The sequence below is a fragment of the Sciurus vulgaris genome (assembly GCF_902686455.1).
Source record: "Sciurus vulgaris genome assembly, chromosome: 13".
Taxonomy (NCBI): domain Eukaryota; kingdom Metazoa; phylum Chordata; class Mammalia; order Rodentia; family Sciuridae; genus Sciurus; species Sciurus vulgaris.
The window spans coordinates 82,345,386-82,613,392 of record NC_136474.1 but is presented as its reverse complement, the minus strand read 5'-3'; the positions used below and the strand labels follow the sequence as shown (position 1 = coordinate 82,613,392).

The 268,007-nt window shown below is 44.0% G+C and overlaps 3 protein-coding genes, 1 long non-coding RNA gene and 1 pseudogene across 20 annotated transcripts; 2 read left to right on the top strand and 3 right to left on the bottom strand.

Annotated features, from left to right (window-relative positions):
* Positions 1 to 23,614: 23,614 nt before the first annotated feature.
* On the bottom strand, positions 23,615 to 40,437 carry SEC11C (SEC11 homolog C, signal peptidase complex subunit). The gene is made up of 6 exons (XM_079108690.1): positions 40,258 to 40,437; positions 32,908 to 33,017; positions 28,820 to 28,969; positions 26,464 to 26,583; positions 24,499 to 24,556; positions 23,615 to 23,807 (listed from the first exon to the last, which is right to left on the bottom strand). Exons 1-6 carry the CDS (start codon positions 40,342 to 40,344, stop codon positions 23,754 to 23,756), a joined length of 579 nt encoding a protein of 192 aa, XP_078964816.1. The 5' UTR covers positions 40,345 to 40,437; the 3' UTR covers positions 23,615 to 23,753.
* A 12,099-nt stretch (positions 40,438 to 52,536) lies between these two features.
* On the top strand, positions 52,537 to 53,177 carry LOC306642482 (ubiquitin carboxyl-terminal hydrolase isozyme L3-like; annotated as a pseudogene). The gene has a single exon. The product of its transcript is annotated as a ubiquitin carboxyl-terminal hydrolase isozyme L3-like (transcript).
* Positions 53,178 to 83,715: 30,538 nt separating this feature from the next.
* LOC306642859 (O-acyltransferase like protein-like) lies at positions 83,716 to 136,306 on the bottom strand (the record flags this gene model as incomplete). 4 transcript variants are annotated; one of them, XM_079108685.1, is made up of 15 exons in its annotated part: positions 83,716 to 84,461; positions 84,756 to 84,898; positions 88,471 to 88,657; positions 91,533 to 91,665; positions 93,640 to 93,753; positions 95,836 to 95,915; positions 97,324 to 97,489; positions 102,320 to 102,421; positions 109,494 to 109,596; positions 110,355 to 110,534; positions 113,941 to 114,167; positions 115,715 to 115,856; positions 121,448 to 121,526; positions 123,057 to 123,196; positions 136,159 to 136,306. In XM_079108685.1, 15 exons carry the CDS (start codon positions 136,304 to 136,306, stop codon positions 84,336 to 84,338), a joined length of 2,070 nt encoding a protein of 689 aa, XP_078964811.1. In that variant the 3' UTR covers positions 83,716 to 84,335. The 4 variants fall into 4 exon arrangements, with proteins under 4 accessions (XP_078964811.1, XP_078964809.1, XP_078964810.1 ...); XM_079108683.1 differs by lacking the exon at positions 136,159 to 136,306 and having other exon boundaries at positions 115,715 to 115,799; positions 123,057 to 123,293; XM_079108684.1 differs by lacking the exons at positions 123,057 to 123,196; positions 136,159 to 136,306 and adding an exon at positions 122,032 to 122,304 and having other exon boundaries at positions 115,715 to 115,799.
* Positions 136,307 to 145,268: 8,962 nt separating this feature from the next.
* On the bottom strand, positions 145,269 to 256,015 carry ZNF532 (zinc finger protein 532). 13 transcript variants are annotated; one of them, XM_079109506.1, is made up of 11 exons: positions 254,915 to 255,043; positions 253,309 to 253,390; positions 253,113 to 253,222; positions 206,267 to 208,626; positions 194,079 to 194,260; positions 189,475 to 189,651; positions 182,509 to 182,671; positions 178,025 to 178,306; positions 151,535 to 151,647; positions 148,746 to 148,893; positions 145,269 to 147,232 (listed from the first exon to the last, which is right to left on the bottom strand). In XM_079109506.1, exons 4-11 carry the CDS (start codon positions 208,607 to 208,609, stop codon positions 146,738 to 146,740), a joined length of 3,903 nt encoding a protein of 1,300 aa, XP_078965632.1. In that variant the 5' UTR covers positions 208,610 to 208,626; positions 253,113 to 253,222; positions 253,309 to 253,390; positions 254,915 to 255,043; the 3' UTR covers positions 145,269 to 146,737. The 13 variants fall into 13 exon arrangements, with proteins under 13 accessions (XP_078965632.1, XP_078965638.1, XP_078965641.1 ...); XM_079109512.1 differs by having other exon boundaries at positions 254,979 to 255,038; XM_079109515.1 differs by lacking the exon at positions 253,309 to 253,390.
* Positions 157,460 to 176,330, top strand: LOC306643397. Its single transcript, XR_013758928.1, has 3 exons — positions 157,460 to 162,528; positions 162,568 to 172,364; positions 172,824 to 176,330. It is a non-coding gene; the product is annotated as an uncharacterized lncRNA (long non-coding RNA).
* Positions 256,016 to 268,007: the final 11,992 nt, after the last annotated feature.

The window sequence follows — 268,007 nt, the reverse complement described above, 5'->3', positions numbered from 1 at the left end:
TCTCATAATCTAATTTCACCTCTGAATATATTTGCATTGTCTTACACATGAGCTTTTGGGGAACACATCATCCAAACCATAACCCTTAGAAGGTTATGAACAGCATGGTTGGTGTACGTGTGGCTTTAGAGAAGACCCTCCCCTGGCTTTGCTTAAGGCCCTGCAATTTGGGAACATTCTTCTGCCATACTCTCTATAGCAAGAATGGAGACCTTGGGGTCTCAGTGGAAAAGCTAAAAACGAGATAGGTCCAATAAAGATGTCAATGGTCAAAATCAGCCTCTGTCATTGAGAACTTGGAGTAAACTTGATCTTAGGCAAAATCGTGATTAAGGTGAAAAAAGTATTTAGTCCCCTCATCTTAATTCTTTAAACATATAGAAAAGTACAGAATACTTCATGTGTATACCAGGCAGCTTTAACAAATTTTAACTTGTTTCATATTTGCTTTAGATCTTTTTTAAAACATAAAATACCACTGATAGTCCTGAAACTTCCTCTGAACTCCTCCCCATATCATCCCCACTTTCTGTCTCTAAAAGTCACAACTATCCTCAAGTAGAAACACCATCCACGTGTGGTTTTCTCTATTTTTATTAGGTGTGTTTGTGACTACAGCAATATATATGTATATCTGTTGCTGTGTAACAAATAACCCCAACAACAACAGAGTGGCTTAAAATAAGAATTTATTTTCTCCCATAGTTTCTGTGAGTTGGGAGTTTGTGAGCAGTTCAGTTGAGACATTCTGGCTTGGGGACTCTCCTAAGGTTGTGAACGAACACAGAGGCAGAAGTCCTCTGAAGGACTGCCTGGGCTGGAGGCAGGCATTTCCCAGGTGGCCCACCCACAGAACTGGAAAGGAAGCATTAGCTGCTGGCCCAAAGTTTCAGTTTTTTTTTTTTTTTTTTAACATGGATCTCTACACAGGGCTGTGAGTATCTTTTTGGCAGGTCAACCAGCTTCCCCCACAGAAAACGGTGAGAGAGAGAGAGAGAGAGAGAGATCACATTGCTTCCACCGAATTCCACTGGTCATGGTAGTTTTGAGCCCCCACCCAGATTCAAGGGAGGAGGCCTTGACCCCCACTCTTGGTGGAATAGGTATGTGTCACACTGTAGGTAGTAGGACTGGCTTTATCATGTGCAATTTACACTCTGCCCACCCCCATCTACTTTGCACAAGAAGGCTCAGAAGACATTCCCTCAACTAAGCCATTGAGAAATACATGAGGGAGGAGAGAACCTGAACCCTTAAGGTTTTGTTTCTGCTCCTCTTCACAAAATCATTAGGACAGTGGTGGAGGCCACCATTGACATGGGATTTGTGATTTCAAGGGGGACAATGGAACCCTACAGAGTCAAGAGATAGGTGGCTGCATTTAACCACCAAAGTCAAGGTGGGCACGTCTACTGAAAAGGCGGGCAGGGATGTACTGATAACTCCTTGACTTTTCAAGATGTTCAGCAATGCTTCATTGATCATGGTGACCACAGAAAGAAAATACACTAAGAGAATTGATTTGTTTATGTAATAAGAAAAAAACTGTAGGTCTGGGAGCCCAGACCCTGATTTGGGCCATCACAGTGGACAAGCATGAACATTCACTCAGTTTCCAGATCTAAACCTTGAACTGAAGGGCTCAAGGATTTAGGAGCCAAACTCTGCCCTCTTCTGTAGCTAACTCTCATCGGTAGCACGTTGCTATTATCTTTGACAGAGACTAAACACTCAACCTTGAGGAAGCCTAAGCTTCCTACAACGAACTATGTGTAGTCCACTTGGCCTTGAGGTTGGGCATATGCAACAGCAGTCTATCATCTAGCGGGAATGATTGAGAGACAAGCTCAGGCAGACTTGGACAGTACAAGGTACAATATAGTTACAAGTTCCTGGTGTATCTCCTCTTCCCCCTCCACCCACACCTGTTACCTCCCAGGAAGCTCCCTACGTTGAAATGACTGAAGAAAAAAACGTCAAGTGTAGTTTACGTGAGTCTGCTTGATATGCTGTATCAACCAACTGTGGACAGATCAAGCATGACAAGTCCACTTAGGGGCAACTGCAAAGGACAGTTGTAAGAAAAATCCAGTGGAAAAGCTTTTAGGAGTACATTTGGTTGCTTATTAGATCTGAAATGAGAGATGACCAGACATATAATATTTCACAGGCCCCTACTAATGTTTTGGTTGGCTAGTCAGGGACTCAGAAATAGGATTGGAATATCCTGACAAGGAAGTTGAATGAATAGATTTACGGACACCAATGGTGAAAATATTTGTGAACCTTATGAATGTCGACCAAAGGGCATCCACTGCAGAGGACGCTCTGCAAAATGGTCTGGAAAATAGTGGGCTCTGGGGATCTCAGTGGCCTCTCTCCCTAGGCACCCAGTGCCTGCTGGGTGGACCCAGGAACACAGTGGCTGTGGTGGTAGGTATGGAGGTTATGCAGGGGCTCAACAGCAAGGAATTGCCCTGCCAAGCTTGGCCCGCCTGGCTCATGCCATTGGTGAGCAGACTAACACTGGGTCCTCAGTACAGCACCACTGAGCACTCCAGGCCTCTCTTGTCCTGGACAGGGAAGGAAATCATCTAACTTGAACAGGCAAGTACTCAGCATGAGATTTTGCCTGTAAGCTTCCCGTCAACACCACCAATATGGAGTGACAGCATGCCTTGTTCTCCGCTATGGAACAGCATCGCAGCTCATCAAAGAACCAGAGCTCAGCAAAGCAGGCGTAGTGATGGGTTCCTGACTGTGGAACCAACCAACCTGACCACCACCTTCCCTGTGGCTTAGAGAGAGCCGGCCTGGGTGATGTGTTGAAGACTAGGTTCCAGCACCAACTGCAAAACAGCACCTGGAAAGTGTGGTAGCCTGTCTTAATGGGTGTAGAAACAGGCTTTGAATCAGAGATCAGAATATGGGTCTGTCTCTCTCAGAACCGGAACACTTGGGCTCAGGAAACAGGGTTGGAGTGGGAGTGGCTTCTTTCACTATTATACCTAAAAACCCATTCCCTTTTCCATTTTGTGAAAAAATGTGCATGTTGTACAAATTATCTGCTGCTGAGGATTGTACAAAATGCCCTGGTAAGACTATCTGCATCTATGGGGGCTGGGGTGTACCTGGTGTTTTCGATGATTTTTTTTTTTTTTTTGGCGGTGCTGGGAGTTGAACCCAGGGCCTTGTGCTTGCGAGGCAGGCACTCTACCAACTGAGCTATCTCCCCAGCCCAGGATTTTTTGTTTATTTAGGATTTTTATTTATCTTTAAGACAATCTGGGTAATTTGTATATTCTAGGAAATTATCATTACATATATTTCTACATATTCATCTTTTTACATAAAATTATTCATGGTATTCACTAATGCTCTTTTAAAGCTTCACTGTATCTCTTTTCATTCCTTATTTAGTTTTTTTTTTTTTTTTTTTTTTGGTTGTCAGGAAAATCTTTTTTATTTTATTTTATTTTTATTCATTGTACACAGATGGGGAACAACTATCATTTCTCTGGCTGTACACCAAGTAGAGTCACACCACTGGTGTAATCATGCATGTACATCCTTATTTAGTTTGTCTTTGTCTTATATTTTTTAATTCAGTCTTGCCAGAGATTTTCTATTTTATTGTTCGATTAAAAGAACCACTTTTGATTACCTTCTCTATTATTTATTTTCTATTTTATTAATTTACTCTTGATTTTACTACTAAGTTTCTTCTACAGTCTTCGTTTTCTCTGTGGTCTCTTATCTAGGTTCTTTTTTTTTTTTTTTTTTTTCTTTTTTTTTTTGGGGGGGGGCGCGGTGCTGGGGATCGAACCCAGGGCCTTAGTGCGTCGGCCTTAGTGCTTACAACGCAAGCACTCTACCGACTGAGCTATCTCCCCAGCCCCATTATCTAGGTTCTTAAATGTAATAATTCGCTTACTTTTCATCTTCTTCCCTTTTTATTTTAAATTTTAAATTTTTTTATTTAGAGACGGGGTCTTCCTAAGTTGCTCAGGGCCTCACTAAGTTGCTAAGGCTGGCTTTGAACTTGCAATCCTCCTGCCTCAGCCTCCAGAGCTGCTGGACACTCGACAGGCGTTTGCCGCCACGCCCAGCTTCTTCATTTTTTTGGTGAGGGTTTAAGTATATATCACGAGTCATGGTTCACAAGATGTGGCTCTGTTATTGACCCTAATGATCTAAGTTCTAATGATCTTATCATTTCCATCATGGAATTGTCTTTAACCTGTGAGTTCCTCAGGAGTATGTAATTCAGTTTTCAAACATGTTGAAATTTTTAATTAACTTTTCACCTAGTTGCTTTTAATAACAGAAACTCAATATTCAAAACTTGTTTGGAATTTATATCCTGATTTGTGATCTTTTTCTTGATTCTTCCTGTTTCTTTAAATGAGTATGTATTACCTACTTTGTTGGATACAGACGTGTATATCTATGACATATCAAATTTTCAATCATCCTGAATGAATCTTCCATAAACTTTCTAATTATTGCTTTCTTGAACCTGGCAAAGCTTCCATTCTGGGGTTTGGCTAACTTCTAATTCTTTTAGTTTTTATTTTGTATACTTCAGGTTTGCATGTTAGGTGAGCACAAAATAATGCTTGCTGCATCTTTCTAGTGAATTGTTTTGTAGTATGTAGTGTATTTATCTTTGGTAACTCCTTTCTCAATTAAATTCTGTATATTTGTTATTAATATTTTAAAAGCTCCTTTTGATTAATATGTACCTTGAATATTATTTCCCAAACTTTCTTTTTAACATTTCACTGGTAGCTTTGTTTTTAGAAATTTTCTGGATTAAGTTTGTTGTTCGTTTGTTTTAATTCAATTTGAAGTTGATTCAATTTCCATCCATTATGGTTACTGATACATTGGAGTCTATTTCTAACATCTGGTTTCTCTTTACCAACTTTTTACTTTTTTCTGTTTCTTCTCTGGTTTCTGTTGAGCTGATGAAGCTTTCTATGTTCTCTTTGATTTTCTTTCCAGTTTTGGAAGTTCTTGATGGTAGTTCTGTTCTTTGAGCATGAACCTTATTTTTTTTTTCCTGACAATACACCAAACTTATCAGTATTTCTAGGCTTTGCCAGAATGAAGCCAAAACTCAAGTGTACTTACCTGTTAAGTGTTTGCTACTACCCTCCCTCATTAATTTACTCATTCAGCAAGTATTTACTAAACACCTCCAAGGTGACAGGCCCTAAGCCAAGGTTCGAGGTACTTCAGAAAGCAAAGGAAAATCCTGTGCTTGGGACCATCTGTTCCATGGAAAACTGACAAAACCAAGCCTACCGTCTTCTTGTTACTGTCCAGAGCTTCATGTTAAAAACATAAAATGTATTCATTCATTTTTCTTCTCTTAAAATCAATAATTAATTAAATTTACTAATTTGCCCTTTTCATTTCTGTCTTTGTTGCTGTTTCTTGATTCCATTTGTTTCTCTGCCTGGATTTTTTTATTCTTCCTGCTTGATGGCTCTTCTGTGAGGTTTTAAGAGTCAACTCAACTGGACTCAGGTATCTCCAAGGGTCATCTGTGTACCCCTCTTTGTGTATAATAGTAAAAATGGGTAGAATTCTGGGTCTATATGTATCTTTCCAGCACTTTGAAGATTTTGCTTCAACAACTGTTGATGAGAAGTTGGTTTTCCATCTAAATGTTCCTTTGCTGGTAGGCAGCAGGTCACTTCTCTCTGATAGCTCCAAAGATTTTTTTTTTTTTTTTTTTGGAGTTTCAAGGTTCTTGACTTTCACAAAGATATGTCTAGTATGGATTTAATTTTACTTATTTTTCTCAGTACCAAGACAATGTCTTTAATATGAAGTCTCATGGCTTCATTCAATTCTGCAATATTCTTACCTATAAGGTCTTCAAATAATGCTTCTCTGGAATCTCCCCTTTTGTACTTCCTTGAATTTCTCTTATTGCATCTTGCAGCTTTCGAGTCTGTCCATCTGTCCCTCTTTCTCTTTCCAAGACTCTCAGCTTCTGTGGCCTGCAATTGGGTGCATGACAGCCCCCCAACTTATTTGCAATTTCTCCCCGTTTCCAGTCTAGAATTTATCCTTCACCCATTGAGTTTCTAATTAAAATGACTGGGCTTTTTATTTCTAAGGGTTCCAATTGCTTATTTATCATATACTCCCATTCCTCATTCACTTATGTTGCTTTATTGCCTCATAATATTTTGTTCATTTTTATGGATGATTTTTCCTTCATTGGCCCTTAATGAGCCTAAACATAGTTACTTAAAAATCCTTTTACTTTGTTATATTATCTAATTTCAAAAGGAATCAATTAATTAAATTGCTCTTCCTGATATTGATTTTCCTACCCAGAGTTCAAATTGCAAATTTGGGTTTTGAGGCTCATCTCGTGTGGGGAAGTCAGTCTCTCAGCTTTGCTGCGGACCCCACTGACCCTCCACATCTCTCCAGCAAGTAGTCTGAAAACCAGCTCTTATAAAAATCTCAGAGAGGGGCTGGGCTTGTGGCTCAGTGGTAGAGCACTCACCTAGCATGAGTGAGGCCCTGGGTTCCATCCTCAAGCACCACATAAAAAGTAAAATAAGGTATTGTGTCCACCTCCAACCAAAAAAATATAAAGAAAATCTCAGAGATATTGCAGAACAGCCACAGAAGCAGGCAGCAACTTCGTCCAGGTTCTGTTGGAAAGGATGTGTCCACGTTCTCCACCCTCCTCCCTGTGTTGCAGCTGCGAAAAAGCAAAACCCTGGTCAGCTTGTGCTGCAACCTTCCCAGCCCTTTGTTTCACATGGAGAAAGCCCCACTCAACTGGGTTTCAGCAGAGCTGCTGCTTCCCTTTCCTACATTCTGAATCCTTGCGGTTCCCCAGGAATTGTACAGAGATTCATCCTGCCTGCTACGAAGAGGAACCCCCAGGCCAAAATCTAAGAGAGTTTGGTGCAGAGGTGGTGCTAACACCTTCAAACCTGAACTGTCAGTGCCACCGTAGTCCAAATGTCTCCCCATTTGGCAGATTCTTCCCCAACATCCAGGTTGCTAGAGCAATATCCATAGCACGTCACACTGGACCAGGGCTCCCCAGGTCACCATCAAAATATACCCTTTTCTAGACTGGCACAGGGGTGCACGCCTGTAATTCTAGCAGCTCAGGAGGCTGAGGCAGGAGGATTATGAGTTCAAAACCAGGCTCAGCAATTTAGCAAGACCCTGAACAACTCAGTGAGACCCTGTCTCATAATTATATCTATAATGGAGGGCTGGGGATATAGCTCAGTGGTTAAGGCCCTGGTGTTCAATCCCCAGTACCAAACAAGCAAACAAAAAATACCCTTCCTACCTGGCATTCTCCCAAGCCATTAGTCTTCTCAGTGCAATAGTTAACTGACTCCCCTAGTTTGCTACCTCCATCGCAGTTGGGGGAGATTACACTTTAGAGAAGGGGTAGCCACAAGTGCAATTTTGTGTTTGTAGTTGGCATTCCAAGATGAAGGAAACCATTCTTAAAGACCAACTCCATCATCAACAAGACAGAGACTTGCTGCTGGCCCAGCGTGATAGTCCACAGGTATCTAAACTTCCATTTTTATTTTCTTGCGGAGTTTTTGTTTGTTTGTTTGTTTGTTTTGGGGGGGGGGTGCTGGGGAATCGAACCCAGAGCCTTGTGCTTACAAAGTAAGCACTCTACTGACTGAGCTATCTCCCCAGCCCCTCTTGCAGAGTTTAATTACGTATTTGATTTCAGTTACTTAAATATGTCACGGCTAAAAACTTTGGGAAACTAAAGGATTATATTCATGAGTTAATGTCTTAGATATTTTAGTAAGGATATTTGCAGGTCTTAAACAAAACTTATGATCTCTAAGAAAGTCATTGTTACCCCCTCAGTAAGTGAGCCTATTTCAGTTCCTACATTTCAGTTTCACATGCGGCAGAAATCAGGAGCCGGTCTTGCTGAGCACTAACCCTTAATTAATTCACAGAGTCCCAGGAAAGCCATCAAAAAGCCCTTTTTACTAGACCATAAAATTAGAAACCAATGATCAATGGATTTATTTTTTTAATTTAAAAAATAATATTTATTATTGTGCTCATCAGTGGCCTCCCTTCAATGAATTAGGATTGTGTGTGTATGTCATAGACTTCACCCAACAGTGAAGGCAAAGGGCAGGTTTGAACCTGCCAGTCAACCAAGGGCCCTCAGGTTGACTAACAATTCACAGTGACCCCAGTGTTCTTTTGTCATTCACATTTTTTTCATAAGAACTTTTAATAAATGAACACAAAATATACAGATTTGCATTTCATCTCCCTTCATTTTTCTTCTTTTGGATATATCAGCCAGAAGCAGGTGGCAGAAAAATTCAAATATCTGAATCATTTATTTACAAACTGGGTGATTAATTCCTAAATGTTCTCCTTACCTTTTTATAGAATTTAAAAATGGAGATGAAGCCAGTGTTCCTAAAGGATAATGATATAAGGAGATTAGAAGGGTAATATGTTAAATTATCATAATGGAAGAATTCTGAAATAGCCAATTGAGACCTAATAATACACTTTTGCAAATTCCAAGGAACAACGGTAACTGATTTTCATGCAGACTTTAACTATGTGTTCCTAATTCACAATTTGCAGCTAGCTGTGCTCCGACCTCTAAAAAATTTTTTTAATTAATGTTCCATCTTTCTTCTGGTATAGGAATGCCAGTTGTCGTTCTTAATACTGTGCTTTATTTTGGGCTATAAGTAATAAATTTCCTCATGGTTAGAGATGCAAATAGCTCAGCCTTCCTCCAAGGGTCACCAATGGTCTGCTTTAATCCTTTCTCCAGCGAGCAGGTTCCTTGCAAAAAAGCTAGGCAGGCAAGAAACTGGAAACTGGGCAGCTCAGAAAGGCATCCTTCAAGGGAGAAATGAATCCCTGCAGTGGTAGCTGTCTGGAGTGTGCAGAATGGGCTCCTGCCTAATAGAGGCTGTTAAATGGCACCCCTGCTTCCTAATGCTGGCCATGTGCAAATACTGAGTGCAAGATTCAGCCAATTATTCTACTCACATTCACTCCACAAATCTAATGAATGAGAACTCACTCTCAGCTGCACTCTCCGGGAGCTTTAAGGAAATATTCAGAGTAGGAACTGGCAGGTGGTGGGAGGCCAGAATATAGCAGCTTGTATAAACCAGTAAAAGCAGGTCAGCTGAGTGCAGGGAATGACCTTAAGTGGGCAGTCACAGCAGCAGGGCATGCACAGCAGCAGGGCATGCACAGGAGAGCAGCTGTCCTCCATGTTACTATGAGGTTGTGGAGGTTTTCTGTGCATCAGCCTCATGGCCCTGTTGCCATGTCTGAGTCAATGCAACACAGCCACATCTAACCCAATAGCTTCAAATTTAAGCCCCCAAACTTCAGAGTAAGGGCAGAAGATTACAGTGTCTGGGGCCTTGTTCTTCCAAATGAGTCCACCAGACAGCAGCCTCAAGATCACCTGGGAGGATTGAAAAGATAGAAAAAGCCTGCACTTGTGTAAATATGAGGCTTTTCCCAAACTGCCCCCAACCCCTCAGAAAAGTCGCAAAGTATTTTTGTCCCTTATTTTGTCTGTAAAGGCCAGGTGGCCGACCACCCTTCCCCTAGCGGTCAGGGTGACCCAGAACTTAAAATAACATGCTTTGTATGCAATTTTATATGTTAACCAATCAAAAAGAGCACTGTAAAACTGCTTGCCTTTCATTATAAAAACTCTGCTAAACATGGGCTCGGGGCCTCTTAGCGTCACCGGTTACCGAGTGCGCGGAGGACCAGGCTCGAGCTTGCTAATAAATGACTCTTTGTTGCTTGCATTGATCGTGGTCTCTGGTGGTCTTTGTGGGGTCTCAAGCCACTGGGCACAACAGGATGTCAAAAATCCCAGAATCTCAGATTCTACCCCAGACCTTCTGAATCAGGCCCTGCACTTCACAAGATCCCCAGATGATTCCTATGCACAGTGAAATTTTGAGAAACACTAATTTGGGAACATTTACGTGTGGGAAGCAAAGTGCTAACCCTTCTACCTGCTAGAGATGGAATGTCTGTGTCCCTCCAAATTCATATGTCAAAGCCTAACCCTCAGGGTGACAGGCTAGAAAGTGGAGGTGATCAGGTCAGGAGGCGGAGCCCTCATCCGTGGGATTCCTATCCTTATGAAAGAACTCCAGGGGGCTCCCTAGCCCCTTCCGCCAGATGAAGAAGATGGCTGTCTATGGACCAGGAAAAGGGCCTCATCAGACACAGCCTCTGCTGGCCTCGACTTCCTAACCTCCAGAAGAGTGAGAACTTGATTTCTGTTTATAAGCCACCCAGTCCACGGTACTTTATGTCAGCAGCCTGATTGCATGAGGGACTGCCTTCCCCACACGCCACCCAAGCCTTCTCAGGTACTGCACCACTGTAGGAGAGGGATTTGGTGGGAACATGCCAAGGAGGAGGTGATGGAGAAGGTCGCTCTCAGGGAGAGACTGGCTTCCCAGGGCACACTTGCCCCGTGGTAAAAGTGAGGTGGATCAAATAGGTTCTGGAAATTCTGGCAACTGAGGAGATGTCTCCCACATAGGGGTAAGAAAGCTGCTTTTAAGTTAGTGATGCTCAACCGTGGTTGCCTATTAGAGTTCCTTGGTGCTTTAAAAACATCTAAAAAAAATATCATGTTACAAGTGCCCAAGTGACTCCAAGGGGAAAGCCAGAATTGATAGGAGACTCTTACGAAATGCAGTCACTGTTGGAAAACCCCAGGCCTCCTCCAGCTGCTTCCTGTTCACTTCTCTTCTCTTCCCTTCTCTCCTGAACTCCTCACCTGGCAAAAGCTGGAAGTGGTGAGAGATGAGGGAGGAGTCCCTGGCTCTGGGCATAATGGAAGCTCCCAGAGTTTAGGTCCTGGCAGGGGACGCCCGGTCTGGTCTTTACTTTAGCAGCTGCAAAGGGTGGCCACAGGTGGGAGGCATTTCTGATGGGAAAGCCATCACACTTCCAGGAGACATGGCCTGGCTCATCCCTGCCAGAGCTGGGCCTGGGCTGTTGAACTTAGAGCCAGGAAGAATTAGGGGCTGTCTGGCTCCACTCCCAGGCAATTTGTTACTTTTTATCTTTAGCTATTTGGTTTTCAAATCTCCTCTTAAAACTCTAATCTCCATTTACATCTTACTGTCAAAGTCCCTCCTGTGGTTTCTCATTTTTCTATGTTCCTATCAGTCACCTGAATGATAAAACTTTTATTTTTTTATGTAACCAATTTGGACCAAAATTGTAAACTAAGCAATATATCAAAAACAACGTATGTGCACATGCATGGGGTGTGAGCCGGTGCCCACGTGCGCATGCACGGCGGCAGGGGGTTGGGAAGCAGGTGTTTGACGTAAGTCATTTTCCAGAGGCCCCAGGAAGCAGAGCTTGTAGGTGTGTGTGACTGCACATGGCATTGTCACCCCTAACTAGACACTGTTCCCACTGTTTAATGAAGGCAAATGTGTGACTCCATAGACATAGTCAGTGCTTCACACCCCAACTTCCCTACCTCCTATCGTGGCATCTGCAGTGACCCCATTAACGTCGCACTCCCATGGAGATTGGAGGAGCTCCCCCTTACAAGTTCACCACTAAAATCTGAGTCAGATATAAATGCCACTGCAGATATGGAGCCTCTATAAATGACTGCTTTGGGCTTATTAGGAGTATGCTCTTAAGTCATGAGACTACTCAGAAGGGGCACCCTGGGGAACCCCAAGCTACCTGGGAGGACCAAAAGGCATTGAGGAGAGGTAGGGAGGGTGCCCAAGGAGGTTTTTATTTATTTATTTATTTACTTACTTACTTCAGCATTTTCTAGGGCTGACCCTGAATCAATCCCCATAATCTCAGCAGAGTACTGACAGCCTAGGGGACAAGTAAAGGAATCTTTACAAACAAATGGCAGTTACACCCAGGACACAGGCAGAGCCAGAAGAGTGTGTGTGGTGTCGCACAGCCTTGGAAGGCTCTGGGCCCTGCCTTCGGTGTGCAGAACACCAGCCAAAGGCTCCTGCCACTACCTATGTCCTTCTACTTCAGGCTTAGCCCTGAGGCCATCCAGGCTGCCACTGAGACTCAAAAGTCCATGCCTGTATAGCTTAATTAACAGGACGGAGAATGAGGCCTGTCTCCACGTAGCTGAGCTGGTTCAGGAGTGCTTCTGGGAAAAGAAGGGGCAGAGGCAGTGATGAGCAGGAGGAGTATCCAAGTCTCTGGAAGAGGGATGATGCTGGTTCTGCAGACCCACGTGTGCCCATGGGTCACCATCTCTTAACAGTCCTGTCATCTAGGACCCATAGAGGCTGCTCTCAAAGGCCTCCAGAGGGCTCCCAGGAAGTTCATTTCAAATTGAGGCAACCCCCAAAATATTAGAGTTGGAGATTAGTAATTTAAAGTAGCAAGAAGATAAAACGTTGTAAGAATGAAAGCATCCTGGCATGGAAATCAGTTTCAGAGAGATGGCACTCGGGAGCCACAAGCACGGGAACTCCTTCACAAGGTCAGAGGGAGAGGAGAGGGGAACCTTGGTCCTGCATGGGCCAGTCTGGGGTGGCTCTGTCTCTTCTCGGTAAAATCTTGCTCAAGAGCAGCCTGAGCTGGGGGCTGCTGAGCTCATTGCTAAGGAGTCTGATCATATGAGAAAGGACTTGGGCATCCTCTGGGACACGAAGAAAGACTCAGGCCTCTGACCTTAGCAGTTAATGGCTGAACTGGAAAAAGAAAGCCATTGGAAAGGAAATGAGGTACACTGGTATATTAGACTGCTCAAAGGACAATAGAATGAAAAGCAGTTTATCTGGTGTATGTCCTTGAACCTTGATTTTAACACACACACACACACACAACACCTCCTTGAATCCTTATATCACCTCTGTTATCTGGAAGCACAGGTCTGGTGCAGGGAGGCAGGTGTATCTCATGTGCTCCTTCTCTGGAACCTAATTTCTATGTCTTTCTATGACTTTGCTCTGAGTCCTGGAGGGAGGTAGAGCCCTCTTCCCACTGTAGAAGCTGAAAACATGAGACATTTTCTCTCTTGGCCTCCCTTTCCATAAGGCAAAAATGGGACTTCAGTCCATCAAAGGTAACCTATCTGGAGTGTTTACCTCTGGAGAAGCAGAGACAGACAGATGTGGCCAAGGGAACTACATCTAGTCTCTAGAGTCAGCCAGGCCTCTGGCAGTATCCACGGTCCAGGGCCGGGGCTGGTCATGAGAGCATCATAGTTGTGTGATCCAGTGGGCACAGTATATTCACAGGATTATTTGCCTGCAGCCTTATTTTTTTTTTAAGTTCTTGAAATTTAATATCCCTCTGTTCCTCGCTTTTTTTTGAGCCTAAATCTCCAACATCCATAGAAAATTGATGAGTTACCAAACAACCCTCCTGAAAATTGTTTTTCTGGATAAGTGAGAATTGGTAATTTGCAACTTAGAATGGAGAGATATATCTAGAAGTGAAAAGTAAAATAACTAAAGTAAAAACCACATTAGATAAGATTACGAGATTACACACTGCAGAGGAAAAGACAAATAATCTTTAAAATATAGGATGTAAATTATTCAAAATGAAATACAGAAAAAGGCTTAAACAAAAACACCAAAAGCATCTGTGACATTTAATACATGTGCAATTGGAGTCCCAGAAAGAAAGGAAAGGGGACAGAAAAGATGATGGTCAAAAGGGGGCCAAGTTTTATTAAAGCAATAAACTCACGAGTCCATGAAACCCAATAACCCCCCAATGGAATAAATAAAAAGAAAACCATGCCAGAGAGCATCATATTCAAATTGATGAATACCAGCAATAAACAGAAAAGGTTTAAAGCAGCTGGAGCAGGAGAGAATGTTTCACATTCACAGAATGGTAAATTCTATGTTAGAAAGGATGCAAGCTGTAAGATACGGAAATCCATCTTTAAGGAACCCAAAGAAAATAAAACTCAACCTCAGTTTCTTTACCCATAAGGATAGGCTATCTCCTTCAAAACCAAGGCAAATGAAGACTTTTCAGACAAATAATAGCTGAGAGAATTCATGGTCAGCAGGCCTGCACTACAAAAAAAATTTTTTAAGGCACAAAGAAATATTTATATTCATTCACTTAATGGACTCATCTAGTTTTATGGCTTTAAAGAGCATCATTTGGTTAATAACTCCTACCTTCCCATCTCCAGCCCCAAACTTGGCCCTGAACTCCAGCCTGCTACATGCAGCTGCCTCCTCAATATCTGCGCTTGAGTGTCTAATGGTATCACAGACTATGTGTCCCAAGCTGATTTCCTCCCAGTCTTAACCATCAGGGTAAATGCCACCATTATCCTTTGTGTTTCTCATACCTAAAACCCTTCAAGGTCGATCCTGAATCTGACCATCTCTCTTCACCCCGGTTGCTGTTCCGCAGTGTAAGCCACCGTCTCTCCTTACCTACATTATTGCACGGTCTCCTAACCCTTCCCTTTCCTAACTTTTCTGCTCCTGAAGTCTTTTTATAACCCTCCCTTCCTTGCTCAAAGCTTTCGAGTTCTTCCAATCTCAGAAGAGCAGCTGAAGTCTTTACAATGACCTTCAAGGCCATGACCTTGGCTCTGCCTGGATGGCATCTCCTCGGCAGCCCCGGGGTCGCTGAAATCTAACCATGCTGACCTCCTTGCTGCTCCTCCAGCTTACCAGGGCCGTTGCACTTGCTGTTCCTTCTGCCTAGAAATGCTCCCTGCTCCCCATGACAGTCTGCCTTGCCCCCTACCTCCTTCAGCTCTTTGCTCAAATTCTACCTTTTCAGAAAGGCCCTCTCTGTCCAGCATCTTTAACATTCCAGCCCCCACAGGACTTCCTTCTTCCTCTTCTGCTTTATTTTCCTCCATAATACTTAATGTTATCTGCCATTCCACATATTTTGTTTATTCTTTTCTCCCCTCCCTTAAATTTTCTTTCTCTATTAGAATGTAAGTTTCATCCATGGATGCAGGATGTTTCTCCCTCTCTCTCACTGCTCTGTTCCCAGGACATAGATCAGGGACTGGCACCCAGCAAACGCTTGATGAATATTTGTTGAAAGAAGAAATAGAACAATGGAGCTGGGAAAGACTTTGGAGATCACCCATGTGGCCTCTGCTAGTCCCCAGATGACATGAAGAGACACTAGCACATACAAGGATCACTTCTTTCATTGCAATGATTTCTTTTTTTTCTCCATGAGCATCCTGGGATCTCCTACCTTGCCAGAATCTTTGGGACCTGGACCTAGGAATCTACATGTTCTTGTGTCATTTATTTCCTTGAAGGTTTGAGAGCCCTCCTCTATGCTCTCTAGTTGAACACAACAACACAAACACATCCATGAACGGTTACCTGAAAAAAGAACCTCAGCCGGTGACTGCAGGTACTGTTTCTGGGCAGCAATGACATTGTCATCATGGTACACGCTTGAGAAACTCGAAGTGGGAAGATTCATCCCTTTGACTGTTCCCCAAACGCTGAATGCCTTTGTGCACAGTGACAAGTTCAGGGTTAATGTCAGTACACCAAGGGCACCAACAGTTTGTGAGTATGTTTGTTTAGTGAGAGAAATGCATTGTTAGGTGTGTCTTTGATTTGAAAGTGGCGGGATGTGTGTGGGGGGCACTACACCAGGGCTGGATTGCTGGCTTTAATGCCTTGCAGGTAACACCCAATAAAATACGTTACCATTGATCAGCATCCAGTGTCATTCACTCGCCACCCCAGTACAATCTGCCTTCTGCCTCTCCCCCTCCGAAAAAACCAACTCTCACCTGGCCTCTGGCAAGAAACAAGCAAACATCCTGTTTTAACTTGACTCTCTGGCTGCATGTGACTGCGTGGACCGCTCTCCCTGACCTCCACTGCAGTTTTCTGTTCTGGATTCTTCCTGCCACTCCAGCTGCTTCTTGTCATGCTTTGTGAACTTCTGCACCTACCCTTTCAGTGCTGATGCTTCCCAGAGTTCTGTCTTTTTAGTTTCTAGGAAATAGTAACCTGTGTGGATAGCCCCAGTTTATTCCCCATTCAAATACCTTGAGAAGCACTCTGGGTGGTTCCGCTCACTGACTGACAGCTGACCACATCAGATTGCCTTTGGCAGATGAGAAGTCACAATGCTCAACACCAGGGATCCATAGCTCCCTGGAAGTTCACCACCTTTTGGACCCTGTAAGGACCCTCTTGTCTAAACACTCAAACTCTAGACTCTCAGTCTGCTCATCTCCCTGTGGACAGAATATGGTAGGAAAGATTATCTGTGAAGCAGTGGATTCAAGAGTTTGAGAATAAAATTTAAAACCACATAGGACATTTTCTATGGGAATCAACTTATATCGCTTAGTTGCACTTCAATTTTTTATTGGTACACTATGATTATGCATAATAGTGGGATTCATTGCCCACTTAATTTCTTTATCATCAAGTTTACTTCTGACACCTTCTAACCCAGCAGCCTGCCTTCCTCCTGATGGCCAGAATGACAAGCAAGTACTTAGTAAGTTAAAACCTTCTACACTCAAACAAAGCAGCTCTTTTTATGGACCATCTTTTGGTTTAAAAATGTTTCACAGTGGTTTATTCATTTAGTCTCTAAATATCAGAAAGTAGAAAACATAACATTTAAAGTGTAAGAATGTGAAAAATCATCTCTTAATGCTATATTTCCTCTTTGTTTCCCATGTTGATAGAAAAGGCATCTGGACTGCACACAGTGCGTGACGTGGATCCACAGCAGAGCTTCGCACTGGCAGGAACTAAAACCTCCCATCTTAAGAATTGTTAAATCTGAGAGTGAATCACCAGGCTCTCTTTGGGTCTTTAATCCACTGTTGAGCTCTGAGCAACTGTGCCATCAGGTAAAAGCTCTAAATGTCAGGCTGATTCTGTTACAATCTGTTTCTTCATTAGTGAGAAGTCAGAATCTACCTATCTGCCTTTAAATCCACTGATCTAATCACCAGGGCTTGAGAGTGATAACCAAGAGGGAGGGGAATGTCTACCAGTCACAACAGGTTAACCAGATGCTGTGGGGGAAGCCAGGCATGCCACAATGAAGCAGAAAAATAACAGAGGAAGCTCCCCATAATCATCAGGGGAGGAAGAGAGTCAGATGTTCCCACATCAGTGCACAAATCAGGAAAGGGAGATAAAAATCGACAAGAGATTTTAATGAAAGGAAGAATTCTCTCTTCCTCATGGGCTTGAAGATTGGCACTTACACAGGAATATGGCAGCAGAAAGTTGTATTTTTTCCAAACGTAAGTGCTTAGGGAAAAGTCTGCAGTGTGGTTATCAATAAACTGATTTTGAAGATTACAAGAGAAAGGCAAAAGACTCAGAACAGGGCTGGGGATATAGCTCAGTTGGTAGAGTGCCTGCCTTGCAAGCACAATGTCCTGGGTTCAATCCCCAGCACCGCAAAAAAAAAAAAAAAAAAAAAAAAAAAAAAAGACTCAGAATAGCCAACATGATATTAAAGGAGATGAGCAAAATTAGAGGACTTATTGTAACTGACTTAATACTTACTAGAAAGCTACCATAACCAAGAGAGGGAGAAGTGGATTAAAGAATAACCAAAGTAATCAATGAAACAGCATGGCGAGCCCAGAACCAGACCCCATGAATACAGCCGACTGGCCTCTGGTGGCAGAGCAAAGGCAGCATAATGAGAGGAAAGATGGTACTTCCACCAAGTGGTTCTGGGGACTGCACATCCACCTGCCAAACACACGCGCACACACGCACACGCTCACACACGCACACGCTCACACACGCGCACATCTTACATCTACAAAAGTTAACTCGGGATGGATCACACACCTAAGTGTAAAATGCAGAACTATAAAACTCCTGGAAGATATGTAAGAGGAAAACCTAGAAGAGCTTGGCATGGCAATGGCTTTATAGATATAACACGAAGGCACAATCTATGACAGTTAGTTGATGAGCTGGATTTATTAAAATTAATAACTTCTATGTAAAAGACAATGTAGGAGATGAGGAGGCTAGCCAGAGACTAGGACAAAATACTTGCAAAAGAGACATTGGAGAACTTTTGAAACTCAACAGTAAGAAAGTAGCTCAATTTTTAAAAATTGGGTAAAAGACCTGAAAAGACACTTCACCAAGGAATATTACAGAAAGCAAATAAATATGAAAAGATGTTCAATGTCAAGTCATTAAGAATTTGCAAATCTAAAACAATGCGATGCACACAACATACTTACTAGAATGGTTAAAACCCAAAACAGTGATAACAACAAATGCTGGTGAGAACGTGAGGCACCTGGAGTTCTTATTCTTTGGAAGGCGATGTGTGTTTCTTACAAAACTAAAGGTGCTTTTACCATAGAATCCAGAAATCACACTCCTTGATATTTATCCAAATGAACTGAAAACTTAATGTCTATATAAAACTCTGTACATGGATGTTTACAGCAGCTTGATTCATAATTGCCAAAGCTTGGAAGCAATCAAGATGCCCTTCAGTGTGTGAATGGATAAACTTTGGGTATTTAGACAGAATATATTATTTAGCACTAAAAAAATAATGATCAAGCCATGAAGACACTAAGGAAACTTAAATGCACACTGAGTGAGAGGAGCCAATCTGAAGCTACATATTGAATAAGAATGATTAATGGTCGGCAATCAGAAGTGATGGGTCCCAGTTGAGGTCTTGTTCAAAGACAGAGACCACACCAGGAAGCTCAATAGAAATATTAGTGTGTGCCATAAAGGTCTGTTTCAAATGTAAGAGACCATGGGGCTCACCTGAGGGAACACTCCAGCCAACTCCTTTGTCCCAGAGTAGCAGGAAAATGCAAGGTGGGAGTGAACCCAGGTGGGAGTTACAAGAAGGATTAAGACTCAAGCTAAAGGACACAGCCAATACTTTTTCAATGCCTCCATGCTACATGCTCTACCCCAGACCAAATAAGCCGCTAAGCTGGCACACCTAAATGGATTTTTCTGCTATCCGTGGATTTTATTCTTCAAATTTGCAAGGAAAGAATCTGGAAGGAAATTGGCAAAGCAAGGAATCTAGTTTCAGCTCAAAATTCCAGTTTCAACATGATTTCAACTACATAACATTCTGGCTTAACTATGGGTGTAGTAAGCTAGTTGGTGGTTGTCAGGGGCTGGAGGTAGGAAGGGATGAATAGATGGAGCACAGGGCATTTTTAAGGCAGTGAAACTACTACCATGGTGGATACGTGCCATTATACAGACATTACACCCATGGAACATGCAACACCAAGAGTGAAGCCTTGTGCTAGGGACATAGCTCGGCTGGTAGAGTGCTTGCCTCACATGCATAAGGTCCTGGGTTCAATCCCCAGCACCACAAAAAAAAAAAAAAAAAAAAAAAAAAAAAAAAAAAAAAAAAAAAATGGTGATAGTGATGTCTCGCCATCAGTTCTAGCAGATGTCCACACTGGTGGGTTATGTTGATAATCAGAAGTGCTGTGCATGTGTGGGGTCATGGAGTACAGAGGAAATCTATTCTCTATTCAATTTTGCTAAGAACCTAAAACTGTTCTAAAAAACTAAAGCCTAAAAAAAAAAAAAAAAAAATACAAGCAAAATCCTGCAGTATGTAAGAAGCTACACACCTGTAGGAAAATCTTGAAACCTAGAAAGAGGCATATGGCAGAGAGTGTTTGGGTGGTGATTGAAGGGAGAGGAAGCCGCAGGGAATCCTGCAACAGAAGGCCCAGCCTCAGAGAGCATGTGGAGGAAGTATCCCGTTCCTGTGCTGGCACAGAACTGGTGCAGAGGCAGGATTCAGTGTAAAAGGGGTTTCTGTTCTCCTACATCATCCTAAAACTTCAAGTGGCTAAAAGTAGAGGCTCTAGAGAAAATGTCTCTGCAACAGTGTAGCAGACATGGAAAGTTGAGAAAATGTAGGTGGAATTTGATGGCCAAAGGCAATAGGAAAGAATGTTCAAGAGGCTCTTGAGAAGAAATATTAAAACTGTGTTCAAATCCAATAAACTCTTGACTTTCCCTGATGCTAATTCTAGAGATAAGGCAATTGAGTCCAAGTTAGTTTCAAAATACCTAGGTAGTAGGTAGAGGCAGGGCCCTACCTGTCATGGGACTTCAAATCCTTCTTCCTCTCCCACCCCACTCCACCCTATGCCTCTTATTTGAAATAGAAGAAGCCTGCTGAACCCAAAGAACGATGATGGATGAATCTCTGCCCAGAATTTCAGGAAGAGACTAACCTGATTGTCCAGGGCCCTGTGCCAACAGCTGCTTCATAAGATATGGTGTTCAAACAGAAACCAGATGACCACTAATAGAGAGGGTAACATCAGTGTCGGGTAGGAAATGGTGGTGAGAATTGGCAGGGAGAGGGTGGCATGCAGATCCAGTACGTTTCTGGTTTGTTTCCTATCATGCAATCTGCAGACGACTTCACAAAGATGAGAAGGAAGATACGAAGAGCCAAGCATCTGGGTCACATTTACTCCCAACTCATTTGTGCCAGGATCTGTTTCTCAGTGGTTCTCCACTCTGCCTGCACAGTGGCTACATGGGGAGTTTGTGGAGAGTGGGAAAGCCTGGGATTGCTTCCCCTAACTTGAAGGTTCTCGTGCCTTGTTTACTTAGGTTGGACATCTTCCTCTGCACAGCTATGCTTCATTTGCCTGGCTTTGCTGGCACAGAGGCAGGTCCAAAATTTTCAGTCATTTAGCATTTGCACTATCACTGGAGTGTGTATCCATGTACACTTGGAGTTGTGTTTTTGCATAAGCTTAACACATTGATTGTCCAAGGGCAGGGCTGGGGCCTGTGGGTTAGGAACTCAGAGGTCTTACCACTAACCTATTGAAAAAAACAAGCGAAAATTGAAGCTTACTCCATAGTAGAAACATTGTAGTTCTGATGGAATGGAAATCTACATCAATCTTCAACAGTGTAGCAAATGCCATTTAAGTTCTTCATATGCACCCTCTTAGAATAGTGAGGTCTTTGTGGACTGTCCCTATACCAGGTGGTATCTTGAAATCTGCTTCTTATGCTTTGTCCACTTTTCAGTGGGTCTCACCTGTTTGGCAGGTGTCTACCAGGCACCCTACCTTGATGCATTCAAGTTGTGAAGAAGAAAAACAGTTGCCTAATTGGGTGAGAAATCTGTCACATGACATCAAAAAGCAGCTAGTAAGAGGTTCTATCTGATGGATAAATTACCAGCTCTGATACAGATCTTGGTTCTTGTTGATGTGTTCCAGACATTGAAGCTAATGAGATTCACAGAGAAAAAGAACTTGCATCCAGCATTAACTAACTCCTATCACTTCCACTTTATAAGCATCAACAGCATTGCTGGGGTAAAAAAAAAAAAAAAAAATCTTTTTAACCAACAATAATTAAATGGCACTAGCTGAGCCACATTAGGACTCAGGTGTCTTTGCAAAGCTCAATTCAGAATGTTAGGCATGTTCAAAGAATTACCAAAAAGCTCAGCCATGTTAAAAGCCCTTTTTAAGGTTATATTAACCAACTACAGAACCCAAGATGATGATAAAATAATAAAGTATTGACCCAACATTTTAAAATTCTATTTTTAGTTAAGGGCAGAAAAATCTATTTTTCTTAAGAAAACCATTTATTAAAGGGCACAAGAAAATAATGTTTTTAGAAAGTATTGTGTAAATATTTTTTCTTTCACTTTGCTGATTTCAACAGGATGAGGCCCATTATTGTTGCAATAACCTATTTAGTAGAGAGAAAGGATTGGAGGGCAAGCTGCCCCCAGTGGAGCGCTCCTGCTGGTCTTTACTGAATCAGAGGCTCACTTGGGGAAAGGGACTGTATGGGTAATATGCCACAGTCCAAAAAGGAAAAAGTACTCGAGGGTAACATTTATTTTATACTATGTACTTGATAAGCACTGTGCTAGCAATATTCAGTGTATTATCTACTTACTATTCATGACAGTCCAGTTTGGTAAGTACAGTTCTGATCCTCCATTTAAAACGGAGGGAAGGTAAGTAACTTCTCGAGACTGCCTAAGCAGCTGTTATGATGTAGAGTGTGTTGAAGGATTCGTCCCCAGTGCAACCATGTCTAGAGGTGGAGATTTTGGAGAGTGACTGAATTGTGAGGACTCTGACCTTATTGGATTAAGTCATTGATACCTGACTGGACTTTTGGAAATTGTAGGCAGTGGGACCTGGTTGAAGGAAGTAGGTCACTGAGGACATGCCGACATGCCCTGGAAGGGTATTTCTTGTCGAGGCATCTCTCTCTCTCTCTCTCCCTCCCTCCCTCCCTCTCTCCCTCTCTTCCCCCTACTCCCATCTGCCAAGACCTGAGCAGCTTTTCTCTGCCATGCCTTCCACCATGATGTTCTGCTTATCTCAGGCCCAGAGCAAGGGAGCAAGCTGGTCATGAGCCAAAATAAATCATTTCTCCTCCAAGTTGCTTTTTGCAGACATTTGTCACATAGATGGGAAGCTGACTAGCACAGTAGTTGAGACTTTTATAGATTCCAAATTCTTGGAATCAGAGTTAGAACCTAAAAGAATGAGGCAGCTTTGTGAGACCTGACTGGCTGGATGTAAAACTGAGAAGTACATTTTAAAGCACCACTGACCACCTTTTTATTCCTCTAATACTTTGTGGCCTTGGTGCCAATGGCCTCAGCATTCCCCAGGAGCAAGGCAGATATGCAGAACCATGCCCCCTCCCCAGACCTCCTGAGCTGGAACCTGCTTAGTCACCATCAAGGGATCTGCATGCTCTGAGAGCTTGAGAGGAGCCACTCACGCCTGCCACGAGCTTCCCCTCTCAGCTCTGCAGTTGCTGGAATGCTCTTCAGGACTGATGGGCCTCACTCGCTCATGTCTGCTTAGGTCATCTTTCCCGAATTCCATATGAAAAACGGCTTCTCCTTTCACCCGCTGTCTGCCTACCCCACTTAATCTTTTTTCATAGCAACTATCACTACTTCAAAACCATAGATTTACTATCCCTTCCACTCGCTACACTGTGACCTGAACTAGGGCTGGGACTAGCACCAAAGACAGTGGCTGGGTGTAAGTGCTTGATAAATATTTGGATAAGAGACTATCTTAGATGAAAGACTATCTATAGTGCAAATATCTAACTTAACAGCAGAGGTCCTTGGGAAATGGGAAGGAAACTGCCCCTTCACCTTTTTGCAGTTTTTTCAAAGGTGTACAAACTGGTTTTCCAATTTATTAAATACTTTCAAATAATTGAACAAACCACCTCAAGATATATCACTACAAAAACAAAGCAGATTCATTCCTTCTAAAAAGTTTTAGGAGTTATTAGCAACATTACACCTTAATAAACAAGGAGCCATGTCCTTTGATGGACCTACTTGTTTCTACCAGAAATGCCACTAGACAAAGCTGGGACTTTATTTTGAAAGTCAGATGTTACAACTATATCACGTGGATTGTGCTTTGTCCCCACTAGCAGGTCAAGCCCACCCTGGTTCTTGAAGTAGTGCTGACCCTCCTACTCAGCTTCAAGTGACTACCGAGAGACTGAGCAGATTCCAATCAGAGTCCACAAAGAAAACCATCTTCACTGATGAATCATTTATTTGGACAAGACAAAAACGTCTCCACAGGGTTTCCTTTTATACAGAAAGTGGAACATTTCAAATATATTAGTTTTTCAACAGAATTCACTTCAGTCTGGTCCCAGGAACTGCTTCACACATTAGGATTCACGTTTTAGTAACACGTATGCACCCATTATAGCCAAAAGAGCGTACTGTAAACAAAAAAAAAAAAAAAAAAAATTGAAAATTACTGAGGTCTACAGATAAATTTGGCCTGTGAACTTAAAAGGTAAAAGCAGCTATTTTAAATAATAAAATGTATTCAGATACAGTCTGAATGATTTAAAATAATAAATGCATTTAGATGAAGTTTATTCAATACTGGAATGATGAAAGAATCAAAAGATGACCTCTCCCCCCGGGCCTTGTTCTCCTAATTAGCTGTTCGATGCACGATATGGTTAAAGGCCCCAAAAGAGATCTCGGGCTGCAGCTCAAATGCCTGACACAGAGGCGGTGCTGTGCTTGACACAGGATTCCTATTTCTTTCCAAGTGATTTTTTTTAAAAAGAGAAATAATGTTTCTGTTGAACTTGTTAGATAAACATCGCTGGGTTTATTATACTATTTTTTTGTATGTTTGAAAATTTCCATAATAATAAGCAACAACTATATAAGTGCCATTTTAGAACACACTGCAAACTTACAAGGTAAAAGCAGCTATTTTAAATAATTAATTTAAATGTTAATTTAAGTGGTTATGTTAATTTGTAGTTAATTGTAAATACTCTGCAGAAAAATTAATGGCAAAACAGCTTAAGAAGATGACCTCTTTATAATTATACAAGTAAAGGCTATAATATTTAAAAATGAATAGGCACAGACACATGCATCAATTCTTACCTTAAATTTTGGATAGTCATTCATGATTATGGTGACCATACCAACATATGGTAAAAACCTAAGTTGTGGGAATAAAAAGAAGAAATATAAAAACTGTTTATAATGAGGACAGTGACATTTGACACACGTTTCAGCCATAGGAACACATCTTCATGGGAACACCACTGACCAGAGCTGTAAGGACAGGACTCGCCCCTGTTTCACACTGTTTTATCAGCAAAACGCATCAGAGCTAACAGCTGGGGCAACTGGGGACAGCAGGCATGGATCTGAACTAGGAGTGCCACGCATCTTCATTTGCTACACTTAAGATCATTAGTTGAGCCATATGTTCAAACAGAATAGGCAACTTTCACAAATCTTATTTTTTCAGGAGAAAAATAAGTTTCAGGTGGCCAATATGAAAATTACTGTTACATAAAGCTTTATTTAAGGCACAAAGATAATTAGGTTGTAATTTTAAAAAAATATTTTCATTTCAGTGTTTTTCAGATTAACAAGTCTACTGGGCAGTGAATACAAATGTGAATGCCATAACCTACATGCAAATGTGACTATGATCCCAGAGAGAACAGGTTCACAGCTGGTGATTATGCTGACCAAATTAACATCAGTGTGGAACCACTTCCACCCGTCTCACCATCCCTGCTCGTGGGAAGCAAGGTAACACACCCACAGTACCCTCCTGTCAGGTCAGAGGCTTCCACCTCTCTCTGGTTCACAGCCTTTTACCAGGATATCTAGAAACATAGGGCAGACAACCTGAAGTCGTCCTCATCTCCCCACAGATACTTGAGGAGTGCAACAGAATGGTTAAAGGGGTAGCAAGAGACCATAAGCCACAACCGGATTAATAAAGCTACTTCTCACACAATGGTGGCCAGCGTCTCCAGCCTGAGGAAGCTGTGAGACCAATATAACAAGAACACATTTCTAACAAGGGTAAAATATGAAAAGGGTCATTGAAAGGGAGGAAAAGAACTCTTTTTTTTGTTTGTTTGTTTGTTTTTAAATAAGAAGATACAGGGGCTGGGGATATAGCTCAGTTGGTAGAGGGCTTGCCTTGCATGCACAAGGCCCTGGGTTCAATCCCCAGCACCACAAAAAAAAAAAAAAAAGGAAAAAAGAAGATGACCCAGCTGGGTACGATGGTGCATGCCTGTAATCTCAGAAGCTCAGGAAGCCTGAGATAGGAGGACGACAAGTTCAAAGCCAGCCTCAGCAACTCAGTGAGACCCTGTCTCTAAATAAAATACAAAAAGAGGGCTGGGGATGTGGCTCAGTGGTCAAGTGCCCCTAGTTCAATCCCCAGTACCACCTGTCCTCCAAAAGAAGATACACACTTGCTGTGTCAATTAGAAGCAGAATTCAAGGCTAGAACAATCACACAAAATTAATATTAAAAGATTTATCAAGAACCGTTTTCAGTTGTGAAAAACAGGAAATAATTTAAATGTTTGCCACCCCCCCAAAAAAAATGTCTACCAAAAGATGGCTGGTTACAAAAGCTATGATTATCAATAGAACACATGTGGCCATGTAAAAGATGAAGTCATAGGTTTGACACAAAAAGGTATTTCCCACTTCCTTCTAGGTAAAATTATATATGCATCCACACATATCTGTTAGGCACAGAGAGTATCCAGAATGTTCACCAAAATGCTAAGCAGTGGTCACCTCTGGGAGGATTAATTGTAATTGTTAATTAAAATTCACAAATAACTAATCCCTGTGTGAGGATCTGAAAGAGTTAAATCCATGATGAAGATAACATGGGATTCAGTTTTAGATCCTTTGACAGTTCTAAGTTTTCTTTGGTCTTCACAGTACAAACCAGAACAACTTAGAATGCTGCGGACATGCCACATTTGCCATGAATGATTCCATTATCCTCTAACTGTAGTTTCCTTCTAAATGTTTTCCTGGTTGCTGAACTGCTGATATAACGTGAAAGCTCATGCTCACCCTCGTGCTCTTCCCACCACGTCCTTCTTTTCCAGCCAGTTCTGGCCTTCTTTGTATAAGCCTCTATCATCAACTTCATTATTATCTCCTTTAGTCAGAAATTTGATGTCTCCATTATCTCTGGAAAGCAAAATAATGTCCTCTCAAAAATTATTTTTAACACAGTACCATTAAAAAGAATCAGTTTGCACAATGTTATGGTCAGACAAGAGCATTTAGAAAGCAGTCAAGGAATCCTTGATCTTCCTTTGGTCTAAGATGAGTGCTTAGAGATAGCCATTCAGATGCAGCACAATATAGTGACAATTCTGTAGACTTAGACTGTAAAACATGCAAGTAACCCTGACAACGGTGAAGCAGGGCAGAGTGCCAAGGGAAGGCAAGGACTGGCTTCCAGCCACGAGAGAGCTGCTCTTCACCTCACGCCTCCTCAGAAGAAAGGAAAGGCGAGTACCTAGCTTAGAGTATTCATCAGTGGGCAAATGTGTGAGTAACCCCTGTGCGACTCTTCCATATCCAGATTCACAGCACACGGAGGTGCTGCTGACAGTGAGCTTTTCCAGGCTGTTCCAGTCACTCATCTCAAGTCAGACCAGACTGGAAGTCAGGACACGAGGCTAATTTAACACACTTGTTGGACCTGAACTGTTTCCATTTCTTCTTAGACCTCAAGGACCAATCTGTCAACATGGATTATATTATTCATTCTTCATTCTAGACATAAATTTGGTCCCAGATCACAGGGGCACAAAGTAAATGTAAAAGCAACGATGCTCTTAGCTATCCTCAAACTTTTCCTTGCCCAGTACAGAATGTGTTAATGCCCACTTGCTTCACTACTGAGCATGCTGGTGTAAAATCCCATTTGCAAGGAAACAAGAATCGCCACAGATGGAATTTGTTAAGCATTCTAAACTGGTGCTTAGATGGCCTTGATGCTAGAAACACAAACCTGCAGCAGTATGGGGCTATAAAGAGGGTGGTCCTTCAATAAGGCAAATGAAAAATGTACTATTACAATGAGATAAAATGTTTAAAGCCCACAAGATTTGAAACCATGTCCAAAAGAGTATGTTGACTTACAGTCATGGTTGTATAGGAAATTGAGAAGATAAAACTCTTGGCACTTTCTCACAATTCAGGTGAATTGAAACAACTACCATTTCCTCAACTTTGAAATTTTTCATCTTCATAAATTATTTATAAGTCAGGTGAGAGTACTGTCACATCATGGCTGAGTGTGTTTCTTCCTCAGTAACAAGTAGACATCAATGACCACTGGACAGAATCAGTGCAGGGTCACTAATGCAAATGGAGGGTCCTGATGTTCAACGCAGAGTGCACTGAACATTTTAAGGATCAGTGTCTTTGGGGAACACCTGGGAGCAGTGACTGAAATGAGACTCTAATACCAGAAGTATATGAATAGTTTCTCTCTCTCTCTCTGAGATTATATCTCCATTCATTAAAAGATATAAAACAGATATAAATACCTACATTTAATTCTATAAATCATGTTGGTAAAAATTCTACACTAAATTACAAAAAGGCAAATGAATAATCAAGTATATAAAATGTTACATTTTCAACTGTCTCATGGAAACTTTCTATATTTGAACTAGAGGTAAATGGTTTGGTTCCAAAAGAGAAACCAGACCTTATTAAGGTCTGAAGTCATCCCAGCACCTTAGGGAAAGGCAAGGCTGTCAGCAAGGGAAGAATTAATGCAGGGTATGCCATGATCAAATAGTGAGATGAGATGGGGGAAAGGAATTTTTTAAAATTATTTTTTATACATATATTTAGTTGCTGATGGACCTTTATTTTATTCATTCTTATGTGGTGCTGAGACTCGAACCCAGTGCCTCTCACATGCTAGGCAAGCGCTCTACCACTGAGCCACAACCCCAGCCCAGGGAAAGGAATTTTTATCCATCTAGGGCTAATATGACTGCTGAAAATTCCACTTTCGCCAAATGGACAGAGAAATAGCTAGCTTTTTTGCACTTCAGAAAATAATTATTGTATCAAAATAATCCTGTTACAATGTGATTTCAAGACTCCTTCAAATAACTAATGTAACACATTCCACCTTACATCTGTGCAGTAATTTAACTTTTTAAGTGCTTTTGTAAACATTAGTTCATTTAATTCTCAATCACCTGATGAGTTATTGTGGGTTAAATATTATCACTTTTGCCTTACAGAAGGAGGCAGCTGGTCCAAAGTCACTTGGTTAGTAAATGGCACAACTAGGAACTTAAGCCAATGCTTTTACTACTTTTTAATTCACCATTATACCCATCTACCAAAGTTTACAAAAACAAAGCAAAAAGAAGAAGTAAGGTCTCTTTACTTTTCATGAACTTTGATTACTCTGTGAACTATTGGAATGTCTCGTCCTTCAACTTTAAAAACAACTATTTCACCAGCTCTAATGGGGTCTTCCCGGAAATTGGTGAGGAAGAGAAGGTCTCCCCTGTGAAAGGCCGGCTCCATGCTGCCACTGGAAGGAAACACAAAAGTGAACATCAGCATCACTCAGAGTCCAAGAGGGCATGATGATGAACTTACCTGTCAGAGCTGAAATTGCCATCAATAGTCAAGCAAGTCTCAGACGCTACAAACCCAGTCCGTGGTTTCCTTCTGGCTCCGTTGACAGTATGTGAGAGAGGAAACACTTTCTACCCAGATCCAGGCAGGAAAGGGCACTGAAAGGCCCCTGTGCAGTTTGCATTAGGGAAGAAAAGAACCAAGGAAAATGTGGGCTCTGCACAGTAAAAGCTGCCAGTTTTAGCCTTCAAACAAGTCTTACCTCTACCAATATGTGACTGGTTTTGTTCAGAACTGGGGGTTATGATAGCTGGCTAATGCCTGAGGGCAATTCCTTCATTCCTTGACTCACCCCAGCACCCAGGACACTGTTACTTGTTTAAGGAAAGAAAAGCAGACAAGTGATGAAACCCTAGGAAGCAGGACCTGCCCTAAAGCCTCGCCGAGGGTTGGGACAAAATGTGAACCCAGGTCTCGCTTCCTGCAGCATCATCCTTTCCACCATGTCCTACAAAAGTCCAGTCGTAACGAAGATTGACTAATTTTGATGTGGAGGTCAACAGATAATCCCCACACTACCAGTTCATACCAGTTTGAACTCATGCCAAAAATGTTCGGTGGATACAAAGTGAGCTGCAATCTCCTAGGAGCCGGAATTTAAAAATGAATTCATTTACACTCGCTCATGCTAATACACGAGAAGAGAATAAGACCTACAACTGTGACTGGACGGGCAGCAACCAAGCAGCAGAGAACAACGTCTGTCCAGAAGGAAAGGGAGGAAGCAGCGAGCACAGCACATGGCTGCCCTCCTCTCCAGTCCTCCGGCCCCCTGAACTTCCCTAGGGATGCAGAATGCAGGAAGGAGGCAGGCCTGTCACTGAGCACCTGCTGGGAGCTTTATTTTAAAATGAAACTGAGGTAGGATGCAAGAAATAAAAAGACACGTAGGGAGGAGACAAAAGGAAGGAATAGGAACATAATTTTTTTTTCTTTCTTTCTTTTTTTTTTTTTTTTTCTTACAGGGCTGGGAATTGAACCCAAGGCCTCATGCTTTCAAGGCAAGTACTCTAACAACTGAGCTATAACCCCAGCCCCAAGGAACATAATTTTAATCTAAAGTTCTGCCTACCTTTCCTAGGCCTGTCATTTCCCAAGTCATTCTTCTCCCAGGCTTGCCACTTTCAAATTTCTGGGAATTCTGTAAATCTTAGTCACCACAAATCCATCCACTTATGAAAACTATCTTGTGTACGGTTAATTAGCCTTACAATAAACATATTAAGCATAGAGACACAATATTTAAAGAGACCTATACATTGGGCACTTTCCAAAGGTATCTACTGATAGATAATGGAGACCCTGTCAAGCCTAAGGATCCTGAGAAATGCCAGATCACCATAAACCATCTTGAGACCACAAGGCTGATGTCATTCTCACATAACTTCCATGCCCACCCCTCATCAAGTAACCTTTCAAAGAGCCTGAGAACCCCTAAAGCAGTTCCCACTCTCAAGATGGCCTCCATTCTCCCTTGAACTTGCACTCCTTACTTTACCCAACTCTTGAGGTGCCCACATGATCCCTTGAAGATGTCTCTGCTTTCCTAACTAAGTCTCTCTGCCTCAGCTGACACATTCTTAAATTCATTTCTGTGACATTTATCAAGATCCCCACTTGTTCTGTGTTGAGGTCCCCCTGCCAGAAATCTCTCAGACCTCCTTCAGTGACAAAACCAGTGCCCCCTTGCCAGGTATCACATCAGCACTCAAAACCAAGAAATATGAATAAAAACAGAGAACATGAGCAACAGAAATGGCCAGAAGGGCAAGAAAAGAAAATATCTGAACGAAACAAATTTGGGTGTTTTCTTTGTTCCCCAACATGGAATTTTATTTTGTCTTCTGATAATGACACATAATTGCTTCAGGGTTTTGTCTTTTTTGTTGTTATTGTTCTTTTAAAGAACAGCAGCTAAAATATTCAAGATGATCTCTTCATCTATGGCTTCATCTCTACTTCTTCCACAGAATTCCTGAAGACGCACAGTGGGAAGACATTTATAGAAAATGGTCTTGGTCCATGGGAACAGGACTGCGGTGAGGAAAACCTCCCTCCACAAGTCTCAAAGGCAGAAGAGCACACTGAACTTGTCATGAGGGACAGGATCTGTCCCATGGGGAGGTGGCTTTTTTAAATATTTCCTAATAACAGCTTATAGCTGCTTTCCTCCCAGACAGGGGTTTCCCCCAAGTCCACATAGCCCTTGGGATATTAAAGCTTTATGCTGCCAAACCAAAAGGCTTTAGAATAATAAAGGATGCTTTTTTTTAAAAGTTCGCATTCACTACACTCTCACAGTGACTTCCACGTGGAAGCATTTCTGTGTGATTTGAGAAGGAGGGCCAGAGATCTCAGATCCAGTGTTGTTCTTCATGTAGCCATAGAGTCAGCCAAGGAGAAAAACTTAAATCAATCTGAAATCAAATGACTCCAGGATGTTCTTGTCCAGTGTGTCACAGATCACTGGGTCTTCCTGCCAACGCTGGATGTAGATCACTGGGCCTCCTTCTCAAATCACACAGTCATCGTGAGATGCTTGTGAATTGGTCTTACTAGGCCCCAGGTTCGTTATCTGCTAGATGAGACAGTTCATCTACATTTGAGGTCTTCTTCTTCTTCTTCCTCCTCCTCTTCTTCTCCTCCTTTTTTTTTGTTGTTGTTGTTGTTGTGGTGGTGGTGGTGGTGGTGGTGGTGGTGGTGGTAGAAACCAAACTCAGGACCTTAGACATGCCAGGCATGGACTCCACCACTGAACCCCCTTCTCCTTCAAGGAAAACAAAATGGGGGGGCGGTCCTTAAAGTCCTTCCTTAAATGAAATATGACCAGATAAAATATCTAAAAGTGGAGATGATGCAAATGAAGTAAAGCTAAGGTGTTGGGGGTCCAGAAGTCTGGTCCTCTCCTCCCTCCTCATCTACTCACAACTTCAGGGGCCTCCCAGAGCATGGTGTGAAGACCAGTGAGACAGGGTCCCCTCAGATCTGCTGTGAGCCACCCTATCCTCAGGCTTCTACATTTGTGAAAACTCAGCATCCCTACAAGTGTGCCCCTTGGCCAGTCACATGGAAGTGTGGACAGGGCTGCAACCTGTTACATAGAGCAGGCCCCGGGGAGGGAAAGGGCACTGGCTTTGGCACTGGCTCCTGCCTGGTCAGCTGTGACTCTGCCCACATGACTGTTGCCCCTCCCGAGCCTGTAGCAGTAGACCCATGTACTGAGACTCACTGGACTAGAGCATCCTGCAGCACCTACCAGCTCCCAAACATGGTCACATGATTTCAAATTGACTTAAGTGTTTCTCCTTGGATGATTTCATGACTGCATGAAGTTGACTGAAGTATTCACTCTTCTGAAATAAACACACTTTCATACGCATAATAGTCTCCAGAAGATAGTAGCACTACCACCAGTAGCACTGAAGAAGCCCGGAGAAAGACCAGGCCCTTGCTGGGCACAGGGAGACACATAGCCTGCTATTCCATGAAGAGGACCAAGGAGCGTTTCCGAATTAATCATGTTTAAAACTCAATTTGCACACCAACAAGGCACTAATACTATATGCTAAACTGTCATTTTAAAGTGGATTAAATGTATAGCCCTACCATGATTAAAACTCTAAAATGTCTTTTGAACAAGGATAAGATCTTCAACAAGACAGGAAAAACTGAGACATTCTCAAAGCCGATACCAATAAAGAGAGCTCTAACCAAGTTTATCCAATTAAAATCCTGAATCATAGCTGTCACACAGGTTCTCACTCAAGGCACCCCTAATCTCTGCCTTGGCTAAGCAGTGTGACAACGCCCAGGCCAGCTGGTGGGACTTACCTCAGCACCACCACGATGGGGCTCTCGCTGCCCGTGAGGACGATCAAGCCTTTCCATATCATGAGCGCAGAAGACACAATCATGGCGAAGTTTAAAACCTGGTAGTAGAGCTGGAACGAAAAGAGTCAAGCCCAAAGTGAAACCAACGGCAGAAATACTTATCACACCCAAACCTAAAGACCTGCTTATGAAATGAAACAAAAAGATGTAATTTTTAGCTCATGGAACTAATTAATACACGGTAAAACAAAAAATCAGGTAGCATTCCAATTTTCAGCCATGGAATAAGTCTTCCAGACAGAGTCTCCTTCAGTGAGACCCAAAGGGCAAATCAGAGCAATTCACACTCAGGGCTTGCTCGGCTGCAGTCCCAGTGAGCCTCTGCACACCACTCCAGGGTTTCCCAGCATCTTAAACCCCTTAGGGAACTTGCTTCTCAAGTTCCGCCACCAGGGCCTCCTGCTCTAGAGGAGTCACAGGCTACAGCTCTGTGACAAGAGCATGTGCCTAACCTTCAGAGTCTGGCACATCTAGTGTGAATCCACCCAGAACTACCCCTCAATACCACAGTCAAAGACAGCCTCAAGTGAAAGGGTCACAATACTATAGCATTTAGCAATGAGGCTTCTGCATCTGAAAATTACCTGTTAAAACGGAACAAAACCTTTAAATACCCACATGCTAAATTTTCCATAAGCATTTAAAAAGGTAAACAGCAAATATTTGGTTAAGACACCCACAAGGTGGGATGATGGAAGTCAGTATGGAGGTTCCTCAAAAGAGTAGGAAGGCAACCACCATATGACCCAGGTTACCACTCCTTGGTGTTTATCCTAAAGAATTACAGTCAGCAGAGTACAGCAGTACATACATACCTATGTTTATGGCAGCACAATTCACCACAGCCTATGGAACCAGCTTAGGTGTCCATCAGTGGATGAATAGATACAGAAAATGTGGCAAATATACTCAATGGAGCTTTATTCAGCCATAAAGGAAAATGAATGTAACTTGAGAACATTAAGTTAAATGAAATAAGCCAAACTCAGAACGTCAACCGTTATGTTTTCCCTCATATGCAGAAGCTAGAGAGGAAAAAGGAAAAAGAAAGGTGTTGGGGGATTTCATGAAAATCAAAGGGAGATCAGTGGGGTAGAGGAAAGGGACCAGGAGCAGGGAAGAGTGGAGGGACAGGGAGCTACTGGGGGATGATGCTGGCCAAATCATACTGTAGTATCACGTGCGTGCGTGAATATGCAATGATGACTCCTGCCAATGTGTACGATTATGATGCATCAATAAAATAATTTTTAAAACACAGGTGAGAAAGTTGCCCAAGTCAATATTGCTTTCTCAGGCAATGTCAGTTACCATTCCTACATCTTTTCTGAAACTTCTAGTATCTGGCTGAACTTGTTTCCTTGCCTGGCCTCCTTATTTCGGAATACCTGATGATTTCTGAAATCTCCTTAATGTAATTTTAGTGGTGCTTCAGAGGAAGTGAAATTAGATCAGTCAGACCCATCTTACCTACCTATCAGCTCTCCAGAACACCCTTTTGAACTGGGTTTGGAACTAGGACCCGGATTATATGGCTCTGAACATCGTTTCCTCAAATACCCAAATTTAATTTCAACTGAAATAGAACAGTCCTCCTTTTGAGGGCTAAAAGCAGTTTAGGAACAAGTTCTGGTGTTTTATGGCATAGTAGGGTGTACAGTATATTTCAAAATAATCAGAAGAGAAGATTTTAAATGTTTTACTACAAAGAAATGATAAAGGTTTAAGGTGGCAGATATGTACTTACCCTTATTTGATCATTACACAATCTATACATGTATTAAAACATCCTATTGCACTCCATAAATCTGTATGATTATGTATCAATTAAAAAATAAACTGCCATCTTAAATATAGTTTTAAATACATCAAAATACAGTTTTAAAAATGCACAGGACCTGGAGAAATGCAGCTAAAGACATTCAGGAAGAGCTAACAAGGAAGAGCCATGTCATTATAGGAGTCTGATTTCTGGGTGTGTGGACCACCCTTTAGAGCAGTGATTCTCAAACCTCAGGGTATACTAGAATCATCTGGAGGCCTGAGGACTGCATTTCAAACAAACTGCCAGGTGATGCTGAAGCTGCTGGTCTGGGACCATGCTCTACACCACTGGTTCTCAACCTTGACTGTACTCCAGAATTAAGTGGGAAGCCTTTCAAAGTAGGACACCTGGCCTTCATCCCAAAACAAGCGGATCGTTGGAGGGGAGGGGAACATTCATGTTTCGTGAACAGCCTATCCAGTAATCCTGATGCACAGCGAAGGTGAACCCACTGCTCCTGCCCATCAGCTTAAGTTGCTCCATCTTGAACCCTTCCTCTACCTCACATCCTCCTCCACCTTAAACACTCTTCCTGTTTCACAGCCAAACTTCTCAAAAGAGCCCCAGGCAGAAATCTGAGAGTCCACTTTTGAAGACCTTCTTCTCTGCCTTCCTGCCATTCCTCCACCTCCATCTGAACGTGCCAATGGTGGCGCTGGTACCACCATGCTACCTACACCCAATCCTGAGATTCCCAACCACCTACCTGACACTTGCATGTCTTTAAAGGTAGCTGAAATGCTACATGTCAGAACTGAACTTTCCTTTTCCAAAAAACTTGCAGGGCAAGTGTTGTCCAGCACAATAAGGGGCATCACCACCCAGTTCTTTGGAGACGCTCCCTACCCATCCACTGTCCGCAGTTTACCTCTACACATTTCCAGAATGTGTTCAGTTCTCTCTATTCCCACTGCCACCATTCACGTCTAACCCACAGAGCCCGTCAAAGCCCTGCACGAGCCTGCCACAGGTCTCCTGAGATCCATACACACCTCCTCCAACCTATTCTACACTTAGCACATTTTTTCACATGTATATCTGGTCATCTGGTCACATCAACACTTCACTTAAATCCCTTCAATTGCCTACCACAACTCAGAAGATTAAGACCAAACCTCAATTCAAGCTCAAAGGCTCTGTCTGATACAGCTGGGAAGTACCCCTATTGCCAGCTTCAGCTCAGGAAGCTCACCATGCCCAGCTGTACTTGTTGTATCTGCTAATGCTCCAAAAAGCTCTAAAAAGGAGCTAATGCTCCTTCCCAATCCAGGCCCTTTACTCAGCTCCTTCCTCTGCCCAGAGGCTCTTGCCCCTGGACCCCATGGCACTCATTCATCTTTAAGTCCCAATTTAAACACCAGTGTCCAAGGGAGGCCTTTCCTGATTTGCCAGACAAGGAGTCAGCAAACTTTGCGTAAAGGGCCAGACAATAAATATTTTAGGTTTACAGGCCACATGACAACATGGTATCAATCAAAATCACTTCACTCTGCCACTATAGCCAGAAAGTACCCAGAGACAAGATATAGAAGAATGAACATGGCTAATCTCCACATGACAACTTTGTTTATATAAATAGGCGGACCACTAGAGTTTGCCAATCTTTACTGTAGGCCAGCCTAGGTCTTCCTATTACATATTCTCACTGCATCCTGTACCTCTTTATAGCATCCATTACGGTTTTAATTATACATATAATTATTTAATGTGTCTTCACACTAAACCGTAAGTTCCACAAAGACAGGGAATATTTCAGCCTTGTTAATGGCTGTATCCTCCATTTCAACACAGTTCTGGCAAAAAATAAATACCAAACTTGCTGAATAAATAGTGATAAAATAAAACATCTTAGATACATGGTGAATGCAAACACATCAGCAGTAAGAAAAACACCAAAATCCCAACAAAAAGAGGTAAAATTTTTAAACTACACTTTTCTAAAGAGGAAATATAAGTGGCAAATAAACATTTAAAATGCTCAAACCAATAATCCTGCCTGTTTCCAAACCTCACACACCAGCAAATTTAAAGTATTTATTTTTATTTTTTTTTATTTTAATGCTAAGACTTGCTGTAGTGGGGATATAAGTTGTTTTGACCATTCTGAAAGCAATCTGGCATTAGTGTCAAGAAGTTACTCTTGATCAGGTAATCCCACTTCTAGAAATTCCATCCAAAAAGCAGAGAAGAAAGTGTGGCCCAAAGATATTTATCACAACCAGCTAGCTAACTAGCTAGCTTGCTTGCTTGCTTTGCCTTATTTCTGATAATATGGACAAGGAAATAAATTACCAAGAACAGGGAAATGATTGAACAGAAAATGGCAGATTTCTCTTCCAAATAATGCATAAATAACTTCCATGACTAGATCAAACACTTAAAGGATGTTGAGGGGAAAATGTAAGCTGCGGTAGGATCTCAACAAACCATAAAACAAACAAAAGGAGATGCTCCATGATGCTACCAGAGGCAACCTTAGGATGACAGAATTATAAGTCACTGAATTTTCTTCTTTAAACTATTTCCTATTGTTTAAACTCCCTATACTGGGTATGGATTAAGTCCAAAACCTAAGGGAAAGAATGGTTTAAAGGAAGTGCAATTTGATAGAATATTATATGGCCATTAAAATAATCATTTGGAAGAGTGTGGCAAACACTAAAACATATTCTGATATATCGTAAAGTAGGAAAAGCAAAGTTCAAAATTGCCCATTGCCAATATTACAATTGTGAAATATGTAATTTGAGACCATGATGAAGGATATAACTGAAAGTAGAGACATAAAATGCAAACTAAAACAACTGTTAAGGTATTTGGGTGCACTTGATCAAAACAGGAAAATTAATATAATCCAATATAAAACTACACCATTTTTTAACTACTTGGCTACTGTGTCAATAGTAAGTGATGAAACTATTACTATATTTCCAGGAGAACAAAAATGGAAACTGAAGTGCTAAGCGTACACTGTTAAACCACTGCTTTTTAAAGTAAAATCAGTCTTGCAAGTCACATCTGTGTAAAGCAGAAGTTGTTACTGGAGTTCACATTCAAAACCTTCCCCACCTGCTGTGCTTGACTTAAAGGACTTGATAAACAATCATTCTTTCACTATGAATTACAGGTCTGATTAGGAAAGCCCCCAAACCATGGTTTTAAACAAAGATCACCATTCTTAGACTTAGATGGTTTTTTTCAAACCATCATGTTCCACCCTAATAAAAGCAAGTTATAAATTTTTCTCATTTACCTAATAAGGAACTTGTACTAAGAACATATTTTCCACTATCATTGTCTATGCTTGAAAACTTCATGGAGAGAAAATAAAATCAATTCCTCAAAAATACTTCCTTTGAACCAGGCATCTATCTGCCAAAGAAATGGTCAAATACATAAACACCTAATAATTACACTAAGTACAAAACCACAAGTCACTCTTCCAACACCCTAGCTTTAAGGTATATATGAGTCTGAGTGTAGGTTTGATATCCTGAAATCTAGAAACAAAATTTTGACCAAACTACTGACAAACTGAATGAGATTGAAAACATACACCACCACATTTTTGTTTGTATTCCTCTTTGGCTACCAAATTTGTATGCTTAGCACTTAACAACTCCAGCAGAGTTTAGAAGTGAGCCCACACTGAGTCGCTGCCAACCAAACATAAAGTAGTCACTTTATACGATTTTAAAAAGAAAACATTTCAGACCACATATTCTGGCTACAGAGCAGCAGAAATGCCAGTAGCTGCATTTCTTTCTTTCTTCCTCACTGTAGAAACAAAGAGTCCTTGTTTTGCATGTGGCTCTTGCCTTAATTAATAGAAATTGGGGGCAACAGAGAAAAGAGTTCCTGCTTCCAAGACTGGCAAAGCATGCAGGCCTGACAAGGTGTCACAGGGTACTAATTTGATGGGGAAAAAAGACAAAGAAACAAGCAAAACAAAACAAAACTTTAAAACAAAGTACACAAGGCAGTATATTTGAGCTTCTGAATGTGAAGATTAGCAAAATAAGCAATACAAGCAGCTTCTGACAGGTCCATCCCTGAAGAGTGCAACACACAGGTCTTTTAAAGGGTAAATTGGGTTAGGGATTGACACACACATCAGAAGGTCTTCTCTGACAGTCTGCAATTATAGCCATGAGTAATCAGCACCAGTTTGAGAAATATTTTTAAAATCTAACCAATAGTTTAGATTTTCAAATAAAGCTGTTTCCTAGAGAATCTTCCTGCAAACAGCATCAATGCTCAGATCTTTAGCTGTTGGCATTTCAAGCTAGTAGTATTCTCTACAACTTCTCTTAATCATAGAAACCACAGGTGCTCATCAGCTATGCACACCTAGACACAGCCAGATCCTTAACACGGTTTGTGAAATCCAAGTCACCAAACTCCCCCATACTGCTACACTGGCCTGAAATTCTGCAGAAAAAAAGAAAGCTGCCCAAAGGAGTAAGCCATGCCCTGTCACAGGCATCATTCTGCATCTCCATATAACGATAATTGAAACTGGATGCCATCAAAATCATGAGCATTAATACCATTTTCAAAGACAATCAAAATTCCCTTGTAAAAGGTTCCAGTGTCTATCATGATAATGAGCACTACGGGTCCCCCAAATTCTCTATCTAGACGCCTAAGTAATACATTTTTCCTGGCTGAGAGGGCTTCCAATCCCTTCTCTCTCTTGCCATATATTGAAGGGACAAGGACCCCAAGGCAGTGGTGATAGCCAATAACAGGCTAAGGAGAGCACAAGAGGACAGTTTTCCTCTGCGGTCCTATCCCGGAGGAATTAGAAATCAATCTCAGCTAACCAGCTAACTGCCTCCCATATCCATGGTGCAGCCAGAATGATTCAATCTGAGAGGAAAGTTGGAGAAGACTTCTGGAAGTCCCTTCGCAACACTGCTTGGTCCACAATGACAGCATCACCTGTGAGCTCACTAGGCAGGGAAAAACCTGCCCCGGCTGGGAAGAAACAGCCTTGGAAGGTATCACTGGACAGCTCCCATTGTCAAAAAGTTCTTCCCTTTTGCCTGCCTCTCTGCCACTTTCACGCGCGCGCAGTCAGGCCTCTGGATTCGTCAAAGGAAATCTGTTCCTTCATTGAGTGGCCCTTCAATCCGCGCAGACAGCTGTCGCTCGCGCTCCAGTCATCTCTCCTCGTTTTCCCAGCGCAACTGGCATCCACTGCACTGGGCTTCTATTCTCTTCCCTTTCCAGACCATCCTCCCCTAATTTGCTCTTGTCAGTGCAAGAAAGCACACATTTGTCCACACGTGGGTCTGGGAGGATGTGAACCCAGAGGCTCTGAAAGCCCAGCAAGGGAGCTTCGGGTCGCCGCCCGGTCGCAGTCACCCGCAGCTGCCCTTGTCCAAACCCTACTCTCCAAGCCCGGACTCCCCGCTGCCGCAGCGCACCCCCGGCGAGCCCCCAGTCCGGGCAACAGTTACCTGACGCTTGTTCATCTTCCTCAAGTCCCCAAAGATGTCCAAGCCGGACGCGGGGAGGTGCGTCCCCACGGCGCCCGCGCGTACCATGGCGGGGTCTCTGGGGGCCGCGACGGCCCGCCGGCTCCGGTTGTCACAGACAGCTGCGGAGCACCGCAGGCCCCGCCCACCGGCCCCGAGTCCTTGCGGACCACGTGACCGACTGCTTACTTGGGCTTCTGGGAATCGTAGTCTTGCGAGTCTCGGTCACCAGTCTGCCCCTTAGGAACCGAGAGGAGGAAAACTACCATGTCCAGAATGCCGCGGGCCGAGAGCATCGGCCAGTGAAGACCCTGGGCTCCCAGGAAGGGCAGCGACTGCGCTCAGGAGCCTGCACCGACCCTTTGGAGGGAATGTGGGGCAGTGGGTGAATTCGCATATCTTAGGGGAAACTCGGAGGAGTGACTGCTGAAGAGAAACTGAAATCCCAAGACTCTGGTCAGGCGCCAAAAGGACACCTAAAGCTCCCTCGCAATCACCTAGCCGTGTATCTTGGCCATTGGATGACTGCGACACGGAAAGGCGGAGCTTCTGCCCTGGGGGCGGGCAGCGCAGAATCGGGGTGGGGCCTAAAGTGGGCACGCCTGATGGGCGTGGCTTAAAGAGGCGGGGTTTTGAAGCTGCCGAGCTATTTGCTCTGAAAGACTGCGAGTACAGTGTGAATGCAGAGGAGCGTCATTGAATCGTCATGACCATAATGTGTAGAAACGGATATTAATTGAATAAACAAATAACCACCCAACTTATACACAAGGAGTCAGAGACCCAGAAAAGTTTAATGACATGGCCAAGTTAAGTGGCAAAGTCTGAAATGGAAATCAAGTTATTAAATAACTATTAAATAACAAGTTCTACATTACCGCAGTCCCAGCTCTAGATTACCTTTAATTCATTCATTCACTAACTCGCTTCAACCTTATTTATTTTATTCCTTTATTTATAAATCTTTATGGAGCTCCTACTATATACCTGATTTAATTCTAAGCACTTGAGAGAAATCAGCAGAAATATGAGTAAAAATCTTTGTCTCTAAAGCTTTAATTTTACCTTGGGCAGACATAATAGATAAGTAAATTATAATAGTACCAGAGGGGTGGCAGGCTGTGGAAAGAAGAAAAGCAGAGAAGCTGGGTCTGGATCTCTGGGGAAAGGAAGCATGTTGCAATTTAAAATATGCCATAAGTTTACTTACCATGACGCTCATAAAGGGTGAGCTTTTAGATGCTTCTTGCCTAGATCCTTTCCTGTTAGAAATATGGCCAGAGAGCTTTGTAAAGGTACTCAAATTGCGTTGGTTAAGAATTTGGGGGGCGGAGGGGTTGTTTGTTTGCTTGGTTTTTTTTTTTTTTTTTTTTTTTTTGTTTGTTTGTTTGCATTCTGACTTCCCTTCCATCATAGTTCTATTTGGTGAGGACAGGGAGCATTTTGGGGATCCAGTTAAGGAGAAGTTGAGTTAGGGATACACTTAATGGATATATTTGTATGACTTGTGGCCATTTCCTGCCATCCTGCTATAGAATGGCTTTTAGGAACACTGTCAACCATTGTGTCACCTGACATCGTGACAGAAAGTGGTACAGGAGGTGGCATCTGACATAAAGATATCCTACAACACCTGGTCTCAGAAGTATGTAGGTAGGAGAGGAGACACAGGTTTGAAATGAACAGATCCAGAAACTTATCTGTGTTGCTGGGGATGAAAGTGGAGCATCTATGAGCATCCCCACCCTGACACATGGAAGGCTGCTTTTTGGTGCAGTTTTTTCCTCTCTGGGGAAAAGGTGAAAGATGAGGTGCTGCACCTCTAAAAAACTACCATGAGATGTTGAACATTTTTTTCATATATTTATTGATCGATTCTATTTCCTCTTCTATGAAGTGTCTGTTCAGTTCCTTAGCCCATTTATTGATTTGGGTTTTTGATGTTAAGTTTTGAGTTCTTTATATGTCCTAGAGATTAATGCTTTATCTGAGGTGCATGTGGTAAAGATTTTCTCCCAATATGTAGACTCTCTCTTCACATTATTGATTGTTTCTTTTGCTGAAAAGAAGGTTTTTTTTTTAATTTATTTTGAGTCCATCCCATTTATTGATTCTTAATTTAACTTCTTGTGCTTTAGGGGTCTTGTTAAGGACGTCCTTGACCGACATGGTGAAGATTTGGGTCTACTTTTTCTTCTAGTAGTCACAGGGTCTCTGTTCTAGTGCCTAAGTCTTTGATCCACTTTGAGGTGAGTTTCACACAGGGTGAGAGATAAAGGTTTAATTTCATTTTTTCTTTTTTTACATGTGGCTTTCCATTTTTCCCAGCACCATTTGTTGAATAAACTATCTTTTCCCCAGTGAATGTTTTTGGCATCTTTGTCTAGTATAAGATGCCTGTATTTATGTGGGTTTGTCTCTGTGTCTTCTATTCTGTACCATTGGTCTACATGTCTGTATTGGTGCCAATACTAAGCTGTTTTTACTACTATAGCTCTGTAGTATATAGTTTAAGGTCTGGTGTTGTTATGCCTCCTACTTTACTCTTCTTGCTAAGGATTGCTTTGGCTATTCTGGGTCTCTTATTTTTCCAAAAGAATTACTTTTTCTAGTTCTGTGAAAAATGTCATTGGGATTTGAATAGGAATTGCATTGAGTTTGTATAACACATTTAATGGCCATTTTGACAATATTAATTCTGCCTATCCAGGAGCATGGAGGTCTTTCCATCTTCTAAGGTCTTCTTCAAGTTTTTCTTTTTTTTTTTTTTTTTTTTTTTTTTTTTTTTTTTTTTTTTTTTTAGTGTTCTGTAGTTTTCATTGTAGAGGTCTTTCACCTCTTTTGTTAGATTGTTTCCCAAATATTTTATTTTAATTTTTTTGAGGCAATGTTGAATGGGGTAGTGTTCTTTATTTCTCTTTCAGTGGATTCATTACTGATACATAGGAATGCATTTGATTTATGGGTACTGATTTTATATCCTGCTACTTTGCTGAATTCATTTACTCTAGAAGTTTTTTTTTATTTTTTTTTTGATCTACAGTTGATCAACACATATTGAAAAAATGTTCAACATCTCTAGCAATTAGAGAAATGCAAATCAAAATGACTCTAAGATTTCATCTCACTCCAATCTGAATGGCTATTATCAAGAATATAAGTAACAATAAATGTTGACGAGGATGTGGGGGAAAGGGTATATTCTCATTCATTGCTGGTTGGAATGCAAATTGGTACAACCGTTATTGAAAGCAGTATGGAGATTCCTAAGAAAACTTGAATGGAACCACCATTTGACCCAACTATCCCACTCCTCCATTTATACCCAAAGAACTGAAAATCAGCAAACTACAGTGATGCATCCACATCATTGTTTATAGCAACTCAATTCATGACAGCAGAACTATGGAACCAACCTAGATGCCCTTTGACAGATGAACAGATAAAGAAAATTTGTTACATATACACAATGGAATATTACTCAGCCTCAAAGAAGAATGAAATTATGGCATTTGCAGGAAAATGAATAGAACTGGAAAATATCATGCTAAGTGAAATAAACCAATCCCAAAAAACCAAAGACCGAATGTTTTCACTGATGTGTGGATGCTAATTCAGAATTGGGGAGATAGGGAAGAATAGTGTTATCTTATATTAGGTTGAGGGGAGTGAAGGGAGGGGAAGGGATATGGGGGTAGGAAGGATAGTAGAGTGAAACAGACATTATTACCTCATGTGCATATGTGACTACATGACTGATGTGATCCTACAATTTGTATATTCAGAAAAATGAGAGATTACACATCATTTATGTATGATCTATCGAAATGTATGAATGCATTCTGTCATGTACAACTAATTAGAACAAAAAAATTTAAAAATAAAAAAAGAAGAACACAGTACAAAGAGGATAATTGTATAAGAGGAATCAGGAACTTTTTCTTTACGTTCTAATAATTATCTAAAATTATTTCCCAATATTCTTAAATTGTGAGATTCTGTCAACATTAAAACACTTCAGTATGTTTCTATGCATTAGTGAAGCTCATAATCAATAAAGAGGGATAAAGGCCACACTCAAAATTTTTCAAATGTACCCAAAGTTTTTTTTTATCTCATTTTCCAAATTGCTTTTACCTCTTAAATTGAAAACATGAGATACATTCAAAGAAGCAAGTTTTAAAAGAAAGAATAGAAAAACTTTCACTGTACAATTAAACCAATATAAAACAACTAAATTTGCTTTTCTGACATATTTCTCTTCTTTGTCATGATTAAAATAGGTGTTAATAGGCTTAGGAACTAAAACCTAATGCACTTCAATTCAGTGGTATCAAATTCCACATATCTGTGAATTATTCTTTTCTTTTTTTCATCTACTCTTGATAAGACCATAAAAACATCTCCTATATTTTCTCAGAGCTTAACATAAATTTAGTGGAGAGAATAGATTATTCCATTCTTACTGAAAATGAAATCCATGCTTCCTCTCCAACATATATAGTAGTCTGGTTGATGATAAGAATGTTCTTTTAAAAAGAAAATAAATAATTTTTATGGGGGAAAAAACTACCATGAGTAAAGAGGCCCAACACTTGGTAGGCCTTTTTGTAATCTGCGTGTGATTCTTTAACCCACCTACAAGTGACCATCTACTTGAACCCATTTATAAGGCTGCCAGTTTTAAGAGGTAATCATGAACCAGGCATGGTGGTGCATGCCTCCAGGGACCTGGAAGGGTAAGACAGGAGGATCGAAAGTTCAAGTCCAGCCTCAGCAATTTAGCAAGTCTCAGCAACTAATGAGATCCCATCTCAAAATAAAAATAAAAAGGGTTGGAACTGTAGCTCAGGGGTAAAGTGCCCCTGGGTCCAACCCCAGTACCGAAAGAAAGAAAAGAAAGGGAAGGGAGGAAGGGAGGAAGAGAGGAAGGAAGGAAGGAAGGAAGGAAGGAAGGAAGGAAGGAAGGAAGGAAGGAAGGAAGGAAGGAAGGAAGGAAGGAAGGAAGGAAGGAAGGAAGGAAAGAGGTAAACATAATAAGAAAAGCCTCTGCAGCAAATCCAGCTCCTGTGCATTTAGATCTCATGATCTAACTGACACAAGAGTAACTCAAAGTGTTGTTGATAAATATGACAAATGTATAAACACTCCAGCAGAGGAGGAACGGGACAGATTTTTAGGATGGTGGAGGAATTTGTGCCCTCTCCACAGATGACTTTATTCTTTTTTGAGAAACGGCTTCTATATTGCTGTTGGTCCTTGGAAGAGCCCGAAAGCCCGGCCGTGGGATCTCAGTAGACCACACAACCCAAGCTTCCCATCAGGTACTAAGTGTGCTACGCCCCATCTAGCCATGAGGATGAATGGATGGATGAATGGATGAATGGACGGATGGACAGATAAACAGGGCAGCAACTCACTTCCAAATGAAAATGGTTCATAAGAGACCCCCCTCAGGCAGATCCAGAGGAACAAGTAACTTGAGTGAGCAGGTGGCTCTGACCCCTTCAACCCTAGTGCACTGCCTCCGCTCCTGGGGATTCCCTCATGTGCAGTTAACTAAGAAAGCAAACACTCAAGTCTCCTTTATCATTGGGTCTCTATGATATGCCAGTACCACCAGAAAGTGGGTGGGTTCTGCGTACACAACAGCCCCACAGAGGTGATCCTAAAGGACACCCAAAAGGAAAACCTTCCCAGTGGACAGAACTGCAAGTACAACACTGGACTGGAAGATGGCCAGAAGTCTGGATCTACCGTAATTTGTGGAATTTTGCCACTGATTTGACTGGATCGCTTTAGATGGGGAAGGAACAGGATTGGAATTTGGTGATGAGGATGTCTTTTTGAAAAAAGCATGTGACTAGACCTCTCAGAATGGGTACAACCATGAAGATAGTGATATCCCAACTGAATTCCTGCATCTTCTTTAAAAGAGCTTCTTAATAACCAGGTGGACAGAATTATGTTATCCATGAACAGCAGTTAGACGCTTTCTTCAGTCATTCCAACACTTGCTCAGTATTCCCATATCTTAAGGAGGCATAGTGAAAAGATGGAAGTTATGCATGGGCCAACGACGGGGACTTTCCTTCCCCAAGGCTGACCTGAATGCCCACCGTGAAAACAGTAGAGACCAACATTGAGCTCCCATATGACATAATGCCTTGGTCAGAGCAGCCTGCTGTCTAGTCCCAGATTGGTAACATTGGTTGTCTTCCACCATGCAAAGGGCAGAGAACTGTGCTCACTGATGTAGACACATATCTACCTATGGCCATGCCTTCCCTGCCTCTGGTGCTTCTGCCTGCCTTGGCATCTATGAACCACAGCATGCCTCACTCACGATCATGGCATGCCACACACATCACCATCACATCTGATCAATGAACTAATTTCATAGCAAGGAGCATGCAGAAATTGGCTTGTGCCTAAGAATAATGGGCTTTTACTACATACTTAATTATCCACGAGCAGCTGGACTGATTGAACAATAGAATGGCTTTACTGAAGACTTGGTAACGGCACTAATTGAAGAAGACACTCTGAAACATTTTAGTTTTCTCTTACAGGATGCAGCATACACTTGGAATTGATGACCATTTTTATGATACAGTCTCCATAGCCCAACCATACAGAGCCCAGAAATCAAGGGGTGGGAGTGAAAACGGTTCTTCTCGCTATTACACCCAATAAACCATTCTCAGTAGTTTAGCTTCCCATCTTGGCAACTTAAAGCTCTGCTAGTTTGGAAGTCTTAAATCTTCAAAAAGGAATGCTCCCACCTGGAAACACAGCAATGAATCCATCAAATTCACAGAAGAAATGGCCCTCTGATCCCTTGTGGGTCCTTTTACCACTGAACTAGAGAGTATTAAAAAATGACTGGTATAATTGATCCTGATTACCAAGAGAAAATTGGATTACTGCTACATAATGTGGACAAGGGTGATTATATATCTGGAATCCAGTTGATCCTCTGGGATATCTTTTAATTTGTCCGTGATCAATAGAAATGGTTAATGCAGATGAAGTTGAGTAGCTAAACCCCTTGCCCTATAGCAACCAAAACAAAACAAAACAAAACAAAAATCAAGACTATTGAGGACCCATACTACCCTTCAGCAATTAAGTGTTTTGTTCCTTCACCAGATAATTCTGATCAGCCAAGGCCTGAATGGAACTAAGGGGATTATACAGAATGAGTAGCGGAAGAAGAAATTCATATCATCTTGACCTTGTAAGCAATTTTAGAAATGAGGAAAATATTAGACTTGCATATTTTCTTTTTGCCTATTATATGTGCATCTTAATTTTTAATATATAATTGTTTTCTTCTCCCTCCTTCCTCCCATTAATTTACATGAATTAATTGGAAGTTAACTTCCCAATTTAGTCTTTAAGCAACAGAATATTCAGTGGGTCCAGGTCTAAATTTGAGAAATAATTAATATAGCAAGTGAGGATACAATTACTGGGACTATAAATGTCCTCATTTTGGAGAAAGTGAGAACTTTGTCACCTTTACAAATATTAACTGCTTCTTATTAGTTGAAAACACAGAGTATTTTTATTGTTTTCCAGAACTTCAGATGTGTATAGAAGAATGCAGATGAAGTTGAGTAGCTAAACCCCTTGCCAGTGATTACCAAATTTCAGTAATTACAAATTACTGCCTCTCTGCAAAGCTATCCTTCCTCACCCTGCTTCGAGATTCAGAGCCCAACCCTGCAAACATTTCTCCTTTGTCTGCTGGCGCAATGCTAAACCGTGCCGATAGAGGGCGCCAGAGGGACAGGGGAGGAGGAGGGGTGCGCGTGTGCCTTTTCTTCTTGTCCCTGAGGTATGTAGATGCCAGCAGCACGCAGGACTCTGTGCTGCTCACCCACTGGCAAGTTGCAATGGCACCTCAGAGCCCACCTACCACTGAGGGATTGTTTTTGTTTTGTTAATACTTTTTAGTTGCCGATGGACCTGATTTTATTTATGTATGTGTGGTGCCAAGAACAGAACCCAGTGCCTCACACTGCCAGGCAAGCGCTCTGTGACTGAGCCACAACCCCAGCCCCTACCACTGAGTTTCATCAGCACCTTCGCTGGCTTCTCAGTCACTCTCACCACTCCCCAGCGGGCAGGCTCTCTTGCAGCCTGTCATGCCTCAGAACTTCTCAGCTATCCAGTGGGCCACACTCACCCTCTAAATCTACCTCAGCCCTCAGGAGGCAGAGCCTCTCCCAGGCCTCTTTCCTTGGGTTCTGTGCCTCAGCCCTGTTAGTGGTAGTTACTTTCTGTATCTGCTGTTCCTGTATTCTTTAGAGTTCTTTTTACCCCTTTGTAACTAATCCACTGTCACTAGTTGATAGTATTATTAAATTTTCCTTTTTGGGGTTACTGTTTCCATCTGTCTCTTGATTGGTATAACTAATCATTCAGGAGGCTACTCCAAACACCAAACACAGTGTCTTACTCAATAAGGTTTGCTGCTCTTGTTACTTTAATCACACTAGTAACACACCCATGAATATTCCACTGAAAAACCAATTCACCCACACACACAAATGAAACTCCCTTCATCCCGTAGTGCAGCCCAGTCACTTCCCAGAGTTGATGTGTGTCCCTCCAGTCCTAGCCTCTTTCCTCTGATGAGTTTATTTCTCTTTTTCCTTTTGAAACAATGTCACAATGAGTGGTGAGTGAGTGTGAGTGTGTGTGTGTGTGTGTGTGTGTGTGTGTGTGTTGGATCTATAAAGTAAAATTTCTGAAAACTGAATTACCAACCCAGAGTATGAATAGTTAAACTCTAGATGTCTCTCCAGAAAGACTAAACTAATTTCTTAACCCTCACAAAGGAGGTTTGACATAAAAATTGGGAGGAACCAAAAAGTCACATGGTTAAAACTTTTTGACCTTATCGATGGTGAACCCAGGGTCCAGAGAGAGAAATGATTTTTTCAGTGTCACAGAACTACTAGATCGGGACAGGGTAGGGGAAACTTAAGTCTAACTAGGCTTGAAGGAATTACATTTTAAATAATAGTCAGAGGAGGGACTAAGAAAATTCTTCACATAACACTCCTAATAGTCCTTCATTTCAAATAAAATAGTCTGTGCTTCAGCCATGGTGATTTGGGCCTGAGTCACCCAGCTACTGGCCAATCGTTCCATTTAGGATGTGATATCTAGTGCTTCAAAGGGATTTAGAATCCATCTGGGTCAAGTTTCTGCCCACAGCTGGCAGCTCCTCTGGCAGACTAGACAATCACAAAGCCTCTGTTGAAATATTATTGAACAGCTCCTCAATTCCCTAGTGAAAATAGAGCAGGGATGACTACTTATCAAAAACCAGGCTCCCCTCTGTTCCAGTTGCACCCCTTTATATAGCAGACCTTTAAACACAGGGAAGGCGGCTCACCTGATGAAGGTGAACTGGCAGAAGCAGGGGTGGCCTCCGCCCATCCCTCCAGCCTCACCCCCATCCACAGGGCAGGGTGCACTCTCAGCGTTGCCACCCTAACAGGTGCCATGTTGGAGACCCCTTTTGGACCGATTCTTGTTGCTGCTGGGCTCCTAATTTTGTCGCTTTGATTTGTTCTTACAAAGGAAGTCACCAAGTCAAGTAAGATCTCAAAATGCCATGGGGCACCCGAAGAGTCTCTGCCCCCTGCCCCTTGGCTGGCTCTCGGCCTCTCCCTGGGCTCTCTTCTCTCTTTCTCGCTCTTCATTCCTCCAGCTTCAGTTGTGCTCTGATAGCAAATACAGGATCTTCACTCTTGTGAGCTGATTTCCTCCCAAGACCCATAAAAAAGAGCAGAGTTGAATTACTGTTGGCTCTACTGCCGCCACCTGGGGAGCATTAGCAGTCAAGCAGTCCTTTATTTGCCTAGGTCCTCATAGTTACAGCATTTTCTTTATTATATGTTGTAAACCAAAACATAGTATTGGTTTATTTCTCCTTCATGAACAGAGAAGGAAACATGAATTTTCCTTATGAAATTCCATAAACACAGACTGACGCCACACACCCTGTCTTAGTCATTCTCCGACACTCTCGCTCCCCTCAGGAGAGAGAGAAAATGTCCAAAAGAGAATTCTAAGAGCTCTCCCATACAACAGTTGGCCCACTCCCTTATGTATTAAGTTATTTGCTCCATTGGGCACTAGGAAATCAGAGCTGAATACAACAGTTCTTAGGTACAGTCAGAGCTGTAAAGGTGTACACATGATAACCACACAGAAAGAGAGATGACCTCGGCAGACCCTCATCAGAGGTGCGCAGTCTGGTTTAGAACCCTTTCGACATCAGCATGGCCTTGATGAGCAGGATGAGTAATTGTTCATGGGAAGTCACGAACACTGCAGAATTTGGGGATCCTGGTCTGCTCATGCGTGATGGAAAGAGGTAGCGCCCATTCTGAAATGGAGCACAAACAGGAAGACATCAGATGAATGACTTGGACTTCGGTCAACTCCAGTGTTTTTGCTGGGTAGGAAGGCTCATGATGTCTCAGATCTGAGTCGGAGGCACCTGGTTAATGGTGCCAGATACCAGGTTTCTCAGTCACTCCTGATCTTCTCCATCTTTTGCACCTGTGGAAGGATATGCTTCAGAAGAACTGCACTGTTACCCAGGGATCACAGCCCAGGATTGTGCCTGTTCCTCCTCCACGACTCTTCTTCCACTCCACTGCCCGAAGTACTCTTGTCAAAATGAATCATTTCTCAAATTACCCCCGTCTTCTACCCCAGCTGACTGCTCTGATTACCTCATCCTCCTCGCTACAACCAGCCCCCAGGAGTTTGTTGCTTAGGAAAGTGTCAGAAGGGGCGGGGAGGTAGAAAGGAAGATGACATTTGCTAACAAAAGGTGCTCATTTTGATTTTGTGTCTCATACTACCTGACTCTTACGAAACAATCAAGAGCTCTTACAGTTTGGCCTCAAAGTTTAACTGAATGCTTTATTTTTAAAAATGGTAGGGAGGCATTTTCTTAGGCTTGATATATCAATAGTTTCCACAGGAATTTGAATAGAAGGCAGCACCCTGTGATATGGAGCATATCCTGGAACAAGACACAGGACACCCAAATTGTCCTCCAGGTTGTGTTCACACAGAGCAGAGTCACCCTGAGCCACCCATCCCTGAGCCTCAGCTTCCCTACCTCTATAGAAACAAATTTGTAACCTCTAATATTTTGTGGCAAGTTTCACAACCATGACAAAAATATTTTAATTTTATTTTCCTGTAACTCAGGAAAGTTCTATTAAAGTCCTCTTCTGGGGTCAGGGCTGTGGCTCAGTGGCAGAGCACTTGCCTTGCATGTGTGAGGCACTGGGTTCGATCCTTAGCACCACATCAAATAAATAAAATAAAGACATTCTGTCCACCTACAACTAGTTTAAAATAAATAAATAAATAAAGTCCTCTTCTGTCTGGTTAGCAGCAGCAGAATAATCACTCTCTGTTTCAGAATCGGTCAGTTTAAGAGGAGGTTTAAACTCCCTGCTCTGCCCACTCTTTCCTCCCCGGATGACAGCTGAATTCAGGGAAGTGTGTGGTGACTTCCAGGGCAGTTTTTTGTCTGCTTCTCCCTCTGATCTATCTCTTCCCGCTGCAGCATCCTTTGAAGTGGAACTCGTCTGGTCTGGTCCTCAGGTGTGACTTCTCTTTATAGGGACACTCTCTGAGTCGCTGACCTCTGTCCTCACTGCCCCACTGAAGTGTCTGAGGCACTGCCATGGCCTCTGGCCTTCCCTGCCATGTGCACCATTAGTGGTCTTCTTTGAGTTCACCGGGCCTCTGCCTTTGGGGCCTTTCTTGACTAACTTCCTGAGCTCATCTCTATTCTATTATCCTACGCCTTTGTCGTTCAGGGACATGGCAAGGGCGTTGACACTCAGAGGTCCAAGTGACACATTTCCACTCTGGAATTATCAATCTTAAAGAGGACGGGTATTTTTATACCTCAGTCCCCATTCAGGACTCAGCTGGAAAATGGCAGATGCCAAGACAATCCTTGCAATCTCCACTCAGTTTTTTTCCAACTTTCCTTCCCACGGCTTAACTTCGAGGGCTTTGAAGGAGGTTCAAAGAAAAATGGGTGATTCTAGATATTTTTCCCCTTCAGATCTCTTTGGTCCTACAACTCAATGGTGCCTTTGACCTTAGAAGTCAAGAATTCACCACCTGATCCTCTGGTAACTTTTTTCACCAAATTTGGTAACTCATGTGTGGCTGTCCTTGCTAGAGTGGACATGGAGAGCTGGAGAGGGGCTGGGCAGAGTGGCCATGGAGGGTCAACGCTGGCTATCGTGGGAATCCAATCCTGAGGTCACCAACCAGTTTCTCAAACAATTAGGTTTCCATCCTAACTGGCAATTTGTTGATATATACGGAATGGATCCTGAACTCCTTAGCATGGTCCCAAAACCAGTCTGTGCAGTGTTACTTCTCTTTCATATTACAGACAAGTGTGAAGTATTCAGAACAGAAGAGGAATAAAATCTCAGGGACAGGATGTCACATCATCAGTATATTTCATGAAGCAAACAATCAGCAATGCCTGTGGAGCAATTGAACTGATCCATGCTATTGAAAACAATAACCTTGAAAAAATTCCCTGGAAGATTCAGTGTCAATGAACCCTGAAGAATGAGCCAGTTACCCCAAGAACTATCATGCTATTCGAGTTTTTCATGAGACCAGTGCCCATGAGGGTCAGACTGAGATGGTCAGAAACCATTTCCAACTAACCATGAGAAAACTAGTGATGAAACTTTATTAGAGGATGCCATAGAAGTTTGCAAGAAGTTTATGGAACGTGGCCCTGATGAATTAAGATTTAATGCAATTGCTGTTTCTGCAGCATAGCATGTTGAGGATGGAAATACCAAATACTGCATTATTTACAATAAAAGTTAAACTTCTGCTGCCATACGCTAACTCAGAAATTTTGATATTTTCATTAACTTGACTGATTAAACTTCATGTGAATTTAAAAAAAAAAGTGGACATGGAGATGTAAATAAAGCAAAGCTATGGGTCCTACACATGCCAACATGGCCATTCAATGACAGGTGACCCGACCTAAGTTAAGAATGCTACTGTGGGGCTGGGGTTGTAGCTGCATGGTAGAGTGCTTGCCTAGCATGTGTGAGGCACTGGGTTCAATTCTCAGCACCACATATAAATAAATAAATAAAATAAAGGTCTATCAACAACTATTAAAATTTTTTTTAAAACAGTGCTACTTATTCAGGAAACTTGCTAAAGAAGCAGGTATTTGTGAATCCTCACTACTAACACTGTTCTAGAACCCAGGGATTCAACAGAGCACAAGACAGACAAGGTCCTTGCTTGCATGGTACTTTATTCTAGTAAGGAGAGATAGTAAACAAACAAAAAAATAATTAGGCTAATTTCAAACATTTATAATTATTATAAATGATGAAAGGCAGCCAGCCATTCCATGCCCTGGGGAAGAGCATTTGGAGCCTGGAGAACAACAACTACAAAAGCCTGAGATAGAAAAGAAACTCCAGTGTAAATGTGAGATGGACGTGAGATGCCTGTGAGAGACCAGGAACACATCAGAACAGGGCAAAGGCATTACCCACGTGTTGCAATTCAGAATGGTGTGTTTCAGTGAGGCTGGGTCCTCTGACATTGAGATGATGGTAGGGAAACAGGGACAACCTGAATGTCATTTAATGATATATTTCCATCAGTAATTCAGTTACTTATTCATTCATCCTATAATCAGTTATGGAGAGCTCTAGGGGTTACACAAACAGAAAAACCATGGTCCTGGCTCTCAAAAAGCCTACAAATCAGGGCTGAGGACGTAACTCAGTGGTGTAGCACTTGCTTAGCATGCACAAGGCCCTGGGTTACATCCCTAGTGCTACAAAAACGAAAGAAAGGAAGTAAGAAAGAGAACCTACAGATGGAGGAAGGAACTGAGCCGTGTAATTAATCACATTCAAGGGGCAATGCATTAAATACACACAAACATACACATGCACAGATTTTCAGTGCACCCTGGTCTGGAGGAAAAGGAAACACAGATGGACTGAAAGACAGCCAAAAGTGCTCAAGATTATTTGGCACTTCCTTTTCAAACCAAACCTTTTGGGGAGGAGGAGCCATTTCTCTTTTATAGGTTCTGATTTTTTTATTTTTTATTTTTGTGTGTGTGGTGCTAGGGATTCAACTACCACTAAGCCGCATTCCCAGACCTGGGTTCTGATTCTTGTAATCGAAAGTCCTGACTTTGAAAACTGTGACCTCTGTGGGGAGTTTAAGAGTCTTTAATGATGAGATGGTGGCATGAGGAGCTCCGAGGACCCATTCATTAGTGAAAAAAGCAAAGCCAGTGAAATTTATGTAAAACAACCATGTGAAGTCTCTGGAAATTGTCAAAAGGGACATACAACAACTGAAGAAACATTTATTCAAGAGAATCAATTAGTGCTCAGTAAGAATAGGAAAAGTGAATGGCATCTGAGCCACAATCCAAAGCCCTCCACCCAGCTCGGCTTGACAGAAGCTCCACCCCGGGTGGAAGGGCAATGATGGCCACATGTGGCTACTTCTGGAGGCTGAGAAGTCCCAGATGAAGGTACCAGCAGCTGAGTGTCTGGTAAGGGCTCACTCTCTGCTTCCAAGAATGTCCCTTCATATGGCAAAAGGAATACAATGGCAGAAGGGCAAAAGGGGACTTGCAGGCTCCCTCAAGCCTTTTTTTATAGGGACATTAATCTCATCCATGAAGGCAGAGCCCTCACGACCCAATCACCTGGCAAACGCACTGCCGCTTAATGCTGTTGCACTGGGGAATTTTAGAGAGGCTCAAACTTTCAAACAATCGCAGCAAGCTAGTTCATCAGCAAGAACCGAGACAACAGACAGCTCCCAAGAGCCCTCCCAGGATCAGAAAAACCTCCCACTACTCTTGAGTATATAAAACGGTGCAGTCACTCTGGGAAACATGTAGCAATCCCTCAACTGCTTAGATAAAGAAGTACTGTATGATCCACTAATTTTACTCCTAAGTATATACCCAAGAGAAGTGAAAACATAAATCCACGCAAAACCACACATGCTGGTTAAATCAGTCTCATTTATAACAACTGATATAAAAAGAGCAGAACCATCCAAATTATCCATCAGCTGATGAATGGACTAATAAGACACAGTATCTTCATACAATGAAATATTTGACAGTAAAAGAGAAAGGTAACATTGACACATGCTACAACATGGATGAGACTTGAAAAGCATTATGGGAAGTAAAAGAAGCGACGTATAGAAGACCACATGTTGTATGTCTCCATTTATATGAAATGTCCAGAATAGGTGAATGGTATAGAGACAGATCTATAGACACAGAATCAGTGTGTGCAGAGACTTGACAGGGAGGGATGGGAAGTGTGAGGACAGGGAGAGTGATTTCTTTTGGGGGTGATGAAAATACCTAAAATTGTGTTGATGGTTGCACATCTCCATGAATACACTAAAAGCCAGTCAACTGCGCTCTTTAAGTGGGTAGTTATATGGTGTGTTAACTATACATCAATAAAGTTGTTTTTAAGGGTTCTACGATGATTTCCTCATCTGCTATTGGCTATGGCAGCATAGAGAAAACTATCACTGTTCCAGAAGATTGGGTGAGGGTCTGGGTAAGGTGCCATGGGGACAAGGGGGAAAGCAGGTCACAAGGCAGCTCGGATGCAAGGGGTAGGAAAACAGCTCTTCCCCACCATTAGAACAATAAAGAATTATGTGCACTTTTATAATAAACCACACACCTTTACTTGTGCACTTAAAATTTCTTTTTAAATTTTCCTTGATTTCATAACAGAATCCCCTTTGGGAAATTTTAAAGACGTCGAAGTTACTTGAGAAGTTTTAGAATCTGATGTACAGCTACTTCCTGGAGTAGGACAGCTTTGGTGCCCTCAATCCTCAAAGCAGGTCTTGGGAGACAATGCAGGACAGCATAGACAGTCCAGTGTCCCAAGTGGTAGAAAAGGGGTTAGCAGGTGTGTCCTGGAGTCCTCTGCTTTGGGAGGACAATGTCCAGAATGGAGCACTCGAACAGGCAGGAGTGCTAGGGGAGAGCCTTCACAGGTGAGGGGGAGCTGCTCGTAGGCCGGCTGGCCCCACAGCCATGTCTCAGCAGCAGAACGACTCCACCTGCCAGTGTTTTAGGATGTTAATCTGGGACTGGGATCTTAAGATGATTCCATAACAACAACCAAGTGGCTGAAGCCTGAGTGGAGATGCAGACCAAGTACCAGGCAGAAGGCAAGCCTCAGAACAGGAACTGGGACCAACCAGCACCAGACCACTAGAATAAGGGCTTCCCCTGCCTTTGCTCGGGCTGAATTCTGTATCCAGGAGCAAGAATGAGCCAACCAGCTATGCGAGAAAGAAGTCGGACAGAGACCAGCTCTGTGCTGAACTCTGGACTAAGTCCTAGAACCGAGAGAATTTTCACAGACTAAGACTTGAAAGTAATCATGAATGCAATGAAAGAGGCCCAAAGTGAGAGTAATGAGTGGAAACGTGAATCCCAGAGTGTCTGCAGCCTGGTGTTCATTTTTCTCTGAGCTAAGGAGTGCCCCTGGAGCAAGGTTCTATGCTGATTACAATTCCTTAAGAGGATCCTTAACAAACCACAGCACGTCGAGAGAAGAGCTTTGAAACTGCAGAGGGAGGATTGAAGCACCATAACATCTTAGAAATGGATGAGGAAAAAAAAAAAAAAAGAAAAAGAAATGAAGGCCATTTGTGTTGTAAACGAGAAGAGGGGCAGAAGGGGGAGTAGGGTTGGAATTGCAACTGCTTTAAACTAGTCAGAGGGGAGGACAGACTGTAGTCCCCAGAAGGAGAAGCCAGGACCAATTTGTAAAAGATGTCACTCTACAGGGAAAATCCACAAAGGAAAAATGAAGTAGGATTTCTTGTAGGGGTAGCGAGTCCCTGGTCCCTGGAGTTATACAAGCAGAGATGGTTGGGAAACTACAGAAAAAATTCATGTGTTTGATAAAGAGAGAGTCAGAATGAACTCTAAAGATCCTATGGTCAGAGATTCTAAGTCTCTGAGACATAACTGGCAGAGCAGTGAGCGCAGTGAACATAGTGAGCAGGAGTCCTCTGTGGAAAATGGATTCCAGGAGGAGCAATTAGTCAGTAAGTAAAGCAGATTGGAGAGTGTGGGGGCTGGGGTGGTGGCCAGTCAGCAGAAGAGCAGACATCTCTAAGATGGTGTTCCTGCTGTTCCTCTTTTCCTAGGACCTGGCCTCTCTGCTCACTGGCCACAGGCTGCAGAAGCATCCCCTGTGTTGAATAGGATTCTGACCCCCACCAAAGGCCCTGTTCTAAGAGCCGGATCACAACTGGTCAGCCCCATGTCTGCTCCCATGGACTTCCTGAGCCCTATCCAGGGTGGGCTTTTGCATCAGCTTACCACTGAGTCTTTCCCCAGCATTTTTGGATCTAGAAATCTATCCCTTAGTGGCCAAGACTACCTACTGCCATGTGTCCTTCATGAACCAGGCAAGAAGAGACAATGTGTTTATAGACCGAGGAGAAAGGGCCCTGAAGGGATGCCCAGGAGACAGAGGTTAGAGGTGGAACAAGCCCTGATCGCCAAGTTCCACTGTTTCCCAGCATAACCTTCTCCCTACCCTGGATTTCAGGAGACCCCCCACCCCCACCCCGTGTCCTCATAATAAAGTCCCTTTTGGTTTAAGTTGGATAAAAAAGCAGTTTCTGTCATTTGCTACCAAGAAAGTCCTCACCAATTCAAAGCACTTTTACCACCGCATAAGAGGACTTAGACGGAACAGTCGGAACAGAAGGGGGTGTGACTTCAGTAACAGACGGAAATGATGGGCTGTCACACTTCCTGTCTGACTCCCCACAGAGGCTCTGAGGCTGATGCCTGAGAACATGCTCAAGTGCCAATTTACTCTGAGGCTGGTAAATTGGCCATGAAACAGATGCTATGCAGAATGTGACTTAATTTCATTAGCAATTTTGCATTTGCCAAACTATGTTTTTGCCAGAAGTGTCAGCACATCAGGGTTGTGTGTTTGTTAAAATTGAACAATATCCCAGGGAGCCTGGAGAGGGTCACAGGCTGCCTGGCAGATTGTCTCTGGGCTCCCCACAGTGAACCCACAGAGTTGAGTTTCCCAGCAGCCTCTGTTGCCCGCCGCCCCCACCTGGGCTGGGATGTACCACAGGCTGGTTTTCCCCTGGAGCGTCACTCAGTCCAGGAGGCTCGCTAAGAGCTTCCAAACACCCACATTTTTCCAGAAGAGGCACCACTCACGCCCACCCCCTACCCCAGAGGGAGGGACAGCCATCGCCTCCGCAGTTTGTAGTCAGTTTATAGTAATAAAAGTGACTTTTCCCTTCTTAACTGCTTTCCTTGGTGTTCAAGCAGCTACCCTTCCCCTCACACAGATTCCGTGAGCCTTAGTCGACGTCTCACTGCTAGCAATCCTTCTTTCCTTTGAAGCAAATGTTCTTTTTCACTAGGACCTAATTATAATGGCCTTGAATTTACCAGGACCGTCTCAGCCACGCGCACCTCGCCTTTGGGGTAAGACCCCAGTCCCCATCAGGAGCTTCTCCATCAGCAGCTTCACGCACCTCAAGGAAGAAGGTCCCACAAATTCAAGGCTCTTCATAAGACACCTTCAGGCTGCACCCTCACCGGCAAACGTGCTCACTGGGGCTATTTTTGTCCACTTCCGGATTATGAGCATGTATTTCACACTACACCTAAATATTTTAGGTCAAATATCTCCGTTCTGGCCTTATCCCTGAGCACTGAATAACTTAATAATTTTGTCATGAATTTGCACAGTATGTTTAGCTTAACAAATTTACATAATCTTTCTTCTAGAAATAATTCCTACAGTCAGGAGTTGTCAGGATTCTTGGGGTCATAAGTGACTCAAAGCAGATTAGGCTTTCTACGTCATTCTAAGGAAAGGCAGGTCGGCTGAACCTCGGGACTCCGCTTCCCTCTTCTTTCCTCTCTTCCTCTTGTAAACACATTAGTTTCATTCTCTCAGGCTGACTCTTCCCGTGGGGCCAAAATCCAGCTACCTTCCCTGCTTCACCCCCAGAGAAGAAAGGAATCACCTAATCCACAGAAAAGTTCTAGAGGCTTCTAGCTGGTTTGTGAAATACGCCTGCTCTAGCCAGGGGTAAGAGGAACCATGACTGGAGCCCCCCGTCAAGTACCAGGGTTGGGAGGCTGCAGGGGGAGGGGCTGCTTCCCAAACAAGCACGTTGGCTCCATAGGTGGAGGAGGTTCCAGGCAGGGCCAGACAGCAGAGAGCCACTCTGGAGGTGTCCCTGCCTTTTCTGGAAGAGGAGGCAGAAGCTGAGAGGCTGGGCGCTTTGTTCATCCAACTCTGCGACAGGAAGAACAGTTATAGGTTCTAGTCCAAGAGTGAGAAGGTGTTCTGAGAACTAGTTGTTCAACATTGGGGTTGAATATTTGAAATCACAGCAGTCTTGGAAATTCTGGTTTTTTTGTTTTTTTTTTTTTTTAAGAACTGTATGCTCCCAGAACAAAACTTCACATGCGGTAGATTCTCAAATGCATTGAGTTCTACAATGTGACAGTACTTACTTATTTTCTTCTCATTCCTAGTCTCCCATCCTCTCTTTCCCGGAGTCAATGATGTCATGAGAGGGAGAAATTAAAGACTCAGAGCCTCGTGGTATAACCAGATTGGCAACTCAGTCCTAGGGCTTCTTACCATCTCTCAATCTGCTTGTCACAGCTCCCCAAATGCAGAGGAGCAAGCAGGGCTCCTTCTGGAAGAGTGTGAGCAAATCACAACACTTTCAATGCAGCTTTTGTGGAAAGCACCAGGGGAGGAGCCCTATAGCTGGGGGACAGCAGCCGAACCCACTGCCAGCCTGAGAGTTCAGGGGATGGGCAGCAGGTACGCTGCTGATGGTGTTCTGAGTGATCTTTCTCTTTACCCTTGAGGAGTTCCGTGGCAGCTGCAAGCTTCCCTACAGGACAGACCTTGGGCATGGGTAGGAAACACCCATCCCTCCTGCAACTCTCACCTCCTTCCTTTGTCTCTTCTCTCAGACTCCAGTGCCCCAAATCCTCCCCCAGTACCAGACCCAGCCTCGAATGGGCCCATGTTTCCCTTTCCTATCCCAGCCTTCCGCCCATCCGTTAGGGCCTTGAGAAAACCTGGCAGTTTATGATGGAAACCCACAGAAACAGTATCCTTATCCATGTCTTCAATTTGCAAAACATAACAAGTGCTTAACTGCTAAAAAGTCAATTGGAAGAATTTCCATTTTGAGTGATATGGCAGACCAGCTGTCAGAGAGACTCAACACAGCACACTGAACTGTGCTGTAGAAATTGAATGCTCAGGTGACCTGTCAGGAGAATAAAGGAATTCCTCCATAAAGTTTGGCCCAGAGGGCAAGCAATACTATTGATAGTATATGTAGATTCCTGGTGGCATGGAACCTGGATGTTAATGGACCACATGCACAGGGACCGTGAGTATCCCAATTTAGTTTTCAAAATGTTTAAAAATATAAAATTCTCATGCAGTGAGAACATGTCAAAGTTTTATTTAACTTAGTAATGAGAGAGGCAGAAGAATGGCAAAACTAATTCAAGGGTGAGATACCAGAAGTCCATGTGCACAACAATTTAGGACAGTGGTTACCCAACTCTGAAGTCAAACAGAAAGAGGGGAGAGGGGCTCCCGGGGAGTCAAGGATCTTAAAATTGGTGGTGGGTATGTGGGTATTTACTTACTTATTTTTACTAGAACTATGAAGACAAATTAAAGACCCTCTTGTAGGCATGGTATATTATTATTTCACACACACACACACACACACACACACACACACACACACACACAGTCAATCGGTATGGAAACTAGCAAAGAGGGGCAGAGTGAGAGAGCAGAGGAGCTTCCTGGGTGCCTGGATACCCCTCAGATTGTTTGGGGAAACACCTCCTGCAGGCCAGGAACGGCACTGACCTGCTTGTGGCACCTCTATCCCTCCACACCCTCTTGTGGATGCTCCGAGTCCATGCCTCCCCTGGCTGGCTGCCCTATCTATGAGTGAGACTCTGTCACACAGACGTGCTTTGTCCTTTGAATGCTGCTATTACGATTCCTTTGTCTCCCTTACTAGATTAAAATAGTTTCTGAGGGTTAGGTCATTCAGACCTTTTATCTCTTCAGTGATAAGAACACAAAAAATAAATACATAAACATACAACACACACACACACACACACACACACACACACACACACTTTCCTGATTTTTTTTTTTTTCCCCTCTAAATTGAGAGGACTGTGATTTTGGAAAGAATGGATTTTGGCATGTTATAGTTTGGATCTGGAATGTCTCCCAACTGTTTGTGTGTTGAAAGCTTGGTCTCCAATGCAGCCGTGTTCAAAGGTGTTCAAAGGACTCTTGGAAAATGTTTGGCTCACGAGGACTCTGACCTCATCAATGGATTCATCCACTGAAGGGTGCATGGGTGAATAGACTCTTGGGAGGTGATGAAAACGGAAGGTGACTGAATGTTTTCTCTGATAAGAGGATGATGATATGTAATGAGGGGGGTAGCAGGGGGAAGAGAAGAATGAAGGAACTTTGGATGATGTAGAGAAAAATGGGGCGGGAGGGGGTGGGGGACAGAAAGATAGTAGAGTGAAACATACGGTATTACCCTATGTATATGTATCATTACATGAATGGTGTGAATCTATATTGTGCACAACCATAGAAATGAAAAGTTGTACCCCATTTGTGTACGATGAATCAAAATGCAGTCTGTAAAAATAAAGAAAATTTAATTAAAAAAAATAAATAAAATAAAAAAGAAGGTGGGATCTGACTGAAGGGAGTAGGTTCTTGGTGGCATACTCTTGGAGACTATATTATATCTTGTCCCTGGCTGCTTCCCCCCACCCCAGTTATCTTTCCTGGTTGCCAAGAGACAAGAAGCTTCCTCCACCAAATTCTTTTGCCATGATGCTACCACCTTGCTACAAACCTAAAAGCAATGGAGCCAGCTGACTAGGGACTGAAACTTCTGAAACTGTGAGCCAAAATAAACCTTTCCTCCTTTAAGTTGGTTTTCTCAGGTATTTCATCACAGCAACAAAAAACTGACCAATATTTTTATTAAACTAATAACTTATTAGATGCTGCTATTAATAATAATAAAATTTCTATCATTGAGCACAGAGAACCTTCACGTCATCCAAAAGAGCCCTGATGGAGGAATACACTGGACACAAGCCTTGACTTGAAGCAGGCCATGGGCACATCCTACCCCTCTGCCCAGGATGAGTCCTCAGGGCCACCAGGAATTAGCAGCCTTCCTTTTAGCACAACCTAGATTTTATGTAACAAATAAGGGAAGGAAAGTCTACAAAAGTCTTCTTGAAATAGCCCTTGTTCTTGGGTGGAGCCACAGGTCTCTCTTCTTACTCTAAATGTTGTCACGACAGGGGTGACACCTGAAATTATTGCAGTCATATCTGTGACCAATTTGAAAATGAAACTAATTCCAAGGACAGCAAACTGGAGAGATGGCCTTATCAGTCAGCTGGGGTAAGTTATGCTGCAGTAACAAAATATCTACAAACCTCAGTAGTTTGCAACAATATTGGGTTTATTTCTTGCTAATGTTACATATCAAACATGGATGAGCTTTGCCTGGATCTTTGTTATGGGATCAAATGGTGCACCGTCTCCTATTTGGAACCTCTTGATCTCATGACATAAGGAAAATAGAAATGGTGAAACCTTCCAAGATAGCATTTAATGCTTCTGCTTAGAACTGGATTATGTCTCTTTTGCTCACATTTCACTGGCCAAAGTCCATCATATGGCCAAGCCTGATGTGAATGGTGTGGCATGGCATAATCTTAACTGAGTGGGCATGCAAATATTTGGGAACATCACACAACCTACCTAGGCTGGTGAGAGCCTAAGAATCTGGGTCCTTGTTGACGTCCATCACTGAGTCACTCTGTACCCTCATAGCTTGCCATATCTCTGGGCTTACTCGGGAGATCACTTCTTCATTGTTTAGGTCAAGTTAGTTTAGATTATGGAGACTGGGGTGGCCTCTTCAGAGGACCTTGGTTATTTGCATTTTTGTCCTTTAAGCAAGAAATCTCAAGATTTTTTATTATTTGACCCGACAAACATCACATAGTGGTCCTTAAGTTTTATAAGTAGACTTAAAGAGATCAGGGGGGTTTCTGTGGAGCAAGACCAGTTAGCAGAATTTCCAGACTCATAATTCAGCTTATTTGCTGTATCTTTATTCAGAAAATTGAAGAGGTATGTGATGGGTTTTATTTAACCAGCAAATAATCCCCACCCACCACCACCACCACCACTTTTTCTAGTACTGGGGATTGGACCCCAGGGTTGCTCTAACACTGTGCTACATCCTTTTTTATTTTTTTATTTTTGAGACAGTGTCTCACCAAGTTGCTGAGGCTGGCCTCAAACTTGCAATCCTCCTGCCTCAGGCTTGCTGGGATGACAGGTGTGCACCACCACACCCAGTTCAAACAACTCCTGCCCTTTTTTGTTGTTGTTGTTGTTTTGTTTTGTGGTTTTGGGGATTAAACCCAGGGCCGTGTGCATGTGAGGCAAGCACTTTACCAACTGAGCTATATCCCCAGCCCAACTCCTGCCCCTTTTTATTGACACATTATAACTATATATAATAGTGGGATTTATCATGCTATATTCACACATGCACAGAACAGCATTTGTCAAACAGGCCCTTTTGAAGCACTCCTACCCCATCTCTTTTGCACAGAATGCCTTTTCCCTTGAATGTGTGCCTCAAGCTGACTCTGACTAAAGGCTGTTCAATTTTCTTGGTCACAGAAAGCCTTCCTGGAGTCTCCAAAGTGGCTGATTGCAAATGCTAGAAAAACAACTCATCTCCAGCACACCAAGTAACAGAGAATTACTTTAAGAAGGTTGCAGAGATGAGACCCAGAATTGAATGACCTGCTTGCCCCAGAACCTTGACCAGGGGACAGGTGGGGCCTGGCCTCAAAACTGAGTGAAATCAGGGAATGACACACACTCTCTCTCTCATCTCTGCCTCTCACAGGAGAAGCTTCTCCCTCTCCCCCCTACCCCCACTGTGTATGTGTGTGTGTGTGTGTGTGTGTGTATGCACGTGTTGATCAGCTTCCTCCACATGATACAATGGTATCTGAGAGCTCTCAAGTTTTGGTTTTCTGACTCCCCGGCCAGAGAGAGGAAACCAACCCCAGTTCAAGTTCTAACATCCCAGGGAAAGGTCGGCTTGGCCTGGCTTGGGGCAGAGGCCCACTCCTAGCCAACTAACCTAGGTCAGGGTCCTATGATTGGCCCAGGGAGGTCAGGAGCCTGAGCCTATTCCGAGGCCGGGCGTGCAAGGAACAGCTGCTCCTGTAGGGACCACCAGGTTGGAAGGTGGAAAGGAGCAGTTCTCACAATGTCAGGGGAGCTCCCTTAGAGGACGGGCAGACAATGCTGGGCAGACGATGCTGGGCAGACACAGGACAGACATCTGGCCTGCCTCCCACAGTGCCCGGAGCTTTGCGCTACGATTGCGTGTTCTCTCACTGTCTCCCTGACTTGATCTTGGGGTACAAAGCTGCTTTTCCCCAGTGAAGACACTCCTCAGGCAACGGGGTGCAGTGGAATGGCCTCTGACCCCTGGTCCAGGCCTGATCCTGTCAGTTGTGTGACCTCAGATAACATCTAAATCTCTATGTGACAATAGGCAGAGTATTGCCAATCAGGGAAGCTCAACCAAGCTACAAGCCTTAGTGCTTTATTGAGGCTTCATCACGTAGACATCTGCATCTGCCACGTGGCAGAGCTGCCTCCAGCTCTCCAGAGGTCAAGCTGACACCAGGTGATCCAAAGCCTCCCCCTCAAGTTAGGCTGTGTGGTGTCACCCAAAGCCCCCAAGGAACCACACTCTTGTTGGGCCTGGAGAGCCAAGGACTTGGAAGTCACCTCTTAGGAGCCACACCTAAGAGGGGAAGGTTGATTCCTCATTGCGCATCATAAATTTCTCATACTACTAGGTATAAATAGTGCCTCAATAAACCCTGCAGCTTGTCTTATCTTACCTGTTCATTATGCCATCTAACTGGGGATGAAGCCCTTGGCAATCTTACAACAGATGATTGTACCACATCGGTTGAAGACTGACACCCTTTAGCACAGACTGAGAAGTGAACACCTTGGTGTGCATGAACGTCCCATACAAAGGAGAGGCTGGGCGGGAAGCGACCTTCAAGGGAGAATTCTGAGAAAAGCAGCCAGTGATGAATTTCAAATATGTAGGCAATTTAAAAACAAAAAACAAATTTGTCTTTGTTTGATTTGCTTTTTTAGTAAATCTATATTCACATACTCAAGATCAAAAAGTACACAGTATGTGTAGCGAGAAGTCATCACTCCAGGGCAGGCAACCCCGAATGGAATTCAGAGAGATGGAAACATCTGCTTCTTTGCTATCCCCATCCTTGTGTCCCCAGAAATATTCTGCTCTCGAGAATGATTTGAGGGAATGTCGTTACTCTTGTTTTTACCAAATGAGCTGCACATATAAACAACTGTCTTCATTTTAGTTGTGTGTCCTGCTCTCTGCCAGGCAGGAGTGGGGTAGCTTTCATTAGAAAATCCTGTCATTCTATTGGAACCTGGTCACCTTGCTCTGAGACTCCTGCATGTTTTGGTAAACTCAGGGCATCTTCCTTTGAATGATCAAAGATGATCTGTCCACGGAGCAAGGATCTAAACCCACACACCCTCTCGGCATTCAACGCGTGGATCTGCCTCCTGTCTCTAGCCAGCTGAACTTTATTTTAATTTGCAAAATAACATGTTTCCCATCACCTTATTTGCCTTGCCAAACAGACTTTCAGCCATTTACCTGGAAAATAAAGCAACTGTATTCTAAGTCTGTTTGTCTCTGGAAAGCCTGCTGAAGCGTGTGAGTCAGGTGGGCGCGCCTGCAGGGAAGCACGCGGGTTAATAGGGACCAGCTTTGCAAACAGCAAAGCCCAGCTGGTGGAAACCAGGGAGAAAGGACATTTGCAATTACCTGTGTGTTTGAAGCCATGTGGAGCGTGTCTGGGGAGCGTTTCATTTTGAAGGCACTCCCCGCACGCCCACTGGACTTCTTGGCATCCATTATCAGAGTTGGCAGCAACTGGGCATCTTTTCCCTGTTTCTCACCATTTGTGCCAAGAGAACAGAAGATATGGAAAACAAAGCCTCCGGGGTCGGTTAACTGAACCCTGCCAGCTCTCTTTCCCAGCAGAGCTTCTAAGTCCCTCAGAAGAGTCTTTCAGAGTGCTGCTTGGGACGCTTGCCCCTGCGTGCTTGTCCCTGCAGAGGGACCTGGGCGCCCTGCCTGGATTTGCCTCCTGGCTCGCTGGGTCAGGCGTACTGATCTGCTAGGGCTTCCATCACGAAGTGCCAACTGGGCTGCCTGAGCAACAGACATCTATTGTCTCGACACCCTGTGGGCTGTAAGCGTGAGATCAAGGTTGGTTCCTTCTGAGACTGAGGGAAAATCTGCTCCAGACCTCTGGCCCAGCTTCTGCCGGTCATTGACACTCTGGGGTCTTCCCAGGCTTGTAAGTGATTAGTACTGTCATCGTCCACGGCCTTGGCCCTGCACGCCCACCAGAACCCCAGTTCATCGGGAGCACTCATGCTGGAACAGGGCCCACCCTCCTCCAGTGTGGCCTCACCGTCACAGGTCCATCTGCCGTGACCCTGTGTCTAGTGTAGTCTCATCCTGAGGTATGGCAGTTAGGACTTCAACGCTGGAACTGGGGGAGACACGATTCAATTGGTAACATCAGGTGAGTGACCTGGACAGGTTTCTCAACCTCAGGAGCTAGCGAGAAGAGGAAGAAAGGAAAAAAGCCCACACACATCAGTTTTTAAAATAAGCCACAGTGGCAGAGCAGCGAGGGTTAGGTTCGAAGCATGAAGTGGACCCCTGTTACAAAGCCACAGACCCAGTGCAATATCATGTGCATTGATGACGAACAGACAGATGACCTTGAAAGCTAAGAAGAGAAGCCCTGACCCTAAGGCAAACATTTAGCCCATCAAAGGAACTTCCCTATGGCTCTGTCTCTAGGAAAGGGCAAGACAATGCAGGGAGGAGCTGGGGAGCCATCCCTGCTTGAACAGGGCCAAGAGGTGGGTTGTGGACACCACCCTTCTTTTGTCCCTGCATTCCTGAGCCCTCAGCCAGGCCATATGAGGGTTTGAGAAGCATCCTTGTTGCCCAAGCAAATGTTCCACCTTACTCAGAATGGGCCTCTCGGCCACCCACGGGCCCAGCATCTTTCCTCGTCACCTTCTTTAGAGCTCCACAACTTTGATTGGATTTTTAGAAAAGGCTACGGCTGGAAAATATCAGCCACTCAGCAAGAGAAAGTCCCTAGTCCCTGTTGGGCATGACAAGCAGAAGGAAAGTTCACCGCCTCCAGGAGACAGGTCACAAGCTGTGTTAGTCAGCTTCTTGTCACTGTGACAAATACCTGAGAAAAACAGCTTAGCAGGGGAAAGGCTTATTTTGGCTCACAGTTTCAGAAGTTTGAGTCCACGGTCAGCTGGCTCCCTTGCTTTGGGCTTGAAGCGAGGAAGAACATCATGGCAGGAGGACTGGAGAGGAGAGCTGCTCAGCTCTTGGCAGCCAGGAAACCAGGGTGGGGAGAAGAAGCCAGGGACAGGATAAAGTTCCAGCGGCATGCCCCCAGGGACCTACTTCCTCCAACATGCCCCACCTGAGTGTGGAAGTGCATTCCATCCCCAAACCACAGATGAGGGAAGGGTGTCTTTGCTGGACAGTCTTGCATTTTAATGTTAAGGACAGCAGCTATTGGGTACACAGAAGTTCCACTTTTTTTTTTTAAAGAAAGGGTTTCTTTTATACATCTCCTCTTATCAGTGGAAAATACTTTCTCAAAAAGCATCTAGAAATATCTTAGTAGAAAACTGAAGTTTTGAAAAGTGTTATGGGTTAAATCGTATACCCCTCAAATTTATATCTTGAAGTCCTTACTCCCAATGCCTCAAATGTGACACTGTTTGGAAACAGGGCCACTGCAAGGGGGTTATCCTGGAGTAGGATGGGCCCCTTTCCCAACATGACTGATGTCCTTATAAAAAGGGACTTTGCAGACAGAAGCGTACTCAGGGAGAATGCCATAGGAAGATGGAGGCAGACATCAGAGTGTGCATCGTAAGCCAAGGAACTCCAGAGACGGCCAGCGAACTCCAGAGACGGCCGGCAACCTCCAGAAGCCCGAGTGAGGCCTGGAGAATTCTCCCTCGCAGTTCTCAGACATCAGCCCTGCCAAGGCCTTGACCTTGAACTTCTTGCCTCCAGAACTGTGAGACAGTAATTTTCTGTTTTGGCCACCAAGTTGGTGGCCTTAAGACCCTCATACCAAAGGCACAGCTGAAGATACGAAGAATAAAGGGCAAGCTGACGAAAACCGTCCACTGCTGTGTAAGGAATCCGAAAGAATTCAGTTGATGGGGGAGGTTGAGGCACATGTATTTCCAGAGAAGATTATTTTGCCTTCCTGGAAAGTATTCTCTGCTAGAGAACTCATTTGGGGTTTCAACCAAATTCCAGCTCTTACTTTCTTTTTTTAAAAGTAGCATCATAGCCGGGAATGGTGGTACATGACTGTAATCTCTGTGACTTGGAGGCTGAGGCAGGAGAATCACAAGTTCGAGGCCAGCCTCAGCAACTTAGCAAGGCCCTAAGCAACTTAATGAGATCCTGTCTCAAAATAAAAAGGGCCGGGGATGTGGCTCAGTGGTGCAGTGTCCCTGGTTTCATTCCCAGTACCGAAAATAAAGTAACATCGTAATATGATCTCAGGTTCCACTTTCCTATATGTGACATATATTCCTAGCCAAGCACAGTGGCTGGGTGTCTCAGGCTCAGCCTGCTGCACTGGAGGCTCCTGGTCTGTCTCATCCTCCTAGAGAGGTTGGCAGGGGAGGGAGAAGTGTGTGCCTTGTGTCCCCCCCCCCCGGTCAAGCCCCAAGGGTCTTGTCACCCACTAGTCACTAGCTCTTGGCCTTTTCCAGGGAACAATGACTCGAGGATCAGGCCGTGGAGGAGAGGAGTGGCCAGGGGTGGGCAGAGCCCTGTGATCTTCTGCAGGGGGAAGTGGTGGGGGGTCTCGTCCTGCAGCTGAGGGCCAGATACCAGGAGAGGACACAGCCCCGTGGGGGAGCTGCCGCCGGGGCCACAGCCTCTCTGCACTCATCCAGTGCTTCCCCAGCACCTTGGTCCTCGGGCCTGGGATCTGCCGCCCAGGCTTGCCTCCTGATCCTCCAAGGAGTGCTGAGGGAGGGAAGGCCGGGAACTGGCCTTGGTTCCGACCTTCCTCTGTCAGTCATGAGCTGTGGGGCCTTGGGCAATTACTTAACCTCTGAGTCCCACTTTCCTTGACTGTATTATGGAAACAATAGATGGAATTAACTATGAATTGAATTAAGTGAAATAATCTAAAGGGATGGACACATCGTCTGGTTCCTGGCTGTCCTCAATCCTGTTACCTCATTCACAGACTCCTGTCCCCCTCTCTCTCCTCATTCACAAAGACACCCTCCTCTGACTGGCAGCTCGAGCAGACCACGTGAGCTATTGAGGACCAGATGCTAATTAGACTCAGTCTATTAGTGCAGCGAAAGGAAACAGTTTCTCTCTCCCCATTGCTAAGTTCCAGGTGCAAGTGCCCTGCTGTCTGTGGTTAGAGAACGGGGCAGATCCCCCTCTGCATGTGCACAGGCCCCTTTCCACTTTAGCAAAGGGCCACATAGAGGCGACCAGGGAAAGAAACACTGGGGACTGCATCCTTTCAGGGCCAGATTGCACCTCAGCTGGGAGTAGGAGAGTGACAGAGAGCGGAGGAAACTGCGGCTCCTGCCTTCCTGAGTGGGTGGCACATCTCTGCTCCGGAGGCCAGCATCAGGCGGCCTCCACCTGGATCACACAGAGTAAAGGCATCTGCCTCCAGTACTGACCCCGGATTACTAAGAACTTGCATTGAAGGGGGCATTCTAGACATGAATTTCCAATATATTAAAAGACTTTTAAAGACATTAACTCTGATTTTCTGTTTGTGCTATTATTGAAGGAAAAAAAATTTTTTTTTTCTTTTTTGATACGAGGGATTGAACCCAGGGGTGCTTTACCACTGAGCTACCTCCCCAGCCCTTTTTATGTTGAGACAGGGTTTTGCTAAGTTGCTGAGACTGGCTTCAAATTTTTAACCCTCCTGCCTCATCCTCCCAAGTTGCTGGGATTACGAATGCGTACCACCACGCTCAGCTCCAAAATTTTTCATTTTAATGTGAACTTATAGGTATTATTTTCTGAATACAAAAAAAAAAAAGTTTGGAGTCAATTGCTTTGTAATTTCCAAATCGACAGTAAAATGTGGATATGGTAAGACATGAACTGATAAAGTGACTAGAATCCAATTTAAACACATATTTAAATTTGTTTAGAGGGAAAAATGAATGCTTGCATGGAAAAAAAAATTCTGAAATTATGCATGCACATTAACAGTCATCTTTACCCATTTTGGCAATAAAATTGTGATTTTTATTTCCTTAGGTTCATTTATTTTCCTTTCGCTTCCATGAGGCTTTGCAAATTCTCTGAATTGAGGATGTGTTTCTTTTATAATTAGAAAGAAAAAAAGTCATTTTCAAGCAATGTTTGAGATCATTCATCTAAGATGAAGGCAATGAGGTCCACATTCTGCTATTTTCTATTAATTAAGGTAAGGAGAACTCCCAGTGCGTGTGTGAGTGCGGAGGAATCTCAGTAGAGAAGATTCCGGAACTTGCAGGTGGATGGAAGGTGAGAGGCAAGAGTTTGAATAAGCAAAGGGAGGACAAGCCCATGGCTGTGCGGACGGTCAGGGATGGGTTTCCACCACAACCCTGGAGCTCCAGGCTGCGGGAAGAAGAGCCCAAGAAACTGACACAGCTGGTCCTTCCTCCCGGGTGGAGGAACACCGTTGCCTCTCACCTTCTATTGGTGGAGCTTGGTCACATGGTCACCCCGCCAGGGGGCCCTGGACATGGCGCTGCCGGGAGAGGAGAGAATGGATCCTGGGGGTCAAATAGCAGTTTCTCACACAAAGATGGGGGAAAAAGAGAAGATGCAGGGAATTGGAAAGTGAGAAAGGAATGAGAACAGAAGAGGATTCTTTTTTTGCCATTTTATTAAAGACAACCGTAAAACTTTATATATTTTGTTTCAGTAGAATTATCTTTTTAAATTTTTTTTTTTTTTACTTTTACAGACTGCATTTTGATCCATTGTACACAGATGGGGTACAACTTTTCATTTGTATGTTTGTACACAATGTAGATTCATACCATTAATGTAATCATACATGTACATAGGATAATGATGTCTGTCTCAGTCCACTATCTTTCCTTCCCTCCCCTGCTCCCACTCCATTTCCCTCTACACAATCTAAAGTTCCTCCATTTTTCCCTTCCCCCCTCCCCATTATGTATCATCATCCACTTATCAGAGAAAACATTCAGCCTTTAGTTTTTTGGGCTTGGCCTATTTCACTTAGCATGATATTCTCCAACTCCATCCATTTACCTGCAAGTGCCATAATTTTGTTCTTCTTTATGGCTAAATAATATTCCATTGTGTATATATACCACAGTCTCTTTATCCACTCATCAATTGAAGGGCATCTAGGTTGGTTCCACAATCTAACTGTTGTGAATTGAACAGCTATAAACATTGATGTGGCTGCATTACTGTAATATGCTGATTTTAAGTCCTTTGGGTATAAACTGAGGAGTGGGATTGCTGGGTCAAATGGTGGGTCCATTCCAAGTTTTCTGAGGAATCTCCGTACTGCTTTCCAGAGAGGTTGCACCAATTTGCAGCAATGTATGAGGGTGCCTTTTCCCCCACGTCCACGCCAACACTTATTATTGCTTGTGTTCTTGATAATAGCCATTCTGATTGGAGTTGGACGAAATCTTAGGGTGGCTTTGATTCACATTTCTCTAATTACTAGAGATGATGAGCACTTGCTCAGATATCTGTTGATTGCATGTATGTCTTAGAAGGAAAGGATTCTAAGTGGAAGGGAAAACTCCATTTGCTGGGGGAAAGCCCTGGGGTTAGATTGTGGCCAGTGCCTGTAGCATCGGCAGGCCCCTGGGTAGCTATTCCAGGGTTCAGGGACCGGTGCCTGTGGCGGCCCTGGGGGGGCTGTCCTGTCTCCTGGGACTCGCCCAGCTGCACTTCAGACTCAGCTGTGGCTTCTGTTTGTGAATTGTTGCTTCAGATTTTATGAAATCGTTTTCCCTTTTCCTTCTTATTAGTCCACCTCAAACAGCTTGACCAGACAACTTGAGTGGAAACTGTACCTGGACGGGGGTGATGGAAAGTGGGGGTGGTCCCCTACTAGCTTGAAAAACACAGCAGACTTTGCTCCCTTTATATGGTGCAGATGTCTCACTTCCCTCCTTTAACAGAACTGGGAGGAGGAAGAGCTACTGTGATACTAAGTATTGCCGAGAGCACAGCCTCACTGTAACCCCAGCTCTGCCACTTGCAAGCTGTGTGACCTTGGTGACTCACTCAACCCCTCTGAGCTTCACTTTTCTCAAGTGTAAAATGGGACTCTAAATTGTGTCTGCTTGAAAAAATTAGTTAGTACCTATTTCTAAGAGTCGCTCTGAGGATTCAATGAGATAATCCTGTCTGGTATATGGTAAGCTTGACAGAGGGGGAAACTGAGGTTGATTCAAGTGGTTTCCTTAAAGATTCAAAATCTAATCTTTTCACTTCTAATTCTGCTCTCCCTCAAGGCGTGGATTTGGGGAGCTCAACGAGGCAGGCCAAGGAGTGGCTTGCTGGGTAAAATAAAAATTAATTTAAGATAATGAAACAGCACAAAACACATGGATTAGAAAAGAACTCCAAGGAGTGGAGATGGCTATAGCCCAGAAAAGAACCCAGAAGGACTGGAGATGGGCAGCAGGGTATGAAGGGCCTGGGGTCACGTCCCAGACAGGGAAACTGAGGCCTGAGGCAGTTATATCCAATGCCAGCCTTGGGCTGCCAAAGTCTGGGAGGAATCAGATCCTCAGGAGGAAGCTGGAGAACTCTCGTTGTGGCAAGGGTGGCTGCCCAGCCATCGCCTCAGCGTCAGCCGCCCAGCTCCCGAGGCCTTGTGGGGAAGGCCTGGGAGGCTCCCTGGCTGTGCTCCCTGCAGCTGGGCGGGCATGGCCAGCGGAGGGAGGAAAGCACACATGGCCATGTGCTCGCCTTCCCATTTCATTGTAATCCCCTCCAGGGGCAGGAGACAGATAACCTTTCAATAATCTGAAATTCCAATAAAAAGAAACCCTCTCTGAAAAGTACACAGTGTTTGGAAGGCTTTGGTATTTAGTAGATCTGAAGGATTTTCATCCACCCTGAACTCCTCCGTGTGCTTTGGAGGCGGTGAGGAGAGTAATATTAGCTGACTCAAAGGTCACCACCACAAGTTGTTTTTAGCCAAATCAATTTGACACAGCAAAGTGGAAAGCTCTAGATAGATACAAAGCACAGCTCACACCCCCAGGGCAGGTGCGACTTTCATTTATCACACCCCAGCAGGCACAGAGGAAGGTCTCCCCATGCCTGCTTGTCCATTTTTTTCTTCTCAGTTTTTACTTTTTCATTCATTTCCTCTCTACACCAAGCTTCACCTGGCTTTGCGACCATACACGTTTCTACCCAAGCCGTGCTTTGTGGGTCTCAAACTTGAGACTATGTCTGAATTACCTGGGGGACCTGTGGAAACACCGGCTGATGGGGCACAGCCCGGAGTTTCTGATGCCAGAGTCAGGGAGGTGTGGAGAAGTGGCATTTCTAATGAGTTCCCGGGCATGCGCTGCCGATGACCTAGAGACCCCACCAGGAATGACTCACTTAGATGACCTTCTTCAACCTGTTCCTGGGCTCTGCCTTCGTCAGTGCTTCCAAATATCTCTACACTCTCTTCTCACCGTGGTTACGAGGAAACCTTCATTATCAATATCACACTCCAATCAAGACTCCAAGATACACCAGGGAAGCTTCTAGAAGGATCTGTGGAAGCCAGCCGGAGAGCCTGGCAACTCCAGAAGCAGGAGAAAGTCCTGAGCAGTCCCAAAGCCATGCCAGAGGGCACTCTGACCTTCCTTAACTCCACATGCAGTTGCAGGTTCCATCTTTCTCCCTGGTTTGAGATATCTCTGGCTGGCCTCCAGCGTGGGTGAGAATCAGAGGTCGTGGAGGCTGGGGCTGAGCAGGAGTCCCAGCCACCCAACAACCCAGGAAAGCCAGAGGATCTCCACCACCAAGAAGCCAACATCCTCCCTCAGTCCTAGGGGGTGGGGGGTGGGAGGGCACAGCAGTGCATCGGGCATTAAGGATCCAGGGACCTGGAGAGGCAGTCCTCATCCTGAAGAATGAAAAAGAAATAAAACATCAGGTTTTATTTCAAGTTCCTTGGAGGGAAGGCAGTGGAAGTCACTGGAAGATAGGTTGTTTTCTGTTGAAAATAACATATATTGGAAATAATAACTATGTTTCCAAAAGGCTTAAGTGCAAAACTTATTTGGGTATTCTGATTTTCACTGGGCTTGCCATTTAAAAGGAACCCGTCAATACCCTTTGACTGTCCTATTCCAATTGACAAGTTTTCCTGGGAAGCTTCTGGTGCATTTCTAGAAGGCTGTGGGGCCCTCCGCAGGTTCCTCGGCTGCTGCCCTCTTGTGGTCACCTAAGCACATACCACAAAAGCATCCAGATTCTGTTCAGTCCCCAGGCAGAAGAGCCCAGCCCTGTGCTCAACTTGACTTCTTGCCCAGTGACTGACCCTCAGCACCATCTCTCCTCAGTGGCAGTAGCCCCTTTCCTGCAAGGTGGAGCTTTAAGCCTCATGAAGTTCTGTAGAATACCCAGAGGCCAGCTGAGCACAGCCTCTGCATTCACCTGGGAGTCTTTCTCCCCCAAGAGAATTTCCAGGTTTGGGCCTAGCGGGAGGTGCCCACCCTCTTCTCCAGTCCAGCAGTTTTCACAATGGAAAGGGCAGCGGGAAAGCAGAAGATGGCAGCTCCCATGCTGATGGCTTCTCAATGCACTCCTCACGGAGGGGGCGCCGAGACCCACAGCCATCCTAAAAGGGGACATGACTCTGAGACTGGCAGGTAGGGAGGTACAGTCCCGGGAAAGGACAGGTCTCACTGCAAATCATTTCTCCATGTGCAGACAGCCTCCTCTCAGCCCCTCTGCTGCCACCTCTTCCCTGCTTTCTGCAGCCATGCAGGCATAAACTGTCTCTGGTGTTCCCATCTGCCCTGGTCCCTGTCGCCACTGTCCCACCTGCCCCTGGGTGAAGTCCTACCAATGTTTGCCTAATCCTAGAAGCTCAACCTCTTTATCTTCTTTATCATAGTCATTACAACCTGCTTACTTGCTTTGTATAAAATTGCAAAAGAGAAATCAAATTTCTGCAGCTGGGAGTGGCCGACTTCACAGGTCAGACTGTGATGGGGAACAACATTTTGCATTTTTAAAATTTAGTTAATAGTTCAACAGTGTTTCTCCAACACTCCCCACAGTCAGCACTGAAGGGGAGAATATCTGGACCCTTAACAGGCACCTGCTGCCCCTCACAGCAGTTGTATAGCAGGAGACCATGGGCACAGGTGCCCACCAGCCTAGAGATGGCAGTGGGAATCTATTCAGGGTAAACAAACTTCCTTAGGAAATTGGGTTCCGTTGAGCATGTTGGACACTGATTTGCTGTGTAACTTGAAGCATGTTTATCTCAAGTTCACTCTGTAATAGAAAAAGGTGATCCTATGAAGTGTTTTTTTTTAAATGTCATGAATATTTTTTCCATGTTTTTATTGGTGTATTATGGTTGTACATAATGTTGGCATTTGTTGGTACATATTCATACATACGCACAATATAACAATATAATTTGGTCAATATCACTCCCAGTATTTCCCCTTTCCTTCTCCTCCTCCCTCACCCTGGTCCATTTCTCTACTCTATAGATCTCCCTTCAATTTTCATGAGATCCCCTCTCCAATAACCTTTATTTCCCCTTTTTCCTCTGTAGCTCCAACATACGAGAGAAAACAGACAAACTTGACCTTCTGGGTTTGGACTATTTCACTTGACATAAACATCTCTAGTTCCAACCATTTTCCTGCAAATGTCATAATTTCATTTTTCCTTATGACTGAATAAAACTCCATTGTGTATATATGCCATGTTTCTAAGAAGGGGTTTCTACATACCTTGGAAGGTTTTATGAGGCCGTGAGTCTCGTTTGAGGCAAAGGAAGATATTTTCCGCTCACTCTTCACAACTCCATCCGTTCCCAGTGTGGAGCGGGAAGCCACCGTGCTGTCAGCTCTCCAAGGGCCCTCGGGGTTCCTGGCCCAGACCCACCAAGAGTCCAACCATGTCTGTAGCATCTGGGGGAACAAGTGGGGCCTCCTGGGAAATGTTAGGAGACCGAGTGTTACTGAGAAGAAGAAAGCATGCCTGGAGGAGCTGTGGGCTCCCCAGGTCTCCCGTGAGCCTCCTTGGTCCTTGTTACCCTTCAAGCACCGAGGAAACAGACCCCTTGCAGAGTCCTCAGTGCCTCCAACTGGGAGAGTTGCCTGGGAGTGTTGTGCTGGGATTAGAAGCTGTGGTTTCTGCAAAGTGCTAGATGAGCCCTCCATATACATTAGCCTTCACTGTCTTTCAAGTCTCAGTTGAAGATTAGTTTCTCAGAAATTTCATCTCTGGCCTCTCAATTAAGGTCACACTATCATAGTTCTCTGCTAAGTTGTAATTAGGTACTTTTGGCATGATTGTTATTATCCTCAGCCAGGGCACTAGAAGATCAAAAAGAGCAGAAATTATACATTCTCCATATAATATTCCCACAGCTTGGCACAGTACCTGGCATATAGGAACAAAAAAAATATCTGTTGAACATACAAAGAAGTGAGTAAATGGATGTTGGCCTGTGTGCATGAATGAATGAAAGCTCATTCCAAAGAATGTGAGCCCCAAGTTCCTGGACGAACTCACTATGGAAGAAATCTCCGATCACAGGGATACCTGGTGGCTTGAAAGATCCACTCTGAATCCTAATATTAGCCTATTAGGGACTTCACTTAGGCAAGAGAAAGCTCACTTTGAACCATAGCCTGTGCATGTCTTGGAGAAGTTGCTATTTGCATATAAACATTATAGATTCAGACTCAGAGATGGAGAAGAGGTTTGTTTTAGTTAACTATTTCGCCACTGTGACTAAAAGACCCAACCAGCACAACTGTAGAGGAGGAAAGGTTTATTTGAGGGCTCATGGTTTCCAGAAATCTCAATCCATAGACAGAAGGCTCCATTCCTCAAGGCTCATGGTGAAGCAGAACGTCGTGGTGGAAGAGTGTGGCAGAGGGAAGCGGCTCACATGGTTATCAGGAAGCAGAGAGAGAAAGAAATTCACTCTCCCGATACAAAATGTATCCCCCAAGCCACACCCCAATGCCCACCTCCTCCAGCCACACCCCACTACTTCTGTTACCACTCAGTTAATCCCTATCAGGGTTAATTCACTGATGGGTTAAGACTCTCACAATCCAATCGTTTCTCCTCTGAACCTCCTTACGTTGTCTCACGCATGAGCTTTGGGGACACCTCACATCCAAACCCCATCACTCATTGAGTCCAGTGGCTCAGAAATCCAGTTACTCACAACTTTGGTAAGTTCTGAAAAAAAATACGGACTCCCCAGCGCCCCTCCCTCCAACCCGCGAACTGCCAGGAGTCTATCCTAGAAACCTGGAGTTTTCCCCAAAACTCTTCAGCTGGATTCTGTTGCAGAGATTCTAATCCAGAGACCAGCGTGGCCTTATCCTGTCATATGGCCTTTTTACAGAAGAGGAAACAATGACCCGCTTACTCTCTGCCTCCAAAGATGGCGTGAACATTTGAATGAACACAGAAGTTAGGGAATCCTTTGCATGGGACCTGAAAATTCAGTGTGCCTTACAAAACAGCACATAATACAATTACTACTTGGTCAACTCATTAGCATGCCAATGAGGTCTGAGTAAAAGGCCTGGACAACCTCCTCCTCCTCCTATTGTGAGGAGGGTAAATATTAGCTCAAGTTTGGCAACTTGATCACATGTCCTCCAAAAGGCCGCACACTTGGCAGGGGCAGTTTGCCAAGTTCGACACAGCGTGGCCCAGTGTTACCAAGTGCTAACAGCTGGGTCACCATGCCAAGTCCTTCCCCTCCAGGGCCTTGGTCCTGTGAACACAGCACTCATTGCCTCCATCCTCAAATGCCTTTTTCTCAACCTGGGCACTTAGGATGCTTTTTATTGGATGATTCCTTGTGGGCTATGGTGGGGGGTGAACTACCCTGCTCACTGTAGGACGTTTAGCACACCTGCGGCCTCTGCCCACTAAAAATAAATTTTAAATGCCTCTAGTCCCCGGCCAAATCTCCCCTGGGAGGATGAAGTCCCCCTCTCCCTTCCCAGTTGAGAACAGCTCTAACCTTATGAATCCACTCTACCAAGAACTCCGAGGACGGCAGCATGAGATCGGGAAGTTTCCCTGGAGCATTTTTCCCCAGGAGAAAATACGAAAGAATATTTCTATGGATTCCATGAACAAGACTCAAAAACGATAAACCAAAAGGAAAGGATCGATAATTTTACCTGCATTAAAGTCTAAAACTGTGATGGGAGAGACATCATATGTTAAGTTGCAGCAGACCAGGAAAACTATTTGCAACTCAAATATTTGACAGAGGATTAATTTTCAGAAAACATAACAGATATCTCAAAATCAATAATAAAAAGACACACACCCAAAAGATACACGGGCAAAGGTAAATATGGTGGGCCATCCACTAACAGGAAATTGAATGGTCAAGGCATGCATGAAAATCAACCAGCCACCTCAGTGGACAGGCAAATGCAAATTGAAATGATCAGATGCTCCCTTACACACGGTACCAGGGAGGCAGGAAATGAACAAGTCAGCAGAGCCAAGTGGTGGGGAGGCACCTAAGCACGGGCATCTACTACCCCACATTACTAGTGAAGGTGGAAATTGGTAAAAATCACTTCAGAACATTATCCGTCACTATGGGGTAAAGCTGACTCTGCCATTACTCTCCTAAGACATCTCCACAAGGGTACCGCCATGTTGGCAACTGTGCAAAACTGAAGACAACCCAAATGTCCGTCTAAAACTGGTGAATGGGTGCCATTTAAAATACACCTGCACACAATGGAATATGATTAGCATTAAAAAATAATGGACTTGGGGCTGGGATTGTGACTCAGTGGTAGAGCGCTTGCCTAATATGTGTGAGGCACTGGGTTCAATTCTCAGCACCACATACAAATACATAAAAGTTTATCAACAACTAATAAAAGTATTTTTTTTTTATTAATGGACTGGCTCTGTGAACCCTGTTTTAATGGAGAAAACCACATTTTTGAAAGGACAACCCAGTATGGATCCAATTACCCAGAGCTTAAAAGCAAAGAGTGCTACATGCCATTTGTAGACACATGCATGTGGTTAAAAAAAAATTAAGAACATGGATGAAACTTGGATAAAAGGAAGGCAGGAAATGGTATGCAGGGGTTCTACAACTGTGTTTACTATATTTTATTTTTTAAACCAACAATAAGGCATAGAGTGGAAACATGGCCGCATGCTAACCTGGGTTTAATTAGGATGACGGGGATGTGCAGTATCAATTATGTCATTCTCTAGACTTACTTGAAAGTCTAAAATATTTTATATACTCAAAAATAAATATGTCTGGAAAAAACAAAACTATGGGGATTGAAAACAGGTGGTTGCCAAGAGCTGAGGAGGAGGGCTGGGGTTAACTATAAAGGGGAGAGAATTTTCAGGGGTGAGGGGACCATTGTATATTTGCTGTGGTGGTGGTGAGTGTGTCAAAACTCACAGATAGTACATTTTTGTTGTTGTTGTTTTAGTTGTAGGTGGACACAATGCCTTTATTTATTTATGTGGTGCTGAGGATCAAACCCAGTGCCTCACACATGTAAGGCAAGCTCTCCACCCACTGAGCTACAGCCCCAGCCCCAGGCCCAGCCAGGAACCTTTTTAAAAAGCAAATTTCATTATATGTGAGTTATATATTAATAAAATTAAAAATGAAAAATATCTACTGACAATAGAACAGAAAGTGCAGAATTGGACATCAATTAAAGGATAAGTTATGGAAAAAGAAATGCTATATAAAATTGGTTTCTTACTTGGGATGAGTGCATTCCTCAATATAAGCAACCCATCTTCTAAATTCAATCCACGTGGGAAATGCAGGGGTGCATCTGTCTGTAGTGCAGAATGTGCTAAAATGACCAGCTCTTTGTCCCTTGTCCCATTCAGAGCAAAAACACACTTCCAGTCCTTCTCTCCTGTTCAGATCACCCAAATAGATTGGAAAATCCTTCAAGACAGGATTATCGATATTCCTGATGTCTGGGCTTGGATGTAGCTCAGTGGCAAAGCGTCTGCCTTGCATTCACAAAGCCCTGCGTTCAACCCTCAGTTCCAAAAAAAGACCAAAAAAAAAAAAAAAAAAAAAAAGAACCCCACCAATATTCCTGATGTCCTCATAACTTGGTGGCTCTCAGAAATATTTGGCTATGACCAAATGAATGACTGAAAGAAAAAGGAATCAATTCTTGCCTTGGCATCCTGCTTCTGTGTTATCGGAGGCAATGTCTTCTCTGACATGGCGGTGGTTTTATTAATTTCTCTCCTTCCTACATGATGTCCTCTCTGCAAACCCCTCTTACTCTCCCCTTCCAGATGTCAGAGCTGTTCTCAGGTTTGTGGTGACCCTCATGATCAAGGGTGAGGCACTGAAAAGGAGGGGAAGCTTTCTTAGGATCAGCAGCCATTCCTGTCTGTCCATCATAGAGGGGTCCCAGGGAAGGCTGTGCTAAAACCAAAAAAGTCCCAGGAAAATCAGGTTGAGTCAGTCCCTCTTCTTAGAGTCCATGGTTTCAGCATGTCAACTTGCAGCTGCACTGGAGGGGATGTGGCTGGAACATTTTCGAAACATTAATAATCTTAGATTAATATGTTTAGGGCTTTCATGTTGGGCCAGTCAGAATCCCCAGAGAAACTTCCAGTCTCCTGCCTGAAGGGTCAGGATTCTGGAAGCCTCCAGGGTGGGGTATCCATGCAGTCCCTTCCTTTTTCAGATTTTAGTGCAGCACCCACATCCTCTCCTGTGTCTGGCAGCGGTCCACCCAGAGGTCCTGCTCTGTTGGCCATAATTATTTCAATATGCACCCAAAAAAGGATCTTAAAATATAAATAACCATAATACCAATATTGCATTAAAAAGTTGATAAGTCTTTAATATCATCAAATACCTGATCAGTGTTCAAATTCCAATTGTTTCATAAATGTCATGTGCCTTTTTACAATTTATCTCAGGATCCAAATAAGGTCCGCAATTCTATAAACTTTAAACTCTTATGAAGTTCTGGTTGAAAGAGAACCCAGATCAGAATTAGACTTCTCTGACACCACCTTATGTTTTACGTAACTGCAATAGGAGAGAAAATTTATATATATCATTGCAAGCCTATGTCAATGGAAAACCATTTCCCCAGGCCCCAGGTTTCCAGCCTCATAACTAGAAGCACTTGTCAATTTGACTGCAGAACCATGTTGGCAGGTGAGTCATTTCCCACTGGAGTCCACCTACATTGCCAGGTTGCCTGGTCAATGCCACTGGCCCTTAGAGCTCCTCTGAAATCTTAAGTTAGAAGGTTCAGGTTCCAATGGAGCCACCAGGGGGCACCCAAGGAACTCGATGAACTTCATTACCTAAAAACCAACGTGGCTGCTGTATTATAGATAGAAGAGACAGAAGATGCCAGGTGAGACTTTATTCTCCCTCCTGCAGGTCAGATTCCAGCAGCCAAAGACCAGCTCTCAAAGAACTGTGGCTCATTCCCTATGCTGACTGGAAAAGGCCAAAGTAGCTGTCAATTGCCTTGTCAGAGGATTTGAAGTTTTCTCATCTCCCCAGACAGCGGTGGTCTTTCTCTTCAATCTAGACAGCAAAGCACATACCAGGGGCCCCTTCCATGTACATGAGCACCTGGTAGCTCCACGACTATTAATATGTACTTTGATTATTAAGTAGACAGAGAGCTGTATTATCCGCAATGTTAGACACCTGTAATAAGGATGTGATTCCATGGTGGAATGTTTGCTTAGAATGTGAAGGCCCTGGCTTCAGTCTCCAGCACCACCCAGAGGAAGAGACATCCATAAGTGTGGACAGTTGGTGTGAAGTGAGAAACTCCAGGCCATTTGGTCTTATGAGAGTCTTGCCTCTCAAGGCATCACTGCGGAAAGTCGAAGCAGTTGGTGTAGAAGCCTCTTGTTTGCTGAGGTCTCTTCCTCCTGTTAGGAGCTTTGGTTGGGGGACTATATTAGTTTCCTAGGGTGGTTATTACAAAGCACCACAAACAAGGTGACTTAAAACAACAGAAACATTCTTCTCTCACGGTTCTGTAGGCCACAAGTCAGAAATCCAGGGGCCAGCCTGGCCACGCTCCGACAGCTCTAGGGAGAGCCCACCCGCCTCTTTCAGCTTCCGGTGTTCACCAGCACGCTTGGTGTTCCTTGCTTGTACACACTCATCTTCTCCTGGGGTGTCTTACGTTGTCCTCCCTCTGTGTGTGTGTCTGTCTCTGTGTCCAAATTTCCTCTTTTTATAAGGACACCACTAGTGTTAGTCTTCCAGCTCAGCAGCCTCGTTTAACTTAATTACTCCTGTAAAGACTCTCTCCAAATAAGGTAACATTCTGAGGAACTGGGGGTTAGGACTTCGGCATATCGTTTTGGAGGGACACAGTTCAATCCACAGCAGGAATCATGCTGTAGAAAAGATCACGTCCAAGAAGATGGTGATGAGAGACCCCATGAATCATGTATGCTAATGGGTCACACCACCCAGAGGTTCCAGAGTAGAGTTATGAGACTGAAGATGTCACAACAACACATAAATGATCATGGCATAGAAAGCTACATGTGATTTTACTGAGAAGAGCAAGCATTATGGCCCAAGTAAGCCTCATAACCCAAATTACAATGAATCACAACATTCGATCATTTTCTTTTGTTAAAAAGAAAATTGAAGCACAATAACATTTTAGAGTTATTTGGGAGCAAATAACAATCACGAATCAAGCGGCCCCAAGTCAGAAGTGGTCCAGGAGCTCCTGAGGGAGTGGGAGGGGGAGGCCTTTATAGGACAGGCACAGGAGCGAAGCAACACAGTATGTGATTGGTGACAGTACAGAGCTGCCTTACTTAGTCTCTGGCACTAGAAAGTCCCTAGTTATATAAGTTCATTGGCTGCTCCTGGTTGATTAAGTTCTGTTTTTCTTTAATATAAACATTTACAAGAAATAATGCAAGTTAAGTTTTGCTTACATCTGCCAATCAAGCAAGGTTAAAGGTCACTTAGGAAGGCTGACTGGCTTTGTCTACTCTGGATCTTTCAGGCCTGGCTCCATTTTAATTTTACACTATGATCACTGATACAAAAAATCAAATGCAAGCCAACACCCAAACAAAGAAATCCAGATTTTTGTTAAAATGATTCAGCTGAGGGTGATTATTGTACTCCTACAAAAATTATCATAGAACAATCTTATTTTAATCACAGAGAACCTGTATGTATTAAATGTTCACAAAATCAGATTCGCAGCTCTTCTCAGGAACACAAGCATCGTTTGCTTAATGAGGACACCCGGGCCTCTGCTCGTCACCACCAATAAAAGGCCATCCGCTCTTCTGGGTTTTAGCCAGGGTGTTCACGGCCCTGCAGGCACTGGTCCACCCAGGCTCTGCTTCAGTTCCTGCCACGGCCTCTCAATGAACAGCGTCAGGGCCAGCCCAGAGACGAAGGTCAGCACACAGTGTCCAGAGAAAAGATAGAACTGCAAGGGAAGAGGGAACAGCGAACGCAGTTTTACCCTCCAATTCACACATCTTAGAGTGTGCCATCCCCCTTATATGAAATGGCTCTGTAGAACAGACAGTCCCAAGCATTAAAACTAAAATAAAGATGTCATCCTGTGGAAAGCCCTCCCCCTCCCTCCCTCAAATGGAACAGAACAATAAAGCTCTTTGGAAAACCAAACAGGCTTCTAACCAAGCCAATGCTTGGCTGTGTCACTGAAGAGAACAAACCCTGGTGCTGTGACAGAACCGGGGGCTGGGCGCTCACTCACCATGTTGGAATCAGTGTAGTGAAGAAGGGTTTCCTGAAGTCCGTTGTGCAGTATGATCAGGATCGGGTGCACCAGGTAGCAAGCGTAACTGATGCGGGCCAGGAAACTCCAGATATCACAAGAAAGTACCCATGTTACCAGACCTGGAGGGGACACGCACTGCCTGAGGAAGTCACAAGCCCCTCTCTGATACCTCGGGGGACCCTTATTCAGCCTATGGAGTCTCCTAGTCTCCCCACTACCCAAACCCATTGGGTTTTTTCCCTTCTCTGTTGCTATATCCCCAGCATCTAGAACATCACCTGGCATAAAAACAAATATCCAAAAGTATTTTATGTAATTAAGTGAATTTAAAAAAGGATGGGTTTACCCCAAGCAGAGTCCAAACTAAAATGATCCAAGACACCACCAGGCAACAAAACAAAATGGTTAGAGGAAAATTAAGTCATCAAAGGGCCTAAGCTCAGAGGTAGGCCAGACACACAAAAGAGCCACAGAGTCGAGAATCCCACGTACACAGCGAGCCATGGCGGACTCCAGCAAATCTTCATCACATTGTTAACATAACTAATGCAGATTTGATCGGTTTTATAGTTTTATGGTTACTTTATAAAAATTTTGGAGGCTTTATAAATGTATGTGCTATACATATAAGAACTTGTATCTAAACTTATATTTGTTTGTGTTTAGGTAAAATTAGGATAAAAACAATTTAGGCCAACATGAAAGATCCAAAAGAATCTTTAGCTCTTTGGAACAAGTCCAAACATAAGTTCAGAGGCCATGGCTGAAAGTGACAGGATTTCAACCAAAGGAGTGACATGGTTGTCTAGGAGACAACATGGAGCCAACCGGGACCTGCATGGTCTACGTTGGAACCAACCAAAGACGATTAGAACACTTATCTGAACCATCAAGATCCTTCCTCAGCCTGAGAGTCTCAATTAGACACTCCTTCAAATGTCACTTTTTCCTAAAGGTCACGAGGAATACACGTTTTCTCAAAACTCCTCTGATCACCCAGATCTCCCGCGTTCACTTACTGACCAATCTTGTTATCTTATAAATAGCGTGGGAGACACGAAGCCAGGACACCAGCCACCCCTGTACTTGTGAATTGACTCATGACAGCCCCCTGTGATACATCACTCAGAGATAAAGAAAAGGACTATTTGGCACCTGATGAAGAGAGACGTCACCTTACACTAATGATTGGGAAGTTATTGGTGCCACTGTAACGATATGGCTGCACATTTGTTTAATCTTCTAATAAGCAAAGTCATTCCTCTCTCGTGGTTATTTGCGTCAGCTAGTCGTTCTTGATAACAGCAGGACACAGTAGACAGGAATCCTGTGATGTTTGCCGCAATATTATAAACTGCCTGTGCCCGGCCAGGGGGAGTACTTGCTCATGTTGAGATTCTAGGGACTATTCAGGGGCATTGCCCCAGGATGGGGAAGGACATAGGGTCTGAAGTTTCCCATAAATGCAGACACACAGTCAGCTAGAATGTGGCCCCTTTCCTCTTCAACATCACCTTCCCATATATGGGAAAGCTTTTAAAATTGGGACATGGGCCTGGGGATGTGACTCAGTGTTGGACACTTACCTAGCATACATAAAGCTTTGGGTTCAAGCCCCAGACTGCAGAGTGAGTGCGTGCATGCGTGTGTGTGTGTGTGTGTGTGTGTGTGTGTGTGTGTGTGTGTGGTGGGGGGTGTATAATCTTACAGCCAGGCATAGCAGTGCACACCTATAATCCCACATACTCAGGAGACTGAGGCAAGAGGATGGCAAGTTCAAGGTTAGCCTCAGCAACTTAGTGAGACCCTGTTTCAAAATAGAATTAAAAGGAGCCGAGGCATACTATGGTAATGCAGCCACATCAATGTTTATAGCAGCTCAATTCAGACTAGCAAAACTATGGAACCAACCTAGATGCCCTTCAATAGATGAATGGATTAAAAAAATGTGGTGTATATACACAATGGAATATTACTCAGCCTTCAAGAAGAATGAAATTACAGCATTTGCAGGTAAATGGATGGCACTGGAGAATATCATGCTAAGTGAAATAAGCCAATCCTAAAAAACCAAAGGCCGAATGTTTTCTCTGATAAGTGGATGCTGATCCATATTGGGAGGTGGGTAGGGAAGAATGAAGGAATTTTGGATTGTAGAGAGGGGAGTGAGGGGAGGGATAGGGTGGCAGGGATGGGAAGGATGATAGAATGAGACACATTATTACCCTATATACATGCATGAAAAAAATTTTTTAAATATGTATTGCTGTCAAAAAAAGATAATGAAAAAAATTTCAATACCACATATTACTTTACTAAGATTACTCTACAATGTTCACATTTTTCCTGTTCCCAAATGAAATTGACGTGTACTTACTAAGAATAAAAATAAATAAATATTTTTAAAAGGTGGTTCAATCCTCAGTATTGTTAAGATAAAATAAAATTGGAGTATAACAGAACAAATTATTACTAGATTAAAATTCTCAAAAATTTAAGAATTATTTTAATCAACATCTAAAAGGGGGAATGTTGCTCAAAAAGAAGGAGCCTCGGCCTTTGGCATTGTACTGTTTTAGGTGCTCCTTCTAGCTCAGCCACATACCAGCTGTGTGGCCTTCACTTCATGCACCATGTTCTCATTGAGAAATGGAGCTAATTATAGGTCTGCCTCTTGGGGGTGTGGCCAGTGTTACCTGGGGTCTCGCCTGTGACATTTCCACAGGACCGGGTGCACAGCCTGGGCTCCATCAGCCATGTTAGAATCACACCAGGATTTGTAGCCCTTTTGCTGAGGCTGATGGGTTTGGGTTCACAGGCAGAGTCTAACCTCATCCCAGTGATGTTCCCAGAGGGTGACACTGTCATGCCTCTGCTGGCTCTGGCTCCTCGGCTTCAGGGATTCTGGGAGGTTTAGGGCTGCAATTTTTTGTTTTTGGTACTAGGCTGGAACCCAGGGGTACTTAACCACTGAGCCACATTATATTTTATTTAGAGACAGGGTCTCACTGAGTTGCTAAGTGCCTTGCTAATCTGCCGAGGCTGGCTTTGAACTCTCGATCCTCCTGCCTCAGCCTCCCGAGTTGCTGGGATTCCTGCAATGTTTTGCAGACACTGCCTGCCATCTGCTGACCCCCCATGCACTCTCTTTCTTTCTATCTCATGCCAAATAGCGGAGAAAAGGAGGAAAACGTGGGGCAGGGTTTCCAGTACAGATCTCTAACTGGGAGATTCCTTTCTTTCCATTTTCACCCTTATCTACTTGACTCTGGCACCTCAAAAGCCAATTTGACAGAAATAGTTCCCCAGTTATGGAAGGGGGGCTTGCAGACTTTGGTTTCACCTCCTCAGAGGAAGAGACTAAAGCCCAAGGTGGGTGTGACCAGAAGTCTTGGCCCCTGGCATTAAATTACTGTTTTCTTACTGCATTTCTCCACCTGAATCCTTTCCAACTTCAAACTAGCTTTACTGTCTCCAGTAACAACTTTGTCAGAATTACATTTTAACATAGACCAACATAAAGTCTAAAACAGTATGTGGGGTGTTTTCTCCAAGGACACAGACAAATTGATGTTTCTGAGTCATTCCTCAACCGCTCCAGTACGGAGAAGCCCCTGTGGGTACACAGGCTGTGGTTTACATTTGTCACCCTTGGGTGAGCACCAGAGCAGAGCCCAGGGCCACCTCCTACCTCCATAGCCTTCCTGGCATGCAAAGATGATCCAGCCCACGGCTGCCGCCCACAGGGTCCGGTGGAGGGCCTGGTAGACTGCAGTCAGCACTGGACTCTCAGCAGAGGGGTCATCCAGCACGTACGCCAGAGCGACAACGGTGAAGAGCATCAGCAGGGAGCACGTCCACCCCCACAGGGCCTGCGCCTACGAGGAAGGGAGAAGGGGCTCACAGGCCATTCAGACCACTGCGCCTTCACGTCTTTTTGTACAGACTCACTTTTTTGGTGTTACTTCTGTCACTTCAGAAACCTCAACTTGTACATTTGACTCAGATAGAGGGCTCAGTCTACCAGTTACCACAGGTGAGCAGTGGTTGGACAAAGGGTGCGTCTGATTGTAAAGGGGTGGGACAAGAAGCCTGTGTGGTGACAACGAGTTGTGCTCCTTGACCACGGTGGTGGTTGCTCAGATCAGCACACACGACAACACGTCCCAGAACCAACATGCACAAACGACAACAGGGGAAGCAGGCATGGACTGTGCCAATGTCTCCAACTCCAGGGTGTGCTAATGCACCCTTCGCTGTCACCTGGTACCTGGTTGAAGGGTGCAGAGGACCTCTCTGTGCTCTCTGTTTGTAACTTCCTGTGAATCTACAACCATTTCAAAATGAAGGTTAAAAGAGAGAAAGTCAATAAGGTCATGCGCTAACCTGCTCCTGCCACTCCTGATCTCCCATGCTGCCTCTTAACCAAAGGCGGCTCCTTGATGGAGCCTCCCCACCCTACGGGGGAGAGCCCACGGGCCACCGCACCTGCCTGGGCTGCGCCCTAGACACCAGGACGCGAAATGCTGGAAGGGAGAGCCGAGAAGTTCTCACCTCCAACAGCCCCGACTTCAATGCCACTGCTCAGTCTGAGAAGGCGGCTCTTACGCCTCCTCGCCTGACCTTCTTATTTCCAAGCCGTCTTCCGGCTGTCTTGCTTCTCCGTGTCCAAGTTCTCAGGCTGCTGTGATGTTATCTACTGAACGGAGCCACCGTCAGAGCAGTCCACCATCCTGTCTCTCAGACCTTCTAGGGTCTCAGGCTCCTGTCCTAGTTTCCGGACACAGGGAAGGAAAGGCAAACCCTCAGGGGCTCTGAGCTCTGTCAGCCTAGGATCCCCTTCGACCCATTGCTAAGTCCTGCAGTCTTATAAAGTGCATCCCAGGTGCGGGCTCTCTTCCTGTCCTTTCTTCTACCATAGTGCATCCTGCCTGATCTCATCCCAAGACGTGGAGCATGCCCAGTTCCCTCCGGCTCAGACTCAGTCCTTATTTTAAACCTTCTAAAGCTTAGGTGGTTTGTTCGACCTAACATGTCTCTATTGTCCCCCAGCTCAGTGTGGCTTGTGTCCTACTTTCATATTCCCTGTTCCTGACATCAGCCCTTGAAGTGGTTCCGAATGCTCGCTCCCTCTTCATTTTAACCTTTCCCCATTGCTCACACTCCTTTTCACACCCTGGGCCCCATGTAACCTGAATTATGTTAAAACAAGGCTTTAATGGCGCTCTGAAATGATCTATAACAGAATACAGTATGTCCATGGAATATCACATGCCCAGCCTATAAAAAGTCACATGGCCCTGGGTATTCTTTACATCTGGCTAAATCCTATCTCTTGTTCCTGCCACAATCAACACAAGAAGATTTTCTACAAAGATCAGGGTCTTGTCTGACTTGTTTGTGAGATACACACAAAACCTAGGCAAACAAAGGTAGGGTCTTACAGAAGCATTTGGGCAGGAATTGTATCCTAGTAGTGCAATGGAATTCCTGGATCTGCTTCCACTGGGAAGCAAGTTTCCTTTCATTCATTCATTTATTGAATGCCTTCAAAGAGTCAAGATCTCAGAACCAAAGACCACAGACTCAAAGGTGAGTAAGAGAGATGCTATGTCCTCAAGGAGCTCACAGGCTTTCCCAGGGGGAAATACTAGAGAAGGATAAAATACCCGAGAAAGATATTGGCCCAATTATATTATCATATTGTGTGCATGTAGGAATATGAAATGATGAATCCCACCATTATGTCTAATGATAACGCACCAATAGAAAAAATATTGTTAAAAAATAAATTAGAAAGAAAGAAAAAATAGGACCAGGCAATGTGCAAGGAGGGCCCCAACCCAGCCTGGAAGGATAAGTGCAGATGGCCTGTTTGAAAACCTTAAGTGAGCTTTTGAGGATAGACAGGAGTCACATCAGGTGAAAGGGAGAGGCGAGAGGGGAAGAGAGTGGAAAAGCACGTTCCCAGCAGAGAAGGAAGCATGAGCATCCACACAGAATCAGAAAGAGCAGATTTGGGATCAGCAAGCCCAGAGGCAAGAAAACTAGTGGAGAAATCCAAGCAAGAGGTAACAGCTTCAACAAGATTGGCTGGAGAGATTGTGAGAGACAGCAACAGAAACGATCTGCAGGTTGAGGCGGTTGGTTGGAGCAAGAGGAGTGGTCCACAAACAGGAGGTGTCCAGTCGAGCCCAGGTTTGCAGCCTGAGCAGTGAGCTTGAGTGGTGAGTCAGAACAACTGCCCACAGGGGAGCCAGGGCCCACGTGGAAGGCAAAGGAACAGCCTCTCCCTATCTAGACACCTCCCATCTTGATTCCCACAAGGAGACATCACACCTGACCTGGAATCCTGTCTACAGAGACACAGGAACTTAAAAAATCCAACCCACTCTCTCCTCTTCCAAGAGGGCCTTACCATTGTAATCTCATGGGTGTGCTTTCCCAGATCCTTGGATTCTTTGGCTCTGAACCAAGGTTCTAATGGAGGGGACCCTACTGATCTCTAATTGGAAGCTTGGTAAGGGAAGTTCCTTGAAGAGAATCAGGATCTGGCAAGAGAATCAGAATCTGGCAAGAAAATCAACTCCTTCTTACCTGTGAGCATGAAGACACATCCACAACACACCACAGCACAATAAATGACCCCTCAGTCTGACTCCTCCTGCCCGTGACTTGGACAAGCCTGACCAGATGGACAGCACCAGTCCAATCAATCCAGTGCCCCTACAGGGAGGCATGGGAAAACCATACCTTGGTTTTAAGAATGTTTGACTGAGGGTTTTGGTGCATGAAAATGCTCAGAAAGAGGCCCACCAGGAAGGGTCCATATCGGCAATAGGGCTTGGTGTAGTATTCCAAGAAATACATTACAGTCTCATTTTCACTGAAAAATACAAGAAAATAAAGCAAAATGTTATGTCTGTTCTATGTTATATAGAAATGGGAATCTCTGAGATGTCCATTGGGGTAACCAGCAAATCCAAAGGTATATTTGGGGCACATTTGTTCATTTCCTCCACAATTATCTACCAACGGTGCCCTGCCTTGAACCGCAGCTGGCTTATCCAAGTTCCATGCCAGATTCCTAGGATATATGATGACTTTGTTCACTTTAAATAATTGTTTCTGGTGGCTGACCTTCCAGGATATCTCTGAGAATATGGTGCCCAGAAGAGACTGATCTGAGGAAAAAGAGTTCAAGGAAGCCCAGGTTGGGCTCTCAAGAAGATACCAAAGTGTGTTCTTCGATACAGTGATTTCCAAGGCATGGTCCCCTAACATTAACAGCAGTATCACCTTTAGAACTTATTAGGAACTCAAATTCCTGCCTGCCCCTCCCCTGACCTTCTGAATAGGAGGAAACTGGTGGAGGAGCTGGCCGTCTTGCAGTAAGAAGCCTTCCAGGTCACCCCATGGCCCTCAAGTCTGAGAAGCACCACCTATGGAGTGTCTGTCACAGAAGATGTCCAGGTTACACCCAGGTCCATTAAATCAGAAACTCTGGGCATGGTACCTGGAGAGGAAGATTGTCAAAGCTCACCTGGACTTGCAAAGTGCAGCCTCGATTAAGAACCATACTTTAAATGCCTCACTGTTCCCCCACCAAAGCTAGGCATGTTCTCAGCTTGACTCCCCTCACTGCCCATGCACACAGTCAGGCAGGGAGGTTTCTTGAGGATTAGTGAGTGGTTCTTCTCATACAGCTGCACATTAAAATACCTAGGGAGCTCTTACAAAAGTCAGTTGCCTGGTCTTCACCTCCAGAGATTCCCAAACAATTGGTCCAAAGTAGGGCTAGAAGCACCAGAGGGATCTAAAAGCTCCCCAGGGGACTCGAAGGTGCAACCCGGAGGGGGACCACAGGGCTAGGCATAAGTAAGCCTCCTCGCCATCACCTGGACACACCCACAGAGGCAGATGACGTTTGCAGGAAGGGCATGTGCTCTCGTGGCCAGGAGGGTTTGGTGGGTAGTCATTCACTCATTCATTTAGCGACACATCCCCACACGTTCACAAGTACTTAGGAAGCACTTCTGTACCAGGCCACTTCTGGACCATTTTATATGGGGAGGTCCGTGAAGGAGACTCTGGGAATGGGACATTTGCAAACACATCTGAAGGAGGTGAAGGAAAAAGCCCTAGAGAGATCGCAGATCCCAAAGGAAGAGCATTCTAGTCTGAGGGGTAGGGTGTGTGAAGGCCCCAAGCCAGGAGTGTGCTGGGTGGTGGAGGTGAGGTCAGTGTGGGTCTGGAGTCAGCAAGCAGGAGGATGACAGATGAAGCCGGACGTCACTGGAGGAATGGGAGCAGATGGCTGACCTGTCTGATTTTCTTCTGTGTCACTCTGCTGAATTGAGAATAGGTGTGCCGGTAATTCCTATGTAATACACAGCATGGTTATAAGGAAGAATCATCACACATAGCTCATCGGGGAGGAAAAACACCATCGTGAGCAAGGTCCTAAGTTCAGTGACACCCAGTAGCCCTGTCACCTGGTAGAGTTAACTCCAACTTCCTAAATTTCAGTCCTTCCATCCAATAAGAGCTTCCAAGCCGCGATTCACCCCTAGAGGAGAAGCACCTTTCCGCCACACGGGGGCGCTCCTTTCTTCTGAGAAGCATTTCAATGGGCAGCGTGAGTTCAAGAGCTCCCCTCAAGGCCAGTTGAAAGGTTCAGAAGTTTGAAAGCAAAAAAGCGACTGACTTTTTCCACCAGATGGAAAATTTCCCACCCATCTTTCCCACGAGCTGAGCCGATGGACCCAGAGCAAGCAGCCCCGCATTCAGCCGCTCTCCCTGGGAGGTCTGGCATGACAAGGGCTGGAGAAGGACAGAGGGGCAGGCTGGGAACCATTACCTGGCTGCTGATGGAGACGCCACCGGAAGTTTGTAAGCCAGTGTGAGCAGAGCAGTGGCCGTGGAGGATGCCAGGAAGAGCAGGGCCCCAAGGAGGACAAGCACACGTTTGCTTCTGCAAAGGAGAAAGGACATGAGGAGAGGGGCCCTTTAGGTCCCTTCACCACAACATTTATGAACCCTGACACTCCATCGAGCTCCTGCTGGCCTTGCTTTGCCAGCCGGTGGGGCATAGGGGAGATCTGGTAGACTGAGGCAGAACTGGGCCTCAGTCTAAAGGAGGACTGGGGTGCCTTTACCTTGACCATTTACTAGCTGTATGTCGCTGGACAGGGCCTTGAACTCAAGTTTCCTTGTCTAGAAGCTTACCGTGCAGCTCGAAATGACCTGGAAGAGTCCTTTTTCATCTACAAAATATTATACGGATGTAAATGGTTGATTCAGGAGAGAAATGAATTTGCTCAAGGCAGGGTGGAACATGAAGCGGACACAGACGCTCACTCCCAGGACATGGAAGGGAGAACAGGGTAGGAAAAGGATCCTGGGGTTCCTCGCCAATCTGGAAGCAGGCCAGATAAATGGATGTGGGTAGTTCCTGCTGAAGTAGTACTGGGGATAGGGAAGAACAAGAAAGCAGGGAAGGCCAATACAAGGATGTGCCAGCAAGGTCACCAATGCTCAGTTCTTCCAGAATGTTCTTCAGAGCCTCATGAAATGTATCTCAGAACTGTCCTGGGGATGAAAGAGAGAAGCATTTTCCCAATATATTTTATTTCCCATGGGTCAAGGGTGGCCCCCACACAAATTAATGCCTGCACACTTTGGGATTTTTGCATGTGTAAGACCAGAGGGTCCCTGAGTCCCAGCTATAATACTGACAGGTTCTGGGGTAAGAAAGAAGAGCTTTGAGAACCCAGTTTCTGAGCAAGGTGGCGTCTGTACTGGTTCAGAGTAATAAGGGTTGGGACTAAGAGGCTCTGCAATCTTGTAGAAATGTCAAACACAGGTGTCTCGATTTTTTTTTTTTTTTTAAGTAATTCATCATTCTGATTCAAGAGCCCCAAAGACATTCATGCCCTTTGGCCCATTAATTCCTCTTAAGAATATGCTTTCTAAAGAAATATTGGAGTTGGAGGTAAATGATTGCCATGAATATATTCATCAGACCATTATTTATAAAAGCATACAATTGGAAAGAATTCAAGTATTTAACAATGGGAGAAGGTATAAGTAAATTACAGTTCATTTGTGAAATGGAATGTTATGCAGGCTTTACAATTATGTGTACTAACAGTAAAATACTATAGGGAAATGTGTAGGTCACAAAGCTATTGAAAGGTAGAAATGTATTTATACAGAATGTTTTCATAAAAGCTAGGCAGAAAAAAATATCAGTAGCATAAGCACCAAAATATTAACAGTGACTTTGCCTCACTTTGAGTGACAAGGGACTGGATGACCATTTTTCCTCTCTTAATGCTAATATTTTCCAATCTTTCCTAAATTGAACAAGTACTTTGACAAAAAAAAAAAAAAAAAAAACCAGAATAATAAATCTCTTAAAATATGGCATGAGTGGTCCACAAACTATAAATCTCCTCATGAATTACTGAGGCCATAAAGTATTTCTAAAACTAACAGAAATTAAGATGATAAATATCCAATGTGGGGAAGCAGGTACACTGATACATCGCTGAGTGTGCTGTAAATTACTTCCCTTTCTAGAGAGCAATCTACAGCATGTAACAAGCGGCACAGAATTGCTCCTACCCTTTGACCTAGTAATTCCACTTGGAAATCTTCCCCTAAGGAAATAACAGGAGAAAAAGTAGTGTGTTCAAAGACATTCATTGCTGTGCCATTTATAATCATGAAAAACTGGGTTCAATCTAGATGCTCAACCACAAAAATGACATATAAATCCTAAACCTGAGAGGTATGCAGGTTATGTCAAGATGTGGAAGTGTTTATAAGAAGAATTGGCGCGGAAAACTCTGAGCAGTAGACAGCACCTACATGCTAATTGTAACTCTGCAAAAACGTACTGACTTGTGCCACAAAAACAGAACATGGAAGAAGGTAGACACAAAAGACATGGGACCTGCTTTTCATTTTCTCAATTTTAAAAAGCTGCTCTACACAGAACTAGAGCACTTTCTGAAGAGTTTCCAGGGACACTTATCCCAGTGTGACTCACTTTCTGTGAACAAGGATGATCACGGGTGTGGTGAGGTGGAACTGGAAATCGTTGGCAAGGTACCAGGTCCAGCCATTGCACTGAAAAGAGAAGCCAAAGTGACCTCTTGCCTTCAGGCGCCAGGTCTGCTCCACATGTCCCAGGAAGGAAAGGACCCCTAGTGGTTGGGGTGGGGAGCAGTGGGGGAGGAGGAGGAAATTTGAGCGAGTGCTCTTTCACATCCCTTGGCCCATCGATCCTCGGAACAAGTCTGGATAGTAGATTTCACAACAGAGATTCAGACAGATTTTCTCTTTTGTTTGAAAAAAAAAAAAAAAACAAAACAAAACAGTAATAGTCTCTTGGGACAGTTGTGGGAGCTGGACTCCATCACGCTACAGGAATGTGCAAGGTAGTTACCAAAATGGTGCAGTTGGAACTCAGTGGTCGGTGTTATTCTCTTTCCCTTGCCTGGTCTCCACCCCAACCTTCGGTGGAGAAACTGTGCTCATTTGGAACCACCATGTGGCTCCAGATGCACTTGGGTGGAAGCCCCTGTGTTCCCATGCAGGGTCCACATGGGATTGTCTAGCCAAAACCACCTGGTAGGAACTGTGCACGTGGATGAGAAATAAGGTAGTTACCGCCACTTTTCCTTCAATGTGAGGAAATCCCTGAGGACAATTTTCCTGTTCCTTGGACCCCAGGGTCCAAGGGAACCCCGACTTCCGCCACAGAAGGGGCAGCTTTGTCCAGAGTTGAAGAGAAGTTTTCATAGTGGGGAAAAGCGTGAGTAGCGGTCTTGAGGGCCCTGGCACCTCAAAGAGGTAACTGGCTTCTGTCCTTGCCCCTGATTCCCAAAAATGGCCCTACCCAGTGGGCTGAAAAGACAGCCTGTCTCCCAGGACCCCTCTCACAGATGGACTGCTCATCAAAGCTGCTGGGCAGTGACCAGCGGTTATCTGCGATAATTTCCAACACTTTGGAAATTCTCCTTTGGGGTCCACTTTCAAGACACATGAGGAATTGGTGACATGATTTAATTACAGCTATGGCACTTTCTTTCATTCCGAGTTCATTATGAAGACTCTGGGGCTTTGGCGAAGCCACAACATGCACAGATCTTGTAGTTCTAAACCCGCTCTGTCAGGTCTGGCTAGAAATGGAGTAGAATTTACGATGGTGAGGGTGTGTGTGAGGTTCCACCCCAGCCTAGGCTCGGTGCACATGGTGAAGATGCTGTCCTTTCCTGTGGGGTGAAGGACGTCACTGGTGCAGGAACCCCGATGGAATGGGCGCAGTCACCTTGGGACATGCCCTTGGAGCTGCCGTCACCAGCACTACCATAACCCCTCTGCTTTTCACAGCAGCTGCCCCCTGTACGGACTGACACGGCCCCACCCCGCTTGGAGATGGGACTCAGGTTGGCTCTTGGAAGTGTACCAAAGCATGGGACAGAGGCACCAGTTGACCCAGCTGCCCTCGCAAAGCCAACCACTCGAGACTCACCGCATGCCGAACGGACACAAAGTTATTTAACAACAGCAGATTGGTCCACCAGGCTTGCCGGCAGTTATCCCAGTGGAATTTGGGTACTTCCCAGACAGGTCCCCAGGGAACAAGCGAGAACACTCCAACCAACAAGCACACTGAGTACAGGTGAAGAGGCTGCAACCTGGCAGGAAAGAGAGGGAGAGAGACGGTGACTCTCCACGGGGTTCCACGTAGCCCCCGTGGTGGGCGCATGGGGCATGGAGGGTCAGGTGGCCTGAAACAGGCTCACTCAGGCCTTCACACATTCAGGGGTCCAGACTCATCGCTCAGCTGCTCCCATGTGCCAGCTCACAGCTACTGACGTGAAATTACTGTCGTTTACTCAGCAAGTTGTGGATATGAGCCACGGGGATAGAAGCTCTGTCGATATTTCTAAATCTCAAAACAATCCTGTCGGGTAGCTCTTTCTTCCACCTTACTGATAAGGAGATGAGCGCTCAGAGAAATTAGGGCGACTTGCCCAGAGTCACCCAACCACACAGCCGTGCTGAAATCTGAGAGGGGTTCCTGCTCTTTCCATGGGGTCATGCAATGGCAGTCTCCTTCCCCACTCCCTCTGCCCCTCTGCCCGTCTCAGGCCTCATTTCTTCCTTCCTTCCTTCATATCCCTTCTTCCACGCGGGACATGAAACACTTATGAAGGTGAAACAGGGCACCATGTGTCCAGATCAGCGTGGCTCAGTGGAAATGGAACCTGAGCCACGTCTGCCACTCGCCCACTTGGAATTTTCTAGTAGCTGCATTTTACAAAGTAAAAAGGAACAGGCACAATTAATTTTAATATCACTTATTTAGCCCAATATATCCAAAATATTATCATTTCAAACATGTAACCAACATAAAAATGTATTAGCAAGCTATCTTATATTCTCTTTTTCTTTTACTAACTCTTCAGAACTGAGCACATACTTTGCACCTGAGGCCCATCTCAGCTGGCCACTGGTGTCTGACAAAGTTGGAAGTGAGGGTGTGGCAGGTGGTGTACAAAATTCTGGCATGGATTCTGGGTGCACTGAGGTCAAATCCCTCTGTTTAAAAAACGCATTCTGGACTGGGGGAGTAGCTTAGTGGTAGAGTGAATATTTAGCAAGGCCCTGGGTTCAATCCCCAGCACCACAGAAAAATGAAATAAAAGAACACATCTTGATATTCAGGGCAGTTTTTGCTCAAGCAGAGCAAGTAGCCCCACAGCACCTCCAATCATTGGGGTGAGGCATCAGGGCTGGGTAGGGTGCAGGCAGGACTTGGAGCATTTCCACCCACAGCATCAGGACAGTGAATCAGCACCAAGCAGCAGATCCGCACCAAGACCAGGCCTATGGGGCTCCCAGGCCTCTGGGCAATGGGGGCATTCTACCCGATGTCCACTGGGCGTGCGAGGAGCGGGGATGGAATTGGTGATCAACATCAGAGAGGAAACACAGGCGAGGATGTCGAGACGCACCTTCCCAGATCAGCTCCCCCGTGTGTCTGCTCAGGCAGCAGCTCCCTGGGGCCTCGGACCTGCACGGCCAGCCATCTGACCAGAGGCACTGCAGCTGCTCCTCCGGGTCGCTGGCTCCCACCTCCCTGGACGCCCTTCCCACCATCTGCCACTCCCTCTCCCTGGGGAGAGTGTCCACCCTGCTCCCCTCAGAAGCAGCACTCAGGACAAATGTGGTCAGGAGGGAGCGTCCCTCCCACCCCACCCCCAGCAGTGTGTCCACCCCTTCTCCACCCTGCTCCCCTGGTGCTTGTGAAAATGAAGACTCAGAATCAGTGGGTCCAGGGGGATGGACCAAGGCTGCTGGGGAGGGCAGCCACAGGAAGAGAACCAGAACATGAAACCAGTTTGCCTTAATTTTTCACATTTGACTTCTCTTCTTTCCTCTTCTTTAAAAGAAGTATGACTGTGCCTGCCTCCTAAGCTTCTTTGAGAACGCAGTAAATAAGAGACCGTTTGGAACACAGCACCACAGAAACGAACATGTGCTGCAGCTTTTTTTTATACCAGGGATTGAACCCAGAGGCACTTAACCTCTGAACCACATCCCAGTCCTTTTTATTTTTTATTTTAAGGGAGGATCTCATTAAGTTCTTTAGGGCCTCGCTAAGTTGTTAAGGCTGGCTCTGAACTTGTGATCCTCCTGCCTCAGCCTCCAAGTCACTGGGATTACAGGCGTGCACCACAGCACCCAGTGCCCGCATCTTCATCCAAGCTCCCAGGAGAATTAAAGTCAAAGTGAGTTTTAAAAGTGCGATTCTTGGACTGGGGTGTAGCTCAGTGGCAGAGCACTTTGCCTAGCACGCATGAGGTCCTGGGTTCAATCCCCAGTACTACGAAAAAAAAAAAAAAAAAAGGGAAAATGTTAGATGCACCAAGTCACCAACTCCACTTCAAGGAATTTACCCCACAAATGTACCCGTCCAAGTGCACTATAATGTATGTACATTGTCTTCTTGCCTAAGATAACAAAAAGCTTGTGCATGACCTCCATGCCCATCAATGGGAACAGGCTAAATGCATAATCGCTTCCTACAACATAATGCCATGCAGATGACCTCTAACCTCAGCGATGCCACATCATGGAGTAAAAAAGCCACAAGCAAAACCATGCACTCCATAGGACAATTGTATCGGCGGTGGGGAGCAGGGAGCACATCTTATAAATACACGGAAAGTGTCCACTGGAAATCACAGGAAACTGTTGACGAATGTGTCCTGGGGGGAGTGAGGCTGGAAGGGGACCCTTTATTTTAGTTATGCCCTCGACTCCTGTTAGACACCAGAAGTTACAACGTAAAACAATGTTTTTAAATGTGGCTCTTAGTGAGAATCATCCTGCAGATCCAGAGCCTCTGCACCCTTGTTTCCCATTAGCTGATCTCTTTCTGGTTTGCCCCCAGCAGTGGGCTTTTCAATTTTCTTATAACTTGCAATAGCCCCCCCCCCCCCCCCCCAGTCTCCCCACTTCCAGCCCTGCTCCCTTACAGCCAGCGCACTGGGCTGCAGCCAGAGTGATTCTTGCCAAACGAACTCTGACCTGACCGGGCCACTCCCCTGCTGGGCCCCTCCGAAGACTTCCATCTTAGAGTGACATGGGAAGTGCTCCCACAGGCCCCACGTGACCTGCCCTCGGACCTCACTCCCTCCTGCTCTCCGGGCTGCTCCCTCTGCTCCCACGAGTGTGCAAGGCTCCTCGAAGACCTTCCAGCACACCAGCTGTGCCCCTCCTCCGGACTCGTGCACTTTGGTTCCCCCTGAGCATTTCTTTATTTGGAACATTCCTTTACTTCTTTCAAAGTCCTGGCCAAAAGTCATCTTCTCTGACTACCCTTCCAAAAGAAGACCCCACCTCACTTCCTCTCCAAATCACCACTCTGTGGCTCTCGGCGCTGACCCGTTCTCCATGCACTGGTATGCTGTGATCTAATGTTGCATATCTACGTGGTGATTATGTTCCTCTGTGCTGGGAGGAGTTCATTAAAATACCGAATCTACAGGTTCTAGAACAGTGCCGGGCACACTGTGGACCTCCAATGAGTGAGTGGACAAAGGACCTAGCCTCCTGTCCTCTGGAGTACTAAATTCTAACCAGGTAGAATCAGGGAGTTCTACTGGCATGGATGAGAACAGTTCAATGACCCAGAGCACGAAGGTCTTAGCCCTGGGGACCTCGGAGTCTGTGAGCTCAGACCGTGTGCTGGTGCCAGTCCCTGCTTCTAACAAAGCTTTGGCTCGGGTTGGAGTCGCCCTCTTCCTAGTCTCACTGCAATCTGCCACTTTTCCAGAGTTCTCTATCCAAGAATACTCCCATCAGGCACCCTGCGCTCCGGCCAGGAAATTCTTCGCCTGCCAATCACCAGTGCAAACCCTGCCCTCTCCTGGATACTGCAGTCATTTACCCACAAGTCCTCACACTACCCCACTCCTCCCTGGTACTCCTCCTCTCCCACCACTTCATCTGCTTGTGAAAACACGCCTGGATCCTCTATCAGAGCTCGATTTGTCTCCTGCAGCAGGTTTCCCAGGCAAGCCTGCCAGAACATGGGATCTAGTCCCTAACTGGTCTCCAACCTTGGCCTGCAAGCCAGTCCCTCTCCTTCAGGAATCCTCAAGGCAGGACAGGCTGCTTAACCCAGAGTCTCTCACCCAAAAGGTATCGTGCTTTCTCCCCTTCCCAGGAGGAGGGCTAGATTTGATGGAGCCTAGAAAAAACCACAAGGACCATGGTGGAAAGCCAATAGAGGTCTAGCCCGGGCTCATCCTCATTCTTAACCAATAGGAAGGAAAATGTAGAAGGAATAAATAACAACAGCAATAATGGTAGCTTACTACTATTAAGGGCTCACTACCCATCAAGCTAAGTTCATGCGCATTATCTCATTTAATTCTGGACAACAGGCATTGAAGTCTCCTTTTCTCCCTTAACTTTGACGTCTCATTTTATCAGTGCCACATTGCCATGGCTGGATCTGCATTGTGTCAGTATTGGAATCCTTTCAGCTTCAACCAACCCCCTTCCCACATGAGGCCATAATTTCCTGCCTCCCTCTCAGCAGAATGGCCATGGAGCTGAGCTTCAACCAGTTCCCTTCCTGGCTGTGTCTTCTTTTATTTTTATCATTCCTGTTCATACTCTGATTCACAAGGTTCAATGTCTGCTAACTGGCAGCCACACTGCTTCTCCAGTAGAATACAGATATTGCAGAAATTGACAGTACTTTTATCGAAATCTGCTTCCCATTAGTTGAGGAACAAGGATGCTTTTGCCAGTGGAAGATATAAATTTTTATGACTAGAACTTGAACCACATTAAACCAGCAAAAACCAACTGTATTTAGGGAAGAAAATTATTTTTTCTTGGCATATTTTTCTTTGGAAATTCTTTCAAAAGAGGATTAAGCACTGAAAAAATAAGAACTTATTGTATAGCAACAATGAATTGAGAAATTATGTAAATAAACCTACCTTATAAGACGATTAAGAAAGTATCTGAGTATGACCTTAGGGGTTAGTCCTTTGTCTGAATTCTGTTGAATCTTTAGAAATGACCTTGCACTTAACCAACCACTAAGAAAAAGAAAAGAGGAATTACTTATCAATAACAGAGTTCATTGGTTGATAAATGGTCATGTCAGTCAGGATAGGCTAAGTGATGCTGCAGTAACAAAGCAGTTCCAAATCATAAAGTTGTTTGGATTGTTTTATTTTGTTTCATTTTGTTCATGACACATACAACTGATTGCCTCGGTCTTGGTATCTTCTTGCTATGAAACTTAGGCTGATGGAGCAGCTGCTATCTGAAAGTTCACCAGTGACCACAGCAGAAAACAAGAGTTCTGGAGGGTCTCAACCCAACAGTTCAGTTCTAGCCTAACAATGACCTGTTTAAAGTTCTTGGCATAGGATACAAAGCACTTTGCATAATGGCACTATGAGGTGCCACTTGTTGGAACTACTGAAGTGGCCCACACTGGCCCAGTAGGGCCAGGAAAGTGAAATGTCCCCAAGTGCCTGGAGGGTGGCCAATAATGCTGATAGCTACCATGTTGGTCTTTTCAAGTAGAAACATCAAGGACTCCCATTTCTACAGTATGACCTCCCTTTCAAAGTACTTTCCCTAGAGAGATTGGCTTTGCTTCTGAGCCACACCAAAAGCTACTTCACAGTAAATACTTGCTGAGCGAATGAACACACAGGTCTGTCAGGTCAAAGGGAAGCTATCATCAGTGCTCCTCCCTGACAGGAAAAGCGAGCCTCAGACATTGATTGAGGAGGTTGCTCAAGAGCACAGTTAGGATCCTAACTGACACGTCCCAGTGACAGACTCACGACCCAGAATGGTCAGCAAGAGGAACTGAGGCTGTGGGTCATGCCTTTGAGTTGCAACTTGAAGGTGAGCAGCTGTGTGACAAGCCCAACCTTGTGACATTTAGACCCATGACCTTCATGGACCTTTCTCTAAGGACCAGATATATTTCCTATTGCAGAACAAGACTCTGTGTCGGGCCCAACTTGGAAGGGATCCTGGAAGGTCGGAGAATGGCTTCATTCTCTGCCTGCTAGATTTGCCTTTGAAAAGCCAGTTGGACTCATTATAATAGGGACAAAATTTATAGAGACATGTAAAAGAGAGTGCTGGAAGGTGGAAGTAGGGTAGCCAATTCTGATTCTGTCATCCTCTTAATTTCAGAAAAGGATAATTCAGGGCCATCCTTTCTCTTCAGAGAGACTGGCACCCTTTCCTACAGCCTGGTTGCTAAGCAAAGCCTGGGTTTCACTTTGTGTGTGGGTGTGCACTGCCCAGCCTTCAAGTTCATAAGCAGAGGGCACTGAGAAGCCTGGCAGGAAAACAGGCTGCGAGCAGGATGCCGGGCTGCAAAGGGCTGCGTCCCAGAGTCCAACAGGATGGGAAAGGAAACCATGCCGTGGAGGTGTGTGAAGCCAGCCAGAGAGTTAGGAAAGGATCCCAAACAGCCACCCATTAGTCTTTTTTTTTTTTTTTTTCTTTTCCTTTTTGCAGTGCTGGGGATTGAACCCAGGGGTGCTCTAGAACTGAGGTACATCCTCTGTCCTTTTATTTATTTTTTTTATTTTTACAGACTGCATTTTGATTCATTGTACACAAATGGGGTACATATTTTCATTTCCATGGTTGTGCACGATGTAGATTCACACCATTCGTGTAATCATACATGTACAGAGGGTAACGATGTCTGTCTCATTCCACCATCTTTCATACCTCCCTCCCTCTCATTTCCCTCTACGTAATCTAAAGTTCCTCCATTCTTCTCTCACCCCCGACTGCTCACCCCCATTATATATCATCATCCACTTATCAGGGAAAACATTCAGCCTTTGGTTTTGGGGGATTGGCTTATTTCACTTAGCATGATATTCTCCAATTCCCATCCATTTATCTGCAGATGTCATAATATTATCCTTCTTTATGGTTGAATAATATTCCATTGTGTATATATAACACAGTTTCTTCATCCATTCATCTGTTAAAGGGCATCTAGGTTGGTTCCACAATCTAGCTATTGTGAAATTGAGGTGCTATAAACATTGATGCGGCTGCATTACTATAGTATGCTAATTTTAAGTCCTTTGGGTATAAACCAAGGTGTGGGATAACTGGGTCAAAAGGTGGGTCCATTCCAGTTTGCTGAGGATTCTCCATACTGCTTTCCAGTGCGGCTGCACCAATTTACAACTCCACCAGCAATTTAAAAGTATGCCTTTTTCCCCACATCCACGCCAACATCTATTATTGTTTGTGTTCTTGATAATAGCCATTCTAATTGGAGTAAGACTAAATCATAGAGTTGTTTTAATTTGCATTTCTCTAATTACTAGAGATGTTGAACACTTTTTTCCCAGTCCTTTTATTTTTAATTTTGAGACAGGGTCTCACTAAGTTGAGGATGGCCTCAAACTAGTGATCCTCCTCCTGCCTCAGCCTCCTGAGTAGCTGGGACCCATTAGTTATTCTTGAAGGCAATCAGAAGTCCTTGGTTCTGAGGCATAAATATTGTGACATGGTGATTAAAACAGCTTCCATGTAAAACATATGAGAGGTTGAATATTCAAAATGCTTGGGACAAGAAGTGCTTTTTGATTTTGGAATGTTTGTACATAATGAGTTATCTTGGGGAAGGGATCCAAGTCTAAACACAAAATCCATTCATTTCACACACACCTGGCACACGTAGCCTGGAGGTAATTTTACATGACATGTTTAGTATGCCTGCATTTTGTCTGCGACCTGTCCGATGAGGCCAGGGGTTTTCCACATGTGGCATCGTGTTGGTCCTCAAAGGTCTGAGGACATTTTAGGTTTCAGATTTTCACACTTGGCATGCTCCGCCTGTGTTCTTAAGTTCTGACTGTCACCTTACTTGCTGGGTAGACATGGACAAATCAGTTCATCTCTAAAGACTGAATTTCCCATCTGTAAAAATACAGATGATATTGTTCCATTGTTCAAATGAAAATTTTAAATAAAGGCAAATGGGACAATTCTAAAGAATAAAATAAATGCTAATGGAAAAAAGACAGCCCCTGAGACTGGTAGTGAAACATGGAGACAAATAAGGACAAAGAAGAGAGAAATGTCTTTCTTCGACTCTCGACTGGGACGGGGACCTGCCTCATTCCCCCATCTCATCCCCAGCTCTTCCCACCCAGGCTCATATGGTGCTTGACCTTAGCAGGCATCAGGATCATTTGGGGGACTTGTGACAGCCCAGGTTGCTGGCCCCACCCCCAGAGGGGGTGGGATTGGGTTGTGTCGGGTCTGAGAATCCACATTGCTACCAGCCTCAGGTGATGCTGATCTGAGCACCACTGATAAAAGGCACAGCTCTCCTCCGCCCAGACCAGCCCAGATGAGAGGGACGCAGTCTCCACACATTTGTAGTGTCCTGGACATTTGGAAGTTCGGCGGATCTGGCCTGTATCGTGGATGCATGGATGCAGGAGGCTGCCCAGTGGTTCCTCTGTCGTCTCAGATTCCCACTGATGGCACAAAAATGGCCAGGGGCTTTTCATGCCCTTCATCCTTCCTTCCTACTGGCCGCTTTCCCAAGTCTCCAGATTGGTTTCCGGCTTTGTTTCTACCCATCTCGATTTGTCCTTGCCAGCCTCCTCCCAGGGCTCAGGACGGCCAGTCAGACCCGTTCCAGCATATGGCATGTGTGAGCGCGCGCGCGCACGCACGCGCACGTGGATGCATGCCTGGTTTGCCTTTTCAGGGAACAGAGTTCTGGTCTCTGATGCTGTCCCCCGCCTCCAGGGACTCATTGCAGGTGTCCTGTAACTGTGCCTCACCTGCCTGTCCAGACCCCGCTGTGCTCTCTGGAAAAGTCTCATTCCCAGTGGCTCCTGTCTCAGTACTAGATTTGTTGCAGAGTGCTCTGACCCCTGCCTGACTGGGCTGCTCTCCCTTGTCATGCTGGCCCCCTCCTAGCCTGAGCCGCTGCCCTCAGAGAGGTCTCTGCTCATTCTGCACCCCACTTGCTCTGCATTACAAGAAATTATCACAGCAGAGTCTTGAGATAAAACAACAAAGAAATGATTCGTTTAAACGATGCATTGAGCAGCACCGTATGGCCAGCACTACTTTGGGCCCTGGTAGCAGCACACAACACAGAAAAAAGTTCTGCTATACATTCCAGTGGAGAGAGAGAGAACAGTCAATCAACCAATCAAAAGTAACATCTGTTGTGTTACAAAAAGAAAATCTCAGGAGAAATGAACCAGAGAATGCTGGCTGGGTTCATTTTAAATGGGGGCCAGGGACAAGAAACTCTTGGCTGTGAAGGTGACATTTGAGAAGACAGAAGAGGGAGCGAGCCACCAGGAGAGTAGGGAGGTGAGTGTCACAAAGCTGGACGGGTATTAGTAATCCCTTACTATTGCTCTGCCCAGCTGGGAGCTAGTTCTCTCCTGACGCCATGTTTCATAAACTTTTGAATTTCATGGGCTTGGAAAATGTTTTTTCTAATGAAAACATTGCTCTGTTGCTGTGGTTATTTGGCCGGCAACAGCACCTCCATCATCTATCCATGAATCCCTTTCTCTTTCCCAACACACTACAGATATGCCCTGAGTCATTCTGTGGATGACCACCTTGCATTCCTCACAAATCATCCAGCCCCACTCCATTTCTTTTCTCCCTTAAGTAGCAAAAGGTCTTAAAAGAACTCTCCACAATCAGTGCCTCTTCCTCCCCACCTCTTTGCCCTAGTCTGTGGGGCCTCCATTTCCACCACTTCACTGACCATGCTCCCGATGCGGATACCTAAAGGTCACCAGCTGCCAAATTCAGGGATTGCCTCTCTCCATATTCATCTCCCAAGTGCAGGGCCCCTCTGACCACACCCGCTCCTTGAGCACTTTCTTCTCTTGGCTTCCTGGTGTCCACAGGGTCTAACTTGTGTCCTATTGCAGTCACTCATCCTCAGACTCCTGAGTGGCCTCCTCCTCTTCTTCCCAGTTTCTATGGGTTAGGACACCAGAGACCCTGGTATTCAGTCCCCATCTGTCTTTCCGTCACCCTCCTAGAGTGATCAGTTTCAATACTATGGCTTTAAACCCTCCTCTATTCCAAGGACTCCAAAATGTATGCCCCCAGCCTTGACATTCCCAGCGATCGCCACAGTCATTCAGCCGTATTCTCACCTGACATCGCCCTGTGGCTGTCGGAAGAGCCCAGGTCCCAAACGGAAGGCTTGACCTTCCCCTCCGAACCCCGCTTCTCCTCCAGTCTCCTCCATCTCAATGAATGAGTCACCATAGTCTCAGTGACTGAAACCAAAACCTAGAAACGGTCCCCAGCTCCTCTTTTCTCACACTCCACATTCAATCCATCAATAGGTCCTAACAATGCCACCTCTAAGAGATCTTGAACGTGACCTTCTTTCTGCCTCAGCCTTATTAATTCTTATCTGAAATACAATGAAGTTCACGAAATTGATCTCCTCGCCTCCACTCCTGCCCTTTTGGGGTTTATTATTCAAATACACCAGAGCCAGAATGGTGATTTTTAAAATAAGTAAACCCATATCGCCTTCTGAATTAAAATAACCAACTTCCCAATCGACCAGCACTGAAGTCAAACTCCTTAGTGTTTCAGGATCTCCACGGTCGGGCCCTGCCCATTACGCACCTTCACCTCTGTCTCCACCCCTCCTCCCCACCGGGCTATGCTCAGTCTTCTTCCGTCTCCTTCACAGTCTCCTCACTCTGATCCTAGCACTTCTGCACTAGTTGATCCGTCAGCCGGAAACGTCCCCCTCTGGTTTGCTTTTCCCAAATCTGGCTTCTTCCTGCCATTTTGGTCTTGGCTCAAACAGCACCTCACCAGGTAGCCTTCTCAGACCTAGTCTAAACAGCTGCCCATTCCCTCTCCTCCACAGCTCCTGTTCTGGTTTCTTCTGGGTATTTACTTAGATCAGACTGTTTCTTATTTATTCATTTGTTAATTGCCCCCCAAGCCCCTGCCACACTCACTAATGGAAGCACCAAGCAAGATCCTCATTTGTTCTACCCATCCAAGTAACCTCGGGGTATAGAACGATGCCTGGCACGGGCCTTCAGTAAATAACCGGTGGTGACTGAATGCCCATCATCTACTATCACCATCTCCTTATGAAAGAGGTTAGGACACAGAAAAACACAGTGATTAACAACATGAACTCTGGAGTCAGATGCCTGGGTTCAGATCCCATGTCCACCAGAACTATCTCCCTCAGTTTCAACCTCCAAGAGGGGATCTTGGCATGCATGCCTACAGTGGCTATTACACAGCCATCAAAAGAAATGGGGTGCTGATTCATGCTACAACATGGGTGTACTCCAAAACCCTCATGCTAAGTGAAAGAAGACAGGCACAAAGAATGTGTGTTGTATGACTGCACACATATGAATTCTCTAGAACGGGCAAATCCACGCAGACAAAAAGCAGATAGGTGGTTTCCAGGATCTGACAGGGAGGGACTGTAGAGTAACTGCTTCATGAGCACATGGGGTGATGAAAACATCAAGGAACTAGATAGGGGTCATTGCCCAACACTGCTGAGTGTGCTGAATGCCACTGGATTTTACCCTTTGGTTAATTTTATGTTATATGAATCTCATCTCAGGAAAAGAAAGAAAGAAGGAAACAATAGTCCCACTGCACAGGGATATTATGAGGATTAAGTGAGGTCATGCTTCCCAGTACTTAGCACAATGCCTGCCATTTATTAAGCAATTAGGAAATTTTAACTCTTCGTAGTTTAAATAAACACAGCTTTAGGAAACATCACGCACACCATTTTCTTAATTTTTCCCATTTCACTGTAGTGACAATTAGGAACTTCATCATGAATCGGCACCAGTCTATGGACCAGATTTTAAGAACCAGTGAAATAAACAATTTTGGTAAAGAAAATTGACTTTTGTCAAAGGATCAATTCTTAGGGTAATCCTAACTCATTCAATGAACCAAAGGTAGCCCCATCTATAAAGGAACAGAGGCAAAGGCCCAGGGGGTCCACGTGGACCGTCCAGCTCTGTTCAGGAGGGGAGAATGGCAGTGTGCAAGTGGAACGGTCCAGAACAAGCAGAAGAGAGGTACGTAGTTCAGCTGGGTTACCTGATCAGGAAGAAGGTGTCAACCCCAAGATAGAACGGGCCACTCCCAGAATAAAGGTGCAGTGGGCTCTTAAGCACTCTGGTTTTCCATTCAAGCGTGTTATCTGTAACAAACATGAAGACGCAGGGGCTTTTTGTTTAATGGGTGAAATTCACGTGATTTTTCTTTTCAGGAAAAGCAAAAGGAGCACCATCAACATTCAGTGCATTAGGAGGGCCTTATAAGCCACTGTCCTTCCCTAAGAGAACTTAGATAAGGAACAAAGGTGGTGACTGAAGTCCCTGTCACTCAGGCTGTGAGCTCCCTTGTGCTCTCAGGGTGGCTGCAACCCCCTTGGATTCCAGCAATGTCAGGACAGGTGCAGGCCACCTGGGCGGCTCCTTCAGCTGCCCTGGACCAGCCCCGTCCCTTATTCTGATTCATGTGTGGTCCCCTGCCGAGAGCACCCTGGTTATGGTAGGCCAGGGCAGCAGAGGGAGGTCAAGAAGCTGATCCAATGCCAGCACACCATGTTTCTTAAGCTTGCCTTTTCAGGTAGAAAAAAAAAAAAAAAAGTTACTTTCTGGCTTCATCAGCCATGTCAAAGAGGAAACCCAGCTCTCTGACTGATGAATATACAATACCCAGGATCATTATGTATCTGATTTATATGGAGTATTTGCACCTAGGGGTGGCTCCTCTAAGGAGCCACTGGATGCCTGGAAAACTCACTATGGAGGTCACAAGCTATGTCTCTACCACAGAATGAAGGCTGCCTATAGGGGAGCTGCCAGCCTCATGTCCCAAGGCCCCCCTCAATCCCACACGGAAGGTTCTGTCCTCCCTGACAGTTCTGAGATGAAGGCAGACAACTCTCCACACCTAAAGACAGCCACGCGGTCATCTGGCTGGTGTGTCCCGAGATGATCCAGAGGAGACTTAAGACTCGAATGCCGTTCAGTGCAGGGCAGGTGCCTCCTGGCATCTCCGTAGTCCAGATGGCCGGCACATTCCTCTGCCAAGAAAAGCACTGCAGAGCACGCTGCACAGCTCCTAGAAACTCTGGGCCAGAGCAAAGGTGTTACTGTCCACCCGAAGGCCAGCCCTATCCACACATCATCCATTAACAAGAGCCAAAACACAGAGAGATCTTGGCAGTGACCTGAAGCTCTCATTCCAACCCTGGACTGCTCAACTCAGATCTCCATGGTCCCCACTGGAACCATCTGTGGACTCTTGCACACCTCCCCACCCCCTAACCTTGATCCTCCCTAACAAACTCCACCTGAGGTTGGTGCCCCATAATGCCTTATCCAGAATGCACTGCCCCAAATGAAGCCCCAGCATGCCAGCCCCCGACCCCAGGCCTGCTTTACAAAGGTTGGGTGAAGAAGAAGGTAGACATCAGTAAGAAATCTTCGGATCCACAGAACCAGTATTTCACTTGACATGACAGTGCAGGTGCTTTCCTAGGAATGAATCCCTACAGTAACACCCTAACTCTGATCCAGGTAGGCTTGGAAACGAGAGAGGTGGCACAATAACTAAGGTGCAGGCCTTCTAGGTACTGCCGGCTCTGAATCTGGCTGTCATTTATTAACTCTGGGATCTCTGGCAAGTGAATTAACTTCTCTGTGTCTGTCTCCACATCTGCAAAATGGGAATCAAAGTAGATCTTATAATCACAGGATTATCATGAAGAACAAAGCAGCCAATTCTTGTAAATCACTCTGAAGAGAGACCAATGCATAGAAAACATGAGACCACAGCTACTATTATCACTAGTTTAAATCCTATTGCTTTAGGAAAGAATACTTACTCCTAGTTAATTTATCTGCACATTTTTTAAGATTTAATTTGGCCTACCCTAAGAGCAGATTAAGTAGCTAGAATTGTGAAATTGGAATCTCTGAAGCTCAAACCAGTTTCAAAAGACACACAGTTTTTCCTGTACAGAGCTCAGGGCCTTAAACATTGTGGACATCACTATGTCCTTGCAGAATTAAAACTGATTCACAAATGAGACCTGGAAATCTAAATCAATTTCTTAGATGAAAGAACTTAATTACCCAGCATTTGGAGGTTCTAGAGGTAAATCTAAGTTTTCCCCTGAAGTCACTCACTGCATGGTACCTCTGCCCAGAGGCACACACAGCGCTCTCCCTTACATTTAGGAAAATTGTCCTGCACCAGGACTTGGAGATTAACTGCACACAGCCACCAGTTTTATGTCTGGTGTCACCTGGTTCTTCCTTGGTTTCCTGAGAAGCCCTACGATTCGATACAGAGATGCAGGACCAGGACCTGCCAGGCTCCGACAACTTCTCTAACCTCTTGGAGCCTAGGTTCCTCACTTTTAGAATGGACAAGTTTGGGTAGGGTTATTGTGAAGATTCTAGATCAATGTCAAAGGTCTGGCTCAATGCCTGCCTTGGTGAGCAGGTACTCATTATGTTATTATTATTTTTTTTCTAATTCTATTTGCGGATGAACTTAACCATCGGGGTCATAAAAAACATCTGAAAATAACTGGTCTTGTAGGGAAGACAGCCTCTCAGATTCCCATTTTGCTCATTTGTAAACGGAAGGTTTTGTAAACCTTAGGGACATGGAGAGGACTGGATGAAACAATGCATGTGGTCACTGGTTCTCAAAATGGAAGTCCACAGACCAGCAGCTTCAGCATCACCAGGGAACATGTTAGAGAGGTACTTTCCCAGGTCCTACAGCAAACCGAGGAAGTCAGTATCTTTGGAGTTAGGGCTCAGTGATCAGAGTTGTGACAAGTCCTCCAGGTGATTCTGATGCACACTGAGGTTTGATCGACCGGATATGTTTGATCACAGAGTCTGAATTTGGGTGAGGAAGCTGAAGTTTCAGTAGTCAATGCCTGACGCCGAGCCAGGCGTATCTGCCCTAAACCACGCAGTCTGGTCTGAAGCGAGGTCTCGGGGGCTAGCACAGCACGGATGAGAGCCATGCAGGATCCTTCTTGCATGTCAGTTCCCTTCACGCTGATCCAGCTGCCTGCTGCCTACTCACTGAGGTCAGCACAGTCCAAGCAGAAGGTCTGAGTAAACTCCCTCTCCTGGTTTAATTGAAGAGGATGAGGGAAAAAGGGATGAATTCAGAGGAGGTGACTACACACTATCTCATCTGATTCCTTCAACAAGTCCCATTTTGTGCCCCTATTTTCCCATGTGGAATCTGAGGCTCTTAGAGGTCAAACAAGGTCAAACCAAGATCAGAGTTAGCAATCACGGCAGGCTGACTGGGGACCTCTGAGCTTGTGCTGTCTCTGCCATGCTGACCACACAGGCCAATGGAGAGCAGAGAAAGGTCTGGACCCCATCATGCAAGAAGTCATTGAGGGATTCCAAGACCTGAGCAGTCACCATAATTGCTCTCAAGATCCGACAGGATCATCAGGAGACTTGATCTTCCAGGTTTATCTTTCAGGACCCAGCAGACAAACCCAGACCCATATTTAGACGTTGCAGGGCAGCAGGGGCTGACCCTTGCCTGGAAGCTAAATAATCTGTGCCCCCAGCACAGCTGCATCCCTGCTTTGGACTTGGGGAATGAGCGGGTACCAGCAGCCTTGAGGCCTTCTGGGTTCCTCCTTGGAGTATCTCCAGCTTAACACAAATATGTTTTGTTGTTTTCCTCGTTGCTGTTGTCTTGTTGAAGATCCAAACAGGGTCAGAAAAAAATCATTGCTATGCCTTCTACCATGGACATTTTTCCTGAAGCCACTTTATCCCATATCATATTCTTCTGGCCCATTCGCTGATTTTTTTTTTTTTTTTTTTAATTTTTATCCCCCTCATTGGAGTTAAGGAAGAACATTTGTGTAGCCCTACCTAAAGAGAATCTTCCAAAATTACTCTGGGGTCCTAGAGGTCTTTGCCTAGAGGCAGCTCTTGTGCGAGGAGTGTGCATAGGTGCTTTCCCCTGCGGAGGGAAGGTGGGCATGAAGGTGGTGCTCTTGGCCTCCCACTGAAACACAACACAGAGCAACCCTCTCAGGTCCAGCCCGCGCCACACCTCTGGCTCAGACACACTGATAGCTTGTGCTGCGCACTCACCCGCGCCCCCCAGGCTTCCAGTTGTGTGTCAATCATTTACCTTGGTGATGGCAGAAGCACCTCTGAGCCTGTGTGTGTCTGCGACTCTGAGAACAGACATTGTGATCATGGAGTTGTCCTGAGAGTGACCATAGCACAACCCTGAGCTCTGTCCTGACCTAGCCTTTGATGAGCACAAAAACACACTGGATAATTGTACCCAAGAAATAAAGTGGCATTTTTGGTGACCTCGCCTTGCCTTGACACCCTGGTGGCAAACAAAGGCTGACTTGTGAGCAGCAGGGAGCCAGCCTCCTCAGTGACATTTAGAAGCTGCTGGGCATTCACTAGAACCAGGAGTCACCTCTCTTGGGTGGTCCTAGGTTCATGAAAATGCCTACCTTTTCCTGGGCTTGTGGCTCCCGAGGGCGAGACACCGGTGGGGCGCGCTGTCAGTTGGACCCTGCTTCTTGGCCCACTGCTCTCTGCCTCTCTCAAAGGCACACTCCCATAATGGGCGGAAGGCTCCCCCTGTACTGGCCGTGTCCCAAGTCCAGGGCCCCGTCCCCTGGCGGCCACGCAGATGGTTCCAGCCAGAGGGAGTGCCAGGCCCAGCAAGGTGAGGAAGCTGCAGGGAGAAGACACAAGGCCAGGCCTTACTTCACGCAACACCACAGGGACACACAGAGGAACCACTGTGGAAATCAGAGCCACTGGATATTCATAACCAGTATTTAACAAATTTAGTAGTGGGAAATGACATCTAAAGATAAAAATAATTAAAAAATGACAAAGGGGAAAATTAATGAATTTCACTTAACTCTTTATTATCACTGGAAAAATTATCATACACAAACAAAAAGAAACCAAACTTGGAGGAAGATATTTGCAGCCATATGACTAAGGATTAATATCCTTTATAAATATAAGGAACTTTGAATATTAATTAAGAACCCAACTGAGGCCCTGAGGAAAGGGCGAACATTATAGTAGGTAATTTATAAGATGAAAATACAGTGGTGGATAAATTCAGGGAAAAAGAATCTTCCTTGCCAGTTTTTTAAAAATGTAATTTAAATCAATTTATTCACCTATCATATTGATGCCAGTTTTTTTTTTTTTTTCTTTTTCTTTTCTTCTTCTTCTTTTTTTTTTTTTTTTTTTTTTTTGGAAGGGGAGGTACCAGGGATTGAACTCAGGGACACTGACCACTGAGCCAGCCCACTTTTTGTATTTTATTTAGAGACAGGGTCTCACTGAGTTGCTTAACACCTCGATTTTGCTGAGGTTGGCTTTGAACTCAGATCCTCCTGCCTCAGCCTCTCAAGCCACTGCGATTACAGGTGTGCTTGATGCCAGGTTTTATAAAGGTGGCTTTCAATGCTGGTGAGATGGGAATGAAGAAGATGTAGTCATTCCCACAGGGACACTATGAATGAATTGTTCAGGAAAACATGTCCAAATGAGTCAATTATTATGACCTGGCAATTCTACATCTATCTGCTTTGTCCTTAGGAACAATTAAAAATGCAAACAAGGAGTAAAGGACAAGATACTTATAGGAGAGGCACCACCTCCAGTTAAAGAAATTATCTTAGCCAAGGTCAAATGGCTGGCTCTGGAATGTCCTGGGACAGGAAACATTTCTCAGTGGTCCCCTGAAACCCAGCCGTGCTTGGGTCAGCCTTTCCTTGGAACACTTTCGCCTCTTCTTGCTGAAGGTTAAAGGTGATCTCCCTGCTCCTTAGCCCACTCAGGCTACGGTGACAAAGTGCCACAGACTGGGTGTCTTATGAACCACAGAACTTGATTTCTCCCAGTTCTGGAGGCTGGGAAGACCAAGATCAAGGATCCAGTAGATTCAGGGTCTGATGGGGCCAGCTCTCTAGTTCCTGGAACCTTTGAACTGAGCTTACATGGTAGAAGGGGAGCTCTCTGAGGATCCTTTATAAGGGCACTAATTCCACTCATAAGGGATTCCTCTCATGACCTAGTCCTCCCAGAGGCCCCACCTCCTAAAACTACTACATTGGGGTTAACACAGGAGTTTGGGGGACAAACATCCAGGCAAGGCCCATTGGTCAGACATGGTTCAATAAATGCAGTGTGTGAAGGGAAGTTGATAGAGGTCCCAACAAGACCACCCAGACAGGTACCTCAGACGCCTGTACTCACAGACACAGGGCAGCAAATGTGTCCAGGGTGAACATTCCAGCAGCACATCTGGCCACACTCCCACCAGACGAAGAGGAAGAATTTGCTGTAAAGAGGGAGAGGGAAGGAGCCAAGAACGAAGTGTTTCTGAATCTCAAAATATCTACCAGGAGAGAAGAAGAGGCTGTTAATACTTGAGTTTACTATAATGCTCTGCACTTTCACAGTACTTTCCTACTGTTTTAAAATGAAAGTCTGATATTAGAAAGGGAAGATGGCCTTTATATACAGATCATCCATTTTCCTGGATGGATCCAACCTCAGACCAAAAATACATTTTTTAAAATCCTATCTATAATGAGAACGTAGACTTTTCCTTCTCATGATTCCCTAAACAATACAGCATTGTTTACACAACATTCACATGAGGTGCTAGGCATTGTAAGTAAGCAAGAGATGATTCAAAGCATATAGGAAGTCCTGCGTGGGTTCTACGCAAGCTGTTTTATGTAAGAGACTTGGGCATCTATGAGGGGGTATCTGCTTCATGTGCTGTGGGAGGGGGCGGAACCAGGGCACAGAGATGTTGAAAGCCGCAGAGCTCCGCGCTCAGCCCCGCTGGAAGTGGACCACAGGTCCTGAACACTCAGCCTGGTCTCCTGCCCACTGCACTGGCAATGAGAAGCCTAATAATGTGCCATTTCTGGTTCAGTTCTCTCTGTGAACAGGTTGCCACAAGAGAGAAAAGCAAATGCAATACGAGATGGAAAAACACAAAAGGAAGCCTGATATCGGGCAGTGGGGACCATCCAGAATGGAAGTTGAGACACATTGGCTTAGGACACAACTCATGAGTCTCTGGAAGAAATCGTAAAGATCTTACTTATATGACCAGTGCAGGATCTCAAATGTTACTGAGTCTGCGAATCACCTGGAGAGCCTGCTAAGGGGTCACTCTGCCTCTCCTTCCTGAAGGCTTGTGATGCAAAGGTCCAAGAGAGACCCAGAGTCTGAGTTCCTGCACGCTCTCTGGCAACACTTCCAAGCCTCAGCAAAGGGTGGGGACATGGTGGGTTTCACATGACCAATGACGACACATGCTGCCATTTATTAAGTGACTAGTAGATGTTAGGGATGTTTTGTTCATTATTTCTAATCTTTCAACAACCCTACAAGGGATTACTATATTCCTTATTTTACAGACAAGGAGAATCAGCTTCAGATAAATTCATAAAGTTGAGCATAGTGGTTAAGAACAAGGTTCTGCCGGGTGCGGTGGTGTACACCTCAAACCCCAGCAACTTGGGAGGCTGAGATAAGAGGTTGTAGCTTCAAGGCCAGCCTCAACAACTTGCTCAGATCCTGCCTCAAAATAAAACTTTAAAAGGGGCTGAGGATGTAGCTCAGTTGATAGAGTGTCCTGGGTTCAAACCCAGGACTGGGGAAAAAAAGAAAGGTCCTGGGTCTACCTGTACTATGTGACCTTGGCCAAGTAATTGATCTCTCCTTGACTTAGGTCCCCCCTTCCTGGTAAAATGGGGATGATAATCGTTACTTCCCTTCCAGTGTTGTCGTGAACTCACACCCCAGCTCTAAATTCTGCCCCAGTCAACAAAGACGATCAGCCGCCCATGCACATTCCTCCAGCCTCCAGGGCACTGGGACGCCTTTACTAGAAACTTCATGGGTCTGTTTCCCAGTGACCTCCCACTCCACCCACCTCAAGTCTTCCCTTGCACAAGGCAACTCAAGTTCTCTCCATGAAGATTCCCGTCCCCCTGTCCACCGCAGCTCCCTGCCCCTCCCCATTGCCCTGCAGGGTGATGCTCACCCCCAGCACTCACTGTAGGATCAACATTGATTTCCTGATAGTGTCTCCTAATAGGTCAGGTCCACCTGCGTTCCTGGCTAACTTGTAGGTTTCCCACAGTGAGTACCACAGAGTTGATTTGGTACCCCTAGCGTACAGGTGCGACGTCTCATAAGGCCAGATGTGGAATTGCTCGGGAAATACTTCCTGGATTCAACTAAGAACAGATGATATTCTGTGAAGATGATATTAGATGCCCTTGAATCCTTCGCTGGAAAGACACTTCTTTCTTGCGGTGCTGGGGATTAGAAAGTAGGGCCTTGTGCTTGCGAGGCAGGCACCCTATCAACTGAGCTTTCTCCCCAGCCCTTAGAAAGGCACTTCTATGGATAATTGAAGGACTTGCTGCAGTTCCAGTTTCTCAATCGGTGATGGGGTACCCATTCTTTGCAGTGCTGGTCGGCCTACTCATTCTAATCCCACTAGGTAAAGCAAGATGAAATTGGCTTCATAAGGTGCAGGAAAGAGGACAGTTTAAAGTGTATTTAAAGACCTCTCAAGCATCGATTCCAAGCAGCTCAGAACACAGTACATTTGGCCTCCACAAAACAGAACAGTGTGATCATCCCAAAATGATAAAAAAAAAAAAAAAATTCCAACCAGACTTCTAGCAAGCCCCTGAGAGTAGAAATCCGTAACCCTTTGGTGTTGCCTCTGGAATTTGCTGACTCAGTGATAAACAGACCTCTTGTGGTGTCCGCAGGACAGGGGAGTGGCTAGCCTCACACTTGCACGTCAGTGGGCTTTGTCCCATGTTTAAAAGCATTCTAAGTGCAGGACCCTGGGCTAAGGAGACTAGGAGTCACCAACACCCTGTTGTTCTTAAGGGAACGCAGATAATCGAGCTAGTCCAGCAAATCCACGTTTGGTAGTGTTCTAGGTTGAATTATGTCTCTACAAAAAGGTCCAAGTCCAGGACGGGCACGGTGGCACACACCAGTAATCCCAGCAACTCTGGAGTCTGACACAGGAGGATCACAAGTTGAAGACCAGTTTTAGCAATCTAGCAAGGCCTTCAGTCACTTGATGAGATTCTGTCTCAAAATAAAAAGTTAAAAGGACTGGGGATGTGGCTCAGTGGTAAGTACCTCTGGGTTCAATCCCAGTACCAAAAAATAAAAATAAAATAAACCAAAAAGTTTCAAGACCTAATGCCTGGTCCCTGGGAATGTGACCTTATTTGGAAATAGGATCATCATAGATGTAATCAATCTAAAATGAGGTCAAAGAAGGTTAGGTTGGACCCTGAATCCAGTATGACTGGTGTCCCTTAAAGGGAAATTTGGGCACAGAGAGACACACAGGAAGAATCCCCACAAGACAACAGAGGTAGAGATTGGAATGATGTATCTACAAGCCAAGGAGTGCCGAGGATGGTTGGTGACCACCAGGAGCTAGCAGGAAGACAGGGGACAGATTCCCCTGGAGCTTCCAGAAAGCTCAGCAACAGCTGGATTTCAGATTTCTAGTCTCCAGAACTGCAAGGTGATACATTTCTTTTGCTCTAAGCCACCCAAATTTCCACACGCTGGTCTTGGGAGCCCTGAGAAAGGAATAGAGAAAGTGATACTAGGATTCCTGGGTCTGAATCTTTGGGAAATAGCCTACAGCTGTGACAGGTTGACATATGTGACTCCATGGAAATGTTATAGGCCAGGCTATATGGGCAATGACTAAATAGACTCCGTTTTACCCTGAAGACTCCATGTCACGTACGAAATGCTTCTCCCATGGGAACACCCGGCCTCTGTACCCACCAACAGTTGCTTAGCATAGCATGTTTGCAACACATAATGGCAATTCTTATACAATGTAAAACTGTTCTTTTTTTAGTTCCTATTTTTATTGGACGATGTACCATGTGGGCAATGATTGTCTAGATGTTAGTAACCTTTCTTTAACTTCTACCCAGCTAAGATTGTTTCTTCCACTTCCCCTTCTGCTTATGATTTTAGGTCTTGTGATATTAGTTCGGAGTTGCGAATCACAGCAACAGCCACTTACCATTGATGTACTGACTTATGGTATAAAAACCCCTGAAACCCTATGGCCAAGGCTGTTCTCCCAACAGCTATTTTCAGACAGTCAGCTGGCCGGCTAATAGGACTCTCAAATCTGGACTTCTCAGTGGTGATCATTCTGTTAAGTCGCACCCCACCACACAGCTGGGTCACCCAATCATCACGTTCAAGTTTGAGCTCAACTCTCCACAACCCGGCGCTATATATTTTAATTCTCAGGAATTCATAGCAAGTCTGTTGGGTAAAATTTTACAACATCTTATGACAACCACTAGGCAGGCTTTGTCCCAGCCTGTGACCACAGCTGTCCCTTCCACCTGCTCCGCATCTCTTCCCCCGCGATACTGTGATCATCCTCTTTTCCTTTCTCCTACAGTTGCTCCTCAGCCTGACATTGCTGAGCTGCTTGTCCCCACACCTATAGAGGGAACATTGGCAGCTCCATCAAAAAGCTTCAAGGCATACCTGAAAAATCCCCAGATAGGGACCGTGGCCCTGGGCAGAGATGCTCTCTTTTCTACCCTTGCCTCTGGGCCAAAGCTGGAGAAAGGCCTTAACCCCAAACACTAACTTCCACTAACACCCACTGATCCCCATGTCCGCTCTGCTCACCAAACCAGGGTGAGCAGTTCATCAAGAAGGACCTTCTCCTCCTTCTCAGAGTGTGACTTTCTCAAAATATCTCTGTATTGATAGCAATTATTCCAAGTGTTTCATTTTATCCCAAAGGCCACTCTAGCTAGTAAGCTTAGCATTAGCCAGAAAAATTAAATCTCTTAAGTAAGAAAGACTATTTACTCATTAGACATAGGGAGTCACTCATTCACTTGAAATGCTAATTTTGTAATACCTGCTAGTGCATCTTTATTTCTAGGATATTTATGGCTTATCCAATAAGAATTGAATTTGATTCATAACAAATTGGGGAGTTTTGGTTTGTTTTTCTTATGACTCTGGGGATCAAACCCAGGGCCTCAATGTGCTAGGCAAGAATTCTACCACTAAACTATACCCCCCAGCCCTTGTTTGTTTGTTTTTTTAAAAAACACATGAACCCAAAGCTGTAGGGACTAATGATGATTAGTCAAAGACAAGTTAGGTTTATCAAAAACTAGCTGTGATATCAACACTTTAAAGGAGAACTCTGAATAACGTGTCCTGTTAGGTCTCTCTTTTAGATTACCAGAATCAATAGAAAAGGCTCAAATGAAAAAAGAATTTAGGCTTTCAAGCTTGGGCTCAGAAATTTGAAACACTTAGAGGAAGTCAAACCAGTTTCCGTAGGGACTCAACTTTATTCCTTCTCCATCGCTAAGGTCAGGGATGATGATAAGGCCACAGAAAGTTAGAGCCAGGTGGACTTGACAAGAGCCCACGCCTCGCTGCTCAGAGGGAGACCCTGAAGCCTGGGGATAGTAAGTGGTGCCCAGGATCACACAGCTGGGAGGTGACAACCAGGACCGAATGCTGGGCTGTTAACACGGATCCTCTGCAACACCCTGGCCTCCCACTGTCATCCCACAGGAGGGCCTTCTGACTGAGCAGGTGCCAAAACCTGGGCCCAAGCAAGGGGGTGCACACTGTGGAACCTGAGGCCACCCACCTCCTTTCTTCAGACCTAACAGGCAGCTGTGGCGAAGCAAGATGGTTTAACTCCACGTTGTTATTACATGAAGGTTCAGCTCCTGTCTCCTCTTCCTGTCTTTCTCATTGCTTCCTGCCTTCTCCAGGGCATCCATTACTTCTGCTCCCAGCCCCCAACTCCATTCTTTCAGGCGAGCGGATTGATCTGAGTGGAAGTTTGGCTCACTCCTTGGGGATTTTCAAATTTGATGCTGAAATCATAGTTTCTTTTGTACCTACCCAGCCGAGACATCATAGTCACATCCTCTTCAGCGCAGGAATCGGGGACACATATGCCCACGCTATAATCCGCTCCATCCTGGGAAACAAATGACACAAAGCTCTTTAATTTTAGTGTTCGCGGCATATATGCATGATCATTTCCAAGTAATGCCGCCACCACACCAACCATAAATACAGCAGATTGGAAGAAGGATAGAAGGGTGTTGAAAGGAAAAAGTTTTCTAACTTGAGACATGGATTTTCCATCAGAGTGGTTCCAGTGAAATGTCTACACCATCAGATGTGCATATATTTAAGTTAAAATGTATCTCCAGATTTAATGGAGCTGATTGTTTAAGAAACAGCCACCAATTTTGGATAATGTGACCCAATGAATCTCTCCTGCAGATTAGTCATTAAGTGCTGACTCCCCTATCATTTTCAACACAGTTGGCAAGTTGCCATTTCAGGGTAGCAGGACACAAGAATCAAATAAAGATTTTCTTAATAAATCAACCTGATAATTAGAATGCCTGTCCCAATAAAGAAAAGATCAAATTATAAATAAATTCTGGGGTATTTCTTCTAAATACATAACTTACCTGATTATGTAGGCCTGACCTTTCCCTGTGATATCAAAATCACTAATCTGCTTTGAAAATGACGTTTGTACATGCTGATTAAAGTCTCAAGCAATCATTATCCCAACCCTCAGCAAGACAAATGAGGCTGACCAATAATCTCCCTGTCTCTCTGGTTAACCATTGCAAGCATTTTACAGCGTTAATATCTGAGAGCTTGCATTTTTCATTGTTATTTCAGAAAATTGTTTTTAGACGACAAGTAATGTAATTTTCTTTTAGTCTTATATGACATGTATAAAGACTGTCCTGTGTTTAATAAAAGGCTGTGCTATTCCTAGGTCTTTTCCTGAGCTGTAAAAGGATTAACATGCTTTGAGGACAGTGAGCCCACATCACTGGTCAACTGATTTAGTAATGTATTCATAAAGTCAAGACCCATCTGCTACGATAACCTCAAATTGGTATTTAGAGCTCTGTTTCTGGGAAAAGGGTTATAGGTAATGGAAAATCTATCCTCCCTCTGGTATTCTAAAAATTGATGGGGAGTCAGGAGCTAGTGCTCAGAACTGTGTTCCAAGCTTCTTGGTTTGATCCACAGGGTGCCAAGCAGTGTTGTGACTCCTTGACAGTAAAGATGTCGAGGAGGCACTTAGTGGGGGAAATAGTGAGAGCCCTAAGAACCCCAAAAACAGAAGACTGAGCTTAAAGAGAGAGTCCAACGAACCCAAAGGACATGTTAGCAAAGGTACCGGCCAGGACTTGAACTTGGACTCCCTGTGAGGTCTTGCCCCACACAATGTAGTAGAAGGAATATCTCAAAGTCCCTGTGTTTTGGGGACAAGTGCCTCAAATAATGCCCCATACTCAGAAGAGGCTGAGCAAGTCTCCAGCAACTATTTCAATATTTAAAACCCTAGTGTTGACTCTTTGCAAAACCCGGTAATAATTAATTTTTTGTTTTTAATTAATAAAACCAATCAGTAGAGTTGTTCCAGGTCATGATACTCATTGACCTTCGAGAGCAAGCTGTCCCCGACACTCACCTGCAGTACATAAAGCTTGCAGTACTGCCCTTGGAAGCTCCCTGCAGGGCCCCGGGCGGAGAGGCACTCGCTGTATGATCCCAGCCTGTCCACGTTTCCATTAAGAACATTGCTCCCAAGCTTCCCCACAGAGTCAAACACTGAATTTCAAAGCAAAAGAAGTTTGCAAAATTAGCGTCCTTATGTCACTTTCAAATGAATTTATAGGAACTTGGCTCCACCTTCCAAACCTATCAAACGCTTATTTGACCAAAAGAAGGGGAGAAACAGATTTACTCAGATGCTGCTGCTCCCAGAGAGGCACTTTGAATACACAGCCTTGCTCATCACCAGGACAGAACTGTGAAGCACATTCTGGTGCCATGACATGACCTGTCAGCAGTTGCTGAAAAAGATGAAGTTTGACTTTTTTTTTTTTTTTAAATACATGCTGAGGAATGAAAAAATGTAACTATGATGTGGTAGCTTTTCTTTCTCCACTCACACACTCATGAGAAAATACTCATGTCTTTAAAATAAATATATATGAGTGTGGGACCTTATTTTGGAGAGAGTTATTTTTTTTAACCTTAGAGCCTAAGAGAGGAGTGATCAAAGTGTGAGGTCAATGCCATTCTCAGCCTTTGTCTTGCAAAGGTCCTCTTTTGCAAAGGTCCTCTTTTGTTTGCTTGTATTTTTTTCTTTCATTTAAAAAATTTACTTCCTTTCATATTCTTCATATATTTCTTTCCCTTCCCCAAGTTCCCCCATGCTGTATGTTTGAAGTGTATTCTCTCATTTGTAGGTGTTCTTGTTTTGTGTATGTGTATTTGCCACTTATATGAACAGTCATGTGTTTCCAATATCCTTCTATTTGTACACTTGTTGCTCAGTGCTTCATTTTTACTATTTTATGCACATCTATCTCAGGGTTTCTAATTGATGTACAGTAATCCATGACTAAATTTGATTTAGCTATTCTTCAGGACACATAAATGGCCCCAACCTATGCAAACACATGGTGATCAATTCCTTGCACCTGTGCAGGCACTCACACACATACATGTATATACACACACACACAGACCCTAGGTAACAGACAAATCTATTACACTGTGGGAGCAACAACTAACATGAGGCCAGAATGTGCCAGGCACAGCTTTAAGCACCTTCCCCTTGACCCTGGGAGATAACAAGAGAGGTAACCATTCTAATCCCATTTTCCAGATGTGGACACTGAGGGAAGTCAAGGCCTCACCCAAGGTCATGTTACTAATAAGTGGTGGAGCAGGTAGGAAAACTGAGGCCCAGAGATGACAGGTAATGTGCATGCCACGTAAACATGTCACTTTGTGTTTGTTCTTTCTTCACTTTTTATTGTTTTATTTCATGTTGTAAATATAAGTGCCAGTAAAAATCAGAGTTAGGTGTTCAAACTAACTAGTGAAGATTGGAGGTGAGTGTTTAATCCAGTTTAACCTGAACTCATAACCCTCTAAAATAGACAAAAAGGTTCTACTTTAACTTGTCAGTTTGGAAAATAACTTCTTGTATGTAACTAAAAATAATGAAAATATTCCTTAGAGTGAGCAGAGAGAAAAACCCAAATATAGCTCCTCAAATTCCCCAGCTCCTCTCACATGGCTGTTTCTCCTCGTGACCATGATTGAGTCCCTGAGGTTTCACCCATTTTGTCCCAGGGTCCCTTGTGTGGCACACCCATCAAAACCTAAATGTGGTATCAATATGTAATATGATTATATAAAATATAATAACAAAATATAATAATTATAACCTAATAATAGTAATGTGTAAGTTCTACATTATGATTTCCAACCTATTTTAATTAAACCTATTTTAATTTAGTGTCAATTTTGTTGAAACATTCACAGACTTGAAAATGTGGGACTTAATGGATTTTAAGTTAGATAACAGTTGAGATAACAGTATTTTGTTTACATGTGTGCTTTTTTCAAAAAAGGTCTGTGCTATTTTGAAAACCTCCTGGCCAAAATTGGGCAAAAAATCCTTTTGACCATTTGTAGCCAGCAGTCATCTTTTAAGCTAAAATTGAAACCATGTCCCTCCCCTCTTTTATTTTTTATTCTTATTTTTTGTTTTTTTTTTGTGTGTGTGTGTGTTGTGTACCAGGGATTGAGCCCAGGGACACTTAACCACTGAGCCACATCCTCAGTCCTTTTTTTTTTTTTTTTTTAATTTTCAGACAGGGTGTCTTAGTCAGCTTTTTTGCTGCTGTGACTGAAAAACCTGGCCAGAACAATTGTAGAAGAGGAAAAGTTTACTTAGGGGCTCAGGGTTTCAGAGGTCTGAGTCCATGGACAGCAGAATCGATTCCTTGGGGCTCAGGGTGAGGCTGAACATCATGGTAGAAGAGTGTGGCAAAAGGAAGCAGCTCACACAATGATTAAAAAGGAGAGAGAGAGAGAGAGAGAGAGAGAGAGAGAGAGTCCACTCTCCAGATACAAAATATATGCCCCATAGCCATGCCCCCAATAAACCACTTCCTCCAGCCATACCCAAACGGCCTCCAGCTACCACTCAGTTAATCCCATCAGGGATCAGTTCACTGATTAGGTTAAAACTATGACTCAATCATTTCTCCTCCAAACCTTCTTGCATTGTCTCACACATGAGTTTTTGGGGGACACCTCACCTCACCTCACACACACATAACCCAGGGTCTAGCTAAATTGTTTAAGGCCTCGCTAAACTGCTGAGACAGGCCTCAAACTCATGATCCTCCTGCCTTGGCCTCCTGAATTGCTGGAATTACAGACATGAAGCACCACATCCAGTTCCTCCCCTCTTCTAAACTCTTCAAGTCGCCATAAGACAAGTTACCAGGTAAAGAGAAAACATATTTACCACATTTATAACAGCATTCAGAAACATACAGAACCTTATAAATAAGTTCTTAAAAAAAAAAAAAAAAAGACGCATGCCTGTTATCCCAATGACTCAGGAGGCTGAGGCAGGAGGATTGCAAATTCAAGGACAGCCTTAGCAATTTAGCTAGACCCCCATCTCAAAATAACGTATAAAAAGGGCTGGGGCAGTAGCTCAGTGGCAAGTGCCCCTCAGTTCAATTTCCTGCACCAAAAATTAATTAATTAAAATAAAATAAAAAGTCAAAGAAACTGCTAGGCGCAATGATGCACACCTGCAATCCCAGCAACTCGAGAGGCTAAGGAAGAGGACTGCAAGTTCAAGACCAACCTCAGCAACTTAGTGAGCCCTTAAGAACTTAGCAAGACCCTGTCTCAAAATAAAATACGTTTAAAAAGGGCTGGGATGTGGCTCAGTGATTAAGCACCCCTGGGTTAAATGCCTGGTACAAAAAAAAAAAAGTCAAAGAAACTGATTAAAATTCCATAAAATGTATAAATAGGAGACTCTTACAGAAGGAAATCCAACCAACCAATAATAGGAGAAAGCCATTCAGTCCCACCAGTAAACCACAATTGCACATCATTCTTCTTTGTCTGTTTGGTTAAAATTTAGGCTGACATGGTTATGTCAGAACAGGAAGGGCTGGTCCACTCCATTTGACCTCCTAGCAGCCATTCTCCCACCTAACAGTAACTGGGTTTTCTTCTGGAGAATTATGGCTCCCCAACTGTGCTCAATCTTGACAAAAAAAATCACATGTCCTCTCGTCATAAAAGTTGAAGGGGTCCCTGAAGCCTGCTCCTGTCCTGCCCGCCCGTCACCCCTTCACGGTGACATGAGGTTGACTGTTTCCCAAGATTTGGAAGGAGTGAGACAAGGACCAAGTAATATGTGGCTTCCGTCCACCCACCAGTGCCCTGCAGAGAGGCTGTGGAATGGACACTGCCATTGAGACTGGTCCTGAGTGGTCCACAGGCCAGGCTTTGTCCTTCCTCTCCATCTCATGAGCTGCCCCATAGCTTGCCAATAGCTGCTCTTTATATTGAACTTTACCAGAGTTGGTGTCTGGAGTTTAACCCAAGATTCCTCCTTAACTGATATGCCTAGTGACCAGAAGTTCAATACCTTAGAATCTGCCCAGGGAAACACACGTGAGCACACATTGCAAGATGCTTGGGATGGTAATGCTTATAATGGCCATAAAAATAGCATACAGACCAATAGGGTGAACCATATGAAAGCACCATTTTATAGGATAAAACTAGTTTAATGTTAAAAGTTTCAAATAGTTCTATCTCTCAGGAAATAGTTCAATGAACAATAGGATTTTCATGTTTCAGAATACCATGCAAAAACAAAAAAGTAGATAAACATTATTACCTGGGAGAAAAAAAAGTTCAAGAACACCTGCAATCCTGGCTACTCAGAAGGCTGAGGCAGGAGGATCACAAGTGTGAGGCCAGCCTCAGCAACTTAGTGAGGCTCTAAGCAACTTGGCAAGACCCTGTTTTAAAATTTAAAAAAAAAACAGGGCTGGGGAGATAGCTCAGCTGGTAGAGTACTTGCCTCGCAAGGACAAGGTCCTGCGTTCGATCCCCAGTACAAAAATTTAAAAAAATAAAAGTAGAAGGTTGGTATGCAGCTCAGTGATGGAGCACCTCTGGGTTCAATTCCCAGTACAGGAAAAGAAAAAAAAAAAAAAAGACAAACTATAAGTACACTAAACAACACATTTTCCTATTAGATGTATACACACAAAAAAGCAAGAAGAGGGTCCTTGGAAGTTCTAGAAAAACACACACCATTGATAACAACACTTCCTTATCCAGGAAGGGGTCTGATATTTGAAAGAATTTTAAAAAACCTTGAGCTTTGTATTGTTCAGATTTCTTTACGGTGTGGATAGATTCATGTATTACTTATAGTAATAAAATATAAATGCAGTGTGTTAAATCAGGGTGCTTTTTAACTTCTTCAGTTGTTCCCCGTTGTCTGGAGCAGGGCTTGGTCAAGCTCACCCCCGTTTGCCAGTGAGGCTTTGTGGGCACACAGCCACCGCCATTGTTTGCATATCGGCAGGGCTGCGTTCGCAGGGAACCAAATGGCAGCTTGAGTAGTTGCCCCAGGGCTGTCTGGCCCACAGAACTGGAAATATTTACTCTTTGGTCCTTTAGAGAAAAACTTTAAGCTTCTTATTTAAAGCTGTGATTCTCACTCCTGGAACTTTTTTTTTTTTTTTTTTTTTAATACTAATGCCCAGGTTCCAGCCTTGCTCAGGATAACCAGTCAAGTGTGGCTCGGGCATGCATTGCTTTTCAGTTCCCCAGGTGATTCCCAAGAGCAGCCAGGTCTGACTACACCGACCTCTAGGATGAACCAGATTCCCAAGACCACGCATTTCCTCCGCTCCATCGTCAGGACACAGCAGGCTGGCACTTGTCTTTCTGCCTGGTTTGTCCCTCCTTCTCCTCTGCTGGCAAAGTGAATCATCCTTTCTCCGGTCTCGCCCAGGAAATGGTCCAGATCTTGCTCAATGCGTCACAACTGTAAAGTATGTCATTGTGTACCTGTCCCCATGAAGGCAGGGTCACACCACATCTTAGTTCATGTACGTCTCAGAGAAGGAGCCCAGCGAACACTTGCTGAATTGAATTAAACTTTGACAAAGTTGGTTCAAATGCCACACATTCAACTGGGCACACTCATATTCCCAGCCTTTCTGGAGGCTGAGTCAGGAGTATCACAAGTTCAAGGCCAGCCTAGGCAATTGAGCCAGGTACTGTCCCAAAATAAAATTGTAAAAGGCTGGGGATGTAGTTCAGTGGTATAGCACTTGTTTACCATGTGAGAGGCCCTGGGTTCCATTCCCAGTACTGCCAAAAAAAAGAAGGAAAAAGCAAAATCCAGCTTCACAAAGGTATTTTGGTCTTCACTGTCCCATAATAAAAACAAACGATCATGAGATGCATTTATTATAAACAGACTAACCATTTTCAAGTACCTTCTCCATCACTGATGGGATATCCCACACTCTTCAACCTAGAGTTTAAGAGTCTGGAACTGTAAGATTTGAAGGGACAGAAACAAGAGAGGTGTCAACATTGAGTCCGTGTACCCCTTGGGTAAACGCTCAGGGGCACTTGCAGAGGGTACCCAACTCTTCGTTGGAGAACATTAAATTCTAGCTTCCCTTCCCCTGGGCATTTTGCGTTGCAAACTGGTCGCATTTGTGGTTGTCCAGCTAAGTTTGTTTTGTGTGCTATACAAAATTTCAAATTCACCTCCTTTCTGATTATGAACTCGAATGGACAAGCTGCCCTTTTCCAGCCTCAACCCTAATTAGTTTCTATCAAGAAACTAAAGAGATACCAGGGCATGGCCGCCATCTAAATCTAAATCATCGTGCTTGTCAGGGGAGGGGGAATAGAATAAACTAATGACTAACCACACCTGCTACTTCAAATCCCATGGTACTTATTCCAGATTTTCATTTTCAAAAGATTAAAAACAACTTGTTTCAATTCTGCGGGCCTAATTGGCAGACAAATCTTTCTCATAAGGTGGCAACGATATGTGGATATTAAAACAGGCAGCCAATTAATTTCTGGATTTGAATGAAAGAAAGACAGACCTTGGTCAACTGACTAGAATTTTAAAATGTGATGGGGGCTGGGTGGGTGGCTTAGTGGTAGAGTGCTTGGCTAGCGAGCACATGCTCTTGGGTTTCATCCCCTGCACCCCAAAAAATAAGTCAATAACATGTGATGCTTTACACGATGAAGTTAAAGGCAACAGAAGCTTCTGGAATGCTAGGCCAGAAACAAATCTTGAAAGAAATAATCACCTTCAGCATTAACAGCAAATATTTATTAAACACCTACCAGATTTTGTTTGGGTACAATGGAGATTTTTAAAACTAGAGTTGGATAGTGGTTGCCCTATGGTTGATGATACAGGGCACACACATAAAATGCTGACCATCCTGTGCCGGGGATCTCCATGCCATCAACTTCATGTCCAACTCCCAAGTCGGGCTCTTTGCAAACACTCCCTGGCTGTTCCCTTTGTATCTGGTCAATGATTAATCTTAGACTTGCAGACAAGAACAGCATGTATTTTCATGTCCTGTGGCTACTATAACAAATGACCACACGCCTAATGGCTTAAAACAATAAAAAAATTATTTTCTCACGGATCTAGAGACCAGAAGTCTATCACTGTGACAAAATCAAGGTGTTAACAGGGCTGTTCTCCTTCCATAGGCTCAAAGGGAAAATGTGTTCGTTGCTTCTTTCAACTTCTGGTGACCGCCAGCCTCCCTTGGCTTGCAGTCATGTCAGTCTCTGCCTCGGTGGCCACATCACCTTTGTGATGTGTGTATGGATGTCACATCTCCTTTTGCGTCCCCCTCTTAGAATATGTGCATCTGCATAGAGGGCCCAACTGAATAATCTAGAATAATCTCCCCATTTTAAGATCCTTAAGCTAAGCATATTTACAAAGACCCTGTTTTCAAATTTTTCAAGTAAAATTTGTAGGTTTCCCAAATCAGGATGTAGACAGCTTTGGGGAGAGGGCACGTTGCCACCTACCACAGCAAGGGTATCTGATAGCCAGCAAACCTGGAAGTTCCCATTGAGCCCTCCCTGTCACCCTCCCGCTAATGGGCTCTCTTTGATTTGTGCATCTTCTCTGTTCCAGACTCTGGCACCAGCAGAGGGACTGGCACCGAGTAGAACACCCTACAGATTGCAGGCTGGGTGGGAAAGAGGCGACATCCAAAGGCTGAGAAAACATCCTCTTCTGATGATGGAGAACAACGGCTGGGGCTGGTGACCGGTGTCCGCTTACCCCCGGACAGATAGCATCTGAGGGCCACAGCTCCCAGGAGGGAAGACAAAGCACACAGATGAGACAGGAAATAGTCGCTCCAGGAGATCAACTACGAAGCCCAAGGAAGCCAGCGACTGGCACAGGAGGCGAGACATCCTGGCCACAGGGACTTCATATAAGAATCAGGGACAAAAAGGGTTAAGAAAATCTGAGAGCAAAAGTAGCCACTTGGGGTAGATTTCAAGGATGTTATGAGATGAGAGCAAACAGGAAATGAACAGCCCTGCAGGCTGCTAGGGAACCAGTAGGATCCCCTCCCACACATCACTCTGTCCAGTGGAATAAAGTACAGGAAAATGCAGAAGTCACGTGAAGCCCAGGGGCCACAGTGCAGAGCAGAGTTATGATTCCATGTGGGTGCTTCTCCTGAAAAGCCTCTGCTGCAGGCAATGTCAGGAATGGGCAGCCGTGATTCCATAAACAGCTTCCCATAGGTCAGCTGCATCTCAGGGAGAATGAGACCCAGGCCCTACCCAAGATGAATTGGCTTGTTTTATTCCATCCCAGATGATAAACACATGCTTTTAATTCCAGAGAGTGGATTTGACAGGCCATAGTGATCTGTATGCATTTCTGAATTCATTTTCTAGCGCTGACGTAACAGATCTCCACAGACTGTGGCTGACAACAATAGGAACTGATTCTCTTAGGTTGTGGAGACTAGAAGCCTGAGATCACAGGGTGGCAGGCTTGGCTCCTTCTGGAATCCGTCCTGTCCTCTCTCCTCACTCCTGCTGGTTGCCAGCAGTCCCTGGCGTTCCTTTGCTTCCAGATGCAGCACTTCAGTCTACGCCTCCGTTGCTGCCGGGCAGTCTCCCTGTGTGCGAATGTGGCCAAATCGTCCTCTTCAGGATGCCAAGCATTGGATTGGGGCCCACCCTCACCTAGTATCACCTCATCTTGACTGCCTGCGAAGACCCCACTTCCAAGTAAGATCACATCCACAGGAAGCAGAGAGTTAAGGTGTCATCATATCTTTTTGGTGACACAATTCGGCCCTCAACACTTTCCAAGTGGGTGGTTTTATAAATTATACTGACATAAAGGACGTGTGGCATGCTATTAGTTTGCTAGCATTGCCATAACAAAATGCTACAGACTGGGTGCCTTAAAAAACAAGAATTTATTGTCTCATAGTTCTGCAGCCTGTTGTGTCCAAGATCTGCCTGTCGGCAGAGATGGCCTCTTCCAAGGCCTCTCTCCCAGCTGCCAGATGGCTGCCTTCACACTGAATCCTAAGCTGCCTGTCCTAATCCCTCCTTTCTATAAGAGAACCTGTCACTGGATGGAGACTCTCTCTAGCCATCTCACGGTAGCCTCATGTCTTTAAACAGCTGATCTCCACATACAGTCAAGAGTTGACTTCCCGAGGTTAGGATTTCAACACGATTCAACCCTTAATGCACACAAGTGACACATAAGAGGAATATCCACAATGTTCCTTATATTATTCCACATATAGCCAATTGATCCCCACAGAATCCTTCATTGGCTCCACCCCCCGCACCGCAAACTCTTGCATCCATAGCTATTCCTTGATTTTAGTTGACCACCAAAGATCATCCTGACATGAATATTGGTTGGTATTTCTGTTCATCTTAATGAGTAATATGAATGTGAAAAAAGAAAACAATATGTCAAAACTGCACACGTTTGTCTAAGACATGCTGAACTAGGTGACAGTCTGAGTGTTGAAGAATATTGCCTCACCTTTCTGTGGTCAGTGATGGCAGGGCTGCATGCTCTACACATCTTTAAATCAATCTGCATTCCTAACCATGCCTCCATCAATTTCTTAAGTAGAGACAATCAATGAAACAAGAAAGGAAGCCCCAACTTGTAGCAATTACTGACCCCTATGGTGAAGATCTCCCTCCAAGACTGATTGTACTTCCCAACGCAATGTCCTGACATGGAGACAGAAGGCCGTGAGCAATAGTGTAGCAGTAATTCTCACCGTTCAGACATGAGCAATGTCAGCAGCTTCACGAGCACCGGTGACAGAGAGCTGGGGATGTGACCCAGCGGCACAACACTTGCCCGGCACGTGTGAGGCCCTGGGTTCCATCCCCAGTCACACACACACGAACAGATAATAATAAAGTGTAGTACAATAACCAGACAGTGATGGATGGTGAGCCCTTATTACTTTTGTTCTGCACAATTTAATTGTGAATATACGTGATTTAACCCTTAAAAATAACTTTTCAACATCCAGTTTTGACCAGTTAGCAATTGACTCTGGCAAGATAACAAGATCAGCTGTTACATACTGCTGAACCTAAAAGTTGAAATTTTTAAAAAGCTGCTGTAGATTTCCAGAATGAGGGACATGCAGCCTGGCTATTTCACAGGTGAGCAAATTACTGGGCTTGGGTGATATCATAGCTGGCTATGCCTAGGGGACTGACAGCTTAGCACAACGCATAGGATTTGAGGGTGCCACCTCCGGTCCCTAAAGCTTGATTCATTTACAAGTACAATGGGGAAAGGGACCAAGTACCTTGGAAATGTTCTAGAGGTCAGATAGAGAAAAGGAAGAAGGAAGAAAGGCAGGTCAGCAAGGCAAGACATCCCAGACAGGGCACAGTCCCCCACAAGGGAAGAGGTGAATGTCAAGAAAGAGGCAGCTGACACCACACTGGTCAAAGAGAAAGACAGCTGAGAAGTCCATCAGGAGGCAGGATGCCAGGATTCTTTTAGGATGCAGTTTCTGTATGTGATAAAACATTATGTGGATTATGGAGTTTAAAACAACAAAACGAGAACTGAAGAGACCAGATCATTCACTTGAAAGCGCAACAGTAAACAGAGATATTAAATACAACCCCAAGGTGTGGCAAAATCAATGCACACAAGAGTATTTGGTGCATTTTTTTCCCATTAAGATGGTAAACCCAGGTCTGCTATAAAGCAAATGGAGACGCATAGTGGAAAGGAAGACATGGAGCCTCATTTTAGAGATGGCAGAGGAGCCAGACCATCCTACCTGCTCAGACTGAGTCTCTAGACATCGATCCTTCTCTTGCTCTAGACCAGCCTCGACTCCAGTCCTTCTGCAAGACCAAACCTCCCTGCATGTATGCCAAGGGTCTTCTATCCACCCTACCCCTTAGCACCCACCCATTATCCAGAGCCTGCACGGCCTACACCAGTTACCATCTCTGCACCACTGGGGATGGTGTTTTAAAATACAGTTATGTGGGGCTGGGCTGTGGCTCAGTGGTAGAGCACTTGCCTAGCATGTGTGAGGCCCTGGATTTGAGTTTCAGCACTACATATTAAAAATAAATTAATAAAGGTTCATCGACAACTAAACATATGTATAAACATTTTTTTAAATGTTATTATGCAATATTTAATACATTTAAAAGTCATAAAAAAACAACTCTCTTCTCATCACTTAGCTTAAAACAAACTTGATCACTCATTTGAAATCTAAAGTGTGCCCCGGATATCTCTACTCTTACGCCCCCTCCCAACCTGTCTCAGGACTGAATTTGGAAGTTCTCAGGTTTTCCTTGACATTTGTACTAACACATTCAGCAGCACAGGGCCTTCATTTGCACTAGTTTAAACTTACATACTGTATATAATCTTCTGCAACTTTTTTTTTCCTTCTTGGTGTTATTTCTGCATATTAGTGTGTTGATACATATACCTCTCATCCCTTTTTGCTGCTGGATCTTTTGATTATTTCAGGCAATGATCAAAAATAGGCTCTGAATTGGGTGCTCGAGAATCTGACCATCGTGCACTGTGATAATGCAGGCTCAAGGCCTATCTGTGCCACTTGCTTCAAGTCAGATCATTTACACCTCTGTGACTTGGTTTCCTCATTGATAAGTAAATGCTAATAATTCTCTCCACCTCCTTAAGGGGGCTTTTTGGGACTCAAAGGGACAACTGCACAGGGCTCAGAAGGGGACCTGCCCTGTCCAACTGCTCACTAGACTCTGCCATCCACATGCCTGTCAGGAAAACCATGCTGAGAACCAAGGTCAGAAATACACACTGTGCTCAAAAATCTCAGGCAAAATGTCAGAGCAACGATGCCAAGTGTTTTCTGGTACATTAGAATGAAAATCAGTTAAAACAACTACAGATAGATGTATCCATCTATTAGCATAAATTAAGTCACCTGTGCCATGCCACTTAGGTTTATCATTCAATCATTCAATTCTTTCTCAACTACTTATCTTGGGCAATTTTTTTTTTAACTAAAAAAAAAAAGGTTTTCAGTTTTCAGGCTCCCACAGATGGAACATGGTCGGTGCATGACTAGAGTAACTTGTGACTGTGACTAATGATGACAATATGTGCCGCCACCTCATCACCAGAAATCTGAGCCAGCCACCGCACCTTCTGGGTTCTCTTGGCTGGCTTATTTGGCCGGTGTTTGTCACAATGTTCCCTGTCAATATCACCAAGTGTTGTAGCAAAACATGATCAATTCCAAAACGAGACTTGAAGAATGGCTACTGGACTTAATTGGGCTTATATTTTATCACCATTTCATTAGATACCAGGACATCTGATGACTGTAGAATAGCAACTGCTTCAAATCATGTCTGACTTTAAATTACCCTACATTTGATCACAATGCTTTCCCTTATGATATATATTATGCTACTAAGTGGTTTTCAATACAAAATAAAGTAGTCATGAATTCTCGAGGGAAATGAAATTGCTATGTTGGTTTATCTGACTCTTCTATGTTTTTCTTTGTTAGCGGTTTTCATCAGCCACAGGGAATCATGATCCTGGAGCAGTTACCCCACTGAAAATGAATCCCATTTCCTGACCCTTTAGCTGCAAGAACAACTTTGGCAAACAAAAACAACAAATTGTAGCCGCTTGAAGTCCACACATATCACATGCAAAGAGTCAGAGCATCTTCCAACACGTTCATTAGAATCCAGTAGCAAGCGCATACATAATGGGCAAGAACATTTTCCCTAAATAACAAAGCAACTCATTATCTACAGCAGACTAAACGTCTAGAAAAAGAAATAAACCAAGCTATGCCATGGGACAGTAAAATGTTATCAACTTCAATATTAGTAATCAGTTTAGAAACAATTCTCTTCTTATTTGAGGTTGATCCTCATGAGACTTCTGACTAGACAGGCAATAGAGCTTTCTGCAATGAAGTCTCCTCCCTTTTTGATTCCTGGTGCAATTTGTAAGCTAAGCCTCTCTTCACTTCCCTATTTGGTCCTGTGTTTTTAATTTTCACAAGTTTGTTTAGCATCCTTCTATCACAAACCTCAGACTGCCCAGTATCCACCTTCCCAATGGGCCAGGGAAGTCTACTTACTTCTCAGAGCGTATTCTTTGGGCTTCACTGAATTCAAATCAGAAAGGAATTCATTGGTATCTTGCATGCATTTGGGAGAAATGTTTCTTGCAGGAAAAACAAAAGATAATTGAAAAGAGAGCAGGCAAAACAGTGAAGTCGAAGCCATTTTTATCTCTCAAGCTATCAGGATAAACCTCCCTTCTTAGACAAAGGGCCTTATATTTAGGAAGCACTTTTCTATAACCTGTTGGGGGTAAATGTGACATTGCTTGCTCCTTAACAAGCAGAGAGACAAGCCCTGTCTTTTCAGCCACCTGCAAAGCAACAGAGATGAACAAACCATGGAAACCAATTTATATACAACTTGTTATTGTTGAGTAAAATAGCTGCTAAGCATGTTGGCACCGCCGACCACCTGGCTTCCTTTAGTTATGCAGATTAACCTTTCCAGCTAACATGGATAAGACTTGATTTTCTCCAGTTAGATGCTATGGTGGATGTCTCTGGGTTTAAAAATATCCCAATGACGTTAAGTGGCAATATTTGGGTTTTGCCCAGGAACGATGATTAAATCCAACCAATGACATGTTTGGACAAATGATAAGGGCTTTTCTGTGATCAGGATAGATCATGCATCTGTTGATGGCTCTGCTGGACTTTAAAAGTGGTGTCAGCCTTGGAGTGACGCACTCCCCCACAGGAAGGAGAAGCCATCGCAGTGGGGCAGATGGACACACGTCCATGCAAGCAGATTTAGAGCACACATCCTGGAGAGGAAGTGATGCTGACGAAAGACGGGGTACCTGTGCTCACCAGCATCAAGGGAACATAGAGAGGGTCAATTGGAATTCTCATGGTGTAAATATTGTTCCAGAAAGGCTTTCTTTAAATAGCATTAGATTCCCATTTAAAAGGTGCTGCAATGTCTGGGAATCTTGTTTACATGCTGAAATACATCTGCCCAGGGGGTGTTTGTGACTCGGTACCACCTCCTGCTGGCCGGTGGGTTTCAGAGCATCTTCCAGCCTCCCAAGCCACTGCCTCCTTTCTCGAATGCGCCTTACTCGCTCCTCAGCGTGCCCTTCTGTGTCCCTCCTCATCTGGAGCCTTACTGTCCACTCCCACCTACTTACCTACTTGCTGGGGGGAACAGACCCTGGGAACAGCCAGTGCTCTGTGCTGCCCGGCTGCTCTGAGTGCTCCTTTCACATACTCACGTGGAAGGTGTCTTCCTACTCCAGCCTCCTTCTCTTCCACAGATTGGAAGCTCTGGGAGGGCAGGCACCATCCTCCTTTTACCTTCTCGGACTTTACTCACAGGCTATTCACACCATGATAAGGAGTCAAACCTGTCACGACCCATCTGTCCTCTGCAATTGGGCTGTCTCAATGACCTCATCTGGGAAATGAGGATGATCATAGTCTAGACCTCTCAGAACTGTGAGATTTAAATAATAGTTTTAAAGTACTAAAAGAGTATTTGACCCATTGAATACTCAAGAAATATTAGCTGTAGTTTTTATATTCTAAATGTCCACTACACACCTGGCAGGTGATGGTATGTATTTACATTAGACATCTAGAAAAGGCACACACAAGGGGACCTGGCAGACTCTAACCTGTCATAGATCCTTAATGAACAGCAACTATTGCAACAATGTGTTATTTTTTGTTATCAGGCTAAATTTAAAACAAACATTCAGGCACCACAGGCTGGAATTGTTAAGGCACCATTGAGTGAATAGTTTTCTGAAAAAAACAGATTAGATCCAAGTTATAAAGGCAACAGTTTCAAAACAATAGAAAAGAACTTTCTAGTCATCAAAATAATAATCCAGTCGTGGTGGCAAATGCTTGTAGTCCCAGATCCTTAGGAGGCTGAGGCCCACCAATCTCCTGGGCCCACCAATTCTAGACCAGCCTGGGCAACATAGTGAGACCCTGTCTCAAATAAATAAACAAAAGCCTTGAAGATGAGCTGGGTTCTTTCAAGTGGAGCAGAGGGATCATCTGGTTGGACACTGGACCAGGGTGTTAGAGAAGAGAGTCAAGAATTAAATGATCTTGTGGAAGGGAGGTCTCCCCTGACTGAAATTCTGTGTTCCCTTCAGGAGTATCTCCTGCTGTTGGTGCATCGGTTGGAAGATGTTGTCAGAGTAAAGTAGAGATCAACATGTCAAAAAGCAAGATAGCATCCAGCCCAGAACTGTACCCAAAACAGCAACTTGTGTTGAATAGGGAACCTAGAGAGAAGGGGGAGGGGAGGGAATGAGATGCTGGAAATGAGAGGAGCATCTGTCACAGTGAACTCCACTATTATGAATAATTATGATGCAATAATAAAAATATCATGAAGAAAAGGAAAGAAAAGGAACCTAATTTGACACCACCAACCAGGGCTTACGTCCTGGCTCTTAAGACTGGTTCAGTTTCACCGGCTATAGAATCATGAATGAGCCTACTGCACACAAGTGTTTTGTAGTATTAACTTGGAGCTCACAACACAAAAACTTTAGACTCCTGTCGTAAATGATTGTGCATTACCATTAGGGTTCCTTTGTGTAGCCCGATTCCTACCTTTAAAAAATGTGTGGAAGGAAGGCATTGAAAAAACTAGAGGTTTATGTAATTTGCATATTTATGGATCAGGAAAGTCTCAACCTGGATTTACTTACAAGACAGTGGCTGGCATATGACATTAAAAATAAAAATGATATTGCTTTTTATGATTCCATATTAAACACTCCATTTTTTTGTCAAATGGGGAAGAAAACATGAGCAGAACCCACAAGGACAGATTAGTCATTAGCAGTCCAAACCCCTTCAAATGGTTTTAAAATTAAAAGGAAATTTCCTTTTTATAGAAACAAAATAGAATTTTAGCTTATTCCTAAATAAAAAGGAAAAAGAAAATTTTACTTTGGGATAATTAATTGTTCAAGACCCTTCTCATGTTTGCTCCCCACCAACAAATAAAATTAGGACTTGTCAAGGTTCAAGGGTACTCAGTCATTTTACAAAGGTATTCTAGGCTAGGCCTCTGTTTTGTGCAAGGCTGTGTGCTGAGCATGAAAAAAGGACAGGAGAATAAAGAATGCTCCCTTCCCTGAAAGCAGGCTTCACCGTGTCCTGAGGCAGCAGCAAGCAGCTGGCCAATGCTGTTGTGGATGCCCGTCACTTTATTCAGGGGACCAGCTATCGAAAGGACAGAGCATGAGGCCTCAATCATTTGGCAATGAGTTTGAGGAAATAAGGATCTGTCTTTGTTGACAAGAATAAAGATCATCTTGATGGGAAAAATGTAATATCTGCTGTTCTCAGGCAGCAGAGTGAAAAACGCCTCTCGCGCTGAGAAGAAAGGGCAACAGCGGATCAGGAGGCAAGCAGAGTTCAGGGAAAAGCTTAGAACACTCATCCAGGGGATGGCAGACAGCAAATAGGCACCCAACGTCAGGCAGGGCGAGGGGCCGGGAAGAAAAATAATGCAGCGTAAAGAGAGGGAGCACCACCGGGGAGCAGGTGTGTGCTGCTGGCCGCGGATCGTTTTTGACAAAGGAACAGAAAATGGCTTTCTGAGCAGGAAGCTTCTGAGCTGGCCAGAAAGAAATGAAAAAGGCCACATGGGAATGACTGGGGGAAGAGGCCACTAGGAGAGGGAGCAGGGAGGGCCAAGGTCCTGGGATGGGAATGTGAACAGAACAGAAGGAAGTGGGGATGGGGAGGCGACAGGATGTGGAAGAGGCGGGTCTGGGATCGGTCTCACCGCTACTGAAAAGCACACACTTCCATTTACTGGCATAGCACGTTTGGATGGTGGTGTATTCAGAGGGCGCGAGGCTCTAAGCTTCACATCATCTCACCTTGCCTTCTAGATGGTTCAGGGGCTCCTCACGGACAGCCCCGCTTCCCTCAGCCTGACCACACAGGTGTCATTCACAAGGCGACATCCGTAGTCACCACTCATGGCCACCATGCCTCCAGAAGGAACACAGTCAACTGTCTCTGCTTCCTTCTTTCCCCACATTTTCGTTAGTGCACTATGGCTGCACAGAACATGGGCTTCGTTGCTACATATTCCCACATGCACACAATATAGCCATGTAATCAGGCTATTTCATGCCCCAGCATTTCCCCTTCCTTCCCCTGCCCTCCCCCGGGCCCTTCCCTCCCTCCCTTTGCTCTTCCTGTGATTTTCATGAGATCCAGCCCCACCTTCTTTTCCTTTCCCCTCTCTCTCACAAGTCGGCCTCTGCTTCTTTGTGCCACCTACTCAAGAGTCAAATCAGGAATAGTTTCCATCAAGGGTTGGTCATCATCCCAGACCGGAGGTTAGGCTGTCAGGGCTGGGGCAAGTGACCGTCTGGCCTCCACAGCAGGAGGCCAGATTTATCTCTTGCCGAGATTCCTACAATGGCACATCCCCCAGCACTGGAAGAGGAAGTTCCGGTGCCGAACTGGCAAAATAAAGATGAACGTTGATTCCCACCCTGCTTACAAATACCCCTCGCGCCTTTCCCACGGTGGCGGCAGATGCAGCTCTGCTTCCCACGGACTCAGCCTCACAGGATCCTCTCCCCATCAGCACATCTGTGCCTTGTGCTTCTATTTCCATAAGTGATATTTATTCTCCAGAAATAACTCATTCAACTAAGCCTGACTTGACCCGAAGATCAGAAAATTACTTGTGGGCAAAACCCACCATCTCTGAAACTGAGCTGAAGGTGTTTCTGTGGAGTGCTTTAATCATCGTTTTTCCCCAACACGGTCCTGCAGACGTGGTCTTTCTTGTATTGAGAAACGGATCCGCCACGGTAGTGTAATTTACAATTATAACTTTGAGAAAAAGCTGGGGGATAAGCAGCCTACAATTAAATAGCAAAGCAAATTGAACAACCAGCTCCCTTAAATACCAAAGAACACTAGAAATCATGCTTTGTTGGGACTCAAAACTACCTCACAAACTGAATTTAGAAATTAGTAAAGCCTTTCTTCTGGGAAATATCATTCTATTTCCTTGATTAAAAATGCTCACTGGGGATAGGGTATCAGGATGAACCTGGTGAGGTGACCAGAAAGCAAAGGAAAATGTAGACCCCTCCGTGGCCCGATCCCTCAGGCAGCCTACTGGAGGGTAGAATGCACGTGGGTCAGTCATCCATGCTTCCCTGTCCTGCTTCCTGCCCAGCACGCTGACATCTACGGGCTATTATTGTGGCTTCCTTGTCCTCTTTTATTTAGCTTTAATCAGTGGGAGGTGAAGGCAGGAATCTCTGTGAGGAGATGCTTCCTGAACTTCCCGCCCCTTCCTGGTAACTTTCTTCTCACTTCCTTCTGGTGGCTCCAGGCCCCCGGCAGTGGCTGCTGATGAACGGCCCTGATCCATTGCTTCAGCTCTCACGTCGAGGGTTAGAGATCACAGTGCTATACAGAGTTGCTCTCTTAATTTCTTCAAAGTTAAGTCTTCTCTACAGTGTGCTGTTTCCTGCTGGGACCCTAATTGAAACAAAATTAAATGTTGGGCATCCCCAGATCTAACCTTTCAAAGGAGGCAGCAAATATAAATAAGCAAATTCCCAGAAAAACCTAGGCTGATTATGAAGAGTTTATTTTTTATTTTATTTTTTTAGTTGTCAATGGACCTTTCTTTTATTTATTTACATGCAGTGCTGAGAATCGAACCCAGTGCCTCCCACATGCTAGGCCAGCGTCCTACCACTAAGCTACAACCCCAGCCTGATTATGAAGGCTTTATCATCCAAAAATATTTATTACTAAGATGTTCACCCAAATCCATTGGGATGGGAAAGAAGGAAAAACGAATGTGAAAAGAGAATCCTCAGGGGAAGCTGACAGTAAAAGTGAGCAGAGAACACAGTACAGCCAAGTCGCAAATTCAGCCTCACCCAAACCACGTGGACCGAGGCTGGACTATTCAGAATTAGTGACTTGCGGGTAATGGTGACTACTGAATTATAACTGGCTAGCCCTAAAACTTCTGATAGCAAAGACTCTTTGCAGAGATACAGGCATTTATCTTTGAACTACTTTTGCTGCATCCCATAATCTTGGTATGCTGGGCTTCCGTTTCCATTGATTCTAAGACTTTTTGATTTCCTTTTTGATTACTGGTTTTCGGCAGCATGTTCAGTTTCCATATACTTGAAAATTTTCCAAGATTTCTATTATTACTAGTTTCATAACATTGGGGTCAGAAAAAATGCTTGATATGATTTCAATACTATTAATATTATTAATATTAATAATACTATTCAGACTTGTTTTATAGCCTAATATATGATCTATTCTGGAAAAAGTTCTATAGATACTTGAGAGCAATGTTTATTCTGATGGTGGTGGTGTTCATCTCAAAATGAAAAGGGGCTGGGTAAATAACTCAATGGTGAGCACTTGCCTAACACACGTGAGGCCTTCAGTTCAGTCCCCATTAAATAATGTGCATACATACACACACACAAATTATACAATGATAAAGGAGTCAGTTCATCAAGAGGTTATGCCAATTATAAATATACATGCACCCAACACTGAGGCATCTAAATATATAAAGAAAATATTAATAGATCTGGAGGCAAAGATAAACTAATACTAAAATCGCAGGGGACTTTAATACCCCACTTTCAACACTGAACATATCCCACAGGAAATGAATAAGGAAACACTGAACTTTACACTTCATTTTTTACAAATATTTTTGTTTTTAGTTGTAAGTGGACACATACCTTTATTTTATTTCATTTTATTTTATTTTTTTGTGTGCTGAGGTTTGAACCCAGGGCCTTGTGCTTGACAAGGAAGCACTCTACAAACTGAGCTATACCCCCAGCCCTATTTTATTTTTATGTGGTGCTGAGGATTGAATCCAGGGCCTCACACGCTAGGTGAGCACTCTACCACTGAGCCACAACCCCAGTCCTACACTTCATTTTTTATTTTCATTTTTGTACTGAGGATTGAACCCAGAGGTACTTTATCACCAAGTTACATCCTTAGGTAATTTTTTAATTAAAAAAAAAAAAAAAAAAACTTGAAATAGGTTCTGCCAAGTTGCCGAGGGTCTTGCTAAATTACCCAGGCTGGCCTCAAACCTGTGATCTTCCTCCCTCGGTCTCAAAGTTGCTGAGATCATAGGTGTGTGCTACCATGCCCAGTTTGCTTGCTCCCCCCACCCCCACAATTTTTGGCTTAAAGTTCACTTTGGTTAAAAAAAAGGTGGGGGGGGGGTGCTTAAAGTTCTCTTGGTTTCACTGGCATGGAATACCTTTTCCCATCCCTTCACTTTCAGTCTCTGTCCTTATAAAGGTGAAGTGAGTCAATCGCCTAATACAGAGTCTTAAAAATTTTTTTGAGACGGGGTCTCACTAAATTGCTTTAGTTGAGCTCGAACTTGCAATCCTTCTGTTTGGCCTCTGGGGTCGCTTGGATGACACGTATGTGCCCCCCACGACCAGTTTGTCTTTTTTTTTTTTTTTTAAACCCACTCAACCACTGTCTTTTAATTGGGGAATATAATTCATTTACATTCAAAGCAATTGTCTCTCACTAAGAGGTAAGGACTTGCTGCCATTTTGTAATTTGCTTTCTGGTTTAATTTTTGTTTATTCTCTGCTGTCTTCCCTTGCGGTCTTATGGGTTTCTGTAGCAGTGTGCTTCGAATCCTTTCCATTTGGATAGAGCATCTACTGGGTTTCTGCTTTGTAGTTACCATGATCTTTACAGAGAAGTTCATATGGACATGTCTCAATGGCTTACAATTTCAATGAGGATGTGAGGTTCATCATTTTTAAAAAACACTTCAGTAAAAACAAGAACAGTCAAGAATTCATTTAAGCAAAGAACAAATTATGCCTGAGGTAGAAGCCAAGTTTTTAAGGTAACTAAATGTAAGGTTTCTCATTTTAGATGTATGCTAAAATTAGCAACTACAATCTGGAATCTCTACAGCACCTGAAGTTTGCAGGGTGTGTGTGTGTGTGTGTGTGTGTGTGAACTAAATGGAATGAATAGCATTGCCCAGCTGGCACATCCCTGTTTATCTGCAGACTACCCTTTGGGGTAAGAGAAGTGTTCCTCCAAGTCATATTTTATAAAGTTCTTCAGATACATCTTCCTCTTTTCCCCTTTCCAAGTATGTGTTTGTTTTTTTTAAGTGCTTACAGCATGAATACACTAATGTGAATATTTTATACTAATATTGGCTGCCCAAAGTTTTCAAGAGGAAATTACACCATTAGTCAAAGATTCTGGGGCGGAGACTCAGCCAGTCCACTGACACTTGTGAAAAGGACCCATTAGGGTCCTTTGAGGTCGTTCTTTGCGATAAGAATCTGCAGAAAATCTGCTGTGGAAGAAGTGGTCTGCACCATGCAGCCTAAGCCTATGTCTTCCTTTTTTTCATTTTGTTAAGAATCATTTTGCTGCTATTCTTTATGAAACGCCAGGCATTTAAAAAAACTCTCTTGTACCAGGCATTTAACAAATGATGATTCTGTATTATCAAGCGTGTCTTGGTATTTCTGAATAGAAAGACTTTAAGGTTATCTCATCAAAGCCACAGTGCCAAAAACAGAAGTTCTAGTATCGTGTTTTGCACATACTTTTTATTTGTTGAATAAATGAATATTTGTCAATATGTACATAACCACATAGAGCGAGCACTAGATTTAGAGCAAAATATTTGGATTCTAATATGCAAAGCCACTTACCAGCTATGAGGGCTTAGGCAGAGAACTTAATCTGAGCTCAGCTTCCTCAACTGTAAAACTAGGCTATACAGACCTGTGCAGCCCATCACACAGGTTTATTGCAAGTTCAAATGCAGAAACAGGTGAAAGTGCTATGAATACAACTGAGAGCAATACAAATATAACCATGACAAGTAACAGCAATTGAATTTCAAGTTGAGGAATACTTAATCACACCCTTGGATTGTACCCAGGTACTGATGGAGTCAACAAGAAAGTGACAAAATAGCTGATCACCAACGAGAACAAATACACCATTCTTCTGAGTGGAAGAATTCTGCAATATCCTGTAGCCTGTCCCAGCAATTAATCACTTCCTAAACTTCATGAAGATGTCAGAGACCCACCATCAATAACTCTCTCACAGAAGCACAAGGGCCAAATGTCCCACGTTTATTTACATATGAAATGTTTAATACAGTTATGATGGATGTAGTCATAACACCTGACAGCAGCAAGACCTTTTGAGGAACTGAACGTTGGCTACAGTCTATCATGCAAGTATCTATATATACACAAAAGAATTTCTTTTCTTAGAAAAAAAAATACAAAACATGTTCAGGGATAAATATAAAATGCAAAAGAAAATACAAAACAAAAACCAAAATTTATAACTCCCAGAGAACTATAAACGGAAGGGACAGACGAGTACCTCGGCAGCGCTTCAATAAAGCAGAACTACCACGTGAAACACTGAACAGAGCCCCGTGGCTCAGCTTCATCTGACGGCCAGGTGCAGTGTGCAGGCTGCTGCGTGGCTAGGTCGGTGGCTGAAGTTGTGCATCCCAACTCTAAGTACCAGAACGTTTGGCAGTAGCACCCGGAACAGGAAACACCAACTGTTTAGACAGCAAAGGGTTAAGTCAACTGTGACTTTTTTTTTCCCTGTCAAGAGTCAGAGAAATACTTGATATTCTTAGTTGTGTCTGTGTGATAGTTAATAAGTTACATGACAAAAACCTGACTAGACATCTACTGGTCTAACTACGTGGTTGTAACTAACTTTTACAGTAGTCCAGCCCTTGCGTAGCTTCATCTCCTTGTGCTCTTTAAGTCAGCCTTGGAAATGTGTCTGGGAAACATGTCTTCCCCTTTAGAAATCCTTTCTTCCCCATTCCTCAAAATGGAGTCAGGGAAACCCACAATCCTTACTGGATTCCTGGCCTGTTCCGCCCACTGCCGGGAAAGAAGGGACCGCAAGGCTGCTGTAATCCAGCTGGCAGCTCTGACTGGGCCCTGTGGCGCGGGGCTGGAGTGCGGGTGTCCCAGCCGTGCCCTGGCCCACTGCGGGCAGCACGCTGAGGAGAGTGCTAAGACACTTAGAAGTTTCTAGTGTTTTTGAGACCCACGATCACCTACAATTTATGTAGTGAATTCTAAAAATTAAAACACTAAAAAAGGCATTATGTTAGCCTGTAATTTGTTAACCCATTCAAATGTGTAACATACAAAATGGTTTTTTTGAAGTCAGGAACTGCCCCTGTTACTAAGAACTCTGTTTTAAAGAAACAGTACAAAAAAAGAAAGATCTTAACCCAAAAAAAAACTCAAAACATTTTTCTACTAAATACTGATACAAACATATACAAAGAGTATAAAAAGTTATTCATTTAAATATATACAAACTCTTTTAAACTCAAATACTGTTGTAATACTCATCGAGGAGAGGATATATCCAACGAGGTGAGGAAGGTACATTGAAAAGAGAATATATTGCAACAGCCTAGACAGTACTGTTAACTCTATTATACTGCAAACTTTCTGTAACAAAAATGGTCCTGGTTTCTTCTTTTAAATTCCAATGCGGACGGGGACTTTCCGTGGGGGTGTCTGCGCTATTTCTCGGCCGAGCTCATTCTTTTGGATTTGATGAAGGCCATGCCGTGTGTCCGCATGTGCGTGTTTAAGGCAGCTTCCGTCTCAAAGGTCTTGGCGCACACTTTGCACTTGCGGTCAGACGCCGCGCCGTCCGCAGCCTCGTCCTCGGGGCTGGGCTTGTTCTCCTGCTGGCTGTCTTCCCCGGCCCCGTTCTGCTTGGACACCGGCTGCGGTTCCTTCAGCTTGTGCACGATGAAGAGGTGCCGGGACAGCGAGACGTGCGACGTGTAGCACAGGCCGCACTCGCGGCACTGGTAGGAGGAGCCGTCCGACTTGTGCTGGGGGATGTGCTCGTGGAACTGCAGCAGGTTCTCGGTGGTGAAGCCGCACACGGCGCACTTGTGCACCTTGAAGACGTTGATCTTGAGCTTTTTCAGGGGCTGAGTGATGGCTCCTCTGGGAGGCCTGAACTCCAAAACCGGTTCTTCCAACTTCCGCTTGGGACTGGGAACCTTTGAGGAAAAACAAATCAGAGCACACAGCTGAAAACCGCCCTGCTCTGCGGTGGATGGAGGCCTCTGCAGCCAGGCAAGCGCATACCGCACGCTGTGGGATTGGGGGCCTTAGGTCGCACTCACCCCAGAGCAGGAATGGAAGTCCCAAGTTCCCAGGCCTCACTCCAGTTGGGGTGGGGGCAGGCCACAGTGAGCAAAGAAGGTGCTGCTTTTGTGGAACTTCTGTTCCAGTGTGCAGGACAACTGCCGAAGACCAAGGGATCTAGAGGGAGTCAGATGCAGGAAACAAAACCGGGAGGGAGAGGACATGCGGGGAAGCCTGAGTGGCCTGTTAAGTGAGTCGGGGAAGGCGAGGTGACAGGTGACAGGTGGACAGGTGGACATGGGACCAGACACAGTGAAGGGCAGAGGTCCAGACACGAAGCTCAGGGTAAAAGCACCAGGAGGGAACAGCAGGGCAGCTGCAGAGGCTGAGGCAGAGTGGTCAAGGGAGGGCGGTGGACGAAGTCCAGGGAGGGCAGGGCAGCTGTAGAGGAACCTGTGGGGGACGGAACGCTGGGGCTCTTCTTTCACTATGTGAAGCTGGAGAGCCCCTGCAGGGTCCCGCACCTGCTCCCACCACAGGCAACTGTCCTTTCTGGCCTCCTTGTCCTCACATGAGTTCCCGCTGGACCTGCTGCCTTTTCCCTCCGCGGCAGCCTTCTAAATCCCTGCCTGCACCCATCCCCTCACCTCCACTTCTCCACACATCCTCAGAGGCACCTCCTCCTGAGGCCCGGCTGCTTCGCCCTGTTCCTAGGGCACTTCTCTCACACTGCCTTGACTCAAAGCTACCTCAGCACCCGCGTTCTTTAACTTCCTGGGGGAAGGCCAGGGTCTTGCTGCAACCCTACTCTGGCTTGTATTCTGATGAGGTTGTCTCTACAATTAACTGATTTTAAGAATTTTGGGGTAAACTGCGTTTAGCGGTGCCCAGACTTAGCTGGCTGCCAGAGGCAGCGATGGCTGCTAAATGGTCATCCCTCGATTCTGGCAGCACTTAGCACACACGCAATGTCCTGTACACAGGCTTAGGTACGCATAGACACTGCAGGCCGACTGAAGTCCACTACCTGCTAATATAAGAATGAGGCCCAAATTGGTGATTTTATCTTTTATCATTCTAAAAAGAATTAAGGAATTGCTTAATTGTTATTAGGTACCTGTCATCCTGATATACTGCCAAAAAAAGAATCAAGCTTTAATGCATTCCTCTAAGACACAACTGCTTTAAGCCAACATATATGCAAGTAGTTCCCTGACACTGTTTTTCTGGAAGGTTACATAGGAATAAAGGTTATCTTCAGGAGAAGCTGAGGTGTCAGAATGGGGATAGAGGGAGATTAGCCATTATTTTACACCTTTCTGAATAGTCTGGATTTTTTAAATTGTGTAACTGTACACACAAACATAGAGTAAGAGGCAGGACAGGGAAAGCAAGCCAACACAAGAACCAGTGGCAATATTTGACCTTGGTGTCTTCCTTTATTTCTGTCTCCTCCTCGTTGGTGGCTTCCGTCATTTCTTTCAAGTCAGGATCCTTGATCCCGTGCATCAGCTGGATGTGCTTCTCCAGCATCAGCCGCTTGGTGAAGGTCCGCCTCGAGTCCGGGCAGTGCCTGTGGAGCACAGGGGAGAGAGGCCCCTGCTGAGGAGCTGGCACCGGAGGACCTGTGCCACCGACCACTCACACAGACCTCCAGAGTAGCTGCACTGCCACCAAAGGGTCAGAGCAAACTGAGCAGTGTTGCTCTGCAATCATGGTTCCCAGGTGCTGGAAAAGTTTTGTCTTGTTTTGTTTTGTTTCTATTTTAGTTTGTTTGTAATAGCTTTGATTTTGTTTTTGTATCCTTATAGGACCAGCCTAATTTGCTTCAGAGTATTTATTTTGTAGGTATGGACTAAGTATGACTTGGTTTGTTAATTCTATATGACCTTAATTTTAAAATGTAGAATGTAAAATTGTCCAAGTTTTCTTTACCATGACTCACAGAATCCCCTCAGAATTTACATCACAATAGATGTGGCAGGCTAAAGACAGTCCCTCTTGGACACTGTGCTGATATGAACTCTCCCAGGCGACTCTGCTGTGACAAGACAGAACATCTGGTCCAGACTCCTCATCAAAACAGATGCAACACATATATTTATAATCATAGCATTCAAATATGGTTGTGCATTCAGAAGATTAGAATGAAGAAAAGTGAACAGATATCCACGGTAGATTAATTTACTTAAGTGTTCATTTATTTTGGGAAAAAAATACTAGATTATGAAGATAATTTCTTTGAAAGATATGAATTTACTGTTGTCCTTAATAAAACAGCCAAAACAGGTTTAAAAAGGTTAAGGGCCATGTGACTACAGGTGACATATGTCAGGCATCAAGAACACACCAGCAGGGCAGGGGGATGAAAAGCATCCCAGGGTCTTATTCAGACTCAAATCTGCCTCCTCTGGAAAGGTTTCTGAAGATTTTGTAAGGACTGGCCTCAAACCCTGTGACTCCAATAGCGTCAGGAGCTGGCCAGCACCACAGAGCAAGCGCTCTATATTATGAAGAGATTTGCTGGCAGTAAATCAGCTGGCGAATCCTAGCCTTTCACCACCTTGCGGTGACATCACCAGGACAGAAACAAAGTTACAGTGAAGGACCCCCACCTCCACCCCCCAAGGCAGACCTCCGTCCAGTCTTTTCAGCCCAGGCATCCTTCCAGATCCTGATGGCGTGAGTCATCTCCCTCACCCCGCTCCCCATACTGGGGGATTGAACCCAGGGCCACACACACACTACACAAGTGCTCTACCACTGTGCTACATCCCAGACTTTTTATTTTGATTTTGAGATAGTCTCATGAAGTTACTGAGGCTAGCCTCAAATTTTGATCCTCCTGCCTCAGCCTCCCAAGTAAGTGGGATCACAGGCCTATGCCATACACCCAGTTAGATTCTGATTCTTTTGGTTCAGTCTTGAAAACACAGTATTTGTAGAACATTCTCATCTCACCAAGACCACTCCCCACTTCAATTTCATTCCTACATTTTGCTACCCAGGAAACTTTCCCTAACTAACCAAGTCCCAGCAAATTCCATGAGTCCAGGGCACCCTCCTGTGCTCATGTTTGTGCTGCATTACACACTGGCTCTCTGTCTTCAGGGTTTCTCAGTTCCCTCTCCTGTGAGAAGCGCCATGTTGTATCGATTCACTTCAGGCATGTTCTTGTGCAGTGTGAGACAAGACCCTCCTCTAACAATGTGACGTAGCCTGCTCGTCACATACAAAGCTTTCATGACCAGACACTGACATGGGATTCCTGTTGGCCCACTCGGTGCCCTCACGTGTGTTTGATCTCAGCCAAGAGTGTGTGCTGGAGAAAGGCTACTTGCCTTAGTGGCAGATGATAGCCAAAGTGCCCAAGGCCTGGTCCAGGACTGAATCCATGACTGGGCCCTCTTTGGGCCTCCTCTGAACCCAAGTAAACCACCCCACCAAATCAACTGGGCAGGGCCAACACTCCAAGGAGACCAGAGGTGCTCATTCAACAGCAAACCAGAAAACCAACCAGTTCCCCAAACTCTCAAAATAATAGCCAGATAAGCCAGACTGAAAATCAGTGTTTGAATGTTTTCTCTTATATGTGGAAACTAAAGCAAAATAAGGGAAAAGGTGGAGGGCCGACTGGATATCATAAAGAAATAGGGAAAGAGCAGCGGTGCAGAGGAAGGAGATTGAGAGGGAGCGAGGAAGGCCGCGAAAGGGGAGGAAATGAAGAGTGAATTTAACAAAATCATACTCTGTGCATATATAATTATGCCACAGTGAATTCCACCTTTATGTATATGTATAAGGCAAAAATAAAAAAATAAGTGCGTGAGAGGAAGATCAGCAGAGTAAAAGAAGGAGAATGGGGGAGGAGGGGAGGGAAATGGTGGGGCACTGGGGTCTGAAATGCACACAGGCTATGATTTTGTCAAAATGAACCCAACTATTATACGTAACTACAATGCCCAAATAAATAAATAAACGCCACCGAAGAACCTAAAAATACAATGTATACGGGGTATGCAAGAGAGTGTTCAAGTATTCTTAAGCCTAACAACCCAATCAGAGGCCCAAGGCCAAAGCAGAATATAGTCAAGGCAGTAATTTAGACACTGGCGCAGAAGATGAGGAATCAAAAGTTCCTGGTGAAATATGAAAAGCCTTCGGGACCCCCACAGCCCCTCCCCTGTGTTTCCGTGCCAGCGATCTCGACTTACGAGCAGGTGTACACCTTCCTGATGCCTTTGTGCTTGATCCGATTGTGGCGGCACAGGCTGTGCGAGGAGCTGAAGGACTTGTCACACTGGCGGCATGGGTGCTTCTTCATTTGCTGCATCGGGAGAGAAGAGAAGGTCACTGAAGACAGTGAAGACAGGGGCACGTAAGCAAGGACGCTTCAAGGGTGCGAGTTAGACAACCGTTCCCTGGGAACACAATAGCAGAGCTAGGAGGTTCATTTTTAAAACATAATTACAATGGAGGATGGTGCTGGGTATCTCTCCGTCAGGAGCTAATTTCAGGAGGATGGGATTGGCCAATCGTAAGAGTAAAAATACACTTTTCTTCCCCCAAGGATTTAGGTTTGTTGATTGAACACAAATATCCAGGTATTTGTAATAATAGAAAACATTACATGAATCTTATTTTTGGCAAAAGGAAGCACAAATGCTGTTTTTTAAAAAGCAGACACATGAAACCACACCACTTCAATAAAGCACAGATAAAGTCATTACTTAATTGTTATAAATGGAAAGAATATGATAAATTATCCAATGTGCCATGTTAAATTAAATCCCTAGTTTTCAGTGATTAATTATACATAGTGGGAGGGAAGAGTTCTCTAGAAGGTCTTTCACTTTACATAACGCCAGCTACTGATCTCAGGAGCAGAGAACTTTGAAGTCACTTGAAGGAGGCTGCCGGTGGGTCTGTGCAGGGGTCTGTGAGTCAGAGAGTGCTCACAGGGCCCACACAGGCCACCAAGGAGGTAAGTCAAAATTTTAGTGCTAGTGTTACTTAAATGAATTTCCTGTGGGACTTCTGAAGTAGATTAGTGGCTTAACCTTAAAACAAAATCTGTGGGTATTAAACTCATAGCAGTCTGGAACTAAACAATGTCACATCACAAGGAAAAGGATCACGAGAGCCTTTGCTCCCAAATAGCACACATTCGGCCCAACCTCATTAAAATGAGGCCAAAGTGGGAATGGAGTTCCCAGAGGAGCTAACAGGACTATTCTTGGCTATATAGAAGAGATGAGCGAGCCACTGCAAGAGAAGTAATGAAGAAATAATATTGTTTAAAACTTTTAATCACCTGACAAGCACACCCTTATTGAAGGCAGGCAAACCTACCTATGTGGTTAGAGTCTGGCTCTATGGATCTCAGTCCCTCACCATCATGTGACCCTAAGATGGGTACTCTTATCAAGAGGCCACCCACCCTGAGAGGTGGGGGTCACAACAGTGCCTTCCTTGGGGTGCTGAAGGAGAAAAGGGGAAATGAATGGAAAGGGGACAGAGGAAGGTCACTGAATAAATGTTCTTCCATTAGACTGGTGAAAAGATGTGTCCAAGCCCATTTAAAAGAGTGGGAAAATTGTCTTAATAAAGCAAATGGTCCAGTGGGTATTCAGAAGGGTCTAGAACCCAGACCAAGGCAAGCAAGAAATTTTCTCCTCCTTGTTAAAAACAAGCCTACCAATGCATCTACTGTTTCCTAAGCATGCTATCCCATGGGGAGAGGGGACAACTCAACCACCGGATCACTGCTTGAAGCACACTGCTCCTCTCCCAAAGGTATTTCTCCAAAAATATTTTTGACCACACAAAACAGACCACCAGTAATTCTAGCCAAAGAATGAATAAGAGGCCATGAGTCTTCATTTTAGAATATAGCTTTAATAATAATGGTATTTAAAAATCAAATACCCAATCTCTCTTCCATTCTATAAGGGCAACAATATTACAGGATCAACCCAAAGAGTCAAATAACAAAACATGTTTGCCAAAGCAAGCCAGTCTGGCAAGCAAATAATCATAACAGATCAAAGAAAATGGAAATATACCTTTCTGATAATATAATAGGGCAAGAGGCATCAGAGAAAGGGAAATTGGACTGTCTCTTAAGGTGAAGGGTTTAATAGTCTAGTGCTTACTATGTAGTTCTATTAATATGAAAAAAAATTTTTTTTGGTACTGGGGTTCATTGAACTCAGGGGCACTTAATCACTGAGTCACATTCCAGTCCTTTATATTTTTTTGAGACAGGGTCTCACTAAGTTGCTTGGGGCCTCTCTTAAGCTGCTGAGGCTGGCCTCGAGCTTGTGATCTTCTGGCGTAGGCCTTCTGAGCCCTGGGGATTATAGGCATGCACTGAAAGCAAAACAGAAAAATGCTGGTGAGGAGACCCTCAGTGGGCATAAGGGAAGAGCAGCCAGGCTGGGTGTCTTCTCCAGAAAGCCGAAGACAATCGGAGGCACTGCATCCCCCTTTCCTTGTCTTTATGAAAACATGCAGAAATGAACTCCAAAACAGCCCGGATACAGATCGCTAGTGACAGAAGATGAGAAGTTAAAGCACTAGCACCCAGATCAAACCTCTAGGTTCATATTACCCAGCTGAGCAGATGGCTTTCTTTCTTTTTGGTGTCTACGGCCCTCAGCATGCTAAGCAAGTGCTCTAACGCTGACTTTCTTCCTCTCTGTTAAATCTCATGTATTAATTTATTCAGGCGCTCCAACTATATGCATAACTTCTGTATTCAAATTTTATGAGTTCGAAACTGCTACTCAGTGACACTGGAAACCACTCTTTAAAATCAAACAAAAACGTAAAAAGTATGAAGAAAATGCAAAGCAGATCATTCTGTTTCTGAGATTCTGCTCCCCACCCCCACCCTCAGTACTGGGGATGAAATCCAGGGCATCTTGCATGCTAGGCAAGCCCTCTACCATTGAGCTGCGCCTCCACACTCTTTCAGACAAGGTCTTGCTAAGTTGCTGAGGCTGGCTTTGAACTTGCAATCCTCCTGTCCCAGTCTCTTGCTGCAGCAGGCCGTTGCAGCAATTATTTCCATGATTTAAGGCCATTGCTTCCTGTTTCCAATGCAGTGAAAGCAGATACTGAAGGAATCAAGGCTTTGAGTGAACTTTTTACAGTTAATTACAATCAGAAAAGGACCATGTTTTCCTGCTTAATTCTGAGTTGTTTCTGTTTTTAAGTGGAACTCTTTAAAGAAACAGCTAACTTAGAAGCTGGCAAGGTCCCCAAAGTGTTCACATACAACTTTAGTCAAATATCAAATACGGCTTCCTAAGCTTCCTCCCCAACCTCTCCCTTATCTTGGCAGCTTTCAGGGAACAAAGCCTCACTCCTCCACCAGATCCCTCTGCTGATTCCAGAGTCCGGGCACGAGCACGTTCTGAGCCCTGGGCTGCGGACTGCTTCTGATGGCCATGCCTTCCAGATGGCTCTCGGGAGTGTCCTGGTTCGCCATGGGTTCGCCCACAACTGGACAGTCCCATTCTGATACAAGTTTCTTTTGTTTCCTTGTTTTCAGGCCTCTTTCTTGTTCGGTGACTTTGAAGAGGGTTGGAGGAAAGTCACAACGTCACAACATCTGGAGAGAAGGCCACTTCACCTTCTCCTCAGAGTTCCACCTCACCTCCAAGAGGCGTCTGTCTCACACCAACATGCAAGAGCCTCCTTAACACTCATCACACATCCAGAACAACCCCAAACTCAAGACTAAAGGCTGTATAATTAACCTCAAGTCATGCTGATACACCTGCTTCAGCCTATCTTCACACTTTTTTTATGAAGAAAGAAAAGCCAACCAATTCTCTATTTTAATTCTGTAATTCACCACAGTAGCAGAATCGTGAGACGTTAACTCCCCAAACTCCAAACCCTTCCACGGACGGAATCTGTTCTGCACATACACAGTCTCACCCCCCAACCTTGCTGCCAGATATGTTCCAAGCTTCCCAACAGGCACCTTGAAGCCTCAGGTAGTACCAAACCCCCAATGTACCCCATCTTTTCCTATACAGAGGCTCCTTGACTTAGGAAGGCTGGCTACATTCCCCATAAACCCGTAAGTGGGAAATGGATTTTAACACTCAATAAGCCCACTAGAAAGCTGAAATATAAGTCAAACCATCGCAAGTTGGGGACAATGTGTAAATACAAGTCTGTGATAAAATTTAATTTATAAATGAGGCACAGTGAAAAATTCAACGACAAATAGAACAATTATAACACATGATGTACTAAAAGTTATGTGCCCATAGTCGGTCCTCTCTTCAAAAGATCTCATTGGATTTTCACCTAAATGAAACATTTGCTGGCCACTGGCATATCTGAATTGCTAGGAATCACTATTCTTGCACTGTGGCGTTATTATTAGTAAATAAGGTTACTTACACAACTAGTATCTACCGTATCCACAATAGTCAGTCTGATAACCAAGAGTGGCTACAAGTGACCTAACGGTGGGTAAAGTATACTAAGTGGACACACTAGTCAAAGGGACAGTTCAGTTCCCAGTTCCCAGGTAGGGTGGAGCTGCCATAACAATCAAAATATTTAACAGATAAAAGGAACCCTGAAATTCCCAGTGCCCCTATGCAGTCCGGGCCTCTCCTGCACATGGCTCTTAGCAACCACAGCCTGTTCCTATCCCTCTAGCTTGTTTTCCCCACCTGTCATATCAAAGCAACCCTGCAGCACAGCAGGTACCTTTCTAGGTCCTGCCTCCTTTACCCAGCAAAACACGTGGCTAATTCAGCTGCCCATTCCTTTTCATGGCAGAAGTGTCCCACTATATGGATGTACCTTGGTGTGTTGACCACATTTACCAGCTGATGGGCATGTAGGTTGTTTCCAGCTTCAGAAATAAAGAATAAAGACTCTATAAACATCCATGCACAGGTGTTTCAAGTGGCATATGATTTTATTTCTCTTGGATAAATACACGGGAGTGGGAGTCCTGAGCCACGTGATAAGTTATAATAAGAAACTGGCAAACCGTCCTTGGCACTGTCAGCAGCAGTGGTCAGACAGCCAGCTGCCCTGCTATCCTTCTCAGCATTCAGTGCTGCTATTTCATTCAGTCACTCAAAAGGGCAGCTAGTGGTATTGCATTATGGCTGTAATTTCCCTTTCTCCAATGACTTACAGTATTAAGGTTAAAAAAAAAGTTCAATTAATGGATAAAATGTCTATTTACACAGTGCACACCTTACTCCAAAGAAAAACCCTGACCTCTACAAGATTCTGGTTTTTAAAAGGAATGTTTGGGACATTTTTGCCCCTCCATGAGCTTCATGAGAGCAGAGGCATGATGCTCAGTAAATACCGTGAGTGAAAGAATAAATGAAGCATCACTGAACATACAATTATCCATCAGAAAAATATGAGTAGGTCCCACACAGTAATCACAGGCTAATAAAGTGAGGACTAAGTGCTGGACACAGCAAGCACTGCCTAGTTTTCAGACGGCAGGTGAACCATCGCATGTTAAGTACCGAGGAGAAAGAGACTGAAAGAGGATAGGCCAGGAGTCAATGAGCGAGCGGGAGGCAGAGCTCCCACAGAGGAGCAGAGCCCTACCCTGCACAGGTGCAAGCCTCTTGGAGTAAGTAGTGGGCAGGGGAGGAAGGGACCAGGAAATTGAGGGAATTTCTGCCCAGCAGCTTCTAGTTCCAACCTGAATATATATATGGCACTTCTAAATACTGGGCCTTCATTTATTATAAAAGAATAAATGAAGATGGCCCTCCAATCTCAATTATCTAACCTCTGTCAATTTCTAGTAATAGATCCTTTTCTCATTTCTCTTCTGAATATATGTACTCATTTGTATTTATATTTATAAAAATGAGGCTACATTATAGATTTGGGCTGGGGATTGAACTCAGGGACACTCAACCACTGAGCCACATCCCCAGCCCTATTTTGTATTTTATTTAGAGACAAGGCCTCACTGAGTTGCTTAGCACCTCACTTTTGCTGAGGCTGGCTTTGAACTTATAATCCTACCTCAGGCTTCCTGAGCTGCTGGGATTACAGGTGTATGCCACTGCATCCAGTCTTTATAGATTTTTTTTAAAACTATTTTTTTAGGTTGTTGAATGGACCTTTAACTAATTAATTAATTTTATTTACATGCGGTGCTGAGAACAAAACCCACTGCCCCCACACATGCCAGGCAAGTGTCCTGTCACTGAGCCACAAACCCCAGCCCCCATTATAGATTTTTAATCTGATATTTTCACTGATAAAGTACATACATCTACATGTATTTTAACATGTCTGCAATCTTCTTAATGAGATCAGTGTATTACATTGTATAAATGGACCATAATTTATTTAACTAACATCTAATGATGATTTAGGTTATTTCAACTTCTTCATGAGAGGCTCTAGCCCCAGCTCCCTATTCTTCAACTCTGCTGAAGTGATCAGTAAATATATTTCACTTTTTTCCCAAGCTAGTGATGTTGAAACTCCATCATGTACTCTCTGGTCGCTATTTCTTTAGTGACCTACCCAGTCATGTCCTTTCTAGGGAGTGAGGGCAGGGGGAGAAGGTAGGTCAGAGAACACACTGGAAGATCCATGGTCTAAGGTGAGGGCTTAGACTGTCTGTGGTGACAAGACACTGGAGTGATCGAGTGAGGAGTCATGTGACCACCATGTTGGGTGGGTCATTCGGTTGCCAAGTGTGGAAGCTGGAAAACCAGTGAGGAGCAGTCTTGCCACAACCCAGGGAGAAATTATGTGCCCTTAACTTGGAACATGAAGGCAGGGAAGCTCAATGGCTAGAAGGTAGAAAGGTGGAAGAATTTGTGGATAGGGGGATGTGAGTGACAAAGGGGAGAGCAGAAAGGGCTAAGGATCATTCCAAGTTTTTTGACCTGGATTTCTGATAGAAGAATGTTGCCAGTTACTAAGTGGGAAAGAGTGGGAGAAGTAAGGTTGGGATAGAGAGGGATCAAGAATTCTATTTCAGATACACTAACTTTGAGAGGCCCACTGGACATCTAAGCAGAAGCCCAAGAGGTGGTTAGATTCAAGTCTAGCTCTCAGGAGAGGCACTGAGCTCAGAGATACAAACCTGGGAGTCATGGAGACATACGCTAAGACCTTCTGAGAATAAATGGACACATTAACACTCCTAGCTGGAGGGATGGGAAGACCGAGCCAGAGTCATCAATGAGGTTGGAAGAGAAAAGAGTACCCCCAGAGGCCTGGCAGTTAAGTATTTCAAGCAGGACCTCCAGATAGCTGCTGCAGGTAGGGCAATGAGAAGACAACCAAGAAAGCCCAGAGTCCAGACATGGAAGTCATCAGACACCTCCTCAATGGGGAAGATCAGGGTCTAGCTGGGAGGACACTGGAGTGCAAGGACAGGAAACTGCTTCAGGGAGATGTGGTAGGGGAAGTGGAGGGAAAAAAAATGATAGCAGGGAAGCAGGGCTAGGATCTGTTTTGTGTTGTTCTGTTGTGATAAGATGGACCATGGCATGCTTTGAGAACTATGGAGAAACGCTGAGTGGTCAACAAAGAGGCTAAAGATGAGGGACACAGAGTCCCCAATGGAATGGAAGACTACAGAGTATGTTAATTCAGATACAAAAGGGCTTCACAGCCACCACGCCTTAAGTGTTCCACAAAATCAACATTCCTGGCCTCTGCAACTGTCCACCATCTAAAGACAACACGGACATTCAAGACAGCCTTTTATTGCTAGCTACTCTTCTGACAGTGGGTTAATATGAGAATATATAAAGAGCTCGAAAAGCTTAACACAAAAAAAGTAAAAAATCAAATTAAGAAATGGGCAAATGAATTAAACAGGCACTTTTCAAAAGAAGAAATACAAATGGCCAACAAACATGAAAAAATGTTCAACATCATTACATTTAGGGAAATGCAAATCAAAATACACTGAGATTTCATCTCCCACCAGTCAGAAGGGCAGTCATCAGGAATACAAACATTAATAAATACTGGAGAGGACAAAGAGAAAGGGAATTTCTACACTGTTGGGGGAATGGTAAATCAATACAACCACTATGGAAATCAGTATGGAGGTTCCTCAAAAGACTAGGCATGAACCATCAGATGACTCGGCTATGCCCTCCTCAGTATTTATCCTGAAGAATTAAAAATCATCACACTACAGTGATATATGCATGCCCATGTTTACAGCAGCACAATTCTCAACAGTCAAGCTATAGAACTAGCGTAGGTGTTCATCAATGGATGAATGAATAAAGAAAATATGAGAGACACACACACACACACACACACACACAATGGAATTTTATTCAGTCATAAGAAAAATGAATATCATGTCATTTTGCAAAAAAAAAATTGATAGAACTAGAGACCATTATTTTAAGTGAAATGTCAAACTCAGAAGGTCAAGGGTCATGTTTTCTCTCGTAAGTGGAAGTTAGAGAGGAAAAAGGAATTTAAAAGGTTGGGGCAAGGTAGGAACCTCAAGAAAATCAAGGGAGATCAGAAGAAGAAGGAACAAGGGATTGAGAGGAGGAGAGGGGCGGGGGAAGTTCTGGGGAGTGACATTGTTATACGGTGCACATGTACAAATACACAACAAACCCCCCTCATTATGTACAACTATAATGTACCAATACAAATATGTGGAAAGGCTGGGGGGAGACAGCCTCTGAGCTCCCCAAGACCCATTTAAACTCTTCCTGACCTCTCCAGCCACCCTTCCCCCTCCCCTCTCATCCATATCCCATACACCTACCAGAGCAAACCAGGATTGCACATTGGGAAGATCACTTCTCTAACACCCCTGTGGTGCTCCCTGTAATAGGAGTGAAGTGTGAGGCCTTGGACCTGACCCTTCCCCAATCCCAACCTCCCTCCACATGCTTTATTTAGCTTAAGATGCTCAGAACTAGGTGTATTCAGCCACTGATCATGTAACACGCTGTGTGTACCAACCACATCTATCCTCCTCCTGACTGCTCAACCCACGGGCAAAAGCCTCCTGTGTGTTCTTGGAACACCATTCTGGGCAGTCTCTTCCGTGAAGCCTTCCCTACCTTCTCCCATCCCCTGCCAATCTCCCACGAAACAGTGGCCCTCAAATCTCTGCTTCTTTGGATCCCAGTTATAACCGAATTCTTCTCTTCCGCGCATCACACCTAGTTTTAATTTTTAATTCATTTCTATCCTCCAACCTTTTCAAATGCAGGGCTGTATTTCATGGTTCCCTCTAGTCACTTGGCCTCAGGAAGCACCAAGCTGAAATCTGAATTCAAAGGTCTCATTTAGTAATTATATATCCCCTTGTAATTCTTCTTAGACACCCAAATCATTTTAGCTTGTTAAAAACATTTATCTTTTCTCTTTCTACTAAACTGAAAGCATCTGTAGGGATGACTTCATTTATATTTCATTTATATTGTTCATATCAAATGATATGCAATTTGGAAAATATTTCTTGAATTAAAGAGAGAGATATATACAGAAGAACAAAACACATTTAAAGTTAAACATTCCCAGGGTGTGGACAATGGTCTGATTTCAGTTTTCAGAAGTGCATGTCATACCTGTAATATGCAAATGCCCAAAGAAAGAAATAGAGAAAGAAGGAAAAAAGGAAAAGGAAAGGAACAGGCTGAGCATTCCTAATCCAAAAACCAATTAGTGAAGGTCCATGCAAATATTTCACAGTTCAAAAATATCCAAAATCTGAAACACTTCTGGTCCCAAACACTTTGGGTGAGGGATGCTCAACCTATAGAACAGACTGATAAATCTGAACAAGTTTTTCAAAATATCTACAATCTAATCTGTCTCCTATCAAATAAATAAGCTTTTCTACAAAATAGAAATATACTGATTATATGTTAGACTTTATTAATAAAGTTTTTTTTAATTCACTTAAAATGAAGTATTAGAATACTTCTTAAGTAAATGAAAGTTCTAATTTTAATTCAGGTTTAAGCTTTTCATCAGGATAAACAAAAACCAATACTTCATAAGAATTAAAGTTTCTCATTTACTCTTGTTAGATCAGGATATGGTCACTATGTAGCCACAAAGTGGAAAGTATTCACTCCTGTTATATAAATATTACCTCCAGTTATACCCGGTAAATTACAGGAAATAAACCTGCTTACCCAAGCCACTGAGCTCCCTTAGCAAATGGTCCTTAACACAGACAAGAGGTAGCCTTCTTCTGAAGTTTGAAATACTGAGTCATAAATTCTAAAGTCCTACTGAGAGAATTTAATGTCGAGGGCACTGGGGAAGTTTTTTCAGTCCAATTTTACTACATCTAAGAATAGACAAAGAAAGGGGTATTTTGATGCACACAGTACAGGAAACTTAAACTGCCTACATACAAAAAGCTTAGAGAAATATAATTTCTGAGTGCTGAAATTAACCATGCCATCCGGGTTGCTACAAATTAAGACTGAGTGGTTTGGGAATACCTAGGCAGAGTATGAATTTAGAGCATGGATCAGCCAACTTTTCTGTACAGGGACATAGAATAAAACACAGTAGGCTTTGCAGGCCATAAAATTTCTGCTTCAGCTACTCAATTTCTGCCCTTGTAGTTTGAAACCACAGTCAATAGTACATGAATGGATGAGCATGGCTGTGTGGTTCAATAAATTATTTAGAAAAAGGGATGACAGGACCATGAAATGTAGTTTGCTGATCCCTGATTTAGCCCATTGTCTCACATTCAATAGAAAGACAGACAAATCACAAGATGCCAGGAGCTGTCTATTTAACATAGTGGATAATTGATCTATTAAATAATGTGGATATTAGCCCAGGTAAACCAAGCAATAACTTACAAAGCAAAAGGAGTACTTTGGTTTCATGCGACATGCTTTACACAAGTTCTGAGTACCAGAAACACCACTGTCATGAACCTAGACTGTCGAGGTGACAACTTCGAAATGAACAGTGTTCATAAGTATGAGTAAGTGCGTGTTGCTCTGCTTAAATGAATAAAGCAAAAGCAAGTCTCCCAACATTCTAATTATAAGACTATCTGGTTTGCTCATGACATCATACAATTTAAAAGTAGTGACAGCAGTAATAAATGCACAATAATGCAAGACCAAATCCAGAGCAGACAAGAAATAGACATACTGCTCCACAGCATCCACGCTCACAGCAAAGGCAAACACTCGGGAAACAGAAAGTGCTGGAATGGAAGGCTCACGTCCTAACAAAGTTGCAGGAACCAGAGCAATGAAACTCAGCAATGCCTGCTAGGTTTGGTGGGGCTTCCAGGGACACTGCCTGCCTGGGATGCCCCACGGCGGCCCCCACTGAGCAGCGGCCCTCTGCAGTAGAGGTTTGGGGTTCCCACTACAGACCCTAACCAGCCCACATCTGAGGCCTTCACACAGGATACTGACTAACCATTCCTCCTCCTCCTCCCCTACAGTCAACATTCAAAGAAGAGAGCCTGGAACTAAGTGGTAGAGCATTTGCCCACTGTGGGCAAGACCCTGGGTTCAAGCTCTAGGACAGAGAGGGGCGTGGGAAGAAGAGAGAAGACAGATAGGGCTTTTGGGGCTTACACTGTTTGCCTCCTGAGCTCTCGAGCATCTGCCAAGGACTACATGATGTGAAGCTCATCCCAGCTGCCCAATCCTCTGCGCCTGGTCAGTTTCGTTCCCTCCTCTACTTAGAGGAACTGGTCCTATCTCCAAAATCTCCCTACTGTCTAGAATGTTTGGCGGAGTGTGACCTGGCATGGCCCATCCTCAGAGAATCCAGGCTTCAAGGAGGGACCACCGCAAAGTATACAAAAAATGTTTGCCTTCCGATGTGACTTTTCATACAATCTTTTTGCCCTTCTTAATTTAAAAAGATGATCCAAATAGAAAAAGATCAAAGCTTTTTTCCTATCATGATGAGTGTTTTATAAAAGGACAAATTCTGCTATAGAATTTTAAGATACTAATGAGTCAAGTAGAATCTTCTAAATATTATTCACCTTCACAAATATAAAACACAAAAGATGAATCATTTATCTTAAAGATAATCATTGTTTTTTACCAAATGATCTGTAAGGAATCTGTTAATAACTTCAAAAAGTAAAAAAGCACAATTAAACTTTCCAAAAGTGAATATTAAAATTCACAGACAGGTTACTTTCTGTATGAGGTAGTCCTTGCCCTGCATCACACAGGATTTTTCCTTCTGTTCATTAAGTCACTTTAATGAAGTGTTGCTGGTACAATCAACCAACAAATCTGAAGGGGTAAAGAAAAAAGGGCTGAAGCCCTGCTGGCTTGTTTGATTTTGTTCTGCAGTGCTACACACACTCCCGGGCACTTCCGGGGACTCGCTGAGCTGATTGTTCTCAGTCTTCCTCCATGCCCGCATCTGGCCCTAGGGTCTGGCTCTTCTGTCAAACAACAAGAATTTGTTCTCCCTCAAAACTTGGGGTGGCTACTATAAAACCACACCCCTAGGCTTTGGCACAAGGGCTAAAATCTGAAAAAAGTCCTGCAGTCCTCCTGGGTCTGAAGTAAACTAAACAGAGGAGACATCCATGACCTCTATTGCCTCCAGTGCCCTGTTTTACAATTCCTTACTAAATCAACTCGTCCCCAGAATGACCTTTTATTTCCTTTGACATCCCCACTTGTGGCATGTTAATTTATTTTCTGGTTTTGGGGGGTTTTCAAGGTAACGTCAGTCTGAAAGCAGTCATGGGTTAAATTCTGAAAAGCTAAAAATCTAACTTGACAGTTGGGTTTAGGAACACACTTTCCTTAAGAAATGACAAAGGACGGTTGCATTCGTGTGCAAATCCATAACAGCCTCACCACATGTGCAGCAGAACCTCAATCCTAGAACAGCACTATGGCGCCTGACCACTACTGTTAGCACTGTGCCCACCAGGAAACAGAATCCCAGGCCAAGCCTGGCTCCCCAAGGCATGAAGAAACGATTCTTCCCCACTCCCTGTTCGCACAAGGCCTGCAGCCACCCTCTGTCTGCCAGGGATCCCAGGAAGGGAGGGAGCCTGAGGCTCAGGAAGGGACTCAGGGTTGGGGAGACGGATGACAAGAGAGGCATCAGTGTGGGACTGGGGTGGGTAGCAGAGGGAGAAGCCAAGGCTTTGCTGTGTACTAAGCTCCCCTAAGGTAGTGAGCTGCACAGAGAAGACTCCAACCTCAAAAAGGAGGGAAAGAACCAAGAGCTAGACCCACTGCAGCCGCACCCGCAGAGCAATGTTAGTCTGAGACAGTGTGAGAACTTGGCTCCTGGCTGTGGGTGGTATTTTTAATAAGAAATGTTCTAACCAGCAGGTCTTGGTACATTCACCCAAAGCAGACGGTGACAGGAACGAGGCTCATGTTCTTCCTGTCTCCGTAACAGCACCAGCCCAGCGTCAAGGGGGCCTCCACCTTTCGGGCATCCTAGAAATAAACAGGAAAGGCTGGGGGCAGGAAGCATCTTCCTTGGTCTCCAAAATAACAGCAGCCCTGCAGGCACTACATGTGTCTTGGTGTTGGTAAACATCTTAGTCACTGTGTTTTTAAGCACCCACCCTGAACCAGCCACTGCCAGTGTGCCTGGGAACGGACTCTTCAGAGACATGCCACATGTGCTGTACTTTCTGCACAAAGCTCCAACCTGGTCTTCACAGTTCGAATGCTTTCAGTGACTGTTTCACCTCTGTTTAGTGACAGATCCTTGCCCTTTCGGTGGTAACTCTGGCCAAAGGCTTACATCTGCCAGGTGGCAAGGTAAAACCAAAGATGCAAATCTGTGGTCATGAAAAGAAGTGAGCACAAGGCCACAGACAGTTCTCAGTCACCCTGTAAGCCTGACCCAGCCTCACTAGCTCAGCCCACCACGAGAGCAACCACGATGAGCCCTGATTCCTTCCTTCCCATCGACTGGGCTCTAGCATTAATGTGCCAGGATCTTTCTGCCCTTGAGGACATTAGGATCTGTTGAAGAAGGAAGAAAAAACACAAAGAGGTCATCCCAGATGCACGAGGGCCACAGCAAGGGACAAGGAAGCCTGGTGCTGGCCATGAGCAGCTCACAGGTGCAATGAGGCAAGGAAGGAGATTTTTGGCAGAAGGGACTGAAGGAGCAAAGACAAGGGAGAATATGGCATGTATCAAATCAGCTACGAACAGTTCTGTCACTGGAACAAGAATAGGCAATGGGGGACGTGAAAAAGGAAGGGTCAGCACACTCAGGGCTTCAATGCTCCATGTTACAACACGCACGGAGGGGCCCCCCAGTGCAGGCAGACCTATGCTTGCAAGAGACGACTCTGGCAGCTGGGAGGATCTCCCAAAGGCAGCACTGTGACCTGTGGGTGGGTCTAATCTAGTCAGCTCTGCACATCCACAGATTCAACCAATCACAGAGCGAAAATACTTGGAAAAAATGACTGCATCTGTATGGAACATGTATAGACTTTTAACAACAATTTGCATAGCATTTGCATTGTAACAGGTAATCCAGAGATGAACTAAAGCACACAGAAGGACGTCAACTATACACACACACTGCACCATTTTACATAAGGGATTGAGCATCCTGAAATTTTGGTATGGGGGGAGTACAGCAGCAGTTCTGGAACCTACCCCTGCAGACACTGAGGGACAACTGTACAGGGTTCTAGTCATAGGGGTCTGGTTCTTTTGGGGACCCTCCATTGGGCCCCCCAGCTACTCTAACACTACAAAATAAACAAGAGAAGTAAGTATATATGAGCTCCTGAAGTGAAGTCATTCTCCAGCCTATCTTCCTGCTTGGGCAGCTTTTACAAGCTATCCGTGTGGAGAGCTAAGTACCCTAAATAGCTTCTCTCACTCAGTTGTCAACTGACTTAATACCTTTACAGAAAAACTTCGCCAAGGGCAGGCATGTAGGAGGGAAGGCGTGAGTGTGAAGGAATCACAATTATCCCAGAGAATCTAAAAACAGACTTACTCCCACACAGGTCCCACCCACATCCCTAGCCCCAACCCAGACAACAGAGCATCAGAAAAGACAGCCCCCTGCCTCTGAAGGCGCGCAGAGGACCTCTGTTCTGGCCCCGCTGCCAGGTGGGCACCTCTCCCATGCACCTCTCCATGTCCTGAAAATTCTCTGGGAGCCGCTCAAAACCTCTGCCAGGCCCAGGGTCTGGCTCTAATTCATTCAGAACCCAAATACCTTCCAGGTGATCACTGGAAATAAACGCAGGCTACTCTAAATTATGTCACGACTCTGCAGGAACACCTGCCCTACAAACGTATGACTCCACAGCGCTACTCATCACAACTGTGGCGGACTCCAGTGAAGTGCTGGGTCCTGGCCAGGACTCGGACTTGTACACCCAAACCTGGTACCCACACTGCAACACACTCACGAGATGGTGGGGAGCCAGGGTCCACCACCACCGGACACCTCGACTGAAACCACAGACACAGCAGAAGTAAGAACTGGATGGCAAGGCGCACCTATACTAAAAGATCAAACGGAATCAAAGTTAGGCAGTTTAGAGATGGCAGCTGCTGTGCCATACCAACAGCACTGCTGGGCACAGCACTGGGACCCGGGGCTGTCAGTCTGTACCTGCCTCTGCCAGGGCCAGGACCCAGTCCTTGAGTGTCCCCGAGCCATCCCTGAGCTCACTGCCCTGTCCAGTAATGGCATCTACCTCATGGGCCTGTTTCAAGATCCAAAGGACATAACAGATAGTGCCACCCAGCAAAGTCCTTGATCTGCTAGCCCCTGTCATTGTCACCATCCCACCTTCAAATCTAGCCACAAGTTACCAAAATCATCAACAGTTAAATCTATATTTCAATGGTCTCTGAACTAAAAATTTCCAACATAATTTTTACTAGTCATTTATGTCCTCAGATTAAGTGTTTCATTAAGTCACAAGATAAGACTTCTATAAAACTGAATAAACGATACCAATACAATATCTAACAAAATAAAAACAAACCTAGTAAATATAAATTACAATAAATTTTCATTACAAAAATGAAATTGTGAAATATATAAGAAATATGGTCTAAAAATATCTAAAATATTATACTAAAAATATTGATGAAATATCAATTTTGGTGGCCGAAATTAGAACATTCCATAAAAACAACAGTGTTGTACATTACTTGCACAAAGCATTAACAGATGAACTCTATTTTTCTTAACCCCTGGTTCATATCTAATACAAAGGCAGAACCAAGTGAGAAGCCACACTTCTCTAACGGAACAGGGAACAAAAACTGCCAAGTGCTTTTCCTTTTCTTTTTCTTTTTGCAGTGCTGGGGGTGGCACGCAGGGTCTTGTGCATTTATGCACACAAGGCAAGCCCTCTATCAGTGAGCTACGCTTTCAGCCTCAGAATATGCAACTGATTTAAATACATCTTTCCTAAAACCCTGAGTGATCACAAACAAGCTTTGCACTGAAAAAAGACAGGAAAAATCATTTTTCACCTCTTGCTAGAGTAATATGATTTTGGCAGAAAGTAAGTATGTCCACAACTAGAAGATGGTTTGAGATGGATAAAAGTCTCTTATCTTTCCACATTTAGATTAAATAAAAGCTCTTTTAGTATTCTGGGTAACATACATCACATGGCAACAGTATGAACTGTAATGGTAAAAAAATGAAAATGAAACCATCCGGCCAAACTGTGCAAAGTAGACACTGTTTTCATATCCTTAATCGACAGTCATCACCAGGGTAAAGGAGGAGGATGGAAACAGAAGGGAGGGGTGACGCTTTGTGTTTCACAAATTTCACAAACATCCGCGGAGGAAATTAGGCCCTCCAGATATTTATAAACATGACTAGGATCCAGGTTGAGTAGGTGGGTACTTTAAAAAAATTATGTGTAAAAAATACCATGCAAGTGCAAGGCTCTGCAAATCCCCACAGTCCACCTGACCCTGAGCATGGCGGCCCCAGCTGGGGACAACCCTGGCCAGCACAGTGCATCAATGGCTCCGCTAAAGCTCTAGGGTTCCTGGTGCATCATTCTCCTTTCCTGTCACTGCGCTTTTTCTTTTCCCTCGATCTCTGCATATGCTGAAAGCATACTTCAGAACAGAAAAGACGACAAAGCAAGCGTCCCAAGTCCCCTGCACCAGTATAGGAAAAGTAGAAGACAGGGTCGGAGGCCTACCCTTGAAGGAGTTACAAACTCTTTAGGAACAAAACATCAAGACATCCTAAGATTGCCTAGAATCAGGCATTAAATCGTATCAAGCAGACACTGAGTTCGACTGCCCCTCTACTTAATAGCACTTGAAATTTCCTACCTCCACGAAGTTGTCCCCCAAATTCACCACCTGGAGAGAGCACTGGGTGGAGTCAGAACAAAAGCACTTGGGAATCAACCCTTCTCAAACACAAACCAGCAAAGGTACAGAGCCAAAGTCACATGAGCAAGGGCCACAGCAACATGCAGACCCTGGTGGCAAGTGTTTCCAGCCCTGGCCACACACTGGACTCAGTTTCACAAATGGCAGAGTGGGGCTCCAGCAAGGCCAACTAACTGGTGTGGCGAGCAGCTCCCCAGGGGGGTCTAGGGTGTGGCCCTGTGTTAGACCCAATGCCACATGCACAGCCCTACTACTGATACAGTGACTTCTTCCTAGAAGTTTCCATCTAGAAATTAGATCAACTGTAAAAAGAAGTGCTTTTTATCAGGCCTTGTTAGTTCAAGGAATGACTCTGGGACCCTGACTGTTTAAAACAGCACCCTCAGAGTGGCCATGGCCCCACCCCACATGCCACTACACCATAGGCGCACTACTTGATTTCTGTATCAGGGAATGGAAAGCCACCTCGGCCAGGGGTCCTTCCGATTTCATCCCTTTACAGATGGGCATTTGGCCACTGCCTGAACAATTCTGGTGACAGGATAGGACGTTTCACCCATCCACAGCTCCAGATGGCCTGTAATTACCCTGCACCAGATCTCCAGTGACATATTTCAAAACTCCCTTTGACCCCGACTTCTCCATTCCTCCGGGCACTGTCTCCAGTCTCTCACCAACATGATCACCTCCTCTGAGTGCTAGCTTGTTGGCATGCGCCATCTCAGATCCAGTGTGGCAGCCTTGCTGGGGGAGGTATGTGCTGCTTGTCATTCCTTCTCCCTTGGGGTACACGGAAGAATACAATACTCAGTCTCCTTCAGTTAGGCTCACATGTGATCGGTTCTGGCCAATGACATGTGTTGTGCATCACATCAGAGTATGAAAAAGGGAGAATGAATGCCAGGTATGGTTCTCCAGTGCCCCCCGCCAACTGGGTACCTAGGTTGAGAGAGTGGGATTCAAATAAATAGCCTGATCACCAAGTTTCTAGTGGAAGAGCTGGCTCCCCCAGAGAAAAGTTCAAACCCTTACCAACCCAGCACCCACAACAGATGAACTTTTACTGTATAAATCAATGGGCTTTAGGGGATTATACTGCCAAGCGGTCTAAACCAGGGGTTCTCAAAGCGTTGTCCCAAGTGTGGCATCCCCCATCACCTGGGACTCACAAGAAGGCAAATGATTAGGTTCCAGCCCAGACCTGCTGAATCACCACTGGGGGTGGTGACAACGAGGAGTTTAACAAGTCCCAGGGGATCGTGAGGTACGCTCAAGTTCTGAGAAGCAATGACTAGAGGACAGTGCCAAAGCAGGAAAGGGTACTAGCTTCCTGGACATGACGCCCTCTGTGCAGCTGGAAAAAGGACGGGCAGTGTCAACAAGACACAAAGACAATGTGTCTTCTACGTGACTTAGCCAAGTCACATCCTCCTCACATGATACCTGTGTGCTTGGTTAAGTGAAAAGCTCTCCATTGAATCAACAATTACCTTGCAAAGTCCCTCCCAGCTCCATTCCCTACAATCACGTCCCTCACAGCAAGGCTGGGAAGAATCTGATTCTAGGTGGAAGCTCTCTCCAGCACAGCTTCCCCACAACAGCTGCATGTTCCACGCTCCATTCGGCCCTTTTGCACTGGAGAATACCCTAGGCAGAATAATGTCCAGGGAGAGAGTCTGTTCAAAGTTTTGCTGACTCCAACTTTCTGGCTGCCGGGTTATTCTATCTACTACCCATACCTCCGAGAAGATAAGAAAATCTGAAATCACATGTTCTTAATCTCCATCACGTTCATTTTCCCAGTGCTTAGGCAGGACCTGGCTCCTTAATAATTCCTCTGAAATGGTTGGGGTCCCTCCAGTCAGGCAGACTTGTCTTCTCGTGAATCCACTGGACTCCTCCTTTCAGAGTCGGCTACACCTCATGTTCCACAATACACACGTCTGCAAGCTCCTTTACCGCATGTGAAGATGGAGAAGTGGACATACTTACACTAGCTAGACCACCTGTCAGGGACTTGGCTCTCTTTCTGGGCATCAGTTGCCCCTTAGAGACACTGATTCTATTTTCCTTGGAGAAGCAAGTGAAGTTGAGCAGTTTTTCTGTCTCTTTATCAATGAATGTTACATCATTTCCCTCAACAGTCCATGCCTATCCTGTCCCTTCACAGTCCACAACACATGTCCATCAAATATTCCTTCCAATACTTGCATGTCTGCTACAAAATGAAGCTTATTCCAATTTTAACTGAAAGCATCTGACAAGAGCCCACGAAATGCCAGCGACATCATTGCCTCACACTCCGTAACTGAGGAGTCGCTTTGAGGCTTGCTAGTTTTTCCACCCTCACTGTTTCCCCAGTTACTTTCTCAAGCTTGGCAGTGATCAAAGTACAAATCTAGTCTCTTAAAATTGTGTTTGCTACCAGGAATGGTGGTGCACCTGTAATCCCAGTGACTTGGGAAGCTTAGGCAGGAGGATCATAAGTTCAAGCTCAGGGGCTGGGGTTGTGGCTCAATGGCAGAGCACTTGCCTAGCATGTGTGAGGCCCTGGGTTCAATTCTCAGCGCCACATATAGATAAATGAATAAAATAAAGGTCCACCAACATCTAAAAAATATTTTAAAAAATAAATAAATAAGTTCAAGGTCAGCCTGGGTAATTTAGTGAGATCTTGTCTTAAAATAAAACAGGCTTGGGTCATAGCCCAGTAGTTGAGTGCCCCTGGGTTCCATCCCCAGTACTGCAAAAAAAAAAAAAGTGTTTACTATCATCCTCAATAGAAGGCTCTCTGGGGTCTTAAAAGAATGGCTTGCTGCAGGGCTGGGGAAGGGAAAGTAAAAGATGTCCCACACACTGTGACACCAGAGAGGAAGTCCTATAAAGGGGCTTGTCAGGAAGTTATGGGAGCTGCAGAAAGGAGCTCTCACTGGTCACTTCTGGGGCCATTTGAGCAAAAGCAAAGAATGAAAGCAATGGATTTTATGCCACTGAGGAAAATAATTATTTGAAGTCCACACGGTTCTTAATAAAAACCAAGCTCATCCTTATAAGTTTCAATGAATAAACACAGAAGCAGCGATGGAAGCAAAAACGTGACCGCGGGGCAACGCCACGTTGATCACTGTGGAAGGATGAATGTTCAAAGCAGTGAGTGAGAGAATGACCACACACTCTGCAGAGGCTCAAAGTGTCTCCCCACAGGGTAATTATCACAGCGATTTTCAGTACAGAAACCTGTTAGAAACCACCATAACCAAGTGTTCCCAGTTGGCACCCCCAGGAGCTGAGTCATGAAGTCACCAGGCACCTGTAGTCAGAATGCACTGAGAAAGGCACAGCACCATTTCTGTGATACCCCTACCCAAACAGACAGCCAGAACTAGTCACAACAAACAGCAGACAAATCCGAGGGCAGGCACATACCCCAAAACTATCACGTTCAAGCACCAGCCTCATGAGAGACAAAGAAAACTGTGAGACTCAGGAGACAGGCAGCTGAATGCAAAGCTGCATCCGAGACTGGAGCCCGGACCAGAAGAGGGACGACTGACTGTCAAAGCACAGTAAGGTCTTGTGGTTTGTTAGGAGTACCTGCCGATCTCAGCGTGGCTGTGCTGCGATCACACAGAGCATCAGCAGCGGGAAGGCTGGGGAACAGCTACGTGTACAGAAGCTCTTCACCATCTCTGCAACTTTTTCTCTAAGTCTAAAATCACTCCAAAATGAATAATTTAAAAATAAATTTACATGTTGTGAATTTAGAAAGTCTAAACCATTTATCTTAAAATTTTCATGGAAAATTTAATTTTTAAAAATCTAGCCTTTGAAGAGGAAATACAGAGAGAAAGTGGCTACTATGTACCTCATAAGACACTCAATCTCCCTGTTTAAATGACACTTCTTGATGAGTATTGTTCTTCTACTGTAGTCCTATGTAAAATGAAGGTGGACAGTTACTTTCCTACAAAGCCACTGCTGGCAGATCATGGAGCCAGGACTCAAACTCAAGTCTGGTGGACTCCAGAACCCCAGACTGCTCCCAAGTTACAGACGCAAAACTGAACCACAACCACACAAGGAAGACCCTCAAAAAGTTGTTAATATTCATCTGGATGGATCTGAGCTCCATGAGTCAGTACATGCCACTCTTCTTTAGAATCTTCTGCTGAACAAGTTTAAGAATGGTTCCTTTACGTGTAGGGTTGAGGTGACCAGGCGGCAGATGACAAAAAGACTGCAATTATCAGAAATCACTAATACAGGTAATTTTTACTTTTTAATTTTACTACCAGCTCCAATAATTGCAGAAAGTTTGATCTATCTCTAAGGATGACTTCAGATATTATTTTTTCAAGGGGTTCTTAATTTGAGGTTCCTGGAAGAACCCCTTGATCAGCCAAAACAAAACATAACACACCTAAAATTGTATACAAACATATCTGAGAAAGGGTTCATGGCTTGGTGAGTTCATCAGGTTAACAACACAGAAAAGCCCATTTTATGACTGAGAACAGTGATTTCAAAGATGGAAAAAATTCTGTTGTTACAAAACTGATCAGATGTCTGAAACTAGCCCTCTGCTTGTGAGGACTTGAGACTAAAACAGAGCCCCCTTCTAAGCATGACCATGACAATCCAAAGAAAACTGCCTCAACTAGTGACTCCAGGAGTTCTTTCCACAAGGCACAATGATATAAGCCAGAGAGGGCATCGTAATAAAACAGACTCAGAACCTGCCTCCGAGAGCTTATCACCGAAAAGAACACCTAGAACTGTCCACAACAGAAGGATAACACCAACTTCACAAAGTGATCCATTTTTAAAATGGTTTTCTAAATAAGAAATTTCTGTAACCACAACTATTTTAAGTGCTCATGTTTTATATTTTTCTTTTTTAAATGGCTAAAAATAAAGTAATAATTCAGCAAGTTAGAGTTTTTAAATTACACCTTTAGTAAATATATCTGGCTTATCTGTCAAAAAATATGTGTTTGACATGGTATCAGATGACAAAAAATTACTGAAAAAAATCTTAAACTACTGAAAGTGATACTGGATTAGTACTTAAAAAATGCCTTAGAGCCAGGTGAGGTGATACTTGCCTGTAATCCTAGGGGCTCAGGAGGCTGAGGCAGGAGGATCGAGAGTTCAAAGCCAGCCTCAGCAACGGCCAGGCGCTAAGCAACTCAATGAGACCCTGTCTCTAAATAAAATACAAAACAGGGTTGGGGGTGTGGCTCAGTGGTTGAGTGCCAGTGAGTTCAACCCCTGGTAACATAAAAAAAAAAAAAAAAAAGCCTTAGAGAAACAGAGAAGCTAGTGACTGAGTAACTAGCAAGATAGAACTATTTTTTAAAATATTAAAGACAAAGTTACTGAATATCTTCATTTAATAAGTGGAGCTCTGTATAAAATATTCCTCTTAGTAAAGATTTCTTGGTTGGGAACTGAGAAGAAGAAGATGGTCAAAAGCAACCAATGAAACCAAAACAGCCAATGAGGAGCAGTGAATTATCTCAACATAAAATTTTAACTTATACCAGCTGGGCTTAACCTTAAATTTTTTCTCCAAGTCATGTCCAAATAATAATCATACTAAATAATAGCAATAACAATAAGGTAACATTGTTATTATGGTATAGAAGTAAATGTCTAGATTATTCCAAATTATTCTATACACATTTATTTTAAAGTCATAATTATGGTACTGAAATCAAGTACATCTTCACAGTTCACTGGTTCAAAACATTTACATACTTACCCTGATACATAGTGATAATTTTTCAGTTAATCCAGTAAATATTATACGCTCCTGAGACCTTCAGTCAAACAGTTTTCAATCTCCTACATGTGTATGGCACATTTCATATTTACATCTCACAGCAAAGGGCTGGGGGATGCTTACCACCTGATATATAGCTCTTTCCAGATCCCTACAACACTAGAAACCAGAGGGTCGGTGAAGCACATAGAACTGCCACTCTAAATAGCAATGTAAGCCTAAAAGGGGTTAGATGTTTTCCAAAACAGAACTCAATCTAGACCCATTAATTCAAGAAATATTTTTTCAACTTACTACAAGGTAGGTATTGTATGGCAACTGAAAAAAGAAGGGAGACACAAAGTCTAATGGGAGAAAGAGATAAGGGACAGGTTTTGCCCACTCTGTTCCCATAAGGGAAGTGCTGCCATGGAAACATTCAGGAATAAAACACCATTCAGCTTGGAGACCTCCAAGGAATTTCCAGCTAAGATGCTGTCCATGCTGAGACCTAAAGGAATAAGAAGCCAGTCACCAGAGAGGTTTGGTCTTTCAAGCTAAAGGAATATCACCTGAAAGTTCCAGAAGCCCATGAGCAAATGGTACTGGAAACATTGAAGGTAGTCTGTCCAGGATGCACAATGCAGACAGGGCTAGAAGAAGGTGCAAAGATTAGAAACAACACACTGTCAGGAAGGATAGACTCTTCGGAGAGTGATGGGAACATAATGCTTTACGTAGCAAAGTGACACAATCAGATCTGTACCTCAGAAAATACTGCCTGCCAACAGTGAGAGTAATAATCCAGGCAAGAACTGATAAAAGAAGGTAGTGGCTATGGAAACAGATAAATGGCTAGAGAAAAGGGTACTTAAGGATGGCTGGGGGCTGAGGAGAAAGGAAGAATCAATCACAAAGCCAACTGGACACCAGGGTTTTGGAAAAGCTGGGGTGGGTGGCCGAGCAGGTGAGTCCTCTGTTGGATAGGCTTCCAGGTAGCTTCTGTGAGTTACGCAGAGTTAAAACACTTTCTAAGCTGTCAGATTCCAAAACTAGAATTCAAGCAAGAAACCATGGCTGGAGACACAGATTTGGATGATCAAGACAGAGATGAAGTTGAATTTCCCAGAGGAAGTTAAAGAGTTCCTAGGACAGAAGTCTGGTGGGTGTTCCCGTAACCGTGAGAAAGCCCAGGACAGTGGAATTCAATAAGAGCAGAAAATGAGTTTTTGGAAGAGCTGCCCACCATGTGAAACACCAGTGTGGTCAACAGAAGTAAGGGCTGGAACGCACCCAGCAGAATCAACAGGGAGATCTGGGTGAGCTGCACTGGGTGACACGGTGGTATTGACAGTCACAGGTGCCACGGCAAAGTCTGCAGAAGGGGAAGGCACGAGGAGTCTAAGACAGGACAGAAAAGTCAGTGCAGGTAACTGGACACCTGGGTTTTAAAGGGAAGAGAGGCGTATCCCGTCAGAAAGGAGAAGAGTGGGAGTTAATATGGGTGTGCCTGCAGGTAGAAGCTGGGGTTCCAGTAGGACACGGGGAGGCAGAATGTGAGCCCTGGGTGACACATGACATTCTGCAGAACACAGCCCTGGGGTGACACACCACACGCTGCATTTACTCCCTTACAGAGACGGGTCACTCCTTCCCCTCCACATCCCTTAGTCCTAACATGATGGTCCTCATTCTAAAGCCAGATGCTCAGCCCTGGGCAGGTCAACCCACCCACTCCCCTCTGCGGAACCCCTCATGGAGCCCCAGTGCTTCCCAGACACAAACGCACACACTCCCAGCAGGGCGGCTCCCGGCGGTGGGTCAGGGAGTACCAGCTTTCACCCCGACTCTTCTTCAGAGTCAGCTGCTCACATTTTCTAGATTTGGCAACTATCGGATGGGTAAGAAGGGTTTTTTTGTTTTTTTTTTTTTGGTTTTGTTGTTTCTGTTTTTAACAGAAAGGAAGAATTCTGAAATGTTACACACTTAACAGAACATGTATAAGCAGCGGAAGTACTGAACTACTAGGTAAGAATTCAGGTGGCTTCCCGTTTTAACACTGATGAAATCACACTTGGGTGCCAAGCGAAGAGGACCTGCTCGCACCACTGCGGGCTCTAGAGAGTCTCAGTGGTGCATTTACGGAGGGCGGACAGGAATGGCTCCACCCAGCATTTATAATGAGTGTGTAAGATCCTATTAGGGAAGCCAAAATCAAGACAGTTAATAAGTGATGTGCCACTAAAGTCAAATAAATGCTACAAGTAATACTTTAAATATGAAGAGCTACTGTAGTTAGACCACATACGACAAAAACACTTCTTTGAGATTTTTGATCACTGTGATTGATGTTTGGTGGCATGTTTATCCCACTTGAATGGTTAACAGGGTAACATGTTAGTTAACTTCCTGAGCAACTCAAATAAATATAAATAAATGAGATGTAATTAACATGTAATACAACAAACTTTAAGGAACTATTACAAATCAACTCCCATGTACTCTTGACATAGTTCTTCTGTTCTACTGGCTTACATTAAAGAAACTTTCTTTAAAAATATTATGTATCTGAATCCACTAGCCAATTTTAGTGTCACTAAAGATGGGGTAGGATGGTATTATGTTCCTCATGACATGATACAAAAAGAATACAGTACCTATAACATATTCTTACCTAAATTCTTCAACCTGGATATAATCAAAATTCTCAGAATTATGGGATAAAGCAGAAGTTAACCAGTGTAAAAAAGCAGTTACCCAAATCCAGTAATGTGAGGAATAATCTAAGGAACAAATAATCCGATTTTTCCAACAAGTCAATGCACATTAAAAATAAAAATAAAGCAGAAGAAAGACTGCTTATAAAGAGATTTAAATTATACAACAGCCAAATGCAATATGCAGATTTTCTGGATCCTGACCAGACAATCGGAAAATGTGAGCACGGTCTAATATTGTATTTAAGTACAGTAATAGATGACACTGAAGATAACTCTGCTGATTTTCATTAAGTCTAATAAGGGGTGTTTTAAAAATTCCTTATCAGTTGGCGATATATACTTATTTTAAAAAGAGAAAGAATGTGAGTATTGCGACTCCGATTTCTCAGGATTGTGAGTTGCAGAACTTCTCCTAGAAGTTAGGGATGAGGGTTTCTCTTCCCACTACAAAGGAAGAACCAGGTCAAGTCACACGCATGCCACCAGCCGATCTCAGCATGTCCACTGCCTGCCTTCCTCCTCTCCCTGGTCGGTCACAGAGCTGAGAGGTAATCCAGATGCCTGTGACTCTGGTTTACCTGGTTCAGCTTCCTCAGCTGTAAACACGATGTGGTGGACAACTTACTCCTCGTCTTGGGGTGTAAGTGAAGGCAGTTAGCAAAATCACAGAACGAGCCTGGGAGGATTTGAAAATGTCCATTTTACAGAAAAAAGAATCGAGGCACAGAGACATGGAGTGATTTTCAAGGTCACGCTATGAATTACTGACAGAGCCAAGCCAAGAACTGAGTCTTGGAAGGTCACCAGCTCATGCTCCTCCTTGCGCTCTTCCCTCTCACTGACCTTCCCGTGTTCCTTCCTCACGTGGGAGATGTACACATCCCTCTGCGTGAACAGGCGGTCACACTCCCAGCACGTCCACCCAGGACTGGCCACTTTCTTGCTTTCCATTGACTTTTTCACAGGAGATGGAGATTTCTTTTCCGATTTCTCTTTCCCATTCATGGACTTGGTGTCCTCTTTGTTCTGGTTTGCTGAATTTTGAGTTGCAGGCTTAATGCTCAAAGGCAAGTTTATGCCCAAGTTTGGAGGCCCTTCAATACTTTTCAATGTTCCATGCATAGACTGCATTATAAAAAGAAAAGAAATACCATCACAAATCATGCTACTGGAGGAAAACGTGTAGACTGTTGCCAATGCTTTACAGACACTTCAGTGAGATTTTATATTCACTCAGAAATACTTCCTAATATATAAAGAAGCAAACCTAAGCTAAAAGAACACATTTTTTAAAGTGTTTATAAAGGAGCTTTACCTTTTATGATTGCTGTAAGTTATGCATTTCTACTTTCAAGTAATTTTTAAAAGTTTACGTATCTGTGCCATTTTAAAACTCTTTAAAGACAGACCTCTGAACTGAATCAAATTAATCCTGGTACTCTGTCCTCCCTCATGTTCCAGAGTGAGTTCTCCTTACCACAGACTATTTCTAGAGAGCATTTTACTTCCCTTTCGGCAGAAATATTCAAACAGGCTAACACACCAATACATATCCAAGAGGCTCAGCTCAGTCTGAACCTACACCTGAGACCCAAAGTTAATAAGAAACTTTCTCCTCTTTCCCACTTTTCACATTCTTGGGATACTTGTATCCAGCTGGATTTTGCTGGGTTCTCTGGGTAATTTTCACCTCCCTACCTCGATCTCGACATTTCCAAACCCTCCCAGGCTTGTTCTGTGATTTTGCTAACTGCCTTCACTTACACTCCAAGATCAATACTAATAGCACTCAGATCTGCAAATTGCACACAGCTGTACTTAAAAAGCCTTTTGAAATCATGTAGCTGTTTATTAACAAAACAGTCAAAACAGCCATCTTAAACTCATAGGATTTCAAATGTGGGTTAGGTAAAATTAGTGCAACTGGATCTATAGACCAGCTCACTTCAGTTTTCACGTCTGTGATCTTAAGTCAAGGAGTCTAGAGAGAAAAGGCAACAAATCTGTATCTCGGATACAATCTCTCCAGGAGGGCCTCCAGTAGGCACCTCCCCACTCCTGAACCTACCAGAACACACCAAGGTCTCCTGATCACAGAGACGGACAGCATGGAGATGCTCCATGCTCCCCAGTGAGTGCACATGGAAGATGCCATTCCTCTGCCTGCTCCAGCTGACTCTCAAGGGAAGGTCTTCCCTACACAGCACCAAGGAGCTTCCCTTCTTTAGCACCGTTCTTTCCCATGAGGAAAAGGGGTTGTACGATTTCCTCATCAGCAGAGGTTATAAGGTTTACTCCCCAACCGCTGAAATGGCCTAAGGTCAGAGGGGAAGGTCTGTCTCCTCTGGCAGACAAGGTTTCCAGACAGCCACAAACTACACCCCTGCTGCTTCCCACCACTGGAGCAGAAGGTTACCGTGTCTGAATGGCTGTTTTCAAAACAGATGCTAAATTTTTACCTTTTTTAAGCATTTTAAACCCAAAAAAACAAAACCCAAAACCTTCTTAAAAAAAAAAAAAAAAAACCTTATCATGAGTGCCTAGGCAAATACATTTTTACTAACTGAAAAGCTGAAAAGAGGGTAAAGTATTAAAACAAGATCAGAATGAAAATGTCTCTCTTTTTTTGTTTTTGTTTGACAATACTAGAGTTTGAACCCAAGAGTGCTCTGCCACTGAACTACACCCCAGACCTTTTTGAGACAGTCTCACTAAGTTGCTGAGACTGGCCTTGGATTTGCACTCTTCTTGCCTCAGCCTGCCTAGTAACTGGGATTACAGAAATGCACCACCACACCCAGTCCAAAGGTCTTTTTTTTTTTTTTTTAATAAAAGAAATTCACCTCCAGAGGAAAATGGGGTGGGAGGGGTGGGGGAAGGAAAGATAGTAGACTGAGACAGTATTACCCTGTGTATATGTATGATTACAAGAATGGTGTGAATCTACATTGTGTACAATCATAGAAAGGAAAAGCTGTACCCCATTTGTGTACAATGAATCAAAATGCAATCGGTAAAAATAAAAATAAAAAAATAAAATAAAATTTAATTTAATTTAAAAAAGGAAATTCACCTTGGGTTGGGGGTATTGTTCAGTGGTAGAGCATTTGCCTAGCAATTGAAAGGTCCTGGGTTTGCTTCACAGGACCACAAAAAAAAAGAAATAAAAATACAACTTAATTCCTTTAGAATTGATTTTTTTCTTTGCTATTATAACAACAACAACAAAAAAAACTAGAATGACTGCTAACTTACAGGCTTACTTCAAATGTGAATGTAAACATTAAGTACAGGAACACGAAGTACAGGGGACCCCAGTCTGTATTTGCTTGAACAAAGAAATGATATGCGGAGCACAGTGGCACACGTATGTAGTCCCAGCTACTTGGGACACTAAGGTAGGAGGATGACAAGTTCGAGGCCAGCCTGGGCAACTTATCAAGACCCTGTTTCAAAATAAAAAATAAAAGGGGTTGGGGATGATGTAGCTCTGTGGCAGAGTGTCCCTGGAGTCAATCAAAGTAGGAAAAGAGGAAGGCAGGAATGAAGGGAGGGAGGGAGGAAGGGAGGGAGGGGGAGAGGAAATGAACTGGGCTAAGTTGGGCAAAGAAAGTGAGTGTGTGTGGAACATTCCCAGCCACGTCTTCACTCCTTCCTCACAGGCACCAGGCATGGTGATGACACAGCAAAACCTAGATACATCATCTTCAAAATAAAAAGCAGGGCACCCCTACAACTTCATCTTACTACCCCAAACATGTATGCAGAACATTTTAAGATGCACAGAATATACTTGAGAACATCAGCGAACATCCCCACGAGTTTTGTATCATGCAGGCTTGTGAAGGTTTAGATTTTAAAAATTAAATAAAATAAATCCTGTCCTTGTGGCCACACACTCAGCCTCTACTCCCTGGAACCTCATTCGCCTCTAAACCTGCTAATGATACAAGGGAGACCCTAACCACTGAAGACCACAGCCCCACCTATAGATACAAAGATGAGTTCCAGAAAGCTGATCTCTTGGAAGTCCCCTGGGAGGCAACCTCTCTCTCTCTCTCTCTCTCTCTCTCTCTCTCTCTCTCTCTCTCTCTCTCTCTCTCTTTCTTTCTTTCTTTCTCTTTCTTTGATTGGTCCCATACACGGTTTGTTATAATATTTTGGTCTAATTCCAATGACCCCACGTTTTTATTAGCAGTTTTTATTTTCCTGTCTTTGTTAGTATTAACTATCAAAACATTTTTTTTAAATTTTAGCTAAAATACCTTAAGAGGATTTTATGGTACTCCCACATACCTCTCATGCATTTTACTCACACCAGTGAAATGCGCCACAACTACCTTCACTTGCGTACAAGAGCAGAATCTCCAAGACAGCAAGTGGATTTTTGGTAGGAATTTACTCTGTATTAACTCAAGCACATTCAAGACAGGGATCTTCAAGGATTGGCAGTCCATTCACTGAACTGATACAAGGCTAGAATAAAGACTTCATTTACTCTCTAACTGCCTTTTGTTTTTGGTATTTAGTTATTTAGAAAACAACTAAAAGAAAAGATACTGAGCTTATATTGGGTCGTGCCACTGGGAAGCGCCTCCTACATGCACAGGAGTGAAGTGCCACCCACCACAGAGGCGGCCGAGCCGCTAGGAAGAAGCACAGCCTCAGCAACTTAGAAGGCCGAAAACAGATCTTGGTGCCCTTTTGGGGATCAAAGAGCAGATAATCCAACAGGATATTTATTTATTTCATTAGCTGAACACCTAATAGGCGCCAAATACCTGCTCTATCCTGAACACTTAACAGTCAATTCACAAGCAATTTTTTATCGGTAGGGAACAAAAAGAATCAAGAACGTCAAATAGGAAGCAAACTTCTTAAATGCTTAAAGACTTAAGTGCTTAAATAATTTCAAGGGGAAAACTTTCATTTATCTAAATACACCAATATTTGAAGGAACTGACATAATTCATCAGAGCCCCTATTTCTAAGTATCATACAACACAGAGTTCTCAAAACAGTAAACTTCACAGTCATCATTTTAGAGATACAAAGAGGGAACCTAATACTTTATTATTCTTTTTAAAACAGGGCACATTTGCTCCTTCCCATTAATCTTTATGGCAGGCAGATCAGAACTCCTGAATAGCATCCCACAGTGAAGTGGACACACATGACAGCATGGAGGTTTCTCATGACAATGGCCAGCATCCATCCCTTCCCTGGACAGCGAGGCATGCTTTACAGCAATCTGCAGCTCAGCTGGGGCTGATGACCGAAGCACATATCTGCAATTCACTTAGAGGAGAGGAGAGATGCTCACACACCTTGATATGATCCATCATAAGTTGCTTCTGTGCATATAAAAGAGAACAGTCTGGACACTTGAAAACAGACACCTTCTGGTTTTCAATGTGCTGGTCAAAGTGGCGGTACAGCAAGGTTTGCAGGGTGAACACAGTGTCGCACATGGAACACTTATAGATTATTCTAAAATAGAAGAAGCGCAGCGAAATAACGTCAGTCAACCTTATCGCTCAAGTCAAAGGAGCTACTACTTGACATCTGAAGAACTCAAGAGGCAGAAGCACACACACAAACACAATTAAAAGAACATTTTAGCTTTGAAACAAACTTTTCAAGACAACTGGCATCACTCAATCACAGATCTTAACATTTTGAGTAAAGATGTATATAGCTACATTTCTAAGTCTAAATTAGTGGTTATTTTACTACTCACAAATCTACAGCTGACATGCAAAAAAAAAAAAAAAAAAGCATTCTTTTTCTATCCTCCCCCCCCCCCCCCCCCCATTTTTCTTTTTAGGTACATTTTAGGATCAGACAAAGCAATACAGCTCCTGTCTTGGAAAAGTTTGATTAATAGTTAAGCAGCCCACTTAACTCTAATGCAAGAACCAGTTATTACGTGTTACAAGTTTTTAAGTCAGCAGTAATTTTACACTTAAATGTCAACATTTCTATACCAGTTCTTGATACAGGAAGCCCTATGCCACTAAACAACTATATACTAAGACAAAAAGGCAAAAAAGAAAACCCAGGGCTGGGAATGTAGCTCTGTAGTAGAGCACTTGTCTAGCATGTTTGAGGACTTGGCTTCTTCAAATAAAGAAAGAAAGAAGAGAAAATTTTTAAAAAGAAAACCCATACCATAAGAAGGTTCGGTGTTTCTTATGCTTTAAATGGCGTTAGGTACTCCCTTGGCCACTACAAACTATTTCCATATCTATCACATTATACTGAGCAACTTCCTTAAGTCAATTCAGCAGGCCTGAATCTTCTGAACAGAATCCTTTTTACCTGTCCACATCCTCTACTCGAGCTTGGGCAAGAGAGACTACTACCATCCTCTGCCTCAACTGACTGGTAACTTGTGAAAAACTCAGACCAAAGTAGATCACCCCTTCTCAGTGACTGCTGTGGGTCTTCCTGGCTCTCAGGGTAGACCCTACAGGAATCTGCTTGTCCTTTAATGAATGTGAGAAGAAGTACAAAAAAAATCTAGAGAGCATCTTAGGAAAATGTCAGGAAAGCCAGCTGAACGTGAGGCCAGCAGGGACAAGGCCAAGTCTGCTGCAAAGCTAGAGGAAGGAATCCCTTTGAGGTCACTCATCTTTCCTCTCAGAGTCTTTCTTAACCTGGTGCTTCTCAGGTAGCTTCAAACTTCACTGTGCAGTGTCCTACCAAGAAAATCACAGATTCAACTTTTTTTTTTTTCTTCTGTCCACACAAGATTTAGAAATTTAATTAGAGTGGCATATGTTTTCCAAGGTCTTGATGTGTTCCTTTCCACCTCTGACTGGGGGTGGGGATGAAGACCAGAAGAAACCAGAGGATTTACAAGACCTTACAGCACAGCCCAAGGCTGGTCCCTATGATGTGACTGTCACAGGTGTGACAAGAATTATCTCTTTACTGATGGAATCACTTGGGGTTGTGACAGTCCCAATGTTCAATCAGATAAACGCTTAAATACATGGAGATCTTTTTAAAAAGATGTTACAGTATGTCAAAATACATACTACTGTCATGTATAACTAAAAAGAATAAAAAATAAAATTTTTTTAAAAAGATGTCATAAACATATACCAATGAAATGAAAATTTTCATGAAAAGTGAAAAAAAAAAAACACTAGATAACAAGACAGTATTACATGATCACATTTTTTAAAGGTGTAGAAAATAGAAGGCATATAATTGTTGTCATCTTTGTTGGGTGATAGCATATGCATTCTTTTTACTGTTCTGCTTTGCTTGTCCAAATTTCCTTTTTCCCCCTGTAATTAGGATATAACCATTAAAAGAAGAACAGCTTCAAGAAAAGAACTAAGATTTACCAGCTGGACTGAGAATTTTCTGAGGATTCTATTCTCACACTTTCAGAAATAACTTCCATGAGAAATGGCAGGCTCTTGTGTTCCTCACGCCACACTCCTTTGGGGAGGGTTTGTTTGTTTTACGTGTTGTTTTATACTTACTAACAGGGAAAGTATAAATGAGATAATTTACTTATTAGCATATTTCTGAGGAACCTTGGGATCAAGTAGGGATGTTACTGGAATACCTCCCACAAAATACTACTAAGCAGAGAGAGGGATGTGGTGATGTGTCAGTGGAGGAACCAGGAGATGAGGAAGGCAGACATCACACTAAGGGGCAGGACAGGGGAACAAGGCCTGAGGCCCACGTGATTGGCGCAGGCGAGCACAGCATCTCTTCTGAGGCTCTACAAGAGTGCATGTCCTGAGACCAGCTGCAAGAAAACAGCGATGGACTGGGCGGGTCATCCCAGGACGACAGGCCTGTGTCCTCTTTTGGAGAAGGGGTGTCTGAGCAACTATTCCAGATGTGAGGATGGGGAAGAGACAGGACAACCAAATCCAAAGGGTGTACCCAGATTAGGATCTTGGACATGAAAAGAAAATTACACTGGAGGCCATTTATGAACTGGAAGACACTGTAATCAACACCCACTTCCTGAGAGTGGCTATGTGGTGATGACTGACATGAGTGTCCTTTCCAAGGGGAGGAACTAGACACAAAGAAGCACCGAAGTCATGATGTCCCACTGCTCCTAAATATGCTAGTGGCCAGGGGGCAGGATATAAGAACAATGGGAGGGACCAAATACTGTAAATGACAACAACCAGGGCACGTGGGTGAAAGGGATGCCTAAGTTCTAGTAAATTCTCCCCACGTGTTGCAGGACAGAAACTATTACAAACTGCTACTAAGGTTTAGAAAAATAAGTAAAGGTACCACAAAGCTGAGAGGCATGGATTTTAGGGGTGGATCATAAAGATGGAGCCGACTTTCCGACAATAACTGAGAAGGCCCAGGGAGGCAGTCTGCCAGGCAAGGGTGGGAGAGGTTTTCCAGGCAGGGAGGAACAACTCAGTGCTAAGGGAACTCTGCACAAGCACAGCACGTGGGGATAGAGAACCCCGGTGTGAGGGGTGACAGGGGAGGGTGCTACTGAGCTGTGAAGGGCTTGGGAAGCTAACCATAAAACTAACCCCATATAAGACATGCAAGTGGCAGGATTAACTATACCATAACACAGAAGGGAGAGGACAGCGGGAGGAAAGGAAGAGAAGAGGATAGAAGAGAGGGAGGTGGGGAGGGAAAAAGAAAAGAACAGAAACTAAACCCAAACGCTTTCATTTGGGTCAAATTTATACCAGCCAAAACTCCCTGGAATGCTACACTTGAACTAGGTGTAAAGACAAATGCATAATGGACTCTAAGCCTTGAAATTGCTGTCATACACCCCACATTACCACTGACTGAATCCCACTAGGTGAGAAGTACTGTCCTCCATATCATACACCCAATCCGCACACCCATGGTAGGTGGATTTTACTCATGCCAGTTCCCAGACAGCACACTGACACTTAGATTAGATCATTCGATTCATGTTAAATAAATAAACCCCAGGGCCATGGTTCAAATTCAGCTGTTTCTGAGACCTGCACAGTCCTCTACCATGCCCTTATTCTAATCTTGCATGCCTTAGTTCATAAGAACTTGTTAAAAAATTGTCTCTTATACAATTCTCAATTTTTGGAGTTCTCATTTCTCCACTGACATACATTTAGAAATAGCAAATAAAAGGAAGGCACAGCAAAAGAAACTGCAGCTAATCAGATGTCAAGGATAAATTAGAAGACAAAATTTTATCCCTATAAAAGACAGAGGTGGATGCTGAAAATGAATCTTGACTTATCCAGAAGAGTAAGGGGTGTCCAAAGGTTCCTTTTAAACAGCAGAGAAATATATCTGCCCAAACACTGAAAAGCAAGAAACAAGGGGCTTCCAACAGTACCTGGCACTCAGTGAACACTACGATTTTGGTGAAGTCAAAATCTTGCATGGTGCTTTTCAAAATGAGGTGCTAGGGTTGCAGGCCTCTATGGTGTATTTTCAAATATCCATGTATTCACTAAATAAAGTGGGAATTATTTTATTACTAATCATTAAAAATTAGTGCAAATCATGTGTAATTTTAGATCATTTGTAAAACACTGTCAATAAAACACAGCTGGAAGATTTCAGGCTCAAGTTCCTTTGGAATAGGGACTACTTATTCATTTTGAACTTAATGCCAAAATAAAGCTTCTGGGTCAAATGCAGGCCAAGCAGCTACAGGATGAGAAGTTTCACAGAGGTTGGAACTGAGACAGGTGGCAAGGGAAGCACTGCCTCAGGCTCCAGTCACACGGGCCACAAGCCCCTCAGAGTTAAACCAGCAGCACTCTTTGCTATAGACAAGCTATAAGCAGACTCAACGCAGCCCAGGGTCAGCCACACACCTAACTAATACTAACTTACACCTTATTGGTGTGTGAATTTTATTTGCCATTTCATCTGCAAATTTGTTTTAGTTTTATAGTTTAAACCGTAATAGTTTATAACCAATTTTAGGCCTGGACTTGTTAAAGTATCATGGGAGTAAAAAATTTTAAGAAAATAGGGGAATATTTTTCTCCTAAGCAGTAGTCTCCCCTAACCCCCAGGAGACAATGTTCCAAGATGCCCAGTGGATGCCTGAAGCCTCAGATAGTATCAAGCCCTATATTTACTGCTTTTCCATCTTAACAGCATTTATCACGCACTTCGGCTGTTAACATTTGATGGACAACCACAAAACTAGCACTGATTTGTTTATTTGGTTTTCCTTCATAATTTCACAAATAGATCTTAGCAACCTCAACATACATATATTTTTTCTTTCCCTATTAAGGTCAAAAACTTTCACCCCTTCATTTAAAGGTAGCACCTTAGGCTTCTCTTTGGGACATCTGAATTGACAGTATCGCTATACTTGAGCTTTAGGTTCATTATTAAGTAAAATAAAGGTTACCTGGTCACAAAGGTCACCTGACTGTGGTACCTTTCCATCAAAGTCCATTCACTAACCAAGCTAGTCACTAGTGACAAACAAGTCAGCAGCACACACAGCGTGGACACACTTAATAAAGGGATCTGTGTCCTGACAGAGCAGGAAGGTGGGAGATTCATTATAAATTGTCTTTCTAGAATTTCCATTTAATATTTTCAGATCGTGGTTGACCACAGGTAACTAAGACCAAAGAAAATAAAACTGTAGGTGCAGGAGGCAGGGAGTGCGGTGACTACTGTACTAAAATATGAGAAATACTGTTTTAGCTTATTTTAACCATCTGCTGCCCTATATTCTCAGGTTAAAACTCCTGTGCTAGATTTCAGACAATAAAGTTTCATTTATTTGAACAGAGAATCAAACAACTATATTCATGCGAGAAAAAGGTTGCATTAGTGCCCAGAAGTTTTATTTTCATCAACACTGAAGACACTAACATTCACTGATCCCTGTCTTCATAGTCAATATACCAAGGTGCACATGGATTCCCCAATCTGCAATTGATTTCACTCTGAGAATCAATATACAAAAAGTCAGAGTGAAAGTCCTGTTAGTATAAAATTAGATTTTAACAATTTTTTAGCAAACAGTTACTTTTAAGGTATTCAATACTTTTCCCAAAACTAAATATTATAGTAAGAGCCAGATATATAGAGAGAGAAAGAGAAAGAAAAATATAGATATTATATCACATACCTGCATCTTCTCCCCAATAGTTCCTTGATAAAGCAGTTATGGGGAAAAATGCACCAACAGGGGCTGGGATTGTGACTTAGTGGTAGAGCATTTGCCGAGCATGTGTGAGGCACAGGGTTGTATTCTCAGGGTCACATAAATAAATAAATAAAGGTCCATGGACAACTAAAAAAATATTTAAAAGAAAATGCACCAACAGATTTGGACAACAAATCCAGCCTCAAGTAATGATCAAACTCTACACTACAAATGAATCCAGGAATAAAATGAACACAGCCAGAAGCAATTAGCCAGTGCCGTGTCCACGAGGGGCAGAAGCAATACGGGAAGGAGCAAATGCTTAGAGCCTGCCGCACAGGGCCACATGAGCTACACTTTGGTTTGTTTGTTTGTTTTTTAAATTTTTACGTGGTGCTGAGGCTTAGAACCCAGTGCCCCACACATGTTAGGCAAGAGCTCTACCACTGAGCTATAAGTACAGCCCTAAGCTACACATTTTTAGATACGTTATCTCGTCTTCTCTCACAAACCCTGGGACATAAGCATTACCCCCACTTTAGAGGAGAGAAAACAGCAGTCAAGACAAGTAAGCAACAGTCGGAGGCTATGAGGCAGCAGGAGGTGGGATTCTGCCCAGACCGGCCCCTGTGCCCTCCTTCCCACCTGCTGAAGGGCCACCCCATTATTATTCCACAAAGCAACAAACAGTAAAATCAGGAGGAAGATGAAGGCAAAAACAAACTTTAATTCTAATTATTAAGGACTTATGCTGGCTTTGGAATTAAATTTATAACCAGTGCCTTAAGTTGATTTCACTTTCATAAACATTTCTGGGGAAAGTGTATAGAAGCTGTACAAAAATTTAAAGTGGACAGGCTGTTGTTGTTGTTTTACTATCCTCCTATAAGTTGAAATCACCTAAAGAATAAAATAAATATTCACTTGTTCAGCAAAAATTCCTGACAAGAACCTGAATAATAAGTGACATTTTTGGACAAGGACTTTACCTGGAAAAAATAGAAAGGTTTGGGTGAGCTATGATTTGTATTTATAGAGCATCAAAATCAGCATTGCTGCATAAATAATCAGATCTTAAACGTAACTGACAGAAAAACCACCTCCTCTAAGTGACTATTCCGCAGTGGAATAAACATGAGAAGTCAGTGTGACTTACTTTGGTTCTCCTATCTTGATGCCAGGATGCTGGGTATAGGAGTGGGAATGTGTACTCGGGGCAGACTTAAACGCCATTGGGCAGATAGGGCACTTGTAGAAGACTTCACAGTGAGAGCCTTGAATGTGAGACTTCAGTGCAGCCACATCAGAGTACACAACATTGCAATGTACACATCTGTCAGAAAAACAACACAGTTGTTAGCACACACCACTAAACACATGACTTGGCTGTTGAAGAACTAGGTAGAATGAACATATTTTATAGCCCCTTTGAGTTCCCAATGGCTTTTTGGGGGTATTTTGCTTATTTTCTATTTTCACCAGATTAAACTTTTTCTACATGATTAAAAGGGAAGATCATGAAAAAGAAAAATGAAACTCAGGTGAGTTTTTTGGGCATCTTTACAGTTTCTAGAAATGATGTCCCTACTCCAGACTATGGTGAGAGTAATAGATTATGACAACCAGATCAAGACCAAAGAACACAGCAAGACACCATGACTCCTGCCTTTGGGGAGGACTTCCTTGTGCTAAATTCTGGCACCAGGGACTAGGGTCTCCCACCCTTCCCAATATCCAAATGGCATTTCCGGTAGAAGACACCTCCACAATCTAACTGAACACCCTTGGCAGAGGGCAGAGGACAATGAGCACTGGCCTAGAAGCCATAACCCACTGTCTCCTGGTACACACTACGCAGTCACTGTATGGAAACCGATAGGGTGGAGGTCAACCACCTAGAATTTTTGTGTCCTGAAAATAAATGAATATACCTGCATATGTTTTTAAAATTACATTAATTATAAGCTTCTCAAAAATCAGCATCTCTTTAAAAAATTCCCTCCTAACTAATCTCATTTTTCTCAATTTCTTTTCCCCCACCCATTTTCTATTTTTCCTCCTCTTTTTTTTCTCTTTTTTGCGGTAGTGGGAATTGAACCCAGGGGCACTCTACCAGAGCTACATCCCCCAGCCCTTTTTATTTTGAGACAGTGTCTCCCTAAATTGCCCAGGCAGCCTTTGAACTTGCAATCCTCCCACCTCAGCCTCCCAAAGTAGCTGGGATTACAGGCGTGCCACACCATGCCTGGCTTTACTTCTTGAATTTCTAAATAATTTGACAAGTAACTCAATCTAACCCCACAGAAACAAACTGTAAAATTAAGAAACGTTTCTCCCTTACCTCATCTTTTTCACACAAGGACTCTCAACAACACTTACGACTCCTCCCATATGATGGCAGAGTCTTCTTTGTTCATAACTGGAAACCAGTTAAGAGTGGTCTCGCTGTACACCCATAGGAATCTCCAAAGATATACCTCAAGTGCAACTGAACACGTGTTCCTGGACATGTGTACGTGAGCCACCTGGGGGAGGAAGGCTCAGATAGGGCCCAACATCCCAGAATCAGTGTCTAGGGACTTGTAGTAACCTAAGACATCTCTATTCTAGAAGTTCCCTTCCAAATCGTAGAAAGATGCTTCTGAAGTCACACGTAAGTGGCATGTTGTGAATTATATGTGTTCAATAAATCATGCCATATTGAATTTGCAAGCAGTTTTAAGTTGCAATTAACATATTAGCATTTTCAATATCTTAAGGCATAATGTTCAGCAACACAGGCACCAAAAACTCAGATAACAACAGGAAAATAGAAGGAAAGTTTCACTATGCTATCTACTAGAACTGTAATCTCAAGCAAAAGAGGAGTCACACAAGCATACTGAAATTCTTTTGGGTTAACTGACTGTGTTCTTGGAACAGGTTAATGTTGCTCTGTGGGCCAGTTACTCATGTGTAAAATGACAAGCATTGGAAGAGAGCAGTGTTAGCCCTTCCCCACCCTAGAAGTCTATGATCTCAAGGAAAAGGGGGAACCACGTCAAACAAGAAGGTGGGTTACTAATGACAACCCAGGATACACCATGCCATGAACCACAAGTAAAGACCTTCCCATCAAATGCAGGAAGGTGGTATTCAAAGTGCAAAATACCAAGGAAGGACAAAAAGGAGCAGAATAAAAGCCAATCCCACGAAATCACCGTGACTAGAAGATTCAATCTATACAAAGTACAAAGAAGTTAAAGTGTCTGAACTACAGGTGGCATTTTTTGAGGCAGAAGGAAGTGGCAATGACTCGTCCAAAAAGCATGATGGGGGTCAAGAGAAAGCCCTCCTTAAGTTGAGAAAAGAAAGCAGGGAATGTTTAATAAAGTTCTAAGACAGGACAACACTGTAAAGCATCTGCCCTGAGGGGACAGAGAGGTTCAGGGCAACAGAAATCATCAGGGAATACAAATGAGAGGCACAAAGAAACAGAAGTTAAAGAGCTCCCAGTCTTACAATGCTACTAAAAATCCTGTATATTGAGAAATATGTAGTATACCGAGTGCTTTATATTCTGGGTACTACTACTCAATGTTCTTTATTTTTTGAATACTTTTAAAATGTTTATAGTGAAGTATGTAATCCCATAATAATCCCCTTGTTAGATTAGAACATGTATATCACAGAGGCAAGAAAATTCAGAACAATACTTGATTTTTATCAATATTTGTCAAGTTAACCAGGAGCTGGGGTCACTGACCCCTCAGTATTCAGGAGATGCAGTATGAACAATGGGGGAGGGTGCACCTACATGGGGTGGGGGGACAAAACAAAACAAAACAAAGGCAGCCATGGGAACCACTGAGACTTCTCTGGCTACAGAATAACAGACTGAAAATGATTAACCATGGAGCCATGTGGGAGAGAGAAGCACGAGAGGGCCAAGTCCCAGTCAAATATCAGAATGGACCATTATTTACAACAGCAGGAAAAGAAGTGACTGTTAAAAATCTTTATTTGTCTTCTAAAGAAGAAAAAAACTAATTAAACTTCATAATAAACAGTATATTTTTACAGGTCACAGATCCTCGAATTCAGGGGTAGAGGAAAGATAATCTATACTTAACACAAAACTTCTAGTAAAATTTGGAAATCTGTAATTCAAAGCACCACATAAATTAAGCAACTCTGTAGATGGGACAAAAGCAAAGCACAGTGTCTCGTCTTCCAAGACAAGTGACTGCTTTCAGGCTGCGCAAGAGGTATTTTAACCTACAGGAGGTACCAGAAACGGCTACTTCCTCGTTCACTACACCAAGATTTGCTTTCATTATATCAGAAGAACAAGGTAGGAGTTTGAGGGGAGCCTGGCTTGAGAGCAAGAGAAGCAACAGCACTTGCGGAATTGGCAGAGGGGCTTTCTACTGTCACACTCAGGGTCCTTAGGAGGGAGCTTCTAAGGGTTTCGAAATGTGACGGTAAGAACCAAAGGATTCGCCTGCTTGGCCTTTGTGGATCCGAGGTACCAATTATCTTGTTTAGCTCTGTAAAATCCCAGGGGAGCCACTAAAGGCAGGCATTCCACCAAGTTTATTCTCTGCAGCAGAGAGAATACATGAATTTCTATACAATCAGTTATGGACAAAACTAATACAAAAATCCCTGGTTTCTTGATTTCTAAACCAAAAATTTTCTAACAGAATAGATCCAATCAATAAAACATTTGTGCATTAAAATTTGGAGGCATGGGCTGAAAATGGAAAGTCAGTCTCATATTTTAGTGTTAGGAAAATGGGGAGAGCCACCCAGGAATAAATGATACCATAACCTAAGTTTAAGTGAAATAAAATCATCAAATCATACCAACCAGATCTTGTTTTTATAAAATGCAACTGGATTACAACTAAAAAAAACCCTACTGCCTGTTAACATTCTGTTATTAAAGCTACCAAATAACCAATGTTAAGATAAACATATAATACAGTAATACCTCTATTAACAAAGACACTGTTATCAATGACAAGTTCTCTTGGGGGATTTTAATCAAATCAAAATAAAAGTGGCACATGAATGCATTTTAGAAGGTCATAAAGTACAGCATAAAGTCCAGCACCTCATCTCTCAACACTAGCTACACTAGCCTTGAATTTGGCAGATGTTGTAAAATACACATCCACGAATCTTCAGGGACAGTGAAAGGGACCATAGTTAAGGTATACAGAAGAGAAAAAGGAAAAACCTGGATGTACTTGGGTACAAGAGAAGGAGGAGAAAGGAAGGTTATTTGAAGTGGAAGTCTCTTCCAAAAAGAGTGATGTTAGAAAAGCACATACACTAGATCCTTCCGCAGGGATAAAGTAACCAACCACCACACCACTTCTACCTTCACTAGCAAAGCAGAAGTGTTGAGAGGTGCATACATGCATGATATTCTTGCACGGGTTAAAATGTGGGGAATGTGACAAAAAAAAGTAGGTTTAAAGGGTGCAGAAAGAAAAGGCTAAGGGCAGTCAATCAAAGCCAAACCTCCACACGTGCACTTTGGCTACAACGATGGGCCTACTTCCTCAGCTTTTGTGCGGAGCAGCAGGGCCAATGTTACATTAAAAGGGTTTAAACAGATCAACTCTACTACAAACCAACTAAGTTCCTAGAGGACCTGTTAATTGAGGTATCACTGTACCACCTTGAGAACCGTGAGCTCAGACCACTCCAACAGCAGTGTCGTTATAAGTGAACGAGCTGAACTTGCACATAAGTGAATGATATACTAACCGAAAACCAACTCTCCGAGTGTAGTGCAGACAGTTCTTGGTGACGTGGGTCTGGAAGTGCACCGACCTGCAGATGGCCCCACACTCAGGGCAGGTGTAGGGAGATTTGTGCTGATGGATTCTCTGGTGGGATGCGTAACTGCACTGGTTAGGAAGCAGCATCTGGCAGATAGTGCAAGTCTTCTAAATAAACCAAAGGGGGAAACAGGGTTGGTCCTGCTAAGTTTTTTCTAATAGGCAAAGAACCTTGGTTAAACCTCACAGTAATTATACTTCTCTAATTTCAAACACTACAGTAATTGATTCTAAGCCCAAGGGAAATGCAAAACTTGAAAATTACATGTTCAATGGAAAATTCTTTACTCTGTAAAACAAAAATAATCTCTACTATGTAGTCAGATTTGTCTCAAAATATGAGTTAAAGAGAACACCAGCTTTAAATAGTTCCAATTTTATTATTTTTAAATTTTCTTTAAGGCGAAGAAAAGATATTAGGAAAGCTATTCTTGTGAATTACGTTAGCAATTCAACTTTTCAGGTAAGATAGTAAGTTCATGGGTATATTATCTTGATGGCAGTCACAGTTTCCACAGTTCATAAACTTTCTTCAAAATTACAAAAATTAAACAGAGGCTAATCCAGTTTCTCTTTTTCTCCCCGTCACTTCAGTTATTTAAAATCTGAAATACAGGAATGCAAAAGGATGGCCATTAGTTTTCTCTTTGCACTTAAATTGGTCTTACATGGATGAACTGGCCATAATATGATTTATAATTAAAATTAATGAACTCTAGCTCAGATACATGAGTTTAGAGATTAAATTTAAATTTTATAGAGCTTAAGATCTGATTACATACAAAATGAAAACTGAAATCCTCTTTGAAAAAGGTTCTGTATCATTAACTATCCACGAAAAACCAAAATCACTATTTTACTTCCCTTTACATGTAAGTACCAAACTCAGTCTATTTTCAAAACACAAAACCAAAAACTTAAAATGTAAACTGAAGACTTATTACTTCCACCCTAAAAGTATACTCAACATAGCATATGAGATAAAATGTGTTTGAATTCTTTTTAAACATTCATGCAAAAACAAGTACCTACTATCTTCTAAAATACACAACTCTGATTAAAGTCAAAGTCTCAAAATTTATAGATTTTTTCTAAGATTTAAAACCCCTTATATTGACAACAAAGCTAGAAATTTTTAAAAGACTTTTTTGATGCCCTGGGTTCAATCCCCGGTAAACCTCTCCCCCAAACCACCCCCAAAAAACGCTTATATCCTTCTAGTTTTTGAAGCAAGCCCAACTTAAAACTTAAGATTTAAACTACAGTGACTTAGACCAAGAAAAATAGAAAACTCACTTGAAAATTCTCTTGGTTTTCTCCTGAAAGGACTAAAGTACAAATTTTATCCCATAAAATGTTTATTATAATCATAAAATAAGAACATTACAGGCAGCTTTGATGAGGTTAGTGTCACTTAAAAATAGCATTTCTTTTCTAATAACATATTTCAAAGGTTAAACAAGCCACAAGGAAAACCAATCAACAGATTATTAATTACAACATTCTGTTAACGTCTACATTATCACCAGTAATCATTTGTTTCTTTGAACTAAAGTCTTCTATCTACCTCCACATAGTCATTGATCCCAGGCACCCAATTACGATGAATAGCTTTTCACAGGCATCTTAAAATGTCTTAACTTACTTGGGAATAAAATTCAGATTTTCAATACTAAAAGAAGTCAAAAGACATTATATATCTACACATATACACATTTATGCATATATACATACACATACATTATATGAATGTGTGTATATATAATATATAAATATAGACTGCCCCATTTCACCAGAAGCCAAGTGGTGAACTGGGTACATAAATAAGTTTAAATACACCATCTCATTTATTTCTCAGAAAAATCTGTGAAGTAGACATTTCCATTTTACAGGTGAAGAAAGGAGGCTAGCAAAGTTAAGAAACTCTCCGGAGGCCCCCAGCTTTAAGTGCAAGAACCAGCATTTGAACCAGGCTCTTCTCAATCCAGAGGCATCTTGACGGAGGGGCAGAAGGAGGTCACAGGGAATGAACAACAAAAATGCACAGGATTTAAAAACTATTAGCAAATACACTGAATGCCAAGGATGACCATGTTATATTAGGGTTAGAAATCAGAACCCCTCCCCCACAAACTCTGTTACGAAAGTAATGTAATTTTTATAATAGGAAAAAATAACACCTAAAAGGGAAGAAGGTGTATTTCCTAAAAGCTGAAAAAACCTTTCACCGGGATATGATTCAATTGGTTACCCCGCACAACACAAAATGCACAGTGTACTGCTGAAATGCTTCTCCACCATCACTAGTCACTGTCCTGTCACTGTCCTGCCTCCCGCGCTGCAGGAACCTGCACTCGTCCATTTCCCCTGCTGAGGCTGTTCACTCACACGGTAAGAAGGACTGGGAGAAAGGGAGCCAGGACAACTACAGCCTCAAATCAAAGTGCCTTCTTTCACTTTCTGCACTGGCTGAAATGGTGCAGGTAGTCATCTAGGAATCGCAGTGGGACTCTGGGACCTTACCTGTGCTTCTCACAGACATATGTGCATTCTTGTGCATACACTGCATCTACTCCTGTGTTCCATTTCAAGAAAAGGGAGGGGTGTTGGTTGTAGACACTTTCCTCCTCCACGCTCCCTCAGTACCAGTACTTTCAAACTGGTACATCGTTCACTTATCTGTCCTCCCTCCAGTTATGTAACTGTACCTGTTACAGAAAACATGTCATCCAGCTCCCGGGGACAGTGGTGATGTGTTTTCACAGCACAAAGGGGGCATATTCCACTGGCTTTTCTGGAAAGCTCTGAATTCATAACAAAAATGCAATCTCTAGATTTAGGGAATGCACTCAAGCAGGGGAACAGACAAGGATTTCTCAGTAGGCTACAAGATTTTGGCTTTCCCTTTCTTTTTCTTTTTCTTTTTTTTTCTTTTTAATCAAGGAAACTAAAATATATCTGAAAATTCTAACTCTTCATTGCACAAACTGAGACTACTTACTAGAAGAAAGCAGTTCATCTGACAGTAGCTGTCTTTTAAAGAGAAGAAAGCATGAGAAAATGCACTCGAGTGGTTTCATGTGTCTCTTGACATCCAATTTATGCTATCAGAAAATGGATGTTTTCAATATCTAGGTAACAAACAGCTAATTTCTACTTGGGGCAGCTTCATTTGCTCAGGGAACTATTAAAAGCAGATATTACTTTTCAATAGCATCACACAGTACTAGAAGCTATACGAAGACAAGCCTGAAAAGTAATCACACCCCGTGCTTTACAATTACTCTGCTTAAGCACTTTCAGCCCAGTTGTGGCACTGAAACTGATCACCAGTTAGTAAACACAGACTGGGGGAAGGGGAAGGAGCCATGATGGCTTGTAAGGAGTCAGAAAGTGGAGCTCAGCACTCTCTTCCCCTAAGTGAGGAAATGTCTGAGTAACAAGGAAAATAAGTCTACATGTTTCAATTCATACTTCAAGCAGAAAAACAGCCTCAGAAAGGTACAAAGCGAGGGTGAGAAAGGCTGGAGAAACATGAGCAAACATATCTAATATTTACGCTCAACTTCAAATGGACCAGTGCCTGCAACAGCATGAAACACTGGATCCAAAGGCCCAACACTGCCAGCTCAGCAGTCAGACAGATGCCAAGTAAATTACTGTCGCCTCATTAGCAACAGTTTCATGATCTCTGTCTACAATATAATTACCAAAAAATAGTAATAATAAAGCATACCAGTTTGCTTTCTGGCTTTCGATTTCATCCAAATTCACAAAAAAACCACAAAGAAAACATTTTATTTCGGATCTCAAGTGGGAATAATGCTGCATATACCCTTTGTTCCCAAAACTAGCTAGTGGTAGTTTTGACCTCAAGTCGTTGGTCACAATCAAAATCCCTAACAAGAGTTCACTGTTAAACAAGCAAATTTACAGAAAACTGTATGTTTGACACATGTGACTAAGATGATCATCACTGGAGGACCTAGGTACACTGGGCTGGTAACGCTAAAATACAAACCAGGACAGAACTAGTCAGAACAAAATAAAATTCCAGTACTTCAGAAAGCAGGATCCAACACCAAGAGTCAAGAGTCTTTAGCTCATAATATCATCAGGGAGGAGCAGGGGGTCCAGTTTCCAAAGAAAACTGCCTAAGCAGAGTACATCTAAAAAGAAGAACTGGCAGGGACTACTCAAAAGAATTTAATATTTGCTCTGATGTGTTAATGACACCTGAAACTAAAATGAATCAGCAATCTGAAAATGAGGACCACTGTGGATATGTAACCTTTATCAGCACTCTTGACGCCAATATGGTGAGACCCCAAGGTCTGTTCTCATGCAATTCCTGAGCTCCTACCAGCTCTAAAATTCTATGGTTCTATATCCTAAGGAATCTGCATGAAGTGGGAAGATAAAGAAACAGCAATAAAGAAAGCTTGCTCTGAATCCTGGTTCTGCCACTAAGTGGACATTTGTTTTTCCAATTGTAAAATAAAGAGTAGACCAAAGGACCTATCACATGTGGCTAATGTAGATTCCATAGAAAGAAAATAGATTTTAACAAATAAGAGGGTACAGCATCCATTCCCAGTCTGTACTTGGCTAAATTCAATCACGGTTTTACTAAAAGATGAAGCAACGACATTCCAATGTTTAAATATCATTTATTAAAGTTACAGAAAACTAGAGCCATCAGCTCCCGAGTAACTCAGGAAAAGGCGCAGGCCCCTCCAGCCTTAGCCAGCTGCTCACTCTCTCAAGGTGCCCCGCAAAAAGGATTATAAATCACACAGGTCACAGCAGGAATCCACAATGGGGCCAGATTTACTGATGTGAAAAAGTCAACTGCCCCTGAGCTCCCCTTTCACTGCTCTGAAGGGCCTAGGACCCACCCCTCAGCTGCCACCTCCTCTGTAGGGAAAGTGCACGTGGGCAGGCCAGTCTAAACTCAGTCTGTGCATGCTTTAGGTTCCTGGACCACATCACCTGCCATGTATGATAAAATTCCAAGACTCAGATACAGGCGTGGGGAACGTCAGCAAAGAGGGCCCAGGCCAAGTCCTGTATGTCAGCCCAGTTCTCCCCGAGACTGCGCCAGGGTGCAGCTGAGCAGAGCCAGCTCCCGAGGAGGGGCCACTGATGCTCTAGGCATTGCTACTTCTGTAGAGATCAGCCACAGAACGGTGGGGGAAGACAGCAGCCGGCAAAGCAGAGCTCAGCAAATGCCACCAAATCTCCCTTCAGGCCGTGACAGATGGGCATGCCCTTGGAAGGCTGATCACCCAGGCAAGGGAGGCGGTGGGGGGAGATGGACCAGCAGAAACAACCCACGTTCACAGGATGGGAGCCCTCACCAGGTTCACCGGGTTTAGAGAAGCACAGCAGAAACAGGACACATGACGAAACAGAAGAAAGAGAGGATCAAAGATAAAAAGAAGAGCAGTGTGCAGGGATGGAGCCTAGTGGAGAGCACTTGCTTGCCTGGCAAGCAACAGGCCCTGGGATCCATCCCCAGCACCAGAAAAAGATGGGCCTTGAGCTAACCCAAGAAAAGGCTGCCATTAGGAGAAACACCTGGGCCTGAGCTCACCAGAGTAGGGACGAGGGGCGATCCTCCTTCCTGACTGCTTTCACAGATGGGGATGAGGACAAGGAGGCTGACACTGGGCAATTCAGACAACTGCAATTCAGAGAAATCTCAGAGAGGCGGACTGAACAGGAAGGAAACCTAACTCCAAAAACCAGCCGAGAATCCCTGCCTAAAAGCCCCAGGCAAAGGCAAGGTGGTCAGGATTTCTCCATAAAGACAGGAAAGCTACACTAGCACCTCTAAAAAAGTGGCATGGAACTCGTACTTCCAGGAAAGGGAATGAAAGCACCTTTCCCTACCCTTCCCACGAGGACTACCAGAAACCCTGAGCGTCACTAGTAACACCCACAAAAGGACCCTGAGCGCAGGGAGCAAGAAGGCAGGCCGGTGATGGGCCCCAGGATGGGAGAGTGCCAGGCTGGGGCTCCCCCATTTCTTCCAGCCTCGCACATCCAGACTAGAGCTCAAGAAGCTGGCAGCCCAGAAATGCCAACGGGCAGAGACAAAAACCCCACCAACAGCCTGCTCTCTGCTGCCAAAGGAACAGGAAAGAGCAGCCTCGGGAAACGGGAAATGTTCAGATAACTACGCTCCACTCCAGCCAAACCCCACAGAAACGCAGCCGCCCCACCAACCCATGCCAGACTCCACCCTCCTGAGACAGCAAGGAGGTGTCCCAATAGCCCTGCCCAGATGGTGTCAGAGTGGCAGACAGAAGGGGCCTTGATAATGAGCCTCCCCCAGCATAGGGAGTATGAAAAATAAAATGCCCCCAAAGAGACCTCTGGGCCCAAATAATTTCGCTGGAGAATTCACCAAACATTGAATTATACATACTCCCATCCAGAAAACAGAAAAGGAAGGAACATTCTCAATTCATTATATAAGCTAGTATCAAACTACCCCAAACCCAACAAGGAGAGAAGAAAACAAGAAGCACTCATGAACATAGATGCCCCTTGGCAATGCCAGGTGCAGTGCATGTCTGTAATCCCAGCTACTCAGGAGGCTGAGGCAGGAGGATCACAAATTCATGGTTAGCCTATGGAACTTAGTAAGACCCTGTTTTCAAAATAAATTTTTCTTTTTCGATCAGGGGGTCCTGGGGATGTAGCTCATTGATAGAGCTCTCCCAGGCTCAAACCCCAGTTCTATCAAAAAACAAAAACAAAAACAAAACTGTAACAAAATCTTAGCAAATATAATTCACAATATAGAAAAATAATTATGTAGCCTGATCAAGTGGGATTCATTCCAGGATGCAAGGCTGTTTCAATATCTGAAAAATCAATATAATTTACCCCTAAAATATTTGGAAACTAATAAATAAGTTTAAAAGAATCACAGGATACACAATACATATACCAAACCTGATAGTATTTCTATATGTCATTAATGAATATGTGTACACCAAAAATAAAATACCATTTACATTGCTTCCAAAAAAGAAGTGTGGCCTGGTACATGTAGCTCAGTAGCAGAGTGCATGCCAGGCATGCATAAGACTCTGGGTTCTATCCCCAGCATTCCAAAAAAAAAGGCAGGGAAGGAAAGAAGGAAAAGTAAATCAACAAAACATGAACAGAACTTATATAACCAAAATAAACCAAAGAAGAGCTTTAAAATGGAGAGCCTGAGTTCACAGACTTAAAAGTCAATACAGTGAAGACTTTCTCTCCCAAATTGACACATAAGTTTAATGCAAGTCCTGTCTAAATCTCAGCAAGATTTTTGACGACAGACAAGATTATTCTAAAACTTATATGGAGAGGCAAAAGAATGGGAACAGCTGAATGATTCTGAGAAAGAACAAGGTCTACTGGGTGTGAAGATACTACATGGTTACGGTGCTCAAGGTTGGTGGCAGTGCTGGAGGGCAGACACACGGGTGGGTTTGGGCAGAACAAAAAAGCCAGAGGTGGCCCCCCACACAAGCACACCCAACTGACCCCTGGCACCTGACAAAGCACACAGACAGTTCACTGGAAGAGAGAGCCTTTTCCGTAAGCGGTGTTTGAGAAAGTGGACACACAAGAGCAGAAAAAGAAACTCGCCAAGTCTATATCTTATGCAAAAATTAACTCCAAGCAGTTACAGGCTTACAGTTACAGGCTTAACGTAAAACACAAAACTAAAATCCTTCAGAAATCCAGGAGAAATTCTTCAGGATCTAGGGCTAGGCAGAAAGTTCTGGACACCAAGAGCACAAGCCATAAAAAAGAAAATTGACAAATTGGGTCTCATTATAGTTTACTTTTTTTTTTTTGCTTGGCCAGGAACTTGTTAGGAGGATAAGGAGATAAGCTGCCACCTGGGAGAAAAGACCTGCAACTACATACCCAACAAACGGCTCGTATCTGCACTAATATCAAGAGCTCATGACCTCAGTGGTTTAAAAAAAAAAAAAAAAAATCTAATTAGAAAAGGGGCAAAAGATATGAAGAGACTTCACCTAACAGGATATATAGAGAGCAAACCTATAAAAAGACATTCACCATCATTAGTCAACGGGGAAACAAAACCACAATGAAATAACACTATGTACCTATCAGATAAGCTACAATAAAATTAAAAATGGTACCCTATCAAATGCTGGCAAAGATGCAGAGAATGGGATGGCTCACACAGTGTATGGGAACAGCCACTCTGGAAATTAGTTTCTTAAGAACCTAACATGCCAATACCATACAGTCCAGCAGTTACACTCCTGGGCATTTACCCTGGAGAAATAAAAGCTACATTCACACAAAAACCTGAAATGTTCAGAGCAGCTGTGTCCATAAGAGTCCCAAACTGGAAACAATGCAGATGTCTTTCAAAGAGTGTCTGATTATAAACAAACTGGTACAACCACATGATGCAATACCATGCAGCAATAAAGAGGAACAAATGACAGAGGGTCCCCAACTTGAAATGGTTTGACATGCGATTTTTTTAAATGTTTTTTTTTAGTTGTCAATGGACCTTTATTTGTTTATAGGTGGTGCTGAGGATCAAACCCAGTGCCTCACACATGCTAGGCAAGTGCTCTACCAGTGAGTCACAACCCCAGCCCCTGACCTATGATTTTTTGATGTCCAAAAGTGATGCACATTCACTGAAACCACACCTGGGAATTTTGAATCTTTTTATCTTTTCCCAAGTTAGCAATATATATAGTCTGATATTCTCTCACAATGCTGGCAGTGGCGGCCAGCGAGTCACAGCTACCCGTTAGCCATGTGATCACAGAAGGACACAACACTCTACAGTGCCCTGTTGCTAAGCTAGGACATTGGGTAAGTTAGGAGTATTCTGTGCATTTTTGACTTTCGTGATATTTTCAACCTATGATAGGTTTATGGAGAACATAACCCCATCATAATTCAAGGAGCATCTGTACAGACACAGGCAACAACCTGAATGCATCTCCAGGGGATTATGTGAGGGAAAAAAGGGTTATATACCATGCGGTTCCCTCTACGGCATTCCTGAAATGAAACAAATGGCGACCACCAGGGTTAAGGGTGGGGCGACAACGGGAGCGACTCTGATGGTGAACTGTTCCTTTCCTGACTCACTGCATCCACACCCTGATGTGAGACTGTTCTAGAGTTCTATGAACTCTTACCCTCGGGGGAACCGGATGAAGGGTGCACAGGACCTCCCTGGATTAATGCTTCCACAAATCTAAAATATCTCGGAATAAAAAGAAAAGAAGGAAGAAAGATCCCACACTACTGCCACCGCACTAGTCCGCTTTTCTCCAGGCCTGTGGTGATCCTGCTGGTCTAGCCACCACCCAAGGTCAGCCAATTCCTACCCTCCGAACTGTATCACAGGGGCCAGGTCAGTTCAGGAACCTACTGTGAATGGTTCTCTGAGACGAGTGTGCAGACTGAAGGGACCCAAGACAGATCTCCCAAGAGCCACGGGTTATAGGAACAAGGTTTTGCTCCCTGGGGGCCCAACCTCAAAGGGCAAGGCTGCAGTGAGGCCTTGGGGAAGTCCTCACAAATGTGAGGTAAAGAGCCCTTTGTCTCTCAACCACCCATGAGTTACCAAGAACAGGGAGGTCAACAGGAAAATGGAAGGTAACATTTCAAACTCATGGACACAGGAGGCAACAGAGCAAAGAAGGGGCTGGCCAAGATTAGGGAACTGGGGAGGCCACTGGCTCAACTTCTAAATTTTGTGAGAAGACAAGTGTTCTAAGTGCCAATCTCAGACAGGAAATATTTTTGTAGGAAGACTTTTTCCCAAGTGAGTTTAAGTTCACAGACTATACACTAGCCAAGGGCCATGTGATGAGCAGACTGGATGACGGAAGGCACACCACTCCCCATTCACTAGGTCCTGCTGTCTTACTGCAGCTCCGCACCCACTATCACGCTTACCCAGTGCCACACCTGGTGGCAGCAAGGGTGAGGAGTGCCCTAATTCCTGCCTTACGAAGCTAGCAGGACAACAGCCACACATACCCAGCTGGCCTCCAATGCAAGTCTGACTGCAAGTGCAGAAAGCGAAGCAGCTGCTCCACAGAGCCGGTGCGGCCTGGGCTGCTGAAGCAGAACCAGAGTCCTCACCGGGATTCACACAGAACCATGGCCACGCCTGAGGTGGACAGAGCTTGTGGAGGGGTCTTCTGGGTCATGACTGCAGTGAGCTGCGGGGGAACAGGCAGGAGGAAAAGGTAACAAGGGGCATTCCAGTCTCCAGCCCTGAGGCCCTGGCTATACAATCTAACGAAGCTCACTGAATCCTCCCGTTGGGGGTGCTGGGTGGGTGACTTAGGCAGGCCTAACTGGAGAAAGGAAATGGAATGGGGGTCCAAGTTTGCTTGATGTATATCTAGCCTTAGAGCTAAAACAGAGTAAGGCAGGTACTTATTCCTTAGGATTCCAGGTGACATAGCTGACCTACACGTTTTACTTGTCCCAGCAAAATACAAAAGTGACAACAAAGCAACCACCACAAGAGAGAGCCGTCATCCTCCAGAGCAAGAGCCACATGTGTTTGAGCCCACCTTACTGCTGAGTCTAAAAAGTCAACAGAGAACAGAAACAGGGAAATACGAGAACAAGAAAGATGTCTGCATCTTTGTTCATGTCCTTCCATGTTCCTGGAGAAGGAGGGGTCCCAGAGTAGACAGCCACATCTGAGGGGAGCACTAAACTGGACCTGACACCTAGGGACCTGTGGGAACCCTCCAAGGCCAGCAGGGAGCCCAACCAGAAGCTGGATCTGGGACAAACAGTGGAATAAATGGCTTTGAGGCTTTCTTTTTCTTCTTTTACAGCATTCTTTTAAGATGAAAAGAAATACTACCCTTTTAATGAAGAGGCAAAAAGACAAGAGGGCATCCAGACAGAGCCCAAGCATCACCATTAGAATCCACTAAGTCACAGCAATCACTCCAGACCACAGAGCTGTTTCTCTTCTGAAAGCACGCGTCAGTCGGAGCCAGGGGCACATTCAACGTGCAAACCTGCAAGAACACTGTCAAAACTCTCATCACTTCTGCTGCCACTAAACTGAAAACCCATGGAAAAATACTGAGGCATGCTTGATCTTTTTGTTCCCAAATTCTAAATCCTACAAATAACAACCCACTTGTTACCCTTGAAGAACCAATCACCAAAACTACCAGACTTCTTGACCAAGCACCCGCCTCCTGATGAACAAGAAATCTGAGGAAGACCACCTGCCCACTGGATCTCCATAAAGACAGGCAGTCTTAGCTCACACTGGCGCCCCCTCCCACTTCGAATTCCACTCATTTGCTGATTCGGACAATACCATCTATTTCTCCAACTGGAAAGTATTTTAGCATGTCCAATTATTTCCAAATAGTAGGTATTTGTTAAACATTTAATATATAACTACAAGTTGTCTCAGGAAGAAAAGTAAATAATAGAAATAAAAAGATGACGTCCATTATAAAAGATATTTCACTACGAAAACACAAAAGCTGCAAACACACACAAAGGTATTCCGTTTACACAGAAATGGGTTTTGTCATTTGTAGCTTCCACTCACTGCAGTAAAGAACATTACAGAACACACTGCCACACCATCTTAAGTAGACATGCCATAAAAGTGGGTATGCATTGTATGTTTATGAAAACCATTTCAGTATTATAAATAATAACAAATAATTTTTAAATTTCAAAACTGTCAATAATAACTCAAGAACTGATGACATCACCCAACTTGACCACTTAACACAATGGGATGACAATGTAATTTTACAGCTAAATCCAGACTCCAACGTATACTTCAATGACCAATTACCGAAACCTAACTACCATAACTAAGCCAGCACATACACTTTTTCTCTAGCTAAAAGAATCATCTTTGTGGTACAACATTGCTTCCATTCAATAGAAACAATCCTGCTCTCCGGTGCTTACCTGCATACACGCGCGCGCACACCCGTCCCCATAACTGCACTGCCACCCCTAAAATCAAGCCATCTTATCCAGCACTCACAGCTACAGACTCATCACTGAAACACCAAAATTTAAATGATACTCTACTTGTCCACTCGTATCTGCAGCCTGCTGGAAATGTGTGGCCAGCGACGTCTCGTCCTGGAAGACTTCGTTACACTCCAAACATTTGAGACTGTGTCTACAGAGTTTGGAGGGGTCTTCGTCTAGGGGCATAGCTGGGGTGATGGGTGTGCTTGAAGGAGCTGATATGACTGTCCCAGTTATGCCAGACTGGATTTTTGTTACAGTGTGTGTGCCAGCTCCCACAGAGCTCTGCGGAGTGGAAGATGAAGCGGAAGTATTGCTAGACGGAGAAACTATCATTTGATCTGCTGGGACTGGCTTTAAAATTAAGTGGGAGCACTGCATTACCACTCCTTTCTCTTTATGCCCGCGAGCATGGGAAAGGAGGCTGCATTTGTTGTAAAAAACGAGGTTCTTTGTACAATGGTTGCACGTTACTTCAATGCGCACACTACGCCTGTCGTAGTGCTGGGTCAGGCTCTTTTCCAGTGCGAAGGAGTCCCCGCACTCCAAGCACTTGTACCCACGCGTCGGTAACGTGATCCCTGCGTTGGCGGGAGGACTGAGGTTTGGGATGTAAACTGGGACTGGATTGACACTGCTCAGCACCTTGTTGAAAGCTTCCACCACAGAACTCTGCAAGGACGACACCACCTGGACCCGAGACACCTTTTTGGGTGGTTGTGAGGCCGCTGCATTGATTATTGCCTGCTTTATTTGTTGCTGAGGTTTGGTTAGCACTTGGCGGAGTTCAGAGGTGGCCTGGGCACCCTGAGGCAGAAGGTTAAGGTTGGCAAGGTGCACAGTCTTTGGCACGAGTTTGGCATTGGCCAGGCTGGACGCTGGCACCACAACAGTTTGCTGCTGGATGGCGTTGGCGGCTTTAATGATGGCGCTGCTGGCGCTCTGAACAGAGGCAGCAGATATGACTGTGGCTTTCACCGTTGTGTTATTAGCAAGCTTCAAATTGATGACCTGGGACCCTGCCGTCTTGACAGCAGACACAGGGAGAAAAGCAGTGGCCACAGGCTTGATGGTGACCTGTTTGGGGGTCAGTTCTGCAGGGGAAACTGCATTGGTCACAACGGCTGACTGGAGAGGCGCCCTGGGGGGAGAGGAAAGGACAGCAGCCGATGCTGGAGACGAGAGGAGAGACGTCACAGAGGCCATCACGGACGCCGTCTGCTCGGAAGGCTTCTTCACAGAGTCGAGATCCACTTCGGGCAGCACCCTCGTGACAGTTCTCTTGATCTCGCCCGAAGACGTCTTGATGGTTTTGATGCGAACCTTGGGGATGGCTGGCGTGGGTCCCGCAGGAGAGGACGGGGAGCCTTTGCTGCTGTTCTCGCTGGACACGCTCCGGGGACTGTCCGGTGGCTTTAAGGAGGCTTTCTTGGTGCCATCGATGAGACTCTGGGATTCGGGAGACTTGTCAGCGGCTCTCGGGCTGTCATTAACTTCTTTTGGTAAAGGAGAGGATTCCCTGGAGTTGGCCACAGGCTCCTTGCTGCAGTCCGAGGCCGCCTTCTTGGCGCTCAGGGCTGCGATGGCGGCTATGCAGGAGGACAGCTTGGAGGACGACTTGGTCTTGGAGGGCGCGAGGCCAGCGAGGCTCGCCTCGCTCTTCTCGGAGCTCAGCTTCCCCTCGAGGACCCTGTTCTCAAGCACCTTTTCAGAGTTCTCCTTCAGCTTGTCCTCCACTTTCCTGACTTTAAAAGGTTCGTAAACACTCAGATTTATGGAATTGGCTTCTGTTTCTCTCTTAACTTTGTTTTTATCTACACTGCCTGATGGAGAGATTCCCGTTTTGCTGGGGTTCTCGCCTGCAAGCACCTTCAGTTTATCGTAGTCCTGCTGGGGAACGGACCCCGTCAGTACATTCGGTCGGAAGCCTGAGCGCACGTCCTCCTTATCAGGGGGGTCGTCCACCTCTATTTTCTCATCGTCATCGAACTCTTCAGCACTTGAGATGGGGCTGAACTGGCTGAACGTGGAGTCTTTCAGAGACACCTCTGAGACAGGAGCGTCTCCTTTCAAGGACTTGGCTCCATCTTTACCGTAACCGTCAAGCGAGGACGCGGTGAGAAACCCATTATGCAAGCCATTGCCTGTGGGGTTGTGGCCATCCTTCTCGGTGCCCTCCGAGGAGTCGATGTTGCGAACGTTCTTCACGATCACGCTGACACCCACGTCGGAAGAGGAGGGCGTGTGAGAGTCCTCATCCCCGTGGGCATTCTGCTTGATGTGGCTCTCATGGTCATCATGTCCAGACTCAATAGCTGCTTTGGGATCGACCATATCTGGGATGTCAAATGCTGCCAGGAGGTCATCAAAGTCTGGGGTCTTCATATCCCCCATGGTCATGAATTTGATCAGATGTTCTGTTAAAGGAACAGAAAAGAACTCCATCAGCAATTAACATGTGCACTGATGAGGTCAGTCTCGCTGCGGAGTGTACACCAATGTCTGAGGATCACCAAGGAAGCGCAAGGTGGCCAATGCACTTGGCGTAACAGAGAATATGCACCGAATCCACTTTTTATAGCTTCAAAAGTAACCCCTCCAAAATGCTCTCCAATATCATCAGTGTGACTCCTATCTAATGAGAAGGAAGTCAGCCAACACTGCGTAGCTCAGAAAGGCAGGTTTTGGTATAGCAACTAAAAAGCTGTCACTTATCACTGTTTTCATGTGGACCGACTTCCAAACATATTTTGAACTTGAAAGCGTTTAATTCCACAGCAAAATTATCAGTATCATAGTCACCATCAGATTTGGGATACTATAATATAGCAAATAGATTATAATCAAAAAAACAATTGTAGGGCTGAGGGTTGTAGCTCAGTGATAGAGTGCTTGCCTAGCATGTGTGAGGCAGTGGGTTCGATCCCTGGCACCACATATAAATAAATAAGATAAAAGTACTGTGTCCTTATACAACTAGAAATTTTTTTTAATTATAAATTTCAATATTCATTCACAGAGGAAAGAAAGAAATGGGCACCCACCACAGGATATCCACTACTAAGTTCCACATGGGATTTTTTTAAAAATCCCTAATGAATCAATTCTATCCATATTTATTTAATCCTAACTTTCCCTATTATGCTAAAATAGAAACACTCCTGGCTGGGTATGGTGGTGCATGCCTATAATTCCAGTGACTAGGGAGGATGAGGCAAGAGGAACCCAAGTTCAAGACTGGCCTCAGCAACTTTGTGAAGCCCCAAGCAACTTAGTGAGATTCTGTCTCAAAATAAAAAGAACTAGGGATGTAGCTCAGTGGTTAAGTGACTCTGGGTTCAATTCCCAGTGTTAGCAAATAAATAAATAAAAGAAGCACTCCTGGGTGGAAGGACAGAGTTTATGAAAATGGACAGTCACAGCCATTACTAAAGATGAAAGGGAAACGCATGCAGTGCTCATAGTCTTTAAAGGAGCCCTTCACCCCACTTGCAGAGGACAAGTGACAGTGGGGATCAAGTACAATTTCCACTTCAGGGGAGATCATCCTGCTCTCTGAACCCCAACGGACTCATTGTCCAATGCTATTATTTCCTGGCACGTCCTCCAGTGCGTGTGAGCTTGTCTTACTGGCCTGTGAGCTGCCTGAGGACACTAACAATGCCAGATCATTACCTGGTCTGAGTCAAGGCCAGAGGCTAGATTTAGAACAGAAGAACAGGTGTGGGCCCAGCTCTGCCCCTAGAACTCTGAGACCTTCAGAAGTAGTGGAACCTCTTTGGAGTTGGTCCTTCTTTCTGCAGAAAGAGCAAGTAGCCAGAAAGAGAAGGAAAGGAAAGAGGGAAGAAGAAAGAAGAGGGGAAGATAAGAAAGGAAGGAAACGAGAAAGGGAGGGTGGAGAGAAAGAGAAGAGATTAAAAGGGAGGGAAGAGAAAGAGGAACTGAACAAGTGACAGAGTCAGAAGCGAGGAGAGTTACCACTGACAGGCAACTGCAAAGGAAGAGTGAGCCTAGCCCCGTGAGCACACACCTGGCGCTTCAGTATTCACCGTGCTTTCCCCCCCCTAAATCTGTTGGAATGGCTCCCTGGGATGCCGTCTTCCACGTTTTACTGAAGTACTTATGCTTTTTTTTTTTTTTTTTCTTGTACAATCCGTAAAAGATGGAGCATTCCTGATGAAAGGAACAACACTGGGGTCAGGGATCTGATCCTGAATGTGCATCCCTGTGAAAACCGATAAACCACAAATGCACGACTCGCTCTGGGAATACTTGACTTGGGTTGGCAAAACCCATTGAGGATGAAATAAACACCTGAAATATAAATCACCTTCCATTTGCACATGTCTCGGTCACACAGAGCTGAGGAAATCTTGGTATAATTTCCTCCCAGTGGTTTGCTTAGCTTTGAAGCAAACTGGTCACTATTCTCTGCCTGCTCCACCAGACTGGAAATTAAATACCTGAGCCTCAAACCACTACCAAGATAAAAGATGCTTAGGAAACAAAATATTAACATTTCTAAAGTGATACTGATGTGAAAATATCCATGAGAAGTCATACCCAGGAGGAAAGTGTGATTATTTTTTTAAATGAAATTGAACATTTAAACTGCAAAATGTGGGGAATGAAAAATCTGTCAGATACTATATCCACACAAGAATCCACCCATGTACGAATAATCCTTGAATGCCACCACTTTCATTTTTAAGCCTCACACTGCCATTGTAAATTGAATGCCACAATAAAGCTGTATAAGCAGAGCATCCCTGTGGTTTTTCTTTACCAACCATGTGGCTCTAGGTTATAGGCCACCATTTTTTGAAAATTCATGATAAAGAATCACAACCCACTCTCGGCCCCAGTACCAGGGTTGGAAGGTGGATCTTCACAAAGATCCCAGGCATCCCCAGTGGTAGATGGGTCCTGCCCAAGTCCTCCTAGCCTATCCTTACAGCTGCATGGGACTTTTGTCACTAGCCCTGTCTTTGTGATTTGGTAAGCAAAAGACATCACACTGTTCCTCCCAGAGCACAGTCAGTTCAGTAATTCAAATACCTGCTGGTCATGAGAACCAGGACACACCACCACAAGAAATGACAAAAGGTCACCATGTGACACGAAACTTGAGTGACTGGCAGTTCAGATGACAGTGCAGTGGGTGGGTATTTGCATAAAAACTTGCAAGATTAAAATGCGCCTCTGAACACCTTCCACTCCTGTTGGACCACAGGGGCTGCAGCATTAGACCTTGCAGTCGGCACTGGCTTGTTGCCCCCATACAATCACATTCTTTGCCTTCCACCCAGCAGGGTTAGGTGTGGGAAGCTGAGCCTGCAAAGACCAGAGGTCAAGGAGACACTTGGAGGATGCTCCAGCAGTCGCTTCTCCTTGGGGACTGAGTGTGCCAGCTCCCATTTCTCTGCTCCACCTAAGGTTTACCTTCCCTTTTGGGGGGAGGATGTGGGGAAGCCCAGGGGAAAACAGTAAGGCACTCTGAAAGTGTAAAAGTGAATTACCAGAGGCTTAAAAAATACGAACCAGCTGTCCTGTTCCCCTGAAGGAAGCCTGACCATAAGCTAAAGAGGCATCACGAGTGAGTGGCCGATGGGAGGCCCGTCACGAGGTCGCTGTGGCAGGTGGGCTTGTCACTGAGCTCTGTAGTGGAGGTAATAAACACCCGTTCTCCAGCTTCACATTCCACTTGTACACCCACGAGCACACTGTCCTGTCACCACCGCCCCTTCCAAGCTCTGCAAGGTGGAACCGGTGCTCACTTGGAGGGAGGGGCCGCTCCACTCCCCTGCATTTCTCAGTTACACTGAACACGGAGAACACTTGTGACTGGAAGTTTCCCTCTTTTCCACCCAATCCCCCAGGACTACCGTCTTCAAAATAGATTCTTTTTCTTAAAAACATTACAAAAATAAACGTCAGTCTTCTCTTTTAAAAGATAATAGAGAGCACCCTTGTTTTAGATTCCCTTTCCCTCGATGGTTTGATTCTCCAACAGAATAAGTTTTGCTTACTTTAACAATGACTTTCCCTTCATTTATACCCTACAAAATATACCTTCTTTCAAAGGTACCAATAGCATTTTAATCTAAACCAAACCCCATATCAATAACTAATAATTCACTAATAGTAATTGTGCTTAATATATAATGTCCTTTCCCTGCAAAGACACTCAAAGTATCTACAGGGGAAAAAAATGCTAGGCCCATTTACAAAAAAAGGAAATCAAAAGAACTGAAGGTTGTCACATGGTCACTTCATTCCGTCCTGTAACAGACAGGCAAAACATGTCCTTTCCTACCAAAGTTTCTTAAATTATAGAAAGATATTTCACCTTTATTGCCAGAAGCCAAAAGTTAAAAATTGAGGAAAACCTGTTCACTACTTAATCATACTTCTTACCCTTTGCAATAAAAAACTGTTCAATAAAAAAGTTTCTTCTTTGTAATAAAAGAGGATGGCTTCCCGATTCCCAACCAAAGAAGTCAGTGTTAAAAGGCTCTGAATAACCCAACCACTGCATCCTGACTGCAATGATCCCCACAGGGGAGACAAGGGGCCTAAATCAGCCCCAGCTCTGCCTCCAAAATGAACACACAAAGGTTAACCCGGCCAATGAAACACGAGATGCCCCATTTAAATGAAGAAACTAGCATTCCCCTTAATGCAAATCAATAAAACTAAATAAAATAAATCATAACAGTCTTATTTAAAGAAAAATCAGTCTAATGCCTACTTTAACAGTATTCTACAAATGTCCCATAAAACAACTGTAACCACACTAGATCTGTCATTCTCTTTTGGGACTTCCTGCTACTATTTTCTAGACAATCTGGTCATTGTGATTTTTTTTTAATGCCACTGAATTTTTTAAAGAAATAATTCAACAGATTAATGGATCTAATGCATGTTCTTATATCCTTCTTATCCTTCCTTCAAATATAAAAAGTTTTTAAAACATATGTTTATATTATGCAATGTTTCAAATTTAATTTGTTCCTTGTGGCATCCCCTCCTCAAGGGAGCACACAGGACGGGCTTTTGGCTGCCTACATCACTTCTGGCTTCTCCCACTACCCATGATGAAAACCTTAGCTCTGCCTCTGTCCCCAATCTCTTCCACCTGGAGGAGTTTCAGGGCCTCCACAGCCCAGTTCTTCGACCCACTGACCTTCTGCTTCTATCCTGCTCCAATCTAAACTGCTTATCAAAGAAAAAAATCCTTCCTCACTGCAATTCCATTCCTAGCACCCACTCAGTTCAGTTATGCAGGTCGGCCTCAGGCTTCTTCACTGTTCCTAAACCAGCAATGGCAAAATTTAAAAAAAAAAAAACAAAAACAACTACTACTAATCACCTGCACCTCTGGAGCAGCCATGAAGGATCCTTGGTTTACTCCTTCACTCGAGGAAGGCACAGGAGGACGGATTTGGGTCTCCAAATATGCACATACTCCGATTTCAGAAAACCATACACACACTCACAAACATACACATGCATGCATATGTGAATACTTAGTACACAGAGTTCTGACGAACAACAAGCAATAATAAAAGAAGCTATGTGATCTCTTAAAAATTCAAACCCTGGGTAACTCTCAACCATAGGCCAGAGCACCTTATAGGTTCTCGAGGTTACTTCTCAGCCACCAGGAAGAAAGGTGACACACAGGAACACCAAAGTCCCCTTGATCCTCTCCCCTTGCAACACTGGTGGGGGTTGGATGGCACAGCCAGGCCCAAGGCAGAACTTCCCTTTCTAAACAGCCTACACCAGGGTAACACTGCTACAGCAGAGTTTATAAGCAGGTGAGAACAGAATACGCGTTTAGTTAATTCTGTACACCTGTTAACAAGATACTGGCAAATATAGTTGTTATTATCCAGAATAGACACGTATACTTGTTTCATTAGTCCTGATGGTATCGATTATGAATCTACAAATTGATATTTGGCCAAGGTAATGTTTTCTTCCCCAGTTAGCAATATTTCTGATTTGAATAACAGGTGTGAACATTGCAACTGCTTCCGCAAATATAAACATAAAACTGCTCGTTAATGCCATTAATCAGGCATGACCTTGGGAAATACAGAAATAAACCCAGTCAGGGCCCTTGCGTGCAGTGTTCCACATTTTTCCCTCAAAGGTCTACACACAGGGCCTGCCCTATCCATTCTCCTCCAGCCCTGCAGAAGCAGTTAAAGGAACTTGTCCTCCACGTGGGCAAAGGTGTCCACAAACCTCCTGAGAGCTCAGCTTGCTCCCCTCCCTCCCAGCACTTCTGACTCAAAAGCTCGGTGAGAGCTGGCTTCTTTGCCCTTTCTGGTTGCCAAGGGAAGCTCCTGAGAAAGGCAGGACCTTGAGGCCTAACTGAGCAAGTCCCTGTGTCTATCCTCCCGTGGCTGCAAAGTCACTTAGCACTGAAATGCCCCTCTAGTCTTTCTTATGAACTCCCGCCCTGTGAGGGGAGAGCACCTCTTTCCAAATTTTCCCTCCCGATCTCCACTCCTGCCTTTTTGTTCCTACAGTTAACTTAAAGAGAACAGTCACCAGGCTCCCCAGGGACTTTCTCCGCTGTCCTCCACGGTGAGCCTGGTCACCTCCCTTCCACTCTGAGTCACTCTTATTACTTCTACCTGATGGCATGGAGGTCTCCCCAGCCTTACCCAAAGGATCCTTGGTGCTTCTGTCCCCATTTCACATGCCTCCACTGCTCTTTCCAGCACTGGGACAAATCCTACACTTCCCAGTGCCTCCCCAGCCCTTGGCAAACCACTGTCAAAATTCAGGGCACGGGAGAATTTGGGGAATGATGGAACTGCTCCGTATCACAAACATGGTGATAGAGATATACTTCTATGCACCTCTCAAAGCCCTGAGAATTTTAATGTGTGTAAACATAAGTTGTTAAAAAAAAAAAAAAAAAAGCCAGACACAGTAGCGCATGCCCATAATCTCAGCTACTCGTGAGGCTGAGGCAGAAGGATCACAAGTTCAAAGCCAATCTCAGCAACTTAGCAAGATTCTGTCTCAAAATAAAGTAAAAAGGGCTGGGGTAGTGGCACAGTGGCAGAGGGCCCCTGAGTTCAATCCCAAGTACTGCCAAAAATAAAAAAGAAATATTAAAATGTTTAAAAATCAATCAAGAATGGAAGAGGAAGACCAAAACAAAAGATCCACTGTAACAAGAACCTAACTATATACCATAAGGCCAAAGAAGAAAGAAACTATGCACAAATACTGTCCTCTGGTTAGCTAACAAAAAACAAAACAAATTTAAAAAAAAAAAAAAAAAAAAAAAAAACTCTGAAATCTTGTTTTTTGTTTTTCTTTTGATATGTATTATAATTAATGCAAAACATTAACCTAAAGGAAAGTTGAGTAAACAGTACATGGAAGCTCTATAGTATTTTTGCAACTTTTCTATAAGTAAAATTATTTCAAAATAAAAAGTAAAAAAGGAAAATCCAGGCTCTGGGATAGAAGAGAAAGAAGACAGGCCTGGAAATGAGTTCTTGCTGCACTACTCACTGTGCTAGCCAGGGGCCTGAGGCAGCCTCCCACCTCTGAGCATCCCCTTCTCACGGGTACAAATGAAGGGGCATGCTGTCACTGAAGACAGGTCAAGCATCCCCAATCTGCAAATTGGGGAAATGCAAAACTTTCGAAAATGCTCCCAAATTAAAAGCTTTTTGAACGTCACAAAGGTGCTAAAAAACTTCTGTATTTCAGAGACCTCTGACTTTTCTGATTAGGAATGCTAAACCAGCAAGTCTATGCGAATATCCCAGAATCCTAAAAACTCGAAAATCTGAAATACTTCTGATCCCAACAGTTTCAAACAAGGCTACTCAACCTACAGCACAGGGCTACTACAAAAAAAAAGCAAGTTTCTCACAGCTAGAAAACACTCCAACAGGGCTGGAGTGCAGCCCAGGGCTAGAGCACTCACCCCCCATGTGTGGGGCCCTGGGTTGGATCCCCTTGATCGACCCCCGAAACAACACTCCAAAAGCAATCCATCCCCACTCTTTGTTCCCTTGTCCCTGTTCTTGCCTGTGACTTTTCTGCAGAATTTCACTTCCCAGTGTCCTTTCCTCTTGCAGCCCTCAGGGCACTGCCAAGGGCCTGCCTGGCTTCCCCGACTTACTGGGGACTTAGGCTTAGGCTTCGCTCCCTCTCCCTTCGAGGATCCTGTCAGGCTTGGTCATCTACCTGTGTTCAAAGGCAACCTCAGCACTCCCACGGTGCATTCCAAGAACTCACAGCTTTCTGCGCTCAGCCTTGGTTCAACCTTAAGGGTCATCCAGCCAACTGCCAGTATGACATTCTGCCTGGCTCACCCAACAGGACGCCAAAATTCAACGTAGCCCTGGTGTTCCGACAACCTGCTCCTCCTCCAAACCCTGTCTGGGTTTTGCCCATGACATTTCCCTTCTCTTTGAAACAGTAAAATTCCTCAGGCATCCTTTCAACTCTGATGTGTCCTACTGGTTCTACAGCGTGTTACCAGGTTTTTCACAGAGACAAGACAGAGAAACATACAGGCAATGCTGGACTTTCCTAAGTTACGATTTCTTTCATAGCTTCTATTATGCTAATGAATACCATAAATCTCAAAACACAATGTCAATAGTTATCCAATTTTGATCTGACCACACATCATCTCTCCTGATTTCTGAACACAAATGCCAACATGGGCTCCCAAAGGCTACAAATATTTTTACTGCTGCCAGTTAAGCATTACAGTTTTTATTGCATCTTGTTCCCCAACTTTATAAATACCCATTACCTAATGTCAAAGGCAACCAAATGATGCCTTATGATACTTCGATTTCTATATTATTAGAAAGTTTAAACTTTTTCTCCTACGGTTTGCTTACTACTTGTCATAGAACTATTTGTTCAAAGAATACTGAATGAAGAAATGAAGGAACATGAATTATCTATTAGCTTCTTTGCAGCTCCTGAGACTAAGTCAGGAGTTTGTCTAAGGTCAAACCCAGGAAAAGGGAACAAACATTAAGGTCCCAGCTACCAACATACAGTTCAGGTGGGAGGGCACAGGGCACTCCCAATACTAAAGGCCCTGTTGCTCCCTGGATGCTTTGCATCCAAAAATTTTCCACGTAAAAAATTAGGGTACCAGCACCCAGAGGGGTATGAAGAGGGGCTACCGATATCTAAGAGAACCTCATCATAATCAAATACACAGCACAGAAGAGCAAGCACAGAATTCAAACCACGAGGAACCAGTGGCCAGAAAATTTCAAACACTCCTCCTTCCCTTTCCGTCACCCCTCCACAAATAGACCTACTTGGCCAACAGCTGGGACCCTCAGCTGGGGAGTCCAGAATGGGGGTCAGAGGGGGTCAAGGGCTTGCCTTGTCAAATCCAGACCAGGGGCTGAGTGAGGCACAAGCAACTGACCTCCCAGATCAGAAGCAGGGAGGTGGCAGAAGGGACGCTCCAACAGGATACGACAGTGTGACTGGTTAACCTGAGCCCCAAGCCACAAGAGTGTCACATACTGACCCCAACGCGGCACTTCCCAGTGCACAAAGCCTCCCCAGAGCAGCAATCACATCTGAAAGGCCCCCAGCTCTTCTGTGATGCAGGATGCGGGGTCTCTCCTCTGTGCTGCGTGGGAGGTCAGCAAGGCAAGTCCTGAGAGCCCTCGTCTCCAGGTGTCAGGACCCCACAAGGAGTGCTGCCCAAAGCAGTCAAGGTTTGAAGAGACTGAGTTGAAGGTCTTAATTAATTAAAAAATTAATCCATGACTACTGTAGCATGGGGAACAGAAAAAGAAAAACATAGTGATCTGTTTTGAGACAAAGTATATTATTTTTAGTTTACAGTTTATTCACTTAGTAGTGAGAAAGTAGTTCTCAAAGAGGGTTTCCTACAAAGGACAGACAGAGAACAGGTGACATCCTCAAGTTGTGAGTTTATATAGTCCCACTGGTCCACATTCTAATTAATCTCCTTCATGAAACTCTCTGTCAATCTTGGACATCCTCCCTAGTCCAGCTGCACCTTCAACTGGCAATACCACAAAGGCAAATCTCTTACTTCCTGGTACCATGTTATTTCAATTATTTACTCTTTCTTGATGAAACCAAATACTCAAAATTTAACTTTGCTACATTTTTAACTAACTCATGAATCTGTGAAATTCTTAGGAACTGTAATAAAAGACACAAATTACAAAGCAAAATATCATCACCCAAATTCTATCTTCATAGTCAGGTTTCTATAGTGCATCAGTACTGGAATCAGACGACATAAACACTTAATTCCTTACCTGATTAATAATATTTTTTGTTATTAGTCTTGTGTTCTAAATTTGACATTTATTAAAATTGAAACTCGACATCTCTCTCTCTCTCTCTCTCTCTCTCTCTCTTTTTGAAATTATTTTTCAGAACTAGGGATTGAACCCAGGGGTGCTCTACCACTAAGCAACATCCCCAGCCCTCTTTAAGATTTTTTTAATTGTGGGGTGGGGGCTTGCTGAGGCTCACCTACAATTTGCAATCCTCCTGCCTCAGTCTCCTGAGCAGCTGGGATTACCACCACACCAAGCTCAGAGCTGGGCAATCTTATAAGAAGATTAGATAGGAAAAAGTGAGGCCAGGAAAGGTGAATCCTGGCCCAGATGGATCATAGCAGGGAAAAAAGGAAGCGATCTTGGACCCAGCTCTTCACTTCTAACACCGGCCCATTCCTTGGAGAAATGACTGATTCCAGGAACAGGGAGAAAACGCATCAGAAGAATCTGGAGCATCTTGCAATGCCAAAAAGTAAAACAACTGCTTGAATCCACCTCCCAAAATATAATAACTGCACAGATGGATCATGTCAAAGGGATACAGAAGCCAGTGGAAAGCTGAAACAATCTGAGTGATAAAATAAATAAAGCAGGAGTAATTACAGCTCAAATTATGAAATAAACAGCCACAAGTCCACACTGATATAAATGATTAATAAGTAAATAAATGGGAAAAGGTGCATAAATCCCTTGTGCAGAAGAACTCCAACAATTTATGAAAATCCCCACCCAGTGCTTGCTAGTATATTAGGGCCATGGGTTCAACCCCAAGTAGGGGGGGGGGGGGGATTCCAAAGATAGAAAAACACTACCCTCACCCTTAAGGAAGTAAAGGCCAACTCCCCACCTTTTAAATGACCTTTTTTATAACAATTCTACAGCAGAGAGACCTGTCCACTCTTCCTCACCTGGTGACCAGAGACAACAGCATCATAAGTTTCGCTTGACATATGTCCCCTCAATGTGACCAGAACGGCACATCACCTGAGATCTTCATCTAGAAACACAGTGCCCAGCTAAGCATCAGACCACTCCCCAGGAACAGCCTACAAAATCCCCACCAGTCCTCCTCAAAACCACCAAGGTCACGGCAAAGGACAGCTGAGAAACTGCCAGAATCAAGGGCAGCCTAAGAGACACCACAGCTAAAGGCTGCATGCTGTCCTGGGTGGCCCCTGGGCCAGAACAGGGCATTAAGTACACACTCAGGGATCTGGCTTCATAAAGCCAGGTGGAGAGCAGGACAGTGAAGGGGGGGGGGGGGGGGGGACAAAAAAGCAAGGAGGTGCAGGAGGGCAGGAGCTGCAAGTCTCGGCCCTTCCACTTGAAAAGGGGCCAGGCGGAGAGGAATCACTCCTAACATGCTAAATAACAGCTCAGACGCGGGGCGATTAAGTTTCTATTTTATCCTCTTACCAATACACTGCCTCAAGGTCAGTCACTGACTAATCAAAATGACTTAGCAACTTCTAAATCAGAGTTCGTTAGAAATAGAATTTTCAAAAGTGCATTCTCCATGCTTTCAGCACACAGAACGATGGAGCTGGTTGGAGCTGACCTTCCGAGACTTCCCAGCCCCAGCCTGCGACCGGAGGTGATAAATTATTTATGTGGCTTATCTTGTGGACCAACGGTAGGCCACATGACAACTAGATCACTGATAATCTAACATACAGAACAACAGCTTTAAAAAGAAAGACAGGCCCCTTCTAAAGGTCCAACCATAAGGTCTCAGGGAAAGAAATGGACTGTATTCTCCTTACCATCCCTGGGCTATGTCCTGACCAGACCAGCCTGTCCTTCTGCAATGGCAACACAACCAGGTTTTATGATTTCAAACACTAACTGCCATAAATAGGAACTACTGTTTTCCTTTAACTAACATATACAGGATTTTCCCAACTCATCGAAATCAAGTATGGAAATCCACATATACCACAAAGCCAATGTACTTACTGTAATAGCCCCCACACAGGAAAAGAGGGCAGTATATACATTTAAGATTTTTAACTATGGTGAAATACATAAAATAAATTTCATCTTATTTTTATATGAAGAGTACATAAAATAGCAAAAGCAAAACTACTATTTATTTATTATTAAGGGAAGACACACAAAAAAAGAAAAAAAAACTATTATTTGATCTGTCCTCAACATAGGCTGAAAATTTTTTTAAAATTTCTAACAGGCCATTTAATAAAAGCACACACTCTACAATGTTTGAAGAGCCTGGGGGGATTTCAATCAGATACCTCACAAACCTTTCAAATAAATTTAAAGGAATCTACCATCTATTCCTCAAAATCAGACCCCTCTTTCTACACTATTAATTTCTTAGACTAAGAATTTCACCTCCTATTATTCTTTCCACCAGGCCTTGCACACTCGGCAATGTGGCTTACACACATCCTCTTTAGAAGCAGCCTCACTTCTCACACATCGTCTTATGTTTGGACAAATAACCTGCTTCTCCATTTCTCCACCCTCTCATTAGAACTTCCAGATTCATCTTCCCAAACCCTGTTTTAATTCTTTCATTCCCCCTGTTAAATTTCTTAAATCCCTTTCCAAATTAAGTACAAACTCCTTGGCCTCCTACCCAAGACCCTGTACAATCTGACCCCTGCCCACTGCCCACACTATAGGCCTGGGTGTGTTCTTGGCAGACCCACCCTTCTTCTAGATTCAAGCTTCTCCTTGACCTTGCATGCCTACACACACACACACACACATACACAGACACACACACACACACATTCTCCAGTGTGCAGAGTCCATTCTTCAGTTTCTGAAAGGAGAGACTCGATTTCCTCATCTTCAAAACAGGAACTGGTAACACATCACAGGGATATTGTGCATATGAAAACATACAGAAAGGGCTGGGCACACAAACATGAAAATACTATTTGCTTCCTTTCTTTATTAAAATACTATTTGCTTCCTTTCTTTATTAAAATACTATTTGCTTCCTTTCTTAATTAGTTCTAACAAAACAAAGTAGAAAAAAAGAAGGAAACCTGTATTAACATAGTGAAGAAGTTCTGCAGTGATGGAGTGTGGAGGAAAAGGAGGAGGGGGTTCCTGGGCACTCAGCACAGATTCCCCGGCATACTCCACCTCACTCTGAAAAGCACAGCTTCTAATGAGGATGTGCCTCCTGATCTACTCTGGGGATCAGTCATTAGGAGAGTTGCCTGGAGTTCACAAATAGAAAAGAAGCACTATTTGCTCTTAAAAGGAAGCAAAATTTCATCAATTCTCAAAACACATTATCTCAAGTGTTTCTCTCTGCCTCTTCTGCTTTTGGAACATGTGTCTTCACAGTTGAACACTATCCAAGAAAGGGCTGGGATCTCAGCCGGCCCTGCCTAACCCCAACCCTGGCCACCTCACACCTGGAGCCCACATCCAAACCAGGACTCGGCAGAGGTTCACCCTTGGTGAGCTCAGCCCTAGTACGAGCAGCTGGGCCACCCCACAGGAGCCCACATCCACACCAGGACATGCTGCAGAGCAAAGCCCAAAGCGAGCTCAATTCCAAAACGAGCAGTTGGGCCATGCCACAAGAGGACACGTACCGTCACGGGGCTCTGAGTGAGATGTCTCCTCTAGGTTAAGATCTGAAACGTGGCAAGGGCTGGCCACAAAACAAGTAGGACAAATTCATGAGTTTCTATCCCTTTCCAACAGAAATCTCGCAAAGATGGCATTAGAAGTGTTTTTTTAAAGGTATAAACAGGGAAGTACAGGAAAAGGTGTGTGTAGCTCAGAGCACAGTGCTGGTTTCACAGCTGCAAAGCCCTGGGTTCAATCCCCAGCACCATTTTTGCTAAAAGATCAAATATGAAGAGAAAGTAGTTTAGTGGTTGCTTAGGGCAGTGGGCTTGGGGAGAACCAGGGAGGGACAGCTAAAGGGACAAGTTTCTCCCTGAGATAACTAAATGTCCTATAATTGATGTGGTGCTGAACACAAAAGCACCACCAAATGGTCAGCTTTACAAGGGTGAGTCGTATGGCTCAGTAACTGTCACCAAAACGTGTGACGTGCCCAAGGACAGAGCGTTAGGAATAGGGTCAAAGCCAAGGTGAGCTGTGGAAAGAAAGAAGACAGAAGGGAGAGACCCCTCCACAGTGGACGAGTTCCACGCCAAGATCGGGAGAGTCTGCAGCCCTGAGTAGAGGATGCTCAGTCCCAGGCTCTCCAGGACACTCGGAGCCCAGAATCAGCACACAAGGTGCCAAGCAAGGAGGAAGTGGGTGCGGCCAAAAGTAGGGCCAGGTGGAAGTGAGTCCAACACCCCTGGCCTCTGCTCACTGGGCAGAGAGAAGAGGAAGGGGGCCTTCCCAAGGTTATCAGAACTTTGGAGGCTCCACCAGGAGGATGAGACAGGAGGCAGCAGAGAGAGCCCAGACGTCCACTTCCTTCAACCCTAAGGCCAAAGCCCTGTCTCCTCCCCAGCAGGAGCCCAAAGGAATGTTCAAGGAAACTAGCTCCAGATGCTGACCTGTGGGATCCTCCAGAGAAGAGTTCAGCTCTTCTTCAGAGCTCCTTGAGGAATCAGAGACGCCCCCTGAGGACAGCCCCCCACCACGGGTAAGCACAGCAACCAAGCAACTATTCACAGCGGCATCCCCAAAGCTGATCAACAACCAGGCCTATGATGGCCAGGCCTGCGCCTCCAGCACAAGAGATCTAAATACATGAAAAATAAAAGGTAAAAAAAATGAGACGGATGCTATAAGGAGCGAAGAGAAAAATACTATAAGCATGCATTTAGAATCCTCAAAGAAAAAGAAAGTTATTAAGGATTTTTTAGAAATTATAAATATTCATAACTGAAATAAAAGATAAAAATAAGTGAAAAAACAGAGTTAAGGAAACCAGGACATCTCTCAGAGTAGAACTAGAAAAAATAAAGATGACAGGAGAAAACAACATGAAAATAAAAAGATCCCACTGGTCTAACATCTGACTAGTAAGAGTGTTCCAGAGGGTTGGGGACATGGCTCAAGGGCAGAAGTGCTGGCACAACCATGGGGGTGGGGGAGAAGTGTTCTAGAAAGAAAATGCAGAAAGGATATAATCTATGAAATAAAAGAACATCTCCCAAGACCAAAGGAGCCAACTTGAAAGGACCCTCACAGGACCACCAGATAAAATACAGGACTCCCAGGAAGTTCAGATAAACAACAAATAATCTTTTCCTGTAAGTCTAAGTCCCATTGTTTATCTGAGCATCTCGTACTTTCATTTGCCATGTCCAATAACCCTCTACCTCTGACAGCTCAGCACACCACATGGAAAGGTCCAGAGCACAAGAAATCGCAGCACCAGAAATGCAGTAGCAGCACAGCAAACAGGGTGCAGGCCTGCCGTGCCCCAGGAACAGATGAGCCGGGGTGCGAGGTGTAGGTTTGTGGTGGGCGCACCACAGCCATCAGTGGAGCACTTGGTACCCTCACCCGGATGAAAAGGTCCCTGCCGGGGCCTGTGCATGGACTACCCATTTATCTCACCAACTAACACACGGTCTGTTTTTTTTCAGTCTCATAGGAAAGACTGGCTCGGTTTTAATTTTGGAAACTGGCTAAACAAATGGGAATTCTGGGAGAGAGCCAGATGTGGGGGTAGGAGGTAGCCTATGTGTGCAGGTCACAGCCTCTGCCCTTGGCAGCCTGGGAATCACAGTTAACTGAGCTCCCCTCTGCGGGGGCAGGAGTTTGAAGAGGTGCAAGGCAGGGGGAAATAAGAGTTACCCTCAGAAGCTTCCACTGCCAAGACTACCCGACTACCCCTAGGCCCAGAGGGTCCCAGTTACAGCCCACTTCCACCCTGTGCTTCCCGGCAGATCCAGCTGTCACTCCAGCTTTGGCCGTCCAAGCATGCAGGCATGTGCTAAACCCCAGTGCAGAGGCAGATGCCTGAGAGGCCAGCTGCAGGCTTTGGGTGGACATTAAGGGGCAGGCCACAGACAGAGCTCGATTTAAACCTTTTAAATATTTAGGCATATGGTATAGCTTTTTAAATATTTAAATGTACCTTTTAAATATTTAATTATATCTTTTAAATATTTAGCCATCTGGCCTCCATTTAGACTGTTGCCCCAGGTCCTACAAACATTAAGAGCAGGCTTTGGACCACGAAGATTATGATGATGATTATCGTTATTGTTCCTACTGTATACATCTAGAAAGAAAGTTTTATGTATCTTTCTCAAGGACCTACGGCCAATAAGTAGAAGGTGGTGAGAATCCAGACCTGCCTCCACAGTGCAGTTTTGTAACCTTCTTTATGACCACAGACAGCTATAATGACGTTGTCCAAATTTAGCAGTATAAGCATATTATTTAGAAATAAGAAAGTCAATAACAACAGACCAAAAAGTTCAAACTAACTGCCTACAAGAATTATGACTGGAAAATTCTATTTGATTTTTTTAAAGTAAGTGTGCACACACACGTTAAAAAAAAAAAAAAAACTAACTATCAGCAATGCGAAGAAAGAGCCTACAGAGTGGGAGAATATCTTTGCCACTCATACTTCAGATAGAGCACTAATTTCCAGGATATATAAAGAACTCAAAAAACTCTACACAAAGAATACAAATAACCCAATCAACAAATGGGCTAAAGATATGAACAGACACTTCACAGAAGATCTACAAGCAATCAACAAACATATGAAAAAATTTTCACCATCTTTAGTAATAAGAGAAATGCAAATCAAAACTACACTAAGATTCCATCTCACCCAAATTAGAATGGTGATTATCAAGAATACAAGCAACAATAGATGTTGGCGAGGATGTGGGGAAAAAGGAACACTCATACATTGCTGGTGGGACTGCAAATTAGTACAGCCACTCTGGAAAGCAGTGTGGAGATTCCTTAGAAAACTTGGAATGGACCCACCATTTGACCCAGCTTTCCCACTCCTCGGCCTATACCCAAAGGACTTAAAATCAGCATACTTCAGAGATACAGCCACATCAATGTTCATAGCTGCTCAATTCACAATAGCCAGACTGTGGAACCAACCTAGATGTCCTTCAATTGATGAATGTATAAAGAAACCATGGGGTGTATATATATATATATATATATATATATATATATGGAATATTACTCAGCTATAAAGAATAATAAAATTATGGCATCTGCAGGTAAATGGATGAAACTGGAGAACATCATGCTAAGTGAGATAAACCAATCTCAAAAATCCAAAGGACGAATGATCTCACTGATAAGCGGATGATGACACATTATGGGGGATGGGAGGGGTGCAAGAATGGAGGAAGGAGGGAATGTATAGTGGGAAAAGAGAGGTGGGAGGGGTGGGGCGAAGGAAAAAACAACAGAATGATTCAAACATCATTACCCTATGTAAATGTATTATTACGTAAATGGTATGCTGTTACTCCATGTACAAACAGAAACAACATGTATCCCATTTGTTTACAATAAAAATAAATTTTAAAAAAAACTTAAAATTCCCAGCGGCTCATGAGGCTGAGGCAGGAGGATCATGAGTTCCAAGTCAGCCTCAACAACTTAGTGAGGCCAGAAGCAACTCAGTGAGATCCTGCTTCTAAATAAAATACAAAATAGGGCTGGGAATGTGGCTCAGTGGTTGAGTGCCCAATCCCCGGTACCAAAAAAAAACTTAAAATAGTTGAAAACAGTTCAAAACTTTAACTTCACATCTCTTTCCTCAATGTAAGCAACTTAAAAATCACTGCTCCTCCAGCCTCATTCCTCCCAAAACATAAAATACAGGAACTGTGGTTTCTCTAATGCCAAAGCACGTCCCACACAGTAGGAAAATGTCTCACTCACTGTAACCCTGAGAGTCTTCCTGCATTCAGTGTGGTCTCAAAACTGTTTACAGGGCTGGGGATACAGCTCAGTTGGTAGAGTGCTTGTCTTGCAAGCACAAGGCCCTGAGTTCAATCCCCTGCATGGCCAAAGGAAAAAAAAAAAAACTGTTTACAGTGAAATACAGCAAATGCATCATTCTTGGAAAATGTTAAGAAAACTCAGGTAACAATTTTAGATTGCAAAACTAAATTCTGTGACTATACAGGAAGGATTATTGAATGGAGTTTTCTTTTTGAACGCCAACCTCCCAAACTCAATGCATTTAACAGGTCAGTGAGAGGTTTGGTTTTGTTTTGTTTTTTCATTTTTACATTAAGGAGAAAGGGGGAGGGCAGAAAAGCTCTCAGTATCTAACAACTTTCAGATTTACATTCAAGAAAACTGTATAGCTTATAAAATTACTTGTTAATTTAGACACAGAGGACTCTCCTGTCAACCTTAAAAATCTAAGAGCTCACATAATGAAATGCTAATAACAATCTCCTCTTAGACCAAGACCAATATCAAAGAGAAATTCTAACCCAGAGAATTTTGTGCATGTATCTGCTCAAGCCCTGGGGGAAAACAGAAAGAAAAAAGAAAAAGGCTTACAACCCAAGACCTGACCCCAAACAAACCAGGGCTCTTTGAAGAGCCAGGCCATGGGGCCTTTCATGCCTCCACCCTGCTAGGCTGCCTGCTTTAAAACCACAGTCCCCAAGTCCCCAGGGGCTGGGATCTGTCTCTCATGCACTTTGCTTCTTTATCTTCTCTGGCTCCATGTGTCAGTCTCACCCGGCTGTCTGTCCTCCTCTCTCCCAGAGCCCCTGACAAGGCCTCCATCTAAGTGATCAAGCTCAACCTACTTCACATCCTTCCTATGTATTGGCCTTTTCAATATCTACGTTCATGATATGTTGTCACTTTATTTGTTAAATTCCTCCAAAGAAGGATTTGACATAGCTAAAAAGAAATACGTAAGAACCACGGTGCAGAGGGAGGAAGATGTGAAGCTATATTCCTGCATGGAGGTAAACGGATGGAGGGAGCCGGCATGTGCAGGAAGCCTCCTTTCGGGCTGGGGAGATAGCTCAGTTGGTAGAGTGCTTGCCTGTAAGCACAAGGCCCTGGGTTCAATTCCCAGTACCGCAAAAAAAAAAAAAGAAAAAAGAAGCCTCCTTTCCTTAACCAGTTTCCCCTCCTGTGGCCTGGCCAGGTCACAGGACACCCACCAAGCAAACAGCCTGCTCTTGCTTGAGGGTCTAGAACAGGCAGATCAGAAACAGAAAGCAGCACTGTGGTTAACAGAGCTGGGGAAGGTAAGAAGGAAAGAGGGCTTCATCTGGTTCAGTCTGTTAGAGATGATGACAAAGTTTTAATGGAAACACCACAGTTCGTGCCATGAACTGTGTATGTTCGTGAATGGTGAAGATGAAAAGCATGTTATGCATGTTTTATAACAACTTTAAAAAAATCCAAAACACTGCTTCATGAATCAGGAGAACAAGTTGCACTGCTTTTAAAAAATTGAGATTTTAGAAATGTACCCTAATGTCTGCAGCCTTTGTGACATCATTAAGGAATGGTCAGATAAACACTAACAGTATTCTAGTTAACCACCAGCAGTGAGAGGGATAGAAAGTCCTGGTTTTCAGCATTTGTTCATTTCTGTGATTTAATCCTCCCAGCACGTAGGTTTCAGGCTACAAGTAAGACGTCACACGTGAAGCTGAAAAGAAAGATACACGACAAGCTGATGAGCTAACCAGAGCCAGCTCCCCACACAGGTCACCTGCAATGCCATTTCCATAAATGTGTCATGTGCATATCACAGGAGCAAAGAAGCATCAGGGTCAGGTGGCTAGACAATGTTTAAAACTGGTTTCTTAACCACAGCCTTTCCCAAATCTTTATTCTCACTTTATACTCATATTTTATTCTCACTTTATACTCATTTATTCTCAAACTTTATTCTCACTTTATACTCATACTCAAATCTTTATACTCATACTCATTCTGACTTGCAGTATAAAATGTTTACTAAATCTACCTGACCTCCGAGCCTTCTCACCCCTAAGAGTATCTCAGGGGTGTGCTGTTCCTTTCTGGGAAACGTGGCCTTCAAGAAATGGGTCTGCTGGTTTGCAGCCAAGGACAGAGTGGCAACAGCCAGGCCTGCAGGAAGAGCTGGCCACCCTCAGCAGAAGGACATGAGACCTCCCAGGACCACCAGCTTGGTGGACAATCCAAGTTGGTCAAGCTGATTTGGGTCAAACTGCAGCAACTATTTACAGAAAAAAGCCCAATTAGAACCTCTGCCCCAGGCCCATGCCACAGGGATCCAGGGAAGGAAAGGAAAGGTTTGGGCACAGTTTCTTTTGTCCTTTCTTCCAGGACAGTAACTTTTCTCTCGGTTGCACAATGCTTAAAATGCCACAAAGCCCTTATGATTCCAGTGGCCCCACAACATCTTACTGGGCGCTAGTCTCTAAAACATTCCAGGCAGGAAACACTTCATTAGACAAAAGTGCTCAAATATCTAGAAAAAAAGAACAGAAAACCTCTGTTCAGGCCTGGGGTTGTGGCTCAGTGGTAGAGCACTTGCCTAGCATGTGTGAGGCACTGGGTTCGATTCTCAGCACCTCATAAAAATAAAGAAAGAAAATAAAGGCCCATCAACAACTAAAAAATAATATATTTTTTAAAAAAGAAAAATGAAAACCTCTATTCATAAAAGGAATGCCCAAAAATCAAAAACTTCTAGTCTAATGAAAACAAAGTGGGTCAAAGGGAGAAGAGAGGTGCACTCAGGGAAATGACAAAGGAGGCGAAGACTGGAGACGACACCCATACCCAGCTTGAGGCCGGGCCCAGGCCCGGCTATTGGTTTGGATTACTAAGAATGTTACGTTCACTTATTCTACTAGTTAAACCCTTTCTAGATAGGAAGGCTTTCTGCTTTCAATGGCAAGATGAAATCACATATGCATGCTTTGCAAAAGTGCTCTGAAGAATGGCAAGACCAATGAGGGGCCCCAGGAACAAGACAGGCATCTGCCAGAGGGGTCCTGGAGACCAAAATGGCCTGGGAGCCTCGCTCTTCTCTCAGGGGTGAGTCTAGAACCAGAAGAAAAGGCTCCTATCTCACTACCAAAGACAATAAATACGGGACGGGAAAAAGCCACAGTAAACCCACTGAACATTTTCTCAGCTTTCTGAAGGACTGGGAAACTCAGGAAACACCCAGGAGATCTAAAGCTTAGGAAAAGACAGTCATCTTCCCCGCACATCACCACGGTTCTCTCTGAGAAGCGTAAGGAAAACCCATTACAGATGAAACAGCAAGCCAACCACTCACAGGTAGAGTGAGATCTCCAAGCAGTGCCAACACACTGCGTACGAAGTGCTTGGGCCCAAAAATTTATGCAGCTTCCCAATTATCTCATTTCTAAAAGCCAACTATTACGTTAATAATAGGGAAATAGTCATTGATGTCTAAAGCAATTCACAGAAACTTCTAATTATTCTTTTTCCTTTGAACTACAAATCAGAAAGAGATGAGTTGATAATCTAGAATAACTTGCTTTCGGTTAATTAACAAGCATATTCCTTAGGACTCTACATACACAGAGCATTGCAGAAACTGTCAGTCAAGAGCCTCGCTTCACACACCAGCAGCACCACCTGCAGTGGGGATGGCAGGCCCACTCCTCTGCCTTCCACACCATTCCATTCGAGACCTTCCAGAACGCTGCTTCTTCACTAGAACCACTCCAACTTGAATATCCAAGCAGCGTCTTTGCAAAGAGCTGTATTTAAGGCTGAGAATATAGCTCAGTGGTAGTGCTTGCCTAGCTAGCATGCATGAGGACCTGGGTTCAATCTCTAATACCAACACACACACACACAAAAAAAAAGAGCTATATCTAGCTCACAGGCTGCCATCTATTCAAATGCACCTCTTTCACTCCTGGGCTGTATTATAAAAGCAGTACCTGCTCTACCACATGCTCAAACCCAGACAAACAGAAGGCAAAAGGCTCTGGGAGAGCAGCTCACCAGAGTGCAACTCTGATAACATTTGGAACAGACCAGAGACTTCAAACACATTCAAAAGCATAAATACATACACGTACACCACTCTTTTACATTCAACAACATAGCACAGACATCATTCCATTTCTATATGTCTATGCATGTTTCCATAATATCGCAGGCATGTTTCTGAGTCAACATGAAACACCAAGTTGCTTAAGAATATCCTTTTAAATTTAGATTGTAATATTTTTTCAAAGAGAGTTTAAATCTAAAGCAAGGAACTCCAAAAGATCTTTCTCGACTAATCCTTGCAAAAATAAGAATACTTAAAAAACAATAACCTATAAGACGCAGTGTCGAGTTTCACTCATTTGCTTTAAAATCCTGAAGAGATGTTTTAAACTCACATGATAAAATGAAAGATGAGGGAAACAGATATTAAAATAATTTATTCATGCCAGGTATGTTGGTACACACCTGTAATCCCAGCAACTGGGGAGGCTGAGGCAGGAGGATTGAAAGTTCAAGGTCAACCTCAGCAACTTAGCAAGACCCTGTCTCAAAATAAAAAATAAAAAGGGCTGTAACTTAGTGGTAGAGCACCCGGGTTCAATCTCCAACACAGAAACAAATAAAAAGTGAAATAAAATAATTTACTCATGCTCTTAGTCATAAGATTTAGGGTCGGCGGTGGAATGCTTGCCTAGCATGAACAAGGCCCTGAGTCCTATCTCTTGCACACAGAAAAAAAAACTTTTTTTATTTTTAATAAATCACAACCTTAAAGTTCAACATGTCCCAAGGAACACCTGGCCATTCTGTCCATGGAGAGACTGTGTCCGCCTGATTTCTGGGTCAACCAGGCCTGCCTTGGGCAAGTGGTACCTGGCATGTCACTACTTTCACTTTCACTTTCCTAAAGCACCTTAGCCTGAAGGGAATCTTCTAGAACACACAACAAACTACTTCCCCCAACTCAAGGAGGGCGAGAACCCAGGAGTTCCTCCAGATCAGTAGAGTGGGCAAACTGGACAATAGAGGCCCTTAACACCATGCTAGAGGAAAACAGCACGGTCCACGGCTAGCAGGGCTGGGCAGGAGCAGACGGCAACACTTGCAGGCACGTAGCTTAGTGGCGGAGCACGTGACAGAATGCACAAGGTCAGGGTTCCACTGCTGAATCAAAAACAGGAGTCAGGCATGGTAGCACACCTGTAACCCCAGCAACTTGGGAGGCCAAGGCAGGAGGATCACAAGTTCAAGGCCTGCCTCTGCAACTTAGCAAGGCCCTAAGCAATTTAGTGAGACCCTGTCTCTAAATAAAACACAAAAAGGGCAGGGGATGTGGCTTGGTGGTTAAGTGCCCCTAGGTTCAATCCCTAGTATGAAAAACCAAAACAGAGAAAGAGAGAGAGAAAGAGAGCCAATTTTCTAAATCACCTTTGGTCAAACTCATTATCAATAAATTTCTATTTTGAATATAAACCTTAAAATATACAAAAACAGACCAAAACCAAGTATAAGAAATCTTTGAACCCCACTTATAAAGCATGATCCATTTCATCCAGTTGGAGAGGCAGGAGGAAGAGGAATGGAGGAGAGAAAGGGGGGCAAACAAAGAAGGGAGAAAAGGGGGAATAGTACGACCTCAGGAAGAAGACACCCACAGGTAAACAGCGGCTGCTAAGAGTGCAGGCAGCACCTGGTAAGTGGTTCATCTGCTCTTCCTTCCAAATTTAATTCCTCAAGAAACAAAAAAAAAACAAACAAAAAATGGGGTGGAGAGCCAAGCGTGATGGCACATGCCTGTAATCCCAGCTACTCCCAGCAACTCAGGAGACAGGAGCATCACAATTTCCAGGCCAGCTTACTTACTGAGACCCTGCCTTGAAGTAAAAAAAATTAAAAAGGCCTGGGAATGTGGCTCAGTGGGGAGAGAGAGAGAGAGACACACACACACACACACACACACACACACACACACACACACACGAGAGAGAGAGAGAGAGAGAGAGAGAGAGAGAGAGAGAGAGAGAGAGAGAGAGAGAGAGGGGGGGGGGAGGGAGGGAGGGAGGGAGGGAGGAAGGAGAAAAAAATACAAAAAAAAAACAGGCAGAGAAAAGTATTCTTTTAACAGGGTATTTTGGAATCATGGAAATTTTGCTGAGTAGATACCTACAGTGGAAGGGTAAAAAGGAAGAAAAAAGAAAAAAGACTAGAAGTCATTAAAGAGATAACAACTAAGCTTTCAGCGAAGAGGAGCCAGGAACAACCCGCAGCCATAGGCACGGTGAGCTGGCGAACTGCCCTCCCCAAAAGCAAAGCAAATGTTTGGATAAGCTCGGTCATAACAGTTAAGTAGTAAGGAGGGTACTTAATTTTACTCAAAAGTTTATATTTCTTAAGCACCTGCTGCACTTCTGGAAAAATGTCCTTTTAAATAGAATGTACCAGTTAATGTGAGCAGCACAGTTTTCATAACAAATGTATTTTATTAAAAAAAAAAAAAAAAAAAAAAAAAGAAAAAGGAGATATGCTGTATGTTCCATGGCTACAGCAAGACAAGCTGGTGGAGCCCAGGTAAGCCTGGAACAAGCACCAGCAGGCAGCTCCCTGGCAACAGGGAGCCTCCAGGGCTAGCCACCTCTGCCTGGCTAACTCCAGAGCTTTTCACTCCTGTGTGTTAACTACGAAGCAGTCACATCTCAAATCCTTGGGAGCAGGGCATGGGGGTGCAGGCCTGTAATCCCAGCAACTCTGAAGGCTGGAGTTCAAGACTTGCCTCAAAATAAAAAAGATAAAAAGAACTGTGGATGTAGCTTAGCGGTTAGCACCCCTGGGTTCAATCCCCAGTACCAAAAAGTAAAATAAATAAAATGAAATGTGTGGAAAATAGAGGAAAATCAAGGAAAAAGAATATGATCTGCAATATGCCAAAGATGGAAAAATGAAAAAGAAAATTATGAATCACATGTATTTCCATATTTGAAAAGAATATTCAAAATGAAAATATTTGATTTTATATTTGTAAATCAGATTTATGTGAAATTGAGCTATGATAAGGTACATTGCAAGTGATTCTTCACTTTCATCAGGAGTTAACTGATTTAAAACTTGACTTTGGTTTGTAGTTCGTTAAAATTGCAGTAAGTTCCAAAATGCTCAATTTTCTTGTTAACGAACAACCTAGGGATTTTCTCCTGACTCTGCTTATGTAAAATTCTCTATGAAGGTTGTTTTACTATTCAACTGAGTTGATTCCATTAAAATATTAAATTTTCATCATTTATATCAGAGCATAACCTAGAAAACCCTTTAGAGAAAGACATAAAGTTCGGTTCTTTCAGCTGAGAACGGGAATAGAGCAGTTAAGGAGTAATTTATGGAGGCAAAGGACTGACCTAACGGAAGACTGACTGAGGAGTCCAAGCCCCACTCTGAAGAAAATCCGTCTGCATGTGACCGTACTCCCCAGGCCTGCCCGGCAGGACCCAGGGACAGAGCCACTTTCACAAAGCCCAGGGCCTCCGCACTTCCTCAGGAAGTGGCAGGAACCACAGCAGCTCCCCCCAGACCTGGGGAGGTCTCCACCCCTAAGCGGCAGCAGGAATGGGAAGAGGACCGGTGACCACAACCAGCAATACTGCAGCCCCGCGTGACAGGCTGCGGTGAGCCCAGTGCCCGGGTCCTGTTTTGGTTTGCGGCCTTGAAGGGCGCAAGATGACAAGTGCCGAATGACATGGTTACACAGCTCTCTCTCCACCTCTTCCCCATCAGACCACCTCACCTACCCAGGGCTCCTGAGTGACAGGGTGCTGCACCACTCTGGGACTAAATCTGTATCAAACAATATCCACATTAAGCAACTCTGGTCAATCCACATGACCCATATCATCTTTTTCTTGCTCATGGATCAAAAATAAAATGGTGCTGACTTGCTGTGAAATGAAGGTTCTTAACAGTGGAATATCTACTTACTGAATATGCAAAGCTTCTAAAAATACCTGCCCCATGTTTTTCTGTAGACAATAAAATGTGCATTTTAAAGGGCAAGACTGCCCAAAGGTTAGCATTTCAAAATAATGGATTTGCAAGAAAAACTCAAACACAGAAGAGTTTACTAAATACCAAATGGCGAGGGCTAGGGAGATAGCTCAGTTGGTAGAGTGCTTGCCTGGCAAGCACAAGGCCCTGGGTTCAATCCCCAGCATCGCAAAAAATACCAAATGGTGCATGGGGACAGAAAAGCCCAAGAGAGTCTCAGTCTCCTCCAGCCCCTGCACTACTGTGCATGAGCCACCTAACCCAGCCATTAGAGTTAGGTTATGTGACTGTGTTCTCCCTCAAGGGCTCCTTCATGTCACCTCCTAAGTGCCTCTGGGAACCAAGTAAGCTACCTGGGTGACCATGCCTGCTTGCAAATATCTGGTACTGAACCAGTCAAAAAAGGGCAGGGACCGCCCATGCACCTGCAGAGTTATGGGCCAATGAAAGAAAATCCTCCGCTGAGCTACCCTCCAGTCCATTTTAACCACTTGTCACGTGTACATCTCAGTAGTATTAAGTACATTCCCACTGGTTTGGGTACAGTTATTCTGTTGTTTTTGCAGTACTAAGGCTTGAACACAGGAATGTTCTCCCACTAAGTTACAGTCCCAACCCTTTTTATTTTTCACTTTGAGATACAGTCTCACTAAGTTGTCCAGGCTAGCCTGAACTTGGGATCTTCCTGCCTCAGCCTCATGAGTCACTGGAATTATAGGCATGTGCACCACACCCACAGGTACAGTGGTTTTCGGTGGAGTACTATGTGGTCATTAAAAGTGAAGCAGAGGGGCTGGGGAGATAGTTCAGTCGGTAGAGTGCTTGCCTTGTAAGCATAAGGCCCTGGGTTCGATCCCCAGCACCCAAAAAAAAAAAAGTGAAGCAGAGACATAATAAATACTGAGATGGAATAATCCAAACAGATCAGTAAGGGATGGTGATAGAGCTCAGTGGGAGAGCACTTGCCTAGTTCTTGCTGGTTCTTGTCTAGCCCCAGCACAGTGGGGGAATAAAACATTAAGTGAAAGAAATCAGATCATGAAATAATACACATGCTATATTAAAGATTTAAAGGCAGGAGCAGTGATTCACACCTGTAATTCCAGCTAATCTGGGAGGCTGAGGCAGGAGGATTTGTAGTTTGAGGCCTAGCTAGCCTAGCTAGGAGACATAGGGAGACCCCTGTCTCAATTAAAAAAAAAGAAAAAAAGGTTAAGTACATATTTTTTTGTACTTAAACATTTAGGGTTGTAAAATTCATAGATACATAAAATTCACAGAAAGCAGTCAGGCACACTGACTCACACTTGTAATCCCAGCAATTTTGAAGGCGGAAGCAGGAGGATCCCAAGTTTAAGCCCAGTCTCAATAATTCATCAAGACCCTGTCTCAAAATGTAACATAAAAAAGACTGGGATGTAGCTCAGTGGTAAAGCGCCCCTAGGTTCAAACTCCAACCCACTCACACAAAGAATTCCTAGAAAGGTTTAGAAGGCTGCACATCAAATATTTTGACCCTTAATCTAGAAAGGGCAATGGGACAGAGGACAAGGGTGAACTATAGCAATACTTTTGAACTTCTATTTCATACTTCTATTTATATTCTCTTAAAACTAAAGAATTTTTTTTTTCAAATTTCAATCCACATAAACATACATTTTTAATTTTCAAAATCTCCCATCTATATAAAAGGAAGCAGGTAGAAGTTTAAATTTCCTACACACTTAGGACTTGTCAAAATATCAGCCCTGGCAATCTATGGAAGGAACTGTTGTATAAGTTTTATTTCCTAATGGATTCACTATATTCTTTTAACTCCAAGATATCATCTAGACACCAGAAGCTTTCTTTTGGCATTTTGTAAATACCATGCTTTTTAGTAGCATCTCCACAATTCCAGTTTGAAGCAAAATATAGATTTCCTAAATTACAAGTGATGTTTTGAATATAGAAAGGAAAGCTTCAAAGTAATTTTCCTTTGTCACCTAAATAAGGTTTTGAATGTCTGCACCAAGGTCCTAAATCCTGCACAGCAACCTTTGTCCCTGAAATAGTACAAACCCTCAGTTATACTACCTATGTCTTCTCAATTGTTTTTTTTTTTTTTCCACTTTTAAATTTTTAAATACTAAATAAAAAATATTTGCAAGCACTTTTGAAACTTCCAGCATTAAAAAACATGGAAGAAAGTCAGGCATGATAGGGCATGCCTATAATTCCAGCAGCAGAGGATTCCAAGTTCAAGGCCAGCCTCAGAAACTTAGTGAGACCCTGTGACCCTGGCTCCAAATACAAAACAAAAAGGTCTGGGGATGTAGTTCAGAGGTAGAGCAACCCTGGGTTCAATACCCAGTACAAGAAAAGAAGAGAAAACCAGTAGCTACAGGTACCTGTACTTCTGCGAGGACTTGACCATGCACAGGGTGGCTGGCTTGCTTCCCTCATCAGGTCTTCTTTTTGAAATTTTCACCTCCCAAAGTTTGGAAATATTGTTCTTCTGCAAGGCTTGAAGTCAGTGGCTGATGCAAGTTCCACCACCAACAACATTTAGCAAAGGCCATAGACATTCGGGTGTCATAACTTAGGGGTGGAGGCGTGCTACTAGCATGCAGTGAGCAGAGGCTGAGGATGCTGCTCAACATCCTACACAGCACCAGGCAGCCCCACAACAATGTCTACAGTCCAGGGCTGGGAATGCAGGACAATGGAAAAGTGCTTGCCTGGCATGTGTAGGGCCTTGGGTTCAGTTCCTAGCACCACAAAAAAGAGAGAAAAGGATGTCGACAGTCAATATTCTGAATAGTGCTGAGAATGAAAAACCCTGTTCCACATCTGGGTGCAGTGGCACACACCTATAATCCCAGCAACTCAGGAGGCTGAGACAAGAGAATCACAAGTTGAAGGCCAGCCTCAATAACTTAAGGAGGCCAGAAGCAACTTACAGAGACCCTGTCTCAAAAGGAAAAAAAGGGGGGCATGCTGGGAAAGTATCTCCGTAAAGCACCCCAGGTTCAATCCACAGTACCAAAAAAGAAAGAAAATGAAAAATTCTGCTTCATGTAAGCACAGACCCCCCTCCCACCAACACCTGATCCTGCTAAAATCATGATAAACTCACTTCCCTGGTTCTCCCACACCGGAATGCAGGCAGCAACAAGCCACTGCTCCAGCCCCGGCCTGCCCCTCATCTCCCACCAGCCTGGGAAGGAAGTGGACAGTGGCTCCCTGCACAGCTACCACCAGGCTTCCTATGCTCCCAAAGGATACCCTGGCTAGCCATGAAATGGTTCTCACTAGACACCAAATTCACTACAAACAGTTTCTGAATTATGAATCACAGTACTTCCATCTGTAAAACATGACTGAGTGCATCCTCAAAGTGATCACTCACAGCATGCCTACCACCATTGATTTTAAAAATAAGCTCATTTATAAGCTCTTTTTCTGGAGTAGACAGAAAACAGGAAAAAAGAGAACTAATTGCATCATTTCATCAATCACTGTTATATTAATAGGAGGAGAATGGATGGAGCCTTGAGTATCCTCAAAAGCCCCACCCTCATCTTTCATTCATTTCATCAAAAACAACCAACAGCGTAAAACAATATTCATCCAGGCACACACCTCCTGCTACTGAACTTTCCACCAAAATAAGGGAAAAAGAGACCTTACAGTTTAGGAGTTTGGGAAACACTAGGTTAAACACACATACAATTTCTTTTCTCTCGAGGTGTCTCAGAACTTTCTAGTGCTGACTGTGTACCTACACTTCAAGTCTTCAAAATGGGCATCCACGACTGGACGCATCACCCAGGCTTACATCATCCTAGAAGCTTTAGAGGTGAAATGCCTGTAGATGTACTTGAAGTAAGGTTTAAGAAGTGATTCTCATCAGGTGCAGTGGCACATGCCTATAATCCCAGCAACTAGGGAGGCTAAGGCTGCTTCAAGGATCACAAATTCAAGGTCAGCCTGGACAACTCAGCAAGACTCTATCTCCAAATAAATTATAGGCTGGGCACATAGCTCAGTGTTACAGCACCCCTGTGTTTAATCCCCAGGGCCATATTAAACAAATTAAGAAAAAATAAAAAGACTTTTCTTTGTGTTTTCAGCCATTGAAATGATTATTAAAAGCCCTGCCAGGCTGGCTCTGTAAGTGCTGACAGAAGCAGACTACCTGGGTTGTAAAAGTCACATACACCTACAAGCAGGCACATGCAGGTATGGAAAAGGAAGACAGGCTGGGAGGGAGCGTGCTAACCCTTCGGCAGCCACAACCACCATTGGGGTCAGGCAGTAAGCAAGGAACACCTCTTGGACACGGCAGCACGAGAAACACATTGGCTTTGAACCTCAAAGACATTTGAGCCTGCCACCAATTAGCTGCTAAAATGACACCTACAAACCACAGTACACAGCAGTGGTCACAGCCTGGGTTGCGGAACAAGACAAATTGAGGTGAGTCCTGACTTTCCCTTTAAAAGTTATGAAATTCAAGTAAGTCACCTAATTTCTTTAGTACTCTATTCCCACAAAGGTAAAAGAGAGGTAAGAAGATCAACCTCCTGGAGCTATCGTGAGGATTAAATAAAACAATCCAGGTAGGTGCTTACTCCAGTACCTGGGATACAGTGTTTACTAAATGTGAGTTATTTGAACATAAGAACAAGGTGAGCATTAAGGACTCTAGCACAAAGAAAGCTGAGAAGAAATCAAGCCACACACTGGTTCTCTCCACCAGGCAAAAACAAGGCAGCTGCCCTCAGATTTCCCAACCATCATGGCAGGTAACGGAGCACCCTCAAGTGCCCCTTGCAGTCCGGCAGCTCAACAAGGTCTTCTAAGAAGCCAAACAGATGCAGAAAAGACATGTCTATCCTTGATGACCTGAAGCAGCACCATGTAGCCAAAGACATTATAGCAACATCTGAAATTCCAACGGAGTCATAATGCTCCAGATCAGAGGAATAAATGTTTTTTTAAATTGAGTCATCTAAATCAAAACCATTAAGTAGGCTACCGTTAAGTCAAGTGCTGAACTACATGTTTAATCTTTCCCAAATTAACACTGACCAGATAAACCAGACTTGCATTTTGCGGAATACTATATACACCTCTGAGGGACCTCAAACGCACACACACACCCCTAAGAGAGGCACCAAATATACATTTCCGTGCCCATGAAAGACCCTAAACATGATGCTCGAACAGTCCTCTAGACACTCAGCCAAGCTTCCCACCTCCGTGTCTTGGTCTAGGGCATTACTCGGACAACCAGCAATAGCTGTGCATCTATGGAGTAAATACTGCAGGTCAAATACTGTTTCTGTGATTTTGAGTAAATAGAAAATAGAAAAGAGTCACTTTCTATACTTGAAAGAGTTCATGTACCCTGGCCCTATACTGAAGAGAGAGGAGGAGGGTAGGTGGGAGTCTGAAAGACCCAGGTATGAATGCACTTGGCCCAGCCTTGGTAAATTCCTTAGGCTTTCTGAACCTCCATTCCTCAGGTATAAAATGGGACAACAGGGTTGCCCACTTTGTGGGGTTGCTGTGAGTTTTAATGACATAGAAATCAAAAGTGGCTCCCAACAGATGCTGCTTCCTTAGCTGCCTTTCCCAAGGTGACCAAGTCAACTAGTCAACCCATCTTCCTGGCAACTCCTGTTTTTCATCATTTCCTACGAAACTTCCCTCCAGCCAGAAGGAGATGTTCAGGGGCCTCTGCACACATTTTCTTCTCACAGCAACTGTAGACTGCTCCCTTCATTTCTCTTTCTCGTCTGTGCCTCCCTTTTTGTCAGACTCCATCCTTCACCTTCTCTCCAGTTCCACCAAGACTTAACTTTCTCAGAACCTTCTCTTGATTCCAATCCTTTCCTTTTCTCATATTCTTCCCAGTCCTGCCCTAAACACCCCAAGTATGTCAACAAAGTGTTAAAAACGAAGCACACAAATCCAATTTGGCTTATGGCTAAGTTGCTTTCTGACAACACAGTGATGAATTAAAGCAAAGCTACAAACTTTTCCCCCACAACAGAACAGTCATGGAACAACTCTGTGCTGGAGGCTACAGGAAGAGGTGAAAGACGTGACGAACCCAGGAACGCCATCCTGACCACTGGCGTTGCTAACAGTTGGCCAACAATGCCATTTATATATATATGAACAAAAGCATATTCTACAAAAAAAGGCAAGCTCCATTTTCATTGCCTTTTTGCCTCCAGCTTATCAAATGTGCCTGACAAACATACAAAGCACATTTCTCACTGACGACTCACTCACTCAATGCAGATTCTGCTCCCCTGGAAACATTCTCTAGAAGGCACAGCATTTTTGGGGGGGGGCAGGGGGTAGGTACCAGGCACTGAACTCAGGGGCACTCTACGACTGAGCCACATCCCCAGCCCTATTTTTTTTTTTTATTAAAATCTTTTTTTTATTTTTACAGACTGCATTTTGATTCATTGTACACAAATGGAGTACAACTTTTCATTACTACGGTTGTACACAATGTAGATTCACACCACTCATGTAATCATACATGTACGTAGGGTAATACTGTTTCATTCTACTATCTTTCTGTCCTTCACCCCCTCCCACCCCATTTTCCCCTACACCATCCAAAGTTCCTTCATTCTTCTCTCCCCCCGCCACCCACCTTGTTACATATTGTCGTGCACTTATCAGAGAAAACATTCGGCCTTTGGTTTTTTGGGCTTGACCTATTTCACTTAGCATGATATTTTCCAAATTCATCCATTTACCAGCAAATGCCATAATTTTATTCTTCTTTATCCCCAGCCCTATTTTGTATTTTATTTAGAGACAGGGTCTCACTGAGTTGCTTAGCGCCTCACCGTTGCGGGGGCTGGTTTTGAACTCGCAATCCTCCTGTCACAGTGGACCAAGCCCCTGGGATTACAGGCGTGTGCCACCCCACTCAGTGAAAGCACAGCATTTTAAAATGAGAAAGGAATACCTTGACTATACGTAAGAGGAGGCTAACACTGTAGCAATTTTACTTTAATGGTTCTTACTGTGGTAGAGTGCTGGGGTGTCTCGGGAGCCCACTGGCCACCTTCACTGACAACGACTGGCAGCAGGAAGTCTGCCCTCCCAGGCACAGCCAATTATGTCAGCCCCGCCAGGTGTCTGGTCTTGAGAAGTGGAAGCAGGGCTGAGGAATACAGCTACATCCACCAGTCTGTGAATGCAGACGTGGAGAGACAGGAGCTGCGGGGAAGTCATGTGGGGCCACGTACAGAGGAAAGATTTAAAAAATGCAGTTCTACCAAGGGTGGGGCACAAGTGGACAACCAAGCACATGTGGCCCGGAGAAGAATGCGGAGCACGCTTAGTGAAGATGCGGGCCGAGTTCCTGGACGCGGGTCCTGGCAGTCGCTGCAGCAGGCCCTTTAATGAGCTCCCTTTTCACTACGTTAAAGGATGGCTCTGTCTTCACCCTGGACCCGCCATGCCAGGCAAACTCCAAACAATCTAGGCTTTCAGTGCCTCCCACAGGAATCTGGCCTACAAGGAGCTACTGCTTCTGACCCACATGCTTCTCTCCGGCCACCTGGGCCACCAGGTGTCCTCCATCACCATCCCACATGAAGCCTGCCAGGTAAGGTTGGTTCCCATTCAGCTATGCAGTAATCCCGGGTACGGCACCACATACTGGCCTCCCTCATGCACCTATTTACTCACATTTCAGGTCATCCAGTGGCCTTTCCTGCTAGCACCATCCATCATTCAGATAGTATGATTCTTGCCATCTTGTACTTTCAAGTATCCATCTGTTCTGCACCCATGTGCTCTCCTGGTTCTTGCCCACTTCACTGTTCTTGTGACCACCCTTCGCCATTTCACCTTCTGATGTCCTCCACAGATCTGGTCTTTGATTCCTACCTTACCCCAACTCTTGGCATGGAACAGTCAGGCCTCTGACTTCTGCCTCAGCTACATCTGAGCTCACCCCCAACTCTGATTGATACCCACAGTTCTATTCCCTTTCTCCAGGGCTGGCCCATAGCCTTGCCTGTCCTAGCAGCCAGGCTTTACCCTGTTCTTCCATCATGCTCCCCTTCCAGCCACCACCACTAGTCCTGAGCAAAGGCTCCCACCAGGCCAGGTACAGGACTCTGCACTTAACAGGGAGAGATAATGGGTTTAGTTAACAATTAATAATTATATTCGATGTCCAGGTTCATATTTCACAGAACTCTCAGTGTTGAGATGTTCAGTAAGATCTAAAACTCAACTAAGAGTTCTATGAAACAGCAGACTTTTGCAGAGATGGGGAGGTAAACTATCTCATGAGACAGACATAATTTTATTGCCATGGCTGATTTAATCAATGTGCCTTCCCACAGGAAGACACCTACTAAAGTCTTCCAGTCTCTTATAGTTCAACTCCTTTCTACAACTCATTTTTGCATTTGCCTAGGGTTCCAGGGTGACCCTCCCCCAGGACATCTGGATCCAAGAACTCAATGGTGGTTGTCTCCATCATGTACTAGAGAAACAGTGTCATTAGCCACTTCAACAGAGCTCTGTGAGGTGCCCTTTTGTTACTTCCATTCTAAGGAAAAGTCACAAGAAGTCACAAGTCACCTCAATACCTTGTCAGGCATTGAGGCAGCAACAGGGGCAGGCTAACAGTTTTGAGTCCCCATCTCTCACTGGATACCAAATCCCCGAACCAGCCAAACACGGCATAGTCACTCTTACATGCTGACCTGAGGCCTGACAGTCTTCATGACAATGAGTTATAACACATTTCCTGAATCTAATGTCAACATTCACATGACCTTCTTTTAGTAGGCTACAGGTGTCAAGCAGTTGAAGGAATCAAGATATCAAAGCTGGGGTGATTCAGGAATGCAGGAAGACATAAACCAAGGATCCAGTCAGATCCTAAGTACCTAGAAGTCAGAGATCATGCCAGAACTGAGTATCTATGACTAAAAATGAGTTCTGGCCCCATTTGCACTTACTGCTGCCATCACAGGCCAAGCCAGAGGGTGAGTCCTTGTGGAGTCCGACAAGAATTAGAGAATCAGATGGTTCTGGAAGCAGAGAAGCAGCATGTCTAAGACCAAGGAAAAGAGACACTACTCAAAGTGTGGTCCTCAGACCAGTAGTGTCAACATTAAGCTACTTAGAAATGCAAAAGCTTAGGGCCACCCCAGTCCTATGGAATCACTATCAGCATTTTAACAAGACCTCCCCCATGACCTGCATGCAAATTAAAATGTGATCAATGCAATCTGGGCAACAGGGTACCCAGGACACCCTGAATGATGGGTACAGAACATCAGCAGCTCAAGGAGCTTTTACATGGCAAGCAGTAGGAAGGACTGGAATCAGGGAAGAACCTGACCCTGGTTCAATCATTTACTAGAGATGCAATCTTCAGATAGTCACTTCCTCTCTCTGTCTTAACAGGGATATTAAGTATACCTTATAAGACGCAAGTCTAACGCACACGATCCTAGCACACATGCAGTAACCTGCAGCAAACACTGCTTTCCTTTCCATTCAGAAGCACACACCAACTCAGCATGGTTGTGTGCAACCTGTGATGGACAGCAATGAATAAGGACCACCCAGGAGATAAAAAGAGCCCAAACTAGAGGAGGATGAGTTTCTCCAATAAGGAAACCCTAACACAGATATTACACTATTTTTTTCCAGCCTAAAGAGGGCCTCAATGACATCAATAAATATGAATACTGCTGGGCACAAGAAATTACACTGTTAAATTTATTTAAACATCCGCCCAACATTCTGGACCATCATTGTACAATATATGAAACCCACATATGTGGTTTTAAATTTTCCAGTAGCCATATTTTAGAAAGAAAAAAGAGAGGGATGAAATAAATTTTAATAATAAAGTATAAGAGCTAGGGAAAGCTCAGTGATAAATTAAGTCCTTAGCATGTGTAAAGCCCTGGGTTCAATTCCCAACACAAAAATAATAATAAAAGTGTTTAATCAAAATATAAGTTCAAAATATACTCAATATAGAAAACCTTCTGTATATCTTATACTTACAACTCACCTCAATTAGGACTAGCCACATCTCGAGAGCTCAGTAGCCATATGAGGCTGGTGGATGCTGGACACAGCAGCTCCAGACATAAATCAATCACTGTGAACCCCTTGGATCCTTTCTCCCCTCAACCCTCCATCACCCCCAATCCCAGTGTCCAGGATATGAACATCACAGGGAAGAAAGTGCTGAGGATAGCTTTTGCTAACCTGTCATATTTTCACAGACAAGTTTTGTTTTGTTTTCAACTCTGATCAACATAAAATCATATCAACAGAAAACCTTGACTACAGTCAAGTATTGACTGGGCTGAATTTTTCTGGAAATGAAGACAGTTGAAGTACAAGACAATAATGAAAAAGTTTGGGCAAAATCTTCAACTGTGTGAAAGCACAGCCAAGTTGGAACATGTACAACACCTTCTTGCCTACATTTCACCCACTTTTAACCAGATATTGGGCAGTTGTAACTGGAGTCCTACAGATGGGCAGGAGACACACATTCTGTGTATTTTCATGGTCAAAAGCAAACACTACTCACAAATGAGGTTAAATTAGGACAGGAGACAATACTATCCAAGACAGGCAAAAAAAGAAGTCATTCTTCTAAAACAAGCAGACCAAGGAACACAGAATGACAGTTACAATTTTAGAAAGGATATATTAGCATACACCCTGCAAAGTACTTTATATGTATTTAATCCTCAAATCCTTAAGAAAAGTATGGTTTGGAATTTAAGCAACTTCTCCGGTGCTAGTATGCAGCAGAGCACGGGCTTATAACATAGAGGGTTAAGCAAACAGATTGATGTCACGGAGAGCCGGGAATGGCATCTGGAAATCTCCATAGCCTTATCACCCAGATTTAACTAGAATGCTAAGCATAATCAGTTCTCCAACTTCCTCTCCTATTCCTGCTATGTAAAATCAGTAAAACTGTTAAGAATCAGCTTATTAATTAAAGGTGAGTTAATTTGATTAACTCATGCTTTCAGGCTCATCAGATATAAGGATTATAAATACGAATGGGATTATATACCACCAAAGCACATATGATAAATGTTGGAAGGCAGAGAGAAAGCCATGACGGCAACCATCCCGGACCAGGAGTCCAGATGCTGGGCTCCAGTTCAGACCAGCTGTTAAATTACCTGACCCCCGCCTGCCCCCCGCAACCCATTCAGGCTCCCTGCAGAAAATGAAGAGGTGACCATAAATATCTGAAGCATTTCTAGCTACATGCTCCTTTAAAACAGAGGGCCTTTAATTTTGTAACCTGTGAAGTTGTTCAACAACCTAATTCTTACTATTCAGATCCCTAGAAAAAAATCTGTTCCTCACGGAAGAAAATGATAAAATCAATACCTATTACCAGCCCCAAGAATCAGTCTCTCTGAAAGAAGTTTGTATCCCACAAAGAAAGGCTGATGAAGTGATATCAGTGGAGAGCTACAACACCCGGTCATCTTTAGATCCCCCGGCTCAGTCCAGATGCCTCAAAGCTCTGATTATGTAAAGTCGTAATAACTGACTACAGAGAAAACCATTCAAAACTGGCATCTTCCAGGCATTTTCCAGCTCTCAAGCCCATGGAGTAGAGGATCTTTAGTAGGGAATGTGTGGGGCAGCTAAGAAACCACATGGAGTTTTGTCTAAAATTAACTTATTTTTCAGTCTCCAGATGTAGATTACACAGAATCTGCTCTCCCCGTTGATTCTAAAACTTTAGAACTTCCTGCCTGGAGGAAATGATTCAAAGAATTCTTTAAACTCTGTTTATTTACGGTTGGATTTTTCTCAGCACTTTCAATTTACTTCGCTTTTCTCCTTTTCAAAGAGAACGTGAAACAAAAGCATTTCTCTAGCCCTTCTCCCTTTCAATCTGTAAACTCACCCTAGTGCCCAGCAAAATTGTTTAAGCCTTTTCAGTGTGCTATTTCTAGAGACGTCTCTGGTGCCGATAACAGATTCTCTTCTGTCTGTGCTGACCACGGCAAGAAAAGGGGACTAAATATGAAGGCCCTCAGTGTACCTCAGGAACCCAGAGGCACTTCAACACTGAGCCACCACATCCTCAGCCCTTTTTAATTTGAGACAGGGTCTCACTAAGTTCCTTAGGGCCTTGTTAAGTTGCTGCGGCTGGCTTTGAACTCGCGCCCCTCCTGCCTCAGTCTCCAGAGCTGCTGAGATTACAGGCACGCGTGACCACTTCCCCATTACACATTCTAACAGGGCAGGCATGAACCAACCTGTGTGCCATCAGTGTCTCTGCCTCTTGGCGCAGCTATGCCCTCTGGGCTCCTCCTCCTGGCGTCCACTCCTCTAAACCACCTTCCAGGCTCCCCCGGGGGCAGAACCACCCAGTGATAAGGAGCGTGCAGCAAACCCTGCCTCCATAACCATGCCTGACCCAAAAGACCTTGGCCAGCGTCTCTGACTCAGTTCCCCCACTGGTACTATGTGCACAACAATACACAGCTCGTTTCACTCTTTCAGGATTAAATGAGATCACAGGACCAACAACAACATTTTTCTACCTTTCTGGAAATGTTCTGTCCTCCAAATTGCTTTTGGATGTGTGTATGCCAGGCTGGTGGTAAAACCCAGAGCTTCGCACATGCTAGACAAACACTCTACAACTGAGCCACACTTCTAGCCTGCCCCCAACCTTCTGAAGCGTGTATTTTAAGTTCTTCAGCTACCCATCCCTCTTCACGTGTGGTTTTTACTATATGAGCCTTTATTTTAGGGGACCCCAAACTCAGTCCTTTGTCACACTTTTCTTCTATCGTGTCTGTTCTTTACTAAGTACAGCTAACCACAGCAGTCTTCCCTTATCTGTGACTTGACTTTCCAAGGTTTCAGTTACCCGAGGTCAACAGTAGTCTGAAAACATTAAATGGAAAATTAAATGGAAAATTCCAGGAGTAATTAACAGCCAGGCACAGTGGTACAGGCCTGTAATCCCAGTTACTCAGGAGGCTAAGGCAGGAGGACAGCAAGTTCACAGCTAGCCTCAGAAACTTAGTGAGATCCAGTCTCAAAATAAAAATAAGAAAAGGGTTGGGGGAATAGCTTAGTGGTAAAGCACCCCTGAGTATTTCAATTCCCAGGACCCCCCCAAAACAATAAGTTTTACATAATTTATTTTCATATATTATTATAATTGCTGTTCTATTAATAGTGTTTATCTCTTACTATGCCTAATTTAGAAATTAAATTGATCACAGTTATGCATGTATAGGGAAAAAATAGCATAGGTAGGGTTCAGTAATAGCAAGGTTTCAGGCACTCACTGGGCGTCTAAGAAACCGCTCCCCGTGGAATAGGGGACACTTCTGTGCTCCGACCTAAACCTCTAGACCTAACAACCCTACTGAACTCCAGACCACAGAGCCTGGAGACCCAGGGCCCCTCAGAGCAAATGAATTCAAATCTGAACTCAATGCCTCCATCCTCTCCCACCTCCACTCTCCCAGTCTCCTCTGCCTTCTCACTTTGCAGTCTCAGAAAGGACCAGCAGCCAAGTAACCACAGGGTCACCTCAGGAGCATCCTCATCCCTCCTCCTCCATCCCTCCCAACAGCGAGTCAGGTACCACCACACGCACCTGGTCCCCTGTGCAGTCAAAACCTGCGCTCAGTCACCACCAGCAACTCCCTAGATCCCAGCCCTCGGTCTCTCCTGGACTACTGCAGTGCTCCTCTCATTCGGCCTCCCTGCCTCGAGCCTCTGCAAGGTGCTGCCCCAGGACCTTTGTGACAAAGGATGTCCTTCTGCCAACACTAGCTATATTAGGAAGTCCCATTGGAAGGGACTGTGCACAGGAACCTTCTTCAGTCTGGCCCTTGACTGCCCCCCAGTTGCACTGCCTCCCAGCTGTGGGTCTGGGACCCACCGTCAGACCAAACCCCCCTACGGTTGCTGCCTCTGCTCACATGCTCTGCCCAGCACGTTGTTCCCATGCTGGTCTCATTGGTTGTGCCTGGTTCAACTCAGAAGCTGCTTCTTCAAGGGTCCTCCCCTGACACTTGGCACTGGACGGCCATTCACATTCCTATCTGTAGGTTACTTCCCACTAGATTTTTCTCTGATTTCTTTTCGCTCTGTATTCCCAGGACCTAACAATTCCTGGTGTGCAGTAAGCATCTGTTAAATGGATTAAAGCATCCCCAAATTAACATGGCTTGCTGCTCCTCCTCCCTCTATCCACCAGCACCTCTATTTGCTCTTCCTGATCCTAAGTGTTTTATCCTTTTTAAAAAAGAATCTGCCTTCTAATCTCCCCTCTTCCTTGCTTTGACAGTGCTTAAATATTTTCACTTCCTTACAAGGTATCAAAGCTGACCAATGATTTCAAATATTAGAATGCCACCAATATTTTAGCAGTAGATACATCAAGTTATAATTAAGTAGTTGTTTACACACAACCAAGACCTCAATAAAAATCTTTGGAATCACTTTTCAAAATTTCAATTCTATTATTGGGTTGGGTTTTACTGAACCTAAAGACAAATGTAAAAATTAAGCTGCCAAGTGTTTCTGAAGAGAATAAAAATAATTGCTGGAGGAAATAAAGGATATTTTACCACTTGGAGTTTTGTGTTTCTACTTTTGGCTAATTCCGATTAGTTCAGGGTTATAAAGCATGTCATCCCATTAAAGAGTGTTCTCTCAGGATCATCTCTTGAGTGTCTTTAATGTTCACCACCATCTCTTTCTTGGAAACCTTAACTGCAGCTGTCAAGGCCAGATCTTTTCTGTGAGTTATGAGCCGAATTTATTTTCATCCAAACCTCTCTCTTACCTATATACCACATGACCCAGTCAAATATTCACAGAAGAGAGAGAGAAACTATGTGCATGGACTAGGATGTTAGCTCAGTGGTAGAGCAGTTGCCTAGTTGCCTAGCATGTGCAAAGCCCTGGGTTCAAAATCCCCAGCATTGAAAAGAAAGAAAAAGAAACTCTGCTCATGCTCAGGAGTCTGAGGCAGGAGGATCGCCTGAGCTCAGGGCTTCAAGACCAGCTTGGACAATATAGTAAGACCTAGTCTCAAAAAAAAACTAAGTTCACGCAAAAACCTGTACACAAATGTACATTTACAACAGCTGCTTTTTTTTTTTTTTTTTTTTTTTTCACAATCACCAAAAACTGGAACCAACTCTGATGTCCTTCAACCAGTGAACGCATAAACACACTGTGGTACATCCATACAGTGGAATGCTACTCAGCGATCAAAAGTATTTACACATAAACTATGAGTAAATCATAAATGCATCTTGCTAAGTCAAAGAAGCTATATATGACATTCTGAAAAAGACCAAACAATGGGGACAGAGAACAACATCCCTATAGTGGGACAATGGTTGCAGGGGTAGAGGTAGAAGAAGTTTGATTACAAACAGGCAACAGGAGGAAATTTTGGTGTGATGGAATTGATCTGCATTGATTACAGTGGCACATACATAATTCTATACATGTCAAAACCCAAAGAGTTACACACCAGAATGGATTTTTATTGTATGTAAATTAAAAATTTTTAAAGTTTATTCTTTTTTCTTTTTTTATTTTTTTTTTAAGTACACTGGGGATCGAACCCAGGGCTTCACTAGGGCATGCTGGGCAAGTGCCCTACCACTAAGCTACATCCCCAACCCTTTTTAAAAATTATTATTTTGAGACAGGGTTTCAATAAATTACCCAGGCTGGCCTTGAACTTCCAATCCTCCTGCCTTGGCCTCCGAACAGCTGGGATTACAGGTAAGTGCCACCACACCCAGCAAGAGTTAACTCTTTAATCATGACTTGGTTAAAGATCATCCCTAAAATATAATTAACGCAAAGGTGTGGATTTCTGTAACGTCCGTCCATCATAGCTGCTGCTGTTCCCATCTTGCCATGTGGGATTAGGAAGGGATCTTAAGGAATGAGGAAGGCGCCACCCCTAAAGTCTTGCAGATCTTTTCGGTTTTCCTGCACTGGCATTTTTTTAAAAGTTCCCCATCAAAGACAACCTCCCCGCCAGCTGTGTACTGCGAGGTGGCAGTCTACCAAGAACGTGGGAAAGGTTGCTCAAAACCCCATAGACAAACTGCACTCCGGAGCAAAGCCCAAGAGTGCAGTTCAAGGGAAGAAATAGAGAGGGATGAAGAACACCAATTCTAACATTCCAACCTGTCCAAGCGAAGGTATGAGCAACAAAATTCCACTTACATGCTGGCTACTCCTTCCTGAACCTTCCTTAAAACTGACTGGGGGCAGGAGTCTGAATGAGGAAGAGAGACAGTGTTCCTGAACCAGGTTAGCCAGAGTTCCAAAAACCCTGGATCCAATGTTCTTTAACTTGGAAAATGTGACTCTAAATTTCAGGCAAATGAGAAAACTAATCAAGGATTCAACACCCAGCTACACTTTTTTTCCAGTGTATGGCTGGGCCCAACATCCTACTGCAAGGGGATGGTTCAGCGGTCCTCCAAGGAGACTGCCGCAGGCAACCCCAACCAGGCACCAGGCTGAGGCTCCAGCTCCAGCTCCAGCTCCAGCTCCAGCTCCAGCACAGGCCCCGCCCCCAATGTGGGTGCCCGGGTGTTCCCTCCTGGCTCTCCCAGGAAGAAACATGCCCTTGCTTATTCTCCAAAGCACGCTGGGAACCTCTCCCTGGAGGCCTGGGCCTGCTACATTGTTCTACCCCAGCGTGAGATCAACACCTGAGGCAAGCCCCCCGGTCCAAGATGAGCTCATGATCACTGCCCTGGAGAACCAGCTCTCCAACCTTAAGCAGCATTTGCAGCTGGAAAGACTGGCCTAAATGCAAAACAAATGCTATTTTCAGGAGACTTCTGGGGGGAGGGGAGGAACAAAGCTAAAAACTACCAAGAGAGTACACCAGAACATTCCATGACATGCAGTGCCTAAAAAGGTTTTTAAAATACATTCTCAAGAAATAGCCACTGCAAGGGGTGGGCTGTCAAAGTTAAATAAAAATCACTGACTCCAGAAAGACAAGGAATGAAGGACTAAATGATAAAACAGCTTATTGTATTAAGCTAATTAAGGTTTATCATATTAGCCATCTGAGTTTTAGTTGGCACCAGAAACGCAGGAACAGCATATCATGCAACATGGATTCGGATCTGCTTTGCAAGCATATTTCTGCTAGTCATCCACAGAACCTCTGGCAGTCGAAAATGAGGTAGAACTGAAAACCAATTTTAGCACAGTGATTTGCAAAGAATTTTGTTCCATCGTGTAAGCTATTTGCTGGTATATCCGTCCGAGATTACATTTATCTGTATTAAATACTGCATAAAGTATTCCAAGCTAACCATGCACTCCTGTTTCCCCTTTTGCCAGTTTTATCAGACAGGCAATGTTGTGCAGCCAAATGAAAAACATTTCAACAATAAAAACCCCTGCATACTGAACACCCTCACTACAGATATGCTGCCCACCAACTGCCAGCACACAACTTAACCAATTCTAAGATTCTCGGCATTTCTGAAAAGACGGTTCTGCTCAACACAGAGAGGAACGAGATACCCACTTCAAAACGAGGGAGAAATGTATTTGCAATGTCTCCTATGGGCTCCTCTTGATTGTACTTTTACCAGACCAGCTGAAAGGCAGAACCAGTTCTGTTGCTGAGATCATGTCGGATCCAACTCTGGAGCGACTGGTTTCCTGTTTGGGGAAGTTACTGTTCTTTTCACAAGGAACCCCAAGGCAAAATGTTTAGTGTTCCCCTCACAGCCTTTGTTCTTCTCTGTGCTACACTCCTTACTGCTCTCTCCTCTCCCCTCCTCTCCCACTTCTGGTTTGGGAAGGTGCATGAAAACGCCAGCTCAAATCTAACTGCAATCTTCTAAGGCAAGAGACATTTTCCACCACCCATTCCAGTAGAGCTGAGAGTTAACAGGCATCTTTGCACAGATGAAGCCAGACTACCCAGTCTCCCCCTGGTCCTGCATTAGTATTCCACATTAAAATGTATGCCACAAATAATCCAATGGCGAACTCACCGTCGACAGCCCCCAAAATCAATAAGACATTCCACCACTTGACTCGGAGTGAAAAATCTTTCAGGTTAACACTGAGAGCATGGTAAAAGAAAGGTGATGAATGAACAAAAGGAGAATCTACCTCCAGGCTCCTCAAATCCTAGAAAGGTGGCCAGGCTGCCTCGATTTGGTGAAGCCCTTCCTTTTCTTATCATCATCAGGAAAATGCTACATGTGTACTGCTTCAGTTTTATGCAAAACAGCACATTCTCCACCAGGCCTGCCGCCTACCATTCTCTAAACTTGCCTCTTTCCAGGCCTGACTGTTCCAAGTGCCCAAGGCACATGCGATTTAATGAAGGCATTCAGATTTCACCTTGATAGCAATACCATCGAAAAGTCACTCGGATCCCATCAAACGTGGATAACATTAAGAGTATTTCTTCTCCACTATGAACCCCATTTTATCTCCAGGGTACCAGTCCACTGTCACTATGTGTTTGAATGGATCTGCAAATTAATATTTAAATTCATGCTCAAAACAGCACATCTCACCTTATGAACCTTGACCTTTTGGAAAGACTTTGGACCAGTGCTCAGTTAGTGTCACACAGTTGCATTCTCTGCAAATATGAAAGGGTTAAAAGCAGCCCCAGTCAACAGGCCTACAAGGAAAAAAGAAAGACAGCATGTATGGCTAACAGCATCACTGGAACGCATTTATGCTCATTTCCTAGAACAATACTGTTACCTTTTGGCCTTCATAATAGTCAGAAGTATCCCCAACACCCTTTAGTAGCTTCTAAAAGGAAAAGCACAAAACAGAACATACCCTGCAAGAGAAAAAAGGCATGCAAAGTAGCATTCTCCAGCAACAAACAAACTACCATTACAAATCCATCAGTTCATTCTGGTTTTGTTTTGTTAAAAACACAGAGAGAGACTGCACAAACCAAGTGTCCCCACCCTAGCAAGGCACATTTTTTTCTTTAATAAGGGTCATAAATCTCAGCTCCTTGTCCATCCCTTAAGCAAAAGAAAAAGGCAGGAAAAGCCCAAGTAATCTCAGACCCTGCAAACCTGCACCTTTCTTTCCATCGTCTCTACACAGGATCTTTTAGGGCTCCATTAGTCACGTACCAGTGCTGTGTGGTGTCTAAGTGTGCATTCACATACTGTGTTGGGATGGCACCTTCCTGCAAGCTCCTCTGCTTTTGGCTGCCATGAAGGGAGGAAGCTGCTATCCTACTGTAGTAGCTCAGTGACTGCATTGTGTTCAGGAGCTGATCTGCCTCAAACCAGTTTCAGCCGGTTCTGGTCACCCTACATAAAAAAGCTATGGCAACCCTCGCTGAGTTGCCAACAAGTCCCTGAAAATCATCAGCACAGGGGGGATCTCGCTGGGGGTTGCCTCTCCCTTTTAGGTCTTCCTGAGGAGGGGAAGGTCATCGTGTGTCCCCCCCACCACACAAGCACACAGCCTTGGAAATGCTCACCTCACAAGCCCCCCAGAGCCCCTGAGGGCTCTTTCCCCCTCCCCTTCACCCCGAAGCCCACCGCAGATACTGTTTCCCCCTCCTTCTCCTTCCCCCACTTACCTCCCACAACCTGGCTCAGATCTTTGTGTACGTGTGTGTCAGTGTGTGTTCTCTGTGTTGGTGGCTGACAAAGAGCCCCCAAGAAAGCAATCTATGTGTGTCTCCTCACACAGGATGCGTCGGCTGCAGGAGCCGGCCTGGCCTCCTAGCAGAGTGGTGCTGGCTTGTTGACCAGGCTCCTCTCTGCCTGTCACCCCCACCCCACCCAGCCCCCTCCTCCCTTCCGTCCCTCTCCTCTCTCTCCCAGCCCTGTCACCATCACCAGCAGCCCCCCCAGTCTCCTCCTCCTCCTCCAACCTTCTCTTCTTTCAAGCACCTGGGGGGAGAAGTCCAAATCCCTTCACCTCAGGGTAGAACTCTGGGGATGTCTGGGGAGGGTGGGGGGAGCAAATGAAGGGGCAGTGGGGGAGAGGGGACACAGAGGCCTTGGAAAAATCATCTGTGCACAGCCAGCGCTGGGTAGGTGGGGGGGAAGCCCGCGCTCACGTGGCCCCCTCTCTGAGCTGGTGGGGCCTAGCAAAACCGGCCCTTCCTCGGCCCCCCAAGGAAGCTGGCGGGGCGCGAGGGCCAGCTGTCCCTAGGGCGAGGGTGGGACAGGCCACTGCAGTCAGGCCAAGGGGCCTGAGCCTCGCGCGCTCACCCCGACCCGCAGGGGTGGCACGAGGGGCGGCGCCCCCGCCTCTCCCAGCGCCCACCCGCGCCCCTCGCCCTCGCCCCGGCCGCCCCCGGGTCGCCCCCGCCGCAGAGGCGCACACCCACCCCCTGCCCGGGGTTGGCCTTCGCAGCGGTCAAGCCGGGCGTCTGGGCGCCGCGCTCGGATGACTTTGTTCCGCGCCGGCGCCGCCGGCGGCTGCTGCTGCTGTGGCTGCTGCTGCTGTCGTCGGAGCGCGGGGCGGCGGCTTCCATGTTACGGGCGTGTCATCCGCATTCCCGCAGCCGGGGTCTGAGTGTGCGTGTGCGGTGCAGCGGCCTCGCCGCCGCCGCCGCCCCGGCTGCCGGGCTCCCGGGCCGCCGCCGCCGCCGCGGCCTCGCCGTGCGCCCGGCCGGCCCCGCGCCTCCCCGTGCGCCGCGCTCTAGGCCGCGCGGCGGCGGCGGCGGCCGGCCCGCCACGCCGGGGGCCTACGGCTGGGGTGCGGGCCGGGCGGCGGCGGCGGCGGCTCGGCCCGGGCGGCGAGCGAACAAAAGGGAGCGCGGCGAGGGGGAGGGGGCGTGGGGGAAGGGAGACTCGGGAGCCAGGCGGCGGCGGGAGCGCGAAGCCCCGCGGCCGGCGGGCGCCGACGCCCGGCCGCTGCCGACCCGAGTCCCGCGGCTGCGGAGAGGCGCCCGCAGACCTGCCAAGTCTCGCCCATACGGGCTGCCGCCTCGCAGCTTCGCCCCGGAGAGCGGAGCGGGTGGTGGTGGTGGTGAGGGGCCGGAGGGAGGGCTGCTGTTTTTTCCAACGACATTGCAGACTCTCACCCAGTCCTTGCCATGGCCCCAGCCGCAACTTACTCGAGTGGAAGGAAGCAAGGCCTCGCCAAAGATGGTTGAAAAAGACCGTGAGCCTCTACCCAGGATCTTGAAGCCAAGGTGGTGTTCGGTTCTCCTCGTAATGGTGGCAAATAAGTAAGAAGAGAGCACGCTATCTTCAGATAAATTAAGTCTGAAATCCTCCCTGGAGGTTGAAGAAGGGGCTCTCCTCTGGTTAGTTAGTGGTTTGGAGCCCTTTTCGCCTTAAACTGAGCCACAAAAGAATGGAAGACACCCCCTGGGGTGGGGAGAAAGCCCTGGTGTAAAAGACACACGTTTTGCTTTCAGAGAAAAAGCCACTGGGGCCAGATTGAAACATGGCATGTTCAGTTCATGTAGGTTTTTTTTTTTTTTTTTTTTAAATGGGGGAACGATATTGAGTAAACAAGATGTAATAGCTGGATCTTTAAATTCTCGAAGGGAGAAGATGTACAAAGGTAACACAAGCACATATTGTACATACAGCAGGTGTTCCTTGCTTACAGAACACAAAACGATACATACATAAACCCACCAAAGGCCACGAAGGGGTACAGTCGGAGCCCATCCGAGAGCGAGACAATGTATTTCCATTCCAGATCAAGTGTGCCGTTTCCAGCCCGTGCCCTGGTTCCTACATTGTTCACAGACGTGTACTCCATTGAAAGGATTTTAAAATGAGAGAGAAACCCCTGTCAAGCTAATTGTGCTGAACGCTGGAAATAGGACAAAATGGAAGGATCTGAAAAAATGTCACCATTACCTCCCAGAAGGGCTCACTCCCGTTTGATCCGACTCTGAAGACACTAGTAGACTGGAATAGCCACGAAGACTCCCAGCAGAGAAAGCATTCCTATGTGTTTTATTTTAAATTATATTGTTTGGTTAATGTCTGCAAAGTGTGCACAAAAGTTTTATTCTGAATATCAGTATTCCCCTCTTGCATTAACTTTCATGGAGGAAGCCATTGTTCTCTAACACTGATGTAAATTTCAAGTAGCATTTTTGCTATTTAGGACTTCTCATGTAAACAACCCAAATTACTGTCTCACAGAAGAGTTGTCATTAAACAGCACATTGGAGTGGCACAGCTATGTACAGTAGAGTACATAGCTACATATTTACACACGTTTAGAAAGACCTATGCACAGTCTGCAAATTTTGCTGGCCACAGCAGCCCATTTATCACTGTAACAAGATGATGAAATTGAAACTCTCATCTTCTTTTAGCTGAAAAACAATGCCACTACTCTGTGTGTTGAGTTTCAGCTTTACCTGGTCTGATTTCATTTGAAAGGAAGGCTTTTTTTCTTCTCTCAAAGGTGGGCCTTTATTAATATGCATGTAAAAAAACATGTGCACTGAAAAGCATACAAGGACCTGCTAATTTGAAATCTTGATGCACTATGGATATTATAACATGGAATTTCATAATTTACATTCCATAGTAAATCCTAGGTTTCATGGATTTGGAATCTTTATTTACTTAAAACTCTCTTGCCCCTCCCCCATTCTCTTCTCTTAGAGGGGAAAGCACAGCAAAGCAGCATTTGAATGGTGACAAGAGTTGTACTCCCAAAACCCAAGTCTGAATTGCTTATCATTAGGAGTCTTCCACAGCCACACTGCCTCGTGGTTTCGTAAAGCCGAATACTATATGAGCAGAGCTCTGTACAACCCTGTTCTGGTCAACCCTAGGTTGGAGGAAATTTGATTTAAAAGCACAATTCTTTATTTGCACAAACAGCAACTGATAACATTGCATCTGCTTTTAAATGCCACAAACAGCCAAAAAGTAAAGATAATCATTTCTAGCAAATTATCTCAGTTGTATCTTTACAAGAATTTCAGAGACATTCTTTTGCCAGGTAGACCAACGGTTAAAAGCAAAGCACCCATCTTAGTCCATTTTGCAAAAATCATCAAATTTTTCAGCCGAAAGAGACAGCTTTTATTCCAAGTTTTAAAAAAAGACACTACCTCTCTTCCAAAAGAAATCAATACAAAAAGGGTCATTCTATTATTCTACAAATGCAAAGCTACCTTGTGTACCAGTATACTTTGAGCAACAATAAAATAGTAATTTGACTACAAAAATGAAATAAAATTATTATCTGAATGTAGCAGATAGGGAAGGGCAGAACAAAGAAACCATATGATTCTCATGCCAAAAAGAAACTAAAGGAATTTCAAATCCTTTGGGATTTTGTTGTTGCTGTTTATTGCTAACTATCAATGTCTTGGTTATTCCTCCAATCAGTGTATTGCAAAATCCCAGATTCTTTTTTTTTTTTTTTTTTTTTTGATCTTTTGTGGTTGGAAGCCGGCTTTGCAGAAGCATGTCGATATCATACTTTCCCTCCAAATTCCACTATGAAATTGGGAAATGCCTTTGTCAGGCAGAGCACACAAAAGGTGTGTTCCTGGAGGGGAGGAGGGGGGGAGAAAGAAAAGCCTTTTCTTTATCTCACCATCAAAGGCCTTGCAGACTACTCCTGAACTGAGCAGCCCCAAGACTTGAGCTGCACATTTTTTAGCTGAAAACCAAGCTAGGCCTAGGTATTTATAGAGAGTTTAACATGTAAAATTTGTTTGCTTGTTTGTAAAGGAATTATTACGATGTTTGACCCTAGAATAATAATTTCAAGATTTGTAGCAGAGTGACTTTTTAAACATCAAACTATTGAAAGAATTAGGATTTTTTTTTTTGTATTTCCCAAAACATACCCTTGAAAGAAATCATAACCAGGTTTAAATTATTATTGGCCTGCCAGAAATAGACTGAGGAAAGAATTTGCCTTATCCTTTGTTGGTGATTTCATAAACAGACTTTGTGTAGCAAAACTACCTCCCCTTTTCTGAGCCTCAATTTGGAAACCCCCACAAAGAACTTTCTCTGGGAGACCTGCAGGGCTGGGGGTTGGGCTCATTTGGGCTTTATTTAGGAGGCCCCTGGATATTTGAATGACCTCCCAGGTCCTGGCTACTGGCTGGATCCATTCATTCTTACCTCCTGCTGTCTCTTTAGGCCTAAATGCTGGAAAGCTGGCCTTGTCCAAGGAAAGAGAGAGTAGAGACAAAGAAAAGTGGATAGTTTCTATGAACAGAACCTTCGGGAATTAAAGGAGAACCAGAAGTACCAGGTTTGGGATAGCAGTGAAGAATCATCTTCAGAAACTGTGGCCCAAAGGAGAAGTCTGCTGAGAACTTTGTAAGACTCACCCTTGTTAAATTTCACATCACAGCTGGGCTTCCCTGAAAGAAATGGGCTTGGGTTTGTTTCCCAGCCTCTAAATCCAAGAGGAGAGACAAAGAAAAAAGCAGCCAGGAAGGTGTCTGAGAAACAAAAGAGCCATCAGGCTTAATCCTTTGAGGATCTACCAGAACCAGAAGGAGACCCACATGACTTGGGGGACTGAGTTCCTCCTGAGAAGGGATCTCAAGGGTCTCCTAAGGTGCAGAGACCACCTGGATACCATGTGTCATCATCTTCGCATCCCAGCCACTCATCCGCACAATGCTTTGCATAGCCTGTAGTTGACATGAACTCATCAAACCCACAGGAGCCTAAAAGTAAATGTCCTGAATTAAACTTAAGATCTTCACCACGTTATCAGATACTGCATTGTTCCGCCTTGGGTCTCTCTTCAAGGCTTTTTCCTCCGACTTCCACTGTATTCTCTGCACTGAAACTCTAAGAATCTTTCCAAAGGTGCTCAGATCTTTGCCTCAGGATGAGGTCCGTGGATGTAACGTGATGAGCAGGCTCTTCACGACTCCACCCGTTTCCCCATCCACCTCCCTTGCCTCTTCCTGCTCACATTCCCAGATCCAGACTTACTGAACTTTCTGTTCCCTGCCTGTGGCCAGCTTCCTCCTCCTCTGTCAAGCCTGCACATAGGTCATTCCCTCTTTCTGGATGAGTCTCCCCACCTTCCCCCGCCTCCTTCATCTAACTCCTGCAAACCTGCAGGTCTAAATGTATGTCAGTCACACAGAGAAGTCCCCCTCACTGATCTCCCCACACATGCAAACTGGTTTTGGGTGCCCTGACATGTGTTCCTACATTGCCTTTGTCACATACTTGAGGTTTATCTGACTCTGTCTTCCATAGGACAAGTAGCCTGTAGAGCAGGGACAATGACACTGGTTCGCTGGGGTCTCTCCAGTACCATCACTGTTAGCAAGACATTTAAAAATTAAGTGTTTGGAACATCAATTTTAGCAGGAATAAGGGTTTTTTTTTAAATGATATTTAAACATAAAAGATGATCAAACACTTTACAATTCTCTGCTAAACTTAGTAATAAATATTTTGAAAGCTCTTTTGAGGTTTCTTATTTAATACCAAAAGACCAAAAGCCACATATCACTGGGGGAACGTTGGTTATTCCTGGAAAAGTTTTTTTTTTTTTAATATGAAATGCAAAGTAAAATAGATTCATTTGTCAGCAAACAGTTGAAAGATGCTTAGAAAATATTGCTGAAGATTTAAAGAAACATGTATTAGAATAAATTACAGAATGTGGGAGGTTTGTTCAACTGTTTAAAGAAAAGCACAACTATTTCTAACATCAACTATTTCTAACATGCTGCTGCTCAGGGTAACTGCTTGATCCTGTTCCAATGCTAACATACCTGGAAATGCTTTTTTTTTTTTTTCCTTTTGATGGTGGTGCTGGGGATCAAACCCACAGCCTTGCAAATACTAGGCAAGCACTCTACCAACTGAGCTACACCCCTGCCCTTTTTTCTAATGAACTGCTAAATAAAAAGTTTAGCAGAAGTGAGCACAGGAATATCACAAGTTCAAGACTAGTCTGGGCAACTTGGTGAGACCCTGTCTCAAAACAATAAGTTTTTTAAAATTGGGGATGTAATCTGTGATAAAATGCCCTTACTTTCAAACTCTAGTACCCCCTCTCCCGCAAAAAAAAAAAAAAACAGCAGATTTTCAAATTTGCTAATCTTTTCTTAAGTATGGTCCATAATCCATAATGTGCTGTCTACCAGATGCTTTTTGTGATCAAAAATGTTAAAGCTGTCCTTTTGAGGTAAAAATAATATCTTTACTACCAGAAAGAAGAAATTACATTAAGAAAGAAACTGATGCTACTGAAAGAGAATTTTACAGATGTTGCTAAGGCAAGAGGATCACAGATTCAAGCCCATCCTGGGCAACTTAGGGAGACTGTGTCTCAAAATAAAAATAAAAAAGATTGGGGGTATAGTAGTCAGTGGCAGAGCATCGCTGGTTTGATCCTCAGTACCACACACAAAAAACATATTGAATGCAATTTACATTGCAAAAATACTTAATTAATATCAGCAAACACCAGCTTAACCAGATTTCAACTAAACCTTTTGCAGTTGGTAGATGAGATTGAAAAATTAGCATTATGTTAAGTCAATGGTGAAAATAATTCATCTCTTTCAAAACTTTATGTCCAAAACCAGTACAAAACTTCATGAGGCATCTTTTCTCATGACAATCTAAAACAACCCAGGTTGAGATCTTCAAATTGTTTTATCACAATGCATTATACTGAGATTTCCAAAAAAGAGGCATTTTCAATCATACTGAGTTCAAATATTAAGAACTTTGAGAACAAATGCTTTGTATTGATAGTAATTAACTTTTAATTATATTGTTTAATCCATCGTACTTTCAATTTCAATCTTCTTTACTGTTGGTTTTTATTTGTTTTTGTTTTCATGCTTAGGATCAAACCCAGGGCCTGGCAGGTATAAAGCATTTGATCCACTACTGAGGTATACCTCCAGTCTTACTTTCCATTTTTGTGTCTATTTTGTAATATACATAATGTATTAGGGTAGTATTACTAATATTTCATGTATAAGTAATTTTTATAAGTAGGTGAATACTGAAAAATTTTTTTTTCTTTTACTAAAGGCGTGATACACCATAAAAAAGATAAAAGCCACATGTTAGAAAATTTGCCTGGGCAGACAATTTAACTCTGCTCTGCGCAGTGAAACCTAAACTCTATACTTTCATTTCTCCAGCAGTCTAAACTTGAGGAAATTAAATGCATATGGCCCTAAAAATACTCATCCTGATAAATAATAAGAAAATATATCATGTTCATGCCATGTTTGAAAAGGTCGTGTGAACAGTCCAAGTAGTTCGTTGTCACCAAGACCTTTTTGTGCTTCCATGTAAGCTTCTGAAGATGGACAAGGAGTCTAGATTTTGCCACGAACAGAGAGCTCCCACATCCTCCCTTTCTGGCTGTATGGCTTCTCATCTTCCTTCTGACATGTCCATCCCAGATAGTGAGTGTACTGGGGATTCAACCCAGGGGCACTTTACCACTGAGCTACATTGCAGCAATTTTTTATTTTATTTTGAAACAGGATCTCGCTAAATTGCTGAGGCTAGCCATGAACTTACAATCCTCCTGCTTAACCTAACTGCTGGGATTACAGACATGTGCCACCCTGTCCGGCAGCCTTCAGATTTCTTCAAATGATTCCCAAATCTGTGTTTCTATGTCTGCTCTCTCCCCTAATTCCAGGTCATAATGAGTTGACAAGTAACAGAGAGACGTCCTGCAACCACTCCAACCCAGGAGGCCCAAAATGTACCTCCTCCTTCACCCCAGTCAGTCAATGCTATTTAATGCCATTCATGCACTCCTTCACTCCTGTCTCCTCGCTTCTCTCTCCTCCCTCCACATCCCAGAAAGGGGCGTACCAGTTCTTTCTAGGGCCTTCTCAGTGCCCTAGCCTTGCTCCTGACAAATCAGTGCCTTAGTTGAACCAGTTATCTCCAACCTGATCTATTACAGAGACTCCATAACTCATCACTCTTTTTACCAAACAGTCTTTGGGCAACCAGGGTTTATCCTATCAGGTGCATGCTGGGGGTGTACCTCAGGGTACAGTGTGGGTTCAGATGCCAGGGTTTCCATGGCTAGTACCACACACAGGGAAGAAAAGCTGCCATATTGAAGTCGCCATATTAAAGACATGGTCCTCCTGTCCAAACGTGTGTCCCTTGGGGTTGAAGGTATAGCTCAGTAGTAAAGCCCTAAGTACATTCCCAGTGAGAGAAGAGGGGAAGGGGAGGGAGAGGGACAGAGGAAGACAGAAAGGCTCAATAAAAAGGTCTGCTCCCTTTATCCTTAGCAAATCCACAGTCTTGCCATGAGATTAGGAAGAAGTCTTGACATCTATAAGCAAAAACCACCTCAAGTCTCCTACATGATTGGCGGGTAGAATCTGAGAGACTCAGGGCAAATCTTGGAAAATAACTGCTTTCCAATTTCTATGCTGTTCACTTATTTTGTGTTAAAATATTTATATTTTTCACTGGGTACAGTGACATATGCCTATAATCCCACTGACTTGAGAGGCCAAAGCAGGTGGATTACAAGTCAAGGTGTGCCTGGGTAATTTAGTGAGACCCTGTCTCAAAATATAAATGAATAAATGAACAAACAAACAAATAAATAAAAGGGTCTAGGGCAGTAGTTCAGTGGGAGAGTGCCCTGGGTTCAATTTCTAATACTGTGTGTGTGTGTGTGTGTGTGTGTGTGTGTGTGTGTGTGTGAGAGAGAGAGAGAATATGTATGTTTATGTATTTTTTTTCTGCTAGGATGTCACAAAATAAAAAACTTTATATCCTAGTTAAGATGTAAATATGCAATTAAAATCAAATAGGAAGAGCCAATTGACACATATGGAACCAGGGAAGGCCTCCCTTACAGTTGTAGCTCTCTAGGTGGCATTGGAAAACCACTCTTATCTGTCGTCCAGAGCGTTTTAGGGGAAATTGGGATGGCAGGACAATAGATCCTACTACCGTGAACCAGTCATGTTAGCATACCTATGATAGAGTTGCTCACACTTATATCAAACTATTGAGCCTCCAGGTTGGGATGTAAAGCAGCCCTTCCATCCGATGACCCTGCCTGCTTTCAGATCCTCTAGCATGGAGCAAGGTACTAGCACAAAGTCCCAAAGGAGCCCTTGGCAGCCCCCAGTAGGGACTGAAACTGCACTCCCTTCTCAAGCCACACTACGCAACCCCCCATCTACCTGTTTCCTTCCCCATTCTTTGTACTTTTCCACCTCCAATCGCTTAGACTTAGAAAAGCTCTTCATATAATTAGCATAAAATATGAATGGCTAATGACACTGCGGACCAACTCAGAATTAGACCAAGGCATTTCAGTTCTTATATGCGTCCCGGGCACAGCACCCACTTCCTGATACCAGAATTGGACTTCAGGGCCTCTACAAAGCTGCCCCTGCTCTTCTGAATACTACTAAGCTTTGACTGTGTCCCCCAAAAGTTCTTGTGTTGGAAGCAAGTTGGGAGGTGGCATCTTACAGGAGGGAGTTAATTACTTCAAGGGCAGGTTGTTGTAAAAGCAAGTTAGGACTTCCACAGCCAGTGTACCCACTGGCCCCTCTGTTTTCTGCCAGATTAGGATGCAACACAAGGCCCTTGCCAGATGCATCAACACTTATGAGTGCCTACTGCCTAATCTTGGACTTCCAGCCTCCAAAACCGTGAGTTAAATAAAACTCTTTACTTTATAAATCCCACAGTCTCAGTTATTCACTTATAGTCACAGAAAATGGACTTAGAAAGATGCCCCCCCATACCTGCTTCATTTCATTCATGTCTCTGCTCTGTTGTCACTTTGTCAGAGGGAGTATCATTGACCACCCTAATATTGTACCCTTCCATTCCTAGCTAGCTCTTTACTTTATTTATTTATTCCATGGCACTTGCCACTATTAGACTCTATGTTTAAGGATGCCAGACAAATACATATAGTCTTGGGGGCTGGGTTGCAGGTCAGTGTTAGAGCATGTGGATAGCATGCACAGGCCCTGGGTTCAATCCCTGACACTGGACATAATTATACTAAAAATTTTTTGGTGATTATCTGAAATTCATTTTAACCGGTCACCTTGTTTTTTATTTGCTAAATCTAGCAACCCTAATTATATTGCTTATTTATTTGTTTGTTTATACTCAGCATTGAACCCAGGGCCTCTTTACCACTGAGAAAGATCCCCAGCACTTTTTCTATTTTATTTTGAGACAGGGTCTTGCTAAGTCTCTAAGGACCTCAGTAAGTTTCGGATGCTGACCTCGAACTTGCGATCCTCCTGTCTTAGACTCCTGAGTCACTGGACTTACCGGCATGGGCCACCACTCCCAGCTACATTGCATTTTTAATTCTTTTCTCACTTGCAAACTCCATGAGGGCATACATGTGTCTATTGGATTCATTGCTCCAAATCCCCAATATCTGATGTCAGGGCCTTGTGAGGCTCTGCATACAGTAGGCACTCACAAGTGTTGAAAAATGAAGGAAAAAAAAAAAAAAGCACAGAGTAATTTAGCACTGGCTGAGGATTTACGTGCTAACTGGGCAATTTGTGCCACGTTCCCATCTGGCCTCTACTGTCTCCTCGGAAAATTTTCAATTGTAACGGGGATTCCAAGGATGCAAATATTTACTTTCTGGTCCAGATACGGGATTAGGACCACCACTACATACCAAACTACCAAACCCCATGCAAAAAGCAGTTTACAAATCCGACTAACACAAATCAGAACTGAGCCATAAATCTGGCAGTGAAAATGAGCCCCCCTTTTCTAACAGACCCCCGTCGCTTCCTCGTCCTAAGTATCCTCTCACACGATTCTTCATTTCCTTCTCAACCTGCGTTTACTCTCACTCCTCTGTGGAGCTCTGATCCTATAAGCTAGAAGGCAAAACTCTCTATCAAATGCTGTTCTCCACTGCTAGTCTTTAACTACTTGCACGCTTGGAGGGTGCTAGCTCGGGCAGCCTCACCGGATGTTCTGACAGTTGATCATAGTTAGTTCTGACTCAGTTACTTAGACAATACTCTTTGATTCTCTCTCAATGGCTCGAGTATTTACTTAACTAAGTAACTCCTGTGACCCGTGGCTTTCTTCTCACGGGCATTTTCCAGAGGCAGGAAGCCAGAAAACAGGTTAAAGTCTCAAAGACACACCTTTTTTATTCAGCAGCAGAAAATAAATGCCTCTTGTCATGGTTGGAACTTTAAGAGTTCTTACTTAGAAGGGAAGGCATGTTTTCTTTTTCTTCTTCTTGTCTTATATCCCTAGAGGAAGAAACACACACACACACACACACACACACACACACACACACTACACACATGGCATGCAAATAAATTGTCATGTATGCTTTCTTTTTTTCCCTTAAAAATTCTCCTTTAAGTTTTGCTGTAACTTAGCCGTATCAAGGAATTATCAAAAACAGACAATGTTTTTGTTGTTGTTTGATTGTTTGTTTCTTTTCAGTACTGGGGATTGAATCCAGGGCCTCACACATGCCAGACAAGCACTCTACCATCTACTACATCCCAGCCTTTTTATTTTAATTTGAACAGAGTCTCAACAAATTGCCCAGGCTGGCTTTGAACTTGTGATCCTCCTGCCTCAGCTGCCCAAAGTATCTGGGATTACAGGTGCGTGCCACCGGGCCTGGCACATCTCAGGATATCATACAGTGGTAGAATACAGGAAGACAGTGAGGTTAACTGGGAAAAATAACTACTGAAAATCTGCCAAAAAATTTTCAAGGATCTCAGAAACAGCTCTTCCTGCAAAGAAAAAAGAAAAAGTCAAAACAGGAGCAAGATCTAGACAGCTGGGCAGGTTGGAACTGTGATTGAGAGATCCCATTCACTGGGCTGTTTTACCCTGGGCCTCTTATAAATCCACTGTGACTGCCTGATATAACATTATTTCAAATGGTTCTGAAACATTCTCCTATTTTAATGGGCAAGCTGTATTCTGAACAGAGCCTTATACTTTGAATAATTCTTCTAGAATACAGTGAAATCTTTAGTACATTTTTGGTTTGGGTACTAGGAATTGGACCCCAGGAGAACATTTGTGGCCCTTTTTATTTTTTATTTTGAGACAGGGTCTCACTAAGTTGCCCAGGCTGACCTTGAATTTGTGATCCTCCTGCTTCAGCCTCTCAAGTGGCTGAGATTACAGGCATGTACCACCATGCCTGGCCTTTTAGAATGTTTTAGAGGCACAGGACTTTTGTCCAGTGTTTTAAATGACCAGGGGCCTGTTGGCTCTATTTCTGCCTGTCTTGCATCTGTTTCTCATAGGCCTGCTGCAGTCTTCCTTGAACTGTATCCTAGGAGGTATTTCCGCCTTTCCAGGAGACCTGCTTTCCGCAGACACTCCTTTTCCAATCAGTCATTGAAATCTGGTAACCAGATTTGCAAGACCTATGACTAAACTGAGAAGAGGAGGCCTTGACCTTCGAGGAGCGTCCACCTTCTAGCAGTTTATGGGCTTTTCCCTCTCCGTGTTCCTCAGATGCACATGAGATAGTGGCTTTGCAGGACCCTTGGCTTCTGGGGGTTGTAGTAGCAAGGATAATATCAACATTTATGGAGAGCCGCTCAGTAACGAGCACTGTTCTCGGCATTTTACTCTGTGAGCAGCGTCTCATTTCACAGCGGCCTCTGGGTTGGATCTTTCTCTCATCCCAGTTTACAAATGAGGCTAGGAAACCACAATGGTTTGGATGTGATTAATGTACTTCCACGAGAGAGTAGGTTCCCATCAAGTGTCTGGCCCCTTTGTCCTCCCTTTCTTTGCACAGGCCACCACCACCGCCACCACTCGCCCTTCCACATTTTCCACCACACATGGAGAAGCATGAGACCCTCACCAGAAGCCAAGCAGATGCCGCCCCCAACCGTAGATTCCCAGCCTCTATAAGCTAAATTAAATAAGAGGTTAATCTATAAGCTAAATTAACCTCTTATTTCTCAATTCTCAGTCTCAGGTGTTCTGTTATGGAAACAGGAAATGGACTAAAATAGCAAACATCTCAAGCATGCAGCCATGAACAATTAAGTCCCCTCGGCAGTCTGGAGCCATATTCTTGGAGGCCAAGTTCGAAAGCCCTGAGTCATCCGCAATCTTGGAGCTCAACTCCATGCTCCAATTTTTATCAAGCCTATGAATGAGTTGCCTAAACACTTCAAATCTCTTAAGAGAAAATCCTAAGATTTTAGGACTCTCCTTCCAAAATCCAATCCTATCTTACCTCCCCAGCCTCTTTGGCCCAAATCCCTGGCAAGGAACATTCTTGTATTCTTCAGTGTCTCATTGTTGGAAGTCTTTCTTGCCTTGAGGACTTTGCATCCAGACAGTCCCTCTTTGTGTGACCAGCTCTTAACTGCTTATGCTGTAATTTGGAGCCCACTTCTTCAAAGGACTGACAAAGGCCTTCTCACTGGGTTTGGTCTTCTTGCTAGCTCTATATATACCCACTTTCTGTATTTTTTC

Bases quoted from the DNA above. Each gene is read 5' to 3' on its own strand.
- ZNF532 (XM_079109516.1), bottom strand. From the start codon at position 208,609: ATGACCATGGGGGATATGAAGACCCCAGACTTTGATGACCTCCTGGCA. The intron at 189,652-194,078 runs GTTAGTATATCA...TTTTTCTGACAG, and splicing joins ACTCGGAGAGTTGGTTTTCG to ATGTGTACATTGCAATGTTG. The intron at 147,233-148,745 runs GTCAAATATTGC...TTTTCCTCAAAG, and splicing joins AAATAAAGGAAGACACCAAG to GTTCCCAGTCCCAAGCGGAA.
- SEC11C (XM_079108690.1), bottom strand. From the start codon at position 40,344: ATGGTACGCGCGGGCGCCGTGGGGACGCACCTCCCCGCGTCCGGCTTG. The intron at 33,018-40,257 runs GTAACTGTTGCC...TTTTCGTTCCAG, and splicing joins GGAAGATGAACAAGCGTCAG to CTCTACTACCAGGTTTTAAA. The intron at 26,584-28,819 runs GTAAAGAGACCT...TTTGCTTTCCAG, and splicing joins GTAATCAAAGTTCATGAAAA to AGATAATGGAGACATCAAAT.